Source organism: Zeus faber (genome assembly GCF_960531495.2).
Source record: "Zeus faber genome assembly, chromosome: 11".
NCBI lineage: Eukaryota > Metazoa > Chordata > Actinopteri > Zeiformes > Zeidae > Zeus > Zeus faber.
In genome coordinates this window covers 15375132-15660131 of record NC_137205.1, presented here as the reverse complement: position 1 = coordinate 15660131, position 285000 = coordinate 15375132, and the positions used below count along the sequence as shown (strand labels likewise).

Here is a 285000-nt window from a genome sequence, read left to right as displayed (position 1 = left end):
GTGGGTACCATTGTGGGCGACTGGGTGATGTGAACCATCATGATTCGGTGACATCAGCGTTTGTGAGTGAACAATGGCAACAACGGCATTGTTTGAGCCCCGGCTCTTTGTACGTCATTACCGAATTTCAGTTCCACATGTGGCACTCGATGACAATGCTGTACTTATTGGCTTACCGAACCGACATGTCAGATACCGGATTGTTTGGTACGGCATGGAAAGATGTACGAAGAGGCTAACTTGATGAAGAAACGACTTCATTCATATCAGATCAGACTTTCAAGTGAGGTTAAATCCACCGGCACTAGTATTTTGTTAATAAAAGTTAGCCTACCTTATTACATTGACCCTAGCATTTATAATGGACATGAACGTTTATCCAGATTTTTTTCCACCCATAACTACAGAAGCTGATATTCAAGATTCAATATTCAAGAGGTTTATCCGTCACATACATATATGATATTATGATGGATCTTGTTTAGGGTTTTTGTTTTTTTCGTGCTAAATCAGCGGACGGCCTCGGCGTTCCACTCAAAGTGGCGTTTACTCTCCTGTTGCTCGTCATGACGTCCGTCTGCAGCTGGCTTTACCTTCCGCGTCGGCCGGACTCGGAGTGACTGGCTCCGACTAAGTTCCGGAGTCGGACTCGGCCTGGAGCGTCGTCGAGAGAGTGAAGGACGGAGAGAGAGCGAGCGGCCAGAGCGTCAATGAGATCCCCACTCTCCAGGGGACTTCTCTCGCCTGTTTTGTTTTGTTTTTTTTTCTTTTTCGGAGCCATTGGCTTCAGTGACTCTCACGAGGAAACCTGCACAGGACACATGATCGTCGCTGCGGTGGAACGTGAAGCATCGATTTACAGCTTAGGTTTTTTCGGGTTTTTTTTTTTCCCGCTCGTATCTTCTTCTTCTCCTCTCCAGCCCGACCGACTATTCCTCCGCTCATCTGACATCTCTATGCACCCCGGGGGCTGACAGTAACCATCCCTGACAGCTGCTGGTCCCACATAAACACAAAAGAAAAAAAAAAGGAAGTACAACCACATGAAGGGGTGTGGGGGGCGGGGGCCAAAATCGTCGGTGGCGTACGTGAAGGGAAGTCGAAGTCTGGGTAGCGTTCGTACCCAAAATGGGCGACGGTAAGAACGGCGTTACGTAAGGCTGAACTTTGAAGCGATGAAACGGAGAGAGAAAGAGAGAGGGAGTGAGAGAGAGAGAGAGAGAGAGAGAGAGAGAGAGGGGGACGCTCTGATAAAAAACAAAAAGAACAAAAAAACAAAAATTAAGTGACTGAATGGTGATATTGTATTAGGAGGTCGGCCATTCAGGAGAGATCCACCGTGGAGCTATTCCCCCGGCCTCCCCTGGCATCCCCCGGCCTGCCTAATTAGGCCTCATTACCATGTGACTGCCCTCGCAGCGGGACCGTATGCTAATTGACTTGGCAATTAACTGTGCCAATTTAATCTTAAAACAAGCTATAACCCCCCCCCATCCCTCTACTTCGCTTCCCTCCCTCCACCCAACTAGATCAACATCTGAAGGCGAGATGGGCGGGATAAGAAGGCCCTTCGCCTCGTGGAAACACACCCCTTTCCAACACACACACACACACACACACACACACACACACACTGGAAACTAGGGCATCGGAGACAGGGTCTTGTGTTCCGCGTCCACGTGATATCAAGACGGTGGCGTCCGTTATAAATGGAGTGCGGATGAATGAGCGGGCGCGACGAGGCTGAGCGGGGCACCGATCACAGGCGGAGATATGATCAGAGTGGGTGGGTGGAGGTGTGAACTGGCGAGACGGCACCGAGCGGGATGTACAGAGGAAGCTTTGAATGTGGGTGGAAATGAGCCTTGTCGGCTTTTTGTCATTCTGCGTACATGTGTGTTTGTGTGTGTGTGTCTGTGTGTGTGTGTGTGCCTGTGTGTGTGTGCGCACGAGAGTGCGACCGTGCACAGTTTCATATACAATAGGCAAGGTAAGCAGGGAACTTCCCGTGTGTGTACAGTGTATGTTCAAACCGCACACTATTCACCCCCACCCTGCTGTCACACACAGCAGATTCACACGCTTGTCTGGATCAGGTCTAGATATTTGATAAAGATCTCTCTCTCTCTCTCTCTCTCTCTCTCTCTCACACACACACACACACGCACACACACCCACACACACACACACACACACACACACACACACACACACACACACGTCCAAAAGTTAGAAAGCCCCATATGGTGTAACCCACAAGGAGACAGCAGCCTCCTCTTCCCCCAGGAGAAGGATAACTAATTCAGCTTTAACTGCGACATGAAAACACGGTCTGACAGGAAACAGCTCCACTCTGCTGAATATTGATTTATGGCTGAAAACACTGTATAGTAGGAGGGAGGAAGGAAGGGAGGGGGGCAAAGCGGGTGGTGCTGGGACCGGACAGACACCACATTAGTGTAACCGACGGACCCAAGGGACCAATGCCATGTTTCACTCGGAGGTCCTTCAGTAGACAGAGGCAAGTGTCCTTCGGGGCGAAAGCATCAGTTTGAGAAGATATATATAAATGGGGCTGTCGTCGGGGAGGGGGGGGGGGGGGTCCGTTCCAATGTCAGTAACAGGCCTTTTCGCTGACATAATGTAAAAATCGAGTTTTAGGAAAATACCCCTTTCGAGAATATTCTTTCTTTCTTTCTCTTCCAATGGACAACCCTCTTATCAATGCACAGCATGGCTTGGTGGGTAGGTGCTTCCAGAAGACTGTTTGAGAGCAGCAGCAAGACCATTGTTACAGTTGTGTGTGTGTGTGTGTGTGTGTGGGTGTGTGTGTGTGTGTGTGTGTGTGTGTGTGTGTGTGTGTGTGTGGGTGTGTGTATGTACATGTGTGTGTGTGTGTGTGTGTATGTGTGTGTGTCTGCATGTCTGGTGGAAGGGATAGGGAATAGGGAGTGGTGTATTATCCCGATCCTAAAATAAAGAAAACATCTTACGTCAGGGGGTCTTAAAATAAAACCAGTGTGGGTTTTTTTTGTCTTGGTGTGTGTGTTTTGTGTGTGTGTGTCTGTGTGTATGCGTGTGTGTGTGTGTGTGTGTGTGTGTGTGTGTGTTGGGGGGGTCGACCTTCTCCTCTCCAAAGGGGTTGACTTGGGTTGCTATGAAATGGTGTCAGTCGCCACTTGAGATATTTTCATCCCCTATATCAAAAAAGGTGACACAGCAAATTAATATCGTGTATCGATCCCCTTCCCACAACCTCTACCTCACCAGTACGCGGGGGGAAAATCCAAACCCTTCCCAAGAAGACGGACAGCGGATAGGACCCAGGCCCCCACGCACACGCACTCATCTGGTGCAACTGGCGGCTCGACCGCGCAACTTGCTCGAACAGCCCCCCCCCCCAGACGGTCCCGGTTCATCGCTAAATCCGACCATTAAGACGCACGTTGGCTCCCATTACCTCCTAACAGCCTTCGGGGAGCCGGGCCAAAAATAACCCTGCCTATTAATTACACCGATCAGCGCGCACACGCATCCGTTCTGCAAGCCGCACACGCACCGCGCACAGGCTGCCGTACCTACCTCGGGCTGGAGGTACACGGATCCGATAGAGAAACCACTGGAGGACGCAGGTTTTTGTTGGTTTTTGCTGTTGTTTTTTTTTTTTTTTTTGACTATTGCAGATGACACGGAAATGTCACATTTCGGGATGAGCTGCCCATCCGACGGTCCGATGGATCCTCTCAGATCAGCGGATCCCAGAGGTTTTCAACCTGCGGAACAGGCTGTGGAACGGGGGGTTGGGGGGTGGGGGGCTCTAGGGTGTTAAAATAATCTTCATATATGTTCCCGGATCCTTTGTTCCCCGACGAGATCGAGCTCCCCGGTCATTTGGGGGGAGGAAAAAAAATGAATACAAATGACAAGAAATGTCGAAATGAGTGACAGCGTCGAAATCCTCCGCGATTGGGTGAAAACCAGCGACTCGATTCCCAGATTGTGTGCCGTTATGGCGCTGCGGGACCGGGCTGAAGCTCCGAGCTGCGCATCTGACTGGGAGAGAGGGAGAGGGAGAGGGAGAGAGAGAGAGGAAGGGGGTAGAGAGGGAGGGAAAGAGAGAGGGGGAGAGGGTTAGGAGAGGGGGTAGAGAGAGTGTATGTTTGTATGTTTATTTTAGTCAATATCCTCGTGTATTTATATGTATTTTTAATGATCATACCTGAATTATTCTATTTGTATTTTATGATCTATTATTATTATTATTATTATCTATTTGTTTTTGTTTTATTTCATTTTCTGTTTTTACCTTAGCTTCACTTGTTTTCAGTTTTTGTCTTTTAACAGTTTTTTCAACGTTTACAATATTCCATTTGAACTTTTACCTAATTTCCATATATATGTATATATACACATATATGTGTGTGTGCGTGTGTGTCTGTGTGTGCGTGTGTCCGTGTGCCTCATGTACTGTATATTTCAAATGCAATATTTACGTTTTTCTATTTTTAATTTAGGGTTTTATAACTGTTTGATTTCTACTTGCTTTGGCAACTTAAATGTTTCCTGTGCCAATAAAGACCTTTGAATTGAAAACAAACATTTGAGAGGGGGGGGGGGGGTAGGCAGAGACAGGGGAGAGAGAGAGAGAGAGAGAGAGAGAGAGAGAGAGAGAGAGAGAGAGGGAGGGAGACGACATGGGGGACAGCCCTCCACAACCACAACAGCCCACTCACTGCTTATTGTCCTCCCTTATTCGGTTCCTTTCTAGAGACGCAGCAGGTTACACCCACAAATCTTTTGTTTGGCTTTGTTTCCCCGCCACTTGAATGGCAGCCTTCCATTCTGCTTGTTTACAGTTTGTTTTTCTCTCGCTCTGTGCTGAGAAACCGAAAGTAGTGCTGCGGTTCCCCTCAGCTGTTCCCTTCCATCCACCGGGGCCGGGGGGCCGGGGGCCGGGGGCCGGGGGGCGGGGGCCGGGGGCGTTCACGTCGCGGCAGCCCCGCCCCGCTGATGGCGGCTTGAACCCCGGTGTGAGCGCTGACAAAGTGCCGGACGCTTTGAATCCCCGAGTTGAAATGGAAACCCTTTGGGCGTTCGATGTATCTGTGTTGTGTAAGTGCTCCTCTGCATGCTGTTTCCGGTGTTGGGGGGCGGGCGTGGTCATGCGCTGATCATTGTGAAAGCCAGCTCAAAGGACAGCGCCGTCAGATGAAACTATCCCCACCACCTCAAGTGAACCAAGAAATAAACGAAACAAGTCAATCAGTCGGAAGAAGGCAAACTTTTGGGAAAACAAAGTGAGGGCGTCTTCGAGTGAAGACCCAGGCCTGAGCGAAAACAAGACAGGACTTTCACCCTCATTCCACCGCTCAGCACAGTATAGCGCGGATGACAGTTCTGCCCACAAAGCTATCCGTGCAAAATCCAGCTAATCATAATCTCAGCTAAGATGTCTGAGTAAAACTGGGCGTTGTTACTCAGACAATGGGGATACAGCCTCCCCTTTTGACTGCCCCCCCCCCCACGTATCCTGTTCTCATGGCCCTGTAAATAATCCAATGCATTAATCTCTACACTTTGGCCACTATATGGCTCACATAAGAGCCACATGTCTCTCTCCCCCCTCTGTCCCTTGCATATGGAGCAGCTGCCAAAGAAGTGCTACTAATCCGACAGGTGCAGGTTGGGAGAGTGGCGGGACAGGATAAGCTACAATATAGAGGGCAGAGGTCGTGGAGACTCCTTCACGACCGCTTCTGGTTTCCCAGAAAAAACAAACACTGCCTCGCAGCACAGACAGATCAGTTACTTACATTAGCAGTGAATACATGTTTGGCCATAACATTTTCTTCACCCTTGCCTAATGTGTCATTGTTGTGATTGTTGCTGTCATTTTCGGTCGTCGCAGTAGCGATCGCTGTTGTTTTTTGTTGACATTACACCGATCAGCCACAACAATAAAACCGCTGACAAGTGAAGTGAATAACATTGATCTTCCAACCGATCTTCCAGCACCTGTCAAGCGGTGGGATATATTAGGCAGCAAGTGAACAGTCGGTTCTTGAAGTTGATGTGTTGGAAGCAGGAAAAATTGAAAAGAGCCAAATTGTGATGGCTAGGCGACTGGGTCAGAGCATCTCCAAAACGACGGGTCTTGTGTTGTGTAACCACCCAGTATGCAGTGGTCAGTACCTACCAAAGGTGGTCCAAGGAAGGACAACCGGTGACAAATCTCCCCAAATAGGAGCTTTTCTGTGTGGAGTTTGCATGTTCTCCCCATGCTGACATGGGGTTTCCTCCACCTACCATCAGTAAGGACCCCCACCAAAAACATGCACACATCATTGTCTGACTAGCAATGGACACTCGTTACCAGGTCCCCGGGCTCGTTGACGAATGCTGCCCACTGCTCCTGGCTGCCCCCCCGGAGGAAGGACAAGCCAGGATGGGTCAAATGAGACCTCATTTCACCGGCCACCACCGGCTTTGCTGGTTCATACTTACTGGATGTTTACCACAGCAATGTGCTTAGTTGAGAATAATACAAAACCACCGTGACCATCACAGCATTGTCAAATAATCGTTTGTATTGAAGAGCTCCTCATCAGTTCAACTCTAAGTATTTTCGACCGTGTGAAGACTCCAGTAGATCCAGTTCATTCAGTTAAGTTGGACCTGATGCTGTGTGAGTGTATTGGGGCATTATACAAAACATATTGGACCACATTGTATCACAACCCTCCTGAATATGTATTCATTCAGTGTCTCAGATCAATAATGCTGTGATGGGGTCTGGGGTTAGATCAAAACACTGTGGGATTCCAGCCTGTGTTCATAGATGGCTACAAGTCAATTCTGGGACATTGTGACCATCTGTGAGGCTTACTCACTGACTAATATAGTAGTACTGACAGGCTGTGGAACTAACTTTGGCAGGGCCAAATGCATTAGTCTTTTAATGGGGAGAGAGCGCGCCTCAAGTGCTCCTCTACAGGTCTTCTTTATAGGCACGGGCATCAAGAACATCACAGGTGCTAAATGACTGTTGCCAGAGCACTCGCTGGCTCAAACTGTCATGAAGGATGCTTTAGAGGTTTATGATGTGAGTAATACAGTGACAATGAGCTGGCCGAGTCTATTCTGGGGATGGACTGACCGCTGGTTCCGATGGAGTTAAGCTGTTTCCACTGACAAACGTCAGGATGAGAGCCTGTGAGCTCACGGGAAGTGTTTACTATAACAGGATGCAGGTGGGTTGAGTGAGCAGGATGGGTGTCTAATTTTGTCACAGAAAGCCAAGTGAACATCAATGGCGTCATTTGGAATTTGGAAAAATTGTGTGAAAATAACTGTGACAAACTGTGACCACCTCTGTCCGTACCGCTTGAGTGACCCAAGTCCTTCGGGCTGCCACTGGGCGCTCAGAACGCTGCAATCAACAGGACAGGGGTTATGACCTTTGGGAGGAGCGTAGTCCAAGTGGAGGAGGGTAGATTCTTCAGGTCAACTGAACGTGACCTCGTCAGGCCGACTTAAACAACCTTTACCGCGACACGCACATGCTCGCGTATGTCGCAAGCACGTGCGGACGCACACATCACACACACTCATACACACTAGTTCACCAATATATATATACACATTGCACGACGGCATACCAACACTAGCACAGCAGTCCTCCAGTGAATACGCCTTGCACGATGGCAGACTTAGTGCTCGGGGCACCCACATGCACACTTAACCGGCCTCCTCTGAAGGCAGCCTCACGGATCACAGCATCCTTCGTTCAGTAAACCTTGAAGACCATTTGAGGGATTTAACCCCTGGAAGGTCGTGGGTTGGTCAGTGGAATAAAGGCCACACTGGGATTTACCCTCCCGGACTGTCATCTAGCCACGACACAGGTTGTCAGGTGCCATATTGTTTTGATAGCTCATCTGAAGGTTCTGGGTGTTGTCAACATTGATGCCCTTTTCGCCGGCAGAAAGAAAAAAAGGTAGGGTACACGGGAAAAGAAGACGTTTGTGGCAGTCCGGTCTGTCGGTCCACAAGCCGTCCGACTTACTTGGTATATGTTTTTATTTTATGTTATGTTAATAAAAATTACGTTTGAAGAGTTATTTTATAGCCTGGATTGGCTTGTGGCTGTCTGGCTGACAGATGTTTGACGCAGGAGGAAAAGTGACTGCGGCAATGTTACATAAATGAGTAACTTCTGTGTCTTGCTTTCTGGGCCTGTGAAGCCTCTGGAGAAGCAGTGTTACCTTTACTCTTCTGCACAATTACCCAGCCAAGTGGAAGGTAACTGTCTGGCACGGGGCATCATTTTTACCGAGAGGAGGGTCGAGCGTTCACCACCCTGTCTGCTCAAAGAGCCCACCTTCCCTGGATGAAGGGTAAGGGGTGTTGGGCGGAGGCACGGGTAGAAAATATCTAGGACAAAGAGTTTAGGGGATTCCAACACAAGATGACACGCATGCCTTCACAGATATCGAAGTACCCATTAGACAGTCAGCCATGACATAGATCTTAACTCAGTCAATCTGTTTTCCACTTTCAAACACAAAGTTACCCCCCGCACCGCAGCACACAAACACATACACCCACGGGGTGACACACACCCTGACACAAATGATCAGCTCAGACACCACGCAGACAGATAATCCTTCTCAAAGACCTGTCTTTTAATGTTTTCACCAGACCCCAAAGACAAAGACAAGCATTTCCGTGTTCTTTACAGATAGACATAGTCAAATGCCCCCACTAAAACACACATACACACTCACAAAGCACACACATACAACTGGGACTAGGGGGAGATTTGGGGAGATTTGAGGTCACCGCAGCATGTGGTTTTGGGGGAGAGTGAAGGATTACTGATTTAGTGGGACAGTAGCCAGATGTATTAGTATCGTGCCCACTGGACAGATGGACCAGCACATATCCCACTACATCAACCCCTGGCTTACATTTGCCTTTGAATTGAGTGTGAGTATGCCTTCTCCAGCACAGAGACAGTAGCAGCGTTGACATCGGGTGCCTTCATCTCTCTGTCACCACCACAATGGCTGATGGCTCCCAGGTCTTTTCATTCACAGCTAATATAGATTCATTACACTGCCAACACAATGCCCACTCCCTTGCTCTGTCAACATCACAAATCGCAGGTCTCTCAGCCAGACATTCATTTTCAAGTCCCCCCCCCCACCAGTTCTGTGAAACCCTCTCATCTTGTCAAATATCTCTCACTCACCAGGCACCTCGTCTTCTCTCAGCATGCATCTCACGTCCTCTCAGCCACCCCTCCAAGCAAATTCACTGAAGTGAGGTGGCATTCAGCAAGGTATTATCGTCCTGTACTTCGTTTCTTGGTGAGATTCTTGGTATGTGACACATCTCACCTTCTGCTCAGGAATCGTCCGTCACCCCTACGTTCACTGCTTTCCCAAAACACCTTGGAGCCAATGTCCCTCTCTTTTCTGGTGGAAATAAGTCACTTGAAGTCCACATCTTGTCCCCGAAGCATTGCTCCTCAAGCCTCAGGAACCTCTGATCAGAATGTGCAATCTAGATGCCACAGTTCTCGTTAATATCATAGACCACAGTACTTGGAAAAAGTCGATCTTTGGCAACTGCAGGACTTTCTGAACCAAGGTTCTATATTTTAAGTGTTTCCGTTTGGATATTGAGCATTTCATAGAAGGCAAGATTCTCATGATCTATTATTAACTGTTGATCCGTTGAGGGTTTTTTTTTTTGGTGTTGTTTTGGACCTCAGTGTCACATTTGACACAGTTGATAATGTCATCCATCTTGCACATGTCAAGCACGTGGTTGGTATTCAGGGAACAGCTCCAAAATGGTTTACTTTGTACATGGGAAACAGAACCTTTTCAGCTGAGATTATATGAATATTCTGAGCCCCTACTTTAGTAGTGTGCCGCAAAGGTCCATTTTAGAGCCAACCCTTTTCTCATGTTCTATCTATCTATCTATCTATCTATCTATCTATCTATCTATCTTCACTGCTATACCAGTTATACCCAGCTCTACCATCCTATGGAATGTAACAGGAAATCAAATAAAGCTTGCTGAGTAAGGAAGTAAGTCAAGAGTCTACTGTTCATGGCTTATTGGTTGACTCTGTCATATATCTATCAACCTTTTGCCGCTATCACGTGTTTCTAAATGTGCTTTTAAAATAAAGCTGCTTGTCTTGACTTGGTGCAACAGCAGCACAAACAGCACCTTAGTGAATTCACTGGCATGGAACAGATGGACCTTGGCTTCAGCAGCCGCACTGGTCCACTTGCATGTGCATGGGCATGTAAGTGGAGGTGGCAGCGGTAGGAAGCAAGGTCGGACCAGGGAGGAAGGAGCTCCACTCAAATTAATCTCCACTGGACGGCCCACTAAAGGGAGCAGGGCCATTTTTGGGAGCAAGGAGCCATCTCCTTGGTGAGCGCCATGGTAACAGCCACCAAGGGCCCCAGCTTTCAGGGCTGTCCTTTTCAAGCGTCCGATCAAAAGTGGCAGGCCAGGTTTTTGTTGTGTAGCGTCTCTTAGCGCTCTCTCACTCTTTTATTCTTCCTCCTCTCTTTTGGCCACGTTCACCAGGGAGGCTTTGAGAAGACTGAGGTCCAGTGTATGTGGGAAAATGTTGCCAGACGACACAGGGAATGTGAGACTGAAGGCAACCTAATCTCTGGGACAACAGAGGCGATATAATTTACGTTTTAAGACAAACCACAATAGTGAGAACTTGACTTGCCTTTATAAATTAGTAAACTTGCTGTAAAATTTAGTTTCTCATATGTATTTGGTGGTAGAACATTTTTTTTTTTGTTCTGCCAAAATTGGAAGTGCTACTAGCTCTTGTTCTTTGGGGGTATATCATTCTTATTCTGGAAATGAGAATAACAATATTCTGCATCTGACAAGAACACAAATTTGAATTTGTATTCTTAGGTGGTTAGGTTTAGGTACTATACAAGACAATGTCTACAAGCAGATACAATCAAGATAATACATCTGGTCTGTTATTACGGATTCATTTATTCATGTGGTTTATGATATTCTGAGAATAGTGATTATCAAGAACCATGTACTGCAGGAAAACAGTTTCAGTGATACTTGTAAGGTGTACTTGCAACACAAAACAAATACTCATTCACTCTTCCTCTATCCACATTTGTTGAAATGCTTAATATGGTTGGTAGACCTGGAAAAGTTTTGTCCTTGTGTATCCTTGTGACACTGCGCCACCTTGTGGACGAATTAATACACTTACAGTTGAAATGATAAACATGCTAAATGCAGTTGGGAGCATACAGTGGGTTTACTTGCAAAGCAGCAAATACACATGGTTTGTGGACCCCTGGAAGATCCTTCTGCAAAAGCAGAGAAACTTACATGTTCTTAGCGCTCAGGAATGTAATACAAAGTTAAACAACACAAGTTCAAAGATACTTGTAAGCCATGTTTGCAAATGTCCAATTGATTCCCTCTTTTAGTCTTTTTTTTTTTTTTTACATGATCCACTCCCGCATTTTTTTTTTGTCACTTTAACGTCACCATATCGATTCAAATCCATCACTTTACCTCTAAACGTTAGCGCTTTCTTTCTCCCTCCCTCCCCCCCTGCATCTCAGCGTGAACTCATCAGGGGCTGCAGCCAGCCCAGGAAGCGGGACACCTTCTGGTAGATGTAGCCCTTGCTGCAGTTGCCCCCTGGTGGCTGGCTGACCACACCGGTCAGGAAAAACACCTCCCTGTAGATGGTGAGCAGAGGGCTTCCGGAGCTCATGGTGCAGTCGGCGTTGCTCCGGGGAGCGGTGCAGCCCATTTTGTTGGTCATCAGATCCGGGTGAGCGGCCAGACACTCGGGCAGTCGGTTGTAGACAAGCTGGTTGAGGGACAGCGGGCCGCTGAACTCTCGGTCCTCCATGAGGCCCTTCCAGCCGGTGATGACGGCGGGGAACTCTCCAGTCATCAGCACGCTCTCTGCGAAGTCACGCTCGGGCAGGCAAGCTGCTATTGCAGTCTTCTTAAAGACGATACGCTCACGGAGCTCAACGACTGCCAGGTCGTTTTCGGGGCGACCGTCCACGTAGTGCGGATGCACGTGGACTAGTTTTACATACAAAGTCTGCTCACCATCTTCATAGGAGGTCGCACGCTTGCCTAAGGAGGGAGGAGTTATTTGTAATTTATACATTGTTTACATCATATATGGGGGGGGCAGTGGCTCAGAAGGTAGAGCGGCTCGTCTACCAAACAGAAGATTGGCGGTTTGATCCCCGGCTCCTCCCTGTGGCGTGCTGATGTGTCCTTGAGCAAGACACTTAACCCCCTAACTGCTCCCCAGGTGCTGCTATATGGCAGCCCACTGCTCCTAGCAAGTCAATTACTAGGATGGAGAAATGCATTTTGTTGCCTCGGTACTTGTACTCTGTGCAATGACAATTAGTTTAATGTAATTCACTCTTCATATATACATAAGCTACATATTGTGCCCATATTTGCACATAATATTGTTATTTTCCTTGAATCCATGCTTTCCAATTCAAAACGGTGGTGATAGTGGTGCCGCCCCTTGCGGTCGCCTGCGCTGGCGCTCCGGTCGACTTTGCTTGACATTTCACTGCATATATGTATGAAAGTATGTATATGTATGTGACGAATAAACCTCTTTGACATTTCACTGCATATATGTATGAAAGTATGTATATGTATGTGACGAATAAACCTCTTTTGACATTTCACTGCGTATATGTATGAAAGTATGTATATCTATGTGACGAATAAACCTCTTTGACATTTCACTGCGTATATGTATGAATGTATGTATATGTATGTGACGAATAAACATCTTGAATCTTGAAAAACAAAGTATTATATCCAACAGTTGAAATACAGCTAGTTTGTTTTTACCGTTGTTTTTACTGCATGTTTTTTATTATGTTATTATCATCTTATTTCTGGTATCATTATGTTATATATTGTGTTTTTGTTCAAAATTATTCTACTGAACCTCATCAAAACGTTTTCCTTGTGTTGAACATTCTTTTAAATCTCCATCTCATCACTCATTAATTTACTATATTATGGAAAATAATGGTCAGGCCAGGTGAAGGTTCCACGCTTAGGCGTCATTTGAAATTCAGTTTTGTAATAAAAAGAAGTGTGTGTGTGTGTGTGTGTGTGTGTGTGTGTGTGTGTGTGTGCGTGTGCGTGCGTGCGTGTGTTTGTTGTCCACATACCAACAGCCACCTGGAAGGAGCTGTATTTGTTGGCACACTGTGCGCTGGTCAGAACCAGGTTCTCCTTCAGAATCACTCCACTACAGAAGCCTGCTGACTCAGCACTCTTCAGGATCGCCTGCAGGCAGCATAAGAGAAAAAATTGGAAAAGGCCTTGTTAAAGAAATGTGCTCCAAATTAGTTTTTCAGCTCACACTGACTGTGAAAATTGAGTGTTGAGTGTCACATTGAGTGTTAAAAATGTGCAATGTGCCATTGCATACATGTACTGTATGGCAGGAAAGTGCAAAACTCATTAAAAATAGAATAGTTGGTGGGCGGGACCTCTAATGCGCTGGTGACGATATGAGATGCTATCACTAGCTTGTTAAAACGATATTTGCAGATATGATTTAAAAAATGAATTGTCATAATTATTGTACAGTCAATGCATTTCCACTAGTGAAAAATATTTTAATATTTGCATACGTGTGAATTTTGGCCATTTCTCCTTAGAAATGATGAGCTTATCTGACAACTAGTATGTATTTTTATATTTGCATTATGTGCATTATCAATTTGAATTTATTTTTTATTATGTATGCATTGATGTGTGTGTTCATCTGTGTGTGCGCATGCATATGTCTGTGTGTGCTTATGTATGTGGGTGCGTTTACAAATCCCACCTGCCAGGGACACTCCATCGAGTTGCAGCTGTATCCCGCAAAGCTGCTGCGGACGTTCTCTGCCTGTCTGTTCTCCCACTGTCTGAGGCTGTTCACCTTACCGCAGGGGAAAACGACTGAGAGAGGAAGGGAGAGGGAGAGATAAAGAGACCAAAATAAAAAATTATAGTGATCTTCCAAACGTAAACAGACCTCAGACAGTAAAAAAAACACTCTCACCTGCTGGAACACACTTGTTCTTGTCCTTGTCGTCCAGCTTCCAGCCGCGTGCACAGGAGCACTCGTAGGACGTGTAGCCCGGCTTGCAGAACTGGGAGCAGCCCTTGGTTTTATCCAAAACGCACAGTGTCTGGTCTGCAGTGCGGGGAGAGCAGAGAAACTAAAATGTTAGTGGCGGGCTATCGGACATTCAAAATGCACGATATTTTCCCCCAATTGTGCGTATGTTCCTCAATATCTCTCAACTTATTTTTCAAAACGGAGTTCTTTCGTTACACACCCATTATTGAACTCTGAACAACAGCACAAACAGCGATCTTACGGTTCCTTTGATGCACACATGCAGATCAAGATAATCCTTCGATATTCCACGTGATTGTCAAGTCAGAATTTTAAACCGTTTTGTAGAAATAAGGTAATAAAGGGTATTGATTCAAACTACACCGGCAAGAGGTGACAAAAACATCACCAAAGAAACAACCACAAATAAACACCAGAAGCAAGAAATCTAAATTCCCTGAAATTCTATAATCTCCAGGTTGTTATGGATTACGGGAAGAGGGTGGGAGAAGCTCTAAATTATTATTAATTGCGGAACTGCACTGGCAGGTCGAGGCAGCGCAGTGGGGTCCTCCCAGAGTGTAAATGGCAAGGTCCTCCATTCAGGGAGCAGATTCCGAGAATTTGGTGTGGCAGATGAGGGGGGCGTGGTTTGGTCCTGCACCAGCCCGCTGCCACGGATTGGTCGGGGTCGGCTGGAAGAGTTTTCTTATGTATTGTTTGTCTTGCAGTGAGGGTGCGTGGTGCAGGATTCTAGAGCCTAGAGGATCCGATTGCGGAACGGACCCTGACGCACACAAAGAACACAGATTAATGATTTATGTTCCCGTTTGGCCAGCGAGCCTTTTTATTGGTTTATTTAATTATATTAAATACCTGTGACACTTCACTGCCACAAAGTCTCTGTCTCCTTCCCTGAACCCGTGTCTGTGGACAGAGCTGTCTACAAGTGGCACCTGAACAGGGACCATGGAGGGAGGCAGCACGGAAGGTATCTCACCATCCCCGCCGGAGCAGATGATCGCCGCCCTCTACACCATGCAGGCAGCATAGTGGCTCACCAGTTGGAAGAGAAAGGCAAGGGACCGGGCGCTGGACCAGGAGGCGACGGCGGAGCTACTGCGGGGCCAGTGGCGGATCCAGGGCAAGGAACATCCGGCCGGCCCCCTTCTGACCAGCAGTCCACAGAAGATGCTGAGGCGTTCCTCGCTACGTTCAAGACGGCCGGGTGGAGCGCCGGCAGAAAGCACTGCGCCTGCTCCCCTTGCTGACGGGGGAGGCGCAGCAAGCGGCACACAGCTTGCCGCCACCTGGTCCCCGGGACTACCATACTGTCAGGAGGGCGGTCCTGGACCACGTGGGGAGGACACCGGAGGGGCACCGCTTGCAATTCTGGGGACTGGACTACTCCACCTCTGGCCGCCCGTTTGTACACGCCCAACACCCGTGGCACAACCTGGTGGCCCTGGAGCAGTTCCTCATTGACCTTCCAGCCAGGACCGCCCAGTGGGTCAGCTGCCACGTCCCACCAGCCTTGTCATGGCGATCACGGAGGACCATGCGGAGGTGTACCGCCAAACGGCAGCTTACCACCGCGAGCCGGTGCGAATTCCGTCCCAGGGACCAACGGGGGAGCCAGTGGGACCTCGACTCTCCTCGGCACCCAGGGTTTCCAGGGCGGCTCACCGACCGGCTGCAGCGGGACAGCCTCCTCCCCTTCCGCCCGGTTCCCCCGCCGTGGCCGAGGGGACGCCTACCAGCCGGTTCCTGTGACAGTGGTCCTTCTCTGCTTCCCGTGCTGTCCCCTCTCCGTCCCCCGTTAAAAAGCATAAGGTGAAGGCTGTAGTTAGTTTCTGCCTGACGCACTCCCTGATTTTGGGCATGGATTGGCCAGGGTTTGACGCTTTTATGAAGGAGGCTAGGGGAGTGCGCTCACGGTCTGTAGGGAAATCTTGAGTGTCGCATGGCGACGGTGACGCGGAGGGGCCATTAGTGGTTTCTGTGGGGTTTCTGTGGGAGTCCCATTGACTGCCGCCCCGGGCGATTTTTCGCCGGAGCAGTCGCGGGACGATACCCTACATCGCGCCTTTAAGGGGGTAGTTAAAATCGATGCCGTATTGATGCGCCCAGACACCACGCTCACTCACCCATACTTTTTGGTGATTAGGGACAGGCTATATCCAGTGAGCCGTGACACTCAATCAGGGGAGGGAATAACCCAATTGTTGGTTTCAAAAAGCCAGTCACCATAACCCGATGGCGAGTCACCTCGGACATGATAAAACACTGCAGCCGATAAGGACCCGCATCTATTGGCCGGGCATTTGGGCAGATGTGCGTAGGTGGTGCGCTGCGTGTCCCGAGTGGCAATTAGTCAGCCCTCCGTCTACACCAACCGTGCCGTTGATGCCCCTCCCCCTAGTCGAGGTGCCGTTCAAAAGACTTGGTAATGGACCTCATCGGGCCATTAGACCACAGTGCCCACGGGTAACGTTTTGTGTTGGTCCTAGTGGCGGTGTGGGTATGGATCCAAGAGCCTGCGGACCAGATCGCGGAACTGACCCTCACACAAACGAAGAACTCAGATGAATCATTTACGTTACCGTTTGGCCAGTGGACCATTTTGTTTCTTTATTTAATTATCATAAAAACCCTGCAGGTTCGGCACCTCACTGCCACAAAGTCTCCGTCTCCCTCCCTGAAGCTGTGTCTGTGGACAGAGCTGTCTACACCCAGGCATACAGACAGTCTATTAGCCTGATTGCATTCGGTTAAAGGCATAAAACATTTTGACTAAAAGTAATGACTAAAAGTTTACTCAAATGTAATGACTTTTCGTCGACTAAAACTGGGCTACATTTTTTTGAGTTGTGTGACCAAAACTAATGAGCATTTTTGTCTAAACACTGGGACTAAAGACAACATCTAAAATAGCTGCCAAAATTAACACTGGGTCGTTAGAAAGACCTCCTCCTCCCACCTGTCTCGCAGTGGATCCCCGTGAAACCCGACTTGCAGACGCAGTCGTAGCCTCCCACGCTGTCGGCGCACATGGCTCCGTTCTTGCAGGGTTTCACTAGGCACTGGTCGCCATCTAAAGACAGAAGCGCGGCCTGACTATTCACAGCGATGGATAAATCACATTCACAGTTTTACTCTAGAACTCCTTTCTGACTTCGTGAAGCACTTTGTAACCATGATTTCAATTACGTCTCATTTACCGACTCACCTTCTGAACATGGCACTTACCGATGTAGACGGACCAAAAGATGTCCTGGAAGAGAAATTTTGTATACGTTTACAACTGAAACAAAAAAAAAAAAAAAAATGGGACTCAGGGAGGAAAAGAATGAGGAAGGACTTAGTTCTAACATCGATTTCAAACACTGTAAACAGGGCTAGTCAGTATTTTACTCTGCAGCTGCCAATGAGGCAATTATACAGATCTAGGTATTTCTTATACCGGAGCCAGTAGCGATATCTGGAGTTTGATACTTGGCTCATTAACAATAGCGATATGATTTTTTTAAAGTTAGAAGTTAAGAATTACAATCTGATTGAAAATGACTCGCTGCCTAAACAGGCATCCCGAGTCCCATCTCCACCTTGACTCTCGGTGCACACAGATTTGCTTTGATTTGTCATATCTCTGCTGGAAGAGTGAAGTTCACCGTCTGGTAGGAGTCCTGGAAGACCTCCCTGGCCTCCTCGTAGTTGCAGACCTCCTCCACGCACTCCCTCTCCAGGTTGGCGGGCATCTGAGTCTCCTCGTTGCCCTGATTGGCTCTCTTCTGACGCGACATCACAGAGCTGGCGTCCTGTTTGTCCAGGAAAACTGGAGGAAGAGCTGAGCCTCAATAATCACAGTACGGAGCTTTGAACATTTCATATTTCACATACCCATTTTGTTTTACCGAATGCCAACATGACTTTACTTGAGAAACAGTTGGCGAACCAAGTGAGGGACATACTTTACATTTTATACCACAATTTATCAGGGTCTCACCTGTCTTGGGGGGCTGACTAGCTGCCACAGGCCCCAGCAGCAGACACAGCAGGGTGGCAGCCGTGGCCAAGGAGCCCATGATGGCACTGCAGTGTGGCCTCAGTCCGTCCGTCCGTCCGTCCGGTTCAGGGCTCCAGTCGTCCGTGCCCACGCCTACACAGAGATGAAGATCCGCTCATTCACTTTCCTGCAAAACGATTCCGTGATTTCCCTTTCGTCTCGTTCGGCGATTCTCAACTCTCAATTCTCAAACTTCTCCACATCGGGGACCCTCAATTTGAGACGCATTCGGCCACGGACCCCGTTTGATAAGCTTTTATCGCTGGGACCCCAATTTTTATTGTCAGATATGATTTAGTTGCGAACTTCCATGCGTCTCTATATCAGGGTTAGGGGGATAACAGTGAAACTAGGATCCAAACAGTCACGACTGTACATCCTCTTATGGAGCAGACGTCTTGTAAATGAAATAACGGTTTAATTTAACTATTAATCATCTAGTTCTAGTGTTATCTAGTTATTTAACGGGCGGTGAAGACGTCTCAGCCCTTGGAGAACACTGCACATTGTGACAGTGCATTTTCCTGCGACACCGCAGTTACATTACCCTGCCGGCGGCGGACAGTAGCTTGTATCCTGTTTATCAAGCCCGATTAAAGATGCGAATGGTCCATTTAAAAATAATAAGATGCTCTATTATTTCTGAAACAACCCCAGTTTGCTCCTAGGCCTTTTCCCCCACTACACACGATGCTATTACCAAGCAAACATATATGCGATGTCACATTTGGATCCAGGGGAAAGAGCCAGCGGTGCTCGTATCGTAGCAACGAGGTCGTTAGAATAACACTAATGTTTTTAAGTCCCCAGGGTGTGATCTCCCGCGTTCGGGTCCGTTGTCCTGGGAGTGGGAGTGAGCACGGACGGCGAACCGTGTCGACAGACCGTCCCGGGGCCTGATGGGGTCGGTTGCATCCAGGCGAATAACGGTACGAATACAGTTTAAAAAAAAAAGAAAGAAAAGAAAGGGGGTAAAACAGACAAACAGACAAACAGACAAACAGACAGAGCGTACGAACCGTTCAGAGCCTCCACGGAACCTGAAGGAACCGGACCGGTTCTCGCGCCAGATCTCAGATCGCAACGCGGCGGCGATGACAACATTCACGCGCTCGCACCGTCAGCCGCCGCTTCACGCTCGCGCAATGGCGACCGTCGAACACCGGCGGAGGGGGGGGCGCTGTTTGCACGTTAAAGTGATATGACGCTGTTTGCACGTTAAAGTGATATGACGCTGTTTGCACGTTAAAGTGATGTGGCGCTGTTTGCACGTTAAAGTGATATGACGCAGCCATGTGCGTTTCATTTTCCTTGAGGGGCGTTAATAATTTGGACTTGGATTATTATTATTATTATTATTATTATTGTTATCATCATCATTATTAGTGGTATTACTCTTTTTTTTTTTACCGAATTCCAGCACATTAAAGGGATACTCTCTCATACGGTTTTATTATTAATTTAATTCTCGTTATTATTATTATTATTATTATTATTATTATTATTATTATTATTATTATTATTATTATTATTACTATTTTTTTTAATTCTAAATCCAGCACATTGAAGGGATACTCTCTCATATGGTTTTATTATTATTATTATTATTATTATTATTATTATTATTATTACTCTTTTATACATTCAAAATCCAGCACATTGAAGGGATACTCTCTCATATGGATATTATTATTATTATTATTATTATTATTATTATTATTATTATTATTATTAATAATAATAATAATAATAATAATAATAATAAGGGATACTCTGATACGGTTTGAGGGGATATTTTGCTTTGCAGTCCGTACCTGCCAACCCCAATTCAAAGGAGTGGATGGACAAATGGTTATCCAGCAAGCATTTAAGATGCCAGTCTCATTTTTATTTGTATGTATTTATTTTTTGATAATAGTCAAGATGCAAGACAAATTGCTGAAATAACTGGAAGCCCTGTTTTCCCTTTCCCTCCTTCACAGGAGCTAGGCTAGTTGATTCCCTCTGCAGCCTTGCATTGCGCTAACACAGTTAGCACGCAGCTCATCTGGGTTCTTCTCAACACACAGCAGTTGACCTTCTTGTCAGACTCTGGGTAAGATAGACCCTGGATAGAAGTACCGTGAAATCCTGAAGTGAAACTGCATGTCATTGGCACTGAATGTGCCTGTTGATAATGTATTGCCAAATTATGCCACTCACTCCAACCTCGGTTTGTTCGTGTGTGGGTTTGTATATTCCTTTGTATGCAGGACAAAGCTTTGCAGGGAATTTTAGGGCCTCATTGTTGTCCAATCCAGGACAAAGAATAATTCTATTTTTTTTTTGCGCAGAATGTGCTCCACTTGAAATGGGGGAATTAAACACAACAGGGAGATATCTATCTCGTGAATAGGAGAAGACTGTGTTCAAACAAAGAAGCAATTGTCTAGATGACAGCAAACAACATGATGTGACTCTGAGATTCAATCGAGCTCTGCAAATGTAAACAGCGGGGAAGAAAAAAAACAAACCCAAAAAACGACTCAAAATCAGAGGTGAGAGGATAATATTTAAGTCGCTCAGAGAGTGAGAGAACTCTGTGAAATAGATGACAAAACTGATGATAAAGCTCTTTACACTTCCCAGCCCCAAATGTCACGTGAGGTGTAAAATATTAGGGCGTCATGAACAACAATCTCACCATGACAACATTTACAGTTTGACCAAAAAGCATATTTTATTCTTGAACAATATGTTTAATTTTGGGCAATTGAAGTAATTACTATATAAGCCCCATTATAACTAACAATCATGCAAACCAAGGTCATTTCTTACTGGCCTCATTTCAAGTGGCTTGATGGTGATAGAAACACAATTTGCAGACAGGGCCATGGGGCTTAGTGTGTGCTGCGGCGGTGTTAAGTGCCTCTATTTCTCAGCTCCAATAACGGAGACATCACAAGGGCCAGCTGGTCCCTGGAGCCGGACAGGGACCCCCGCTGGATGCCTGAGCCCAGGGAAGCTCACCTTGGGAGGGAGGGAGGGAGGGAGGGAGGGAGAGCGTGCCCTGGCCTGTCGAGGCTGCAGGGCCCGGGGATCGCTGGCTGTTAGATGTGCAAATGATTAGTCCGATGGTCAAACTCCCAAGGATGTGTGTGTGTGTATGTGTGTGTGCGTGCGTGCGTGCATGCGTGCGTGCGTGCGTGCGTGTGCATTGTATGCCAGTAGAGCGAGAGTAGAGAGAAATAAACTATGCAACCGTAAGTGAGCTTGCATGTGAATGTGTACGTGAGCATGCAAACGTTCGCCATAGGTGTGGTGTGCTGAAAAAACACTGGCAGTGGAAATTGTATTAACTTCCCCGGTGATCCCTCCCTCACTCTCTCTCTCTCTCTCTCTCTCTCTCTCTCTCTCGTTCTCTCTCTACATTATGTTTTATTTAAAATTCCTCGCTGGTATAGTCTCTCACTCTTTCCTTCTCTCTCCCCTGTCTTCCCCTTGTTATGATTTCTCCCTGGTTTTAATACATGTTTCGAGATGGGGGGGTGGGAGGGTGCTCATGTGCGACCTCCCTTGCCCGTGCTTCTTCAAATCCACCATCCAATTTAGCAGGCATGCTAAACAAACAGCTTGGCCATTACAGAGTGCATCCATAATTAATGCTATTTGACGCTCGCCAACTTTCTGATGGATCGAAAGGGCTTGAGATGGAATCCCTGCGACTCTACACGTCGCGGTGTGTATTATTCTCCCTGTATCTATCCATCTCCGCCTTGGAGCATTTATCTCTCTGCATGTTCTAATAGGCGATGAAGGCAGATTGATAAGGAGTGATGTTCTTACACAGCTACAGAGTAAAATAAATCTGGTCTCACTTCTGCCCAGTGACAAGGCAAGCCACCGCATGGCTCCCACGGTGTACACCGGTTGGAAAGATAATTTTGGTACTTGCAGGACGTGGAATACACATAGAAATTGACAGATAGAGAGGATAGAAATAGATAATACGCAGCATAAAAGAAAAGGGACACATAGGATGAATTAATAAATAGCACCACAACAAATTCCCTGTTTATCAAAATGCACTTGGCAGATGTTCATTAAGAGCATGTGATTACTTCTCCCCCATCCACCTCCTCTCACCCCTGCAGAATCTCATTTCTTTGTCAGTGCTTCGCCATCTTCCTGCTAATCCAGCATCTGAATCGACAGGCGTAGTAAACAAACAAGTCGGCCATTGCTGAGACTGCATCTATAATTAATTACGCCTTGAAGTCCATAGCCCTCCAATGTGTAGAACATGGACAGCATAGGATCCATATTTCTGTTTTGTTTTTTTGTTTGACTCTTTGAGCAGTACTTCACTCAGTGGCTCTTAAGTACCTTTCTGTCACAGAGAATCTCTCTCTCTCTCTCTCTCTCTTTCTCTCTCTCTCTCTCTCTCGCTCTCTCTCCCCCTCTCTTCGTCTCTCTTTCTGTGCTCGGATGCTACATCTCACTCAGACAGCAGTGTGTGAGAGCAGACACTTGATCTACGTCCACAGATTTGTGGGGGCAGTGCGGTGGTGGTGTTGCTGAGAAGGCACTACAGAGCCCAGTCACAGCTGACGGCTCTCCAAATCTCTGATGTCTCATTGTGCCCGGGTCGCTGGCGCTCAGTAACGAGCCCGGCGTTTCCCCCCGACTCTGACTACTTCTCGAGGGCCAAAAGGTCTCTCCAGCCATTATTAGTAAAGATAAATACCACGTAGTCACAGCACCAACCGAGGGGAAATAGGATGATCACCGTGTCAGCTCACATCAGCATGATTTAGTTTGCATTTAAATCAATTCACGCCACGTGGTAAATTCAGTTCAGGCACCTTCACTGCCACCACCTCCCACTTCCCCACATGCCTACACGCACCCGTGCAAGCACATAGATTAGTGTGTGTGTGTGTGTGTGTGTGTGTGTGTGTGTGTGTGCAAAAGCACCTCCCGTTACAGGTTGCCACACACACACATATCCTTCAAAATACACTATAGAGACAAGTCTATTTGAACATACAGTGTACCGACAGAATATGGATATTTATTTATCCAGTTGCACAAAAAGATGGAATATACCAAATCATACATGCCACTCTGAAAAAGCACACACTCTTTCATTCCATCTATCCCCTGCCACTGCTGCAGTTATACAGTGCATTGATTCACATGAGATGATGTGACTGTAGTTTACAGGCATCTGGACGCACTTTCAAGCCCAGTACGTGGCACACTGTCGCCCAGTGACCTTGAATAAGCACTTAAGCAATGTAATAAAAATTGAATAAAAAGACACAAATTAAAAGCCACGACACAATAGCAGACATACCCACACAGACATCCTCCCTCACTCTCTCTCTCTCCCTTTCTCTTTCTCTCTCTCTCTCTCTCTCACACGTGTGTGTGTGAGACACTCGCTCATCCTGTCTCTGTGTGCACTGTCCTCACATGGGGGAACATGTTCCCTCTCATAAAATCCCCTTCCACCTTCCTACCACCGTCTCCGCCTGCTCTCCTTAACATCTCTCTCCCCCCTCCCTCTCTCCATCTCTCTCTCGCTCTCTCTCTCTCTCTCTCTCTCTCCCCATCTCCCTTCCTCACTCACGTCCAGTACGCCCTTGCTCTCCATCCCCACCCCACCTACCTCCCACTGGCAGCGTCGCCGCCTTCCTTCTCCCCTCCTCTTTACGTTCTTTTCTCCTCCTCCTCCTCTTCCCCCGCGCTCCCGATCGGTGCTCATTCCCCCCCTTCACTCTCACACACTCGCGGCGGCGGCGGCGGCGGCAGCCTCCCCTCCTCACTTCTGCCTTCACACTCACCTCCTCACACCTCCCTCTCTTCTCGCTCTTCACTCCTCTCCCTCTCTCCCTCTCCCATCGCCACCCGCTAACACATTTTCACCCGCTCTCACAACTCCACGTCTGTTGTCTGTCTTTCCCACTCCATCACCCTCTTTATTTTTTTCCCTACATTCTCATACAAGCAGTCACCGATCGGCACCCAAGGACAGAGCACCCTCTCCTACCAAATGGTCTGCTAGGCACTGTTAGTGTTTGAGTGTGTGTGTGTGTGTGTGTGTGTGTGTGTGTGTGTGTGTGTGTGTGTGTGTGTGTGTGTGTGTGTGTGTGTGCGTGCGTGTGTGCGTGCGTGCGGGGGGTGCTTCTTGACACTTAGCCAAGCTGAGGAAGAGGACGAGGGAGACAAAGAGATCATGGAACACAGTCATATCTTCCCCGTCTTGTCCACCAATGGCAGTGCCTGGAGCCCGGGGCAGCAAGCCCCCGAGGTGCCCCAAGGGTGCCCCCTCGGACCCCTGCCTGTTATCTACTACAGCGTCCTGCTCTGCCTTGGCCTGCCAGGTAAGACCAGACGTGCATGTGTGTGTGAGTTTGAGTTTGTTCGCATGTTTGCGTGTTTATCCAAGCGCCTGTCCGTGTGATGGCTGTGTTGTGGCCCTGTTGACTGTCCTGGGATTCAGCATGCACCGGTCCTTGCATCTCTATTACGTGCGCTCATCTGCATGCTCGCATGTGTGGCTGTGCTCTGTGTGTGTGTGTGTGTGTGTGTGTGTGTGTGTGAGTGTGTGTGTGTGTGTGTGCACGCCGGTGAATTTTCCGTCTGACCTTGTGACGATCACTTGAGTCTGCATGTGTTGCGTCGGACCCTGTACCTGTCGGGCTGTTACATTTGTCTGCTGCCTTCCTGTTTTTGAAATACTGGCCAAATAAAGTAAATCGTATTTATCTAATTTTTCCCTCAATGTGTTTGCTGTCGATGCACAATCGGCTCAAAGCGTCCCAAATTTTTTCTCTTGGATTTGGGTTAGAAGCTCCTTGTGACAAACTGTTTGAGTAATGTCCAAGACTTGGCCAAAGGGACAAGTCGGCATCGTACATCACCCAAATAGATGAGGCTTCACTGTCGTGAATCTGCCGTCAACTGCTAAGTACGTTCGTCTGACCCATTTAGAGCTTCCTTCGCCACCATGTGGCGTATGATGACTGACCTTGTCACAGATCAAGTGGCAAAGTTGTGTGTGAAATTAAAAAAGAGCGAGAGAAACTGTGAGACAAAATGACGGGGGGAGAGAGAGAGGTAGAGAGAGAGAGAGAGAGAGAGAGAGAGCGCAAGGTAGAGGTAGAGAGTCTGGAGGTCAGGTGAAAGAGAAAGGTGCTGATGTGTAATCACAGATTTGGGGATCAGGTGTTGACAGCGACACAAACTCTGTTTTAGTTCCCTTTTTCCAAAATGTTTCATTTTCCAGTTTGTGGTTTTGACAGAACGAAGGCTGACACAAGGAATTTCTTTTTTTATTCTCTCCATTTTGTTATTCACAAGTCGTCAAAGCCAAAGCAATTAAAGACAGAATTTATCTCCAGTGCATTGCGACACAAACTGTCTCAAACACATTAACATTCAAACAGAGAACAAATACAAACGCAATGAATGAAACATCATTGGTTATTGGAAGTCCTTTATAAAGTTTTTGTCACAATTACAGTCTCATTTGGTCTACAGGCCCACGCGAAGCTGAGACAAAAATCAACAACATTCTCTAATCAAATTGTGGCTTTGCACATAATGAGAATTGAGAAGTTTGATAGCAGTAGCAGCGGGTGTTATTAAAGCCGACCGAGACGACTCCCAGAGATCCACCCTATAGAGTATTCCAACTAATAAAGCTGGATATCGCTGCTGAAGTCCTGTGTAGCGCCGCAAGACGGAGGTATTATCAGCAGAGGAAATCTGCAATACAGAAGCGATGGCAGGGTATTTAGTATGCCGGCGAGGCGGTCGCTCCAACTCTTGCCGTGTTGTAAAAGTAAGGTATTTATTTCATCCAATCTTGTCTAATTATTTCTCTGGCACGGTGAACATAGTCCCCCAAATTAATTCTGTCCGCCATCCTTCCGGGTTCTCGCTGATGGGGCCATCTGAGTTTTAGTTGGACACACTGCTGAGTTGCACTGCCTTGATAAATCAGGCTTGTTTGTGCAGTCGCTGAAGTAACAGTTGCCGGATACGCAATGCAACCCTCGCTGTCTGAAGCAAAAAGGCTGTAGCATGGTGGAGAGAGCCGCCACTTGACTGGAGCGAGGCCTTCGATCCTCATTCCACAGCCCCCTCTGTTTGACCCGAGCCACGCTTATGAATCTTTCATGAGCTCTGAATGCGTTAATAGTAGCAGTGTAACCTACAGACCTCTGCATATTTGTCTTAGCGTGTATGCATCGAGGTCTGTGACTGTAATTACCGACCCGTATTCCATTAGTTAACAGTGATATATACTGTGTGTGTATATATATACATATATATTCTGTATTTAACAGTGATATATACTCTGTGTGTATGTGTGGATATATATATATATATATATATATATATATTTTATTTTTTTTTTTATTGTTTTTTTTTTTCCTTTCTGTGTACTCCTCACAGATCTGACCTCTGAGATGCAGGCAGAGAGGGATCAAAACCGAAACAAGGTGTCAAGATGATGAGCGTATGGATTTGAGTTTGGAGGATGTGATGAAGGCTGGTGATAGGAAAAGGGGGATTAGGTCGGTGGAGTGGTCGGCGATGATTGGAGTGCGACCCCGTGCAGGGAAAATTATAAAAACACAACGCCATCGAGGACAGGGCGGCGTAAAAGCTCCCCTGCTTCCACCGAACAGTGGGTGGAAGAAGACATGGACGCACAGAGGAAGGAGCTAAAAGACAAATCGCAGCAGTAAAAGAGAGAGCGAGAGGGAGAGAGAGGGAGAAAGAAAAGCGAGTGAGTGAAAGAGATTAATAATAACAGTCAGTGAAGTAGCACCCTTAAGCTTCGAGTGGGGTAGCCACAAACGACAGGGCCGAGACGAATTGCCATGTTTTTAATTAATCGCTCGCTCCTTTGCTCCTTCTTTTTCGATACCACTACACCAGACTGCCTGCGACAGAATGACCGCCTGCTTGCAAAGCAAACATTTTGGCTTTGTGCGCTATATCCTCATGGCGCAAAGTGGACTCTTTCCATTATTCTTGCAATATCTTAGTAGTTCCTCAGTGTCTGGACCTCACGCCACAATGTGTCGCCATAAGGTCTCGAAGCATGTGCCTGCAACGCGTGCAGCTCCGAATTTCAGGCCCGTAGAGTTGACTTGCAGTCACCGTGCACGTACAGCCGAGGCGGTACTCTGCTGAAGCGCCTTCCAGTTGTTCTGGTGCCACCAACATATTTCAGCCGTATCTAAGCCAGGCCACTGAAAGGAATTTGATTCATAGGAGCTAGGGAATCATCTTGTGATTGGCACTCGATCACCAACATTCAAGCGGGGGATCTCTGTCAATAAACATGATCAGTTGTTTTAGATTTGACGTTCAAAAGACTCCATGTGCACATTACACATGTATAGCGTCCTGTACGTTTCAGAGAACAAGGTGAAGAGTACATGTTAATCATGTGTCATGTGTTAACTCTCAGTCTTGGCATTCGCGCGTCACCTTCCGTGACTTATCCGCATGCGACTGGCATGAGTCAGAAAGTCAACAGTGTAGGTTTGACACATTATTCGAATCAGAGGAACGGCCTGCGCCCTGCGCCACCCAATTAACCGAGGGATGAAGGAAGCAGGGCGCTAATGATCACCTCTCCTACAGAGCTACATAGGCTGGGTGTCAGCCACCACTTAATGAAGTAATAGCCCCCCATTGATTTTCAGTTTGGACCATTGATCTGCCAATCTCTACCAGGGTGATGCCTTCATTGGGAACAGGCGGGTAAGGACTAAGGGGGGGCTTGCTCGCTAATGGATTCCTTCACAGTAAAAGTGGAGCTATGGAAATCCGGGTTTTCATTTAAATAAGAGGAACTAAAGTAAAGGTTTACGAAGCCAAGCCGCCGCAGGAGAAGCAGAGCGGCAGGCGATGGAATGCAGGCGCCCTCTCGGACGTAGGCGCTCGCCCTGACTGCGGGAGGCGGTCGGAAAAGGAGGGATGGAAAATGAGGAGGTAATCAAAATGACCGTTGGGAAAAGTGGGACGGGAGGGCAAGCTGTGCGGTTATGGCTCCCTCTGGTTTGTGTCTATAGCTTGCGTCTGAGGAAATGGCAAGGATGAGGCAGACTGAGGCAGCGGGCATGTGTCCGGCTGTTGTGGGCCAGGTCGGGGTGGGGGTGGGTCAGGGTGGAGGGCGGGCAGGCAAGGAAGGAGTTTTGGACTGTAAATCATCCGGCGTTGTTGATGTGGCTCACTCTGACTTTTACCAGTTCACAGCATGTAAACCTTGATATTCAAATGTGTCTGTCATTGTACCGTGGTGATGGTATGACCACCGGCTCTCAGACATCAGTTGATCTATCTCTGCACCCGATTGTACTCAAATTCTGCCTCTGCCCAAATCAATGCTTTTCACCTCTGTGCACCTTTCCTTGGTTTCCGCTCATTAAACGCTTTCCTTACTATCACTGTTTGGAGTGTTGGTGATGGAGGGGAGAAGGGGGGGGGGGGCAGGATACCCATAAAAAGTGATTGGAAAAACTACAAGAGCACATTACTGTTGTTTATAGTCCCCATTTAACATGATTAACTGAGTTTTCCCAGTTTACAATGCCATCTTGTTGTCAGCAGAGTCAGCCTTGATGTGAGGACAATCATTCCCAGCGCACATTCAGCCACTAAGGTCAGTTCTCCAAACGAAACGGCTATAAACCTGGGCAAAGGAGGATGAGAGAGCAGACAGCAGAGCGCCGCAGCAGCATCAATATCGTTAGCAAAATCACCCTTTTCCCCTAGTTCTCTCACAGACTTTTTGCTTGTATCCTGTCGTTTATTTCTCTGCTATCCTCCTCCAGCAGCAGCTGGGGTGACAAGTTGATGTGACGGCTTACTCGAACATCCAAAAAAAGGTGTTATCGTCGGCACGCATGTAAATGCGACGGAGAGAGCCGAACGGGGTTCTAACTAGTCTGGTGACTGAATAGACCTCCATGACAACGTTTGGGCTTAAAGCTATTCCGAGCTAAATGAAGAGAGTATATGAATCCAACATTATGTTGAATGTGTTTCATTTTCATTTTCAGCGCCTCGCGTAATATATGGGCCATCTAGCTCTGCAGCCGGGATGTGCTCCTGCTCTCTGTTCGGGGAATTAGAGAGTGGCTCTGCTCTATGTCCAATTTGACACTTTCTAAAAGACAAAGGGGAAGCGCCCGTCGTCAGGTACAAAGTGACTGTGACCTTTGAAGCAGGCTTTGATATTCACTCCTCTTCCTCTCGATCTCTCTTCTCTTTCCTTCCCCCCGCCACCCTCTCGCAGCCCTGCTGTTTTTTACCTCTTTTCTTTCATCCTGACTTTCCATCTAATCCTGTCCTCCCTTCACATCGCTTTTCATCAGCTACTCTCTTGTTTGTTTGCTGTGTGTTTTAACACTGCATGACCTTCCTTAAATGCCCCCCCCCCTCCCCGCCCCCCCAGCCATCCTCATCCCTCTCCATTCCTCTCATTTTCTCCTCCGGTCTCATTAGCCCGTTTGCCTGTGCAGCTCACATGGACCAATTTCCTCCGAATGGCGAAAAAATATCTTTGATTGCATTCTTGAATTTCAAACGCCTCTTATGATTTTCAGCACGAGAACATCCCATTTGAAATCGTGGGGGCTCCTGGGATGGATGCCTGAATGGTGTGGGGCTGGCGACTGGTTTTAACGTGCTTCGCTGCCGATTTGGAGGGGGTTAAGCTGTTCTCTGGCGGTTTGACGGCAGCCCGCCCGGTCGCATCCCTTTTAGTGACGGGATGACTCAGCCTTGTTACACTCCTGGGGGAGCATGCTGTGCCTCATTTCTCCTGCTAAACACGTCAATGGTCCTGTCCTCTGTAATTTTAGAAAAAAACAGTGGGAAGGGGGAGGTTACACACGTACATATAAAGAAACTAACATGCATGAATGGAGACAGGCTAGTATGGGTGCCAGAATCACGAGTGCAGGAGCCAAGACATACACACAAACAAAAACGCAAAGTCTGTTATGTGTGCTACAGGTCATTCCAATTCCCTCTGGTGGAGACAAGCCCTTTATGCTGCTTAATTCTCTGCCAAGTGAGAGGTAGAGAGATGCGCTGCAAAGCGACAGGCTGCAATGCATTTCAAACAGAGCTCGTTCAGCTGCAGGGGGCGGCGCGACGACCGGCGACGACCGGGCGACGAGCTCACAGCTTCACGGCAGCGAGGAAAGTTGAGCAGGTTTCAACTTTATGCATGTGGGAAGCGCCGCGCGCCGGGCGATAGCCAATAGGAGTGAAGATATGCTGTTAATTGTGCCCACTGCATATTGTTCATGATTAGGATATTTTTAAATTGAAAAACGTCCCTTAAACTCTTAATAAAATAAGGAACACGTCATTTTATGTATCTCCTTTAAGATACGGATGGCTACTTTTTTTGAAAGGTAATTTATTTTGCGAAGAAAAGCCACACCATTTTAATAAAAAAAAGTACAAACAGCACCTTCTATCTATATAATGTAAATTAAATATGGAAAAGGAGAGAGGTTTGAAATGTTTGGTGCCCCCACAACAGCCAGTAGATTTTGAGCTGACACGCCCACAAACACCAGGAGCACAGAAGCCCCGTCGCCGGCAGTGTGACCGTACAGTCACGAGACGAGAGCTGCTTGGCTTCACACTGTAGCCCTGTTGATGGCGGTGTGACCCTAGCTACTGTGTCGATGTCTGCGAGTGTGTATGTGTATGTGTATCTGTCTGTATCTGCGTGTCCTTGTGTCTCTGTGTGGTATTGTTTGGATGTCAACTTGTGTGTGTGTGCGTGCGTGCGTGCGTGCGTGCGTGCGTACGTGCGTGCGTGTGTGTGTGTTGATACGTGTTTGGATGTGCTTGTCTGTGGCCATCCAGCATGCATCCCCCAGTTGTCTGCCCCCTTTCCCTTTGAGATGAGCCCTGTGCATCTCCATGGCCTCAGAATACCAAGCAGAGCCCAGCCACTCTCATTTTGCAGCCCCAGCGACAAAGTAAAGTCAATTGAAATGAATGGGAAGCGCAACATGCGCTGGCCAGGGCTAAATGGAAATGTCAAGCTCATCATGGATCTCCTTTGTTTGTGCCTGTAAAGCCCTCTCTCACTGGGGAGCCCACACAGAATAACATCCATCCAAAAGTCACACAGCACCCCCACCATTCCCCATCACATAACAGGCTCTTTAAATGAGGAGAGAGAGAGAGAGAGAGAGCGAGAGAGAGAGAGAGAGCATGCCAATAGATCAGGCAATAGATCATAGGTGAGGTCCACTGTGTAGGGCTTGCTTGGCTGTATTAACATGACTCCACAGGGAGAATCAGCAGGAGCTCAGCGATGACCAGTATTCAAAGGAAAGGTGGAAGAGCTGGAATAGGGAGGAAGATGGAGATTGGTTTGAGCTGGGATGGGGATGAAGAGGCCTAGGTAGCAGTTACACAGGTATACAGGACCCTAAATACATTTTTGTTCACTTGTGCCACCCATATTTCTGACTATAACCATATCTAACCATAGATCCCCCCAGGGATGAACAAAGTCTTATCTTATCTTATCTTATCTTATCTTATCTTATCTTATCTTATCTTATCTTATCTATTTGTTGGTCCCACATAATGACAAAATATATATTTGCTTTAATCAAAAAAACACAAGTTGCATTTTAACATGTGTGGTCAATGCATATATATGCAGTTTGCACGAGCAAAAATGGGCAACAATGTGCCAATTGACATAACATTGATAAGGCTGGCAAATGTTCGGTGATCTTGCAAATGTTATGCCAATGTGGGCAAAAAAAGAGGATTTTCAAGATTTCTCGAGCGACCCAACACTGGTGTGCACAACCCAACACAGTGTCATGCCAAAGTTGCCAAGGTTATTTAATGATTGGCACAATGTTTTGAAAATACCAACCAAAGTATGTTGGCACAACATCTGCGTTGAGGACTGGGACTGAGATAGGGAAGGAGAGAGGTGTGTGTGTGGGGGGGGCATAGAAGGGGGAAGGAGTGGTAGAGGGGTTTGTGGTGTAAAGTAACAAAGTAAAAATACTTCATCACTATACTTACTCTAAGTATTTTTTGGAGTATCTTTACTTTACTTGAGTTACTATATTTCTGTCGACTTTTACTTTTACCTAGCTCCATTTAGCCCCAAAACAGTATACTTTTACTCCAAGACATCTCTGTAAGATATCTCTACTTTTACTCAAGTGTGGCTTTCCAGTACTTTTTCCGCCACTGGTTAGGGGTGTTGGAAAGGCGAAAAAGAGGTAATGGGTAAGAAAGGGTTCAACTCTGGCCCGCCATGAACCAATTTACATTCTTGATTAATTCTTCAGTTCTGCAGTTATGATCCTTGAGGGTCACTAACATATACATAATTAAAAGGCAAATTTCTGCTATACTGCTAGACAATTACAAGTCAAGCAGGAGCCAAATTTGAATAAAAATAATCTGATTTGTCATGAGAGCAAGTTTATTGTGAAATAATATGATTTGCCGTTCTGAAATCTTTCAAGAGACAGATATCGGTTAAACACTAAAATGTCCCGGGTTTTCAGCATTCACTACCAAATTGTCTAGGTTTTCAGCACAGTTGAAATAATGATAATAAGATTATGCTTGTTTTCAGCGCTTACATATATGATGTACTGTATAAAAGCAAGCAGAAAAGAGCGTGCACGAAGATCCCACCGGAGAAGTGGGCGTCGTATAACCACGCCCACCCGGTGGCTGTGAATTGTGTGCTTTCGGAGTTGTTTGTGTGTGTGTGTGTGTGTAAGGCTGGCGCGTTTCCTATAGGCGACTCTGCTGCGGGTCCCTGTGCCTCTCAGTAACCTTATTGAACAAAACAAAACAAAAAAAACACCGTGCATAACGGTGCACGTTGCTGATGCATGACGGTGTGGGGGTTTCAAAATGTGGTCACCCTATACTAGCGAAATGGCAGACCGACAGTTTGCGCCCACAATCTGAGTTCACTTTAATGACGGCGGGTCCTGAATCATAAATCGATAGCACAATCAAGGAGGAGTCGGCAGGAAAGTAATTTAGCTGTCTGTGTAAGAACCACGTTCGGTGGCGTACGTCCGGCCAACCGATCAGGCCCCTGGTTTGCTCTACACCTGATATATACACTTGAATCTGCGTGTGTGTATGTGTGTGTGTGTGTGTGTGTGTGTGTGTGCTAGTCCCCGTGTGCATGCAACCATGTTTGTATGCCTGTGCATGCATGACGAGGCTTTAATGTGTGTGTGCCTTTCACTGCTCATCCCCCGTTCTGGCAAGGACATCTTAAGTCATTATCTGGAGCTGGCTTTGTAATTTGTAATCGGCTGATGGTGGCTGGGGCTGTGAAGTGCGATGTTCCAGACTCCAAACTGCCATATTTAATCCAATTCCAGATCTATTACCACTAAAGGGGGATGAGACCACAGAACAATCGTTCCCCACGTTGGATAGCCGGCAACATCTGTTGAGTGCCTTGATGTCTCTGTGATGCAGTGATGTAAATCACTGTCAGACACTGTTCATCTGAAGGGACGGATCGGCCACGGCTTCATGCAGCGCAGGGATGGGGTGGTTGGCAAATGATAAAATGACTACATCAATATTTGCATCTTGATTTTTTTTTTTTTTTCAAGCCATAGACCCAGTGCGGCATCAAATATAAATCGCCCGCGGGAGACATTTTAGTCATTCTAATCATTGCTGACTTTTGAAAGTAACATTTAACCTCCCATATACATAGATGGCATAAAGAACTTAGATATTGATTTCACCTTATAAAAAGCTGTTTCAACAGATCACCAAGATTACTGTGATTCAATTGCCTCCAGTAATGTACTCTCATTCACATTTGAGCACATCTTTATTTCCTTTTGGTGCCAATTTAATATAACTGGAGAGTATATTTGGGTATACGGAGAGCTTTAAGCATTGCAATTCAGTCAATCTGCCTCCCATTAGGATTCAATCAAGTGACCCCTCTGTCATCATTTCGAAGTTGCCGTGCTCACAAATCTTTGAAGACGACCTCTCGAGATGAGGGGAAACAAAATTATCATTTTCGGCTTTTAAACATTACACATTTTTGCGGACCGACGTTCACCTTGTGATCTAACGTTCCACTTGAGATTCAGAATTTGCTCCACTTTGGGCTGATTCAAGAATGATGCAGGGAGGCCATGCGCCGCTACCGACTACGGCAGGCTAAATTACACCCAGTCCTCTGTGTCCACGTTCTCTTCATTGCCACGAGGTAGACTGTCCCCTCGTGTCCAAACCACCTGACCGCTGGTAGAGAGGACAAAAGACACACAGACAGACAGACACTGAGCAAAAGCTGGAGCTATTGGATGAACCAAATATAGTCGGTCATGACTGAGATGTATGGTAGAGTTGGGTGGACAGGTCCAAAAGAGGAATATACGAAATGCAGCAGTCTGAATGAGGAATAGAGCGAGATGGGAAGATAAACAGAGCAGGGACGGCGGAGGGGCGGACAGGACATGTAACATCTTCTCTATACATATAAACAAGGTGCAAAATCAGATAGTTGGAGAGCAAAGAGGATAAGCACAGCAGGAATACGGAGGTTGAATATATTCAGAAGGGAGGACAGGGATGTCGCCGGCAGATCGGCACGGTGGTGATGCCGGACATTGCCCCCCCATGTTTTTGTTGTGTCTTTGTTCTTTAATAGAGCTAACAAATGGGCCTGAGGCAGAGGCAGGTGCAGCTGGAACTGAACTGCAGGTGTAGGTGAGAGAGCACAGTGGAGGGAGGCGGGGATAATAGGAGGGATCAAAGAGAGAGCGGGACATCTGCCTGGAAATGACCAGTACAGAACCATGACAATAATAATTTTGAATTGAATCTTTTGTGCCCTTCATTTGGAACCGGGGAGGAAATATTGCAGGTGGCAGAGGGCATTCAGAACGCCTGTTGGTCTGTTCAGTACGATTCACACAAAGCATTCTGCTTGTTATTTTCTCCTGCTTTATGTGTTGGTGGGGTCACGTGTAGAGCAGCAGTACCTTGCCATACCGCCGTGTACCATGTGCCGTGTATGATAATACTTGTTGTTTTCTCTCTGTGTAAATCATACTGTTTGTTGTTGGCTGGATGAGCATTGCCCTTCTCAATATTATGCCCACTAACACTCGCTCTCCTCATTTTTCTCATTCATCTCTGTAACCCTTGCTCATCCTATTTCCAATCTCTTCAACATGCTGTCTCGATCGCCAACGGGTTCCCCCTTCCTTCCATCTTCCTCTTCCAATCACGTCCCCTCATCCTTCCTCCATCGCCATCTCTTCTTCTCTTCTCTTCTCCTCCCAGCCAACATCCTGACTGTCATCATCCTGTCCCAGCTGGTGCTACGTCGTCAAAAGTCCTCCTACAACTATCTCCTGGCTCTGGCGGCTGCAGACATCCTCGTCCTCCTCCTCATTGTTTTTGTCGACTTCCTGCTGGAGGACTTTATACTGGGCACGCCGCTAACCCCGTCTCTCAACAAGGCGGTGCAGGTTCTGGAGTTCTCATCCATCCACACCTCCATTTGGATCACGGTGCCGCTCACAGTGGACCGCTACATCGCCGTGTGCCACCCGCTGCGCTACCACACCGTCTCCTATCCGGCCCGCACACGGAAAGTTATATTAGCTGTGTACATAGGGTGTCTGCTCTCGGCGGCACCCTACTACTGGTGGCCCGAGCTGTGGCACAGCCTGCCTGGGGCGGGGGGAGGCGGAGAGGAGGGCAGCCGGAGTGGCGTAGCTCAGCACGTCCTGGTGTGGGCCCACTGTGCCACCGTCTACCTCCTCCCCTGCACCGTCTTCTTCTCGCTCAACGCCGTCATTGTGCGGAAACTGCGCCGCCGCCGCAACTGTTTCCGTCTGCGCGGTTATTCCACGGGCAAGACCACGGCCATCCTGCTCGCCATCACATCCATCTTCGCTGTGCTGTGGGCCCCGCGTACTCTCATGATCCTCTACCACTTTTATTCTCCCGCGCCAACCTCGCAGGACGGCGGGCGGCTGCTCCACCTGCTCACCGACCTGGCCAACATGCTGGCGCTGCTCAACACCGGGGTCAACTTCTTCCTTTACTGCTTCATCAGCAAGCGTTTTCGGGGCATGGCGGCCAGTGTGCTGCGAGCGCTGTTCCGCTGCCGGAAACAGCCGCCGCCATTTTACGTCGGCCACAACTTTTCCATCACCAGCAGTCCTTGGATCTCACCAGCCAACTCCCACTGCATCAAGATGCTGGTGTACCAGTATGACAAAAACGGGAAGCCTGTCTGCATCTCCTCTTGAGCTGTCAACAGTGGCGACCATTCTCACCCTTTCGGGGGGATGCAGGAGCACCTTGTTTCCCTGGCAACTCCACCCAAATGGGACTCTTAGAGCTTTGAAAATGTCAACCAACCATGAAGGGCTTCAGAGGGTGGAGCTGGGAGAAGAATGTGGGTATTCTTCTTCTTCTTTTTTAGCTTTTGGGGATAGAAGTCAAACTGGAAGATTGAAGATAGCGAAAGTGGAAATGTGTATGAAGAAAGAGATGCATTTCGTGGGGAATGGCAAGGCAGCTCAGTTTAAAACAAGCACTATCACACAGTATCAGCCTGTGCCAAAAAAATAATACATTGATTATTTCCTCTGTGCAAAAGAAATTAACAACTAATGTGACTGACTGATCCGGCTAGAAAGAGCAGCTCCGGATTGATTGTTGTGGCTTCAAGCGTGATGTGGACTTGACAAATATCACCGATTGATGAAGGGGTGTATCACCACCCCCTATCACTGACTTACATGGGCCACCATGTGCAACACGATTTCAAGTGACAACTAGATGGATCCTTTGTGAAACATCGACCCCCTAGTGGCATTGGTTGTGTTCTGTCCTTTGTCACCGACGGTGGAAAAACAGCTGCATCTTTGTCTATCGGGAGTAATTTCTCAGAGCAAGAGGTCGAGTCGAGCATTAAGCGCCTCCTTCTGTCAGGCAGACCCGCTGCTTGTGTCCTCAATGCTTAATTTATGGTCATATATGCGGGTGCGTCCTCAAGACAAGCCTCGCTAGCATTTCATGTCTGTCATGTGAGATTATCCTGGCATCACAGCACATTTCCAACACAGTGCTTAATATGTCATGAACAAATTGATTCCATAGTTGAGGCTCCACTGTTATTGTTGTGATGATTATATATATATATATATATATATATGTATGTATATGTATATACATATTTATGTATATACATCTGTATGTACATATTTATGTAAATATATATTTATATATATTTATATAAATATATATAGAGACTTGACTGTTATTGTAGATGCACAGAAATAATCACACAGAAGGTACGTGACTTTGGTTTTGTGTGGCTCCAAGGTATTGTTAATCTAGTTATCACAGTTCCCGTATAACAAAGGGGAAGTTTCTGCTATAAGTAGATAGTCCTCTGTTAAATATTAATGGTCCTTGATAACTTACTATTCTAGTCATTATTGGAATGAATGTAATTGAGAGAAAGTAAATGAGAATGGGAGAAAGAGAGAAAGAGAGCGAGAGAAAGAGAGAGAGAGAGAGAGAGAGAGAGAGAGAGAGAAAAGAGTGGATAATATAGAGGCTGTTTGCCCAGCCTTTAGTTTGTTTTTTTCTTCCCAAACCTCTCTTTCCCCAAATAACAGTGAATCTGGTCTCAGGGCTGTGGCAGCGCAATTCAGTTTCTGCTCATTCTGCCTTGGGGTGAAGGCAGCTAGGTAAGGTAACCATGAATTTACAAGGCAACACAGTCACATTGATCAACTCCGTGTCAGTCCTGCCCAGTAACAAACCATAAATTACAGTGTTCAAATACACACGCACACACACACACGCACCGTGGTTTGCTTGTGTGCAAACACATTCCCAAATTGTTTCTTATTTCTTACACTGACGGGGACAATGTGGTGGCTTAATTGGGCAACACACATACACACACCTCGCACTAGGTCGGCTGCAGACATGGCACATGAAGATCAATGCACATCCATTCTTGAGGCACCTTAGGGCATTAGCTTTGTTCATCTATCTGGGAAGGATGGAACCGTGCCAAAGGACAAATCTCACCTAATGCCACCCAAGAGAGACCAGACAAGTCATGTCTCTGTCACAGTTGATAAAGCAATGCCCTCAAAACGCTTGTTGGACATGTAAGGGGAGGGTGGGTCTATTGATGGGGAAATTGAGGGCGAAACCTTTATTTTTCCCCCACCAGAGCGACCATGTGGAAAAAACACAATCGCCACAATGAAAACCATGCAGGGGTGAATGGGATGCTTGAGTGGAGATCGTGAGAGCTTGATTTCTTTTCCATTGTTTCCGTTTGAGAATTATGATTTAACAAAAGTCCGGTGGGACTATCCCTCACAGCGCTTTTTCCAAACGCAAGCGCTCGTTGACAGAGGAAGCCAACCTCTCCTAGTCTGAACTCCCGGCTCATCCAGTGCCTATTTCTTACTTTGGTGCTGAAGGATTTTTCTTCAAAACCTCAGAGTTGATATGGTGAGACCCGGTGCTTCCTTATACTCGCCCCACGCTCCTTCCACCTACTCCAGCCACTTCTTCCCACTTCACATCAAAGTACTCGCTCAAAGATAATTGGACGCGGAGCGGCTGTCCTGGTTTACTTTTTGAACCGGTCCGTTTCGAGACATCAGAGCGCCGCCATTGCCGTGCGTTTTTGGCTGCATTGCTCACGAATTTCTCGATTTTGTCGCAAAATCCACCTTTCTAGGCACCTTCGGGGTAGGCAGCCGATGTCAGAAGTCAGAGGACTCACGCAATGGAGATGAACGACCAATGTCGGGCGGATCAATAACCAGTAATCACTCCTCTGTGCTCTCATTGAATCCCCCTCTCCCCTCCAGAGCTAAGGCCCTATTAAAACGTCATCACACACACACACACACACACACACACACACACACACACACACACACACACACACACACACACACACACACACACACACACACACACACACACCAGTTTGCATGGGTCATGTATTGAATACAGTGCAATGGGGCCACGCAGGATACATCTCGAAGAAGCCCTCAGTGCACTGCGGCCTTATTCCGCTGCACCTTTGTGTTATAGTCTATCCAATAATGGGAAAATTACTTTGGGGTCGCAAAATATACACGTCTCCCTGTCTTTGATAAGGACATCTTGGGTTCCACCACCATCACGATCATCATGACTCTTTTTCCGAAGGCTTTCGCAGTAGCGTGTTTAGCCGGGGAGCGATGCCCATCGCTCTTCACTCGGCGATGTCGGGAGTCTCACGCGTCGCCCTCGAGGAAGCGCTTCGACCGTGTTTGTGGCGGGATACCAAGAAAAGGCAGGACGCCCTGGGGCCAGCGTCCTTCCCCCGGGGGGGCCACAAGGGAATGAGCGCGGCCATGCTGAGAAACCAAAGAGGAGGGTGGGTGTCACACGCAGGTGTCCTCTCGTCGCGCACGTGTGCCACTCAGCAGCAGGTTGGAGGGAGTGGAGATGGGTGGGTGCCAACAATGGATGACACCAACAATAACTCAGGCCCATAATGGGGGAAGGGTAAAAAAAAAAAACAAGGGTCTGATATTTTCTTCTGATATTGAAAAGATAAACCCACGTACATCCATCACTGCAGAATATTGTGTTTTCATGCGTTCTCATTCTCTATCACACGCGCAGCCAACCCAGTTTAGGTTCTCTTTCTTTTCCGCTCGCCTCTCAATCTCTCTCTCTGCTCTCTCTCTGTGGTGTGTGTGAAAGTATTGGAGTATGTGTCTGCGCGATAGAGTGTGTGTGTATGTGTGTGTGTGTGTGTGTGTGTGTGCGTGTGCGCGTGCGTGTGTGTGTGTGTGTGTGTGACGTCAGTGTTAGAAAGCTTTAAAATGTGTTAAAACCATAGGACTAATAATGTATAATATATGATGTATTTATACGGTCATGATGAAAATAATTGCATACAGCACAGTATTATAGTGATTTACATCATATGTAGAGATATGATGTCGCCAAGAATGTAACGCCTTTCGCTTCTGGCATATTGCAGGTATCTTTTTTTTTTGTTGTTGTTTACATATTTGGTTTGTTTGTTTGTTTGTTTGTACTTTTCCCTCAGATAGCCTTTTTGACTAGGCTTTGACCTGTCTTTCCACGACAGCGTTTCATAAATTGTGGTTTTTTGATTGTAAAGGATTTATCCTAGGCTTGCCTAACTCTTTCATGGTCTTAATGAATGTATTGACTGTACGCCCAGTGTGTATTCCTGTGCTGTGGGGAAGTATGATGACAAGTCTTGCCTAATATTGATATTTTTTGATTAAAGAAACGGAAATAAAGAACAATACCTTCTAAAGATCAGCAACCTCACAACGGTGACCGTGCGTGTCTCGTTATTTCACCCTCCTGCGGAATAAGTACGGTATATCTGACAGACGACTAACAAGCGACAACACTCTAATTAACACCGGGAGAACGAGCTCATCTGCAAATTCTGGACACCAGAAGCACCCATGCATGGAAACACACACACACACACACACACACACACACACACACACACACACACACACACTCACACACACACACACACACACACACACACATCCACACGCATACAAACAGTACACGCACTCGGTTGGTGTTCAGGGACAATTTGCAGACTGTGCTCGTCACTGCGGCATTTTTCGGTGCTTGTCAGCGACGCTGACGCTTGCTTCGTAATTAGCACCTGACTTGGGTTGAAATGTATTATGAGATAAGATAACACGTTATTGATCCCCGGCGGAGGGCGAGGGAGCGAGGGGGGTGATAGAGCACTGCAAGGGAAAGAGAGATGAAAATTAAATTAAATTAAATGTCACAGAAGCATGCAGCCGAGAGTTGATTAAGGTGTTTAGTCACGTCACGTTACAGTGTAGGCATCTAGTCACTTTTGCAAATTGCGAACAGTTTTGGTTTCCACTTCAGGTGGCTGCAGGGCGAGTGCAAAGCAAATTAAACTGAAGGATGTTTTCTGTTATTTATAAATAATTTATTAACGTGCAGACAGTTTAGGATGGATTCCCGGCATTTACAGCGGAAATGCAATGGTATAAAGTAGTGTGTTACAAGTTAAATTTTAAAAGTAAATTATATTCATTTCACATTTCATATTTCATTTCATTCAACAAGAAAAAAAAACGCGTTTGAAAAAGGACATATTTTCCATAGAAAAAATAATATTTATAAACTGAATATAAAAATTATATTTAAATGATTTAAAGATAGGATAGATAAGCTAAGATAGATAATAGGCCTAGATAATAAAGTATTTTATTTCCAGAGCAAAAACAACGAAGTGATGTAAAAAATATATATATGTATAAAATGAAGTGGGCATCCAAAGAAGGGGTAGGTATAAAATGGTATAAAAGTATGAATTTCTGTCTGTCAACAGCAACACATTGCAGATAAAGTGCTATCATTAGCTGCTGTATTTCTATTATGGACAGAGCGCCAAATATTGATTTTTTTTTTTTCTTCTCCAAATGTTCTCCACAGTGTTTTGAGTGATAGCCTTCATAAGGTTTAGACCTCACGTTATTGGTGGCTGACGAGACATTTTCTATAGTCGCCGCAGAGATGATGATTAATGTGGCGCATAAAGCAGCGCGGCGTCGTTTCGGAGTGAAAATCACATTTTTACAACCGATAACGACTGAATGGACTGCCTTTTCAAAATACATAGAAGAAAGTGCAATAAAACATGCAAGATAGCAGGAAGGTGGTTGTATGTATGTGTGTCTGTGTGTGTCTGTGTTTGTGTATGTGTGTGTGTGCGTGCGTGGGTGCGTGTGTGTGTGTTGATGTTCACATGTGTATGTTGCCCCAATTAAGCCACCACTTTGTCTCTTTCAGTCCCAGTAATAAGAAAAAATTTGGGAATGCCAGGCAGCTGCAAAAAAAAGATCACCTTTGAGCAAATGAGCACCGCATGCCCAGGATGCGCCTCAAACTCCCCTGGTTACACATCCACAGCCCAGTCGGCCCATCGCTGTGTGAACTGCATTCACAGTCATCCAATTATAAGGAATAACAGCAAGAAGCCCATTAACGCTGCTCACTACGACCTGACTTTATCTCTCCATGGGAGAATAGCCACCGGCGTTGCTTTGTCAGCTTGTCTATTTCAATAAAACAAATGGTGATCGGCCTCTTGATAATCTACGTATATTCTGTTTAAATGTTCCGTCCTGTCTTTGAGGTGGGCGGCCGAGGCTGAGGCTGAGCATTTCCTTTCCACAGTAATAAACGCCCTAACCCTTGTATGTGGAGCCTCTGCAACACAGAGAGAAGAGGTAGACTGCTTGTGTGTGTGTGTGTGTGTGTGTGTGTGTGTGTGTGTGTGTGTGTGTGTGTGTGTGTGTGTGTGTGTGTGTGTGTGTGTGTGTGTGTGTGTGTGTTGGTACTCACTGCCAAGACTTCCCAGTGTGTCACTGCGGTAATAAAGATGGATGGGTCCGTCTGCTGTTGCTGTGATTGGGTGCTGCTCATAGTGTGCGCGTGCTTTGACAAACATTTGCACAAATTGGTGTTGTTTTGCGCGTCGTTTTGTTCTTGCGAGAGCCAGAAATGGATGTGAGACCGTATCAATGGTAAAAAAAAAGAAAAGAAAAAAAAAGAAAAGAGCCAAGCATCCCAATGAGCCTCTTAACTCTTAACACATGAATATCTCTTGTCAAAAAAAAAAAGAAGGTATGTCATTAGTCTTTGAGGCTGAACGGACAACCAACAGGACAGAGTGGAGGTAGAGAGCGAGAGAGTCAAAACCATTCATTCCTTTCATTCATTCATTCATTAGTATGAGCATGTGTGTGACAAAACATATTTAACGCGTGTGTGAAACAGGGATCTTGCTGTTTTGATGAATTTCCCTCGGCTCCTCATGCTTGCTCCCTCTCTTCATTTTGAGAGACAGAACCCTGTAGAGCATTTGATGGAGCGATAAAGGTGCGCGGAGAGTTGTCCTTCATATTGGTAAAATGCCCAGGGACACTCATAAGGACGGTTCTAATATAAGCAGTAGACCCAACCATTTTCTTATTGACATTGTCCAAAGTAGCATCATGCAAAATGCTGAGCTTCTTGGGAAGTAATACATGTATTAAAGATTTGTAAGAATATTTAGTTTGTTTTCTATTCCTGTAAAGCATTTTGAGTTCAGTGTTTTGTATGAAAGGTGCTATAAAAGGTTATTATTATTATTATTATAATTGTTATTATTGGGACACTGAATTGGATTCAGGGCTGGTTAATTACAGAGACGTTATTAATTATTCTGCAATTAAAAAAAACAAACCTGCAAGCAATTCTTTGTGTGCACGTTTGAAAATGATCGGAGGATTTTATTTTTTCAGAATCGTCGGTATCCATTTTGTAAACCGTATCTACGGGCACCATTCTTATGATTTCTATCAAAACGATACTGGTGATGGATGGAAAACACCCAACAAAAAAACAAATGCCGCGTTGGAGGACTTGAGTCTTTCAAGTGATCATCAATAAGCACCGTAACACACAACACAGGGAGCTGCTGCTGCCGGATTCATGTTAATCCCCTTTTCATCACACCTCTCCCTGGACACTCAGGATGTGGATGTGAATACCTGGCTGTTTAATGTATTCCTTATCATTCAGCCGCCTCGCTTTCATCTGACCCAGTGCAGGGGCATGGCTGGTTTGGACTTCAAAACACCCAATGACCACTCCAAACACATCAGCACAAACAGCCACTGCAGAAAGAGGCCGCCAAATAAACTTGACTGCCGCTGCTGATTTGTTTGTTAGTATTAGTGCGCGTGCGTGTGTCCGTGCCTGCGTGCGGCTGCAATTGCCAGTAGTGGAAAGTAATGAAGTACATGTATTTTGTTACAGTGCTTATATTATGCTCACTGACTCGGAATGGATGTGAACCCATAAGCACGACATAAAAACAATCTTGTAAGAAGTCAAAGTCCAGAAGGTTTATTTAAAAAAAACAGGCAGGGGTCAAAATCAGAGGGTCAGTCAGAGAAGGCAAACTTATCCGGCAGGGAACAGGCAGAGAATCAGAGTCCAGGGAATAGAGCAGTGGAGGTTTCAGATGGAAGGTACAGGAAACAGGTAGTAGTGTAGGAAAAATCAGCGAAAAGGAAGATACAATCTGGCAGAGAGCAAAGGGAAGTGGACTGCTATTTATACTGAGGGAATAACCAGGGAATGAGCTGCAGACGGGGAAACCAGGTGAAGGGAAGGGAGTGACATCAAAGCATAAGGGAGTGGGCAGATCTGAAATGACATGGAGGTTAGTTACATGGTGTGAGGAATTGACCATATTAAAATAAAACATGCAACCGAAAATACAGTAAATAAATAAATACTGGGAGATAAGGATTCATGACAGAAACTCCCCCCCCCCCCCTCTAGGCTGGTCCGCTTGGTCTCGTGGGAGTCCTGGATGAGGGATGGGTCCGGGATGGCACGTGTAGTGACCCACAACCTCTCCTCAGGTCCGTAACCCTCCCAATCTACCAGATACATTTCACTGCATATATGTATGGAAGTATGTATATGTATGTGACAAATAAAAATCTTGAATCTTGAATCTTGAATACTGGAGACCCCTTCCTCAGACCTCAGTAGGCAACTGCCCTTATGGGAACGGGGATGGGGAATGGCCCTGCTAAACGTGGAGTCTGGACTCAACCCGGAGGGGTAAGTCCCATGTAGAGCACCAGACCTCCTATCCCAGAGTGTAGGCGGGAGCCGGGGTGCAGCGACAGTTGGCTGATCTCCAAAAGCAGTCAGAAGTGCCTAGTAGAGTAGCATGGGTCAGCCGCCAGGTACGTTGGCACCGCCGGATGAAGGCTTGAACAGATGGCACGCTCGCCTCGCGGAAACAGAGAAGGCTGATAGGCCCGGGAAAACACTGGATAAGTCTGGGAAAACGGTGGGGACGGTAGCTCAGGAGGTAGAGCTGGTGGTCTAGTGATCTAAAGGTCACTGGTTCCATCCCAGGCTCCTCCTGCTAGCATGCTGTAGTGTCCTTGAGCAAGACACTTAACCCCTAATTGCTCCTGATGGCTGCGTCTGTCGGTGTTTGAATAATTGTGAGTCGCTTTGGATAAAAGCGTCTGCTAAATGTAATGTAATGTAATGTAATAAAAACATTGGAATGGAGAGAGGCCAGTAGTGGAGCTGGGCAAGGTGTTATGGGCATATACTACCCATTACAGTTGTCTGGACCATGAGGTAGGATTCCGTAAAACCATGCAGCGCAGCATGGTCTCTATCCTCGTTCATCCTCTCTGTCTGACCATTGGGCTGGGGATGGAAACCCGAAGAACGGCTGACTGTGGCCTCCAGCAGACTGCAAAATTCAGTCCAGACACGAGAGATTAATTGAGGCCCCCAATCAGAGACGATGGCTCTATGGAGGCTGTCCACTTGAAACACTTGATTTAGAATGACTTCGGCCATCTCTCTGGCTGTGGGCAATTTAGACAGCGGAATAAAGTGAGCAGCCTTGGAGAACCCATCTACCACAGTAAGGATAGTAGTGTAACCTTACGATGCCTCTAGCCCATTGACGTGGGAGAAAGGGCATCAGGTTTGGTGTTATTTGATCCTTGGCAGTATGAAGGAAAAGTCTAATCAATTAAAAAACAGCCCACCTGGCCTGTCTGGAAGCCACTTGGCTGACCGGGTGCATTTGAGGATGTTGTGGTCAGTCCAGACAGTGAACAGTTGCTCCCTCCAACCAGTGTATCCATGCCATCGTGACTGCCACCAGCCCCAGGTTCCCAATGTCATAATACCGTCCTGGAGGAGTTAAATTGCGAGAGAAGTAGACGTAGTGAAGTTTTTGGTCGACAGCAGGTTTTTGGGAGAGTATGGCCCCTACACCCAGCTCTGAGGCATCCTCCTCCACCACAAATTGATGGATGTGAACCGTCTCTTTAAATCACCAAAGGCTTTGTCCGCAGGTCAACAGAGGAAAGGAGAACTTGAGGAGGTCAATGCAGTGAGTTGTGCTGCCACCAGGCTATAGTTCCGGATGAACCTTCTGTAGAAGTTGGCGAACCTTAAGAACTGCTGCAACTTGTTCCTGGAGGAAGTCGACGACTGCCTGAACCTTAGCTGGGCGCATCTGCACATTCCCTTCAGTAATCACAAAGCCCAAGAAGGAGACCTTGGGCGCATGGAGTTCGCACTACTCTGCCTTTACGAACACACTTGACATGGCGGACGTGCTCCTGCTCAGACCTGGAGAAGATAAGGATATCATCCAGGTAGACAAAAACAAATACATTAATAGTCTCTGAGAACATCATTCACCATGGCCTGGAAGACTGCAGGAGCATTGGTGAGACCAAAGGGCATGACCAGGTACTCATAATGTCCCCTGGGGATGTTGAAAGCCATTTTCCATTCATCTCCCTCCTTGATGCAGACCAGATGATAAGTGTTCCAGGGATCCAACTTGGTTAACATGGTTGCCCCCTGCAGGAGTTTGAAAGCAGAAGATATGAGTGGAAGGGGGTACCTTGTTAACCATTATATTGTTCAGACAACGGTAGTCGATACAGGGTCGCAGTGACTTGTCCCCCTTCCCCACAAAGAGGAAACGTGCTCCAGCTGGTGATGAAGAGGGTCGAATAATACCCGCCGCCAATGACTCCTGGACGTAGGCCTCCATGTCCGTCATCTAGGGGATGGCCAGGGAGTACAGTCCACCCCTGGGGGGCATATTGTAGAACCTCAATCAATGCTGCTCAATGCTGCAGTCGTAGGGCCCATGAGGTGGAAGCGAGGTTGCCCGAGCTTTGTTGAATACCTCCTTTAGCGGCAAGTACTCAGGCGGTACCCCAGAGAAGTCAGGAAATTCTGCGGAAGGACAAGAACTTGGGACAAGAGACAGAGTAGATCTGAGGCATACTGAGTTTCAATATGAACTCTATTGTAGAATGGAACCCGTTCTCCAGTCAATCAGTGACCAAACTTGACCTTACCGACTCCGCCTGGTTAAAACCAAAAGTAAAAAATAAAATAAAATAAAAAAAATAAGAGAGTAAAACAAGGGACAAGATTAGGAGAGAAGAAAATGAAATATGTCAGAATCCAAGGAAAAGTCAAGATCACCGTTAGATGAGGAGAATCTATCAGGTGGAATGTAAGAGTTTCATGATGGTTACCTGATATGCCAAGGTGTACAGGAATAGTACGATGAGTGACATAGAAGAGAAGGGGACCATCGACAGCTCTGGCGTGGATGGGTTTTGACAGAGGCTACCAGGGAATGCCCAGTTGCTCTGCCAGGAGGGAGTCCAAAAATTTAGCGTGTGCTCCAGAGTCAATGAGAACCGATACCATGTGAGAAGGCTCGGCCAATCCCAGCTGAGCAAAGAGCAGGGGACGAGAGGGTCTTTTGGAATGGATTGCACGGCTCACCGCCACCCTCTGGTTGACTGATGAGCCCCTTCTTTTTCGGGAAGCGATGCTGGTGGTTGCGGAAGACCTCGGGAATGACTGGTCAGCGCCCTCTCACGCCTCCACTCTATGAGACGTCCGTCAGTTGGGATGGCCATGGCGATGAGAGTGTTCAGATCTGCCGGCGGGTCCTTGATGACATCAGAAAGACTGTGGTAGAAGGCGTCAGCCAGTGAGGAGGAATTCAAATCACTTTCTGCTGCGAGGGTCCGAAACACAATAGAATAGTCGATAACTCGTCTCCCTCCTGGACCAGATTAAAAGGTCCATGAGCAGTCTCACGGTCAGGTGTAGCATGGTCGGAAACCCTCGGCAGACCGTCGGGGAAGGCTGTCACCGAATGCTTCTCCTTCTCTGAGAGGAGAGGTGAAGTTCTGGACTGGAAACGGCATGAACAGGAAAACTAGATGATGCAGTAGCCGCTGTTTGACTGACCAGAGTGAGCAGCTGGATCCGGTCGCAGAGAGCCCCCAAACGTTCGCCATGGTGTGCGGAGGATTCCTCGGTAGCCCCCACAATGGCGGTGAGTTGTTGCTCATGTTGGTGTAGACCACAAGCCTGTGCTGCCATCTCTCGTCCAAAAGTCCCTGAGTCAACTGGGACTTCAACTGGCATTCCTGGCTAGATTGTACTGTTACGCTAACTCAGAACGGATGTGAACCCACAAACACGACACAAAAACATTCAGGTAAGAAGTCAAAGTCCACAAGATTTATTACAAAAAATAACAGACAGGGATCAAAACCAGGAGATAGGTCAGAGAAGGCAAACATATCTAGAAGGGAACAGGCATAGAATCAGAATCCGGGGAATCAGGCAGAGGTTCGGATGGAGGATACAGGAAACTGGTAGTAGTGCAGAAAAGCGCTGCGTAATGCAAGACACAATCTGGCAGAGAACAAAGGGAAGTGGACTGGCATTTATACTAAGGGACTAACCAAGGAATGAGCTGCCGACGTGGGAAACCAGCTGAAGGGAAGGGAGTGACTGCAAAGCAAAAGGGAGAAGATTAGGGAGGATTCATGACAGCTTAAGTACACTTTTCCAAATATCTGAGCCTTTCAACTATTACTCCGTCACATTTCAAGACAAATATTTATTGTTCTCACCCATTACTATTAATACATTGATCACACAAGCAGTCGCTGTACTGTTTGAAAAAGCAGGATCAATATTTATATATATCAAAAGTACATCACATAAAATTGTCTTTTGTAAATTATAATCAGGATATGCAAGTTACAGCACGCATACTTTAGTTTCTGTTATCTTACTTACATTAAGCAGATGCTTTTATCCAAAGTGACTTACAATTATTCAAACACCAACGGACGCAGCCATCAGGAGCAATGAGGGGTTAAGTGTCTTGCTCAAGGACACTACAGCATGCTAGCAGGAAGAGCCTGGGATCGAACCAGCAACCTTTAGATAACTAGATGACCAGCTCTACCTCCTGAGCTACCATCCCCTGTTATATCAGGGCACTGGAGATGACAAGTACATTTAAGACTTTAAGTATATTTAATAGGTACTTAAATAACAAGTACTTAGATACTTTTACCGAAGCGAAAAAGTCGATGTTGTACTTTCAGTTTTACTAGAATCATTTGTATGGGGTGTTTGTACTTTTACTTCAGCCAAAGGCCAGAGAACTTCCTCCACCAGTGGACAAATTGCAAATTGTTATGTGTACACAGGGATGTATGGGAGATCCAAGCAGTTTTATATGAGGTTATCCCGGTACCATTGCAGCTAAAGCCGTTATTAATCCCGTGCAGTGTGGCAGATTGAAAGCTTTTTTTCTCTGCTGCTGCATAAATTCAGCCTCTCGGCCCGTGACAGCCGAGCAGGGTTTTAATGAGCGAGCGTGGAAGTGGACGGTCTGGCTCTGATGCATGGTGTCTCGGAGAGGGAGGGTGGGGGGGGGGCTCCCCGCCCCCCCCCTCGTCCCGGAGGGGGCGCGTCGTGACGCAATAAAAGAAGAGCTAAAGGACAACTGCAGCTTTATTAGTGAGACGGAGGAGCGACTCCCGCGACCCGCCGTCTCCATCGCTCTACCCGTTCTCACTCTCTCTCTCTCTCTCTCTCGTTCTCCTGCTTCGCTGCCGGGGGCTCCGTGAGGTCAGACCCTCTCAAAGGAGCCCCGACCGCATGATGGATGAGGCTTTATTACTAAACCATCACCTTTCCGTAATCGCGGCCTCCTCCACTCGTCTTGACCTATTCATTTACTTTCTGTTTCCACTCTCTCCTCAAATGTAAATCAACCAGTGTGTCAGAATGCATGCACGCCGATCCATCAAACACCAAAGTCGGAAGAGATGGAATAGCAATAGAATATCTGATGAGAAACCTGCTGATTATCCTTTTTTGTTGTTATTTTGTTTCCTGTGAGGCTATGATTTCTTTCGAGTTTTTCGAAACGAATACTCTGCAAACCCGGTGACCCAACTTCCGTTGCAAGTAAATAAATAAACCGCTCTTCGTTTGCAGAATTGCTTAACGATTTTCCATATACTTGACCGAAAAAAAGGAAACGACAAAAAAAAGTCGCCTCGCCGTAAGATTACAACGGTACCACAGTGGAAGTGTGCATGTTGTTGTGTTTTGTGTTGATTTGTTCTAATTAAGAATTGGAAACTCACTGGATAAGGTACACTGAGCGACTACGCGTGATTAAGTGGGTGACACTGCAAACCCTGTTGTTATGATCATCTACAGTGTGGAATTGGTTCGCTCCAGTCACTCTATTTGATATACTGTACATCAGCACGTAATGGCTTGTTAGGTGCATGTAAATACAGAATGAGGAGGAGGATCACGCAACATATTTTATTGTATAGTTGAATGAAACACATCCTCCTCCACCCAACGGGAAGATGGAGGGGATTTTTGGTATCTGTGGCAATGGAGCTGACTGGGTGGGGCTGTCTGGCTCAGGTTCTAACCCTGATCTCTGCAGTGCCTTTTAGCACCCAGTGTGTGTGTGTGGGGGGGGGGTGGCTTTGAGCCTGAGCCGTGAGCACTCCAGGGCCACAGGACAGGAACCCCCCCCCACACACACACACACACACACACAAGTACAACTGCCATTCTGGGAGACATGATGCAGGCTCCGAAGACATTTTGTTCTCCTGCGTGGAGCTGTTGACCGTCAACCTGTGCTCCGCTTTAAAGGGAAGAACAAAGAGAGAGAAAGAGAGAGAGAGAGAGAGAGAGAGAGAGAGAGAGAGAGGGGAAAGAAAGGAGCAATGGAAAGCCGAGAGACGGACACAACAAAGGAACGCCAAATCCCTCACAAATCACTTTAATTCCCAGCATCCTCCAATAACGTCCGGCGGGATCGAAGACGTGGACGAGCGCAGAGCGCGATTTCAACACCGGAGGTAAAACGGTGACATAGTCTCAGTTTAGGGTAATGGAAACATGATGTTTGAGGTAAGATTTGGATCAGTTCGCCCAACATGAAATCACGGAGGCGTTTCTAGCTCTTTCACCTTCTTAGTTGTTTATGGGAATTTGCGAACATACCATCCATCCCAATTTGTCACTTGACGAAACTAGCAGGGATTTTTCACTCAGGCACTGATATAATTTTGTGATCCTCAGGTATACATGTCATATTCAGTATTCAGCCTAGGATAGGCTAGGCTAGGATAATCTGCAGCATGGCCTATGGGTGTAGGAGTGTGTCACCGTGTAAAAAAGTTATTGCCTTTTGCCTCCCATTCCAAGTATTCCCCCAAATTTGGTGAACCTCAACAGCTATTTGTTTTAAGACCTCCCAGTGCTCCTTTAGATGTTTCCTGCTTTAGGTAATGTTTGTGCACGTCATGGTCCACCCATAGTCTGTGGTCTTTGCAGGGTCACGGGGTTGGCCGGGACCTATCTAAGCTGCCAAGAGGCATAAGGGAAGGAGACATCTTGAATGGAACGCCGGTCCGTCGCAGGGTCACATATGGTAAACCTGAACATCAATTTAGAGTCTTACAATTTGAAATGTAGGGTCTTTGGGGGGAAGAGGATACCCACGATGAGATTCAAACATGGCTCAGACGAGAGCTGTGGGGCAACAGTGCTACCCAGTGAGCCGGAACTCCAACACACCTACGCCACCCATCGCGAGAGCATTGAACCATCACCATCCAAGACAAATCCCTGAAATCCAGGCCCGGAGTGGCTAATCGGGAGGAGGAAGATTCCCGGTGACCCACTGGTTGTTGGGCCGGTGACGAGGCAATAATTGAAATTTTATCATAGCATTTACAAGAATTTTGTCATCACTATACTTGCTGCAGCACCGGCCGCTGCTGTGACTTCTCAGCCGCCTATCAGTGCCTCACATTCTCTCACACACACACACACACACACACACACACACCGCCAGCACGCCTCCGTGGCCTCATTGGATACCAGCGCGGCCCGCCCACACCACAACACTGGATGCTGATAGGGCATGAGAGCAGCCAGTTTTCACATGATAAACATCACGTTATAACGGACATTCGTCCGGAACTGCCAAGGGAGAGGCTGATCGCTTCCCCGGAATGAGGTGCTGATTCACAGACAGCTGCGGCGCTGAGAGTTGGTAGCTGTTTCAATTACGTATTAGGGACAGTCTACAAATTACACAACTAAATTTTAAGAAGTTAAAAAAAAAAACATGTTGCCATATGAATGAGAACACTAAAGCGAAGTCTATGTGCTTCTGAGATCTAATATACGTGTTGCACTGCCTTTTAATTTCAAAATAAAAGCATTTTTTTATTGCCATTTTTTAAATTACAAAGTTCAATCGTTTTTTGTGTCATGGGAGCACTCAAACTAGGTCTATATAAATATTGGATCCAGCCTTTGGCCTTTGGATTTCAAAATTAAGATCTTGGAAATTTCTATTTTGAAATCAAAAGGCTGTACAACATGTCATTTATGCCCCGGTATTATTACTTAGTCTGGGCGTGATTGAATGTGACATTTTTTAAATTTCAATAGAGAAGTCCCTCCCAGTGGGCTTGTGAGCTGCCCTGCTCAAATCCCTTTATTGATCAAGGGCCACACAGTTTGTTGGTGCTTGGTTGGTGTGTTGGTGCTCCGGCCTCTCATCACCCTAAACCACATTAACAACCGTTGCTTGAGATCTGGGCCTAGCTGCGAGAAAAAAAAGCTGTCAAAATGCCACTGAAATCTTTCTACAGGGACGTCTGGTGGGAGTAAAGAACCTGATTAAAGGGTTGTAAAGTATAAATAAAGCGTTTGATGCAACAATTGCGGCACGTGCATTTGAGTCCTCTCACTTTCGCTCCCTTCTTCCTTCCCCCGAAGCTCTTATACACACACACACACACACACACACTCACACACACACACACACACACACACACACACACAAATATTCATAACTCAGTAGCTTGTACAGCATCTATAACTTCTGAAGCCTTGGTTCAGTGAGTTCATCGTGTTCAACAGTCTGGAAAGGTAAACACAGTCTCTCTCTCTTCACTCGGCGCCTCGACAAAACAAATCTGCCCTGTTTACTCGATACAAAACAGTGTGATTAATTGGTACGGCCTGTAGCTGCAAAGGGCCCAATAAGTTGTCATCACTAGTCCCAGGTCTAGAGTCTCTCCCCTCATTTCTCCTGTGCAGATTAAAACACATCACACAATAGTATTTTTCGATTACATACAATATTTTTTTTATGCTATCTAACTTGGTTAGACTCTCTATTGTGTCATGGTGAGAGACATGGGACCACTTAATACCATTGAAACAACAGAAGTGCAGGGAAATTCAAAGTGATCAATCAGTTGGTGTTTTGCTGTGGGGGTTGTATGGGTATTATACATCAAGGTCAATAATTACGATTACAAATATTTTAACATTTCAGATATTTTGTTCTTGCTGATCCCATGCCTGTACAAATAGGATTTCTGTTTTTAGATAACTCGCATAGATGAGTGCTCCCTCTGGTGGATCTCTGGAAAATTACTATTTTGTATTCCCAGGAAAGTCCCCCAAAAACTCCCTTCAATGGCTCGACAACAGCCACTGGAATGTATGTGTGTTTTTATTATTTCAGGAAAAAGTAGCCAAGACCTTCACAGGACATGTCTCAAGGGTATACACACAACAAATCTCATTTATACCTTTATTTATTGTCTAGCTTGAATTGTTCTGTCGAAAGAAAACTTGATTCATTGATTCACAAAGAGGGGAGAGGGGGTGATGTTTTTTGGGTTTTTTTTGTTGTTTTTGTTTTTACACAACAAATCACATGATTCATCGCCTGTCCAATACAGAGAGTTTGAATTTTATGGAGCAATTAGGCTGGGGCGTGGAGGACTGGCCATAAAATCCTAGTAATTATTGACAACGGTGATTTTATGACAGTGAATTATGAGTGTGGGGGGGAAAGCAAGATGGGTGATTGTAATGAAGTGGACAATGGCACATGTGGATCGATGTGAATGGCCAAAGCAGTAACTAGCCACCAGGCAACAGGGAGACAGTAAAAACACTAATGATATGCACATTCATTTATCTATTTATTTATTATTATTATTATTATTATTATTATTATTATTATTGTTTTGATGTGTTCTGCTGTGGCGCCGCAATTATCACCGGTAGAATGACGTCACATCCGGCTGCTTCCGTCGCAGCGTCCCGCCGGGTCGACATCGACAGGACTCTAGATTGTTCCGAAGAGGTCTATTTCTGCACTTACTTTTGAGAGCGGAAAAAAAAAAATATGGCATCCGCAATTTGTTCAGCCGAGACAAATCAGCGTTTGGTATTTACTCTTTCCTTCCGCAGATGTGCGAGATGCCTTGCGGCCGCAGTCTTCCCCGGAGCCCGGAAGGGTGGCGCTCCCGGTCGGACGGCATTTACTGTAACACCAAGGTTGCTCGACCGTCTGTAGTCCGTGTTGCCCTTCAACTGTTCATTCTAACGGAAAAGTACATTGAATGCCAGTTTAGTGGGGTACCCCATGAGGCGGGGGGGGGGGGGGATGGTTTACAAGAAGAACTTGTGGGAAGGGTGACCTTGATAAATAAAGCAGAGCATGGCGTAGCACTACCCAGTGTTACCTCACATCTCACCCCAGTGATTAGGGCAGTAGTTTGGCCCGAGGTGAACTGACACGTTTTCTCCGCTTGTCGCCAGGTGTCAGAACTGATGAGCACCAGAGTGGGCCGCTACCTCGAAAGCCACCCTGTCCTAGCACTGGCGGTGTTGCTGTTTGGGGTCATGGCCACGTTACCCGTGGGCCTTTTCCTCGCGTTTGCCCTCGCCACCGGCGTCATGGCTGCAGCAGCCTGTGCTTGCCTGGAGGGTAGGTGTGACTCCCAACAGTTGGGCACCGAGCCCTTCGTGTTTATCATCCGCTATGAGACGGACGGTGGTGGAAGAGGTATGCCGGGCCTTCTTAAGTAAAAGCACAAATACCCCGAGACGAAATTGCTCTAATCAAGGTGAAAGTACCACTTTGACATTTCTACGGAAGTAAAAGTAAGTGGGATGTAAGTACTCGCTCTCAAATAAGCTTAAATTATTAAAGGTAAAAGTACTTGTCATATCCAACGGGAGCCTGTGATACAAGACCAAGCGATCTGATTGGTTCTTCGTGCTTCGTCTTGGTTATGTCCATAAATAGAAATCCTGATTTCTGTATTCTTTAAAACTAGAGTAACTGGCTAGAATTGTAGTCGAGTAAAATGTACAGATATTTGCTATGAAATGTAATGGAGCAAAAGTCTCCGAAACTGAATATATTTGGGTAAGTACAGATACTTGGAAAATGTACTTAAGTACTGTGACAAAGTACTTGTACCCTGAAACTTTCCACCACTGGGAGAGGCTGGCATACATATTTCAAGGAAACTTGAATTATAAATAACCTAATTTTCCTAGTTTTCCTGCTGTCCGTCGGAGGCCTGGCCCTGCTCTGTGTGCTCTGTGGCCTGGCTCTGCTGTCAGCCCTGCTCTCCTCCGTCTTGAATGTCGGTTTTAACGCCTCCTCCACCATCTGTCAGTTGTTCTACATGCAACAGAAATGGGTAATGCATACATGACCTACTTTAGTGTATTTGTCAATAACAGCAAAATGTTTGATAATATTTGATTTGTTCCTATAAATGTTCTGTTTTGCAGTTTGAAAGCGATGGTGGAGTCCACACAGTTGATACTTTGCACAAAACCTCAGTGTTTGGGAAGAACAAAATGTAGATTTCCAGGGAGGGAAATCCATCTGCACTTATAACCCATTGACAGAGAGGCCATTACAGGAGGAGGAGGTAGGAATTCTGTATCCTGGTTGAGGACACTCCCATGAGCCAAAGATTTTGTGGCTTCAGTTTGAGGCATCAAATTGGAAGCCTTGTAAATTTAAATAATGTGTTTGCATCAAGTGTACTTGTTTTTCCAGACCTCAGTAGTGTTAGAATTCATGGAACAATTAGCTTATGTATTTTGACTTGGATGGCGTGTCATAATTTAATCTTTACAGAAACACTGAGAACGATGTACCTAGAATGCAGACTGTATTAATCACATTGAATATTTTAATCAATGTGTAAATATATACTCCTTATTTACAGCTTTTGCAACTACTTCCTGCACAGAACTTCAATTGAATGTGAACTATGCTAAATGTATTATCAACATAGTTACCTGCATTAAGTTCTGTACTGCCAACTTATTCAGTCAATAAACGTTAAAATGTGAAATTTCTTATATTAAATTATGAATATAAACAATAACAGACCCAAATGGTAGTTTATTTCCATAATATTCAACTTAGTCAACAGCTACTTATTCTGATAACTCTTTTATAGAGGTGGTATGCAAAAAAGGACAATAAGTTGAATAATTCATGAGGAATGCCTAATGTAATATTTTGCAGAATTTTGGAAAATGTAACAAGCCTATCTAAACATGATCAATTCTTTCCTCCAATGTTTAATGCCTCACACACCTATTGTTCACAATGTAAGACAGAGGAAATGTCACAAACAGTCTTAATTTTGGCAACAGACAGGACAGCCAAAACTTAATTTTTGTCCTGAAACACAAAGTGAATCAATCGTTGTATTATTATTGCACTGACTGAGCTGGGGTCATTACTGGAAGACTCTTACATAGTGCACACTGTCTCGTTTGTTGATACTGTGCAATAGCACTGAATGTATGTCATCATCTAATGATCAGAAACACAATAAACACCAGTTTGTAGGAAAACATGACTTTTAACACATCTGGTAAGAGTTGAAATGAGGAGTTGCAATTCAAAGCAGGTCAAGGAAAAGCAGATTCAAGCTCTCGCAAATAATAGGATAGTGTTGCTATTAAAGTCAGTCGTGTTCGATTTTGATGTGTTTAATTACAAAAATGCCTCGATGAGAATAAAAAACATTTGTAGCAAATAGTGACTCTGGAATTTTAGGTTGTTACAAAATGGATGTAGTGTTTAGGCCTTTAACAATATTTCCAAGAGGATACAAATTATAGAGCCATAATAGTGGTAATGGGTTACAAAAAAAATGGATATACAAAAGAAAAAAGTCCTGTAAAACAAAAGTACACTGGTTTGAAAAAAAATATTTTAAAAAAGGACACTGAAAAATGGGACGTTAATCTTCTTTCAGGCATCCAGATCACCATTCTCACACTTTAATAAGACTGTACATTTGTGCATTTAACTTGGTATCGACCCAATTTGTGACTGTGTGTTTCGTCATTAAAAAAGTATACATCTCACATGTACAAAATGTGTTTCCTCTATTTGAACAGCAATGTAAAAGGTTTAAGGCAAAAAGCGGAACACAGAAATCCAAGGGTTAAAGTGTTGACCTGGAGTGATCTTCGTTCGACTCTGGAGCTTGTTGACATTTACTAGTTCCATCAATAATGCTCGAGGAATATGGTTTCTGCCCCTCCATTGGTTCTCTATCTCAGGCATCCTCTGCTCTGAGGGATTCCATGATGTCATCTCCACAGATGCAGTGTGTGCTGGGAGTCGCCCTCTTACGCTGGCAAGCTCAGCTTCTTGCCTTTCAACACTGTAAGGAAGATTGAAAGATGGTCAATATGACCGTACTGCGCTACTCAGTGTAGGGTTAGGGTATATGAGCGGGAATGTGTAGGATCATTAAATGGTAAAAAAAAAAAGTTTTTAACATTGCTATATTGACAGGTACTGCTACATAACAACCAACCAACTACATAACAAAATGACCCAAACTTCGTTACATTAATATTCAACAGACTGTTGCTAAGCAACAGAGAGCGTACCTTTGGTGACGTATAGGTAGAAGAAGTCACAGTAGAGGATCGTCTGGACAACCCCGGCCACAATGGCAATCATGTCGAAGAAGCCCTCGAAGTAGAAGCGCCAGATCCAGTTGAAAAGGTAGAGGGTCCGATAGAGTCCCAGGCAAAACAGGTAGTGGGTGGTGATCGTCTCTGCCTCGCCCGTCTTGCTGATCATGAAGAGCTGGGGCAGAATTGCCACAGACTCCAAGTAGATGGAGAACGTCCACAGGATCTAGTTTGAAGATAATGGCAATATTAAGGAATGGCCCACATCCACATATTGGTTAATACTTCCAAATCAAGCCATTAAAAATGTAAATCAACACGCAGAACCAACCTCTAGCGGAGAGAAGTCATGGTTGATGAGAACAGCCAGGCCCCCCACAGGAACAACCAGAAACTCAACTCTGAAACTGTCATGGTTGCCGTCATAGGTGGCCTTGAACTTCATGTAGATCATGTAGACTGTGGCATAGGCGGAGCCGATGTAGATCATCTGACGGAAGAGTCCAAAACATTAGAGTTGATTAACGCCATCCTCTTTTCACGGTTCCGGAACAGAGGGGCGGTTCTTTGATCAACCGCGCGTGGCTTACGTCTCACCTTCATGCTTGTGTTGTATAGGGAGATGAAGGAGGTGAGGAGATCCAGGTACCGGGTGGTGAACACCAAGGCAAAAAGAATCTGGCTCTTTCCAGAGATGCCTAAAGAACAACACACAACAGTGACGTGCGTATGAAGAACTGGGAGGAAACATTGTCTGCGACGAAATCTGTTGCTAAACGCACCATTATTATTGTTACTGCCGACCAAGAGACAGAAGGCAAAATGTAGAGATGAGGGTAGATAAACAAATCACTAAAGATAATATTCCGTGTGGCATTTCAATTGTATAAAGAGCTTCACACCGGGCTACAACGTCTTCTCATTGGGCACAAATGTCGCTTTCGCGGAGCAACTGTAAACGCAGATCTCTGAGGCCGTAACGGGCGGTAATGCGACGGAACAAGAAGCGAGCCGCCATACGCGCACACAAGCAGAAGAGAGACGCGGAGGAGCAACGGGCGAGCGGCTTCCGTAGCTCATCCTAGAACGCCACGTCAGGAGCCAGACCAGAGCAGCCGATAATCGATCAACCAGTGATCGGCGACGATTAAATCACGGGCCCGTCGGCGACAACGAATCGAGCGCTGTCCGGTCTGGTGCCCGCCATACCGTGGCCGTGACTTGCGTCGGTCGGTTTGAGCCGCAGGGCGGACACACACACGCCGCGTTCGGGGCGCGACGCGAGCCGACGTTGGCCGCATAGTTTGAAGGCACCGCTCTCCGGCGATTAGTTCGCAGCGAACCTATCTTAGTCGATTGAGTTGGGAATCGGGAGTCACTCCGGCTAGAGTGGGCGAGCGAGTTCGTCTTTGACTCCAAAACCTACGAACATCGACGGTTAAATAACGACCGAGGACTAAATTCAGGTCCAATGAATTTGGCATAATTAACACCGAATGTGTCTTATTGTATAGGTGTGACATTGTGCATTACTTTGCCATAGGGGACTCCACAGTTCGCATTCTTCCGCCTCAATAAATATTTCCTGACAGCGAAATGATTCCTGCGAGAACTCCATTCACGAGTCAACAGAGCCAACCGGCTTTTACACCGAACGAATTCAACGAACTCGACTCTTTTTTTTGTTAAGTGACTCGTTGGGAACCGATTCCGGGGGGGGGGAAAAAGAGACGAGCCTGACTTCAAATGAAGGCACGAAATGAATGGGGGGGGGGACGACCCCAAGCTCAAGCTAACGCTAGCTACTTTAGCACACGGCCAGCTAGCGACCCGCTGAAGAGACCGACGCGTCGAAATGGTCTCAAACTAAACGCGTGACATTAAAAGAGCGGTGGTGTTCAGGCGGCTGCCAGCGTACCGGCACACGACCTGCTCTTCCATATCTTGAGCAGCAGGATGATGATGGCAGCCAGGTGAGAGAGGTCCCCCGTCAGTCTGAAGACGTTCATCGCTGCAGATCGGGAAGGGGCGCGGACCTACGCTATGCGTCTCCTTCGCGGGCAGGTGCGCTTGTCAACAAACGTTTCCCCTCTGCCGCTCTACTTCCTCTTTGCAGAGTTATTCGACGTCTCGCAAATGGTCGCACGGGGGCAGATTTCAAAATATGGCGAACGTGCGAGTCGACGTGGAAGGGGGCGCGGCCAAAGTCCAGGAAGGACGCCGATTGGATGAATTCTGAAACGAATGACGTCATGACGAGTCGTCGTCGTCGTCGTCGTCGTCCCCCCCCCCAAAAAAGTTGTCGTTCTACGCTCTAAGTTAGATTCTTACGCCGAGGCTTATTAATGCTGGTTATGATTATCCTTTGATTTAACAATTAAAATACAATATTTTATGCACATATACGAGATATATAAATAAAACATTTTATGCATATATACATATTTGATTATCTATCTATCTGTCATCACATGGATAATGGATATGTAACATTGTCCACCTCTGATATGTTTGATATTGTTGCGGAGGTTCTGCACACTGTGTCACCCTGGAGGCTTGTACAGAGCCCTCTACACTTTTGGGAGTTCATGCGGAATTGGGATCACTAGGTACTGGAGCACCAGGTCTGCGGGTTCTTGCCTGGAATCGGATTCCTCTTGTCAAGAAGACAGAAGCAAGTCAATTTGTTTCCGCGAAAGACCCAGTGGGGTCGCCATTGAGTCTGACGCAGAACCTACACAGACAGCTCACAAAGAAGTTCCGTAATTGCAATAATTGATGTAATTTCCCCAATCCTCTTAATAACATAATGCCCTCCATTGAGTCTCACATGGAATTTAGTGATACAAAGATCCACTTTTGAGGACCCCCTTCGTATGTCAAGGGAAACACCTTGGTGATGTCCCGTCTCGACTACTGCAACGCCCTCTTAACAGGCTTGCCGGCCTGTGCGGTGAAGCCACCACAGATGATACAGAATGCGGCGGCGCGACTGGTGTCCAACCAGCCAAAGAGGGCACATGTCACTCCGCTGCTCATCGAGCTCCACTGGTTACCTGTAGCCGCCCGCATCAAGTTCAAGTCTCTTATGCTGGCCTACAGAGTGATTGCTGGGAACGCTCCCACCTACTTAAATGCTCTTGTAAGAGCACATGTTGCCCCCCGGGTGCTGCGCTCGTCAAATGAGCGTCGCCTGGCTCTGCCGGCCATACAGCCACGGCAATCCAGGCTATTCTCATTTGTAGTTCCACGTTGGTGGAACGAGCTGCCAAAAATGACCAGAGCGGGGACCTCCCTCTCTGTCTTTAAGAAGCACTTGAAGACCCAGCTCTTCAGTGAGTACCTCCTCTCCTAACCTACAATTACTTAGCACCACCTTGCAGTATTTATTGTTACACTAATGTTGTTGTTACACTAATCTCTGTCGCAATGTAGCTTGAATGTTATTCTCCCTTGTAAGTCGCTTTGGATAAAAGCGTCTGCTAAATGACTAAATGTAAATGTAAATGTAAAACACACTTTATACCTGAGTCTACTCAAAACCGTGATGCCTCTCGTTTTCACAGCGACCCCTTCAAAAGAGAACATCACAGAGCCAATAGAGTCCATCAGCCCTGCTTGTTGCAATGAAAATGAATAGGGACAAGCTGTATTTATTTCCAGAAGCACTTCACAGTGTGCCTAAATGACCCAGGACACTGCAGTGGTCGTTGCCATAGCAGATTTGAGCTGTTGTTTTACAATTGGGCGAGACAAAAAAAAGTGTCTGTTCCATATTCCATGTGGATCTTCATGTGTCAGAGAGACAATAGCAATAATAGCTACAGAAATCATACAAATAAATGCTATATTCAATCAACATCTAAAATTCCAGCCTGTCCCTGAAGTGTGTGTGTGTGTGTGTGTGTGTGTGTGTGTGTGTGTGTGTGTGTGTGTGTGTGTGTGTGTGTGTGTGTGTGTGTGTGTGTGTGTGTGTGCGCGTGCGTGTGCGTGTGTGTGCACGCAGGATGTCTTCTCACAGAGCATCACTCCTCTCTGCGGCACTGGAAGGTTGCGCACGTGAACTCTCTTTGCAACTGATGAGCAACTGACCTTTCAGTTGCTCATCAGTTGCTACGAGAGTTCACAGGATGTTGGAACGGCGGATGCCGCGAGGGTTTGATTCATAAACCTTCATATGGAAACTTAATGTCCGTGCTTCCATAATCAAAGACAATGGTCTGACCTTCTGTCTGAGATTTTTCATATTAAGGACAAAGTGTCTGTAGCTATCAGGAATATACACTGTCATTTATTTACCCGCGGTAGATATAGTAGACACAATGTGTAATTATGTGAATTAATTATGACATCCTTATCAGGTCCTTCATACAGAAAGACACTACGGGGGTGAAAGAAATGAGACAATGATGGTCCTGCATATAGAGATGGAAATAACCCACCAAGACATTGTGCGATTATACCACAGCAGCCATCAAGCTCTGTCTGACTACCGCTGTTATTTATTTTGCAGATATTCTGAAGTGAATACCTCAGGTTTTGTCTAAAATCAGAGAAAACGGAAAAGAGGTCCAAGGTAATAAACAAGCTTTTTATTTGTAAACAGCAAATGGTGTAATTAAATAATTAAAAACAAGTGCACAATTAAATAATAAATAATATAAAATGGGGAAAAGCATAATGAATGATATAAATAAATCTTCTAAAAAATGTAACTATAATCAAATTCCCCCTTTTTTCAAATGTAAACTAATCGTATAACACTTTGTTTTTTCTTAATCTGTTTACGTAAAAGATATGAAAGGAGTTGGGATGGTTTCATTGTCTTCACTGCAAGTCTCGTGTACGTCCACATGGGGGCGACACCTTGCTTATTCAATCGTTCAGACGCTCCGATTTCATTTTCTTATTTTCATCAGAATCAGAATCAGCTTTATTGGCCAAGTTTGTGTACACTTACAAGGAATATCACTCCGTTGTTGTTTTTTGCCTGGTTCTCAAAGTATTTTACACAGAATAGACATGCAGCTGAAACAAGGACAACAAAGCAGAAGAAAGGTATGTGCAGATATAATATATATATATATAATATAGAATAATATACACACACACACACACACACACACACACATACATATATATATATGTGTGTGTGTGTATATATAAATAAACAGCAATGAAATTTGTGACAGGACAATATTGCAATGGTGCAGGAATAAATATGGTTATTTCATTTACTTGCGGTAGGTGGAACGTGACAGTATATGCATGCGTACAATATACAGCATATACAGTGTGCTCAGATTTATACTGTCAATGATGACATGAACATGTTAAAAACTGTTTAAACTACAAAATATGTTGTTGTGTATGTGTGTCGTTGGGGTGCTCCTCCTGAAGTCCACCGCCTGGAGCTCGTTCAGCTCCATGTTGTTTTGACCGCACCAGAGGGCCGGCTGTGCGACCTCCCGTCCGCATGCAGACTCGTCACCGTCCAATGAGGCCGATGACCGTTGTGTCGTCTGCGGACTTCAGGAGTCTGACAGCCCTCCTGAGGTGCAGTCATTTGTGTAGAGCAGGGGTCTCAAACTCAACTTACCCGGGGGCCGCTGGAGTCTGGGTGAGGCTGGATATCAAGTATTCCACAAAAAAAAGTGCAACTGATCCAGTCTTCTCAATCTTTATTAATAACAGTTCAGAGCATGAAGGGTTCTTCAGAACACGGGTTTCTCTTACCTACTCCTTGCTGCCAGACACCTGGCGGCGCCTCCTCTCACACGGCTGAGCCACGTTTGGCTGGAGGGAGGAAGCAGTTGAGACCCTCAGTGCGGCTTGAAGATGCTCATCAGTAAGTTTGGACCTGTACTTTGACTCATTAAAGTTCATGGTGGAGAAGAGCTTTTCACACAGACACGTCCGTGTTACTCCACCTGTCTTCATTTTTAACGTCAAGTGCATTGTCTCATGTTTTATATCTTTTAATTACTTGCTCTTTTTGATTAAATTGTTCCTGGTAAATTTGTTTTCTTTTGCGATCGCACATATCTGTCCTTTTTCCTTCTCTTTATTTCTCTTGTAATAATAATCTATAACTTCTTCTTTATAATAGTCAGCTTCTAACCACCATTTGGCTTTTGTTCGTGCCGCCCACCTCATGCTATTTGCTGTGCATGTCATTCTTTTCCCTTTCCTACTGCAACACTCTGCTGTCTTTATGAGGTCACTGATTGACTCCTGTTGAGTCCGCCCACTTCCTGAGTCTCTGCACCTTGCACTGGGCGACAGGGTGTGTTTTCCTTCCACTTTGTGTCACTCCGGAATCACCTTTCAACCAAGTGACTAACGTTAATAACACCACCGGAAGCTGTCACGAGCCTGAGCTATGGTGGCCCATAAGTGATAAAAAAAACAAACATAAAACGCCCAGGGCAACGACTCGCGCAACGACTCGGCGAAAAAGGCGCGGGCCGCACTAACACTAAACTTTGACGCCAAGTAGGGGGCCACAAAATATCGTCCTGCGGGCCTCAATTGGCCCGCGGGCCGCGAGTTTGAGACCCGTGGTGTAGAGGGAGAAAAGAAGAGTGCACATCCATGGGGATAGGGGGTGCCAGTGCTGACGGCAGCCTCGCCTGCTGCCTCCTGTTGTCAGGACGTTTATGATCCATTGAGAGGTGGGGGCTTGTACAGTGAGCTGGGTGAGTTTGGAGCGGAGGACTTCTGTGTTTAACGCCAAGCAGAATTCCACAAAGAGGAGTCTTGCATATGACCCTGAGGAGTGGAGGTGTTGCAGGATGTAGCGCAGTCCCGTGTCCACTGCATTAGCCTGTTTGCCGAGTAGGCAAACTGCAGGGGGGATCCAGCACGTCCTTCGGGTGGGCCAACACCCTAGTCTTAAAGGATTTCATGACCACAGACGTCAGGGCGACGGGCCATTCGTTCCTGTGATAGAGGGTTTCTTGGATGGACCAGACGTGGAGCACTTGAAGCCGGAGGGGACGGTGATCCATCGAAGATCCGTGTGAAGACGGGGGCCAGCTGGTCAGCGCAGACATTCAGGCGCGAGGGCGACACGCCTTCTGGGCCGGGTGCCTTCCTGGTCTTCTGTTTCTGGAAGAGTTGACTCATCATCCTCTTCACGGTTCCCGAGTGCCGGCGGAGGAGTCAGCGGGGAAGGGTGGGGAGGCGGGAGGGGGCGCAGTCGGTAACCCTAACCCTAACCCTGCTTTCAAACCTCTTTGATACTCTGATCTCCTTTGTCGGTGTGTTTCGGGTCTGGTTGTACCGGATCCCGTCCCCGCTTCCGCAGGCCTCCTCTTTGGCCTGACGAAGCCGCCCGAGTTTTACTGTGAGCCAGTGTTTACTGTTGTTGTATTTACCGAAAGTTTTAGTCGGCACACACAAGCGTCCTCACTAAAACGTATGTAGGATGTGACATTGTCAGTGAGATCGTCCAGGTCTGAAGCAACAGCCTCAAAAACACTCCAATCAGTACAGTCCAAGAAGGCCTTGACCGCAAGGCTGAGCAGATTTTAGTTTCTGCCTGTTACGCCATGGACGCACTACACGACTTTCGCAGTCGTCGGATCGTTGTACTGTTCACACTACGCGACTTTCCGTCTTGGGATCGGGAATCTTGAAGTCGTCGTCGACTACATGACCGATCGGCGTCAGGGCGTCACACGTCACAAGATCTTTCACCAGGAGGAATCCCCGACGAGGCTGTCGCGTCTCCAAACCACGTTTTGTCACGAAAACGCACGCGAGAATTGACGCCGGAAATGACGCGACGCCGTGCGCGGGACGGGATTATTTGTTTTTTATTCCATTCTTGATCACTGTAAAAAATAAAAATTAAAAATGAAAAAAAAAAAAATATATATATATATAAAGAAAAAAACCAATAAATGCAGAATTTAAATAAGAAATATATTAAAAACCTAGAGAAGAAAAGTAAAATATATATGTTGTGTGTTTCTGGCCGCTGCACTCCCCCCTCACTCCGTGTCCGCTCTCATTGGCTGTAGATGACGATCGGGCCCAAAGCCGCGCGGGGGACAGAGCGACAGGCGTCCTTTAATATGGCGTATCAACGGTCCAGTATGTTTCCATCCCTGGTGGGACGCTTTATGTGCTGTCTGTATTTTGGCAGTTCATGGCTGAGGTTTGCTCTGTTAAAGTCCCCGAGAACAATGAGCAGGAAGTCCGGATGTTTGTGCTCCGTGTTTATTATCTGGTCAGCCTGGTGTTTTAACGCCGAAAGTGGTTTGGTATCATTTTATTTTTATGTTTTTGGATAGAGAAGTCCCCCAGAAGCCTACGTAAAAGACATAAAAGGGCAGTATCCACATAGGGTTTTACAGAAACACCTTCTCTCTCAACTTGCCAAACGTCTCACCAGAAGATCCTCGTCGCTGTGTGATCACCATGGCAACGGAGGAAGAGTACTTCAGAGAGGAGAAAGTGTGCCTCGGGGATATGTGGAGCGGGAGAGGGATGGATTGTGAGGGAGTTAGGGAGTGACGCACGGGGTAGAAGTGAGACTCTGAGAGAAGCGTTTAGGCTTGGAAGGAGGGCGCTGAGGGAAGATACCAAGGATTGTGTGTTTTTTCTCCCTTTTCTTTTCACAATGAATTTCATTTCACTCGTCCTTTTCCTCTGCTTCTCCACAACGGAGTTGGGGAGAGTTTGGGCTCTTCAGCAGACAGGTGAGCCTCCATTTGCTTTTCCCTTTCTTTAAGTGCAGGAGTTGAGTTTTATGAGAAACTGGTTGTTTTCTTGTGACTCATTAACTCAATAAAACACTCAGCTATTTGTGGAAATTGAGTGGCGTGATTAAGAAAAATAAAAATAAAAATACATTTGCTAAGTCGTAATTGATCTTTCCAGGACAGTTTCTTACCCGACAAACATTAACATGAGGTTATTTGTGTCCGACGGTAATTGATTTTGATTGATGAGATTGGTAGGAATATATTTCCTACAAACAGTAAACAACACTCCCCTCTGTTGTCTCTTAAAACCTCTTTGGCGTTAAGTAGAATTCTATATCTAAAGTTTGCTGAGATTTGATGTAGGGATGCTGTGTCCTGGCTTTCTGTTCAGACTGTTGCGCTCGTTAATGTTATTTTAATTTACTCGCCGAGGAATCTTTATGGGGCGTCGAATGCACACGTCGTGCTACTCGATGCAGAGAAGTGAGTGACCTAGTTTACGGCAAAGTCTCCCATAAAACCCTACGCCACAAGCATGCGACGGACTCGAAACGACAAGCCGCAAACAACAGCCCCGCTCGGGTTTTTAAAATTAGATCGGGTGCATTTTTCTTTCTCTTCGACAAAGCGTCTGGCGGCAGCCGAAACCGCCAAGGGAGGAGGGTCAAGGGTTCCACGGGTGGCACCGCCAGTGTGTGGTGGGATGTGGCAGGCTGTGAGTCTGGTGAGCTTCAGAAAGTGTCACCGGGCTGCATTGATACTGGGTTCTTACCGGGTCAGGGAGGTGCCTGAAGTGCTTGAATTTCGTCCTCAGACATTGAAGTATTGGAATGCCTTGAAAATAGGCAAAAAAATGTGCTGAGGTGCTGAGTCCTTGAAAAGAACGCATTGGAAGCCTGCGATGTTTCTCCTGGTTTTGTTTTCCAAAGTGTAACGTAATAAAACATTTCCAGAATCGCTTTTAGGACAGATTATGCCAGGGAAATGTCCATTTAATCCAGCATGGTTGGAAATAGACTCTTATAATAGTAGATGACAATGAGATTAAAAGTAGATATAGTAATAAATAATAGACAATGAGACTAATATGTTATATTTTAAATGATTAAGATCACATTGAAAATTGATTATATATTTGTTTTTGGTGAAGATGAAAAATGAAAAGAAAATAGTGCCTAAAAAAAGTACTTGAAAGTGCTGAAATTTCCTTTTGTAATGTCAGAATGAACCCTATTGATAGCATTTGCCTGCTCTGAGAAATAGGGCTTAGGTTATACGGCACTGAAATCTGGATCCAAAATCTGTACATGATAAAGATATTTGCATTAATGGCCACAATGTTTATTGCACTGATCGTCATAGAAAAGTGGGTGGAGCGGCTGTTTGTGTCAAGCTCAATTTTGCTGTGAAATGAGTGCGTACGGAGTCCGTAAGTAAAGAACTTGAGTTGTTAGCTCTTAATGTACAATTATCTAGAAATAACCGTATTATGTTGGTACGATTTTATAGGCCCCCCCATCGGCCCTTAAAAATTCATTGTCCACTCATGTGAAGCTTCTGTCACAACTGAAATACGATGAAATAGTGTTGGTCCGACTGGCTAACGCCTGCGTCCGCCGCATTGAATGCACAATGTGATTCCCTAAATCTCACACAATGAATGAATTCCCCTGCAAGACCCAAACCCAAATGTTTAAAAAAATCGGCACTCATTGACTTCGTTTGAACAAATATGCCTTTTTAAAAATCAGCTGAGCGATGGTTGTGATCATTGTGAGACATCGTGCGAGGCATGAGGATCCCTAAAGGTAAGCCAGGTTTTGTTCAAGAAGGTAACATGAAGATGTCGGTTGAGCAGGCTTTCTTGCACGATCTGAATCATTTTAACTGGGATAGAATTGCAGGTTTTGATAAGATCGGCCTGGAATTACTTCCGTGAAAGCCTCATTGATATTGTAAACAAACGCCCCCCCCCGTCCGTCCGTAGATTTTGAATTCAAGGCGCGATGACCCTTGGTTTACAACCAAGGTATCAGAAGTAGTTCATGAACGTAACTCAGCGCGGGCCAGGGCACGTAAGTCAGGAATAGATGCCGACTGGCTTCATTTTAGACAGTCGCGAAGCAGATCTGCCTCTCTCCCCCGAAAAAAGGAAAGGCAGAATTTTACTTTAATTTTACTACAGTACGCCTCAGAAATCCAAAGGAAGCGCGGAAAACCCTTAAATCGTTGTCTGCGAGCTGTAACTTAAATATTCTTCCACCCAGTGCACTCATCAAAGGTCTCAGGGTAACTGACAAGACCGAAATGTACAATTATTTGAATCATTTTATTTCCTCCGGTTTCTTGTTTAATTGGAGTATTTCCAATTAATGGCAGGGCCACTGGCAATGTTCAGGTCTTTAACTTCACCCCCGTTACCACAATAGAGCTCATTAGAGCTAAAAAAAACAAAACAACTTTTCCTAGAAAACCAGCTGGTCCAGACAACTTAGAGCCTGCTGCCTTTTTTTAAATTGGCATCAGAATTTATAGCTGAACCACTGTGTCACATTTTTACCTTGTCAACAAATAAAATACCCGAGGACAGATAAACTGCCTTCATTATTCCGCTTTGAAAGGAGGTAACCTGAATATCTTAAGTAATTGTATTCCTTGAATTCCTGGTCAGTGAAGAAATTAAAGAATACCTAGCCGTACAAACCATAGTAGTACTATGGTTAGTATAAAGTTAGTAGCCAACCAACTCTACACTAACCATTGTACTATTACTGCTGCCACGAAGGTCGTAAACTGTTTAACTGAAGCCCTAGATAACAAGCAGCGCTGTCTTTCTCTTTTTATAGACGTCTCTAAGGCTTTTGATACCGTTGATCACATTACTTTAATTGGATGTCTTATTGCTATTTTTTTTTTTCTGAACATGCAGTTGGGTGGATTGCAAACGATCTGACAGACAGAACCCAGGCTATTCGGTTAGAGGGTGCTACCTCGGATGTACTGCAAGTCCACAAGGGGGTCCCTCAAGGTTTGGTTCTGGGCCCACTATTATTTACTATAGACATTAGTTGCCTTGGTCAGAATATTCCAAACGCAGCCTTTCAATTCTACGCCGATGACACGGTCCTTTACTGCTTTGTTCCCACTCCCGCTCAGGCTTTTGCGTATCTTCAGTCCGCATTTGATGGAGTACAAGAACAGCTTTGTCAACTGCAACTTGTGCTAAATGCAGATAAAACAAAACCTATGTGCTTATCCACTTCTTGAACGGTAACATCAGCATTGTCCGAGAAAATTGTCACCAGAAATGGTCAACAAATTGAGTTGGTATTTTGGTAAAAACCTTGGGTTTTCAACTGATGACCACTTGTCTTTTGAGGCACATATCCGGTATGTTACCAAAAAAAGCTGAAGCTTTTACTTGGGTTTAGGAGGGTGGGATTAGGACTAGGATTTTACTATAGAAACAAGTTTTGCTTTTCTTTTTGTGTGAAACAGAAATGGGTGGAATCTACCTTTTTATCTGTTATTGATTGTGGTTATGTGTTGTACGTGAATGCCTCTGCTCACTGTCTTCACATGCGGGATGGTGTGTATCATGGGGCTCTGAGATTTGTTACAAACTGTGGATCTCTTACTCGCCAGCGTATTATGCTCAAAAGTGAATTGGCCTGCACACCGCCTCAGTCATTGGTATGTTTTTATTTACACGGCCATTCTTGGCAAAATTCCTACATACTTATCGTTCTTTTTTAAATTTGAATTATGTAAATGATAGTCTCCGCCCTCAGGACATTCTGTGATTTTCTCTTCCCACAGTCCAAACTGAACTTGGAAAGAAAGCTTTTGGGTTTTTCTGCACCTACTGCATGGAACAATCTACAGAAAGATCTTAAGCTTCAAAACATAGTAACCCTGAACGATTTTAAAGCTATGGTGAAATCTATTCAACCAATGTTGTCTGTGTGTAAGTGTTTTAACTGATCAGATCTGTGTTTTTTGTGTTTTCATGTTATTTATTTTGTAGAAACTCTTGTGATGCTGCTATCCTTTGTCAGGCCTCCCCTGTAAAAGAGATCCCTGATCTCAATGGGACAAACCTGGTTAAATAAAGGTTAAAAAATAAATATATATAGAGAGAGAGAGAGAGAGAGAGAGAGAGAGAGAGAGAGAGAGAGAGAGAGAGAGAGAGAGAGAGAGAGAGAGAGAGAGAGAGAGAGAGAGAGAGAGAGAGAGAGAGAGAGAGAGAGACACACACAGGAACCAGAGGAACCAGAGTCTCCCCGCAGGAACCAGAGTCTACATTTAGTTCTGGGGACAAAGTCCCAGGAACCAAAAAGTCCCTGCTCAGGGGGTTGTACTTTTCAAAAGTCCATCAACTTTGGGGATGGGGCTTGCAGTGCTGCACATTTCTGATTGGTCGAGTACGTGCAGCATTGTATTTCATTTGAAAAAATCTGTAGCCACAAACCGACTCTATGTTCAGTTTTAAATTTTTTTGTTCAAAAAAAGGTTCCGTTCGCAACAAAAATGGAAAAAGACGTTTTTTGATCATAAAAAAAAAACAGAAAATGAAAAACGACGAAATACTGTGTATATATATGATATACTGTATATATATATGTATGAACATAAAAACGGATGTGTTGCGTAGAATGAGTACGAGTTTGCCCTCTTACACAGTAGACCCAGGTTCAATTCCCCGTGTGTGAACTCATGTTTTTCAATATAATTCAGACTTGATAATAAAATCTTGATTGTGAGAGTGTTTATTTGTTTGACAGTAAATACAAGCACACAAGAATAAAATGGATAAATAAAGACAACCAAAGTGATATTACACTTGATCACGTTGGTTGTCTTTCGTTATCCATTTTATTCTTCTTGTTATTGTATAGTCTTCTGCATTACCGCCACCGACTGGACTGGAGTGGAGCAAACGTTGTCTAGTTGCGCGCAAAAATGACATGTAAAAGCAGCCTTTCTTGAGGATAGAAAGCATGCACATTCATTGGTCAATTTAAGGAACACTTAAATACTTCCCAGCACTCATACATACCCACTCAGACAGATTAATTATATGTTGCCCGGTTCGTACCGAGGCCCATTCCTCTGTGCTGCAACTGTGGCCTCAGCCTTATCGTTGACGTCTTTCTAATGCATAGTGTACAATTTCATTTAATTTGAAAAATTACCAGCGAGAGCCATTTGTAGCTTTAACTGAGTCTCAAGAGATGAAAATGAAGGCGATAACCTCACTGTCGACACCTTGTACTCGGTCTTCTCAACAGATAACTAGATATGGCTTCAGTCTCGTTATTTTGTCTCCCAGTCCAAGAAGTTGAGCCATTGTTTTACCACGCAACTTCCCTAAAAATGTGCAATGTTGGGAGTCACGCAAAGGAAAAGTTGAGCCAACACACTTTTACGACCGCCCGCCAACTGCTTATCTCAAGGATGATTAATCATTTCAAAACATGTTTTTTTGGGGGGGGGGGGGGTTTTGGCCAAAATTTGACATCACACGTGTTTCTTATCGGACACTGAAAAAGAGCACCAGTCTCTCTGCTCTGGCTCAGACTCACAGGGGTCGGATTTAATCTGAGATTATGGCTTGTGGTGTGTGAGGTCATCGCCGCCCTCCTCTTGTTTTCGATGACAGGTTTACTCCCCAACGGCGCTTTCGGTTCTTTCAATTTGAAACACGACTATGCTAACACCCTTTTTTGCCAAGAACATATCGAGAGAAACCAAAAGTCTTCTCCCAGTGGAGAACGGATTCTAACTGCTCTGCCAGATGTGATGCATTTCTTCCATAAAAACCATCTCAAAATGCATTTCTTTTGTATTCATCCGGGCTCCTTAAATTGGCTTGGCATACTGATATTTAAATATGGATTCTATTGATGAGGAAATGCTCAGGAAAGGGTGTGGCGCCTCACCTCTGCCTCTGACCGCTCAGCGCTCTCAGGAGAAGTCATGGAAATGCTGTGGTCGGGTCACAGTCAATTTGACTCACCAGCGTAAGGAGGAAGTTTGTTTCTATACAAGGCACTCCACACACCGTGCGTCTCCTTTTAAAAATAGCTTTCTGAAAATACTTCCTGGTATCCATTGAAATAAATTACATGAAAGACATCCCTCTTTTTGACCAGTGTGAATCAGTGACATTTATAATCTATTTTAAGGTCTCCGATTCACCACCTGCGGGGCCATGACTCAGATTTTGGGGTGTATTCACACACAGCTCATTTGGAGCATATGTTCCGATTCCTGGACCGTTAATGCCACTAAATCGGTAACTCTGTTCCCGACCCAATCAACCGCACAGAGACCCCCGGAGAGGGTGGTCTCGGCAGGCTCTCCGGCTTGGGGTGAGAGGGCGACCGAGTGACCGAAACTCACGGTGCTTTGTTTTGTTTGGGTTCAATAAGGAAACAAAGTAAAATACAATCCATCTCAAATAAAAACACAGCATTCATTTGGAGAGGCACGAGGACATGACTGCTCCCTCTTGTTAAAGAAAAAGAAAAGCCTGCCAGTTACTTCACAAACCAGCCCAAATTTTTATGGACCCACCCAATGTTATTTCTTCAAGCCCGATGAGATCAAAAGTAGCCCAATTGGGTGGAAAACCGCCATGTCTGGTGACACTGGCCTACAACTCCTGCTGACTCTGAATCTGTACGATAAACGCGCCCCATTCATTTGCATTTAACGATTGGAAATGTGGCATTATGAAATGAAAGTGCCATGAAATAAATAAAAGGAGCATTATGAAATTAAAGTCCCCTTTAAGTAAATGTGGAGTTATGAAATGAAAGTTCCCTGAAATTAATAAAAATTATTTTGAAAAACACCCTTTTTTAAATTAAAAAACAATTTAACTATATTTACCTTTATATGTGTATTTATTGCCTCTTATTCCAGGATGTATTTCATAGGCATTTTTATTTATTGAATATTGACTCAATGGCATTCCATACGCGAGGAGAGAGGAGCGCAGCAGAGGCATGGGCACACAGGCCATAGCCCTGATGCTCGCTCAGGTTGTTCATATATCGAACACCGGTTTAGCGGCCAGAGAACAGCAATAAAAGCTATAGCGCACACACGCTGCTGATGCTGCTCCAACAGTGTGAACGCGAATCGAAACCAAGGTCCAAGTGCAACATGTTATTCCCTGAATCTGAACAAGGCAAACAAACCACGGGTCTGGATACGCCCTTATTCCTAGAAAAGAGGCTGTAATAATATTAACTGGAACTCATAAGGGAGATATGCAGTTATCTTCAGAGGCACCACCCAATTCTTGTCTCAAAGCAGAAAGGCAACAAACCCAAACCCATATCCCCCCGTGATACACAAACATCTCCCTTTTTACGGTTTCCATGGAAACTGAAGCCACAAAAATAGATTGCATTGCAGCGCCACAAAATAGCTGATGCAAGGCATTAGAGGCACAGCAGAGATCCAACGGAGGAGGTCATTCCTTGACCTTTTGCTGTATTGATGAGTCGCTGTACGAGCACTTTAAAGCCTCTTTCTGCTGTTCCCTACGCGAGCCACTCACTGAAAATACATTCGAAGGGAAAGCCAGTCGGATTCTACGGAAGCGCATCGCTGCCGCGGCGGAAAAAATAAAAACGGATCAGTGTCACGTTAAAACGTGAAAAGTTTGTTGTAACATGGGCAAGTTGTAAAACTGTTTTGACGTTATTACGAGATACAAACATATCACGTTATAACAAGAAACTTTGTTATAACATACTATTCATCACATTATAATGTGAAATGTATTACGCTACAACAATACGTTTTCACTTTATAACGTGATATAAAAAGTCATAAATATTAAATATGATTCAGAAGTTGATGAATATACAAATGAATCATTACATACATGAATTCCAGGGTTCGCTCCCGTCGGCAAATGATTCAGTCAGTTGTGGGGAAAGCGGCCGAAATGACTGTATAACAGTTTTGAATTATGTTCATTATTTAGTCTGTTTGTTTATTGATTTAGTTTAGCTCCCCTTACACGAACTGCTGTGGCCCACACGCTTCCAAACGCACCACTTTTACTTTTGCAGGCGACCTGTCTGTGTTTCCGGCTCTCGACTTCCTGATTCAATTGTATTGGTTCATTGTACACGTTGGATAATGGCGCCGACGCTTTGGCGCAGTGTTGCGTTGCGCAAGCAGGACACTAAAATGAGGAATGAGGTATTTTTGTTTTTACATCATACAACCTATGACCCAACTGTGAATTAGACTTTATGCACGGACCCCCTATCACGGTATACATTAGCGATCAATAGCATATGGTTGGAACAAGAAACGTTCATTTTTAATAATGTGATACGTTCGTATTTCGTAATAACAAACGTCTTGTGATAACGTGAAAAATACGGTCAACACAACGAACTTCACGGTTTTCTTCCCTGGCGTGGCAGCAATACGCTTCCGCAACATTCTTTCAATAAGAACTTTTATTTAAATGTGCAGTATTAAAAAAAACAAAAACAAAACAAAAAAAAGACAACCAACATTAAATGCCATGCAATCTGAACATGTAATTTAAAGGAGGAACCCTTGTTCCAGGAGCCCGCCCTTGGAGGGTCCGACCCACAGGCCGAGGGAAACCGCAGACACCGAATCCATGCAAATATCCATCCCAAAGTTAAAAAAAAAAACCTCTGTATAACGTTAATCTAAAGCATCGGGGGTACGCTTGGACGCTAAACAAAATAATTTCACTCTATTTTCCACTCGTTTCCTGCAGTCGCCAGCGGCCGCAAGAGGAACTGCGGCGCGAATCGCTTGCGCTTTGGCGTCCACGCCATGACGTAGGGAGTCATGGCGGCCGCTGGTGTGCAACGACCTTTAGACGTCAAACAAAGCATGCAAAGCTCGACATGGAAGAGACGGGGGGGGGGGGTGTTTGAGCGTGGGCCCCTCCGGTTGGATCATTGGGGGGTGATCGTCTAAGATGACCCTGCTCAGGTTGTTCTGCTCAGGGAAGCCTCTCGCAGTGGACACCGCGGCAGCAGAGGCGAACTCTTCGCGGCAGCCCGTGCTGACCGCGGCGTATCGCGGTGTCTCTGACGAGAAACCTGAGTCCTACGGGGCGGTTCTCCCCGCTTTTTTTTTTTGTTGTTGTTCGTTTCCCCAAGGTCCGGGCGCCGTCCGAAAACCTCCTGTAGCTCGCTGAAAGCGGGAGTCGAAAACAGCGAACGTTGCATGTACAGGAGGCAGACAACATTTAGGGTTAGATGACACGCCCCGCAGTGAAAGCGCCTGGCGCCCGACGGGCTTATATAGGTTGCGTGACGTCATCACGTTTACCGTAATACAGAAAATGCGAAAATGTATTGAGATAGATAGATTCAAGATTCAAGATTTTTATTTGTCACATACATATACATACTTCCATACATATATGCAGTGAAATGTAATGCAACGCACCCGGTGATAGCACACAATAAGTCCTAGGAAAAAGTACAAAAAGATAGATAGATAGATAGATAGATAGATAGATAGATTGCTTTTGAATAACATGCATTCTCCGAGACGCGCTCAGCAAATAATGGTTATTCCAATCAACACATTGTTTAACCCAAAAGACCCTGCTCTCGTCTCAGCTTTTCAGACAGTTATTGACTTACAAGACGTGTATTAAGAGCCGTTTAAAAATCCAACTATTTGGCCACTCAAAGCTTCACCGCAAGCATTTGCTAAAATGCGGTTTCTCGAAAACATCAGTGAAGGTCATTTCAATGTTTTAACTGCATTGAACGCACACTTTATATGGCAAAAGAAAAAAAACCCAAAAAACAACAACAACAACAGCAGAGTTTAAGTCCTCATCCGTCTGACAGAGCGTTGAGCCACGATTGAGAAGATCTTTCATCATGTTGTCTGGAAAACATACAATCTGCCTTTATCCACCCGTTACGGCTGTTTGGATAAAAAGAATATCCTCGACCTGCTTCCGATCGACTGTATATCCTGTGTGTGCACCCTGCCAAATTCAACTTGTTAAGCAACCCCCGTGCTGCAAAACAAGCATTTCACACGCCCCTTTGAATATGCCTCGAAAGCCAAACTCGCCAGCTTGACGCAGATAAATGTTGCGTTTCGGACAGATGTTTCTTTCAGTGGGGTCAGACAACGCGACGAGGACTCGCCCAGAGCAGATCTCGGGGCCCGGAGCGTCCAGAGGTGGTCCCCTGGGCGCGGCAGGATGAGCCGGGAGGTCCAGGGGGGAGGAGTGACCATCGACACCCTACCAGACAACGTGACACGCCGGGTGGTAAGTCACGGAAAACAAAAGCTCCACATGACCGCCTCTGTTTGTAGCGTTTTGTCATTACTCTTGACGTGTTTGATTTGGTTTATTTGGAATTGAGCACAGGGAATCTTTTATACAACCGGACTATTTGCTTGTCTGTAATTTTCTGTCTGGAAGGAGGACTCTGGAAGGTATTACACATGGCGAAGCTTTGGCCCCGAGGACCGGCGCACAAACGAACTGTGGATAGATATGAGTGACCTCCAGCACGGCCAAGTCAGGATGCACAGCATCCTGTCCAACACACACAAGCAGGCGGCGGTAAGACAGACAGACAGACAGACAGATGGACACACACACACACACACACACACACACACGCACACACACACAGTCCATTGTCAATGCTAGGGATATTGTTTTCAGAGGGGGTATAGCTCCTATAGTTAGTTATTGGTAGAACAGTTTCCTGGGCAACCCACACTGTAGTGGTGTGGGGGTGTAGCTCAGTGGCAGAGCATTTGAGTGCAGATCAAGAGGTCCCCAGTTCAAATCTGGGTGCCCCCTGTCTTCCATGTCAAGGTTTTTCCGTCAATCTGGAAGTTTACCACCAGCACGTGCGGTGTTGGCCACATAGCTTTTAAAAATGGAAGTGAAAAATCAACACGCTACAAAGTTAGTTATTGGTAGAACAGTTTCCTGGGCAACCCACACTGTAGTGGTGTGGGGGTGTAGCTCAGTGGCAGAGCATTTGACTGCAGCTCAAGAGGTCCCCAGTTCAAATCTGGGTGCCCCCTGTCTTCCATGTCAAGGTTTTTCCGTCAATCTGGATGTTTACCACCAGCATGTGCTGCAGATCAAGAGGTCCCCAGTTCAAATCTGGGTGCCCCCTGTCTTCCATGTCAAGGTTTTTCCATCAGTCTTGATGTTTACCATCAGCACGTGCGGTGTTGGCCACATGCTTTTAAAAATGGAAGTGAAAAATCAACGCTCTACAAAGTTAGTTATTGGTAGAACAGTTTCCTGGGCAACCCACACTGTAGTGGTGTGGGGGTGTAGCTCAGTGGCAGAGCATTTGACTGCAGATCAAGAGGTCCCCAGTTCAACTCTGGGTGCCCCCTGTCTTCCATGTCAAGGTTTTTCCATCAGTCTGGATGTTTACCACCAGCAATTGACTGCGGATCAAGAGGTCCCCAGTTCAAATTTGGGTGCCCCCTGTCTTCCATGTCAAGGTTTTTCCATCAGTCTGGATGTTTACCACCAGCATGTGCGGTGTTGGCCACATATCTTTTAAAAATGGAAGTGAAAAATCAACGCTCTACAAAGTTAGTTATTGGTAGAACAGTTTCCTGGGCAACCCACACTGTAGTGGTGTGGGGGTGTAGCTCAGTGGCAGAGCATTTGACTGCAGATCAAGAGGTCCCCAGTTCAAATCTGGGTGCCCCCTGTCTTCCATGTCAAGGTTTTTCCGTCAATCTGGATGTTTACCACCAGCACGTGCGGTGTTGGCCACATAGCTTTTAAAAATGGAAGTGAAAAATCAACGCTCTACAAAGTTAGTTATTGGTAGAACAGTTTCCTGGGCAACCCTCTCTGAAGTGGTGTGGGGGTGTAGCTCAGTGGCAGAGCATTTGACTGCAGATCAAGAGGTCCCCAGTTCAAATCTGGGTGCCCCCTGTCTTCGATGTCAAGGTTTTTCCGTCAATCTGAATGTTTACCACCAGCACGTGCGGTGTTGGCCACATATCTTTTAAAAATGGAAGTGAAAAATCAACGCTCTACAAAGTTAGTTATTGGTAGAACAGTTTCCTGGGCAACCCACACTGTAGTGGTGTGGGGGTGTAGCTCAGTGGCAGAGCATTTGACTGCAGATCAAGAGGTCCCCAGTTCAAATCTGGGTGCCCCCTGTCTTCGATGTCAAGGTTTTTCCGTCAATCTGAATGTTTACCACCAGCACGTGCGGTGTTGGCCACATAGCTTTTAAAAATGGAAGTGAAAAATCAACGCTCTACAAAGTTAGTTATTGGTAGAACAGTTTCCTGGGCAACCCACACTGTAGTGGTGTGGGGGTGTAGCTCAGTGGCAGAGCATTTGACTGCAGATCAAGAGGTCCCCAGTTCAAATCTGGGTGCCCCCTGTCTTCCATGTCAAGGTTTTTCCGTCAATCTGGATGTTTACCACCAGCACGTGCGGTGTTGGCCACATAGCTTTTAAAAATGGAAGTGAAAAATCAACGCTCTACAAAGTTAGTTATTGGTAGAACAGTTTCATGGGCAACCCACACGGTAGTGGTGAGGGGGTGTAGCTCAGTGGCAGAGCATTTGACTGCAGATCAAGAGGTCCCCAGTTCAAATCTGGGTGCCCCCTGTCTTCCATGTCAAGGTTTTTCCATCAGTCTGGATGTTTACCACCAGCATGTGCTGCAGATCAAGAGGTCCCCAGTTCAAATCTGGGTGCCCCCTGTCTTCGATGTCAAGGTTTTTCCATCAATCCGGATGTTTACCACCAGCACGTGCGGTGTTGGCCACATAGCTTTTAAAAATGGAAGTGAAAAATCAACGCTCTACAAAGTTAGTTATTGGTAGAACAGTTTTTCCTGGGCAACCCACACTGTAGTGGTGTGGGGGTGTAGCTCAGTGGCAGAGCATTTGACTGCAGATCAAGAGGTCCCCAGTTCAAATCTGGGTGCCCCCTGTCTTCCATGTCAAGGTTTTTCCATCAATCCGGATGTTTACCACCAGCACGTGCGGTGTTGGCCACATAGCTTTTAAAAATGGAAGTGAAAAATCAACGCTCTACAAAGTTAGTTATTGGTAGAACAGTTTCATGGGCAACCCACACGGTAGTGGTGAGGGGGTGTAGCTCAGTGGCAGAGCATTTGACTGCAGATCAAGAGGTCCCCAGTTCAAATCTGGGTGCCCCCTGTCTTCCATGTCAAGGTTTTTCCATCAGTCTGGATGTTTACCACCAGCATGTGCTGCAGATCAAGAGGTCCCCAGTTCAAATCTGGGTGCCCCCTGTCTTCGATGTCAAGGTTTTTCCATCAATCCGGATGTTTACCACCAGCACGTGCGGTGTTGGCCACATAGCTTTTAAAAATGGAAGTGAAAAATCAACGCTCTACAAAGTTAGTTATTGGTAGAACAGTTTTTCCTGGGCAACCCACACTGTAGTGGTGTGGGGGTGTAGCTCAGTGGCAGAGCATTTGACTGCAGATCAAGAGGTCCCCAGTTCAAATCTGGGTGCCCCCTGTCTTCCATGTCAAGGTTTTTCCGTCAATCTGGATGTTTACTACCAGCACGTGCGGTGTGGCCACATAGCTTTTAAAAATGGGAGTGAAAAATCAACGCTCTACAAAGTTAGTTATTGGTAGAACAGTTTCCTGGGCAACCCTCACTGCAGTGGTGTGGGGGTGTAGCTCAGTGGCAGAGCATTTGACTGCAGATCAAGAGGTCCCCAGTTCAAATCTGGGTGCCCCCTGTCTTCCATGTCAAGGTTTTTCCATCAGTCTGGATGTTTACCACCAGCATGTGCTGCAGATCAAGAGGTCCCCAGTTCAAATCTGGGTGCCCCCTGTCTTCCATGTCAAGGTTTTTCCATCAATCCGGATGTTTACCACCAGCACTTGCGGTGTTGGCCACATAGCTTTTAAAAATGGAAGTGAAAAATCAACGCTCTACAAAGTTAGTTATTGGTAGAACAGTTTCCTGGGCAACCCACACTGTAGTGGTGTGGGGGTGTAGCTCAGTGGCAGAGCATTTGACTGCAGATCAAGAGGTCCCCAGTTCAAATCTGGGTGCCCCCTGTCTTCGATGTCAAGGTTTTTCCGTCAATCTGAATGTTTACCACCAGCACGTGCGGTGTTGGCCACATAGCTTTTAAAAATGGAAGTGAAAAATCAACGCTCTACAAAGTTAGTTATTGGTAGAACAGTTTCCTGGGCAACCCACACTGTAGTGGTGTGGGGGTGTAGCTCAGTGGCAGAGCATTTGACTGCAGATCAAGAGGTCCCCAGTTCAAATCTGGGTGCCCCCTGTCTTCCATGTCAAGGTTTTTCCGTCAATCTGGATGTTTACCACCAGCACGTGCGGTGTTGGCCACATAGCTTTTAAAAATGGAAGTGAAAAATCAACGCTCTACAAAGTTAGTTATTGGTAGAACAGTTTCATGGGCAACCCACACCGTAGTGGTGAGGGGGTGTAGCTCAGTGGCAGAGCATTTGACTGCAGATCAAGAGGTCCCCAGTTCAAATCTGGGTGCCCCCTGTCTTCCATGTCAAGGTTTTTCCATCAGTCTGGATGTTTACCACCAGCATGTGCTGCAGATCAAGAGGTCCCCAGTTCAAATCTGGGTGCCCCCTGTCTTCGATGTCAAGGTTTTTCCATCAATCCGGATGTTTACCACCAGCACGTGCGGTGTTGGCCACATAGCTTTTAAAAATGGAAGTGAAAAATCAACGCTCTACAAAGTTAGTTATTGGTAGAACAGTTTTTCCTGGGCAACCCACACTGTAGTGGTGTGGGGGTGTAGCTCAGTGGCAGAGCATTTGACTGCAGATCAAGAGGTCCCCAGTTCAAATCTGGGTGCCCCCTGTCTTCCATGTCAAGGTTTTTCCGTCAATCTGGATGTTTACTACCAGCACGTGCGGTGTGGCCACATAGCTTTTAAAAATGGGAGTGAAAAATCAACGCTCTACAAAGTTAGTTATTGGTAGAACAGTTTCCTGGGCAACCCTCACTGCAGTGGTGTGGGGGTGTAGCTCAGTGGCAGAGCATTTGACTGCAGATCAAGAGGTCCCCAGTTCAAATCTGGGTGCCCCCTGTCTTCCATGTCAAGGTTTTTCCATCAGTCTGGATGTTTACCACCAGCATGTGCTGCAGATCAAGAGGTCCCCAGTTCAAATCTGGGTGCCCCCTGTCTTCCATGTCAAGGTTTTTCCATCAATCCGGATGTTTACCACCAGCACTTGCGGTGTTGGCCACATAGCTTTTAAAAATGGAAGTGAAAAATCAACGCTCTACAAAGTTAGTTATTGGTAGAACAGTTTCCTGGGCAACCCACACTGTAGTGGTGTGGGGGTGTAGCTCAGTGGCAGAGCATTTGACTGCAGATCAAGAGGTCCCCAGTTCAAATCTGGGTGCCCCCTGTCTTCCATGTCAAGGTTTTTCCGTCAATCTGGATGTTTACCACCAGCACGTGCGGTGTTGGCCACATAGCTTTTAAAAATGGAAGTGAAAAATCAACGCTCTACAAAGTTAGTTATTGGTAGAACAGTTTCCTGGGCAACCCTCTCTGAAGTGGTGTGGGGGTGTAGCTCAGTGGCAGAGCATTTGACTGCAGATCAAGAGGTCCCCAGTTCAAATCTGGGTGCCCCCTGTCTTCGATGTCAAGGTTTTTCCGTCAATCTGAATGTTTACCACCAGCACGTGCGGTGTTGGCCACATAGCTTTTAAAAATGGAAGTGAAAAATCAACGCTCTACAAAGTTAGTTATTGGTAGAACAGTTTCCTGGGCAACCCACACTGTAGTGGTGTGGGGGTGTAGCTCAGTGGCAGAGCATTTGACTGCAGATCAAGAGGTCCCCAGTTCAAATCTGGGTGCCCCCTGTCTTCCATGTCAAGGTTTTTCCATCAGTCTGGATGTTTACCACCAGCATGTGCTGCAGATCAAGAGGTCCCCAGTTCAAATCTGGGTGCCCCCTGTCTTCGATGTCAAGGTTTTTCCATCAATCCGGATGTTTACCACCAGCACGTGCGGTGTTGGCCACATAGCTTTTAAAAATGGAAGTGAAAAATCAACGCTCTACAAAGTTAGTTATTGGTAGAACAGTTTTTCCTGGGCAACCCACACTGTAGTGGTGTGGGGGTGTAGCTCAGTGGCAGAGCATTTGACTGCAGATCAAGAGGTCCCCAGTTCAAATCTGGGTGCCCCCTGTCTTCCATGTCAAGGTTTTTCCGTCAATCTGGATGTTTACTACCAGCACGTGCGGTGTGGCCACATAGCTTTTAAAAATGGGAGTGAAAAATCAACGCTCTACAAAGTTAGTTATTGGTAGAACAGTTTCCTGGGCAACCCTCACTGCAGTGGTGTGGGGGTGTAGCTCAGTGGCAGAGCATTTGACTGCAGATCAAGAGGTCCCCAGTTCAAATCTGGGTGCCCCCTGTCTTCCATGTCAAGGTTTTTCCATCAGTCTGGATGTTTACCACCAGCATGTGCTGCAGATCAAGAGGTCCCCAGTTCAAATCTGGGTGCCCCCTGTCTTCCATGTCAAGGTTTTTCCATCAATCCGGATGTTTACCACCAGCACTTGCGGTGTTGGCCACATAGCTTTTAAAAATGGAAGTGAAAAATCAACGCTCTACAAAGTTAGTTATTGGTAGAACAGTTTCCTGGGCAACCCACACTGTAGTGGTGTGGGGGTGTAGCTCAGTGGCAGAGCATTTGACTGCAGATCAAGAGGTCCCCAGTTCAAATCTGGGTGCCCCCTGTCTTCCATGTCAAGGTTTTTCCGTCAATCTGGATGTTTACCACCAGCACGTGCGGTGTTGGCCACATAGCTTTTAAAAATGGAAGTGAAAAATCAACGCTCTACAAAGTTAGTTATTGGTAGAACAGTTTCCTGGGCAACCCTCTCTGAAGTGGTGTGGGGGTGTAGCTCAGTGGCAGAGCATTTGACTGCAGATCAAGAGGTCCCCAGTTCAAATCTGGGTGCCCCCTGTCTTCGATGTCAAGGTTTTTCCGTCAATCTGAATGTTTACCACCAGCACGTGCGGTGTTGGCCACATAGCTTTTAAAAATGGAAGTGAAAAATCAACGCTCTACAAAGTTAGTTATTGGTAGAACAGTTTCCTGGGCAACCCACACTGTAGTGGTGTGGGGGTGTAGCTCAGTGGCAGAGCATTTGACTGCAGATCAAGAGGTCCCCAGTTCAAATCTGGGTGCCCCCTGTCTTCCATGTCAAGGTTTTTCCATCAGTCTGGATGTTTACCACCAGCATGTGCTGCAGATCAAGAGGTCCCCAGTTCAAATCTGGGTGCCCCCTGTCTTCGATGTCAAGGTTTTTCCATCAATCCGGATGTTTACCACCAGCACGTGCGGTGTTGGCCACATAGCTTTTAAAAATGGAAGTGAAAAATCAACGCTCTACAAAGTTAGTTATTGGTAGAACAGTTTCCTGGGCAACCCTCTCTGAAGTGGTGTGGGGGTGTAGCTCAGTGGCAGAGCATTTGACTGCAGATCAAGAGGTCCCCAGTTCAAATCTGGGTGCCCCCTGTCTTCGATGTCAAGGTTTTTCCGTCAATCTGAATGTTTACCACCAGCACGTGCGGTGTTGGCCACATAGCTTTTAAAAATGGAAGTGAAAAATCAACGCTCTACAAAGTTAGTTATTGGTAGAACAGTTTCCTGGGCAACCCACACTGTAGTGGTGTGGGGGTGTAGCTCAGTGGCAGAGCATTTGACTGCAGATCAAGAGGTCCCCAGTTCAAATCTGGGTGCCCCCTGTCTTCCAAGGCAAGGTTTTTCCGTCAATCTGGATGTTTACCACCAGCACGTGCGGTGTTGGCCACATAGCTTTTAAAAATGGAAGTGAAAAATCAACGCTCTACAAAGTTAGTTATTGGTAGAACAGTTTCCTGGGCAACCCACACCCTGGTGGTGAGGGGGTGTAGCTCAGTGGCAGAGCATTTGACTGCAGATCAAGAGGTCCCCAGTTCAAATCTGGGTGTCCCCTGTCTTCCATGTCAAGGTTTTTCCATCAGTCTGGATGTTTACCACCAGCATGTGCTGCAGATCAAGAGGTCCCCAGTTCAAATCTGGGTGCCCCCTGTCTTCGATGTCAAGGTTTTTCCATCAATCCGGATGTTTACCACCAGCACGTGCGGTGTTGGCCACATAGCTTTTAAAAATGGAAGTGAAAAATCAACGCTCTACAAAGTTAGTTATTGGTAGAACAGTTTTTCCTGGGCAACCCACACTGTAGTGGTGTGGGGGTGTAGCTCAGTGGCAGAGCATTTGACTGCAGATCAAGAGGTCCCCAGTTCAAATCTGGGTGCCCCCTGTCTTCCATGTCAAGGTTTTTCCGTCAATCTGGATGTTTACTACCAGCACGTGCGGTGTGGCCACATAGCTTTTAAAAATGGGAGTGAAAAATCAACGCTCTACAAAGTTAGTTATTGGTAGAACAGTTTCCTGGGCAACCCACACTGCAGTGGTGTGGGGGTGTAGCTCAGTGGCAGAGCATTTGACTGCAGATCAAGAGGTCCCCAGTTCAAATCTGGGTGCCCCCTGTCTTCCATGTCAAGGTTTTTCCGTCAATCCGGATGTTTACCACCAGCACGTGCGGTGTTGGCCACATAGCTTTTAAAAATGGAAGTGAAAAATCGACGCTCTACAAAGTTAGTTATTGGTAGAACAGTGTCCTGGGCAACCCACAGTGCGCGCGTTTATAACTTGAAATGTATAACGTGATAGGGGGTCCGGGCATAAAGTCTAATTCAGAGTTGGGTCATAGGTTGTATGATCTAAAAAAAAAAAGTGGCAGAGCATTTGACTGCAGATCAAGAGGTCCCTGGTTCAATTCCAGGTGCCCCCTTGTGTCATGAAAATGTTTGTTATTGTTGTGTGGACTCTATATAAGAGATTCATTCACAGTAATGGTGTCAGCTCTTTTTGTGTCAATAAAAATTTGGCCAAATTAATCATAATCACATTTATTCAGTTTAACTTATATAATTAGTTTGACAATTTGGGAGATGTGGAGTCTATAATGTAGTCTGAAAATGAACAACAATTACTTGATACTAATCGCTGATAATATATAAACAAAGATTAATAAAAAAACGAAAAAAACCTATTCACTGATAGAAAACAGCTTATTATTATTATTATTATTTTTTTTTTTTAACTAATCTCATTGCACCTTTCTCCCGCCTACCCATCCATCCCCATTTACCCCTTCCTCGCAGAGGATCCCCCTGACGTTTGACTTTCCGTTCTACGGCCATCACCTGAGGCAGGTCACCGTAGCGACGGGAGGTACGTTTACGTTTACGTCTGGACGGATGCTCGTCGACCTCTTTTCCGCAAAAATATCCACAGCATTTGCCAATTTTTTACTCGAGCGAGGACAAGGTCTCATCCGCCGTCCGCTTTTCCAGGCTTCATTTTCATGGGCGACGTCGTCCATCGCATGCTGACGGCCACGCAGTACGTTGCCCCGCTGATGGCGAACTTTGACCCCAGTTTCTCTCAAGAGTCCACCGTGCAATACCTGGACAACGGTGAGGCGTCTGCTCATGTGTGTAACCCGACGCGGCGGATGTCGTGCTTTAAACTGAGCCGAGGAAGGACGAACGGCAACCTTTCCCCTTCTCTTTTCCTCCCGCCGCTCCCCGCTCAGGCGAGGTCTTCGTGGTGCAGTGGGACCGCGTCAGGCTCCACGGCCGAGAGCCCGAGGGCGCCTTCACCTTCCAGGCGGCGCTGCATCGCACGGGGAGCATCACCTTCAGCTACCGAGATGTGAGGCCCGTTCACCTCGGCTGTTTGCGTCCCTTCTCGCCTCGCCTTTTGACCGCGCTCTCTCCCCCGCTCGTCAGGTGCCCCTCCCCGTGGAGGCCGTGGGCTCGGCCCAGCATCCGGTGAAGGCCGGTCTGTCCGACGCCTTCATGGTCGCGCTGCCTTCTCCTGGACTGCGAGGTCAGCCGCGTACGGTGCAGGGATTCCAGTCCCTGTTTGCCCCTTCCACCTTTTCCGTCGTTGTCGAGACGATCGAACTAGGGCTGTGCTATATCGACAAAAATCAAATATCTTTTTTATGTCTCGATGAATACCTCTATAGCGACAATTTGACGACATTTTGGGTATACTATTGGTACTTTCATAAGATATTTATACTATATACTTCAGAAACAATCAGTCATGTGGATATTATGACCGAGCAGTTGGAGAGAACAGCCAGAACGGTCTGACGTTGAAAAAGATGCATTACTTTACTGTAATACAGCCTTAAAGACAGCATTTGACTCTATCACAATACTTCAATAACCAAATAGTCTCATATCATGGTATCTATATTATATCAACATATTGCCCCGCCCTCATTCAAACCTCTCACAGACCAGAGTTAACTTAGATGTCTCTCCTACAGGAGCCCCACAACGCACCATTTATGAGTACCATCGGGTGGAAATAGAAACGGCAAAGATCACAAACCACTCTGCTTTCCAGTTCACTGCACTGCCAGGTAAATGTGCCCTTCTAGTCATACATGCATTTAGGGCGTGGTTTCAAATATGGAACATATTCATCCATCACCACCGCAAGAGTGCAATACCTTTATTTCTTCCTCTCTCTCTCTCTCTCTCTCTCTATCTCAGCATGCCTGCAACATAAAAGCTGTGAGAGCTGCCTGTCGTCCAACCAAACGTTTGGCTGTAGCTGGTGCAACGTCCTGCAGAGGTTGGTACACGCAGCACGCTAACCTATATGGATGGATGGATACTTTATTCATCAGCAGCACACATCAAAACAGCGGGAAATAAGAACAAAGGAACAAGAATAACAACGTATAGAGTGAGCCTAAAATATACAGAAATTGCAGTGTACAAGAAACCCAATAAAATAACTACAAAATAGAGGGGAAAAAATGGCAATATACGACAACACCTAAGAATCAAACCTCTGCGTCAATAGACATTCGGACAAAAGTGGGGAATTTGCATAAATAGTTTGCATAAACATATACAACATGTACTGTATGTGACAGGGTAGAAAACAAAAAAAGGTTATCACAAATATTGTGTGTGTGTGTGTGTGTGTGTGTGTGTGTGTGTGTGTGTGTGTGTGTGTGTGTATCTATAATGTAAAAGGCTGAGTGTTTTTAACCCTGTGTGGCTCAGGTTCAAAGTATCAAGCCAAAGGAGGCAGAGTTGTAGAGTTGTAGAGTTAACAATCGTGCTGATGTGCGTTCTGGTGCCTTTCAGGTGTTCAGACGGAATGGACAGACACCGGCAGGAATGGTTGGACTATTCCTGCTCAGAGGTACGGGCGCACACACCCTCTATGCGTCCGCTTCCGTTTGAAATCACAACATTTGAGCGCATTTAACTGTGCGTGTGGGCTCCGAACAGAGTAAGGACGCCGCCTGCGACGAGTACTCCAGAGAAGGAGCCGACGGCTCGGTCGCCCCCTCCGTCGCACCGGAGCAGGGCACAGACGCTCCCAAGCAGCGCGGCTGTAAAACTGATGGTGAGCGCCCCCCCCCGAACGTATGTAGTCTGGAGGAGGATCCGTCATGACCCCGATGTAGTGTCGATAACTAGTGGCTCTCTCAAAAAGGGCCGTGTTTTGTCGGATGGAATTTCCCGATCGTCTCTTTTCACTGTGGCGTTTCAGACCTGAGGGCGGGGTTTCCAAAGCACGCCGATCGCTTCACTCATGTGGGCGTCATGGCCGGAGTGGTGGCGGCCGCAGTGCTGCTCCTGGCTCTGGTGCTTCTGGCTCTTTACATCAACTACCATCCCGCCGCTGCTTCAACCGTCTGTCTGGTGAGAGCCGCCGCCGCCGCGCTGCCTCCTTGCGACGGGGGCACAGATAGATAAGAGCGATAAAAATGAAGCAATAGAATAAAAAAAAAGAAAATATACCATAAAACCGAGCAGTTTACTGTACACAATACAGCCATGGCGATACACGCTACACCTAATGGTAAACAACAAAGATATCCAAAAAAACGACATAAAAACAATAATAACTACAAAAATAAGTTATATACAATAACTTATTAAATAAACGAGTGAACCTTGCATATAAGCCTGAATAATATATAAGCCAAATATAAGGCAAAAAAAAAAAAAGGAAAATGAACCTCAAAAAACAAATCGCAGACAGAATGTTGACCATAAACCTCAAATATTTAAACAGCAAACGTACACCTCCGTATCAACAGATTCACATTCTGGAAGTTAAACATGTCCAATGATAAGTTTCATTTATATATTTTTTTTTAATATATATATAAATAGAGTTCCCTTTCACGTCATTGACCTTAAACCCGTTGCTGTCGTCCCCCCCTGTCACCCCTCGAAGTTCCGAAAGCAGGCGTTCCAGCCCGGTTACACCGAAGTGGAAGGACGGCGTCACGAGAGAGAGATCATTGTGGAGAGCGGGCCGTGCTAAGGCGCCGGAGCACCAAGATGGAATCATCAACTTAAACCAAAAGAGAAGGAAAAAAAAAATAAAAAATGAGGAAATATAATGTTGTAAAACCTGCTCCTTACAACAGACACGCCGAAGCTATCAAATAGCTGTTTTTACACCGAGTCAGGTGCTTTACGTGCTTTGTGTTTTTATCTTATCTTCCTAAGGGGCTCATGGTTTCCTTGAAAAGGTTTGTGGCAGCACTGTCATAGTTTGTGTGAGTTCATAATGTTGTTGTTGTTTGTTTTTTTTTTGCGCTGAATCTTTTAAATTAAGAAATATATCTGGAGGAAAATGTGAAATACACTCCACAAGACAAAAAAAAAAAAAATAGATATATATTTGCATACATGGTATAAAATCGTACAGGAACAAGATGTGGGTGCTCTTCACTTCTGTGTGTGTTTTTGAACGTGAAGTTGTCCTCTCGGTTTCCACGTGTGTCTTTTCCCGAATAAAGTGTCGAGTGCCGGCAGCGCAGATCCCCCCCCGAACGGCGAAAAACGCGGGAGCGTGCTTGCCTTGTAAACCCGCAGTTGGGAGTGTTGTGACAGTGCATGAGCCAAGCCGGAAAGATGATCGGATGGCGGAAACGATTCAATTCCCGTCCCGAGTTTGGACTACTCCCAAAACATTCCGACTGGGTTAATTAAAAGCTCCCAATTCCAATTAGGGGTGTGTGTGTGTGTGTGTGTGTGTGTGTGTGTGTGAGAGAGAGCGATAGAGGGAGTGTGTCTGCAATTGTGTCGTGTTTTTTTTTTTTAATTTGTGTGTCTTTTTTAGGAAATCGCCTCAGTACATATCCAAGGCCAATGCGCCAAGTTTCGTGTCCGGACGCCTGGATAAACACAGAAGTGCACAGAGAGACCGTTTACATTTTTCCTCTTATTCTCATTTGTAGTTCCACGTTGGTGGAACGAGCTGCCAAAAATGACCAGAGCAGGGGCCTCCCTCTCTGTCTTTAAGAAGCACTCGAAGACCCAGCTCTTCAGAGAGCACCTCCTCTCCTAACCTACAATTACTTAGCACTACTTAGCAGTATTTATGGTTACACCAATGTCTCTGTCGCAATGTAGCTTGAATGTTATTCTCCCTTGTAAGTCGCTCTGGATAAAGGCGTCTGCTTAATGACTAAGTGTAAGTGTAAGTGTGAAATGTTCTCTTTTTAGTTTGGGTTTTGTTGCAAAGCGACCATGCACGTGCAGTACCCCTCTCCGAACAGCAGAGGGCGCCCTGACCGCGGCCATGACCCGTTAAACAATCAGGACGGACAGAGAACGTGGCAGACGAGAATCGTGCGTGAACGTGACCTAATATTTGAATTATTGTTGTTGCTGTTTTTATTTGTGTATATATATATATATATATATATATATATATATATATATATATATATATATATATATATATATATATATATATATACAAATCCACGACGATGTGCCTTTTTTTTTCTTCCTCGACGCAACCCACGGATGGCACGGACCGGCATGGAAACCTTGATATTAAAAATGTTTTGTTTTTACACGTACGAACACTTCGAAACAAACGCGCTGAGGTATCGGTGAAAACGTCTCAACGTCAAGATTGTGAAAAGGAAGAAACGATCCGAGCGCGCCGGTCGCCCCCCCCCCCCCCCTTCACCGATCCCGGTGACGCCGGACTCGCGAACGACCCGGTCGCGGCGAACGAGTCTTTTGTAAAAACGACTTAAAGAGGAGGGAGTCGCTCCGGAGGCGGCGAGCGAGTGGACCTTCGACTCACCAACCGAAAAAAAAAAACCCAATTACAGAGGACTAAAATAAAGTCCAGAGCAAAATCAGCACTTCAGCGAAAGGGCCGCGGCATTTGGAATAACCCGGTGTGGAACGTGACTAGTTTACACTTTGTTAATTCCACCAAAGTAAACGAAAGGTATTTTTGAGACTCGCACTCTGCGTTTCTCTGCCACCCCCCCCCCCCCAAAAAAAGAAAACAAAATAAAAAATAAAAATAAAAATCAAGTGGGGGAAAATCGAGCGATTTTTCCGATTTTCAGAAAAACCGAACAAGTCACTCGCCAGGAACGAGTCTCAAAAAGCGGCTCAAACCTTCCGTCGGTAGCTGTTCCCGTTCACATCGGGAGCGCGCCGCGCCGCGAACGAGAGAGACGCCGGGGGCGCGCTTTCCGTGTCTGCGAGGTTAGCGGCCTGACAGCCAGCTGTGCGACTAGCGCCACAACAAGCCGTCGGATCGATACTTCCTACCGCTACACGCCCTTTTCCCACCCGTCTCCTTTACCCCACCCTCGACCGCCACCTCCCCGGGCATCGTTCGGTTCCGTGGTGACGCCAAGCTAAGCTAGCGGAGCCTCTTCAGACATGAATCCGCTGTGTGGCAGATGTAACCGGGTCGTGTACCCCACGGAGAAAGTCAACTGTCTGGACAAGGTAAGGAGCCGTTCCACTGGTTCATCTCAATAAAATAAAAAATAAATAAATGTTTAGGGTGGACGGCGTTGTTCCCGTTTGAGGAAAGCTTTGCGATACTTCACGCCGAAACGAACCAAGAAAATGGTTTGTGGTTGCTTCCTGAAAGCCCAATGTGCCTAATCTGGGCCTGTATTGACTGAAACCACTGGGGATCAATAAATTCGTTTATGCCATTTATTCACCGTCTTCCCCCCTTCGGGGACACTTCTTGATGCTAAATCACTGATCCTAATGTGATATTGGATTTAGATAGATACTGTATTCATCTCCGGAGGGAAATTATGGTGTTACAGCAGCTCACATAACAAAAAAAAAACAACAAAACAATAGCCAACGCTAATAAAGTATAATACATGTCAAAAACGGCAATTTAGAATAAACATAAAATCAATAAAAAAAAAAAAAGCAAATCTGCCAATATACAATAAACCTAAAAAAACCCCCCTGCAAATTAATAAAATAAAAAAGGCAAGATATACAATTAAAAAAATTAACGATCTGTACAAATGCAGTGTACCAGTGTGCGGAAAAGACATCGTTTTAATAATAATGTAATATAGACTGTATTTTAAAAGATGAGTTGTTTTAACGTCACATTGACTGGTGGTCAATGAGTTAATTCATGTCATTCATTCGCCAGCCCTTACCCCGCTGGGAGACGTCTTGGTGTTGAATCGCTGTGCTGTGGCGCTTATCGTTGTTGGGCTCTTCAGCGGTTCTTTTTGATGGGTTACTTAAAAATCTGTCCGAGTTACTGTTCAAACCAAGTGATCAGAGATGAGCCAGGGTGCCTCAGTCAAGGTTGTAAATCACATCAATATTATCCATATTGGCCCCTTTGAGTTTCCTTGATTCCCATAAGCATATTTTGGCCACTAGTAGATTTTCCTTGTTATTCAATAATTGTGAGGGTGATTACTACTGTACTAATGTTCAATGGAGAAGACAAATTCTAAAATACACTTTACTGTTCATTAAGCATTGCTTCTTCCTCCACATTTTGTGGGTGGGGCTTTCCATTTTGCTGTAACATGGATACAAGTGCTTCTATGATTGACACGAAGGAATGCTGGGGGGCAAGTTGATAATTTGTCTAATGGACGTCCATATGGCCTTAGAAATCAATCCCTGTCAAGAGATTCTTATCTAGTGCAGTGGACAGATGGAGAAGTTCAGTGCCCCCCACTTATTTAGTTTGTCAAAAGCAGCCTGGGCCACGTTGGCTGTTGTTGTCGTTATTAATTTTATTTACATGTGCTAAGTCGGCGTAGTGCCCGGACTACCGCTGCAGGGAATATTGCGGCCACCGTTGAATAACTTAACCTGGGCGCCTGCCCCTGTAATGGCCTTTTTTTTTTTGTGAGGAGTCTGAGCCACAGAAGCCTGTTTGTCTGTCAACCTGCATTCCACTAGAGTAGGGCAGGGCGCCGCGGAAGGAGGAGACAGCGCAGGACGTGTAAAGACAGGAAGTGAATGCTAGGTGTGACGCTTGCTCGAGAAGGCTTTGACTGCTCTCGCTGCTTCCCCTCTGTTGATGGAATTTTTTTTTTTTTTTTTTTTTTTTGCACCAATAAGGAGGTAGAGAGTTGCACATTTGTTGGATCAAAATACAGTTTCACGATCGGGAACATAAAAACAAAAAAAAAGGCAATCTTTAGCCTGAACAGAGGACAGCTGTTGAAGCCAGTTAAAAGGAAGTGAAATGGCATTTTTCAGTAGTGTACACATTATGCAAACCATACTTACAAAACCTGGGTAGTCATTGAGTTAATATTTGTTATGTGTGCCGCGTGAAGGGCAATTATAGTTGTATGTGTCACTATGAAATAGGAGCTCTCTGTGATGAGGCAAGGTATGTATTTGAGGAAAGCGTAGCTCCTGTTCTGATAGTTACGGCCTGTAGCTCATATCTCATCATTTCCTTTGCCAGGGACTGTAAAATGACTAACTCATCGTCATCACAGTCAGTGGGCTTGTGTCTCCCTACAGGCGAAGAGATCTTTAAAGAATTCCTACATTATTTCATGAGCTTTATGAATATTTAATTGTAACATACATACTGCTATAGGCTTGAGTGTCATCAGTTTCTACATGGGCAGTAAGACAGCCACTGTGTTTCGGAGGTGCGCTCTTGTTTAAGAGTTGCAATTTGTACAACTGTATTTGTTGGGAACGGGGTACATAGAGATGATTATGAGGAAAATTAATTAATTGATACAGCAATGGGTGGTTGTACCCAAGTCATTATATTGTAGAGAACTGCAGAGCATGTTATTGCATACACCAAATGTAGAATGAGGTTTTGTAGATTAGCCTCCTCACCCCGCTGCTAAATGAAAACCAACCTGTCCATTGGTAGACAATACAGAAATAATCATTCACATACCACTGCTGTAGAGGCTCGCCATGCCAACCAGTGATAAAAAAAAAAAGCAGATTCTCACCAGCACGAGGCCACTCGATATTGTATATTAATGCAGTGTCAACGGAATGTAGTAACAAATTGAGGTGAAGGATTTTTCAATGTAGATGGCTGACTCACTTATTAGAGTTGTCTGTAAAAGGCTGTAGAAAGAAAAAAATGTTTAATTATATGTGGGTACTTGGGTTTTATTTGACTGTTGAGTGGTTGTGCCACGTTGGGCCATACTGGAGGTGGCTTTTAAGGTCATGCACTTTGTGATGGATACAAAATGATGCACCTAACTTGCACTGAAAACTATAAATTTCATTGAGTTTTATGTTTCGCTTACAATCACAAATTATGTCTTTCACTTGATGTGTCGTTGACATTCGCCTTGACTTTTTTTTTTTTAATTTTTTTTTAGTTTTTATTTATCCATTGGTGCATGAACTTTGTCCTTTATGAGGGATCAACCATGACTAACCAAGCTTCTCAGAGCTTCTCAATGACTAGGCTCTCCTGTGTTTTTGCAATGCAGAGATCCAAAATGGTTCAAATGTGAGTGGTTTAGAGCAAAAAATTCAGGAAATTGTTTCTATACTTGTGGTGTTAGGATATTTACCTGTTTTTGGCATTGGTGTTGGGACATTCACCTATTCCACTGGGGCTCATGTGCCAATACCCACTTTATAACTATCCTAAGAGGCCTTTTGACTGTTGGATTTAAGCTGCTGATGCCTCACAGTAGATCCTCCTACATTATTGATAATCCATAAAATCCTATTTATATTCTGATCTGGTGATTAGTCTTTGTGTTTTGATATTGATCAAGGCTTTTCTCATTCTGATCAGATTCAGACTGTTTCTCTGACCACAGGATTTACAAAGGGTTGGCAGCTCGGCGGTTATATTTAGACAGATTATTCTGAGAGCTGACTCAATGTCCCAATCGCATGAATTAGGAGGGAATAGTTGAGCCACCGGCAGTCACCTTGTGACCACTCAGACTTGGAATCCATAACGCCATGAAATAACGCCTATTCACCCGCCCAAGACATTCCTCAATGAGGTACTTCTCTTTTCTGAATTTGGAGGAACTAGGACACTTTGAACAGCAGTCTCTCTTCCCAGTGCTACGCCTCTATTTGTATCAGCAAAAAGTAATTTTCCACCTCGTCTCTCTTCACGAGTCAACCGATAAAAGACAAAGACAGGGTTTTATCCATATGGGATCATGCAGTTGAAAAAGGTGATAAGACACAAGGGAGCTGTAGTTTTTTTTTTTTTTAACACTATTTGGTTTTAAAGATTTTGCCACCTTCCACCACTGTATAGCTATTCTCTGAGCTTAAAGGTGTTTTGTATGCCCTGGTGCTGGGCTAGTGTAGCCTAGCCTGTGCCATTGAATCACCTCTGCCTGATGACAAACATAAAAGAGTGGTCGAAAACAAATGGCTAGAGCTGTCACAATTATTTCATAACCGGCTGATCATAATAATTTCCGCTAATAGCAATTGTTAGATTCCACAATCATCTTTCTATCCGAAAGTCAAAGGAATTGTCAACTAGCATTACAAGTTTTGCAGTTAATAAATAATAACATGCAAATGTGGTACCTGAATTATTATGTTCCAGTAAGAAATAGCAATAAATGTTTCTTCTTCATGATGTGGAAGTGTGTTATTAGACTATTACAGCCTTAGACTATGATAGGTCTTAGGTCTCTGAAGGGCCTACTAACACACAAACTGTGAAAAAAGACAACTCAGTTGGTTTTTTTGTGAGCTGTCTGTTTCAGAAATCATGTACAAAAAGGAGCCGTTCATCTTTGCTGCGTTCCGACACGTCACCGCAGTAATATAAGTCACTTCAGTAGAATTAGAACCCACCCCCCTATTGGAGCGCGACCAGACCCGCTAGCATTGAAGAGCGGATCATGGGAAGTGCTCTGTTGGCTGCAGAGACCAGCACAAATCTTTTAAAAGAAAGAGGAATTAATACCAACTGTCCATGACACAACTGCAGACGAGGGGTGTGTGTGTGTGTGTGTGTGTGTGTGTGTGTGTGTGTGTGTGTGTGTGTGTGTGTGTGTGTGTGTGTGTGTGTGTGTGTGTGTGTGTGTGTGTGTGTGTGTGTGTGTGTGTGTGTGTGTGTGTCAACATTAGGTTGACTTTACTGCAATCCACTTCACGTTTCTCCAAACAAAACCGAAGATGTATTTATTTTATTCTATTTTCATACATTTCCATAATCGAACGACACAAAAATCCACAAGCCTCCGCCGTATCCTGATGCGCTCTAAGCTCCGTGCTGCTCCGGACACCGTGGTGAAAGTCGGAATTAACATTTAAATTAGGCCTTGTAGATCTAATATGTGTGAAGATTCAGCAACGGGATTGTTTATTTCTTGCTTGAAATTTGTTCAGAAATACATTTCAGTGGACTGATAAGGTGAAATCAGTGAAAGTTTCCAGAGAGATACAGCGGAATCCGAAGTAAAGCTCAAACCCCATTGGCTCACAGAACTAGGGGCCTCGGGAGGCTGGCTCCACCCACTGAAACAGCACGTTTTCCGACAGGGTGGATTGGACACATGTTAGAATGGCTCCAGTGGTATTTTCAGCAAAAAAAACCTTTCATTTTATGGATGCTGAAACACCACACCATCCCTCTAAAACAAAGCCGACAAAGCTTCCCCTTGCAACGATGGTGCTGTCCCTAAACTGCACTGTCTTTGGAGTTTACCGTGCATAGCAGAGCAAGCATTGTTTTTAATCTCCCTTTTGCAGTTTGTTTTTCAGTTTGTATTGGGTTTAGGTGCCAGCAATACTAGATACATCCATAATTTCTGCACATTCCCATTGAACTGGAAAAAGTGGCTGGTGACTTATGCAGCAGATAGTGGTGGGAAAAAAGTGTACTTCCTGCCCTTTGTAATGCACCCACTTGCATAGGAGGAACTTAGGGTGTGTGTGTGTGTGTGTGTGTGTGTGTGTGTGTGTGTGTGTGTGTGTGTGTGTGTGTGTGTGTGTGTGTGTGTGTGTGTGTGTGTGTGTGTGTGTGTGTGTGTGTGTGTGTGTGTGCGTCTGACAGAAAAAATATTGCGTATATTATAAAAAAAATTCTGTATATTAGAAAAGCCATTTGAAACTGTAATGACATTCTTCAATAACCAAATTGTATTTTAAATGCCGCTGCCCAGGTGTAGTTCACCATCTTTTGGGTACTATTTCCAGCGCCTGGCTGAGCGGGAGAGGATTCATTGCTGGGTTCTTACCTCTTCGCCTGCAGCTACCGAGTTTTTTTTTTTTTTTTAATCCACTGTTGTTAACATTAGTAACGGATGCTCGTTTTTTTTTTTTATCAAGCAACATTTGACTAGGAAGACATGGAATTTCAGTGCAAATTATTTGCATATTTAATTTAAATGTGCACATTAATAAAATAATGTTTAACAGACTAGTACCTCTTGTGCCGACTTGCAGGGGTAGTAACGTTGAATCGACTAGTCGACTAATCACTCGGTGAAGTTGTAATGGCCTCTCCCATCCTCCTGCTCAAGGTTAATTCAAGTTGTTCATCATTTTTTTTTATTCTGAGGAGGTTACGAGGCTGACTGAGCACGTTAGCTCTCAAATGGAACCCAGCGTCCCCGCTGATACACATACATCGAGAAACATAGTCTTCATTCTACGTAGCGCGCGCACACACACACACACACACTCTCACATCTCAGCAGTGTCCTGATTTTTCCCTCTGAATGCCAGATCCTGCCCTGGCACCCAGTAGACAGGTTTTCCCAGAGCTGGATGAAGCTTGACCACCCAATAGCCCCCCTTATTCTCCATCCCAACCTACTCTTCTCTCTGCTTGTCCCTCCCTTGTGCCATCTATCGTCTCGGGCCTTCTGTCCACCTGAGAGGTTTAGTAGATCAACAGCGCGGGGGGGCGGGTGGGGCACTGTCCTGCCGGAATGTGGGTTAGCAGGTTGGATCAGGGTTCAGGAATTGTTGGCTAAACATTGAGGTTGAGCAGGGCTGATATTTGTAATAAACCCATGGTCAATATTTACCCTGAGAAACAACAGGAGGATCAAAGTCTCACTTGCCCACGAGCCGATCGGCTTACCTCTTGACTCCATCCACTATTAGCATTCACAATTCTTCTCTATTGGCATTACGGTGTGTTGGATTATCCCAGGTTTACCAACATTCCAGATTAGAGAGGTGCTCAACCCAATTGGATAGGCAATACCATTAGCCAAGGGGAATTATGAGATTGGGCAGCTGTAGGCTGATGGACCAATGTATCTTCAATGTGGACACCACCACTTTAGCAAATCAACCCAGGTGAGAAAAAAAGATGGCTGAAGACTGCTTCACAGAGCAGGAAAGACATTATTGCAGCCATACTAGGGAGGTGACGATGCACATAATCATACCAAGCCATTCTGTACTATACTCTTGGTTTGGCACGCCTACAAAATCGAATCATCAAAAAAAACGACAGTATCTCCTTTATGTTAAGATCTGTTTGTAGAACTTCTCATATTTTCTTTTTACATTAGCAGCCTTCAATAGCTTGCACTCGCAAGGAGGTAATGAGATAAAGCTTAATTGTTACCCAGCCCTACGGTCAACAGTGCACCTGAGATTATTTGCGGAGGCTCTGCAAATCCCATCTTCAGCATGTGCAAAACAAACAAACATCTTCAGTTATTATACACAACTATCCAACTATTTTGGCACCTACACAGGAGTCGTTGTCATTGGTGCGATGAATGCAGACAAGAAGAGAGTTTGAAGCCCTCCTGGAGTCGGTATTCCTCTTTGAGAAAATTACAATAACATAATATAAACTTGATTTTATTATTGACATTTCTTAACAAAGTTACAAGATGCTTCACAAAGTACGTCAAATGCATCAAAGTACAATGCTACATAAAAGCAAATGAGTGGGACAAGTAGTAAATATGCGCAAGCAGATAAAAGGTAAAAGGTAGGGATGCGCCGATTGTGAAATTCTGGGCCAATACCGATTGTTTTCCTTGTTCCCCTGAACACAGCATCATTTACAGTTTTCCGAGTTCCCATGAATGTAGCACCGCTTCCTGTTTGGAGCGCTGCAGAGACTCCGCGTCTTCTAAAATCGATCGCGGGTGGCGTCATTCTCTCAAATGGATAAAAAAATAAAAGGCTAAAAAGGGGTCGACAAATATACTTTGGCGGCCATTAATATACCCCGGGCGGCCCCGTCCAAGTAAAGTCTATGTGTGGGAAACACTGGATAAATATCGGCTGCTGCCATCGGTGAATGTCATCTTATTGGCCGATGGCAGTCAACAAGGCGAATATCGGCCGATACCAACAGACGGCCAATAAATCGGTGCATGCTTTGGAAAAGAGTAAACCACAATGTGAAATAGTATGTGACTGAGCACATACTTAAGGGTTACATTTTGAAATTTGACTTTTTTTTTTTTTTTTTTTTTTGGACATAATATGAAGTGTAGAATGAGAGCTTCAACAATGTGGGAATCAGGCAAATATTTTGGAAGCTATAACTTATTAAAGATGAAGGTTTTAGAAAAGATTATTTCTAAGAAGTTCTGAGAAATCAGCCTTTAAAGTTTTAGAAGCATTTCCAGACTTTCCAGCCACAGAAAATTGGATAGTGCTGTACTGCTTCAATGAGTTAATGTTGAATGTGTTTCGCTGAAATAATGTTTGAATCATTAATTTATAAAAATATTGCAAAATGCATAATTCAAGTTAATACTTTAATTTTAAGTTCAGGAAAAAGAAAAAAAAATGTCATTCTACGTTCATGCTCACTATAGTAGCATGACCCCTCTATTATCCTGTAAGTCCTAAACATTCCCATTTTACGCTCTCATTCCCTTTATTGTTTTATCACAATGATAGCGCTAAGAAAGTGGCACTTTTCAGATTGCGCGCATGAAAACCTGCCAACCTGAGATGTCAATTCCCAGAATGCAGTTGGTTAGGTCCTCCCAGCCACTTGAGTTCTGGGAGTTGCTGCTCCCTGGGAGCGGCGATATTCTGCGATTTTGGCGATATAATGGAGTGTCTGCCACTCTGTTCTCGTAGTCCATAACAACACGGAGTTGACGTTTTCATGGAGAAGAGAAATCTCTTGCTTCTGGTTGTTATTTCTTTAAAACATTGCTCATGGAAGTGACATTTGTTTCACGTATCAGGATGATCATGATCTGAATGTTTGCATTAAAGGGAACCGTAAGAGCTCTATGTGTTCAACAACCTGTTGGCGAGTAACTCAACTAATACTGATGGAGCGCATAGCCTCAACTTTTTTCATGTTTTATATAATATTTTAAAATCAAACGTAGTTTGAAAATTCGTTGAGGGATAGAAAATAACTTGAGGAACATAAATCTGCTATAATCTAATTTTGGACTAAAAAAATGTTAAATGCGCCGGGCGTGTCATATACATGCTTCCTGGTAAAAACATTTTAAGAAGAGATTTAAAAGCGCTCACTGACCTGGCCAGCCTCATTTCCTCAGGAAGGCTGCTCCAGAGCCCTGTGGCCCTGGTAGCAAAGGCCCTGTCACCATTAGTTTTAAGCTTGAACATTGGTGGTTTCCCAGTGAATTACCCTAAATTACCCTAACAAAGCGGGGTGGATTGGACCAGGGCCACATGTCAGAATTTTTCCATTTCAATTGCGGTTGTCAATGCAAGCACCTCATCAAGGCTTATTGGCCCCTGTTTATATTTTTTTCAAAATAAATAGATGGATCGGTATTTAATTGCGGTTCCTTGTTCTAGGATTGAAGCAGTGTTGAGTAAAGCCCAGTGTCCAGTACGGGCCACCAGCTTTGTCTGTGCTAGCAAACTACTGCTGTCTGCAGCTTACATGTGCACCCACATCTGCTGCTCATGCACGCACACACACACACACACACACACACACACACACACACACACACACACACATACACTTTCCTGTTCTCCATGCATACCATCTTGGGTGGTCCGGAACATCCAGAGAGGACAGGTCAGATTATTGTTCTTTCCAGCCCTTACAATGTATTGTTGAAAGTTGAATGAGTGGTGGTTTGCCGGTCCTGAATCCTCTCCACTATCAGCGCAAACACATTATATCAGCCCATATCACTGCACACTGGGGAAATGGTGGATTTGGCCATCAGCGCTGCCCTCCTTTCGCCCCAGTAGGACAGCATAGAATTGAACATGCACGGGCTTGCAGTTTATGTGAGGGATGGAAGGAAAGTGTCGTCGTGCTGCGATGCGTTCGCGTTGTTACTTTTCTCTTGCTGCCGTTTGTCTTCGCCGGACTGTTTGGCTTGACGATGGGTGTTTGGTATGTAGGCAGTTGGTTTAGAAAGTGATAAAGAGTGGGAGAAAGAATGAGAGGGATGGCAGAAAGCCCCAAGGCCATGTTAATAAGGACTTCGTTTTTCTTTTCCCTTCCTCCCCCTCTTTCTCGCTCTGTGTTTGTCTCTGCACTCCTCCCTCCATTCCCTTGGTGATAGGAGCATCCAGATCATTGCCTTTCTCTCTGTCTCTCTCTCTCTCTCTCTCTCTCTCTCTCAACCGTCCCATGCTCCCTCACTTCCTCTCTCTCTCTCTCTGTCTGTCTCTCGCTCTCCCCCCCCCCCGCTTCCTTTCATGTGTCGCCCCTCCCTCCAGTTCTTTGCAAGCCCTGCTTCCTCCCTCAGTCCCTCTCAACCCGCAGGCCACAGATCAGTCCAGTGCCAAAAGGGAGAGAAGGGGGGTGGGAGGCTCTTTATTGGGGACATTGAGACATATGCCGTCCCGCAGCAATCAACCGATAGACGGAGAGACGGTCTCCTCCATGGAAACAGTCTCAACCATTGAAAACTTGACTGTTGTTTTGCAAGCAGTTGCAATGGCTGAGACCCCGAGGTTGAGAAATCTGAGCACTGAATGAGCACATCTGTGCAAATAGAACGGCTGCAGATATTCCTCTATAGTCTAATTCAAATTGTATGCTTTATTATTTTTAATATTAAAATGTATTCAACATTTTAATGCTCAAATTTAGTACGGGGGGGGGGTGCATGGTTCCGCAGCTCCAATCAGAGCAATCTTTTCTCCAAACAAAGCTAATTAAAATTCTAGATGTGTGTAATTTACTCCATTTCCTGCTGCTGCGGAGCAGATCGCAGATCGCGCCTGAAGAAATCCCGCCCGTGGCAAGTGGGCCGGCACGGTCCGCTAGACGGTGGTTGGGAACCTCTGCACTAAAGGACATTCCATCGGTGATGGTCGGGTTTATTTCCCACTTTCATCGCCACATCTGTGCTATTACTGGACATTCTGATCAAAGGCGCCCTTGTACATACAGTGAAACGCCGGGGGAGAGGGAAACGCGCCGGTGCGCTCATTTGTCTCCGCCGACGCAGACTTCGCACACCGTCACCGGGAATATTTCTCCAATGTGCGTTCACTGTGCAACAAACTGGATGAACTTATATTGAACTTTATTGCTCATCACATGTGAATTGATTCACTAATGGTAGCCAAAACATTTATATAGAATTGTTTACTAATTAAAAAAATACACAATCGAATGGCAAGTTCAGCATTCCAATAGTGATTTGTTAATTTTTAACATATTTTTTAATATTCAAATTCTATTCCATTTTCGTTCTCCCAGCCGTAGCAAAGAGGTGTGAAAAACAAGCCCCACTAATAAGAATGACGCACTGAATTTATTGTGTTGCCTCAGTCCATCCCTCGTACACGGGTGCCGCTGACCTTCTTTTGAGTAATTGCATTTTAAACAATGGTAATAAACAGGGTTTTTGAGAGGAAAAGGTTGGAGTGTGCCACCCCATAACCCCTCAGTTCTGAGACACAAAAACGTCCTTCTCTTCACGATTCTTCATCAAGCCTCCCCAACCCAGAGTCACAAGAGCCAGTGTTTTTGTCTACGCCTGACTGTAGTCGAACCTCCGGGATGTTGATGAGGCTTCTGGCCTCACACATTCATCTGGCCATCTTTTCCTAGTTTGCGTGCTCATGGTGGAAACTCCCTCTGTGCTCTGTGGAACAAATGTCTTTTAATCTCCCAATCTTTAACCGTTTTCTTTTTGTCTCTTTCCTTTCTTGACAGTACTGGCATAAAGGATGCTTCAGCTGTGAGATCTGCAAAATGACTCTAAACATGAAGAATTACAAAGGCTTTGAAAAAAGACCATACTGCAATGCGTAAGTTGTCCCCTTGGCGTCCTTTTTCCACATGTGGTAATTTATGGTCAATATGCACATCATAGTCATGTGGGTCAACACACATGTAAAAGGTGAATCACACAAGTTCCTTTTTCCAGTGTGTCTATAGGTGTGTGTGTGTGTGTCTCTTTGTGAACATATATCTGAGTTTCTGAATCTTTACATGTGTGCCTGTGTTATTGTTTGGTGTGTTTTCATGCATCTTCAACCCCAGCTGATGCTTTCCTGGGAACATTATTTTATTTTGTGTGTGGGTATCCCCATTAAAGGGCCTGTCTTTTTCTCGTGTGTGTGTGTGTGTGTGTGTGTGTGTGTGTGTGTGTGTGTGTGTGTGTGTGTGTGTGTGTGTGTGTGTGTGTGTGTGTGTGGGTGTGGACGCGTGTGTGGGCGCGTGTGTGTGTGTGTGGGCGCGTGTGCGTGTTCCGGCTAAAGATGCACCAATCGGCCAGTGACCGGAATCAGCCACTTTTCAACTTGAATGGCCATGACTGGTGACCGGCCAATCATCGTCAGATATTTTCAGATTCTGTGCTGGTCAAATTTACGCCTGATAACAGCGCTCATGTACTCGTACTCGTAAAATGCTCCGATACTCAAACCTGATACCAACGTAATAACGGTGTTGCGTATTTGACGCTCAAAATAGAGAGCTAAAGAAAGAAAATGTCGGGTGTTTGGAGGTACTTCAAGGGTAAACGAAGAAGATTAGATAAATTATTTATCTATAATATTCCAACATTGTGCAGACTGTGTATCTATCGCTGTCACTACAGCGGAGCGTCTGCTCTGGTTGTTCCTAGTGCACGAGCTCCGCTTGTGATAAAAGGTTTGGCTGTTTTTTAAGACTCAGTTCTTGACGAGTCACTCAGTAAAACAAGTCGTTCCATTTGCTTCCGTTTGTTTAAGGCACGCTGAGCGAAGGAGAACTCCCAGTGAACGAGAGTGAGAAGAGTCAGCCATTTATTGTTAAACATTCTTTTGCAATGATTGCAATTTTTTTTGGAATGGCAAATACCATATAAATATAATAGAAATGTATATTTGCACTTAAAAGTGAAAGAGACTTTAATTTGAAGTTTGAACTGGACATTTCCATGTAAGTTATATGTTGTGTCCTACTTAAACTCAGTGAGAGTTAGGTTGCATTATACTGAAACTTAGTGACCGTTCCATGTTGTTTTTTACTAGAACTCAGTGACCGTTTCATGTTCCATTATTATTCCATAGAGAATAATGAATAATAATAAACACACAAAATGAGCAATTTCACTATTGTGGTAACAGAAAATTACAGTGTAGTCCATTTTAAACATTAAACATTTTAAGAAAATCAGAATGGGCCAGAATCGACAGGTCAGACTTTTTAAAAGTGGGGAATCGGAATCAGTCAAGAAAATTGTGATCGTGGCATCAGCGCCGCCCTCGGATCTTCTCTAGCTCTGGCTCTACCAGTGTGGTGTGGGAAAGGGCATGCTCCCCCCACCCCCCGATTCTCCCCCCTTATCCCCTCCCTCCACCCGGGATGAGGGGAGTGGGTCAACAAAGGAAATTCCCCAAATTCCTCTGCAGTGACACAGTTGCACGCATGTCCACTCACGCCTCCACACACACACAAACTCCCACACAGTGAAGCCTGCGGTGGACTCCAAGGAATCTCGTGTGTGTGTGTGTGTGTGTGTGTGTGTGTGTGTGTGTGTGTGTGTGTGTGTGTGTGTGTGTGTGTGTGTGTGTGTGTGTGTGTGTGTGTGTGTGTGTGTGTGTCTTTAATTTGTCTCCAATCAGTCTTTGTCGTTCGTTTGTGAATGCTCCTGGTCAGACACTCATTAACCGTGTGTGTGTGTGTGTGTGTGTGAGACTAAATTAAAATCCATCTCACTCCCATCTTGGAATTTCATCTTCTGTTGTTTTCATTCATTCAAATCCAATTCATGCAATCTGGAGTTCTGCATTTAACCAAAACATTTTTGGTCAAATGATAACCAAGTTCCACAATCACTATGTAGGAAAACACAACAAATTCTCAAGGTTCTTATGATTTGGATTAATCATTAATTTATGTTCCGGTATTTATTTTATGACTAGTGCAGTGACTGGCTCGCTGTTTCCCACGGGAAGCTCCGCCCCCACTGGCTCGCTGTTTATTGAAAGTTTATTTGTATTACACGTGTCACTTGTCCAAATTGCACCAAATTAAAAACTGCCTGTCCTTGGGTCCCCAGCAATACACCCGTCAAGTGTGAAGTAGATTGGACATACATACCTACATACATACAGAGATTCCCTCCTTTATAGTTAGATTGGATAGTTAGACAAGTTCTAATTATGTGTATTTCTAAGATGTCCATATGTCTCCTACCTTTTGGTCTTCCTTATCTAGATCAAGGCTTTTTGCCCACCGGAGGTTTCCTCTATCCAGGACCTCAGTTTCCAGCCTTTATTTGCAAAATGGCACAGTTCCTCCACCTTTCCTACTTCACATGTCTCCTGCCATATTGAAATACACCACTAACGTGGCCCCTACAGCCCTTCTTTATTGAGCTTGTTTGTTTGAAACAGGCCTTGTTATAGTATCATCATGCCACAAGGAAGGAATGCGGGCCACGCTCTCTGTTATTATTTTGTGGTGGCCAGCTGCTTTATCATTAAGTCTCTAGATCTGTCCCAGCAAATGATATAGTGCTCGCCCCTGCCCCGAGAATACTCACTTTCTGATACAACAGTGGGGCCACGGGGGAGTCGTGGGAGATTTGGGAGGGAAGATGAGAAGATTAGAAAAGGTTCCTCTGGAGACTGTGGGAGCCAGTAGCAAGATACTATTTTAGTGACTGTTTGGAAGCTTGACATCATTCATTAAAGGTAATATGGGCATTTTTGTTAAAGCAACATCAAAAGTAACTCGATCTAGCATCATTACTCACAGTCCTTTGCCGCATTCGCTCCATGTGACTATGTTAGTCCTGGGGAGTTCACTCCTTGCGACATGCTGTTGAATGAATAACCAAGCTGATTAGAGCGTTGTTTGCAAGGCGGAATTACAAGGCGGGCACCATCCTAGCTTTGCTGCTCTGTGTTGGGCCTGGCAGGGGCTTACGCTCTCGCTGCGAGCTGATGGGGAGAAACACCACAGAGTGAAATATCTCAGATGAGATTCAATATATTATCTTGAGTGTATAATGGATTCTGCCAGATTTCCTCAGTGCATGCTGGCCCGATGGTAATCTATCACAGCTCATTTTAAACCTGCCGTCCCTTTCTGTGTGCTCACGTTTTCAATCCAGCGCTGTGGCTCTTCTACGGTGATGGGTGCTATTGTGATGGAGATCCCTTCCCTCCCGTCTCTCTCAAGATTTTCGAAAATTAGCTACTGCTCGTAGCGAATGATCCTGGGTAATGGGTGTTGTAATGTTTGAATGTACATGAAATGGTTCCTGAGCGATTCATTGGAACCTTCCTAGGGTGGAGTTGTCCAGAATCCTCTCCTGCTCCAATTGTGAATACAGGACGTCCCTCCTCCACAGTAGGGTGTTTGTGTGTGGGATGCATAGATGTGTGTTTTTGTTATGATGCGTGCGTGCCCCGTCCAGCTTCCACCCTACAGCCTTCTTTAACATGTTAATGGCCTTTCGGCCTTACAATGTCGACAGGCCGGCTTTTCTGTGCATGTCACTCTTCCCTGTGTGCAAATGATTAACTTGTTATGAGGTCTGACAGAGCAGTCCTCTGCTGCTGCACCTACTCCCACTACATTTCACTGTCACGTCACAGTTTCTATCTATAAGACTAATAGACCCCCTTTCTGTCTGCCCAAGACTAGTCATCTTCTTCAACCGCAGCAATCTGATCTCCTTTTAAAATAAAACAACAAACAAAACAAAAATGATAGCAACCGTTATGAGCAAAGGCACCACTGCAATTCAGTCACACCCAAAGCTATAAATAAGAAGCTCCTATTGGTTGCCCAACGTCCATTACCAGATCTCTCAGAAGCGAGACTGACTGCCTAGGTTGCTTCACTCAGGGAACTTTAGATCAAGGTCCCCCAGGCGAGCCATGCCGGATTTGCTCACAACAGGCTACTACTCCTTGACTTGATCAGATAGCGTTCTGTTCACGAAAAGAGCGGCAGTGGTCATACGAACCGAACATGAGCGAGCGCAGACCTGCTCGTACTTGTAAGGGTTTGACGGGAGAGCATGCAGGGATCCATCATTTGAGTTCAGTTAAAAACCACAGCACTTTCAAAAAGAAATAGTCTCTAGCTCTCAGCTACAGCCCTTATTTAGGTCCAATTAGGCTCATATGCTCCCCCCACTGTTTTTGTGGGCTTTCTTTTAAAGCCGCTGTTAATTTGTTTATTTAGATGGTTTTATTTAAGCTGATTTAACCGCAGTCCTTTTGAAAATGGGTAATTGATCATTTGTTATCATCCCACGAGCCAGTGAGAACTGCGATGTGTTAACTGCGTTTTTGGGATAATAGTAAACATCTTGTCTAAATGGGTGGATATATATATATATATATATATATATAAGTACCCATATTTCCTCAAATAGTGAATGGGGCTTTTATTTACCTCAACTTCCCTCTGGGTGCAGAGCTCCTCAAAATAAATGCATCTAAAAAAAATTAACTGGCATTATTTCTTTGTTCTGAGACACGGGACGCACGCAACCCACTGTCCTGATCCAAGGCAGAACACCCCTTGGTTTCTAATGTTCGTATCATACAAGTAAAACTAACAAACAGATCTAAAATAAAAACACAGTAAAACCATCAGAGGAACCACATGCGCAGTGCACTCAGAGGTAAAAAAAAAACACACACTGACTCAGATTCAGACTTGTTTACCGGTTTTTACTTGAGTACCGGTTTATATTTGAGGAGATACGGTATCTAAAAAACATGCTTCAAATGTTTCAACTCCGGAGAAAAAAAACAAGCTTGTCGACCTGGGAAAAGGAGGAGGTTGAAAGACCCGGAAAGGGAGGTTGAAGTCCGTCTCCTGCCATGACACAACGGCATTTGGACCAGTCGCGCCAAGGGGAGCTCTCAGAACGAGAGAACAACCAAAGACAAAGTTCGCCCAGAGAACACCGCAAGAACCACCATCACCGCCTCACTTTGTTCCGATCTTGTTCTGGACGCCTCTTTTTGGTCCAAAGCGCCGACTTCTTTCAAAGCGTACCTCCACCTTAAGGCGCTTGGCGGAAGTCTCATTGAACGCAGCTCGCGGTATCTTTGTGGAGGTTGTTGTGTTCACGGATTTGTATCAGTCAGGACTATGGTGGGCGGCAGGAGGCCGGTCGGTATTGCCTCTGTTCAGAAAATTCCCCCAAATCCGTGCAGAGTAGGCCATTCACACTGGCGCTTGGTCTCTCCGAGCCTTTCGCTCCGTCTGCTGCTCGCTATTCCTTTCCTTATTGGCCCCCCATAGGAGTGTGAGTGTGAGTGTGTGCGCGTGTTCCAGCTAGAGATGCACCAATCGGCCAGTGACCGGAATCAGCCAGTTTTCAACTTGAACGCCCATGACCGGTGACCGGCCGATCATTTTCAGATATTTTCCGATTCTGTGCTGGTCAAATTTACACGCCCGATTCAGTGCTCATGTACTCGTAAAAATGCTCCGATACACAAACCCGATACCAACGTAATGTAAGGTAGTTGCGTAAATAGAGCGCTAAAGAAAGAAAATGTCGCGTGTTTGGAGGTACTTTAAGGTAAACGAAGAATATTGGATAAAATATTTACTCTCCGACCTTGACTCTTTTGTGCCCACACACCTCTGCCTGTGCTTTCTCTCCCTGACACTTAAGGCCAGTTTTTGTTTTTACTGACACAGAGCATTGTGTGTTCTGCTGAGAAGCCCTTTGTGCAGGGCAACCGCTTGATCAACCTTTGGTCCTCGATTAACAAACGACCGCACACTGAATTGCACTGTTGCTGTTTTTTTTTTCCCCCCGTACCAACTAGGGTTGTGATGATGGAAACTGCTTGCCTGGATGATGATGTTGTTGTTGTGTGCTTTAAAGTTGTGCATTTACTGTGTGGCAATGTTCCTTGATGTTCATTTGGGTGTATTCCACAGACACTACCCAAAATCACACTTCACCTGTGTGGCCGACACTCCGGAGAACATCCGTCTAAAACATCAGAGCAGGATGCAGAGTCAGGTAAGTCTCACATACTGGAAATACATCCCAACAAACAACCCCTGATGTATGAAGCCCTGTGGTTTCGGAGCTAAAGCTGGATGGACGTGGTCTAGACTGCACAATCCCGACGGCTGAACCCTACCGTCAGTTCGTGGCACGGTGTTTGTTTTTGTTTTCCCGTCGTGTTTCTGAATGTATCCATTTTGCGGCTAGGCCGGGGGGTGGGGGTGGCTGCTCCGCTGCTGCTGCTGCTGCTGCTGCTGCTGCTGCTGCTGCCAGCGAAACCCCCCCCATTCTCTGCTCCTCTGTTCTCCAAACAGTACCTCTTTCCAGCTCTCTCTGTCCTCAAGCTACGGCCTCACCGCAGAGCATAGTGCTGCAGCTGTTCCTGCAGAACCCAGAATCACAGAGAGACCCAAATACATTCTGGACACCGTACACATCAGACCAAAATACCCGTCTGAACTGGGTCATATGTTGGATCCGTAATATAAAAAAAAAAAACACAGCCCCGGTAGGAAGTCAGGGAGATTAACACTTCACTCCACATCAGCACTAGACTGCCAGAGCTTCCTGTGCGGCTGTAGGTTCTGTAGCAGGCCGACGATGTGCTTGTATTTTAAATGGTTTTCTGATAAGTGGCGGAGCTCGTATTTGCTCGTGCTAAACGGGTGTTGGCGTTAATCGTCTTCTGCGGCGAGTTGGGCTACCCTACCGTGACCATCAGCGCGAGCTCCATTATTGTGGTTATGATCTGTGGAGGCTTCTAGGATCCTATCTTGTTACAGTGACCCCCACCGAGGGACCGGCGTGCTGCAACCAACACGGCGCTAATCCCACGTTAAGCCTGTCAGAAGACTACATTTACCCCCGTCCCCCAACAAACACGCCCTCCACCAAACACACACATCCAACACATCGTTTTTCATCCGGACGATTAGAGACGAGAGGTATGAAGGACAGAGGAGTAGAAAACAGCGTCTGCAAACAATGTTGAGTGTAAACGGGCCATATCTAAGATATCCACCGTTGGGAAGAACCCACATCAGCTTATCGTGTGTGTGTGTGTGTGTGTGTGTGTGTGTGTGTGTGTGTGTGTGTGTGTGTGTGTGTGTGTGTGTGTGTGTGTGTGTGTGTGTGTGTGTGTGTGTGTGTGTGTGTGTGTGTGTGTGTGTGAGAAAGTAAAGAAGAGGCGGTGGAGGATCATGGATGGAACCCGGCACAGATGGTGTTTTTCAGCATGCACCCCCCAAAAGCCTCACATCCGACAATAAACAATCACTATGTTGATTATCTATCACAATCCCAGGGCAGAGAATCAGATTGTGTGTGTGTGTGTGTGTGTGTGTGTGTGTGTGTGTGTGTGTGTGTGTGTGTGTGTGTGTGTGTGTGTGTGTGTGTGTGTGTGTGTGTGTGTGTGTGTGTGTGTGTGTGTGTGTGTGTGTGTGTGTCTTCCACTAGCCTTATTGTTAAAGGTGCACTGCAGGGATGCGGAAGGAAGTGGCGGAGCTAAAGCCATATAGCTGGCTATCATACTAGCTAGCTTGCAAACAGTAAAAGAAACATAAGGAAACATAATCAATAATAAATATGCCAATGTAAACCACGCCATATTTGTTTTGTGTACTTGTGCGTAGATCCAAAATCATATAGAATGGGATGAATTATGAAGACTTAAGTTCTACCCAAAGAAAATGTAACAATCACAGATTAAGTTGAAATATAAATATTTAAATTAATTGGATTTTTTGGTTGCTGTTTTTCATGTTGAACATCAGACCCGAGAAAATAAGTGAATCATTCTTCCATGAATAAAACCCCTTTCCCACTACACCAAAACCCCGGTAACATCAAGCATTTGTTACCAGTGGGAAAGGAAAAATCCGGGTTTTAGTACAGGGTAAATTACCCGGCGATACATACAGGTTTTAATCGGCTCCACCTCCGATCGGCTCTGATGTGAACAGGACACCCGGGTAGACCCGCTATTTTTGGCCCCTTTACTTGCGCGATGCGACGCGCGTTGAAATTAGACAGGAATATGCGTGTATCATGCCATCATTTCATATCCCATTTAGAATCCAAAATCGGAAGTTATTGACTTTTTTTTTCGGCATGGGGGGGCCATGAAATGTTGTGAGTGTGGGGATCGCACCGTGAGGAGCACAGCGGAGAACCCCCATGTTCTGCCATAAGCCGGTCCCCGCTCCCCGCCACCGGAGGACCAGTGGGCTCACCGGCAGCTATGGACTATCCATGCGTGGGTGCTCCGTGCTGCCTCTACTGTAGTGTTGGGCCGTACATGAAAGATCTGATTCTTTTGAATGGCTTGCAATACTTTTGCTTCAAGTTTTACAGTTTTATGTCGTTGTTGTTTGCCGTCTTCCACTACTGTTTTATACCCCATCACACTAGAATCCCATCCCAGTGGCGTTTTCAGGCCAACCAACGAGCAACAGGTATGCAGCCACTCTGATCCAGTCACTAGACCCAGGACAGGTGTGGCTGCTCAAACCATCCCTACACCACAGTGGGAATGGGAAAGGTGTCAATCGCCTATTTTTAGCGGGTTGACCTGGGTTTAAGAAACCCGGGTCAACCTGCTCATTTTGGTATGAAAACGGTACATACATACAGACATCATACTCGAAAGATAATGCAAGTCAGTCTTTCCAAGGTTTATTTCATGCTAAGGTACTATCGAATCTGAAAAGCCGCAATGGTCCAGTAAATACATACAACTTGTATGACACACATGTAAAAACAATGTAGGAAAAAAAACAGATTAGGGAGTCAGTGTAACAATTAACCAATTGCAATAGAATGGCAAATTTCAAAAGGAATTGTTTTGTCACTAGATTTTGTCTGGTGGTCATGGTCCCATTCGGGGCAGTGTTGTGTAGGTTTTGTCAGTCTTTGTGAGGGTGTTTTGGAGAAAGTTGAGGGGCCATTTATCCAGCCGCTTCGCTGCTGTGTTGCCATGGGAACACACACACACACACACACACACACACACACACACACACACACACAGAGAGAGAGAGAGAGAGAGAGAGAGAGAGAGAGAGAGAGAGAGAGAGAGAGAGAGAGAGAGAGAGAGAGAGAGAGAGAGAGAGAGAGAGAGAGAGAGAGAGAGAGAGAGAGAGAGAGAGAGAGAGAGAGAGAGAGAGAGAGAGAGAGAGAGAGAGAGAGAGAGAGAGAGAGACCGATTCTGTCTGCCACCGTCAAGGCAGTAAAATATGAATGAAAAAAGGGAGAGTGTAAACGAGAGAGAAGCGGTGGGTGGGTGGGTTCGTGAGCGAGAGACGCGATTGGAGCAGAGAGGCTGTTGCATGGACCAGGGCTAGAAAGACAAAGGAGACTGGGGAGGAAAACAGAAAGGGGGAAGAAATTAACATCCAAATCGAGGTGCGAGGACGAAACGCAGCCACGTCACGCTTCCTCCATCTTTTTTTCTTTCTTTCTTTTTTTTTCCTCCCCTTTCCTCTTTAATTCCCGCGTACAGACTCCGGGGGGGCTTTACGTAACTCTCCGCAGTACGAGGGTCGGCTGTGAGTTAAAAGATGAGGCTGTGGACTCTGAAACATCAGTATCGCACACGTACGCCCCGGTGTGTGTGTGTGTGTGTGTGTGTGTGTGTGTGTGTGTGTGTGTGTGTGTTCTGGGTGCAAGCAGCAGCCTCACTTCTTAAACCAAGGCAGGAAATTGGTGCCGTCACCGCGGAGGCTAAAATAAGCGCTCGGTGTGAGGAGGTGGAATAAAGTGATTAGTCATTGCAAAAGTGTCACTGCACCTAAGCAGCGTTTTGAAAGGAGCTGCTTCTGCTTAATCGCTCCGTAGGTATTTTTAGGTTCCACTCCTGACCCTCCCGGACTATGACCGTTTCTCTACACTGGGTGTGTGTGTGTGCTGTGTTTATAGCCTCCTCTGACCGAGCAAATATATATATATATATATATATATATATATATATATATATATATATATATATATATATATTTGCTCGGTGCTCGATGTTTTTGTTTGCCATCCACCTCCATCTTGTCTGGCCACGCACGGCTGTCAGCACCCCTCTCCCGTATGAATGGCCGCCGCGAACAGGAGGCAAGCGTCACCACGGGAAAAAGAAAGGACACAAAGGCCGAGGGCGGCGCTCGCTTAGCTGGCACATATACGGACATTGCCGGCGCTCTCTGCGGCAGTTGTACCTAGCTTCAGCGGAGCCTTGATCACCCGACCCTCAACCATCCCAACGAGCTCCTCGCGCCGACTCGCTGTGACGGTCTGACACGTGTTGTTGCTGTGGTGCTGCTCCGTTTGAGGGGGGGGGGGGGGGGGGGATCGAACGACTCAATTCCAGGGCTTTGAGTTCTGAATCGGTTTTTAAACTGTAATGTCAATACTCTGTTTGGATGGGATGGCGCCCATTTCCACCGAAATCAAATACCACCGTAGTCACTGATGAATGGAAATATTCAATTTCCGTATTAGAATATTTCTCTTAGACGGAATGGAGTGTACTGCACATCAGATGGTACACTGAAAATGTGAGAGCGATTCTCGTGATGTATAAAATATAAATATATCGATACGGAGTCGTATCGTGACGGGATCGTATTCACCGACAATCAATCAATGTGCGCTCGGTGTTAACCAAAACAAAGCGCACGCCAATAACTCTGTATCACATTAGGACAATTTGTTTTTGAGAATTTCCATTAGTGGAATCACTTTGGAGGGAAGGGGGGGCCGGCGGCCTTTCCTAATCGATGATTTATTTAGTTCATTTCCATTTAATGAATTGATTGTGCCCGTGGTCTCAACAACGCTCTTGAAGGTCTTCATGACTGTAAGCGGCAGCTTCCCGTTGGACCGACCTGACTCTCCCCTGACTCTCCTCTTCTCCTCCGCAGGTCCTGTACAAGGAGGAGTTTGAGAAGAACAAAGGGAAAGGCTTCAGCATGGTCGCAGACACGCCCGAGATGCAGAGAATCAAGCAAACTCAGAACATCATCAGCAACGTAGGTCCACACACGGAATGGCGCGTCGCGGCAAAATCCTTTTTGCACAAATGCCTCCATATTGATCATTTCACAATACTCTGGCGACGCAACCGTTTCAGAGGTGGATATTACGACCGAGCCGGTAGAGGCACTGATCAGATCAGTCGAGGAGGTTCTGAAAAATAAAAAAATAAAAACCAAAAAACTGCATTGCTTTACCTGCAGCCTTAAAGACGACTAAAACTTCATCACGATAACCAAAAATCCCAGATGATATCGAGTCTCAATATCAATATTATATCGCCCAGCCCGAGTAAGTCCCCATTCCGACAACGCATTCTGAATGGGACTTATTCTCTTATTCTTATTCTGTGGCTCTCTGTCTCTCTCTCTCTCCCCCCTTCCATCGGCCCAAGCTATAATCTGTGTGGCAGCATGGAGGAGGGCGCACTGGTTACCTGTTCTGCTGCTGGATCTGCCGTCAAGACCCTCCTGCCCCCCCCCCCATTATGCCAAGTTCAGACCACATGATTCTGGCCTGATTTTAACCACTCACGACAGGTTTTTGGAGATCGCTGGGCAAAGCTCCCGATCGGAGGCAGAACGTTGCGCGGCTCCCGTGAGCGACGAGCGCGCCGCTGTGTCGTGCGAACAGGACGGCGGCGCCTTTGAACGTCGCCTAGTGCGCCCGCGGCGTTTCCCCGCGCGGAGGGACCAAGCCAAGCCCCGCGCCGTGCACGTCCGCGTTCGGCTCTGCCGCCGTCTTCTCTAATGACATAATTATCATGGTGGGCAATGGGTAATTACTGCTTTCGTGCGATGTTACAATGGTCTCAAAGCGGTGGCGGTGGGGGGGGGGGTTTGCACAGATGCAGAGGCTCGTGCACAGTGCACGCCGCCGGGTTGTTCAGAACGGAGTTAGTCACCAAACCGCTGCTTGCGTGGGCGCCATCTGGAGCGATGCCCTTTAGCGCGCCTCACCTCGGGTTTCTTTTTGGTCTTGTTTTAATTAACTCAATTGAACACTCCACATCCACAACAGTTCAACACACATACGCACGCAAGCATACACACACACACACGACCATATGGACACAGAGACCCAACAAACAAGCTAGTTTGCTCCACCCCTAGCAGAGCGCATCACACTCATATCTGTCTCTCTTCTCACTCGCTTGAGATCTAGGGTCAGAAGGTGCAACAAATATCCCGGCAATATTGCCTTAAGTCAACTTTCCCACAATATTTGAATTCCTCCACATCAATAAGTTGACTATGTTTTGGGGATGACTCTTGGTGCTTTCATTAGATATTTGCAAAAAAGATATATATATATATATATATATATATATATATATATATATATATATATATATATATATATATATATGAGAAACAAATATTTCTAAAGGCAACAGAAATTCGCCTTATTTTACTGTAATGCAGCCTTAAACACAACATTTAACGTTAGCCAAGATCCCAGACGATATCTTGTCTCTAGGTAACGATATACCCCCCCAGCCCAACTCTGATTTGACATTTCTTCATTTATTTTCCAATCATTTCCTTCCCTTGAATCACAGAGAAGTATCAGGGGCGTTGTGTTTGTGTGTCCAGCGGCAGGCTAGACTTCCTCTCATAACACACACACACACACACACACACACGCGCCATCTGTTCGACCTGCTTCTCGATAACAAACACAATAATCTCGCTCTCTCGCACACTCGCTCAACATATTGCACTTGAAAACAGCGAGTGTCGTCGCTCTCTCACTGACTCCACTGTCCTTACACAAACACTCGGCTCTCTGTGGGGCCGTCCATTGTGCGAACAGGACCCCCCACCCCCCACCCTAACTTGCTCCGCAGGCACAGTGGCCTCTTTCAGTGAAGGCGGCGGGGTGTGTATGTCTGACCGAGGCGACTTGAGTCAAGCCCGCCATCAGCCGGAAAAAGAGAGGGTGGGGGGGTCGCAAGTCCGGCCGTACGGCGGTTTCTCGGTTTCTCACTTCCTGCTTCTTCTGTTCACTTCCCCTATTAACGTTGACATAGATCAATGTCGCCCCTTGTTCTGCCGGCTGGCTTGAATGATTGTAGCCATTGTAGTGAAAGGGAAGCAATTTTCACCTGAAGTTCAGTCTGGGTTTTGTTTTGTTTTGTTTTTTGTTTTTTCATTTCATTTGCTTAAAATTCAAGACTGATTTTTTTTTTTTTTTTTTTCTTTTCGACCCCCCCCCTGTCAAGTTTAATTTCAATCCACTTCCTCAGTTGCGTTTTTTTCTGAGCTGTTTTTTTTTTTTTTGGGCCTTTTTCTTCCTGCTTTCTGCCTTCACCTGCTCTTGCCTGATATGTCAGTCAGCGTTGCCATGAGACTCTGAGCTCACTACTTCTGGCTGAAATGTCATTTCCTCTCAGTTCAGCTACTTCCAGGAGGCTTGCCGCACATGGCACGCCCCACCTTTCCTCTGGCCAGGGGGGCTGCAGTGCCCCTCAGTGACACCTGGTGGACATAAGAGGAAATACACATTGGGCTAGTTGTACTTGGCTTTTGAAACGTGTTCCCCTAATCAGGCCTGGTTCTAGACTACTTTGATTAGAGGGGCAGTAAGAAATGCTGATTGGCTTATTCACATGTTGGCTCTTTAAATAGAAAGTGCAAACTCGGATTCCTGCAACCAGAGAAGTCCCCCGTCCATATATGATCAATGACGTGGTGGCAACCCCCGAAGCCAGGGCTTGGGGTTGCCATGACTAATAATTAAGAAAACAAAACAATGCGCTCCGACTCAATAAAATATGATGTCTTTTACAATATTTCCCGTTGATTTGTCCACTTGAGAGGGCAGAACAGAGTAGAGGCAGCTTGTGAGCAGTGCCGGTACGCCAAAGAATGAAACATAGAAGGTACTGCGGTACCGGCCCACTTCGAGAACTGGATATAAGTAAACTTGGGTTATTTCGATGTGGCATGTTTATGATTGGCCAAATGGACAAGGACAAAATAGAATACTTCAGTTATTTTGGAACTTTGGGGTGAAGCGGGATCGATTTGGTGGAGGGCAGTCGGAGCATTTGGTGGGGCATTGCCCATGCCTAGAACCACCCCCGCCCCTAATCCACCCGTTTGTTTGAATTAAATGTGTAAACTATCAACGTTTGTCTTTCTGCCTCACAACAGATTAAGTACCATGAGGAGTTTGAGAAGAGCAGGATGGGAGGAGAGGCTCCACCCCATCAGCCCAGCAACCCTGCTTCAGGTATCCGCTCTCATTCACACACCCTACACAGCTCTCACAGCTGATTCACGGCAATTAGTAGTAAGTGGAGAGCATGTTATATCAAGAGCAGCCCTAATAGCAGTCGGCGAGAGGATCCCTTTAAAATATGGAAATGCAATTGTAATGGCATTGATTCCTGACTCCCCTGGAGAGTCATGCTCGTTCTGATGGGAAGGAGACTGGTTCGAGAGTTGAATTTTTGATCTTGCTGCGTTGCGTTGCGTTCCAGAAGCTGCTGTTCTCCAAGGAGTGTCTCACAAGAAAAACCCGAGGACATTAACGCAAAGATTCTCACGTCTTGCCCTTTCCTCCCTCGCCGGTGTCATTATTTATACTGTTTCAACTGTCCGGATGGGATGTCGCTGCATCTCCTTCGCTGCATTTGATGAAAATGTCTAGAATATTTTGGGTTTTGTTTTCACAAATAATTTGTAAAAGCACTTCCTCTTCTCTTTATTTCACCAAAATACATATAACAAAGAGCATTTGGGGAGATTTTAATCCATTTGACTAAAATGGCTGTTTTTTTCTGTCAATTCCACAGGTGAATCCATTTTTACTGAAGCCAAAATGATTTTAAAAACATTATACGGATAGTGTAATAGTATTATTGCCTTCACCGGGTAGTGTCACGTTGTCCTGTGTTTGTGCTCTTGGCGTTCAGGCCTTTCTGGCTAACACCTCCGCACGGAGAGGCACGGTGGAGGCTCAGTAATGGAGGGAATGCGAGACATCAGATGCACGTCTCGGCTTGCCGTGCTTTGCAGTCTGTCGCCTCGCTCTCTCTCACCGGGGTTCACCGGCGTGTTGACACTAATGTGACAATGCTGGGCAAGGTGGCTGGAGCAGGAGGGGCCGGGAGAAGGGAGGACAGACGCTGGGGGGGATGGGTGGGGGTATTTGCCATCTCAAAAAAGGAATACAGAATAGAGGTTCCCAAACTTCTTCTCCTGGAAGGGCCAAAATGAAACTGTATGGTGGACCGACAGTAAACACTGTATTCTAATCAAGAAACAAAATGGCACCGGGGTCCTGAGATTTCACCATGGTGTAGGTTTTTCATAATCAAATGAGAAATGTGTCCGAATCTGTTTAACCAAAGGAAAATTGTGAGCCTGTATAACAGCTTATTACGTCCGACTCTTATTTCTGTGCAGCCTAAATTGTGTTCCAAACGACAAGTGTGGGAACATTTTGCCCAGTGCCCAAGTCTCACATATGACTTATTTAAGTTCCTGCACAATCAAAGAAAGGCATGCATGAATTTCCTCTGGGTTCAATCCTGTTAAATTGGGTTATTATTTATCTGTGTTTGCACCCAAACAATAACAACATGAATATCTTATGGCTATTCGCCCCAAAACCTTCTGGCGGTCTGGAGTCCCATCAGTTGGTGTTGTTTTTGTGTCGCTGTCGTCTTTTCCCGGCGTGCTGCTGTTCTGTGTTTTAACCCCTGTCTGTCGTCTTTTCCAGCGGTGTACCAGCCCCCTGCGGCTTCTCAAAACTACCAGTATGACCCTGCCCCCGAGCCGGTGCGCCAGGCGGCGGCCGCGCCCCCTCCCAGTGCCGGGGTGAGTCTCCCATACCCAGCAGATCATCACCTCCACCCGGGAGCTGGTGTCGGTGCTCTTGGATTGTCTGTTTGTCGCCGTCCGTCCATCGTCTGAAATCCTCCCAGTCGGGGTTGTATAAACAGTATTTCAAAAAGCTGAGGATGGTGAGGCAGGGAGAGCAGAAGTATTCATTTTGATTGGGATCTTAATGTTTTCTGTTTACCTGGTTATTGTCCCTAGATTGGACATTTCATTTCCAGACGTGCGGGTCTGGCAGCAGGAACCGTTATTTTGAATACGTGATCGAATAAAAAGTCTTCATGCGTTGCAGGGTAAAAACCAATACATTTTATGAAGCGTTAAACGCATTTATTTCAAAGGAATGAAACGATTCAAATGATCAACATCCAAGTCGGCCTGTCTCCAGGTCATTGGATAGCCTTCAATTTGGATTTATAAGGTCAATTTCAACATAAACGTTTTGTCCGATTTTAGTTATCAATATTTAATTTCCATGCTACGTCGCTTGTTTCGCTCCGTAAGGGAACGGAGTAAAACAAAACGACCCGACATCTAAGATAAAAACACCGCTTTGTGCGCTGATCACGGGTGCCCCATCGCTGCCACGCCCGTTGATATCTGACCGAAAAAGGGATCTGCTCTGACAACGTAACCCTATCGCCTTCCCACCTAACGCAGAACAATCAAGCTTACGATTCGCTGAAAGTGTTCTTACTTTCCGAGACCCGCAGACATCCACACGGATATGCATTCCAACAATTAAGGCGTCTCACTTTTTTTTTTTGTTTGTTTTCGTTTGTTTCTCGTTGTGTTTCTCCCTCCAGAAGCGGTACCGGGCCGTGTACGACTACTCTGCCGCCGACGAGGACGAGGTCTCCTTCGTGGAAGGCGACATGATCGTGGACGTGCAGCAGATCGACGAGGGCTGGATGTACGGCCGCGTGGAGCGCACCGGCCAGCAGGGCATGCTGCCCGCCAACTACGTGGAGGCCATCTGAGAAGAGGGAGCGAAAGGAAAGAAAGAATTGAAAAAGCCCAGTGCCATCTCATGTTAATACCGCTTTCTCTTTGATTTATCTCTTGCTTTTACAACCTGTCCTGTGGGCCCCCCCGGCGCCACCGCCCGTCTGCGTTTCCTCCCTGCTCCCGCCGCTCAGCTTCACAGCCACAGACGCCCCACCCCCACCGCCCCCCCATATACCTGTCTGTCTTTCCGTCTGTGCCGACTTGTTTTTCCCTTCCATTTGAATGTTTTCCTCATCCTCCTGCTTTCCCACTCCCGGCTCCGCTCTGGCGCTGCCCGCGGGGTTGAAATTGAACGTCTGCGACGATAAACAGTCGTGGCCGTGCGTCGGATCGTGCCGTGTCATGTCGCTGCATCCTAGCTGTAGCACTTCCGATCTTAACACAAACGAATGAAAAAATATATATACATATATTCAAATTAAACAACAAAACCCTGTTAGACCTCTGCGCTAACTCGTCTGTCGCCACATGGTTGCCGTGGCATCGGATAATTGCGGTAACTCTTATATGGAGAAGGCTTCAGGAACCCTGTATTTGCGTGTTGCATTTTGAAAGTGATCTTGGCCAAACTGGAAGAGCAGTGTAGGATTCCACTATCACGGTTTGACTTTTGTACATTCCATTTAGCCTGATGCCGCTGCACGACTCAGCCAGAATATCTGTCGTGTGTGTGTGTGTGTGTGTGTGTGTGTGTGTGTGTGTGTGTGTGTGTGTGTGTGTGTGTGTGTGTGTGTGTGTGTGTGTGTGTGTGTGTGTGTGTGTGTGTGTGTGTGTGCGCACGCACGTATGTATATATATTTATACGTATGTGTGTGTGTATATATGTATGTGTGTGTGTGTATATATATATGTACACACATATACATACATATATACACACAGACACACACTCTTGCAGGCACCCTTAGGTGGCAAAGCTCTGCATTGTAGGTATTGCGATGAAACTGGAATCTTAGCGAAAACTCAAGTGCGTCCCTTTGATCCTGCCTTCCTTCCACACACACACACACACACACACACACACACACACACACACACACACACCTAACCACCTCAGTGGGTGTAGTGCCGAGCCCATGATCCTGCTTCTGGATACCTTTTTGTCTTAAGCAGACCGCCAGGCTATGGCGGTGATGGTTGAACTGCGACGAAAAGGGAGACGGTGACAGGTCAGGGCCCTCCCCCGGCGCCGCAGAGCGACCATTAGACTACGTAGGCCGATTACGAGAACAGAAAAAAGCCAAGCACAACGGTGTCGTGTGAATCTTTTCTTTCTTTTAAGTCATTGCATTCCATTGTTTGTTTTATTTTTTTCGTCAATGAACATTCCAGTGTGTGTGTGTGTGTGTGTGTGTGTGTGATTGTCAAATCATATCAAAGTCAAAAACCCTGGCTGTGATAAATGTTATTTTTAAATTCTCTTATGCTGTTTCTCTCTTTTTTATTTTTTTTGTTGGTTTTTTTTTTTTTTTCCTTGTTTCGTGTCATTGTAAAGAGGCTTATTTTTTAAACGATGTCATTGTGTTCAACCGAATAAACCAGCGACTCCAGTTCTGAAACAGGGCAAACCAGTTTTCTCTAGAATCGGGTGAATTAAACCGATCAACCTGCTGTTTCAGTCATGCTGGCTGCCACGCCCCAATCAGCTGTATTCCTGTGTAGATGTGACCGATTAGAATCCGATGACCTCTGTAAGAAAGTGGAGGTATTCGTAGCATGTTAAGTCAGTTCTTAATGCTGCAACACCAACATAGTGCCAGAAAGTAGCGCTGATCCAGGACAAGAAACCCACAGTTTTTCGGCTACTGGACTCGTCAACCTGAAAAGTCCTCAAATTTAATTGGCAATTCAGTTTGAAATATAATAACCCGAAATCAAAATCCACGTTATCCAGCTTAATTTGCTCGTTAAATCCCCCTCGACCAGTGGGCGTGGGGGAGTGAACGGAAACAATAGCAAAGTCAAGTTGCCGCCTGGCCACCACAATGGCTGTGTGGTGGTGTGATGCTTAGACAACATTTGACCATTTCCAAGTGGTGTAAATAATCCTCAGCTGGCCTCTACATAGTCCTCTCCTTCCCCTTATCGTGGCTGATTGATTCTCTCCAGTGATGGCGGCGTTGGCTCTAGCAAGAGAAACTAGGCTCACTATGTAGCTAGGTGGAGTTGTAAAATTGTACATGTATCATTTAAAAAAAAAAAAAAAACACAAAAAAAAAAAAAAAAAAGAATTGGGGGATTTTTTTTTTTTTTTTCCAGGTTGTGGTGCTACGGGAAGTGTCTTGCCTGCAGTTAAAATATGTTACAGTTCATGCATTGTGAATAAGTCTGGGGAGGGAGGGTGGGGCGGCGGGATTCCATGATATATTAAAAAAAAATAAAGAATCCTAATAAATTGACTCATTCAAAACCCATCGTGGTGCAACACATGTCAGACAAGTCGGTGTTGAATATTTGTATCACTTTTGTAACGCCCAAAGCGCGATGAATTTTGACAAGAGCTGGGGAGGAGGTCGCCGCATCCAAACTCAACACAACACACCTCAAAAAAAGGGTCGGGCCGACGGAGGAAAGGGATCATGGCAGGCCTGCCTGTTGCACCAGCCTCTTCTCGACAACTGGACTGGTGTGTTCGCAAAGTAGACTCTAGACGATTGGGTGAAGCGAGGGGCACACAAGACGGTTTGGCCTCAAGGTCTGGCCCGGCCTACGTAGTGAAGTAAACAAAAAAAAAAAACAACTAAAGCATATCATTTATCGGGTTGCTCTGGCGACCGTCTCTCATCGTGTTTACTTTCCAGATGAGGACACGTGCCGGTCTTGCTTTCTCCTGCCTCTGCGCCAGTGATTGGTTGGTGAGGTTCATTTGGAGATCTGAATCGGTGGCACCGAGAAGGCAAAACAAAAAAAAAAAAAAACGGGCAGTGTTGGTTGGTGTGACTCAAGATAAATTGGTGGTCACTGGGGCAAGGCACGGCCCGACATGAGCGCCCGCAATGGAAGGGGAATGTGTTTGGGGTGGAGGGCGGGGCCGGTCAGGTCCCGCGCTGAGGACAGGCCGACGCGTTAGACCGACCTAGATGTGAGTCCGGGCGTTGACCTCTTTTGCGCCAAAAATGCTCCCAAGTCCCTACTCTGCTCCTCTCACTGCCCGGACCCCTCGTACCCTCTGCTTTCTCCGTGTAGGCGTCCAAGCTTTTGATTAATTATCTCCCGCTCCTCTGATAACTGGTTATGTAGACAGTTCCCATCCCAATCATGTAACCCACAATCACTGACCTTGTATTCAGACCAGTTTGTGCATTTCATATTAAATGGCTTTGTTTTGATATATTTTTTAACAAAAAATAAGGACGCCATCTACACTGACTTATTCATGTATTTGAAATTCAAGAATACTATGAAATCGACGGACCTGATACCATCTCTTGTTGCCCTGTTACAGCACTTCAACTTGTACTTATAATTCTGCAGATTCAATAAAAATGTCTTCTTTTTTTTTTTTTTTCTCAGACTGTTGTCTCCAAACCCGCTGTGTTATTCCCCAATTTGTTTCTGGGCAATTTACCGTTCCGTTGTTCCCCATCCAACCTCGGAAAAAAAGCGGTCGCCGGACGGGGCTTGTCGAGCCTGCGGGTGAAGCTCGCATTTTTATTCTGTTTCATCACATCACAAGGAAAGGCCGTGATATGACATATGTCTATGATATGATCAAGATAGTCAGCGGCATCATCTGAAAGGTTTTGGGGTTTTTTTTTCCATTCAGTCTCTAAGGGAGGGATGAATTGCGCTCCCAGTCTCATTTATATCGGATTAAAAATAAAGCCGATGAATGAGTGGTGCGTTTCACCAATCAGGGGGTCCCCGAAACCTTTCGTACGTCAAGGCCCCATACAAACTGGATTCGGATTCCGTGTCTGAATACACCTCAGACATTTGAGATGTTTTTAAATGTTCATATCTGAGGGGAGGGGTGAGGGGGTGAAGCCATGTAAAACAAAACACAAGATGATTGTTTTTGTTGTTGTTGTTTTTGCCGCGGAACCCCCCGCCACTCTCTCGGGGGCCCTGCAGGGGGTGCCGTGTGGAGTGCGCGCCTGAGTTGACGGAACTGTTGACGGCGCAACCCTGGCAACCCGGCAGGAAAAACAGCTCCGAGAGAGAGGGAGGGAGGGAGGGAGGGAGAGAGAGAGAGAGAGAGAGGGAGAGAGAGAGAGAGAGAGAGAGAGAGAGTTTTTGATTTTTAAAGCATCTTTATTTTAACAAGAGAGAGAGAGAGATTCACGAACAGGGCGACGCCGGTACAGCTCAACACCCCACAATACAGCCGCGGGGGGGGGGGCACTAAATCGCGATGACGTCACATCCCGTGGCCGACTCCGCAGAATGTTTCGGTTCCGGAAATGCCCGATCGCCTCCGATCTGCACCGGTAGCGTTTTTGCGGCGTGAGCGCCGTCACGGGTCGTGACGTAGGCTCTTCCAGCATCTGCGCCCCCCCCCCCCCCGTTTTTTTTTTTCCTCCCCCGGTATCCGCATCATCATGTTGGACATCTTGGTGTTGATGTTTTTCGCCATCATGGGGCTGGTGTTCCTGTCCTACATCATCTACATATTGTGATGAGCGGCCGGTCGGGAGGGGAGGAGGCGGAGGAGGCGGAGGCGGAGGTGGAGGAGGAGGAGGTGTGGGATCCCTCCTTCGTCCCTGCGCTTCATCGCGGACCACGGTAAGAGCATCCGATGGCACGAGGTGGTACCGGGAGGGTGCAGGGCAATGGCGGTTTAACGACAGACATGCACATGGGAGCTGATGGGGTGTGTGGATGGGTCTGGTTTCCAAGCGGAGGTCCGCGGGCCCCGAGGGGTCCGTGAAGGTATTGCAGGGGTCGGCGGCAGGGCTTTTGTTGTTTTCGTTTCCACATTTTTATACGTGTTTAAAAAAATTCATACGGCATAAATACATCAGATCCTTCACTAATAAGGGTGGGGTTCAAGGTAAATCAGGGCAATAATATGATGAATATATTTGATTATTATTACAATTTATTACTATAAAATATTGTATAATATATTATAAAAAATTGGCCCACAAATTAAAAGTAAGCCATACAATTGTACTACTACAGTATTAAATACAATATAACAAAGGTTATTTTTATGATTCTGGGTTTTTTGCTTTTTTATGTTATTTTTTACCTTTGATGAAACAATTCACTCATGCATGACGTAAAAAAAAAAAAAAATGTCGGACAGTTTTTTTTTTCCCCCCACGGCTTCCAACTAGTTGAACTTGGCCAGATCACTAGACCCCCGAGTTAAAGTCTGCCAACGCGGTCTTGCCATGAAAAAGTTTGGGAATCCCCGGACTAGGGGAATGCCACAATTATATATATATAAAAAAAATAATAAAGTCAGTAATTAAATGGCACCTTTTCCATCAACTGCAGTGTCTGTTTCAGGAGAGGAGGAGAGCTTGACCGCCAGGGTTTCCATCCGAGTTCAAAGGTCACCTGAGGAGGAACCCCGGAACGAAGAGCGGAGCTGGAGAAGAAGTGGAGCCCGCTCTCCTACTATCGCTCTTCCTCTATCTTGTCTTTATGATGTCGATCTCAGTAGATGTTTACTGCGGCCAGGTTGGTGTTGCGTGTTCAGGTTTCCCGTATGCGAGTTCATACCCCGGGCTCACTCTGTCAACGCTTAGCCTGAGCTGACCAGTGGTCGCGTGATCTAGTCTTCTTTATATATGCCTGTGTGTTTCCTTTAAAAAAAAAAAAAAAGTGGACAAAAAGCATCTGCGTGTAAAGTCGGCTGAATCCATAGCCGAACGGATCATGGATTCACCAAGAGTTTATATTTTCACGTTTGAACCAACTATGGTTAAGGAAAATGTCCAACTGGACGACATATCAACCTCATAGTGAATGGCACACAATTAGTATTTGTAGGGGCTGCATCGTTTTAATCTCATTTTAACTGAAAAATAATGACTCCCTCAAATTTCCCCCTAAAATAACGTCCTGCCTCGTCCAGTGAAAATCTTGCCAGGTCAAAGGGAATCTAACCAGTGCAATAACGCTGCTCTGACCTCAGTAGTTCTGATGTCATGGAAGCTGTGTGATGTTATGATGACCAAACTGTCACGGCCACTTACTTTTCACTGTGTTTTATTGCATTTAAGTTTGTTCATTTTTTTGTGAGCGACTCGCCACGTGAAGAGCAATCATTGAATTTTTCAGTATACATGTTAATTGTTTATGGCTTTTCCATCAAACCATGGTTATGTTTCTTTCTTCTTCTGCTTACAAATAATCAAAAGGTTTACTGGTACCAAGGGCCAACACTGTATCTAACACAATGTGCAAAATAAAGATGGTTTTCACTCAAACTCAGCGTCTTTTGCTTATATGCGCCATAAACATTTGTCTTTCTTATTCTGTGTGAACGGGGTGGAAATGCTCTCATGTTGTGTTTTTGAGAAACGAATGATGTTCAGGGTCAGAAGAGTTGAAACTAACTACACTGATCAGCCACAACATTAAAACCAGCACTAATAATCACTAATAGTGTGTAGCTCCCCCTCCCGCTGCCAAAACAGCTCTGACCCGTGGAGGCATGGACTCCACAAGACCTCTGGAGGTGTCCTGTGGTATCTGGCACCAAGACGTTAGCAGCAGATCCCTTAAGTCCTGGAAGTTGCCAGGTGGGGTCTCCATGTTGTTCCAGCTCATCTCACAGATGCTTGATCGGATCGGACCCTAACCCCGGCCATCCACGTGATGTCGAAGAAAACATGATTCATCAGACCTGACCACATTCTTCGTATTTCTCCATGGTCCAGCCCTGACGCGCACATGCCCATTGTAGGCCCTTTCTGCGGTGGACAGGGGTCAGCATGGACACTGACCGCTCAACCCCATATGCAGCAAGCTGTGGGATGGGACCAGACGGGTTAGACTTCGCTCCCCACACGCGTCAATGAGCCCGCAGCCTTGACTCTGGTTCACCAGTTGTCCTTCCTTGGACCACTTTTGGTAGGTACCAACCACTGCATACCTGGAACGCCTCACAAGAGCTGTCGTTTTGGAGATGCTCTGACCCAGTCGTGTAGCCATCACAATTTGGCCCTTGTCAAAGTGGCTCAGATCCTTACGCTTGCCCATTTTTCCTGCTTCCAACACATCAACTTCAAGAGCTGACTGTTCACTTGCTGCCTAATATATCCCACCCCTTGACAGGCGCCATTGTACAAGAGGAGCAATGTTATTCACTTCACCTGTCAGTGGTTTTAATGTTGTGGTTGATCTGTGTATGTGCCATTGCTAATGTTGTTGCTTTGTCGCGCATTGGTTGATGCACTTCCTGTGATGCCCTGCCGTAAATCTATTATCTTCCTGGGAGATCGTACCCGGGGCAGTCCCAATATGGAGGCTTATAGTGAACCAATATTAAACGCAGAAGGTGTCGTGACTCCATAGCCATTACACTGTGCAATCAACAGTAACTTCATATTTATCGGTAAAAGCAAACGTCTCTTTTTTTTCCTCGACCTAACACACACACTTAAATATTGAGAATGCGATTTCAACGACACAATGCCATGGCCAGGATACAAGACAGAAGGGTGATAATGATAATAATGATAATAATAATTATTATTGTTGTTGTTATAGGTTAATTTTGGTTCTGTTTGCTTTACGCTTCCTAATCAGTGACGTCATGGATCGTGCACCTGCCAGAGTTCATGTTTTGCCACGTGTGCAGGCCTTATCGACTCTCGGGCGACACCGCGTGGTCAGTCAGAGAAAGCCCAGGGCGTCGTTTACAAATGCCTGTCTTCCGGCTTGCCTGCTTGCTTATTTATTCATGCATTTATCTACGTATCCATCTATCTATTTATTGAGTAAGTTGATGTATTTGTTTATTTATTTATTTCTTTTGAGAATATCCAATATCGAATGGGGATTCATCATCCTGGGTGCGGAACGTTTTCAACACCGACATATTTACGTATTTTACGTCTGCAACTCGCCGCTTGGCCGGATCTATCCGCCTACGCTGCAGCGCTTTGTAGCGCGGTGTGGCGCACACCAGACAAGGCTTCGCAGTGGCCTGAAGATGGCGGTGTTTGCTCAGGCTTAACGTGATTAATTAGGACAACGGAATCATGCCGCTAAAAAAAAACCCCCACAATGCAGTTACAGTTAGGGGCGGGGGGGGATTGCAATTGCAATTGCACTCATTTCTAATTTCATTGGACATATTTCCATCCACCCAAGAGGGAAACCTATATTTTGCACAGGACATCCCCTTCCCCGCAAAGGTAGTGCGTTCGGAACGATTCGAGTCAGTCCGAATGATTCAATGCAGATAAATAATTAAAATACAGTGGGGGAAAAAAAGGCTGCACAGGAATTTCAACCTGATAACTGATAAAAAATAAAAACATCTGAACCCCCCACCACCACACACACACACACACACACACACACACACACACACACACACACACACACACACACACTTTTCAGTTTTAAGTTTGGCCCACGTGTGCTCAGACAGACCCCACTAGTGTCAAATAATCAGAATTCCACCACTGATAACATAATCTACCAGTCTTACAATACACCCACTGTTCTATCTTGGAACCCACACATGCACACTTTAATCTCAGCTCAGGGACTGGCACGTTCAGATCAAATAACACTGCAGCTCTCCACAGTATATGATGCACATGAGGGATAAAACAAGAGAAGGGTAACCAAAAAATAAAGCAAATACGTATATATTTCACCCGCACCACAGCTACACACCTGGATAATGTGCCTGAAATTGGTGTTTCTTCTATTTATTTGTATTTGTACTGTGTTGCTGTTGTTTTAATTCAACCGGCCAGTCTGCCGTTTCTTAAGTTCCTGCGTGCATCCACAGGGAGTTGCCTTGGCAAGATTGTGATTGTGAAGGTTGTGCATTTTGAAGCATTGTTCAAGGTTATTCCAGGACTATTGTTTTTTTTTTAAACTCGTCGCCTTTGACACTGGCTCAACTCTCTGGCACCTGCAACATCTCACGGCCACTAATGGAATGCCAGTGAAATTGGGGAGGGTTTGGGGGCGGTTGGGTGAGAAAGGGTAAAGCAGCAAGGGGTGAGAGCAGAGAATTTAAACGCGAAGGTACAATAGAATTAGAGGAGGGGGTGGGGAGGAATAGATAATAGAGGAAGAAGAAATGGGAGGTAGTGACAGAGGCATGGAGGGGCCGAGTGGGCGGGCGGGTGGGGTTGCCTCCGAGCTTGTAGCCGTGGCCTTCAGTTGCCGAGTTCCTGTTGTTGTGGGGTGGGAGTTTCCCTCGGTGCTGGCTGGGGGGGAAACGACAGAGGATGTCTTTTTCCTGAATGACCAAGAATGCCCGGGCCTATGGCTCTTTACGCCTTGCGTGTGTGCCAAGTGTGTGTGTGTGTGTGTGTTCATTACTTGTGTAGAGACTCAGTACATTCATACATCAGAGGGTTAATATTCGCCGTCGTGACCTGCAGTCTTACACCTGTCTTAGGCCTGCCGTACTGTAGGTGGACAAACTGCTGCCTTAACACAGTGATTCTCAAACCCTCTCGCGTCTACCGGCAGAGGTTTTGACTCGGGGACCCCAATCTGAGAGGATTTTTATTGTCGGATATGATTTAGTCTGAATTTACGTACACGTGTACAAACTATAGTTCGGCAGATAACAGCGAAACTGGGATCAGAACATTCATTGTTCCCCATTCCGTAATGGTTTCAATGTCTTGCAAATGAAATCGAGGGGAAGCTTCACTATTAATCATTTTGCTGGGGGCCCCTCGGAACCCCTTGAAGGGAACCCTGGGTGTACCCGAACCCCATGTTGAGAATCACTGCATTAACACATACAATCCAGAGAGAAGTGTGATAAATAAGCCTAACTGATGTCGCCCCCCCCCCCCCCAACCCTCGCTCCTATTGCCAGGACTACACGTCCCACCAGGCTCCTCCCAACCAGGGCGGGGCCCGTCAATCCAGCCAGCCAATCGCCGCGGGCTGGTGTGTTCCACAGCAGCTGTTGTCAATGGCAACCGAGGTTTGGGGAGAAAGCGGGAGCGGGACAGCTGGTGGCGGGTCCCAGAGACCGCTGACGGGAGTCACATGGCTTTCCTTGACCAATCCCGTCCCGCGGCTCTGCTCTCCCGACCTCCCACCTCCCCTCCGATTTGCTCACTCCGGCTCCCTTCAGCTACGGCAGCGGGGGGGGGGGGGGGGGGGGATGGGCAGAAGGGGGGAAGTGGAGGGCGAGCAAGAGGGAGGGGATTGAGAGGGAGGAGTGGAGTAGGGGGGGTCAGTTGAGGAAGAGAGGGGAGGGGAGGTGAGGCAAGGGGCCAGCTCACACACCGAGCCAGTGAAAGGGGTGGAGAGCGCAAAACAGAGCGGGAGTCTCCCTCCGTACGCCTGTGCTCCCCGCGAGATAGACTCGGATCCAGCGCGCGCGCGCGCACACACACACACACACACACACATACACACACACACACACACACACACACACACACACACATACACACACACGCGCGCACACACACACACGCCCTGCTGACTCCCCCATCTCGGCCCAGACCGGCAGCGGAAGGGAGCAAGAGCCACGGGGAGAGGAGAGGGGGAGCGCTCGCTTGGATGTAGCCGGCTGTCACCCTCACACCGGGAAGACGGCAGAGGGAGGGAGGGAGGGGGCGAGGGAGAAAGGAGCACCGTGCCCCTCCGGAGATGCTCGGCGGTCCCCTGCCGGGCTGCCCGCCCCCTCTGAGGACCGGGGAACCAGGAGACGCCGGTGACACTCCCATGCCATGACGAGGAGCGGGAGGAGAGAGGCTCGCTGAAACCATGGACCAGGTGAGGAGGAGAGGTAGGGAGGGTCGAAGGGAGGGACTGAAAGTGAAGGGTGGCAATGGGTGCTACGCACGCTTAGACTTCATAAGACTGACACCCACCCCCCCACACACACACAGCGCAGCATCTGGTCCATTCATAAACATCCCTCCCGACCGGCCCTGAGGCGAAAGCAAACAGCGCAGCACGCCTATCCTCCAGCGATGGTGCGTTCGGGAGGGCAGGGTCTACCGGGGGGGAGGGGAGGGGGGCATGGCGTGCGTGCGTGCGGGTGCTCCGGGCCTCTGGAGGGATGACACAGCTGAAGCGCCGCCGGCTTCATCCCTGACGCTGGCGGCTCATGTCAACACCTCGGCAGGACAGAGGGAGGGAAGGGGGAAGAGGGGCGAGGGAACAGGGGCGTGGCGGCTCGTTGGTGTCCTCGACGGCCATTTATGTGGGCCGGATCCATGTAATGGCCAATTAGTCCTCTGGTCTGATACCAGCGGAAGGGGGAGGAGATGGGACGGGTGTCATTAATCACAGCCCGGTCGCAGTGCATTTGTTTCTCTGCCGGGCCGATCGTCCTGACCTCCTCGTGGGTGTGCTTTTGTGGTCGTTTGCCGTGCCTGTCAGCCGAGCTGCTTGCTTCTGTCAACCGCCCTTTTCAGAATGTCTGTCAACACTGGTCCATGTACCTGGCCCTCCATGTTTACCCCCCTCTGAGAGGATCACGCAGACGGGACGCGAGTGTATCCCACGACCGCGGTCTCTCTCCGCTGCTGCTCCAGCTTTATCACCAGCACAACCGTGAATTGCACCGCTCTGTATCCATACACAGCTCTGTGCAACAGTGTCCATTGATGCTGCTTGCCTGTAACGTGTGTGTGTGTGTCAAGATGAGTGTTTATGTGTTGGTTGCCTGGTTGTAGTACTACAGCGTGGCTGATGAATCAGAACGGAGGTGCCCGCCTCGGCTACACCCACCCATGTGTCGACAACACACACCGATATGAAGAAAGAAACAATCCTGTTACCTCACTGGACACCTGCTGGCATCCCCTCGTCTTGTGTACGCAGCGAAGGGCATGTCCATGTGTGTTTGTGAGTGTGTGTGGAATTGGTGATGGAGATGTGGGGGCGGGGGTCTGTCACTCCCACAGCCCCACCCCTCCTCGGGGTTAATTATACATGCGGTCCACAGGGAACGTCTGCGTCCGTTCTCTTGAGGTCGGGGTGACGTAAGCCCCCTCAACGAAGCAGGGATGATGTCATGAGATTGTGTCTTTCCGTGTTTGCTGTGGAGTGGGTGTCAACTGAATGGACTTTGTTAACGTTGACCTTGTGGCAGTACTTGAAATAGATGGATTGTACTGTAAGTCCAAATATGAATATTTAATTCCCTGTGTATTCTCATCCACTGTGGGGTGGAGCGGCGAGGGAGGGGAGCTTATCTAAACTTCCTGCCACAGCCCCTGTGTGTATTTACTATAATTCGGCCTCATTAGGGCTCATCTTTTGGTGTGTGTGTGTGTGTGTACTGTATGTGTATGTCAGAGGAACCACTGAGGATGTGCTGTCATTTGACCTGTGTAAACATGCCTGATCGCTACAACCCTAATGTAAACAGGGACGCACCATGTTGACTATTTGCGAGGATATGGCTACTATACAGTGTGTTACACACACACACACACACACACACACACACACACACACCCACACACACACACACAATAACCCATACACACAAACAAATACAGCTCAGTGATAAGGAGGACAGAGCCACAGTGCCAAAAAGAGGAGGTTACTTATAAATAGTGTCTGTGTGAGGGCAGCATTAACAGACTTTCTCACAAACTCTGTCTAAGGCTCCAACTTTGCAGAGGACTCAATTATTTTTTTAGATCTGATGATTCCAGCAACATCTACGACCCCCCCCTCCGTTCCTGTTGCAACCCGCGGCCTAATGATGCAGTAGTTTAATCCGGTCAATAGTCATTAAGGGAGAGCTGGGTTATGGGCTGTGGTGACAGATGACCCCTGAACTCCCATCCGGAGGTGGAGTCAGTCAGGACACGAGCTCCGCCTGGAACCTTGTGCTGCGTCGGCTGGACTATAGAGCTGGGTCACTGCAACAGAGGCATCAGAATGTTGATCTTAAAATACTTAAGTTTAAAGGGGCTGTGTCGCTACAGGGTTATTGGGGACAGTGATCGTGGGTAATATCGCCCCCCCCCAACTCTGACTCTGAGCTTTCTAAAATAGTTTGCGCAGCGGAGGGTGCTCCCCGATGCTACAGAGGGAGCCACGCTAACACAGACGTTGTGACGGTGTTGTGTGTAAACCTGTATCTGAACACGGCTCCCTGGGGCCCTGGCTTGACAAAGTGTGTGTGTGTGTGTGTGTGTGTGTGTGTGTGTGTGTGTGTGTGTGTGTGTGTGTGTGTGTGTGTGTGTGTGTGTGTGTGTGTGTGTGTGTGTGTGTGTGTGTGTGTGTGTGCGTGCGTTTGCGTGTGTGTGTGTGTGTGTGCGCCTGCGTGCCACAGTTATCTTGCAGATTGTTTTGTCTGTTTCCCATAGATGTGACTGAAATGGAATGCAGGCAAAATTAGCTCGGAGCCAGGCAGCTATAGAGAACTAGTCTCCCTCTCTCACTCCCTCTTAAAAATATCCCAGGCTCAGCGGCGGGAGAGTGATAGAAATTATGTGAGAGCATGGGAGATAAAGGGATGGTTCCAGTGTGTGTGTGTGTGTGTGTGTGTGCCTCATGGAGTAACAGGTGGTCTAATCTGAAGTGTGTTACCCATGGTGCCCCGGGGGCCCCTGCCTCTGGCCCTTCACTCTCCAGACGCCATGGAATGCCTCACGGCTCCTTCTGCAGCAGAAGAGAGACAGGGGGATCCTGGAAATGTGGAAGAATGGCATCTAAAAACACATGAGTGAAGACAAATGAGAAAGAGAGAGGGTTTTCCAGTGTGTTTACTTCCAAATCAAGTACACACACACACACACACACACTTGATAGCATATTGACACGGCCCTCTGCACAGACTTCTCACCCACAGCCCTCCTGACCTTTCTGAGAAGAGAAAAGCAAAGCGGGAGCGAGTTGTGGAGCAGAGCTGTGACGAGGGAGGAGTGGGGAGAGGAGGGTAAATGAGAAGGTAGGTTTAAAGAGGGCGGAGGAGATACGATAAAGTGCGAGAGGAGGAGAGAAGGGCAGAACAGAGAGGAGGGGAGCAAAGAAAGAGGAGAGAAAATCAAACCGACGGAGGTGGGAAGGGGGAACTGTGGCAAGTCAAGGACAAAGTAAATCGGAGATGCACAATGCAGCTGCCGGTGGAAGAGGCCGCAAGTCACATGGCGATCTATATCAGAACCCTGGTCGGCTTCATGATGTTCCGGGGATGGATCAAACATCCCGGAATGCCCCCCCGCCCCGCCAGAGAAGATATCACTTTTTTTATCCTGAGCCCATATAGGTGAAAGCCGAGATGATACGCCACGCTTTACCGGCGCAGCGCTTTACATCTCTCCAGAACTTGATGTCAGACGTGCCGGCACAGATGTGCATCTCTGCATATCAGGACGCCGCGAAAAGGGGGATGCGTGCTCTTAATTCGAGCTCTCGTGTACTCCAAGGCGGGCGAATTACCAGTTGGTACATGCCCTAAAGCCAGACAATGGGCAGATTGTCCTGGGAGGAGAAAGTAGGACACCCATCTCCAGAAAAGCTGACAGGGCCTGCTCGGCTCTGAGGAACTGCTGTAGGTGAGAGTGTGGGAAGTGTACGGTCCCGGCGAATGTTGGAAGAGGGTGGCGAAAGAAACTGCTGCAGGGGCTGAGCTAGGATGGAATTAAAGAAAGAGAAAGAATTAGAATTCACAGGATGATGTGTGTGTGTGTGTGTGCATATATACAGTACAATGCGTACATAGTAAGCAGATGTGAGTCCAGGTGTTGTCTGGTGTAAGTGTGGAATTGGCAGCTGTTTGATCTTCATTCATCATTCATTATAGGACTTGAATGGTGCCACAGGCCAACGGGCTGTCCTGATCTTACAGCGTAGGCTGCCGTCTCTAAAGTAGGCCACATGAGACAACCCCCTGGCCTACTTTTCATACAACCGAAGAGTACTCGCGATGCAAACTGCCAATTTAAGAAGTGCATACAGTATGTTGTACATATATTGGTGATTGAAAGTAATTGTTTGAATGTATTTTTTGTCATCCTTTTAAAGTTTGAACTCTCCTGGACGCATCTGCCTGTCTCTCTGCTTGTTCGCGTCATTCATTACTCCGATATCACTGTTTGGATGAAGTGAGATTAGCCCTCAAGGACAGAGAGAGAGGTCCCTTGGCGATATTCGAATGTAAAAGACACAAATCACAGTAACTGACACCCTACTCATAACATTATTCTTTGAATATTATCTTCTTCAAAAAACTATTCCCAACTTTGCTAGAGCTCCCAAGGATTTCTTACTTTGTGAAACATCACGAAAATAGTATTGTTTTTCTAGTTCAAACATCCGGAACAGAATGTACCATGTTGCTTTCTATCGGCCGGTCTGCATCAGCACACTCTAAAGTCTGATATACTTCTACGGGGAATAAAATGTGAAAAATGTGCCCAAGAGCTGCTTTTATGCGAGCAACTCCGCCCCCTTGTGGCCTCTATACACAACTGCAGTTCAATTATTATCTTTGTTGAAGAGGATTAGGGATTATGCAGTATGTTTAAGCAAATATCTCGTCTGCCGTTGAGTACCATATGGCCATCTTTTCACACAATTCCAGTCGGTGGAAGCAGCTGTCTTGTTGTTGTGCTGTTTGCACCATTCATTCGTGCAGCACATTTCTCTTAGAGCACATCACTTCTCATTATCTAAACGGAAATAGTGCCTGTCGTTTCGGGCGAGCGGGCGAGACGGAACTGTCTGTCTGCAAAGCGAGATCTCAATATCTTGCTTAATTAGTGAAATAATAACGGAGTGCTCCGTCAAATCTCTGAACAAGCGTTGTAACCCTTTGGTCTCTTCGTGGTCTGAAGCAAAGATGTCACTGATATGACCTTTTTAAATTCAATAACGTCCAGTGATGTTCCCTGTCTGAACATTAGGTCTCTATTGCTGTAAATTGTCAAGTATTGGTTCCTTTTATTCCCAAAATCATCCCCACTGGCATTTCAGTCTAGGCGGTTAGTGAGTAGGATGTCTACCGAAGGAATGGTCTTGGGTCGGCGCACCCAGGCAGCCACAATTGTCAAAATAACCCCGATCAAGATACTTAACCCTACACTCGAGCCACTGCACTAGCCGGCTTTCTTTGCACGTCGAAAAGAGAATTATTATATAGTGAAATTTCCTCAGGTATATCAAATGATCCCAATCCTATATATTCTGGGAAATAGAAATGAGGAGTACAGTTTCATTCAAGGGGCCTCCGGTGCGGGTTCCGGTGCTGAGGCTTTCCACACAGGATTTACAAGCCGTCGTATCCTTTCCTCCTTGTGTGGCACTATATCCTCCAAACACCAGCAGAGGTCCCTTCCCTAAGGCCACGTCTAGACAAACTCATTTTTTTTAGGACAGGGGAAACGCTCGGATTAGGATTTCATCGCCCCGGACACAGAAGATTTAGTGTTGAACACTGTCGAGCGCCGTGTGAGCGTAGCTGGAGGTCACTGTCGGACTACAAACCGCCTGGAAGATGTTTGACCATAAGAGGGTTTGTTTTTTAAGTCTTTACCAAAGATGAAGGATCATATTTGCAGATTGTCTCCAAATTAAAATTGTGTGATGGTAACAAAATACAGAAAAAAAAAAACAACAAATAATGGTATAGTGATTATCCATAGTAATAACAAATAAATAAATAAATGAATAAATAATTAAAATACGAATCAATAAGGTGATTTAGTTTTACATTCACAGGGCTTGCATAGCAACCTAATTTAGACCCCATTGTCTTTTCATAATTCCGTGGCATGGAGTTATTTATGGACACTCCTGACTCATCACTGAGCAACAAAGAAATCCGTTGTGGTCGGACAATACATATCTCGGTCAATTTTCAGCGGCGGCTGGGTCTCACCGCGTCCCCTTCCTGAACGTGACTTTAGGAAACATTCCATTCCATTTCTCGCCCTTTGACAGAGGGGGCGCAGACAACATCACAGGCCAGAGAAGTGAGGGATGAGAGGAAGGAAAGCTGCAGCCGTGCTCCTGGAGCTGTGGGAGGCTATTTATTCAACACATAGTCTGCCTCACAGGCCGGAGTTAGGCGTTGGCATTTATAGTAACAGCTAACATTTATAGTTACAAGGGAATAAACAGAGGAGTGATTCACCTGCTCTCTGGGAAGGGCTGGATCGTGTTCCTCTGTGGAACCAGAGTGACTCGTGGGACTGGGCTGGAGACCTGAGAAGGGCTTAAATCACCGTTCCGCCGGGACAAACTCCGATTTTTTTTATTTTGCTTCTCATTCCTTAATTTATTTAAAAAACAGTACCGCATGACCAGGGAGCGCTGGATAACAGGCGGCGCGATTGTGGAACAGACCTCGTAACAAGCAATTTGTATGTTTTTCTGATGCCGATAACGAAATCGGCTTCCACTGCTGAAAAAGAATTTAAACGGCCCACACAGCCACGAGACAATACGCGTGCATAGAGAATCGGGTCAACAAGGCAGTTGCTCAGAGGATACAAATGGGCTCTCCGGAGACGCACAAACATTCGGTTCGTCTCTAGGAGTGATTGCTGTTTTTTTCTTACGTTGATGTTTGATGGACCATGACATCTACTAGTGTATTATTGTATCTGAATGCCATCGTATTTATATCAAGATTCAAGATTCAAGATATGCTACAGAATGTTGTGAACCACTGACATAGAAGGGACATCCTGTAGTAGAGGACAAAGTGTGTGTGTGTGTGTGTGTGTGTGTGTGTGTGTGCATGTGTGTGTGTGTGTGTGTGTGTGTGTGCTCGCGCGCACGTGGCCTCTGTGCAGATGTGTGAGGAGGATGATTGGGGGAGCCGCAGAAAGTAGGGGGATTATAGTAGAATGTAGGAAGGAGTAATGCGGCAGGGAAACTCGGTGCTGGCAGCGAATATCACAGCAGAACTCAAGTTGGGCGGGGCACCAGGGGAGGTGGTTTAGGGGCAGAAAAAAAATACGGGGATAACAGGACGCAGGGATCACGGCGGATAGACAGGGGGGCGGGCCGCGGAGGGGGGCCACATATTCTACAGGAGAAAGATTAAATGCTCCTTCTGAAACATAGGCGGCTTTACGAGTGGAAAATTTTGGTCAAGTCCATTATTGCGTTATTTCAGTGCATTGTGTGTGTGTGTGTGTGTTGTCATCTGTTTCCTCGCCTCGGTGCCAGTTGTCCAGGGAGACGGAAGGTCCCCGCTCCAGTCATGCCGGCGGGGGGGGGGAGGGGCGGGGGCGGTTACTGCTGTCGTTGGAATCTGGGAAGGCTGGGGGTCGCAGCCCCAGCGGCCTTCCCACAGTCCTCTTCAAAGGAGCGCCACGCAAGCCCCTGTGTCAACAGGCGGCCGGGGAAAGACAGACTGTCGGACGTGCGGAAGACTCAGATATTTACATTCACCCACATACGTAAACTTCAACACCTCTCTCCCCCTGGATAAGTGTCGTCCATGTCTTACTTATGGTCACCGTGTTAGATGCATAGCGGCAATTGAAGAGCTGGACACTCCATGGTAACCTTCTACTTTCTTGCGGTATGTCCACACGCGCTTAAACCGCGCGCACAGCACCTCATGCACCTGACGCCTTTCTTCATCTCATTCATTTCAGTGGCCACATTTAGTGCGGCCAGGCTTGGACGGCAATAATGGCCGACTACTATTACGTCTCAGATGAACTCCGACGAGGAGGTAACACCGCATGAGAGAGATGCTTTGTCTCCATTTAGCTCCTGGCTGTCAGAGACACCATTAAATGTAACTGTATGAAATGGGAGTCTGGCCAAGATAGCGGGTAGTGTGACCGACCCGACAGAAAGGCAGTGTGTCCAACTGGACAGCTTAAGGGGCTGTAGGGTCTGCGGAGGGGAGTGGAGGACGTTGAAAAGATTTGGCAACGGGGCTCCTCCGGATGATTCTGTGTGTGTGTGTGTGTGTGTGTGCGTGTGCGTGTGCGTGTGTGTGTGTGCGTGCGGGCGTGCGTGGTGTGTGTGTGGGGGCAATGGGTGGTGTAGGATGTAGGTACGGTGCGATGTCTCAATAACTTGAGGGAAATGGAGCTGAAAAAAAGGATAAGCCAGACTTGCGTGGGGGGGTGGGGGGGTGGGGTCGGGGGTGGTTGAGTTAGAGGGAAGCGCTCTCTGGGAGCAAGAGCGGCAGTGGACCAAAATGATGTGTGCACGCACGCAGGCAAAGTCCTGCGACGTGCACGTAGGCTGGAAGTCTCCAACCCACTTTTTAACCAGTACACGAGAGCTGCACAAAAACCGGACCCTCGTTAGTCCGCCCGGGCAGCATCAATGCGCTGATCCACCCAGGGCTCCGTGGAGTCCTGGAGCCGGGGGGGGGGGGCCCCCGGCGTGGCGAGTAAACGGGATGTCGGTGGTTTGTTAATGGCTTTGCTGGATGAGGCGCCCGGGCTGTTGTGGATTATTATGTCATGAGCGGGGGGGGGGACGCCTTGCGGTGTCCGGCTGCTCTTTCCTCAGACTCGCACTGTGCCTCTGGGGCAGAGATGTGCCAACAAACATCAACCTCATCAAATAGGACTCTTACTCAGTCCCGAGCCGAGGCAAACCCAGGGCCCTGGGCTGTGTGTCAGAGATTAAGGTTGGCCCACAGACATACAGAGGAGGAGGAGGAGGAGGGGGAGGGGGCAGGGAGGAAGTCCAACGTGGTGTGCGACACACACTGTATAACATATATTTATATTTATTTCCATACATATTGATACTGAGGCTATTTTGTTATACGAACAAGCAGTTTGATGTTCTGTGTGAGTGTGTGTGTGTGTGTGTGTGTGCATTAGCTATACCAGCCACAGTCTGTGCATGTGCGTGAGAGAGAGCGGAAGATGTGGCGAACCCAAACACGGAGGCACTCGTTAAAGTGGTTTAATTCCTCCCAGAGCCAGTGACAGAGCAGCGAGTGATTTACTCGCCGACTCCTGCCGAACAAAAACACGCTTTAAATAAGAGGACAAGCGCGAGGTAGATCCTGATCCCAGGTCAGATAAGATACGCACCATTACAGCCCACCAGCTGTGACGGTCCTCACGCTCCTTGACCCTTAAATGGACCCCCCCCCCCCCGCCAGACACACACACGCACACGCACACACACACACACACACAAACACACACACACACACACACACGCGCACACACACATCGCACACACACGAGACAGACCCTCCCAGGCTGTGCCACCTGCCCAGCTCTCTCCCCCGGGGTCTTTTCCAGGGTCTTGAAGGAACCTAAATCTTTCTGCCTCTCGCTCTCCCATGACGGGGGTTTGAGACAGGCCTCATATTCACGGGGGGGGGGGGGGGGGGGGGGGGGGACTTTGGGATTGACATTATAATCTTTCCTTTCAAATGGGGCCAGTTTGGAGATGAGTGAAGGTCAACATGAGGGTTAACCGCCCCCTTTGGGGGCTAGGGAGTTGCTGGCATGGCTGTAGTTTCTTGGGGCGCCCCAGTGAGGGATGGGGCAGTGTTTTAGGGCCACGCATGGAGAGTGAGCAGACAGGAGGAGATATCTGAAGAGATAGAAACAGAGCTGGCAGCTGTAGCTCTGTGGAACTCCCCTAAGCTTCCTCTTCCCCCATGACTCCAGCCTACTTCCCGGTAGGCAGGCGGCTTTGAAGTGGCTCCTTGCTCTCGCTGCACGCTGCTCGTTAATAGCAGCCACATGGGCCCCGAGCTTGGAGCCATCACCCTGGCTGTAGCAGATGCCACGTCTCCATGTTCTCCCCTTAAGTCTATTCACCTTAGATTCCTTCTTTTCAGTTTTGCGCATTTTGATCATCCTTCCTCCAATCCCACTTCGGTAACTGGCCAGCGCTACGGAGCTGCTGCAGAGCTAATTATCCACGCACAGCCAAGGGCGCCTGAATAACGGGGACACCAAGATTTTTTGTCCCCCCCACTTTTCACTATTACGGTAATAGAACATTCGTGACAGTGGGGTCGTTAGGGGCGGGTGTCCAGAGCCTCAGCCGCGAATGTTTTATGAAAAGCCCCCTGATCTAAAACAACCCCGCGGGGCCGGCTCTGCGCCCCGATCGCTCCCTCTCTGGCGGTACCACGCCGCGCCACTGATGGGGCACCCGTGATCAGTGTGCAAAGAGAGTGTGTTTTTTTAAATTTTAGATGAAGGTTATCTAATTTTACTCTGTTTCCTTATGGAACGAAACAAGCTCTGTGCGTGATGGGGACCCGTTCTCCGTCACTCTCTTACGCCCCCGCATCCCCGCGCGACATGGTAGAATCCGGCGCCCATGCACAGAGCTCCAGGCGATGAATAGTGCTGAGATAGAGGTGTGTATCATGTAGACCAGTGATTCCCAGACGTTTTACAGTGCGATACCCCTTCACACATTCAACCTCCAGCTGTGTGCCCCCCTCTACAGGGCTGGCTCTAGCCTGGCTCTGGCTCTATGCAAACTGTCGGGGGGAGGGGGCTGTACGCGTACTCAAGTTTGGGAATAGCTGTTCCCAGCAGTTGAATGGAGTTGGAGTTCCTGTCAGAGTGATTAGTAAGCTTCCTCTTTATAAAATGTCTCTTTAGTCTCAAGTGCGTGATTTATCTCTTACCATAACAGGCTAAAATAACAATTGTTTTCAACTTTTTCCAAGCTATATCCTCAAAGAATTTGTACCGGGAATTTGCGTTTGGATTTTAAATAATAAGGTGTTTTGGAAACAGCGTGCCTTTTGTTCTAAATTATGCCCCTCTGTATCCCATCCAGCTGTTTGTTCTTTTCCGTAGCTTTTATCAGTTGATCAGGCTGCAGAAATCCTTTGTTTAAAGGGCCTTGCACCGCTTTTAAAAACACTGAGTTGTGTGCCACCAGAAGAAGAAAAGAAGACCTCGCTCAAAGAAATTCCTCGTATGCGTGAATGTACCTGGCGAAATAAAACCGATTCTGATGCCAGTAAACGGCATCATGGTCTTTGCGTTGTGGCACGAACCGGTAGCCTGTCTCCGAGGTCTCATGCAACTTTCCAACCCCACCCATATGGCCATATCAAATATATATGTATGTGTATATGTATATGTGTGTGTATATATGTATATAAGTATATAGTTATATACATATTTATTTATTTGTTTATTTATTTATGTATTTATTTATTTATTTATTTATTTATATATATATGTGTGTGTGTGTGTGTGTGTGTATATTATTATTGTTATTATTATGATTATTATTTTACATTCGTCAATTGTAAGCAACTGTGCCCTTACCATGGTCACTGGGTTTACGACATAAAGCCAGCAGTATACAGTATACATATACAGTATACATATACAGTATACATGTACAGTATACATATACAGTTTACATATCCAGTTTACATATACAGTTTACATATACAGTATACATATACAGTATACATGTACAGTATACATATACAGTTTACATATACAGTTTACATATACAGTATACATATACAGTTTACATATACAGTATACATGTACAGTATACATATACAGTTTACATATACAGTTTACATATACAGTATACATATACAGTTTACATATACAGTTTACATATACAGTATACATATACAGTTTACATATACAGTATACATGCCATCTTGCCCGCATTAGAGGGCTCGAATATTTGGTCAAAACTCCGCCGACACTTACAGCAATAAATAAAAATACATCACGTACCAAAGGTCGCCGACCCCTCCCCTGCCCTCATTACCCTCCTCGGCGCTTCGAGCCGAGCCCCGTGGCACCGCCAGGGGCCGCTCTCGCGGCGGGCAGTCCCCGGCCGGGCGGCAGAGCCCGGCGCAGCCCCCCTATCCGGTGCGACTCCGCTCCGTCCACGCCAGAGAGGGATCCCTACTGATGCGGTGTGGCGGAAGAAGAGGGGGAGGAGGCGGAGGAGGAGGGGGAGCTCCGAGACCAGCGAACGGTCCCGAAACAGCGGAAAGCAGAGGGCCGAGGCAGGAAGCTGGATAGGTGGCCAGCGGGCAGAGCCGCTATATATCACCTTGTTCCCGGCCGCGGAGTTGTGTCGTTCTCGACGTCCACTTGGAAGCAACAAATCTCCCCGCCCTCCCACCCCACCCGCTGCCGCCGCCGCCGCCGAACAACCTCAGCTGTCCAATGAATGGAGTTGCCTTCTGCCTTGTTGGAATTCCTCCCTACGCAGACAGCCAAGTAGGTGAACGCCACGTTGCGACGGACTCGTTTTGTTTTTATTTCCTTTGAAAAAAAAGAAAGAAAGAAAACCGAAAAAACCGCGGGCTGTTTTCGGTGGCTCCGAGCTGCCGGCCGGAGAGCGTGATTCCCTAAGCGGATTACCGAGCGGCGCGCCGAGCCAGCCCGACCGTGCCCCGAAGACACAGCAAACCGCCAATTTAAACATAGATTTACGCCATTTTATCTCCGTTCGGCATAGCTCGCAGACGAGTGGCTTTTAAACGTATGTATCTAACTTGTATTCCATGCTTTTGCTTCTGTTGTTGTGACATTTTTTTGGACTGGACGTCCCAAACGAGAATTCCGCCCCCAACAGCTTGGACTGTTTTTATAACAAGAATTATGATAACATGAATAAAGTTGTTATTATGGTTATTATTATTTTTTTATTGTTATTCGGGCTTGCACGCCTAATAATAATATTAGGGGGTCCAAGGGTAAACTCTTGAGAATTATTATTGGGCTAAAACGATTTGAAACGGAACAGCGGCAGAAGTGACGAACAGGGTTGAGGTGTCGTTTGAGCCGGTGTGTCACGAACATCCCGTGGTTCAACTTCCATCCGAATTGCTCCACAAACGGAGAAGAAATTAGTGAGAAACCGGCCAAATTTGGTCCCAAATGTCCAGGCGGTCGCGCTTCACCGACACGCCACTGTTCACAGTCAAATTGAACGAGATAAGACTTGCAGTAGGACGCTTTGTGACATCGTCATACCGTCTACTACATGTCCCGTCCCTGCCAAAGGAGAGCGATTAAGTAAAGAATCTGCGGTGGGAGAGAATCCCCCGGTCGGCTCCAAATGTCGCCGCATTAAATCACAGCGCAGATTTGGGAACCTCCGAAACCTGTAATACATACCTAACATGACTAAACTGGACCCTATGTATTGCTACCTGCAGCTATATTTATTTTAATTGTTTTTATTACTATAGTATTATTATTATTATTATCTAATGTTATTATTATTATTACAACATTATATTGTATTATTATTATTATTATTATTATTATTATTATTATTATTATTATTATTATTATTCTCTCCATCAATGGGTAGCCTATAAATCCACAGAGGTTCATATATTGGTGTAACATGCCTGCTTGTCCTGAATCGACAAAATTCCCACTAGGACGATGATCAACACGATGTCAACAGTTTCTAATCCTCACGATATGGTCCACAATGCAGTATATTTTCACAAAGAGTACAAATAAGCAATTTTGAAATGCTCAGTAATTTACAGAAAGTTATATTGATTGCGCGTGTAATGAAAGGCACAGAATTATTGAAGAACATTTCCGCAGGGAAACTTGTCTTCTGTATTTAACCCATCCCAAGTATTTTAGGAGCAGTGGGCAGCCACAGCACGGTGCTCGGGGACCATCCCCAGTCTTATACCAGCCAATACCTTGGTCGGGGGCATCGGCATGAATGTCTAACCCTAACGTGCATGTCTTTGGGGTGGGAAACCCACGTGAACATGCAAACTCCACACAGAAAGACCCCAGCCCAGTTCAAACGCAGATCCTTCAGGCTGTGAGACGACTGCTCTCTTGGCACTATATTGACATGAAAAGTACAAATGAGAAGTTTTTAAGACCCTCGGTAATCTGCAGATGGTTCTGTTGCATATCATGTGATAGGCACTCTTAAATCTTGATGTAAATGGGAGGTTGGCAGTGCAGTGACGATGCTCCATGGCTCCGGGCTGGGAGTTAGGAGAGGCCGCCTCCCTTGACCTTTACTCAGGTGGTCTTTGTGTGTGTTTGGAGAAGCATGGTTCTGTTTGTATACCGTCTCCACGGAGGTCCCTATCTCAGTCTGCTTTAATCGGCCTTGGCATACTTTTGTGTGTTGCAGAGGAAGGCTTTTCCTGTGTCTATTTTGGAAATATGTGCCGGTGAACATTGCTCTTGCTGTGTGTGTGTGTGTGTGTGTGTGTGTGTGTGTGTGTGTGTGTGTGTGGGGTCTGTCCTGTGTTTGTAAGCTGATACACTATGAGGTGTCACTCTTCGCTTATTAATCGGGCTGTCAATCTGTTTCCACTTTTTTTGTTTGAATCCAGCATTTAATAACTGCTCGTAGATTGTTATAGCCACCCCTTTGACATCTTTGTTAGTCCAGCAGGCCGCCCTTTAGCAGAAGCTTTCCCTGGATCGAAACCGGCTCCCTCCTTGACCAGCCAAGAATAGACTTTCCTTCTCTGTGCTCATATTTCACACCGTGATGTCCCGTGTTGATATTATTATATTTTTAGTGTTTGTCTTGTCTGTCCTTTCAAATAATTTAATTTGCCGTTTGTCAGTATAGCAGTGTGGTATCCAACTACTTGTAGTAAATGTTCAACAACTGACAGGTAGGTCTTAGGCGCATCAAGCGCTCAATTCAAGTAATACAGTAGTTATCAACCTGTTGTATCTCTATTCCTTAACAAAGGACTGTTGTGTCCTTTGTTAAGGAGCGCTGAAAGATGAGGGCATCTCTCAGCGCTTGTGTCACCTGGCTTCAAGTCGTGACCTTCACCTCAGCTTCTCCCCTCATCCTCCCTTCCTGAGCTGCTTCAGACCTGACCCTTGACCCTGTGTTAGCGTCAGCCAACACCTTAGTCTGGAGGACTAGTCACAGCTTCCTCCTCCTCTTCCTTCTCTTGCCCTTGCCCAGAGGACTGGAGGAATAAAGGAATCTGGTGGAGACTTTACAGGACATTTTCTTTTAATGTGAAGAACAGGCAATGCACTTTGCCTAAAGTTTTATACTTGTTCAGGGAGAGCGAGATCATTTATGACACGAGGCAAATATCTGTTGGAAGTCATTTGTAGACTGGTTTGTACTAAACCAAGCAGAGCAAAAAGTGTGCGGGATGAAAGTGGCCAGAAGAAAGAAAGTACATTCTAGGGATGCAACGGTACACGGTATGTTATCAAACCGTTCGGTACGTCTCCCTACGGTTCAATACGCACACGTGACCCGCTGTAGCACGGTAGAAGTGCACTGGACTGCGCAGCGTGCCGTAAGTGCTCCTTCCTATTGAATTCACTGTTGCGGCTCCACGGGCCACGTCATTCGTACGGAGCCGCGCAGCATTTCTCTTTTTTTGCGCGAGAAGTCTATTTATTTTTATTTTTTTCACCCGTTCACAGCTACGCAGCCTTTCCAATAGAAACATGAGATAAAACTACAGAACTAGAAATGTTTTGGTAAAGAGTGCAATCAAAAAGGGGTCCAGTCGGACAATAACCCCCTGGGATGGCCGTGTCCCTCTTTATTACGAACTTCTCTGCTTTTGTATGAATGAAGGGAACCGAGTCTCGCTGGGTGATGAGCTGTTCTTTTGTTTTTGTCAAGTTTTACAGTTTTATGTTGTGTTTGTTGAAGTTGCCCTGTCCTGCCGCCGGCAAATGTGTCCCCCTCTATGTAAGAGGTAGCCTAAGCTCCTCCCTCGCTGGGAGGTGCCCTGGCCGAAAAGGAGCGCACCCACTGTCAGGTCAGGTTCACAAAGCGAACGCAAACATGTACTGGTCTGTCTGTGAGGTTAGATTTGAATTAGTTATTTTACTATTATTATTTATTTGGTTAAAATACTTGTATGTATGTATGTTTGTATGTAAGTGTATGTGTGTGTGTGTGTGTGTGTGTGTGTATGTGTGTGTATGTATATATATATATATATTCATATGTGTATATAAAGGGACATTTTTATTTGAATTATCCACTATCCTGGACACCTCCCCTCCAATCAGATGAACTTATGCACCCATCATCAATGAATTTCAACCTCCGTCTCCTCCCTCCCACCACAGTCATACACACATAGACTACTACTACACTACAGACTACTATAAAAACATTTTTTACACCTTTGTAACTTTTATTTTATTTTATTTTATTTTTCTTAAATACAAAGACACCGTGCCGTTACCGCCACCCCAAAACCGTGATACATACCGAACTGTGAGCCCACTTTTCCGTTGCATCCCATGTACATTTACATTCTGAAATTTAAGCTCTCAATAATATTATACAATATTTCTGTCACACAGCGCTTTGTCAGGCATCCTAAAGCACTCAGCTAGTATACTATATGTGAGCACTTAGAGATGTAGTATTGATATAAGGGTTCATACCAGCTGATATTGCAAGTGGAACGCCCCCAGCTCCACCCGCTCCTCTAATGGAACTGTGATTCAATTACATAAAATGGAAGAAAGCAATGAAACTGGTGATTGAGGCAAACTGAGACAGAGCAAAATCAAATATAAATACAGTAAACATTTGAACTCTGAATCCATGACTTTTTCAGGCTGCATGACTGTCGAGATCGAGAGATAGGCTGTGTAGCTGTGTGAGGGGGGGGGGGCGGCATGGGGCTCCACGCCAGAGGGAGAGGTTTCATGTGCTGCGGCAGTGCCTGTGTATTAGTGGGTGAGATCGATAGAGGGATGCAGAGTGATGGCACAGGGTGGGGCCCAGGGCAGGCAGCAGAGCTCCATTACACCCAGGTTGATGATATGAAATATGAGTGCACATTTTCTCAAGATAAGCATTTCTGTGCAGCTGCTTCTGTGTGCACCAGGTTTCCTGCACCTGAATACAATGCGTCTTGATATACGACACCTTTGCTTGTATTGATGCACCTGCAGTGGATTAATGTGTGTGTTTAGCTGCAGTTTACATGCAGTCCCTTCATCCCAGTTTACTCTTGCTCATGCGGAGTAGCCCCAGAGGTCGAACAAGAGACCAACAATTACCACCTATCCAGCATCTGTCTCATGGTCATGTCCTGAAGCTCCTGATCACAGAACGGCCAACTCAGAGAGGCGTGCCTGCCACAGACCACCGCTTCCTGCCCAGTCAGCTGTTCCAACATCATCTCCTGGTCAAGGCACCGTTCAAAAAATGAAAGTGTCTCTGTAGCGCTCCACAGGAAAGATTCTTGGCTGATTCATAGCAGATGCATATACCTAGCCATGGTATCCCAGTTTGGAGCACTTCAGCTATGTCAATGAGTTGCAGCAGTGTAATTTAACTTTCAATAGAAAGCTCTACCAAGACATCTTAATACAATCTCTTATTAGAATATTTAATAACCTAATGCAGTTCCCCAGTGCTACCTTAGTGGTATGGGAAGAGCCACACAATTGTCAAAAAGAAAAACCAGGAACAAATGGATAAAAAGCAAGAAACATGTACCCTACATTCTGAATGAATATGAGAAAGTGAGGGAGGGACAGTAAAACCTGAACAGACCGTCCTGAATTAGTTCGTTAACACATTCTCTCACACCAGCCCTCTGACATGCCTCGACCCTGGGCCTCTAGACGACAGCTGTGTCCCCCCACACGGCCTCTCACACCTCGCCCTCAGCGGCCATTAACCTGTAGAGAGTGTGTGTGTGTGTGTGTGTGTGTGTGTGTGTGTGTGTGTGTGTGTGTGTGTGTGTGTGTGTGTGTGGTGGGGGGGGTCGGGGTGTGTGTTGACACACTTAAATCACTCTGAGGCGCATAGCTCAGAACAGGTGTTCACACACGCATGTGCACCCCTTGCTCCTCCTCCACATTTACGTCACACCTAAATGGTCAGTTACTTACTTTCACAGTTTATAAACTGCACACAGGTGCAATGCACACACACACACGCTAGAGGTGTAACAATATATTCTGCAGACACATAGCGCAGGGTTCGCGGTTCGCGTGGAAGATTCCTTCTTCATTTATTTGGCATTAAATGTGCACACACAATAGCCTGGCCAGATTGGCGATTGAAATCACTGATTGACATTAATGACAGACAATATTTTTTTTATATCCGCCAGGAAAAATCCGAGCATTGAAACGGTGTAAGTGCAGTTTACAGTGTCCTGAAACTGCACCCCTGCTCCGAGTCCGTCGGAGCGGAGCGGGAGAGAGCCACTCTCGCCCGCTCCGCTCGGAGCTGTTTTGGATTTATTATTGATTATTTGTAATGTTCATTGCGTGAAAGTGTTCTTGTATTGCGTGTGAAAGAATGTTTTTTTACTGTGATGTTTTCCCTCTTGTTGATCTGGCATTATGTGTTCTTCTTACCCTCATTGTGAAGTGTATTCTCTAAATCAACTGCGACCACAGAAATGGATTTTCTTTCATATTCTTTCATATTGAATTCATTTTGTTTCCTTCGTTTCTTTCTCTTGTGTGGAAAATGAAAACCGGTGCATGCGCATGGCTCGGAGCCTGGCGGAACAGTCCACACACACAAAACATTTCATGGTCCCGCATGCGGGGGAAAAAAGTCAATGACTTCTGATTTTGATTTGAGATTCAAAATCGGACATGAAATGATTGAACGATACATGGATATTCCTGTCCTATTTATGCGCCAATGTCCGCAGTGGAAAAGAGGTATATAGGAGTCAAATTTTTTTTTTTAATTTCTCTTCCAGACAGCGGTGCGCAGGTGTGCTGGTTCCTGATTCCCGTGGCGTTTTTTCTGTTTTTATGTTAGATGTATTTATTTTTGTTTGTTTCCTACCTGTGTGAAACAATTTTTTTTAAACACAATTGGGTTAAGGGACTGCCCTGTTCCGTCGCGTTCCAAAAAACCTCTGTCCCCATTGTCCCGTGTCGCGTCACCCCCGTCTCCTCGTAGCTCTCCGCTACTATGGGACTTAATTTAGGAAAAACAAGATGTTTTTGTGTAAATACTTTACTTGTAAATAATAAATCCTGCACTTCTCCAATGGGGAGACTGTTTGCCGCATTACATTTTGAACTATGTGTGCACAGCGATCGCTGATTAGAATTTTGCACGATTGCCCAACCCTAACACAATGAATTAAACTATAACCATTCAAGGTATAACTATTTCTTACAGTTTCTTTTGGAATCTTCTGGAATGCATTTTCCAGAGTTGTTTGGGCTTTGACTAATATAACATTGTGGTTTGGGGGTGGTGTGGTTTAAGCAGCCACACCAGTCTTGGGTCTAGGTAATTGGGCCCGGGAATTGTGCTTGTCAGAGCAATCAACGAGCAACAGGTAAATCACCCATCCCCACACACACAAGGGGAGAGCCTCTGCCATGACATGTGTCTATCTGCTGCTCCCTGCTTGTTACATCGTGCCACTCCCTACAATAAACTGCTGCGTTTGCAACATCTTTGCCTGTGTCTCTGTGTCGGAGGGCCCTTAAAACGCCACTTGGGTGACGTATACTCTATATAACTGTGTGGCTGCTATACGCTCCTTTGCGTTACAAAGCCAGTCCTGAGTGTTATCCTATGGTGTCACCGTCAACTCCAATCAAGCAAAGTTGGATCGTGATTCCGCCCTCTGGTTAAGTCTGAAAATGAAACATTTATTTGATATCACGACCCAAAGTTATAACATTCTGGATAAACCGCCGACATGCTGTTTTAGGTGGACAAATAGCCTTACTGGAATGTGCTTAAATGTCATGAAATGCACTACAAATCTACAAAAATATGCGCTCATGCTCTGTATAATAGGCCCTGGCTAGCTGTATGTCAAAGTGGCATTTGAAATGTCCATTGTTGCGGCGTCAATATTCCTTCACCTAACGCAGCATAATGATGGTTTCTCGAGAATGTTGCAGTTTATCTGGCCCCATGCATGTGTATGAGGCAGTTCTCTTTGCTGAACAAATGTAGCCTGTCCTTGTAGCCGAAGGTCATCAGTTACTATTGAGCTTGTTTACCAGGGGGCCTGCAAAGCAATCATGCAGCCCGAAGTAATGCTTGCTCTGCTAATGGTGCTTTATTGAGCGAATTTCAGTCATTGAGTTGGCCAACCACCTATCTAGCCTGGGAACCAGACAAATCTACAAGCTGATGTTTCATTTGCTCTGCAGAGTAAGTCTAGCCACCATGCCATTCAAACAGATTTCCAGATTGCCGCTGATGTGGAACGTTCTGTTGAATCTGCTCTCGCAACAGTATCACATGAACTGGGCGGTTCTCTAAAAAGCTTTTGTTGACAAGAAAGATATGTTTGCCGTACTTCCAACAGGATTTGATAAAAGTTTAATTTACCAAATCAGTCGCTCAGCGCTACATCACACGCTCCGTTGCTGATTGATTGTAGGTCTGTCCAACTGCCTTCAGAGACATTTTTGTCCGCGCACCTTGGAAATGGAAAGTGAAAGGTGAGACTCCAGACAAAAAAGCTTTTGCAAGTTACTCTGGCAATGGCAGGCTACCACCTCTATCTATATCTCTCTCTGTCCCTGTATTTCCCCCTTTCGTCCATCCTTCCCTCTCTTCCACAGATCACTCAAGGTGCAACCAATGCAGAAACGGATCTCTTTGGAAGTCTACCTAAGTTTGTCCAAAAAAAAAAAGTCAGATTTTATTTCTTCACAGAATTAATTTCCTCCTGTGGAAAGTCTCGGCACGGGGAACAACCACTCACTCTGGCGGCCAGACTGGGTGCGTTTCATGTGGTGTCTGATCCCGGGTATGGCAGGCATGGTGCGAAACAAAGCCTCTCTCAGCAGCAGATGAGAGCTAATTAGAATCAGCCTGTTGATGGTCTGGACTTTGTCAGTGCCTCGCTGTATTTGAGCCTGTGTGCATGTGTGAGTATCTGTGTGTAATTCTTTCCCTCTTTTGTTGAAGCGGGCTGTCTATGTAGTGAATGGAAATGCGTTTACAGTATGTGAGGTTTATTTTTCATCTCGTTTGTGTGTTTGTTTCGAGGAATGAGGAGGTTGCATCTTGCTCTGAAATGCAACGGCACTGTCTACATCTGTCGGGGGGATTGGCCTGGAGGTGGTGGTGGTGGGAGGGGGGGGGGTTGTTGTGAGAGGGTTGAGGGGCTCAGTCTCGGGTCAGAGTTCAAGGGTGACCGGGCCCCCTCGCTACACACTCGCTCCCACCATAAAGAGGACCTAAGGAGGCAGGAGGGAACCCCCGTCACTGCTTTCAGTCAGGGCCACAGGGTTAAGCATGGGCAGCCATTTGATTGATCCCCATTCAGATAAGGGGATGATGTTTCTCGGTCGATCGTCGATTATAAGAGATGAGAAACGGATGGAGGGAAGTTATGTACGTATGTGTGAGCTCGTATTGGCTGAGGGTCACGCATGGCTGCATGCGGTGATCTGAATTATGTTCTGTTTTGTGTGGCCCCTGTCAGATGTTCACTGTGCTTGGGCTTTTGTGGACGGCAGGGAGTTGGAATGCAAGGAAGATAATAAAACAGTGAATCCCGATGAGTCACAGGAAGAGAATGAAGGCAGCCTGAAAAACACGACAAGCAATCGGTCAGAGGAAGGAGAACACAGGTGCTGCTCTTTCCTTAACCAGCAAAGTAGCTGCCAAATTTCACTTTGGGTTCTAATCTTGGCCTCACGAGCCGTAATGTGTTGATTAAGTGTTATCTACCCTAAGACCTTGAAGGTGATTCAGGGAACTTTAATTAAGCCTATTTTTGAAATGAAACACACTTTAGACATAGAAAATAGGATTTTTCTCTGTGGTGTGTCTGTAGATGTTGGGTTGCCATATATGTTTTTAATGGCACTGTGGCAGTTTTGCCTACGACACGCCACCCAAGTGGCATTTCAGGGACCTCGGGCACAGAGACACAGATGAGGGGGTTGTAGACACACCAGTTTATTGTAGAGAGTGGGCTAGTTGCAATAAGCCCAGGAGCAGATGGACATGTGTCATGACAAGGGCTCCTCTCCTGAGTGTGTGTGGTTATGGGGGTTTTACCTGCTGCTTGTTAGACCAACCAACTAGCAACAGGTATGCAGCCACTCTGATCCTGGGTCCCCAATAACCTAGACCCAGGACAGGTGTGGCTACAAAAACCACACTATGCCCACATAACAATCACTGACCTCAAATGTTAGTTTGAGGTAAGTGACATATGTGTGATAAGTTATAAAGTTTAGGCCCAAAGACCAATTCATGGTTGCGTTTTAAAACACAGAGGGAGCTACACCGGAGGCGCTATTTCCTTGGGAACATTGGGTTGGACATACAGAATGTGAATTATAGCACATCCGTCAGGATCAAGCCAGTCCTTTTTTAAATTTAAATTTAAATTTATATATTGTGCATCTCTGGCTCAAACTGGGTTGAGTAGTGTAGCGTAATTTGGGTAAAACAATAAGATGTGCAATAATAGTAAAATAAAATAAAAAAGGGCTGCACTGCCTGCAGGCTTCTGGGGGCATCCGCAGTCAGCGCTACAAAACTATCAGTAGCTCACCACCTCTGTAAAACCGGCGTAGTTAATGCTGAACCATGTCTTAGCCTTAAAGTGAGTGGGATTCACTTTGTTGTTCAAGTAAGTAATCAACCCATGAAGACGACAGGGCAGGGAAGCGAAGGAAGCTTTGGTGGCTCAGAGCGCCTTCATACAGTAGCTCTTTCACAACATGTGCTGAGTGTATGTACTGCATGGTCCAGATAAGGGAGGATCCCACTTGGCTCCTATAGATGGCAACAGGCCAGCCGACCCGCAACAAAGGAGCCGACAAATGTCAATGAACTATGAAGTGTGGTTTAGACACAGCCAACAACCGGTTGTTACATCAGACATCAGGGTTAGTCAGCTAACTCACTGACCCCAGATAAACCGACGTAGCACAGCACAGATCCCCCGCTGCACATCCCAGGCGTCCCAGCATCCGTACGCCCTCACGCGAAACCTTAAAACGTGTGCGCGCGCACGCGCACACACACACACACACACAAACACACACACATTCTCCTCGTACAGTGTCAGTGCTATGTTTGTCTTTTTATCTGTCGGGAGGGCAACACTTGTTGTGACAGGCTGGCTGGTAAGTTGATGTGGTGCCAAATAGGCTGGGAAGAGATGGGGCATGTAGGCCTGGGGCCTGAGGACAGAGAGAGAGAGAGAGAGAGAGAGAGAGACTCCAAACACATTGAGCTTCTCTTTCTTTCTCTTATCTGTCTGTGTTTCCCTTCCCCTACTGCTTGATTTCCTGTGTCTCTGTTTATGTGTGTGCGTGCGTGTGTCAGTGTCCCCGTTGCCATGGTTCCCCTTCTTCGGGCATTCCATCTTCATCTGTGTTTCACTCCGATGCAAACAAAAAACTTCAGACTGTTTTTTTTTTCCTTCTCTTGCACCGCCTTTCTCCCTCTGGGATCCAAACTTGTGACCAACAAGAGGAATCTGCTCTGATCTCCTCGCTGCTGCCTTACATGGTCATCTGCCATCGCACTTTGCTAGATACCCACATGTTTCAAAGCGGTGTTTATAGTTTCTTGCTGGTATTTTTTTTTCCCTGGTGGTACATCCTGTAGATGCTCAGTGACTTTTTGTTTAGCTCTTCACCCTGTTCAGCACTCCGACATCACTGCTCTTCAGTTTTAGAACCTCAGTTGTATGTAATAACTTTTCTGTCAAGAGATGTATGGATTTGCGCCATAAAAGGTCTGTTTTGGTGAACAGTGATTCTGTGTTCTCTCTCTCTCTCTCTCTCTCTCTCTCTCTCTCTCTCTCTCTCTCTCTCTCTCTCTCTCTCTCTCTCTCTCTCTCTCTCTCTCTCTCTTACACACACTCAGACAATCAGAGTTTACACCGCACACTTGAAAATGAAATGGGTGATACAGTCTGTTTCTATTGACGATCCTCTCCACTCCGAGTGAGGCCATACATACGTGAGGCGAGGACTACAGGGACTCATCGCCCCTTCACACCACTTGTACTTGATCTCTGCGTACTGGACGTGACCGAGTCCTGGAGCCACGGAGGTGTAGTTGTAGCTGCTGACATGTGGGGAGTAACTGGTTATCCCTATCCAATCAGACGGCACCCATCTTGTACCCCAAGCCCTTACTTCCCTCGCCACCCTGCAGGAGGGAGCAGAAAGCCCAGTGGCCCGTAAGCCCGGTGGCTCCGGCCCAGGGATAGAATCCTCACACTGCACACAGAAATACATACTTGATTGTTATATGTACACACACACGCACACACACACACACACACGCGCTTCGTCCCCTACAGATGTCCTCTGAAGCTGCTGGAGCTCAGTATCTTGTGACGTAACAGGAAGGACCAGGCCAGTCGGCTGTAGATGAGACGATAGTGAGGGCTTATCCTCCTGTGTTCAAAACACGCCCAGTATCGCCCATCTCTGTGTAGTCTCGCCAGGCTGGCTGATGTGTGGTTGGTGCAGGGAGGGCAAGCACTATCCAGAAACTGATCGAGGCTGATCTCTGATAATTGCAAGGCTCGTCATCGTTACACTATGTGAGCTGGTACTTCAGCCGGTTGCATCTGCATCAGCTGTCTCATGCTTTCAAGTCTTGCTGTGGCCTGTGGATGGGTGTTTAGCCTTCCATTATGTGTCAATATAAAAAGTTCTTCAAATAATTCAGGATAAAATCATCAGTAATGTTATACTTCACATGATATTATACTTGATAGCCAACCGTAAAATGGAAATAAAACGGAATTACACAGAATATCAAGTCTGAGGTTTTGTTTAGATTCACACCTTGGTCACACTAAATTTAGTAGGGATGCACAAATTGTGAAATTCTGGGCTGATACCAATGTTTAAAAAAAAAAAAGGAGGATGGGGGGGAGGTTTAAAATAACAATTTGGCCGATAGCCGATGCCGGTACCGATGTGATTTTTGTTTGTTTGTTTTGTCTTTGTTTTTATTTATTCCCCCTTTTGTGCCAGGGAAACAAAGAAATCTTCATTATAAAAACATAAGTCTCTCAGCCCTTCATCACAATATCTTTGAATAAGCAGAAATTCAATCATACAAATTTATGAAACAGTCTTTAATATAACCTTCTTTCACATGACGATTATTTTTGTGAAAAATAACATTTACAAAAGCCTTTTCAGCCCGCATTACAACTGCCTTCTAAATGAGAAGAATTTTTCAGTGCTTACATAGCCCAACAAAAATTATTTTTGGGAAACATAAATTAAAGGTAATGAAATGTAAAAGTGATAGAAAAGCAATAAAGTGAAAAATAATTAAATCAGTAATAATATAAATATTTTACGTTTTTGCCATCCTCCATGATTACATGCCATCCACCTCAACTACAACCAATGTGACGTACAGACATGGAGAAAGCGAGGAGCCGACTCTGCTGCGCATGTCTGCTGCGGCTGGCGGGTTTGCGCTGCAGTGACGTATTGACGTATTCTCAGGAAGATCTCAGTTTAAAATGGCTTAAATAAAAAACGTGGATTTATATAAAAGATTTTTAAAATGTTTTTTAATTACATGGAGGCTATTTGGTGCTATAGCAAAGAAGCAGATGCAGGATTTGGACATGGTCTCGTGTGGCACGGTTGGTCGAGTGATAAAGTTGCAGCTCCAAGTTATTACTTGTATAAATTCTTATATATAATCTTCTTCTTCTTCTTCTTCGGGCTGCTCCCGTTAGCGGTCGCCACAGCGGATCATCTGCCTCCAATACCTTCTGTTCTGCGCATCTTCCTCCCTTCCACCAACCGCCCGCATGTCCTCCCTCACCACATCCATAAACCTTCTCTTTGGCCTTCCTCTTTTCCTCTTGCCTGGCAGCTCCATCCTCAGCATTCTTCTCCCATTGTAACTCTCATCTCTCCTACACACGTGTCCAAACCATCTCAATCTTGCCTCTCTCACTTTTCCACCAAACTGTCCAACAGACATAAAATAATTTTGGTTAATATATGTTATTGCAGTCTTTGTATAGCAACATGGCAACATATTGTCAAGCTTGTTTTGTTTTGCTGTCGTACCGCCCCCTCGTTCCCCCGTGCTGTTCAGAAAGTGAGGTCAGACCGTTCCCCTCCATTTGAACGTGGCATCAGATGGCAAATAACCAACACAACATTTAGCCAGTGCAAAATTAATGTGACACAACAGATAAACACCGGCCGCTGCCATCGGCCAATACTGATATATGGCTGATAAATCGGTGCGTCCCTATTCTTAAGGGTGGGATTTTGCATATAAGCAGATGTACTGCTGGAAGTTCCCTCACTGGAAATATGCTCAATTCCACACAAAATGGGGTCCGCGTGCATCTTCTTTGTCAGGGCTGAGCTGTGTAGTGGAGGAATTCTCCTCCCCGGTGCGAGCGTCGGGGCACGGCAGGAATGTAAAAACCAGATGAGCTCAGATGGAAACTTCATGGGTAGCAGAGGCCGACAGGCCATCTCTCAAGCCGTTCTCTTCCCTTCCCCCTCTCTCCTTTTCAAACTTCTCTCTCTTGCTCTGCTATAGAAATCTCTCTATTTTGGTGCCTGCGGAATCTTGCCCACACACACTTGCCCAAAATCACACAAACTGAACCACGAGGTGTGCTCCGCACCGACCACACCTCGGTCACCGGATGACTGCCCCGGCTTGGGCCTGTCCATGCTGTGGCCAGGGGTCCAGGTTCCAGCCCCTGCCCAGTTCAGTCAAGGGGAAGGCAGACGTCATTCCCAAGCTCCAAAGTTATAATTTTCGTCTTTTAATGACACAGGGGCGGAGATGGGGCTAAAAATACACATGTGGGACTGGAGGCAAAGTGTGTGCGTGTGTTGGGGTGGTAGGGCTCCCAACCAGAGGGGGGTGGGGGATGGAGAAAGGAAGGGCAGAGAGGCCTGCTCAAGCCCTGCGGTCTGCAGAGCGTCAAGCTGCTGCAGAACAAGAACCATAGCAGGCAAGGAAAAAGAGAGATAGGGAGTGCAACGGGGTGGAGTTCAGGGGCGGTGTGTGTGTGTGTGTGTGTGTGTGTGTGTGTGTGTGTGTGTGTGTGTGTGTGTGTGTGTGTGTGTGTGTGTGTGTGTGTGTGTGTGTGTGTGTGTGTGTGTGTGTGTGTGTGTGTGTTTTAGGGGAGTGGGGTGGTTGGGGGTGGAGTCTCGTTGCAGTGGAGCTCAGTCGTGACGCTCTGATTGCTCCCAGTGGTTGTGGTTGGTGTGTATGTGTGTTGTGGGGGGGTTACATTAGGGGGAGAAGGGCTAGCTTTTTGCCAGATGTCGTCATTGGGGCCCGAAGTTAGGCCCCACAGTATAGCCGCTACACACACACACAGGAAGACAGATGTTTGCACTGAAAGGAAAGCCAAGCCTGGAGGCTACCTGACAAAGTCCAGCCGCTACCTCGGGGTAGAAAACCCAAACTCACAAAAAGCCAGGACACTGTGACTGCTGAAAGCCGTTTCGAGGCCCTTGATGCTCCCATGTCGAGTATTGAGGTGGAAGGGGTATAGCAATTCACAAATGCTTTGATTCTAGGGCCGTACCCGTCTCAGAGTTTTGTCAGTCAAATCGGAAACGGCTGATCAATGCGAATAATTGACTATTCGTCGACAGCGGGCTAGGCCGGGTCGGGCCAGGCCGGGCTGGGCCGGGCCAGCTCGGCCTTTCCTGTAGGCGAGATGGGCGGCCACCTAGGGCGCCATCCCGAGGGGGGGGGGTGTGTTTTGCACACTTGTCTCCCTCTCTAACTGTATCAACGATGCGTGCGCCAGGATTGGCGCGCCAAAACAGTGTGTTTTTATTTCAGATGTAGGTTATTTCATCGTACGTCTCCTTATGGAACCAAACAAGTGCGTATGGGAGGGTATGGGACCAAACCGTGCATAATGGGGACATTATGACTCTTTCCCCGATCACACCCTCTCCATGCGTTACGCGCAGAAAATAATCTTAATTAGTCTACGAGTCAGGCCCCGTTCCTCGGTGTCCCATCCTCGCACTGTTTTTAGTTATTTTATTTGGAGGAATGGGGCTCGGCTCTCCGCCATGGGGGCGCATGTCTGTGTCCAGAGGCAGGCGATTCACACATATAAATATATATTTATGATTCTATTCTATTCTATCTAATTTATCCTGTTATTGTTATGCACACTGACTGAAAAAAACACTGCTCGACTTGAAGAAGCTTAGTCAGCTGACGGGTTTCCGACTGATGATTCGACTCGTCGACTTTCAGGGGGCAGCCCTATTTGATTCTATGTATATATGTTCTATTCTCTTTCATTCTGAAGATTTCAATTCTGAAAACGCCACAATTTACTGCAGAGTGCAGGAACCCAGTCGTTTTATTCAAACGTTAGGATAACATTTCAAATTTTCCTGTCTTGGTAAATCAAGTGAGGTGTTCTCCATCAGTTGTCATGTAATGAATTTGGAACAATTTGGAAATGCAAATGAAAGCTGTGTCTTTTACCTTGTTACTCAGTGGTCAAAAAATTGAAACTCACATCACCTCATAGTGCAGTTTGAAACTGCAGACCAATGCTAGGGTCACACCGCCGTCGATGGGGCTGCGGCGTGAAGCCAAGTCGCTCTCGCCTTGTCGCCAGGTGTCTGTGCCCCAGCTTTTGTGGGCGTGTCGGCTCAACATCGACTGGCTGTTGAAGGCCAAACATTTTAAACCTCTCTCCCTTTCCATATTTGATTTACATTATATAGATAGACGGTGCCATCACGTGGGTAATTTTTTTAAATTAAAATGGTGAAGCTGCTTTTAGCAAAATAAATTACCTCTTGAAAGAACAACTAACTACTACTACTAACTAACTAACTATTCTTGCCATCCATTCCTTCAAATAAACATCTGTCCTTGTTGGAGAAACATAAAATGGCGTGTTCCTTATTTTATCAATAGTTTAAGGGAAGTTTTTCATTAAAACAAAAAATAGCCTAATCATGAAGAATGGTCCGGGTGTCCATTTCCAAGGATCCGCGCTATTGAGAGTGTATCTTCCCTCCTATTGGTTGTCTCCTGGCAATGCTCATTTGCATAAAGTTGAAGTCTGCTCAACTTTCCTTGTCGCCGTATAGCTGTGAGCTCTTCGCTTAACGTAGCTCTGCCCCCTGCAGCTGGACGAAGCCGAGCTCCGTTTGAAATGCATTCCAGCCTGTCGCTTTGCAGCACATATGTGCCGGCGGTGTGACCCTACCTTAGAGGGTCAAACCCTTTATCCTCAACCACAGAAAATGGTTGCAGGTCTGTGGAAATTGATTTTTCAATTGCATTTGTGATATAAGTCATAAGAGGAAGCGGCAAATAGTGTGACACATCATTTGAGATGCTTCAATGCTCCCAATCAATTTCTATGTGATATCTGTTTGTATATGTGTGCTGTTTTATACCCACTAACTGTATGAAACATGTGTCTGGCACAGTTGGCTACTGTTACTGTTGTTACGACGAAATACACTAACCTTGCCAGTTCTCCGTTATCTCTCCTATTGAGAGCTTGCATGTGTTGGTGTGTGTGTGAAAAATAAGTTAGAAAAAAAAAAAGGTGATGACATTTCTTTGCACTTTATTTGACTTTAACTTTTGAAACAAATTTTCAATTTGAAATCCAAATCTTTACACCCTCATCAGGTATAGGTAGGTAAGGCTGTTGTAACTTCACACCTGAAAAACCAAAGAAGAGAGTCCCACAACCAAGGTAGTGGTTTTCATGGCAACTAGAAATGCAGAAGTGGCGGTGGGTCGAGTCTTCCTTGAAGGCAGTTGTCAGAAAAGAGTGATGTCATCAGGTGAAATTAGACCAAATGAGGCAAGACGTGGGAAGAAAAGCTTCCCTCAGAACTGTTTGCAATGGCTGATGGGATGGTGAGGGTGGGGGGGGGTGTTAGCTGGAGTTGGGTCAGCAGTGGTTGCCCCAGGGGGGAGCGCCTGGCAGTAGGCCATAGCAGCAGCGAGGGCAACAGTTGCACTCATGTGGAAAGTAAAAATGAGAGCATGCCAGGCGATGAGTTCATAAACGCCAGCGTTGAGTCATTTTAGTGAAGGGAAACTGGTTCCTGGTTCCGTTTTCAAATCGGTTTGGTTTCGATTTGCCTCCTGCGCCTCCAGGCAGCTCCAAACATAAGTGCTGTTAATATCACCGAAGAAGTGGCCAAAGCCTCGCTGTAAACAAGCCTCGCCAACAGTGGAGACACTCCCTGTTAAGTGGGTTAAAGTGAAGCACCGTGCCTCCAGTCGGTGTCTGCTCGGCTCACACAAAGACAGCCAGACACAGACCCGGTGGCAGAAACACAACTGTGTTGGTCTGCGAGTCTGCCTATCGTTCGTTCTGTGTACATTAATTTGTCTGTTATTTGGAATATATTGATATACTGTTACGCTTCTGGTACACACACACACACACACACACACACACACACACACACACACACACACACACACACACACACACACACACACACACACACACGTAAGCAGTGTTGTCTGTGTTTGAGTGGATGCATGTGTCAGAAGTGTCTAAAACTGAGCGTAGAAAGACCTCCTCAACATGTCTCTGCTTTAGCTCATCCTCTGCTACCTTGTTAGCCTCATGTCATCTACTCTCCCTACCTCTTGCGATCTCTTTCCGTTGCCTACATTACCTCGCCTGGCTGGCTAACTCATGTATCCCACAGTCCTTTGTGGCATTTGTAGGGAAGTGGGTGTGAAACAGTGAAGGCAGGGACACGCCCACACTCTGCTTTAAGACCAATGTCCCATTTCAGCTGATCATCTTCTCCTTTTTTCGCAATTTCTGACACAAACTGAACAATAGCTGTCAGCCTGTAAATGTAGGTGTGTGTGTGTGTGTGTGTGTGTGTGTGTGTGTGTGTGTGTGTGTGTGTGTGTGTGTGTGTGTGTGCGTGTGTGCGTGTGTGCGTGCGCACATACCAATTGTGTAGGTCCCCAACGTGTCTCCAAAACATCTCTGACCAGTGCTGATGGACTCCACAAGAGCTCTGAAGGTGTCCTGTGGTATCTGACACCAAGACATTAGCAGCAGATCATTTAAGTCCTGTAAAACAATTTGTACACTAAAATTAGCAGGTACACCCAGGTTTTTTAAATGCGGGTAAACCTGCTAAAAATAGGGGATTGGTGCCTTTCCCATAGCCAGGAGAAATGCTGTTCTTTTTTTCTGGTATGTCACATTTAACGTCACGAAAACACTGAAAAAGGGCCTACACATGGTCAGCAACAATGTTTAGGTAGGCGGTACATGTCAAAGTAACATCCGCGACGTGAATGCCGGGACCCAAGGTTTCCCAGCGGAACATTTCCCAGAACATCACACTACGTCAGCCGCCTTTGCCTTCTTCCGATAGTGTATCCTGGTGCCATCTCTTCCCCAGGTAAACGACACACACGCACCCGGCCGTCCACATGATGTAAAAGAAAACGGGATTCATCACAGAAGGCCACCTTCTTCCATTGCTCCATGGTCCAGTCCTGACGCTCACATGCCCATTGTAGGTGCTTTCAGCGGTGGACAGGGGTCAGCATGGACACCTTGACCAGTCTGCGGCTACGCAGCCCTTTACGCAGCAAGCTGCCATGCACTGTGTGTTCTGACACCTTTCTATCAAAGCAGCATTAACTTTATCGGACGGGCTAGCCTTCTCTCCCCACATTCATCAATGAGCCTCGGGCGCCCGTGACCCAGATGCCGGTTCACCGGTTGTTCTTCCTTGGACCACTTTTTGTAGGTACTGAACACTGCATACCTGGAACACCTCACAAGACCTGTCGATTTGGAGATGCTCTGACCCAGTCGTGTAGCCATCACAATTGCCAGGTGCCATTGGAACGAGATGATCAATGCTATTCACTTCGCCTGTCATTGGTTTTAATGTTGTGGCTGAATGGTGTATGTTGGTCTTGCTTGCCTATTCTTTACACGCCTATATATTTACCATGAACATGTTTTATTTGTGTGTTTTTCAGACTGTGTGTGTGTGTGTGTGTGTGTGCTGTGTACATTTTTTGTGAGTGGAGGGTTGATTTGTTTGCGCAAAGCCGGGGAAGGAATGAATGTGCCCACACTGATTGAATTCACATGGTTAGATGTCACATGGCACGGTGAATCAACAGGCTGTATCCACCCTCTGTCTGCACACACATAACACACACACACACACACACACAAACAGGGACATATGGATCATCACACTCTTGTAAAGAATGCATACATAACATGTTGCCTTGCTGGGATGAGAGAGTTAGGAGGAATGGAGTTTTGGTTTGGTCTGTTTTAGAGCTTGAATCAGGCCTGAGATTTTGTTGTCATTGCTCCGTTGTTGTGAGGTACATTTGTGACAAAATACTGTAGATCCACAACAACTTTTTGACAACTAGCCTATGGTGTCCACTTTCCCGAAAGTGGAGATCGGAGCTTCAAGATTTCTCTTCAGCGTCCATTCAGACAGTGGTGCAGACAACAGAGATGCCCTTTGTGTGACAGGCCAAAGCAATCGGAATTTCGTTGCGCGGGTTCAGATATAATTCCCCAGATACCTCAAGCTCTAGTTGGGGTGTTTTTAATCCGCACAAACGGAAAGGGACTAGCTGTTGGTGTTTTTGACGTTTGAAGTCACCAGGCTGGGAGGGACCACCCAGCTCCGCTCAGCTGTGAGGTGATTTGGTGTGTGTGAGTGTGATCTCCGCCCAGTCTCTCGTTCAAACTCGGATTCAAATAGGTGATATGTGGAAAGCCTATTGTTCTTTTAATATTCTACACACACGCACCTTATGTGGGGGTGGGGGGACCCTTCACGCCATTTGTCTGTATGTGAGTATCAACCCTGTTTTACATCCCTCCTGCCTGTGTCACTCTGCTTCCCGGGCCATCTGCCACGAGACTAATATGTTGTGGCCCCCTCTAGTGGCCGACTGATGGTACTACACCCGGTTGCCTGCCAAATCTGCAGTATAGGCTCTGTGGCTCTGGGATTTGCCAGAGATTAAAGTTAAAATTAACCTCCTTAAATGGGCCACACCCCCCTTTACACCCAATGCTTGCTTTTGTAGAATCCCACTTCCCCAGATTATTGGGAATGGCTTGACTAGAGATGTTATGCCGCAATCATCCCTTAATACCAAAAGTGTTTTTTTTTTTTTTTCTGCTGCTGTTAGTGACATATTTGTCTGATATATTTTTAACGTTGTAATATATTTTTCACAGCAGCTGTGGTAAATAAGGCAAATGTGTCTTTATACACCAAAACCTGTTTGTTTCTCATCCCACACACTGAGTCTAGGGTGTCACCATGCACCACTCCAAGTGAAGAAGTCACCAGTAGGGGACAGACTATAGCCTGCCAGATGAAGCTGGTCCTCCCTCTGTCTGATCTGTTACTTTAATCTGGTTCTCACATTCTTTTCAGCCTTGGGCTCTGCCATTTATGGAGTTTTATTTTATTTTCATAAGAAAATGTTCCAGTAATGGTGGTTTCAGTTGAGCCTCCTCTCTCAGTGTCCGGTACGGGTCTGTTCACCACCAGCATGAAACCCTGATGGTGGAAGCCCTTCACCTGTCTCATAGAGACCCTTCTTTTTGCTGAATTGCCTCGGTCTGTGTCTAGATGACAACTACAACCTGTAGTTGATTGTTCCTTTACTGTTTTCAATCATCTTAATCATACTGAATATTGAATAAGAGTTTCATAACAGTGTATGCGACTGCTGATGGCTGTGCGACCGTGATAATCAGGGGCTTCCTCGCCTGAAGCCTCTCAGCTGCTTTACCAATCACCCCTCCAGGCAATCACTGTCTGGCTTGGTCTGAGCCTCCCCTCTAATCTCTCCTTCTCTCCCCCTGCTTCTTCTTCTCCAAAGTGTCACTGGAGCCTTGTCTTGTTTTGCTTCACGGCTTAGCTCCACTGGGAGAAAGTGTTGCCCCGATCTACGGAATGTGCATAATGTGATAATTTGTCAGCCTGTGGTCATGTTACGAGTATGAAATGGATTGAACAGGTTGCCAAAAACAACTCTGTCAGTTACACCAACAATAACCTCGTGTTTGTATATGTCTGTTTGTAGACGAGAAGGATGGTGGTGCGGTGTCTCCTCCATCCGAGGGTAGAGCTCAGTGCTGGCACGTTATGGCACTGGTTAAACACTGCAGCGTTCTCATGATGTACATGTGGTTCAGGTACGATCGGACTGGGGCTGTTTACCAAGACCTTTAGGCCTGCACGGGCATGCCCAAGCCGCTCGGCCACACTGTGTGTTTGTTCACGTGCTGCTCCCTGTTGGCTATGTGCACTACTGTAAGAAAACACCTCAACACCGGCCCGCTCCTTATTAGATTAGCCTCCTTTTATTCTCTCTCCATGCTGATCCTCCTCCTCCACGGGTCTTGAAGGCGGAAGAGCCAAAAGGAGGAAGTCTGAGGCCACTAACTGCAGCATCATGGAGGACTGATGAAAATACAATGGGAATAGAGTATTGTTTGTATTACATTTTTTATAAAATATCCATGTGATGTTTAGGCTATATTACTCAGTCCGGGGTCTCTAACAAAGGTATGGGTCGCACAGGCACCACACGTTTTAGATCAAAGTGGGACTGATTCATCCCCCGTGTGGGTGTGGTCTCCCATTTGAATCTTTCCAAGAAGAAACTGGACCTCCTACCAAGTCCCTTGGTGATCTGCTTCGAATTCCCAGTAGGGCGGCTCCGCGTGGTGGGGCATCGAGTCCAAACCTCAGGTCTGACCACAGACTGTATAGAACCCCCACCCCTATAAGACACACACACACACACACACACACACACGCACACGCACACGCACACGCACACGCACAGCCACAGCCTACTGACTTTATGAGAAGCCTAATTACACAGCCCAGTGTATTTATACCCATTGGCAACTAGTGAATTGGACACATGGTGCGTGTGACACACAAAATAAATTACTCCACAACTTCACAGTCTGGCTGTTACACACTTGTGTGTTATTTATAACGTCTTATTAGACAAAATAAAGCTGCGTGTGCGTGTGCGCATGTGCACGATGGGCCTCTCTGGTCGAGTTGGCAATCGCTCTCTTGTTCGGCAGGTGGAACCTGTCTAACCCACCGGTAACGGACGCAAGGTGTTTCCACAGTGATGAGCGGGTTAGTGCAGCAACATGGTCACCTGCTTGCACTCTCACACCTACCCAGGAGCGCTGTCTGTTTGGTGCGAACTCTGCTGGGGTGGGGCATGTCATTGACTCATTTTGAGCTAATGTGTGAAGGTTTTGCAGTAGAAGAATTCTGAAGGTGTATTTGTGTGTCTGAGAAAGACGCAAAGGGCACCACGGAGAGAGAGGGAAGGGGTGAACGGGTAAGATCCACATCCAGCGGCATCCGTTTTATTTTAAGCAGTATAGAGGTGGAGGCGGGCACCTGTTGCTCTCCCTTTTCCTTCACCTTCCCCCTCTATTTTTGCGGCACTGTTTTTTCCCATATGGTCTTCCATCTCTCGTTCCCTCCTTGGTGGTGGCAGTAGCGGGAGAGAAAGAGGAGACAGCGGAGAGAAGCGAATGTTTTCTTTTCTCTTTGTGTTGGAATTGGCCTTTTTTGTCTGTGGGAGGGGCAGTGGATGGGAGGGGAGGTGGCTTTGTGGAGCTGCTGTGTGCAGGGATCACAGTCCTGTCACTGTGTCTGTAACACGGACACACATCTACCCCCCCACCCCCACCCCCCACCCCCCACCCCCCATATGCCACCAGCCTCTCTACATACACATAGAGAGGAGAGGATCCCAAACCCTGACGGAACGAGCAGAGGCTTTTCAAACCAGCGGCAGCGGCAGCCTCGAGGATACACCTCCATTTGGACCGCCAAAACTACAGCTGACGGGGGCCAGCGGTAGGGTGGCGGGTGGGGGCCCTGAGTGTTTGGATGGGAGCACCTGCGTTAGTGTCTTCAAACAACCAGTTTGTTTTAACTGATGGACCGGAATGTTGATAAAGCAACTGACTTTTTTGGGTTAAAAGGAAGGAACTGAAAGTAAAATAGTGGAGGAGAGGCAGAGCGAGGATTTCAAATAGGCGATAGATGTGAGAAGAGAAAACCTACTAGAGAGAGGGAGAGAGAGAGAGAGAGAGAAACAGAGGGAGAGAGACTGGATTTTTTTTTTGGCAAAACAGTTGGAGAAGGAAGGTTAGAGAGCGTGGAAGAAGAAAAACAGTTAAAGAGAGAGAGTGGGAGGGAGAAGAGAGAGCGAGAGTGATGTGTGTTTTTGACTGAATGGCTTTGTATGCAGAACATCATCATACGCCACCGCGAGAGACGTCCCTAGCCATTCAGTCTGCCAGCCGGGCAGTCCGTCTGTCTTTAGCAACCACCAGCACCTACGTGCCAGCGACACACACACACTTACATCTGCTGCCCAGGAGTCTGTCTGCCATGCCTTCTGCCGCCTGCTGAACCAACCTCTGCCAACAGCAAGTGTGTGTGTGTGTGTGTGTGTGTGTCCGACTTTCTTGGAGAACTTGGAGTTCCGCTGCGTCAGGAGCAACTGACTCGGATGTGGAACTAGTGGGAAGTCATGGAGACCTTTTTTGGAGAATTTGGCAACGACGTGACGGAAAAGCTCTGAGAGAATTTTTTTAAGTCCGAAGTTCTCCTTGGATGTGTGGCTTTTGGCTTTTCTGGGATAATTGCATCAGCTGTGTGACTGTCAAGACACCGTCTGCAGCCTGTGTAGGTCCTGGTACGGGTGTGTGCGTGGCCCATGTGGCTGGGAAAAGATGCCGGTGTGAGTGGACCCCGTGCCCCGATGCCTGCTGCTATGCTCCCCTGCCCTGCGTCCGCGGGGTCCGACTGGAGCTTCCAGAATCCGGTGGGGGTGGACTGTAGCTCCCCAGAGCCCCGCTGTATTTGGCTGGCGGTGCTGCGCAGCGCCGCGGGCTCCGTGCCTTCACCCGCATCCCCCAGCATGCCTGTGGGCGGCGGGCACGGTCAGCCCAGCGAGGTCGCACAGCACTCCCATCAGCCCAGGGTAAGAAGACGCCTCCCCGTCTTAGTATCGACCCTGTGCCACGACTGGTGGCCTTGTTTACATTACCCCCAATGCATGTGTGCGAGGTCCATGTGGTGATCCTCATCTTTGAATAGGTTCATGTATACCTGAAGCTCTCATTTAATCATGTAGCATGGCGTAGTTCTCTACTGGTCTACAAATACATTTGATTTACAATTCGTCACAAAGAAACAACAGAATACCCAAGACTATTTACTGACTATTATTTAACTTAATTTATTTAATCATAATGTCAATACATTAAGCTGTCAGAAAAAAATAACTTCTCAACATCCAGCAAAACTTACATTTCTAATGTTAAATTGAATAGTCATATATAGTTTGCTTGTTGCCATTGTAACTTCCATTGACCAGTAAGTTGGGATAATTGAGGATTGGATAAACGGTGTTCTACTTTAGAAAGAGCCAGCAATTCTTAAGAAGTTCCTGTTACAAAATTTCAGGACTATTGACAGTTTTTATTTTTCCCCTGCGAGCGGGTTTCTAATTAGTAGTGGCTCAAAACAGACGAAAGCAGGGGAAAGTGGCACCTTTAGAGAAGGGAAGGAGGCAAAAATGCGGGACGGCTAACACCCCCCCCATTCCCACACAATTCAGGGAATCACTCACCCATATGTTGTGTGTGTGTGTGTGTGTGTGTGTGTGTTTGTGTGTGTGTGTGTGTGTGTGTGTGTGCGTGTGTGTGGGGCATGTTAATTGTTCTTGTTCTCTCCCTCCATATTTGTCATTACCCTCCAGCCCATCTCTCTGTGACTCAGTTGAGAAATACCTTACTGAATCCGTAAGGTATGTGAGCATTGGAGAGAGGGAGAAGGGGGAGAGAGAAACGGGGTGTACGGACACAGCTGTGCCCAGCATTTGGCTCACATGGATACGGTTGTTTACTCTTTACTCTACAGTTAGGATGAGGTGTGGTTTGGAAATAGAGAGCGATATATCCTGAATTTAGTGTTTAATACTGCGTTTTTGCCAATGCAAGTAACCCACTAACTGTTTTATGAAGTCATACTAAAGCTGCAATACCAACGCTCACTCTTCTAAACCAAACACTGATCAGTTAAACACACAGATCTACTTTGTTGACCCTGAATCCCAAATGTTGATAGACAGGGCTCAGGATCAGATCGAATGTTGCATCGTACCGTCCATATCCCACGATACCACAAATTGCCAAAAATAAGGCAAATGCCTCCAGGAAACACTGCAGGGTGTGTAATCTTCGATGTCGGGGTGAGGGGTGGCGCAGTTTTAGTGTTTGGTGTTGTCGAGCTGAAAACCCTGTTTAACTGATATGACATCATTAACTGTCAGCCGACCTATCTGTCTGAAGGGAGTTGAACAGGTTTATCAGCAATCATGGTCATATATACACAACTGTGTGCACACATTCTCACACAGACACACTCATACCCACACGCACACACACACACACACCCACTCATGCACTAGGATGTGTGCATGGATGATAAATAGGCTTGTTATGTAAATGGAAGTGGTATGTTTATTAACCTGCACTCGTGTGTGTGTTTATTTGTTCTTTTAACATGTGTTCAGAACCTCCTCTCCCAAAACATTGGGCAGGCATTTGGTCCATTGATCTTGCTTTTTACGATCTGCTTGAGCGTACTCTTGACGCCTAGATGTGAGCTATACCTGAGTTACATGTCGGTCCCCTGGAGGTAGGATGCATTCGGAGACGGAGGTGGCGCAGCACGTCCGCTATGCGGCTGGTGAGTCTGATGCTCATAGCTCAGATATGGGATGATTACGCTTTTCTCAGTTCTCTCTCTCTATCTCTCTCTCTCTCTCTCTCTCTCTCTCGCTCTCTCGTTCTCTGTCTATCCGTCTCCTACTCCTTTTCCTCCCGTCGACTCTGGGCTGCTGGTGCAGACAGTCCATGGCTCCCTGGATTAAAGGCTTGTCAGCGTTTGCAGCCCCCTCTAAAGCTCCACTTTTCAAACAGGTTGCAGCCCTCAGCTGTTTGAAAGGGCATTGTTCTCTCCTGCTGGGAGGTCGAGCAGAATGACGGGTCTAGACGGGCCTGATACCTCTCGCCACTCTTTTCCCGTAGACGACATATACACTGACAGACCCATAATGTGGGTTCTAACGTATACTGATATCACTGTAGTGGTCATAGCATTAGGGCTCCCGTGATTGTGAAGTTTGAGTTGACAATGAATTGCCATAAAATAATTGCTATCAATTAAATTCTCTTGTTTGTTCATTTTAAGCCACTACCAACTGTGAGCCTATTATAGTATCATAATAGTGTAAATATTGTAAAGTAAATCATGTTCATTGGCCCCAACTCAATTAATGCAAAATGCATATTTAGCAACTGGACCCCTTAATTTCCCATTTCTCGCAAGACATTTGTATTCAGAGTTGTCCACCCATGCTGTGTTCCCAGTTTGATCCTCATTATATATGTGCAGGGTGTGGCTCTGGGGGGCTTTTCACATGGGATGCTGCGCCCACTTTCCACTCCATTGGTGTGTGTTGGTTGCTCCACTCAGGATCTCCGGCAGATAGAGACGTAAGACAGCAGCAAGTGATGCTGTGTTCCATAGGAACCCGGAAAACTGTCATTTGCGTCGGTAGTCCCAAGGTCTGTTATCTTGGCGCTTTCCGCCGCATGACACCGGCTCAACTCTGGCAGGAGAACAAATTGCTGCGTCTAAACAGGACCACGTGCATTGCTGCCTGGGGGGTATTTCACATAGGACCACGTTTGATTGAACTGTCTTCAATTGTTCCACGGGTTGGCATTAGTTTTAGTTTATATTCGTTTTTTGAAAACGGAAATAGCATTTTCGTTGCGTTTTACGAGAACTCTGAAAACTACAGCTATATTTGCGTATTATCTTTGTTGGAACGTTTATAACTTTGGCTTAAAAATATCATTAAATCTCGATGGAAACATGATTGTGGAATGTAATGATTTTTACTAAATGATCAGTCACAAATGATTGCGATCAGATGATTATGTAATAATTGTGACCGCTCTGAACTAAATGGTTTTTGTCCAAAAAATGCTTCTTGTTTTTTTTTTTTTTTTTTTTTTTTTCACAGAAACAGAAAAATGAATATCTAATGTTTTTATTTGGACCTTTTAATAGTTTTGACATTTTCTTGCAACAATGCCACTTATTTCGAAATCATGGCCATTATCCTCCGTCACATAGATGTTTAAACTGTACCATCGCTTGATTGGCCATATAACTTTCTCAAAAGACATACACAACATGTACTGTAGTCTTTACTTTCCAATGTTTTACCAGCGGTCACCATTTCCTTTTTTCTTCATCTATCCCCAACGGTATGCTCTCTGAGAGAGAGTGGGAGGAGATGATCAGAGAACAGTGTTTCTCCCTATGACATTGTAATTTAAATTCCTCTGAGATGCTAATTATATTCTGGAAGTGGAATCGCTATTATGCTTGAGTTTGTGCGGTGATGAGTTCAGATTTCAGAGCGTCAGGGGACTTTCATCGGAAGCTCCGCCAGGAGTAGATTCAAGTGGGAACAGTTTCCCTCTCACATTGTAACAACAGAGAGGTCTCCATGTCTTTAAGAGTGCTGGTAAGTCGCCCGAGGAAGTTTTGACCATAACCCACAGAAAGAATTTTCCAAATGCCTTGTTGTTTAAACTGTGAGTCAAGTTGGCTGGAGTGGGCCAGCATACATCTCGTATAAAAGCCAAAAGTCAGTGGATGGATGGATGAATTGGCTTACTTCAAGGTGTCGGATGAGTATATGTGAAAGGTGGATATTGGAGGTGTCGGAGATTTCTGACCCTGGTTCGGGAGGAGGAAAGGCTGCTTGTAGCTGATGTGACAGAACAGCCAGGCAGACCCATACATCCCACATTCTGCCGAGGAGCTGAGTTGGGGAAACGGTGCTGGCTCGGAGGGACCCAGTCGGCCCTGTGTGTTTTGGGTAATCACAGGGTTTGATATTCTCAGCGCCGGGAGGGGCCGTGTGGTCCAAACTGGCGTGTTGGATCCTGTCTCTCATTGGCTCCTCCATGGCTCTCTCGCTCTCGCTCTCTCTCTCTCTCTCTCTCTCTCTCTCTCTCTCTCTCTCTCTCTCTCTCTCTCTCCTCTGCTCACTCACTCTCTACACCCCCACCTCACCCCCCCACCCCCAAGTTTCTGCCAGTTGAAAAGTGTGTTTCAACATGCCTGAGCCAAACCGCTCCCTCCCAGGAATTCATCCTGCCTCTTCCATCGGTTACCCCCTTACTCATTTCCTTTCCATATTTTCCTCTCTGCCTTTCTTTTTTTTTTTTTGCTTTAATTTGGGCCCCCATTCACTCTTTCATGCACTTCTTTTTACTGCCACATTACAGGCCCAAGCCGCATAGCTTTCAGCAGACTGGTAAAGGCTTATATTTCATTTTGTAAGCTCAGACTGTCGAGCTGCATCTGTAGCCTTGGGCCTCGTCTGAGATTTATGGTATGTATAGGAAAGGAAAAACACACGTTTAAGAAAATGCCTGGTGAAAGTCAATTGAGACAGGAGGAGAGGGGGGAAATGGGGGGGCTGTACGGAATGGAATTAACTCTTTGTGATACTCCTGTATCAAGTTATTTATAGGTGCTATGAGCATCTGGTTATCCCTCCCTGCGGTGCTACCACACTTCCCACTCTAGAGCTGCCACTTCCTGTTGTTGTGCTGCCATGTCACCGCTGTGCTTGTGAGACATGTTCACCTTTGCAGTAGAATTAAACCTCATGCAAACAGCCAATTTAACTTTATAAGTACACCATATACTGTATGTTTTATTCAATTATTTTCTTAGACAGAAGTGTTGACCTCTGGGACGCACAATCATTACCCCACCGCCATTTTCCACCTCCCCCTCTTTCCCGCCTATTTGGTCAGGTGGGTGTGTTTGACTCACAGATGTGGGTCGTAAGGGTGGCACCAGGGTGATAGTTGGGTCTGTTGGCTAATCTAACTGGGCTGTTTACTCAGCCCCTTACGCCATTGAGACACTACACAACTGACCCAAGTCGTCAGATCACTGTACTGTTCACACTACACAACTTTCTGTCTTGTGATCGGGAATCTTGACATCATTGTGGTTTCACACTACATGACTGATCAGCGAAAGGGCAGACAGTCACACATCAAAAGATCTTTCACCAGGAGAAATCCCCGCCGAGTCTGTCCGGTCTCCAAACTACGTTTTGTGACCAAAAAACACGCAAGAAGTGACACCGGAAATGATGCGATACCGCGCACGGGACAGGATTATTATTATTTTTTTTTTATTCCATTCTTGATCACTGTAAAAAATAAAACAACAACAATAAAAGCAGGAAATATATTCAAAACCTAGCGAAGAAAAGTAAAATAGGTATGTTGTGTGTTTCTGGCCGCTGCTCCGGTGAACTTCCATCTCTCCTGGACTCCTCCCCTCCCCCTCACTCCGTATGTGCTCTCATTGGCTGTTCGTTGCGTCTCTCCTGACTCGATCCAGACACGACCAGGTATTAAACCTGCTTGATCTCTCTCCAGCATCTGCAAGCTGTCATCGAGCAGTCGGATCGCGTTGTGAGGAGTTCACACCACGAGCTTGTCGCTCACGGGAGCGCGCTATGATTTGCCTCCGATCTGGGGCTTTGCGATCTCCAAAATCCTGTCAGCGAGTGGAAAATCAGACCAGAATGATGTAGTCTGAACTCTGCATCAGTCAGAGATGAGTCAGAAGTGGTATCACTATCAGTTAGAAAATCAAACCGATGGTACGTTTCAGGGTTGAAACAAGACTGACATCGATGCTGACTGGTTGCATGCGGTTGTGAAGATCATTTCTGTTTTCTTTATTTCCTAGCACCTATCCCATCCCCCAGTTGCCCATTGCCCTGTGTAGAACAGGGCCCTTCCTGGAACTGGGTCCTGATGGTCAATGGGCTATTGTTCTACTGGGGATGGTTTTGGCCTGTGAGCGACACCCACAAATGTGACATTCACGGAGAAGTCACTAATTTAATTTTTGGTGGTTAAAATCACCATTGTTTTGTCGGAGCTTCATTGAAGTGAGCCTTGTTTAATAATTTCAAGGAAATACTTCATGTGTTTCACCTGGACAAATGTTTCATCTGTAATACAGAAATTAGCGTTTTGTGTACATGCTCTTGGAATGTTACCGACCGTGCCAAAGGATGAGCCTGCTCTCTAAACTGTTCTTCTCTATATGTGTTTTCAGGGTAAGGGGCGGCGGGATGGTCTGTCCTCAACAAGTGACAACCCCCGGCCAGCCATGGCGACAGGGCCGAGAAGGGAGGGCGTTGGCGGGGGCTGGCAGGGCCCCCGGACGCTGGTCCTCCGGAAGAACTCGCAGGGATTCGGCTTCACGCTGCGGCACTTCATCGTCTACCCTCCAGAGTCCGCCCTGCACACCAGCCTCAAGGTGAGAACAGCGTGGGCCCGAAAGCCTCTCCACCGCAGCCGTGGTGCGGAACCAATGAGAGCTCAGAGATAAAGCGACTAACACCTAGCCAAAGGTCACCAGGACTGAACTTGCAAAAAACACACACGTAGAAAGGGAGAATAGCAGGTCAGTCGACAGAAGAAGGGACAGAGAGAAAATACCAAGCCAATTAAGGTGTTATTGAGGAGCTAGACTTGTGACAGTCAACAGGATTAGGATCCAGAGTGAAGATAAGAACCCAGCAACAGTAGCAGCTAGGTTGTCATGGACAACACAAATGTAAGCAGTTCAAGTTATGGGCAAGACAGAGGAGTATCGAAAGGAAAAGGCAAATCAAAATAACTCGACACGCTGTCTGTGGAGAGAAACGTAACATTATGGCCTCGTACCCTCCTTTCCGCTGAAGAAAAAACCTGTTATTCACTCCCATTGTTTAACCAAATCATATCACATGCCTTGTGTTTGTTCTCTCAGTGAGGTTTTTGGAGCAGCATAATCCGCCCAATGCCAGTGAGCGATCAGTTGGCGCTGGGGCCACAGATGTGACATTGGGAGATATTCGGGGGGGCTGTGAGGCGGGGGTCGGCCGATTGAAACAAGGCTCCTTTTATTACCCCCCCCCCCCCCCCCCCCCGCCATTCTCACCCCAGCCCAGTGGCGGCTGCAGACAAAAAATGCAAATTCAATGGGCTCTGTTGTCGTAGCTTGGTACCACTCACCGACAGCCAGGCGGTACCAACCCGACCCGGAGAACAACAGGCCCACTGCTGTCAGAGCCCATTGCTCTAGCTATGTCAATGCCTCCTCTCCTCTGGGCGGTGTAACACGCTGGAGTGGTGGTGCATGGGCATTTAGAGCCACAGAACTCCCTTGTTCATGCGGAAAAAGACTCAGAGAAATCTTAGAAATTACCCTGATAAGGTTTCACTTATCAGAGACCCAATGGGTGGGGGGGGGGGCTGACTGAAGGAGGCTCCCATGACTCTTCTCCAGGGACTTTCCTGACATTCCTGACCCAGGCGGACCTTCCCTCTCCCTCCTGTGTCCAGACACTGCACTTTCTCTCCCTCCATCTTGGATGTGGTCAGACGGGTGGTAGTTTGGGGATTGTCCCAAGCTTCTAACTATTCTGGGGTGGGCAGCACTCCTTTCTCTGCCTGTAAACCCCCCAGCATTGTCTCTGGGTCCAGGAATGAGCCCACTCAGCGCAGCCTAAAGCCCCCCACCGCAAACTGTCCACTCAGCTGTGTGTGTGTGTGTGTGTGTGTGTGTGTGTGTGCGCGCGCGCGTAGATGCAGCTGTGTGTGTTTGCTTTAGTCTGTGACATATGACATCATCATTCTCTGCAGACAGTGTAACCTGAAAGGCATACACACACAAACACACACACACACACACACACACACACACACACACACACACACACACACACACACACACACACACACACACACACTGCATTTAGCTACATTCACCTGTGCTTGGAAAATGAAGAGCTCTTAAACACATTGAAAGACACACACTTGAACATCGAAAGACACAGCGTGTGTCTTTCGATTGTCCTGCAACAATAAAGAGCTCATGAAGACAAACACGTCTGTCTCGGAGAGGCCTGGCTGGTGATATCCTGTGCTTCCTGTGAAATGCTGGTGATACCGGCGTGGTCACTGGCATGTGAGGAAGGTCGTAAAATAAAACCCTTTGTGGAATTTAAATGACTGAAAGAACACGTTGAAAGTACTCTCCACACACACACACACACACACACACATACACACACACACACACACACACACGCACGCGCGCGCAATGCAAACATGTCTGCCAGTACAAGCAGATCTCCTCCTTCAATATTGTTTCTGTTTCTTTTGCAGGATGAGGAGAACGGGAATGGGAAGGGTAAGCTTTTCATTTTTCTCTCGCCATATTCACTTTATATCAGCACAGTGGGATGACTGTGATGTCACCGCTCTGTGTACACGGCCTCCCTCTGCAGCCACAATGCTCCACCTGCAGGATGTAGCGCAGCACTGCACCCCAAATTCTGAAGTCACTTCTATTTCAAAAATTCTAATGAAAGTAAAGGTGTTCAAGTTCAAGTTCAAGAGATTATTTGTTACATACATACACATACGGTCGTACATATATGCAGTGAAATGTCACGACACCCGGTGATTACGCACAGGTGTGTGTGTGTGTGTGTGTGTGTGTGTGTGTGTGTGTAATTGCTTTATTCAAGGCAGAATCTCTCTTATTTCTGTCTCCCAGGGTTTCAGAGAAGTCGACTGGAGCCAATGGACACCATATTTGTGAAGAATGTGAGGGAGAGGGGACCAGCCCACCAGGCGGGGCTGTGCACAGGTAGAGGAAAGATATAAAGAGCTTGGGTCGGGGGGGCAGGGGGTGGAGGAACATGAACAACAATAGAACAAGAACACTGATTTGCAATGGAAATCTTACAGGAAGACTGGAGGGGAAACACTCAAACATCAGATATGTAGGGAGAGATGGAGGGGGCTGATGAAAAGACGTTTCTGTCACGATCCAGAGTGTCAGGTTACGGTTTTGGCTCCAGCACCTCTGTCTTCTCGATTGAATTCATATGACAAAGGCTGCTTGCTTCATTGCCCCCAAATAACGGAAATAACACAAATCACTGGAGGTGTTATCATGGTGGCAGACAGCAATTAAAATCCTTACACTTACATTACCGTGTATAAGATGATAGTTTGTTCAAATGGTACTGCTATTCTACTTCTCCACCCCTAACTGTGGTGGTTTCTGCTGTTGTGCAACACTGTTTGATTAAAGCTCAGGAAAGTCTGTTGTTTATCGATTATTAAACATTCACATGTATTCACTCTGTAAAGTGTCACTCTGTCGGCTCTATTGTAGTAGTATTTAGTAAAAGTATTCAGTTTATTACTACTTCTGTGACGCCAATGCAAACAGAGGTGGAGTCAATATACCGGTATGTCAAATCAAATCCTGAAAAGCGCATGAATGTGACTGAGCTAGTGCAGTGTTCCTGTTGCGTCTTGCCACCTGAGCAGGGCAGCATTCCTCTCCGGGCCACCCTTCCAAACCACACTGAGTACTTGCGCCGAACAATCACACACAACAGTGCAAACAGACTGGCGCATCCAGAACAACGCACGACAACATACACAACATAACCGCACACGCTAAGACTGCGTAGAGAGACACAGATTGTGAATATTCGAGCGTGTGTAAATTCAAAAGAAAACCAGAACTCGTGATTACTTGTGGCGTGAGCCTGAGTGTTTGTTGAGTACAGTCCTTATTGATGTGGCGCAGATTTGAGCGCGCGTGACTTTGGGTATGTACGTCGCAGGGGACCGGCTGGTGAAGGTCAACGGGGAGAGCATTCTGGGAAAAACATACTCTCAGGTGATAGCCCTCATCCAGAACAGGTGAGAGCTGCTCAAATCACGACGCCTTCTCTGTTTGGTATATCTACTCAGTTGTCCCGTGATTTAATTGTATGTTTATTTCTTGTGCAAAACACATATTTATTGCTCGCTTAAATACTAATATTGCTTTTCTTACAACTGAAAAAGGAAAAAATTGGGGAAAATGCTGTTGATATGCTGATAATGCTGTTTAATAATTCATTTTTCAGCACTGTTTTTAGTATTACTTCCCTGGACCCAAAGTAGGTTGTATTAACTGTTGCTGTGCAAAACATTTTTCCCTTTTTCCTCTTCACCTCCTCTTTGTTTTGACCTCTCTCTCTCTTTTTTGCCTGTCTCATTTTTTTCCCCCTCCCTTTCCCTCTTCCTTCAGTGAGAGCGTGTTGGAGCTCTCCATTATGCCAAAAGATGAAGATGTGCTGCAGCTGGTAAGTGTGAGTATGAGATTTTTCACCTCAAATAAACAATCAAACGTGCCAACCACCGCACCCACACACACCCACCCACACATCATTTACAGATACACACTTGTGCATGGATGCAATATGCAAACACACACACAAAGGGTTTATGTGGAATTGAATTCCCCTATCGGCTTCCCAAAAACATAAAAGGGGATGTTACCCTGCATTGGTCTGCAGTTCAATCCGGGCATTTCCTGTAATCGTTTAAGAATGCAGAGATTCTTTGAGATAATGACTAGAGAATGACTCAGAAAGGCTTTAATTGGATCATGCTTTCATAATAAACCTCAATATTAGCCCTCAAAGCACGAGTGGAATAGCAGCATTCATGCTCAGTCACACCCCCCGGCGCACACATTTTCATTAGTGTACAAGTTTCTCCACCGCTCGCTCACATGACCAGACATGCACAGGCCGGCCTCTCCCATTACACAGCAGCCACGCCGGCACATATTTCACTCTAGGCCTCTGGTCCGGGTCACCAAAGCTACGCAAGTGTCCCTTCTACCACCCTGTTCAAACCGCTACCATCGCTACTGGGCCAAACACTTCCTCTGCCATCCCCTAATGCCAGAGCCCACTCCTCTCCCCTCCTCCGACCTCACGCTCCTCCCCGCACGCCTCTATCTGCTGCATTCCAAGCATGACATCATCAGCCGTGCGCCTCCCTTCGTGCTCCCACAGGGTGGAGTGAGGGGGAGATGCAGGGGGAGGAGAGAGGGAGTTTTGGAAGAGTCAGAGGAGGGAGAGAACGAGAGGATCGGCACAAACACGGGGCTGAAGAAAGGAGAGGAAAACTAAGAAAGTGTGTTTTAGAGGAAAAGTTTGTATGCGAAAAGTACATAGATGTAGGGAAAGTGTTATTTGCACAGGGCGAAGCGGTGCAGTGTGAATACTCCTCCTGTCCTCATTTCTGTTTGTGTTGACTACAACCATGTTGTGTGGTTTCCACGAAGCTCCCAGACTCTGTCGGATGGCCTAGAACATTTAGGTAAACAATTCTCCAAATGCCTTTTTTATTTGAATATATTTATTAATGGGAGTGGCAAAACTGATTGTTAGTTGGTTGCCAATTGTTGTCCCAAGTTAGTTAGTATTCTGTATAGGTAGGTTTGTAGGTAGGTGGATAGACAGTTTGAATCTTTATTTTATTTGATATAGATAGATAGATAGATGGTTCATGTTATAAACAGTACAGCATGTACATGTATGTGGGACGTAATGTAGACATGCATTTTTTTCACCTGAGTGCTCTGGCTTTTGCTCAGGGCAGCTCCTAATTTATTTTGCTAGCTCACTGTTTGTGCTGAGAGCAGAGGCCCCTGGGACGAATTGTTGCAAAGCGACTGAGCTGAGCGAGGCAATTCTGCAGTTGGAAATGTTTGGTAATGTAGTGCTGTGTGAAGCACTGTTATAAATTTTGTTTTCTGAGTCCTGTTGACAATCCGTACTCTCCAGCATGAGGATGGATATTTTAATCTCGGCTGATGTTTCTCTTCTTTCGAGCACAATCGCACACAGTCTTCTAGCCTTCCTCTCATTATGCCTCTGTCTCACCTCCATCCCTCTTCCGCAGGCATACTCTCAGGATGCCTACCTGAAGGGCAACGAGCCTTACTCAGGGGGAGCCAAGAATCTACCGACACCGCCTCCCCTGTGTTACCCGCGTACCAAGTCCCAGCCCCCAGCTGGAGCGCCTCTGTCTGTCTCTATGGGCCAGAACCAGCTGGATAACTGGAGTCGCTGGCCGAGCCCCTCCTCCCCGCTGGACAACCGTTCTGCTGTGGGCAGCCCGGCCAGCTGGCAGGAGAGCAGGGCAGGAGAACCAGGCGGGGTGGGCCACAGCAGCCCGGCCCACCGCACCGAGGAGATCCAGTACGGCATGACCAGCCAGCAGCCACAAGGACAGGCCAGGGGTCGCTCCTACTCCTCCTCTTCCTCTTCAGGGGGTCCTCTATCCAGCCCGCTGCAGGTCCACTACCCAAACAACAGCGCTGTGGGCTCCTCCCAGGCCCAGCCATGGAGGTCTAAGCAGGCCTGGGGCAGCCCACCCCAGCCCCCGCCTCCACCCCAGCTCAGCCACAGCCGCACCGACCACTGCCAGCGGGCGCTGTCCGACTGGTACTACAACCAGCTACCAGAGCGCTCGGGGCGGCGCATACAGACGCGGCACCGCAGCTACTCTCAGGACCGGCTCGGTGAGACCAGGAGGCACCACCAGCAGACGGGCGCCTGGCCCCACAGCGCCTCGCAAGATACGCTACTGCTACTGCAGCAATCAGGACCAGGGCCCCAAGGAGACCCTTACTGGACCTATGGCGAGTGGGAGGGGGCACCGAACAGCGGCCACCATGCATCCAACTATGCCCGAACGCGCTCTGAGAACCTGCTGGCCCAATACGACCGTTCGTACGGCCGCTCGCTAGAGATGCTGGACCAGACTGTGTCTGGGCTGGTCTCACCTCTTCTGGAGAGGCACATTTGGCCCCAGCAGCCCCCTCAGCCTCCACCAAGACCGGATGCTCACCAGAGACAAGGTAGCCATTACGCTTCAGGTCAGGCTCCTCCAATGTCTCGACAAGCACAGTCTCATCACAAACACCACCCTCAAACCCACACGCCAACCCACTCCCAGCCCCAGCAGGCGACTCCACAGAGCTGGCGTCTGCCTTCGGGACAGAGCATGGATGGCCAGCTGGTGGGATACCGCAGCTACAGCCCCTCTTTTTACCGCAAGACGGGCCGCATTATGCAACAGGCCCACTCCTTCAGGGACCCATCTTACTCTGGCCCTCACCTCAATTGGAACACGCCAAAAATTAGCCCTCCAGAGGGAACCCCCGCACCTCTTTCCAACTCCACAGCTTCTCCCTTGGCCTCCACGATGCCCGAGCCCCAGGACAGAGCGTACCGGCCCACCAACCACGAGAGGGACACAGGCTCGGGGTCGGGGTCGGGTTCTGGCTCTGGTGAAGGGCAGACGGAAGTGTCTGCCCAGACCCAGGAAGTGGTGCTGAGGCAGAAACCTCCCACCGGGCGGAGGAATGCCCACGCCATGCGCCACCCGCACTACGCACTCCCACTGGACGGGCTGGAGCCCGACTTGTTTTCCCCTGAGCCCCAGGAGCCGATCCCCATCCCCCAATCCACGGGAGGGGCTGCTCCCCGCAAAGCAAATGGAAACTTAGCCACACTTTCCCTAGAAGAAGACTCGCTAGCCTCCATACCCTTTATAGGTAAGGACAAACCCTCATCCATTCATCCATTCATTTTATTATTTGCTTTCCATTTATCCTACACATTTATCCCTTCTAAGTCACTAACCAACTCACTAATCAACCAATCAACAGTTTGGTGGTTACCATTAATTATAAGTAATACTATTTAGTATAAGTGTGTGTGTGTGTGTGTGTGTGTGTGTGTGTGTGTGTGTGTGTGTGTGTGTGTGTGTGTGTGTGTGTGTGTGTGTGTGTGTGTGTGTGTGTGTGTGTGTGTGTTGGGTAATACTGGCACTTCCAACAGTCTCACACATCTTTTCACCAGCAAATGAGCAAGTCTGACAGGATGGCAAACTGCTGCTCATGTCAGACTCCTGGTGTGTGTGTGTGTGTGTGTGTGTGTGTGTGTGTGTGTACACTGTATATACAGTGTGTATATATATATATATATATATATATATATATATATATATATATATATATACTGCATACAGTATCTATAAATATATTTTTTTTTTATCTCAAAAAGAGGAAATGTATTTAATTTCATTATGAACAACGCATTCAACACTTTGACTGTGAGATGCAAGTAGGAAGGTATGTACGTTAGCAGCCTCCATGGACTGACTATGTACAGTATGCTGTGCATGTTTGCGTCAGCAGCACTCGCTGTATTCATGTCCTAGCTTGTCCTCTCTTCTGTTAATGGAAAAAGAAAAAAAAAAGGCCTTACAAAGGACACTGGTATCACTCAAAATGGACAGCGGTCTAGAAATGGATCGCTGTGCAAAATAAGGCAGAAGCATCCAGCCAGGCAGGTTAGGCTTTGTTTTTGCAGTTTGCTCACATTCTCAAGAGAACTCCTCATCTAGATTAGAACAGATTATCATGTGTTCCTGACGGTGATCATGTTGGTAAATAACTAGGCAGAACAAAACGCATACTGCACTGCGGAAAGAACAGACGACTACTCTTTTAAAACAAGAGAAGTGTCACGGATCTGTAAAACTGCAAGGCTCGTTCTTGACTGGAACCTTTGAGTTGAATGAAGTGAAACTACGCAGTTTCGTTTCGGCTACAGGCTGGGACTCGTTTAATGACCAAAGGCAGAAACTAGGCTAGTCTCTCCCATTAGACAGGAACTCTGTACCGTCTTCTCTCTCTTTTCCATCTCTCTATCCTCTATCTGTCTGTCCCTGACGGAGATGCCATCCAATCACTGCCTGTTTTGAGGACATTGTTTTATGGATGGCTGTCGTTCCGTTGTCTGCGAGGCACAGAAGCCCGAAACTGAGAATGGAGTCGCCGGAAGGTATTGGGCAACTATCGCTGAACAGTGTGGGGGCCCAAACACTCAGCTGTGCCCCGCCAGCGCCACTGGAGCTCCTTGTCCTCAATGCCGCTATTGTGTTCCAGTGAAAGATTGAAGGAGGGGGGGGCTGACGGGGGTCCCCTCTTCTCTTTACTGGCTGGACTGTTCACACAACGGTCAGCCTGACCGGATCCGAGGCCTACTGTCTGTTCTCAATAACATCTGTCTTTCTACCAAGGCCTCTCATCTCCTCTGGCCACCAAATTAGTCCGTCCGCGCCCCCCCCATCTCGCACACCCCTTTTCTCTCTCTCCCTCTCTCTCTTCTTCTGGCTCCAGTCCTCTATTTCCTGCTATATCTCCCTTGCTTTTATTTTCACTCCGCTTCCTCTTTTTTTTTTTTTTTTTGATTTCTTCCTTTTTGTCTCGAGGTCGATTTTAACTTGTTCCCGCTCTGTTTACCTCCCTGCCTGCCTCTCCGGCTCTCCTCGTCTCCGTCGCTCTGTCTCTGTCTCTCTCTCTCTCTCTCTCTCTCTCTCTCTCTCTCTCTGGATTGATCTCCATCTTGCTGAGATAATGAAGTCTGCTGCAGAGAGAGGTGGAAAATGATAAACAGCAGGCTGATGTGTACAGCTCTCTTCTGGAGGGAGCGAGCTCACGCTTTGGTCTCCTCTGCCTTTGGTAATAATGGCCTTTGTTAAAGCCACAGCGCTGCTATTTCTGGTCCTTGCCGTAAAGAGGCAGATTCCACATCCTAGATCTGCCCCCCATTCTTTATTTTTTTCCAAGTAGGAGAAAATGAGCCTTATTGAAAGAGGGTTAGGGCTTGAGAAGGCATTAAAAATGGCAGAGATGGAGACGGAAAAACAAGAGAATTGAAAGGTGGTGAGCGAGACCAAATTGAATTGAAATGGAAAAGTGAGGAATTACAAGGGATGCGGGATTCGGGAACAGGTGTGCAGGCAGGGGGTCAAGGAGGATTGTTGTTGAGGGAGACTAAATGCACTGCATATTGAATTCAAAAGAAATGAGCGCTGTGCGATGAATTAAAAATAAAACAGATCCTGCGACGACGCGGCGTGCGTTTTCAAAAGGCCAGGCCTTCATGTTGGTGTGCGAGGGCGGTTCTGGACCCCAGTGAGTAAGCCAGAATCGTTCAAGCCTCTTAAAGCTCTGAGAGAATGAAGCAGTGCTGCCCTCTGTTGGGCGGTGTGAGGAGCGCCGGCCTCGCAGCCAGCGGTTTCAAATGTCACTGACAAATCCTGCTTCTCCTCGCTCTATGCAAATAATGGCTGGTTCTTTAATCCTCCCGCTCAGGCAGGAAATGAGTGTGTGTGTGTGTGTGTGTGTGTGTGTGTGTGTGTGTGTGTGTGTGTGTGTGTGTGTGTGTGTGTGTGTGTGTGTGTGTGTGTGTGTGTGTGTGTGTGTGTGGACTCCTCCACACAAGGTAATCGTGCATGACGTGAGGGTGGCCGTGTTTGTGCGCCGGCGTGTGAGGCAGTTTCATATCCTGTCCTGTCGTTTGCAACAGTTGAATTATTAATTCATGCAATTTTAGTTTCCGGATTCGTGCACTATCCAGAGGCGACGCCAGCAGACGTCATCTGTAATGTGCAAAAATGTACAAATCATCCGATGTTGTGGTATTCGCCGCGCACCGCAACAATTTACTACGTTCATATCTGTCGCACGGCTCTCGGACAGTCATGGACGACATTTCATGAAAGAAGTGAAACCCCGTGCCGGCACGCGCTACCTGTCAGAAACATCCGCCTTGTTTCCTTCGGAGGCGCGTCTCGCGGCAGGCGGCTACGGCGCTGCAGCTTAAACTGGATCAGGTCTTATCTCCTCGGGGGCCTGTTTAGACTCATTGCAGGTTTGTCAGTTTGTCTCCATTTCACAACAGCTCCGTTCTGGGTTTGAGCGGTATTTGCGTCGTCAACTGGTTTGAAACTGGTTATAGGTGCTTGTCTTGCCGTTGACCTTCATGGACTTCTCACCGGGAGGCAAAGAAGTATCTTAAATATTGCACGGCGCGACTGGTTGTAGCATCTCCGACGTTGCGGTCGGCGAGCGCCCGATCTCCCCATCGGGCCTTTTTTTTTTAATTTATTTTACTGACTGTCCTCCTCTAGCCTCCTCTTTTCATCTAACCCCCCCACCCCCCTCTCTTCCATTTCCCCCTCCTTCCTTCTTATCTCCTGATTCCCTTCCTCCCTTTTAACAACCCCCGCCCCCACCTCTCCCCTCCCTTCCCGGTGCTGTCCCCTCTCCCAACCCCGTCCCCCTACAGATGAGCCGACCAGCCCCAGTGCTGACTTGCGTGCGCGCCACGTGCCGGCGTCTTCCGTGGTGTCCAGCGGCATGAGCTCGGCCCCTGCTGTGGTCACTAGCCCCGCCTCCCCCACCTTCACCTTCCCCCTCGATAGGCTCTTCTCACATGACTGCAGTGAGTGCCCAGACTCGCGCCGGGGCCCCGCCGCCCCATGCGGGCGCGGCAGTTCTTGCGACTTTTTAGCAAACCGCCCGAACTCTCTCTGCATGAAGCTCTTCCGGAACAATGTTTGATCTGTGTCGTTGACGTGTGATGTAGAAACGTCCTGTTTGTCCGCCATCGAGGGGAGGGGGGTTATGCAGGTTTGTAGGTTGTACGAGCTGCTTGTTCTCCGGGGATTCCAAGGATTTTGTAGATACATGCTTTGCATGGTTTTGTTTCATTTGGATTTTTATTTTTTTTTAATTTGCATGCCCAATACAAAGAGGGGTGTACACTCCACGTTACACTTAAGGTTTTTCTAGGGCCGTAATGGTTTGGGCTGGGTAAAAAAAATACGAATCAATCCTAAACTTTTCCTGGAGGTTATGCTACCATTTTTTATTGGACTGTATTTGCGCCGCAAAAATGTTTTGGAATGCACATCAGATGGTATACTCAGAAGATGGTAGCCGCTCTCATTATGTACAAAATGTTTTTGGATATAGAACCGTATCGTGACCCGTTCGAAATTGAATGAAATGGTGAGATCCTGCCCAATACCATCGTGGTCCTGACAGACTAGTGCATGATGCTCGGAGTTCAGACGGCTTTGCACGGCGCCCCAAACGCATGCCACGCTCAAGGCCTCTCCACATGCACGCCACCTCTGCACAAAGTCACCCGTGATGTAGGACGCCAGTCCGTCTCCGCGCATTCTGTCCTTCTCACCTCACTCGCTCAGTCGTCCACCCACCCACCGAGCTCCACCTTCGCCCCTTCTCCCTCCGCCCTTGTCTAACCCAACACGCCGGTGATTGGCATTACATCAACATTCTTCTCTTCTTCTCCTTTTTTCATTTTTTTTTTTTTCCCTCTCCCTCTCTCTCTCTCTCTCTCTCTCTCTCTCTCTCTCTCTCTCTCCTCGCTGTCCCACCTCTCTCGCTCACTCATCCTGTCACTGATCAGGCGATATTAAATCCAGTCGTCGTTCCTCCTATCTTCTAGCCATCACCACGGAGCGCTCCAAGTCGTGCGACGAGGGACTGAACAGCTTCAGGGAGGAGGGCCGCGTCTTCTCGTGAGTGCACGTGGACGAGGGTACCCTTGGTTTAACATGTGCACTCGTTATTTTTGGAACAGTTGCCCTGATCAGTGTTTTCTGTGTCATTCCTCCCTTCAGAAGGCTGCCAAAAAGGGTCAAGAGTTTCTTTACTGTCGGGGTAGGTCTCCCTGAACACTGACCATGAGATTGAATTCAACAGTAGATCACACTCTATGATGGAGTCCGTTGCGGTTTAAAAAAACAAAAAAATTAATAAAACATAGAGGCTATTGTGCTGAGATGTTAACTTGATTTTGTGGGGTTACAGTCCCTGGAAAACCTGGGGACGGCGGAGGAAGTGCGCTCCAAACGCCATTCAACCTCCGAGCTGGGAAACATCACCTACAGCGACGTGCGACGAGAGGGATGGCTGCACTTCAAACAGATTCTCACCGAGAAGGGCAAGGTGGGCGAAAGAATGACCGGAGACGTTTTGATTCCACGTCCTGTGGGGAATTTTTGTCCCGAGGCAGCTCTCTCCCTTTTCCAGTGTGACTGGATAACGACATTTGGAGTGCATCATTTTCTGCATCGTTTCTTATTCCTTTTATTAATCATGTATTAAGCGAATCTTTTAGCAAGATGGCCGGCGAGGTTCACTGTTGCAGTTTTTTCGACTTGTACCCCAATATTTACATCTCTTCTTTCAGCTCATCATTCTTGTATTTTCATGTTATTGAACGAAATAGAAAGGCATCATATAATACAGGGAGAACCCAAAATTATGTTTATATCAATTTCTCAATCCTTTTTTTTGTGAATTGAACGTGGGCACCGACTCGTCGTTTCTTTTAGAACTGGGATTGGTGGAAAACGACGACATGCAGTCTGTGATTGGTTCGGTTGGATTGTGGACTTAGAATTTCAACTTGGTTGCTTCTTAATCTGTCTCCTCACATTTTACTGTCCTCCTCTCTCCGCCGCTGAATTTGGTGCCACAGAAGGTGGGCAGCGGCATGCGTCCGTGGAAACGGGTCTTCTCCGTGCTGCGCTCCCATTCGCTCTTCCTCTACAAGGACAAGCGGGAGGCGGTCCTCCGCGGGGCCACCCTGGGCGGCGGCGCCGAGGACGAGCAGCCCATCAGCATCCGCGGCTGCCTGGTGGACATCGCCTACAGCGAGACCAAGCGCAAGCACGCGCTGCGCCTGACCACGCAGGACTTCTGCGAGTACCTGCTGCAGGCCGAGGACAGGGAGGACATGCTGGACTGGATCAAGGTCATCAGGGAGAGCAGCAAGACGGACAGCGAGGTTAGACGGCGCTCCACTCCCTTTCACCTCTCAAAAGTGTCCTGTTGTTTTTTTTTTCACTATAGAGGGTGTTTCCAGCGTTGTGACTGGTGGATATCTGTGTCTATTTCAGGAGCTCGGCATCTCCAGGCAGGCGCTGATTAGTAAGAAACTGAACGATTACAGGAAACAGAGGTGAGATCCGCGCTCTACTTTTACTGTCACATTCTGCGTCACAGGAGGTTGTATTCAACAAAACTCTCTTGCTCCTTTTTGAGGTGCAGTCCCACAGGCGGCAAGCCCGACTCCTCTCCCAAGGTGCCTCGCATGAAAGCTCCTTTCCTTCTGGCCAAGGCGGAGAACGCTGCCGGGGCGCCGCGCTCGCCCCGACAGGAGGGGAAAGGTCGGTGATCACAGCTCTACAGCAGGGGCTCCCAATGAGAGAGAAATGAAGGGTCATTCTCTAAACAGGGCTATATTTGTTTAGTTATGGGCTACATAGTCTTAATTGTGGTAAACACATATGTTTCTACAATAGTAAAGTGTAACTTTATGTCATAGTTATTTCAAAATAAAATTTATCAAAGTTATTTTTATATTGCTGTGGCCACCCTAGAGCAGTGTTTTGGGTGTGTCACAGTGGTTGTCATTTTTGTCGTTTGTCACTTTTAAAAAGTGGGTCCCCAGAAAAAGAGGTTTGAAAAAGACGGCCCCAGAGCCCTCTTTCTCCCCGACGTGGGGCCCAGTCTCCACTTAAAATTTCCCAAACTGAGACCAATCAAGGGTGTCACTGTATGATTATATTATTGCAATTTAAAAGACAGTATTATTCATATTATTCAGTCAGCCGAATGTGTCTATATCCTAAATGCCCCCATGACACCTTACTAACATGATGCTTGTGCTATGTGTGTTTATCCCATTTTCTGCTGCAGAGGAGAGCAGTCCACCAAAGTCTCCGTGGGGAATCAACATCATGAAGAAGTCCAAGAAGGCGGGACCCAAAGCATTTGGAGTGAGGCTGGAGGACTGCCAGCCAGGTGCCAACAACAAGGTCTGTGCCAGTACCGCCCTCCTGACCTCAAACGAGGAAATACACAGTTTCAGACTTAAACAGGCTAAATAGAGGTGGTGCGATTAGATACTGAAATCTTGAGTATCTGCCCATACAAATACCATTCTGATGTTCTTTCCTTCCACAACCACTAAACTTCGGCCCAACACAATGTGATCGGTGCCATCCCATAATGTGTGTTTTGTCCACCCCCACCCCGCCCCAGTTTATCCCGATGATCGTGGAGATCTGCTGCGGCCTGGTGGAGGAGATGGGTCTGGAGTACACCGGAATCTACAGGGTCCCCGGGAACAACGCCATGGTGTCCACACTACAGGACCAGCTTAACAAGGGGGTGGACATCAACCCGGCGGAGGAGGTCAGCAACCATATCATCTCACTGATGAAAAACACAAGACACACACACACACACACACACACACACACACGCACGGATGCCGGTGCCGTTTGGCCGACCAGCTGCATTGAGAGACACTATTGTTGGTTTAGTCGAGTCCCTCGCCGACACATCTTTCTTTTCTTTCCTCTTCATCGTCAGCAGAAGTGGCAAGATCTGAACGTGGTCAGCAGCCTGCTCAAGTCCTTCTTCCGGAAACTTCCAGAGCCTCTTTTTACCGACGGTTAGTCCGTGTGTTTTTAGGACCATCGAGAATGAGATGCATATCATTTACATTTACATTTACATTTAGTCATTTGGCAGACGCTTTTATCCAAAGCGACTTACAAGGGAGAATAACATTCAAGCTACATTGCGACAGAGATTAGTGTAACAAATCTATAATATATACTGTATTCAGTATTACTGTATTCAGTACATGAATGTTATCGATATATATATTATGTTCGGAGTTCTTACCAGGTCCTTGAGGTGCTTGAAGTGCTTGAATTTCACCCTCAGAAATTGAAGTGCTGGAATGCAGTACCCTAAAAATAGCCCCTTTTGTGCTGAAAGTGCTTGAGAAGTCCTTGAAAAAAATGTGATTGTTGAAAACCTATGATGTTCCCCCTGGTTTTGTTATTCAAATCGTAGCGTTATGATAGTAGATGCCAATGAGATTAAGAGATGTATTTATAGATATATAATAGATATACTAATATAAATAATAGACAATGAGACTGCAGGCTCAACATGAAGGAGATATTTCATTTTAATTACAAACGATCACATCGAAAATGAATTATATTTGTTTTGCATGAAGTCCTTAAAAAAATATATACTCAAAAAGGTACTTGAGTTGGATTTCATTTTGCAGTGCCAGAATGAACCCTGTATATTTTATTCATATATTCTCGTAATACTTCTTTGACTGTCTCATGTCTTAACAGACAAGTACAACGACTTCATAGATGCCAACCGAATGGAAAGTGCATCAGACAGGCTAAAGACCATGAAGAAACTGGTACGCAGGCCTCCTCATGTTAACATTTCAAAGTGTGCTCCTTATGAACAGTATACTTTGCCCTCCAGTGTGTGTGTGTGTGTGTGCGAGCGTGACCGTGTGTGGGTGTACAGTATACTTCATTGGAAGCGAGAGAGAGAAAGGGACGGGTTTCACATGTTTTCCAGCCGTAACGTTTCTCTGGTGCTCTCCAGATCCGTGACCTCCCCGACCACTACTTCCACACCCTCAAGTTTCTGGTCGGCCACCTGAAGACTGTCGCCGACAATTCGGATAAGAACAAGGTGTGGGTCTGAGGACGTTGTCTCTTGCGGAGAAGTTGTGCTTTTGTGTCCAAAAACAACTCTTTGAGCAGTGTGTGTGTGTGTGTGTGTGTGTGTGTGTGCGTGCGTGTGTGTGTGTGTGTGTGTCTGTGTGTGTACGTGTTGCAGATGGAACCCCGCAACTTGGCCCTGGTATTTGGACCCACGTTGGTGCGAACATCTGAAGACAACATGACGGATATGGTTACACACATGCCTGACCGCTACAAGATAGTAGAAACGCTCATTCAACATGTGAGAACTATTACACACACACACACACACACACACACACACACACAGTCAACTCATAACACACCGCATGCCAATTTACAGATATCTTCTCTTGTTCTCTTTTCAGTATATCTGGTTTTTCAATGAAGAGCTTGACAAGGAGGAGAAGGTGCGTTTTCCTGTTTACAATGTGATCAAAGAATATTTTCACACTCCACGCTTTGTCTTAAAATGACTTCAAGGAAAACTCCCAGTGACTCCCGATTGATGGCTGAGGTCAAAAAAAATACTGTCGTTTCCCTTTAAACGATCCGGTTATTCGTTTGACTCCGATCCCTGTGGCCCCGCAGACGCCGGTAGACACGGAGGACGTCCAGCCGGCCCCCAACATCGACCACCTGCTGTCCAACATCGGCAGGACCACAATGTTAGGGGAGGCCTCAGGTGAGCACGCTGCTCAGCGCCCGGCAGGGGGAGGCGGAAGGGGCTCTCACTGGGCCCCCTGCGTTGAGACGAGAGGCGAGACGGATAGACCCCTGGCTGCAGCCGTTGAGCTTGTTGTGCCACTATAGTTGTGCCCACACCTGCTACTGCTTTCAGCCGACCTCTTTTTCCTACTTGTCGTTTATCTTCTTCTTTCTCTGTTCATCTCTGCATCGTTCTCTCAGCTGAGCCTGTGGAGCAGCCATTGCGGTAGGATGGGTTTTCCACTGGCTGTGTGTGTGTGTGTGTGTGTGTGGGTGTGTGGTTTGTATGGGTACGAGTGAGTGGGATGCAGGGAGAGAAACGGAAACATTCACTGTTTGTTGGTGGTGTCTATGTCTCTAGTACCTCTCCAGGTCGACCTCAACAATAGAGAAAATTGATTATCTGGACTAAGACCGGACAGAATGAGCTGACTAGTCTTTCATTACCTTGGTAGTCTAGAATTAATCAATCTTAAATTAAGCAACGTCTTTGAAAGCTAACCCTAACTGTATATTCTGGATGGATTAAAGTAGGATTAGTTTAGTCCTGATTTAGATTAAACCCTGTCTGCGAAAGGGCCAATACGTTCTCATGTATTATAGGCCCTTGCTCTCTCTCGCATAAAAATAGAGCCAGTTCAGACAAAAATGGCTGGCAATCGCTAATAAGTACACGATAAAAAAAGGAATACTCAGTAAATAGGGGGGGGGTCTCAGATTGAATCAGGTTTGATTTCGGGGGACTCAGAAGGAAAACAGTTTGGGACCCCCTGATCTAAGGGCCCCCTCTGTTGGTCCTTTCTGTAGCCAGATCATTCCCCCGTCGGGCTCCATGCGCTTGGGTCTGCCATAGAAGGTGTGTGTATGTGTGTGTGTGTGTGTGTGTGAGGAGTGTGTGTTGTCTCGGGTTGTATGTCTGCATCCTGCCTGAGGGAATGTTTGCTTTTTGACGCCCTTCTCCTCGTTCCGTCACTCCTGCCTTCACACGCTTCCCAACTGTCACATACGTGTTCTCCGTGGCGTCATCGGCGTGTGCTGTGGTTTTCCCTAATGCAGTTTCTCCAACCTCCGTGCGCGCGCACACACACACACCTACACACACCCACACACACACTACCCCGCCGCTGAACACACTCTGATCACACGCCATTCATATCGGGTTGAAAATGTTTTTCGTTGTCTCCCTCCTCACTGTGCAGTGTCATTCTGGTGTGTGGACGGTGTCTTTGTTAACAGGCCCGTGAAGGTCAGATGGCACAGAGGAAGGAAAATTCTTAACAAGCTGTTAAAAATGTTTTTTGTTTTTTTTTCAATTTGTGGAAGAACACATGACCTTGAAAAAATAGATGAGCAAACGTATTTTCTCTGTGCCCTCTATTCACTTGCCCTGCATCACTTTGCTTTGGGAGTTCACCTTCTGACCCATTTTTTTTATTCTGTTCCCCGACAGACTCAACCAACAGTGACTCAGCTAAATCCAAGGTAAGGCCTTGGTACGGTGGTGGTTCGGGCTCGAATTTCGTGCTCAACTTCAACACAAAGTCCAGTGTGAGACATTTATCACAAGCGGACATTAAGCCAATTAAAACATAGAACCAGCGCCGTGAGGTCAGCTTGTAGGTGTGTAAACCGGCTTGACCAGACTGATCCTTCATTTCTTTTTAGGGGTCGTGGGGATCAAAGCGAGACCTGACCGCCAAGGACTTCCTGACCCTGTCCATCATGTCAGCCGTCACCGGCCGCAAACGCAGGAAGCGCCACAACGGCCGCCTGGTGGGCAGCAGCACGGACGACGACTCGGAGCAAGAGCCGATCAAGCCCAGCCACGTGGGCTCTGAGGAGGGAGAGGAGGCGGAGTCACCCGTGGGCGACACGGCTCCGCGAGCCCAGGCCGAGGAGGACGAGGACGAAGAGGCCGAAGAAGAGGAGGATGAGGAAGAACGGGAAAGGGAGGCGACGGTGGAAAGGGTCCAGCTGACAAAGGAAGCGGAGGAGGTGGTGGCGGCAGCGGCTCCCAGTCTACCCCCCGGCGAGGAGGCGCGGAAGGCGGCGCTGTCGCTCCACGACGAGGAGGCAGAGGCCGGGGCCAAGGTCAAGGGCTCTCCGTGGCGAGCGCCGGAGGACGCGCGCTCCATCGTGTCCGGTTACTCCACGCTCTCCACGTTGGGGCGGAGCCTGGTGTCGGAGGGCCACGACGCCGACGACGAGCACAGCGAGTTGGTGAGCGAGACGGACAACGAGAGCGGCTTCGCGTCGCGCTCCCTCACCCAGGAGCGGCCCGAGAAACACCCGGCGTCGCCCGCCGCGCATCCCCCGGCCGTCGCACGCAGCTTCCTCTACACACACTACAAACCCCACGCCCTTTCACCCACACCGCTTCTCTCGCCGCCGCCGCTCACATCCGAGCCCTCGGAGAAGAGTGAGGGGGGCGCGCGGTCCACCACGCCCTTATCCTCCTCCTCCTCCTCCAACCACAGACTGCACTCCCGGCCCTCCTTCAATTCCCACAAGCTCATCCAGTGCGACACTCTGGCCCGGAAGAAGGCCAAGGCCCGCTCCATGGACCTGCTGGACGTGGCCGGCTCCGCAGAGAGGAGCGAGGGGGAGGGCGGGCCGAGGGGGAGGAGGGACACGTGCAGGACCAACCTGTCGTCGGGCAGCAGCCAGGAGAGCCTGCGGCCGGCGCGGCTCAAGCCGGCGCTGCCCCCCAGCGAGGCCGCCTCCTTCACCCCGGCGGGACCGGGCCGCGGCTCCCTGGTGGACCAGGTGCGCGCCCGGCTCCTGGGCTCAGCCGACGACCTGCGCAGCGTGGGGCTGCGGAAGCCGCTCTCCCCCGAGACGCGGAGGAGGAGGCGCGCCTGGCGCAGACACACCGTGGTGGCCTCGCCCACCGAGGCCTCCGACAAGAGACCCCCGCTGAGCGTGGACGAGTTCGCCCTGTCCCCCGGCCCGGCCAAAAGTCTTCCTCTTCAGAGACAGAGACTTCACGCAGAGGCCTCCGTGGGGGAGGAGCTTCCCACCTCCCCCCGAGCGGCTCCATCTCGATTCCACCAGTACCTGTGACCCCACCCCCCTCCTCTCCCGCACCGATGACCTGTGGCTGGCGTTGCTGTTTCTCAGAGAGCCAGACGTAGCTGCTGAATTGACCCGCGTCAGTCAAAAACAAGCTGTGGGCGGAGGCCATTTGCAGACAGAAATGGGCCAGATGACCAGAGAGCAGCCTCCCGCTTCTTTGTTTAATTAGCTCCGTTGGCATGGCGAGGGATATTCTAGTGTTGCCAAAGCATTTATTGACTTGTTTTTATTTTGTATTGTCATTTTTTACTTTGTGTCCACTTATTCAGATGATTCTGAAACTGGGCCGATGGACAGACCAAATCGCAGTCTATGATACAGCCAAGAAGGTGTGACCTCATGTGACCAGATAAGGGTTCTGACCAAATGCAACCTTCCGGTTCCCCCAGAGAATGGTGCTACTCAGCAGTCTGCAGATATACAATTATTTGCATATTGCTGAAGACAACATCAGAAAACCAGGATAGGAGAACGGACACCCACTCCCACTGTTTTCTCTCTGTTCTCTCTCTCACAACACAGATTCACTCACACTCACTTTCAGGAAAATATCAACACAAGATGGCTGCAAAATGACGATAGGGTCTCCATTTTTCTGGAGCCAGAGCTGACGTTGTACGAGTCCCAGCGCTCTGCTCAGGCCACAGAAGCAGTAATATGGTGGATAAAATGGTCGTTAGTGGAACTTACATGCAGAGGTACACACATATTCACACAAAACACAAGTGTCCGTAGTTGTTGCCATGTCTGTCCGTGCATTTGCCTGTTTGCCCAGCGATGTTTGTAAAGAAATGTGCAAATGTGGAGGTGTTTGTGTGTTGAGCTATTTTGTAACATTTGTACAAAGCCTTGTTAAGTTAACCTTGTAAATATAAATATGTTATCGTATTTGTTTTTGCTTTATTTTTCATCCTTTTGTTTAAGTTTACAAAAGTGCAAAAACATGCACAGGCATTTTTTCAAGATGTTACTTGAACAGTTTCCCTTAATATATTTTAGTGTGTGTGTGTGTGTGTGTGTGTGTGTGTGTGTGTGTGTGTATGTATATATATATATATATATATATATATATATTTACAATTATACATGCTATCTCCTCTCTTGTGTATATGTGTTAAGAGCAAACAAAAGCCGGATCCTTAATTCCTCCTAGATTGCCTTTCACCATGATTCTCAGCACCATGCATAATTCATCTATAGAAATCTACTAGAAATCTAGTTATGTGGTCATAAGAAAAAAAAACAAAAAACACAAATATACTCACCAACACACAACATGCAAATTGGTTAAAACATTTTTTTAAAGTTACCTCAGTAGTCATTTTCAGTAGGTTATGAAGGCAGAAAAGGAAGCAACTCTGCCACGCTTGGATTCACTGTTACCTCTATTTGTATAATTTGCCCCCAAACCTATTTATTGTATGGGATTTTGTGCTAACCCCACATACAGTATGACCTTTTATGTATTGGGAACAGATACAATACTACACGAACAGGGTTAAAATGATTGCTAATTTCTACATTTCAATTTTGTCATTGATGTTCCATTGTAATTATGTAGCGTTAATATATATGCACATGGCCTATCTTAGGGTTATGTTTGTATGTGTACGGTCGGCCTCGACTAAATCTTCCCTGACAGCAGGACTGCGTACAGCACAGGATGTGAAGACAAATTTTACATGCCCCCGAAAAAGCTGTTTTCATCTCACATCCTGACCATGGAACATTTTTTTTCCTTTACAAACAAGCAGTAACGGTGCAAAAATCATTCTTTGAGTGGCGTGAGACCCACCCGTTCTTACCCACCAAGTGGGTCTGATTTTTTTTTAATTTTATATGAAATGTTATTTTTATTTTTTATTTTTAAACATAGTCTCATCTTACCTCAAGATTTGTCCTACAAGTGCCTGATTTCTGGAATGTGTCGTTTGTTTGTTTTTGTTTTTTTGCAGTGCCATGGTCAGTGCTTGTGTTTTACATCTTCCTTTTGCTGTCTCAGAAGCTCTGTCTCCAGTTGGTGGTTGTTGTGTCCAAGGCGCTGCTGCCCCCATACATCGGTCTGTTACGAGCCTCCTCGAGCCAAGGAAACTACTATGCACTCGCTCTGCCAATAATACTCCAGCCACCAGCAGCTACTACTGATGCTTCTAAACGTGGGAAGCGTTGTATCTGAGCTGCTTTTGTCGAAGACAAAGAAACAACAACAAAAAGAGGTCGCCTCTCTTGCCTAGTAATTGATGGCATACGAATATGGTACAACTGACAAAAACCTTCGCCCGAGACATTAAGTCATACCGGACAACTGAGACCGGTACCATCTGTCGACGTTATACTTCCAATGACGAGCTGCAGAAAAAAAATCCAAACTGTTTACTTGGCATGAGAGTCAGAACTGCCCATGTCTTCATCGAAAGAAAAAAAATAAAAACTTACCACTTAATGTATTACTTTTTTTTTTTTTTTTTTTTTTTATATGTTTTGTCGTTGTATTTGAATATCTTTTTTTTTTTTGTAAATACTGTCTAGATATGTAACATATTGTATTGTGTACATTTGGAATTGCCCTTGAGTAAAATGATCTGACATGAGAACAACCGAGCTGAAAGTTTTGTTTCAGTCGAAACCACCCCCCCCCCCCTGTTGACGGTGTGCTTTAAAGGTTAAACCATGTAAATAAACAGAACTATGTTGTTAAAAGGTGGTCGCTGCGTGGTGTCGACGAAGCGCGAAACGGGTTTTACTTTTATTTCTCCGCGTAGTGTGACGCCGCTCCAGGCCCAAGCGGGAGGAGTGGCACCCTCTGCAGGTTGCAGGTGATCACGTCTCCACGCCGAGACCGACGCTGGACCCCAGCAGCAGGCCTCACGCTGCTGCCACGGTTGCCTGAATTTTAAAATAAATCTGATAAATGTTGAGAGATGGTTAATCCCTACCTCACTCCTTGGTGAGTCTCGGTATATTCTTTTCACAACATGGTGGCCGACGTCACCCCCCCCCCCCCCCCCCCCCCCGCTTAAATAGGTGTTCTTACTATTAGGTCATTATGCTGTTATGCAAGAACAATATCTTCAAGTATTAATAATAGTAATTGTAAATCAGTCATCACCACCACATGCATGACAGAATAACGGCAGTGCAGTCAAAATGTCTTTTTTATTTTTTTATTTTTTTTTTATTTCCCATTGGTTCAGACAGAACTGTTAAAATATTCACAGCATTTTTTTTTTTTTTTTTGCCAAAAAACTTTTAAGGTGGTCCAATTAGCTGCAGTTAAACAATTTAATTATTGGAAAATGCAACGTACACGTTAAAAAAAAAAAAAAAAAGAGACAAAATCGGTATACTTACGAACTTGACCAGAGAAAAAAAATCGTGTTCTCAAATACATTCTCTCCATAAAAAGAGAAATCATTTTGAAATATTTACATTCTGTCTTGAAAAAGTTTTGAATAGATAACCAACAGTCCAAATAGGGGGGGGGAAGTATTGCAATTCACTGACTGAACCGTCCCGGTAAACAAACCAATTACAGAAAATGGTAACAATTAAAAAAGAAATCCTGGTCATGTCCCATATTTTGACTTTCTTTTCCCCCCCAACATCCAGATTAATTCGCGTTGTGGCTCCGCTCGGCTGGTGCTGGTGATCCGCCCTCCCTCTCCTTGTCGCTCTGCTTCTGGGACCGGAGCTCCGTGTTCTGCGCCCTCAGCCGCTCCAGCTCCACCTCCAGCTCTCGGACCCGGGCACAGTCCTTCTGGGGCGGCGTGACCTCCTCCGTGACACCGGGCGCCGCGGCGCGCCGCAGCCGGTTGTTCTCCTCCTCCAGGCGGGACATGCACTTCTCCAGCTCCAGGTACTCCTGCACCAGCTCCTGCTTGGTCATGTTCTGGAGGCTCTCGACGTGGTACTTCTCGTAAGTCTCGGAAAAGTCTCTCTGGAGGAACTCGCCCCCCGCGTTGCCCGGGCGGCCGATCCCGTCGCTGCCCCCGCAGCTGCCGTCATCGTCCTCGTCCTCGTTGTCGAAAATGTCCTCCTCGCTGGCGGTGTCCTCCGTGCGGAGGCCGCCGGGGCCGGAGAGTCGCCTGGGCCCGGTCTCGGTGTTGAGGTCCGGCTCCTCCCGGTCGTGCTCGTCCATCAGGAACTGGGTGGTGTTGTAGGGCGCCACGGGCAGCCCCTTGGCGAACATCTCCTCCCTGACCCGGGAAGCCCGCGCCGTCTCCCGCTCGTCCAGGGCTTTCTTCTCCTCCCAGGACAGCTTGAAGTAGGGCTTCCAGCGGCGCTTCTTCTTGGACGCCCGGCGCCGGTGCCGCTTCTTGCCCTGGCGCGGGTCCGAGCCCACGCTCTCCCCTTGCACCTGACTCGACGTCTCCTCCGAGGGGCCGTCTCCGCTGTTGCCGTGCGCCACCAGGTTGCCTTCCCCGGAGGAATCCACCCCCGGCCCCGGCCCCTGGCAAGGGTGGGTCGCCACCGGGCACTTGGGGAGCGCGTTCCCGGCGGCCAACGCGGGACACACCTCCCTCTGCCACAACTTGTCAGCGTTCACGTCCCTGCCACCGTTCTCCGCCTGCTGCTGCTGCTGCTGCTGCTGCTTGTCCCTCTGGCGCCCCCTGCCGGCGGCCCCCGCGGCGGCGCGCTCGCTGCTCGGCGGATGCTCCGAGGCGGCTCCCCTCCCACCTGATGGGGCATCCGAAGTTTTCAGGTGATGGGTCCGCTCGGCGCTCGGTTCCGTCATCCTCGGTGCTGCGCGGATGGAGCCGCTCCCCTCAGCGCATTCTCAGACGGCGCTCCTGCCCGGGCTGACAGCTTTCGAGTCCGTGGTTTTGTCCCTTGTCGAAACACATTAAAAGTTCATTTTCTGGAAATAACGTCGCCTCTTCCTTAAAATAAAAAAAAACAAATAAACAAACTGATCTTTTGGGGCTCGGGTTGAGTTGAAGTTGTATAAAGTTTTCGACCGTAACAGTTGTTTATGTCGCTGAGGACTCGTCGGGGGCTGCCGTTGCTAAACTAGCGTTAACTACTTCGGCGCCACCGTAGGCGCCGGTCACTCGACGGCGGCGCTCCGTCGCCACGACAGTCTCCAGTGTGCCGCTCGAGAAGAAGGAGCTCGTGTTTATATAGCAGCTCCGCCTCTTGCCGCGCGCACGCTCTCGCCCGTGGCGCACGCGGCGCTATGGGGCGTGTAGTTCCGACCCCGCACGCGGCCGAGGGACGCGCCGGCCGACGAACTACACGTCCCGCAAGGCCCGAGCGACGGCCGAACGCGCCGGCCAATCGGCGGCCAGGGTGCCGGGCGGCGCGTGTCCCGCCCCTCTCCCCGGCGATTGGGCGACATCAAAAATGTGCTGTTGCTAAGCTCGGGGTCGTCTCCCATTGGCTCGTCCCTACAGTCGATCAAGCGCGCGGCGACCACGTGAGGAGAGAAGCCTGGGGCATTATGTGGACGATACTAAATACATCGGAGTGGGGGGGGGGGGGGGAGCAAACATAATAGTGAATACAGATTAGTATGGGTGCTATAAAGCGGTATTAAACTTGGGCTGCAGACGGTTTCAACATCTTTGCACACGCATCCCGTTTTCGTTTCGAACGTATCGTGGTGACGTTGCCCAATTTAAACTCGAGGAAACGCGACGGCAATCCCGCGTTTTTCCCCTCAAAAAAAATGAAAGGCGCTTCTCCCGGAAAGTAGTCCCCTTTGGACCGTTTGTTACGAAACAACACTATCCGATGCGTCCGATTTCGCGAGATTTACTGCGTGTGATATGAATTCCCGTCGTATAACGAGCTGGTGTTTTGTTTTCGAATGAGATCCGCTGTTTTGAAGTAATAAGCATGAGGGGGGGTTTGTTTTCCCCCCCCCCCCCCCCCCCTCCCGGTGCGCGGAGTGATATAGTGTTGCGACGAGGTGGTGGTGGTGGTGGTGGTGGGGGTGACTGGACTCAGCGTAAACAAACGATATTTATTGTCGAGCTTCCGCTACGGCAGCAGCTCCGCCGCGCCGCGTCCCGTCCCGGGCGGGCGAGCGAGCGGGCGGGAGACGTCCCGTCGTCGTCCCGTCGTCGTCCAAGCAGCGTCGCGGGCAGACAAAACACGTCCATTCCAAACACGTGCGCGGCCCCGTTTCCTCACAAAACGCGCCCGGGGTTCGCTGAAGTGTTTTTTCGTCCCCCGCTGAAAGGCTGAGCGAGCTAGCTTGCTAGCTAACGGAAGCTAGGCGTTGGTTGGCGAATTATCGTACGGCGACGGTAGTCCCAGAATAAGACAACACGTCAGACCCACAACGTGTATATATATATATATATATGTATGTATTAAAAAGCAAAAAAACATCTGATCAACGAAAACAATCAATGCGGCGTCTCGTCGCGCCTGGCTTGGGAGTAAATAACTTCTCAACGAGGCTAACGTGGGCACTTGCTCGCCGGCCGGTTGAGTTGACGACGGAACTCACGACAATAAGCACGACGAACGTCCCGGCGTAAAGCTCCGCCTGGAGGATTTCTCCTCGCTCGATTTCACCGGGTCCGAACGGGACGCTCTCGGCGCCGGAGGCAATCAGAGCCGCGCCTATCGGTCGCCTCAGCCTTCGCTCGGCGCTAACTAGGCCGGGGCGCCGTCTAATTCCCGGAACGCAGTTGTTCACAGTAACGCTTCCACGTTACAAGTGTCGACCGAACGGAACATTAAAGTCGCGGTACGGCGCGGCTAGTTCGACACTGAGCCGCCGCGACAGCGGGACTCTGAAATCGACAGCCACGAAGTGATTGTTTGGCTTGGAATTGTGCTGCCATGCACTGTTGGAGCCATTCTCAGCTCCAGTGAATATACTGTCTCGAATCGGCCACAGCAGTAAAGCAGCTAACCCGTTGGTGCTTTTTATTGCATAGATATTTGATTTGTTGCTAGTTTTAATCAAAGCTATATATATATATATATATATATATATTATTTTTCCCTTTTGGCTCTCTCTTCTCCACCCATCCACCAGCGATGGCGGTTATCCCGTGCAGTCTTTTAAGTCCCCTTGTTCTAGATACACATTGCAGTGGGTGCTTCATGAAAACCAGCTCTTCAAGCTTCCGTGTTGACAATGGAGCATCAAGAATAAAAAGCACTTCATCTTGCATGGTGCGGTGGAGGAGGACATGGTGCGGTGATGATGGAGTGCATGGTGCGGTGATGATGGAGTGCAGGGTGTTGTGAAGGAGTGCATGGTGCGGTGGTGGTGGAGTGCACGGTGCTGTGAAGGAGTGTATGGTGCGGTGGTGGAGGAGTGTATGGTGCAGTGGTGGAGGAGTGCACGGTGCGGCGGTGGTGGGGCGCACGGTGCAACTGGTGCGGGCGGTTGCCTGCGCGAACCCACTGGCGCGGTTTGGTGCCGCCCCTGGACCCCGCTGTCCAACACAGACTCCACTTGAATCCACTGGTTCCCTCCGAAAACACAGGCCCCGACGTGAGCCGCACCTTCTAGTTTGTGGTGATCGCTGAATTATTTCCTTGAATGCTTCCATGGGCGGTGGCGGTTATGCCACATGTTGTAGATTATTTCTACAATTGAGAGTCCGTGGACCACGAAAACACAGTGGGCCTGTTTTCGGCGTTTCAAGAGCCGGGTTGCGCTGCGAACTGGGACAGGAACTTGTTATTGTCGGGTTTCTTTTTTGGAGGAGCCATGTTTTATTTCGCCGGTGTCACCACGGTGAAGGCGGCGATCGGCACATTATATCTGACATTTTACAGATATTTTTGGGGCGGAGCTTTTAGGCCGTTCTGCAATTTTGGAGGGCGGTGAGAGGACGCGTCGCTGTGCGGCCGTGGCTCCTCAGCATTCGGGGGAAATGTCGCAACAACACACGCCCCATTCCCGAAGAGGGAGTCACGGCGGACGTACTCATGCTAGAGATCGGTAAACCGAAAGACACGGCCAATGTGTGATGAGTCCACCTTGAAAGCGGGGTGGGTGGCCCCGCCCATTCGCCCAGACCCTCCCGAAAGTCCCCCCTCGTCCCCTCGCTGTGCTGTGGTCTTTCGGGGGCCGATGTGGAGCCTCTGTGCAGACCTGTGATGCAGAGCTAACGCAGATGGATCGGACTTGTTCGTGTACAGGACTGGGACTGGTGTCTTAACCCGGCCATTTTGGTTTTTTTTGTTGCTATGTAAAGTCGTATGAGTTGTCGGGTGGGTGTGTTTGTAGAGGCGGAGGACCGGATAGAGTGTCAGCGGTTCAGCGCTCGCTATTCTGCTTGGTCACGGTCCTATGAGATTGCTCAACACAAAATCAAGAGAGAACCGCACCAGCTCGGCTATTTATTTTTTAAGATGATCCGTCTCTCGTACATTGTAATCTAACTATATGCTGATAATTGTAGGGTGGCGGAATAAGCCGGTCTTTAAGGGATTTGGAGCCGGATTCAGACGAGAAGGTCAATACAGAACTCACCCCGTGCTTCCCGAGCCGATATAGCGACGGGCCGCACGCTAACCGTGTTAGCTCAACGCAAGGCCACGGATGGGATCGACTAGCCTAGCTCCTGGGACAGGAGCGAAGCACATCTTCCAGCGTCTCAAAAAACTTGAGTTATTCAAGGGGGATGCATTTTGTGTCTTCACTACGAGGAGTAAAAAAAAAAAAAAAAAACTACAAGAACTTAGTTGTTTTGATCGCATATACTTTCAGAAAAAAAGCCCCCACCCACCCGTCCCCACCAAAAAACAACAACAAAAAACAACTGGAGGATCACTTTAAAAATGAATTGGTGTATTTGCAGTTACTTTGAACAACCAGCAGATGGCGGCAGTTTATAGGCCTGGTTGATTTCTTTTTTAAATCTGATAGGCTGGATTATATTGTGTTGCGTTTCCGTTTTTTCTTTTTACTGATCTTATTTTTTCTGTATGGACACCTTTTTTTTTTTTTTTTTTTTTTTTGTGTACCGTGGTGCACAGTATTTATTCAGTTTGTCTACCTGTCTGTACTAAAAGTGACACGTTTTATTTTTTTGCTCATTGCAAAAAGGGGGAACGAAGAGTGCGCGCCACCGGAATCATATTACACACACACACACACACACACACACACACACACGTATACACGCACGTGTACACTCTCGCGCGCGCCCCCACGCACTCGCGCCCGTGGGGAGGGACTCTCCATGTGCAGGGGGATAACTTGACCAGCTCCTCTCCTTCTGCCTGCACTGATCCCTGCAAGGTGGGACCATAGCAACCGTGACACCTGCACCTCGACTTGCATTTTTTTTTTTCCCCCTGTTTTGTCTTCCCAGAGGAATTGGCGTCAGTTGTTTATGTTCCTCGTCTGTCTTTTCTCATTTGCAGGATGTTGGGCAGGAGCAAGATTCTGACAGCCAGTCACAATGAGCAGCGGAAGGTGGCCGAGAAGACGTACGAACCGCTCAAGAGGCTCGGTAAGGACTTAAACGTTGTGCTCGACTTTTGTTCTGCTGTGAAATACCTGAAGTACCTTCTTGCAGACTTAACGCTTCCCCAAACCAGTCGCCTAAAGAAATTGCTGCCGTCGTTGCAAAACTGTTAATTTGCAGTTTTTCCTCTTTAATTTATTGTTTACATTTACCATGTCACAGATTACACTGCCGTTCCTCGCGGAAGCTTTTTGTCTTATAACGTTTCAACAGTCATTTATTAGTGTATTATTTTTTTTATTGGCTATTTTCTAATTAACTTTTAAGCGCTAAAAACCAATGTGTTCACCAGGGCCGGACCCAGATCCGTTCCAAACAACCAAACTCGTGCGAGAGCGTCGGTTGAAACGGATGACTCTCTGTGTCTCTCTCCCACTCAGAAAGACGCTCTTCTGTTTCGCGTGATTTAGTCTCCATTGCCGCGGCAGCGCTGCCCACTCCCTCTCATCACGACCCTCGCTGACCCTCCGCGCACATTCCTTTCCCATAAACCTCTTGAATCCCGTGGGGCGCTGTCGCACCGCGGGAACTTGGTCAAAGTTCTCTGAACTTTTGGACGAACCGTCCATTTTCTCGTGTCGGGAGTGCAGGAACTAACCGGCACAAGAGGTACCGTCAGTGACGTACGTGCACGGTGATTGGTCCAGATTTAAGTGCACGGTGATTGGTCCAGCCCACGTACACGCAGCGGTAATGAAGACATAACAATAAAAATAGTGTTTTCTTTTTTTTTTATTGTAGATGTATTTATTTAACTTGTTTTATTTTCCAACTGTAATTAATCAAGCTCGTGCCTTATGAAAGTCGGGACAAACTTTTAAATGACACCTTGTAGAGCTAACATGAGCGAGGGTTCAAACCTGATTGTTTATTTATTTGTCATTTATTTCTGGCCTCAGATTTGTTGAGAAACAGATTTCGGTTGACTCATAAGGTGAAATAAGTGAAAGTTACAGAATAAATAGAACACGGAACTCACACTTGACACCAACCGTCGCATGACGTCACCTCAGAGTTCCTACTACCTACCGGTGTGAATACAACCAGAAGAAAAGCTCTTGAAGGTGTCTGGTTCTCAGGGTCCTCCCCGGGTTCCCAGTTCCCCTCAGGGAGTCCCCACAAAACGCCTGGTCACAACTCTCCTAAAATAGAATAGAAGTGCTGAGAAGGAGCAGAGCACCTGTCAGACACTGAAACCCGTCTGGAGGGACACGCCCTTCGCTTGTATGTGGTGATATTCAGCTCTTTTCAATGAAAAATCTATTTATTAATGTGCATCAGCATATCTAACTCCGATAGTTGACGCCATTATACGGTTTGATTTTGCTTGAGGCAAGGTTTCAGTGAGGTTTAAGACCTTGCATTTCAAATGATACACCAATCCATTTTTGGAAAAATTACAATTTTGGTTGTTGTTCCATAATGATGCCACTTCTTTTTGTAATAATAATAATAATTGTGTGTGTGTGTGTGTGTGTGTGTGTGTGTGTGTGTGTGTGTGTGTGTGTGTGTGTGTGTGTGTTTGTGTGTGATTTAATACAATATTATGTAATTTAACATAATAAAAAACATGACTTTTAAATTTGAATAATTAACAATTAAAAACACTGTTTTGTTTGGAGAAACGCGGAGCAGAGATCACTCTGATCGCACGGTGCAAAAATACACAAGACTTACAGGAAAACATTATAACAAGCGGGACAGAAGGGTAAAATACGGGAGAATCCCGGGAAAAATCAGGATTGACAGGTGTGCCTCAGCTATTAGTGTTAGCTAGTACAAAATGACAAAAGAAACACAGAACAATTATTTTTTTTATGTACTCACATTTCCCTCGTCTGTAGTTTTGTTACGGATAGTTGATATTAATTACTTTCTTTTAAATGATTTGTGCTTGTCTGTGCCGCCAAGAACAACACACTTCCCCTGATTAGCTCTTAGCTTTGACATAACCCCAACGAGTCCGGGACCTTTAAGATAATACAATAATTAATTCCTGGAGGGGAATTCAGGAAAAATTACCTACTTATTCCGAATCGGGAGGGCCACCGCTACTCTCTGGTTTGGCTCTACTTTATGACATCACACTGACAAAGCGTACCCCGCGATTTCAACCGTGAAAGGGTCAGAAGGGACACGTCGAAAGATTTGGTTGTTTATTCGATGCATTGCACAATCACAGAACAGTCCGCTCAGATATATTCAGCCCAGCTACCTACACCGTTTCCCTTCCTGTATGAAATAGACTGTTTACTACTGTGTGTGTGAGTGTGGGGGAGGGCAGGGGAGATTAGTGTTTGACTGAACTCTTGACAGGTCCAACATGTGCCCAGTGTTAGCGTCGTGGCTCCACATGGGGGAGGTGTGTTTGTTTTCAGAGGTGGAGGGGGTCAAGGTCGAACAGGTGAGCTCCACCGCTCTGAGTGGAGTGGATGCAAGTTTTTATTGTTCTTTAACAACTAGGCTATGGATGCCGGGATTGGTCTGGATTGTGTTCGTTTTAAGCGGAGGGTGAAGTATGGATATTGAAAACAACTTTGGAAAAAAATGATGCTATGAGCAACTGTGGGTATGCCACTCCAAGAGTGTCACAAGTTGAAACACAGATGCAGTTCAAATTCATTGAAGGATGTCTTTTTTGGAATGGGTCAAAGGGTTTTGCCGTTTTGACCTTTGCTGTAAGGTCTGACATCGTTTCTCAAAATGAAGCCCATTTAAGGCAAAGGTAATTTATTATGAATTTGACAACTTCTCTTAGTGCAAAAATCATATTTTTCAAATGTTCAATTTGTTGGTCACTTAAGTCCCATTTGGTATCATTATGTTTTGACATGTTTTCTTGTGAAAGAGGTTGAAGATAGATTTACTGTTTGACAGGAATTCAACCTTTTTGTTAGATGAGTCAATATTGTGATCTGGAAATTCCTAAGCTCCAGTGAGTGAATCAGAGCATAATTGTTGTTCAATAATCAGCCAGGGAACACAGAGTTTATTGGATTGTTACAGGAGGCCAGCTTTTGCGGTTGATTTGTTGTGTGGTCACAACAACAAAAACCCGATGGCAGCACCCTTGAATGTTCAAAATGTCGGCGTGGTGCTGTGGAAGCCCCTTCACCTGATCCCCCGTTTTTCCAGAAACCCTCTGTTTTTGAAATGAAGGTGGACCTCCCTTCTCTTTCTCTCGCCTTGCTATCACGAGTGCTGTCTGGTGAACCCGAGTGACACAACGGAGGCTCGGGAGTAGGTGCAAAGATTCAAGGGTTTATTGCAAAAGAAAAAATACAAGGCCGGTGTCAAAGCCAGAAAATTGGTCTGTACAGATAAGAATCGGAAAGGGGCAGGCGGAGGGCTAAGTCCAGAATCCAGAAGGTTGGATCGCGGTCCGGACCAGACGGGCAAGGACACTGGAAAGCTGGGTGCAAGACACTAGACATCACTGTAAGAGTGAACCGGACCGACACGTTGTCGCCATGCCATGATGTCACAGTGCTGACTGGGGGGAAGCCGATTGGAAGGGGCCGAACTCTAGGGAAGACTGAATCTGAAATGGCCGGGGAACTAAACAGGATATGTGACAGAATAACACGTGGCAAAGTTGTGACAGAACCTAAGTTAAGACAAACCATGACACTTGCTCGGTAACACGTTCTACTCGGTTGTCTCGCCCAGAGACTAAAGGTAGGATCACGCCGCCGAAAGCTACAGGCAGCAATGCATTTCAAACGGAGCTCGGCTTCATCCAGCGGCAAGGGGGTGGAGCTCCGTTCGGCGATGAGCTCACAGCTTCACGGCGACAAGGAAAGTTGAGCACACTTTAACTTCATGCAAATGAGCAGCACCAGCCGACAGCCAATAGGAGGGAAGATACACTCTCAATGGCGCTGATCCTTGGAAAATGGACGCCCTGACCACTGCGTAATTGTTCATGATTAGGGTATTAAAAAAAAAATAAATAAATAAATCCCTTAAACTATTGATAAAATAAGGAGCATGTCATTTTGTTTCTCCAATGAGGACAATTCTTTATTTTAAGGAACGAATGGCAAGAGAGCTGCATATTTTTTTGAGAGGTATTACTTTGCTAAGTAATCGGGTATGACACTGTCAAGAGTAGTGACCTACTTTCCTTTCACCTTTGAGGACGGACAGCCGTGGGCACAGATTTAAGCGGCCATTCCGCCGTATCACATCTCCTACACCGTCAAGTATCCATTTTTAAACAAGTGTAAAATTGTTATGCCGAACCGAAAACCGAACCCTGTGTAATATGCGTTTGTGCTTTAGTGCTAGTTTAGGCTGTTCCAGACGGGAAGAAACACTGGGATGTCTCTTGATCTTCTTTCCCCCCCTACGGTAGGAGGCGTCCCTCCGCTGGTCGCCATGGTGATGGACAGCTGGATAAATATCTCTTGTGGGATTCATTTCAATGTTTGCTATCGTCTCACAGTCCAGTAAAAGCAGATAAAGTGTTTCATCTTTCCTTCCTACAGCTAAACTAGGCTAGTTGTACAATACACAGCCAAAAGTATGCAGACACCACTTCTAAATTCTACTAATGTGGCTATTTCAGCCACACCCATTACTAACAGGTGCATAAAGTCATGCATGCAGCCATGCAATCTCCTCAGACAAACGTTTAGTGACTCAATGTGCCACTGTCATAGGATGCCATGTTTCCAACAATTCAGTTCATCAGATTTCTGCCATGTGGCAGCTGCCCCGCTCAACCTTAAGTGCTGTTATTGTGAAGCGGAAACATCTAGAAGCTCGCAACAACAACTCGACCGCGAAGCCCACATACAAGCTCACAGAAGTAGACCACCAAGAGGTGACGCATGTTGTGTGCAAAGATGGTCTGTCCTTGGTTGCAACACTCACTACAGAGTTCTAAACTGCCTCTGCAAGCAACGTCAGCACAAGGACTCTTCCCCAAGAGCTGGGTTTCCATGGCCAAGCAGCTGCACACAATCTTGAGATCACCATGTGCAATGACAGGCGTCGGCTGGAGTGGTGTAAATCATGCCGCCATTGGAGCAGTGGAAATGCGTTCTCTGGAGTAAGGAGCGTTTCACCATCTGGCAGTCTGATGGACAAGTCTGGGTGAGGCGAATGCCAGGAGAACGCTACCTGTGTGAATGCAACTGTAAAGTTCAGTGGTGGAGGAATTATGGTCTGAGGCTGTTTCTCATGGTTTGGGCCCCTTAATTCCAGTGAAGTGAAATCTTAATGCCATAGCATGCAATGACATTGTAGAGAATTGTGCGCTTCCAACTTTGTGGCAACAGTTTGGGGAGGGCCCTATTCTGTTTCAGCATAACAATGCTGGGCGAGGTCCATGAAGAAATGGTTTACTGACTGGTGTGGAAGAACTTGACCGGGCCCCATCACCCGGCATCCGTGCCTGACCTCACTGATGCTCTGGTGTCTGAATGGGAGCAAATCCCCACAGCAACCAACTCTATATTAATGCCCATGATTTTGAAATGAAATGCTCAACAAGCACTTATGGGTGTGGCGGTGGGTTGTCCGCATACCTTTGGCCATGTATTGTATCTCCAATACACAGCCTCAGCTTTCTCACATTAGTATAATTCGTTGGAAGTTCATCTTTGTGATTGATCTTGATATTATTGTATTGAGCACACAGTGTGTGGGCCTCCTCATTCGTTTATGTCAACAGAATTTTCCACGTTTCATCGCGGGAGATAAGCTTTTTCTTTTCCACGGGCCCTGTGAGTCACATAGAAGTACTTAGCGCGTCTGTGTGCGGCTGCTCCGTTGTCCAGGTAAATCTGTTTTCACCGGTCTTCGTTTACTTTCTTTTGTTTAACTCTGCTAGATGGGATAGTAAAAGACAGATCTGTGGCTGAGAGGGTGACATTAAAAGATTTTAGTTGTGGGAGGACACACAAAGCGTCCTTCTGGGATGCTTCACTGGGTTGGGGGGAAAAAAAACAAAAAAAAACCATCAGTAATTCAGGTCATTGGCGTGCCTCGCCTGGGAAACAAGGTTGTGGTGGTGGTGGGAGAGGTGGTGGCAGTTGACGGGGGTGGCTTTGTGTTTGACCCAATGATGGGGTTCTCAGTGGGAGGAGCTCCTCTTGTGAGGAACTCAGTCAGGCATTCGACCAGTCCAGTGAAGGTCCCGGGTGGGGGGCGGACTTCAGTGAAAGGAAAGCAGCTGATTTAGGGTAAAAGGGGGAGAAAAAAGCAGCATAGCAGCCATTTCTGCGTTTAAAAAAAAAAAAAAAAAAGGCTCTGGAATGAGGAATAATCTGACAAGACAGAGAGAGAGAGTTTGTTTTCGTCCCCAAAAGCATAAAGCCCCGAAAAGTGCGGGCGCTCCCATTAGGGGTGCTGGATTCCCTCCACCAAGGTTTTTTTTGTCTTTTGTGTCATTCGCTGTAAATCACGATCAATAATAAACAATAAAATAAAAGGAAAATCTGACTCAATATCAGCAAGGCGTCCCTTTCAGCCCCCTTTTCTGTTGTTCCACCTTTTGTCAATCTTCCATGTTATGTGTACACCTTTGGGTTTTTTCTCTTTGTGTTTAAGGCCCTCTTATTTGTTTGGGACGGAACTTGAATCAGTAACAGCAATCAATGTTTAACTTGGCGTTCGATAGGGACAAGAAAATCCTACGCAGAGCTTTGGGAGAAACGTAGATTCTCGAGTCTCTTGTTTTATTATTACTATTTTTGGATTGTGCATAAAAGTGCCTCTCTTTGTGGCCATAGTGACAATCCATGTCAAACTTTGAATGAAGGGACTTCTCCCAGCGGCACGGTTTGTTTATAAAACACTCTCAGGCATTTAGGGTTGGGAAGCAGAACTTGCACACAGGACACAACACGCCTCAATTTGTGCTCGTCAGAGGCAACACCCAAAACAACGTTTTTAGGTTTCTCCTGTGCGATTTCAGCTTGATTCATTTTAAAAGGAATAGGGGAAGTGAATATGTCTCATATCTTTACTGATATGTATGACAGACAGGCTGTCAACTGTCCATGAACTCCTCATGTCATATTAGTAATGATGTCATGAAACATTTTCAAACAATGACCCTGCAAAGTCATGCGCTCAGTGATCCAAGTTCAAGAGATTATTTGTCACATACATACACGTATGGTCATACATATATGCAGTGAAATGTCATGACACCTGGTGATTATGCACAATAAGCGCTATAAGCTCAAAAAATACGAAAAATACTCAAATGTGCGTAATTGACACGCGGTGCTCACGCAGGCGGCCGCAAGGGGTGGCGCCACAATCGCGATTCTGGGTTCTATAATTATATAATAGAATGAATTGTCTGTTAACGATAGCTCTAGGACCTTAACTTCACAAACATATTCAAAACTTTCCGAAATTCCAGAGAATTTCAGGCATCAGAATGGAATCAAATCGCTTACTGTCTATGGAAATGTAAAACAAAGTGACAATTATTTTTTACAACTCTATGTATTTTCTTCCCCTCCAGGGGTGCTGGACAACGAGGACGTGTGTGCGATGATGCAGGGGTCCAACATGGTGAAGGTGCGTTCCTCGCGGTGGCAGAAGAGCCGCGTCCTGCGGCTGCTGGAGGACGGCGTCACAGTGTGGTGCGAGTCCACCAAGACCTCCCGAAAAGCCAAAGCACAGCAGACATGTAGGTGATTAATGAGTTAACACACAAGCCCCTCCATGACGGTGGCAAGGGCAGTCTTCACAGTAGGGCTATATCGTTATAATATTGATATTGTGAGATGAGTCTGGATATATTGCCTCATAATATGGGGATACAGTTAAATGTCTTTAAGGAGCATGACAGTAAAGTGATGCAATTTCTTGAACTTCACAGGCTGTTCTAACTCCTCTGATCATTGCCTCTGCCTGCTTGGTCATGTCCGCATAACTAATGACTGTTTCTCAAATATATTTGATTTTGGACGATTGATATACTCGATTTTGTTGATGATGGTTATTGGTCATATAATTTCATGCAAAATATTCACATATATGTGGACTGTGGAGCAATCATGCAATGGCAAAGCTGACCTGTCTTCTCAAGCGAATCTTTAATAAAATAAATCACTGAACTCCCACTTTTGGGAGCATATGAACACAAGTAGTAAGGAATGAGGCCTAAGAAGCCCAGTTTCTGACTTTCTGTTGTGGAAAGAACGGAATGGACCAAGAGGAAAAAAGAGAACAGTTTGGGCGAAGCAGCTCGGAATGTTTTGGAACCGGGAGCGACTCCCACCTCCTGCTGTTGAAAACTATGTAAAAGTCACATGTGGAGAACGGTTCCCCTTTAGGGAAAATGGGAGCAATAACAACAAACGAGAGATTACGCTTTATTTAAGCAAAGGAGCTTTATTTAAAGGGGGTTTTGCTGATACGGAACTCAACAGGACTTCCCCATTTTTAGTTTTTTAGTGTGTTCAGCTTGGATTCAATCCCTCATTGTTTTCCAGTTGTTTTGGCCAATGACGCCCTCTCCTCCACCTTTTCCTTGTTAAAGGCCTTGTGTGTTTCCTTGCCAAGCACCATTGTATTGCAGTGTCTGAAGAATGCATTCAAGGAAATGTATTTATTTATCTACTTATTTATTTATAGGCTTATTTATTTGATTATTAATTAATTAATCAATCAATCAATTTATTTATTTATTTGTTTGTTTGTTTATTCGTTCATTCGTTTATTTATTTATTTGTTTGTTTGTTTGTTTATGCGTTCATTCGTTTATTTATTTATTTATTTTCATGGGGGGGGGCACTATTGATTTATCTATTTGTTTCTCTATTATTAATTTATCAATGCCATGGGGAACCTCATAATTTATTTATTTATTTATGTTGTTGTTTGTTTATTCATTCGTACTTTATTCATACTATACTATACATACATATTTTTCATTGAATTCTGAATAGTTTTAGATATTTTGAAATGCTTGCGATCGCCTGCTGTGATGAATGTGCCGAGCAAGTGTAAAGTGCAGGTCGCAAGCACGTTCCCACGGTAACAGTGGAGCGTTCCAGCAGTAATCCTATATGTTTTAGCTCATTAAAGTGTCGGAATGTCATTTTTGATCACTGGCTTATGATGTCTCTAGTTCGGAAAAAAAATAAAAATCCTGCCCCCTCTATCCCTCTCTCTCTCTCTCACACACACACACACACACACACACACACACACACACACACACACACACACACAAACAAACACAAACACACTGAGACTTAGTGGTAGAATGTACATTCCTGTGGCATTTGAGTTGGACAAATAGGACACGGGGACTGGGATTGTCCATATGATAAGACATGCATGTGTATTTGTGTGTGTGTGTGTGTGTGTGTGTGGGGGTTCAAGGGAGCCAGAGTACATTCATTTGCAATTTCCTGTCAGGATCCTAACTAAGTGAGGGACTGAGTATGTAGGAATTAGTGCTCACTGACCGCTCCATTACACGATTTCTGAGTTAAACATGAGTTGTATATGTGCTCAGACCATGGGAGAGCTCAAGACTCTACATCAACTTGACATTTAGGTTTTAACCATCTGTCTCTCTGTCTATTTTTCTTCTTCTTTTTTTTTTTTTTTCCTTTGTTACATGAGCTTAACCTCATCCACCCTCTCTGACCATGAAATCGAATTGAATGTCTGTATTTGCACTTCTGGGACCTTCTGCACAGTGTTTACCCTTGGGGCCTGGTTCAGAATTGCCCGGTATGAGAAGGGAGGTTGGGGACCATGGCAGCGACAGAGTGAAGGTGATAATGCCGCAGTGTGGGACACAGACTCAATCTGACCACTTGAGTGGACAGTGTCTCTGTTATCCGTCACAATGGAAGTCTGTGTGTGTGTGTGTGTGTGTGTGTGTGTGTGTGTGTGTGTGTGTGTGTGTGTGTGTGTGTGTGTGTGTGTCGGCCTATTGCATTTCAGCATACCCACACCCCACAGATCAACACTGCACACATGTATGTGCGCTCGTCTGTCAGTCTTGCGCTCGTCTGTCAGTCTTGCGCTCGTTATTGCGCGACTAAGGACAAGGAATGTGGCAGTGGTGTTGAAGAGGTGGCAGGCGGGGGGCCCTTCTAGCGTGCGGCCTGAGAAAGAGGCCGTTGTCCCGAGCCGCTCTGCTTCTACCCCTTCAGAACGACAGTGTCGCTGCGGCGGTCTCTTACTGGGCTGGACCCAGATTAGAAGCGGAAAGAGTTTGACACTGCTTGGCGTTAATACAGTCGTCAGAGATGGAACCCATATTTTCCTATTTATCCTGCTTGGGCAAGATCATTTCTTCTTTTCTCTCTGTCTTAAGGAATGTGTGCAACTATCTCAGTTCCTCATTAGGGTGTAAAAATATATTTCACAGCAGCATGAGGGATTGGCCCGCGTGTGCAACCCTGTGCTGAGGGAGCGACTTCGGGGATTTAATTGAAGGCACAGCTTCGCACTCCAGTGTCAGTTTCTGTGCGGCTGATGTCACCGAGTTCCAGGTTTAAATTTATCCAGATGGGAAACATCTTCATCAGCCGCTGAATTCAGGCCGGCACAGGTCACATTTTATAACTACCACATTTGTAACCAAGCAACTTGAGACTCTCAGGGTCAGCTGAGTTTTTGCTTTTATGCTGACCAAACCCTCTGTGTTTCTGTCGCCCTTTCCCAGTCTCGGTGACGGAGGTTGAGTGTGTGCGCGAGGGCTGCCAGTCCGAGGCCTTGCGGTCGCTGTCTGGTTCCGTGCACGAGAAGCAGTGTTTCACCGTGGTGTTCCGGGGGCCGAGGAAGAGCCTGGACTTGCGCTGTTCCTGTGAGGACGAGGCTCAACGCTGGGTCCGAGGGATCCGCACGCTGAAGGAGCGCGTGGCCAACATGTCCCAGAAAGAGAAGCTCGATCAATATCCTTCTCACGCCTTCGACCCGTTTTGCAAGTAGGCCAGTAGAGTCGAGCTTCTTGTGGTGGCACGATCCGCTACGAACACCATAGCCTCACACGTGCTTTTCACCAGTGACTGGCCAAAAACACATTCTAATTATAGTCTGTATATCCTTGTCAAGTACAAGCCCTTGTAGCTACATGGTAAGAACAGTGGTAACTAGAAGACCATAACACTTAGATAGATCACAGGTCTCATCTTTTACTATGTATAAATGTCGCAGTTTTCTACCGTCGTTCTAAGACAGCCTGGAGCTTTTTTAAATATTGAGTCGACTTCTTCAAAGCTCTTCATACAGAGGAAGAAAAGCACAGAAATGTGAAAACCGCCAGCAACAGGTGGCATAACAGCAGATCCACTATTATCATTGTCATGTGTCATGTCATTTACTCATTTTGTCCTTTCTAGTTAAATAAATTAAAAATAAGATATAGAATCGAACCAAACATACTTTATGTTGCATAGTACACAGGGACAAGTCATAGAAAAACTGCAGTGATGGCTTTTTTGCCACATTGGAAATTCTAAACGAAATGTGATTTAAAAAAAAAAAAAAAAAAGTGTAATACTGGAGAAATGCTAAATATTTGGTCCTAATATCTGTGAAATGTGACCATATGTTTGTATTGTTATCACCTTTCCATCATCCAGTCATTCCTCTCAAATGATTCCAAAGATGTCACTTTGCAGTATGAAGAGATATGAGAAAATGAAGTCAGTATTGGAAATTGCTTGTTAGCAATATAGACTTTTCGATATTGGTGTTGATTTGGCTTCTATCTCCAACAATTTGAGGCCTTCACAAGTTATTGCGAAAACCATAGAGCAGCTTGCTTGACATGTGAGGCGTTTTCCTGATCCCCTGACACCTGGATCCGTGGGTACCTGAGACGGGCCGATCAGAACCAGGACGGCAAAATGAGCTACGATGAGGTCAAGTGGCTGCTGCAGATGATCAACATCGACCTGAATGAGCAGTATGCCCGCTCTCTGTTCAAGGTGAGCCATTCATACGTAGAGCATTTTATTTTTGCCTCCAGTATCTCTAAACTATAATGTGTGAAAATCCGACAGGGCGGAGGAAATGGAATCCTTGAGTTGGAGAGGCGGTGGACTGTTTGCTAGTTTGGTTCATATCAGATTACACAAACAGCCTGAAGGCTGGAGTCTGCCTTCCAAGCGGTGGCGACTGGTCAGCAGCCAAACAGTTATTTCTTTAATTCATGATTCAATTTTTCTGCAAAAGCATGAAATCTTGTTTCAGCTACAGCCTTCCTTCACAAGCTACTGTATTTGTTTATCTCTCTAAGCCCCTTTCCCACTTTAACTGAAAGCCGTAAATCCACTGGCAATGTTCGGTATTGGCGTCATGTAGGAATGGGAGCCGGTGTGGATGTCCCGTAAATTTCCCCACTCTCGAAGTAGTATCGTTCCCGGCAAATTGCCGGAACAGCTATGAATGGAAGTGTGACGGAATACAAGCCGTAACATTTCCGGAAAGAAGGGGTGAAGTCAAATCCAAATAAAGCACAAATAGTAGGTTTTTACCATTTTTTCTTTTGTACAAATATATATATATATTCCTGTTTTCGAAAAGATAAAATACATTTCGGAAAAAAGCAAGACCGATCTAAACAGTGGAGCCCAGCTGCAAAGACGAAAAACTGAAACACGTCCAGTCTCTACGCAGTCAGGTCTTTTACATTCTTAAATTTTATTATTTTTCTTCTTGAAAATGCCGGTCAGACATCTCTACAGTTAGGGGTGCTGTGCACATCGGGCATGAGCACTTTGCTTGCCCGCTGGCTGCACCGCAGGAGGGAGCGAGTAAACAGGGAGAGGGAGAACAGGTGGAGAACATTCATTCTCCGGAGGCAGAGAGTGTAGGACAGGTTGAAAAAGATCACACTGATTTAATAACTTTGGGTTTAGGGTTATTGTGTCCGGGACGGGGGCTCTGTCCCCTCACAGTTCGGGGAGGCAAGAGTCCGTGGGGCGGGGAGACGGGGAGTGAAGCGCTGGTCTAAAAACCGATCCTGTTGCCTAGTCTCCCGTGGGAATGTGGGAATGAGTACCTACTGCCTTTTCTGGATATTTTTTATCCAGCAGTGTTACAGATTCCATGTGGGAAAGGGGCTTTATTATGTATAAGCTTGTTTGGTTCGATAATACAATATGAATATAGCTGCTGTTATCCACCTTCTGTTAATATTAGGACTCTCCAATGATTAAAATAATCGCCTTATTGCAATTTTTTGCTTTACCCAAATTCAACCCTAAAGAAATATTTTTCTATTTAATGCAGCCAAAATATCATTTTCACCATAAACAAGTTTACACTGAACCGGTTTCGAAGACAAACAAGCCTGTTTACATGAAATGCTTTATTAAAACATGGAAAACAATAACATAAAAATGTATATAAAAATGTGGAGTAATAATTTTGTTAAGGACCCCCTGCCATTCCTACGGGACCCCTATGGGGCTGCCTATAAACGGTACCACGACCGTAGATGGCTTTAAAACAGCAGGTTGCAGCTGCTTTCTCTGTCATTCAAACAAAATGTATAGTCTCTACAGCCCTGGTTATTATATATTTGTATTCCTCTGCTTCTTCTCTATCCCAGAAGTGTGACAGGTCGCGCGACGGGCGTCTGGATCACGTGGAGATCGAGGAGTTCTGCCGGGAGCTGCTGCGTCGGCCAGAGCTGGACTCTGTGTTCAGACACTACTCCAGCAATGGCTGCGTCCTGTCCACCGCCGAGCTGCGGGACTTCCTGGGCGACCAAGGAGAGGATCCCTCCCTTCAACACGCCCAGAGCCTGATACTCAGCTATGAGCTCAACGACTGGGGTAGGCCCCTCAAAACACCCACAACGCAAAACCTTCTCTAAAACCCCCGCTCAAAGCTGAGAGGGTTGATTAATATCATTCCCCACTTCGATGTAGCTCAGAAGAACTACTTCATGACCCAGAACGGCTTCACCATGTATATGCTATCGGGAGAGAACGACGTGTTTAACCCAGACCATGCCAGGGTCTACCAGGACATGAGCCATCCCCTGGCACACTACTTCATCTCCTCCTCGCACAACACCTACCTGACCAAGGACCAAGTCACCGGCACCAGCAGCACAGAGCCGTATATCAGGTATTAGCACGCAAATCTGCAAACAGGAAGTGAAGGAACCTAGTATCACAGTAACCTAGATGCCGACCATGGTATTAGAATCCTGCCATAAAAGGTCATTTTCAATGGGGCAGACCTTAAAGAAATTGCTAAAGTGGAAGTTCCATCAGATAGTCTGTGTTGGGTGGATTACACTACGAGTCCCAGAATTCAATTAAAAACTACATTTTTTTTTGCCTTCTAATTAAAATGATTTGACTTTTGTAATGCTTTTTCCATCCAAAGGTGCTATTCTCTTTAGGGAATGTTCATCCAGTTTACTGACCACAACGCTGCTTTATCAAATTCCCTGCGGCTGCCGTTGACTTCTTACCTATACCCAATCAGTGGCGTACCCCACTACCAACAATGGAAACCCCATAAACTGTAGAGGAGCACATACGTAACTCAAATGCATTGAATTGCTGTTTCTTAAAATATGCCAGCTAAAAAGGTGAGACAAATTGGATTAGTTGTGTGTTTTATTTAAAGAAATACAACCACTCAAACTTGATTTGCATCAGTTATTGTGGTGGAACAGAGTTAAATAATCTTAAGTAAATTGCTGAAACTCTATATTGTTATTATTCTTAATCTGGTCATGGTTACAGTGTCCACTATCTATTTTATACAGTCTGGGAGATAATGGGTAACATTTGCATCAAACAGCACAGATAAACATGTGAAACTCGACTTATGCTTACACTTCTAACCTCCCACGACATTGAGACCAAATTGACAAGAACAGATTAAAATGATCCAATATATTTGACTTATGTAACAGGGTTTAGTCATATTTGTAGGAGGAACAATCGGGACGAGCATGTGCTTCAGCTCCATTAATAGAAAATGCCTGACAACTTAAAGCATGTACGTCCAGGCGGTTGGCATAAAATCAATGGACCGGACTGTGTGTATATAAAAGCCTTTTCGGGCACTCAATATCCCAGTTCTCCTTTCGCACTTTCTTTTCCCAGGCTTCCTTCTACAAAGCCAGTGTAGACGTTCAGGCCTACCATTGCATGTGTTTTTAGAGCCACATTGAACACGCCGTGTTTGTGTTAACCCTCGCCCCGACAGGGCTCTGAACCAGGGCTGCCGCTGCGTGGAGCTGGACTGCTGGGACGGAGATAAAGGAGAGCCTGTCATATACCACGGACACACTCTCACCTCCAAGGTGTTTTTCAAAGAGGTCATCGAAACTATCGCCCAGTATGCGTTCAAGGTAAAACAAGTCATCGTTTTCAGGAAGTTAATTTTAAACACCAGGCAATCGCTTCTTCTATCCTGCAAATAAAAATCTGATCATAAAAAATGTCACGCAGTCTTATCACCCAAGCTCTAAATGGTTGCGGGTGCATTCTTGGCACACCGTAGCGTGACCGTGTTAATTACAACGTTAATAAAAAAAGTTAATAAAAAATCCCAATTTAACATTAATGGCTCGGCGTGACAGTTTTTGTATGTTGTTCTTGGCAGGCCTCTCCGTACCCTCTCATCCTGTCCCTGGAGAACCACTGCTCCGTGGAGCAGCAGGCGGTGATGGCCAAACATCTCCGCAACATCCTGGGCAATAAGCTGCTCACAAAGCCGCTCAGCGAGCAAACACTGAAGGACCTGCCGTCTCCTGAGGTAGAGGCTTCCTTCTGGTGGGCCCCAGCTCCGGGGAGCATGGGAGGAACTCTTATACGTATTTTCTTTTTGGTCGCTCTGCAGGAGCTGCGGGGCCGTATTCTGGTGAAAGGGAAGAAGGAGGGTCCTCACCCGGGTCAGCTGGGGAAGAGCCACACTGGCTTCTACTCCGCCTCCGAGGACGAGGTGGCGGGCGGGGGCAGGAACACACAAAAGAAGGATCCCGGAAAGGTCGGCAGCTTTTGAGGAAATGGATGAAAATCTTCTTTAAAGTTTGCGTATTTGGTATTACGAGTGCATGCCCGGTCAAAGTTTAAGACTTTCTAATGCATGCCCGTTCAAAATGTAAGACTTTCTAAGACATTTAAATGGCGCAGTTTAACAAAATGCCAATGATTCAGTCCTTAGCATGCCTGTTCAAAATGTAAGACTTTCTAATGCATGTCCTTTCAAAATGTAAGACTCTAATGCATGCCCGTTCAAAATGTTAGACTTTCTAATTTATGCCCATTCAAAATTCAAGTCTTTCTAAGACATTCGAATGGCGCAGTTTAACAAAATGTCAATGATTCAGTCCTTAGCATGCATGTTGAAAGCTGTTCATTGAAAGTCTATTAATATGACGTTTCGCGTGTCCTAGTTGCACCAAATTGGACACTGCACGTCCTTGGATCCCCAGCAATAGACCCGCCAAGTGTGAAGTAGATCGGATGGGCGGTTGTTGAGAAAAACAAAGGACGTAAAGATGGACGGACAGAGATTCCTGCTGTAAGGGTTAGACGGGTTGATTTGTTTTGTCTTTTTATCCCTAGCTGGTCTGCTCCAAACTGAGTCCAGAACTCTCAAAGCTGGTCGTGTACTGCAGAAGCGTCCCCTTTTGCGGATTTGACGACTCGCCCGAAAAGTCACCGTGCGAGATGTCGTCCTTCTCCGAGAGCGACACTCTCAGGCTCATCAAAGACACGGGTGAGGAAAAACAGAAGGAAAAAAGTTGCTTGAAAAATCCGCAGAGGGTCAAATTCTGCGGCGTAGTCTGATCTTCGTTCTGCCACCTTTTTGCCCGTGCAGGAAAGCTGTTTGTCAGACACAACAGTCGGCAGCTAAGTCGGGTCTACCCCTCTGGACAGCGCCTCCAGTCCTCCAACTACAACCCCCAGGAAATGTGGATCTGCGGCTGTCACATGGGTGAGCGCTCCGCACCAGAGGCATGATGGGATACGATGCTCAATCTCGAAACACTTCTTTAGATGTCTCCAATGGGAAAGGCTTAGAGTACACACACAAAATATATATATTTATATATATATATATATATATATTTTTTTTTAATAGAAATTTACACCAATGTCATTGAAGCCAAAATATTTTCTGTCGTTGACATGTTTGAGACGTTGCTGTTGTTGTCGTATCATGGGAGCCTGTTGTGCCATGTGATGTGCAGTGGCCCTAAACTTCCAGACGCCTGGGGAGCAGATGGACCTGAACCAGGGCCGCTTCCTCCCCAACGGTCGCTGTGGATACGTCCTGAAGCCCAGCTTCCTCTGCAGCCCCACATCAAACTTCAACCCGGAGAACACGGGAGGAGGCCCCGGACACATCCCCACCCAGATAACTATACGAGTGGGTCCTTATTAGTTGTGATGAGTTTTGGATATGATATTAAATGGCTCAGTTACTTCATAAATAATTGCCCAATCAATTAATTGAATAGAATGAATATATTACCGTTTTTGTTGACTTTAATGTTTACTCTTCTTGAAACAGCACACACACACACTGCTTATGCAAATGTATGTATGCAAACATTTTTCTTTCAGATAATATCTGCACAACAGTTGCCAAAAATAAACACAAACAAGGCCAGCTCCATTGTTGACCCTCAGGTGTGGGTGGAAATTCATGGAGTGTCCATTGATAATTCCAGAGACAAAACACACCGCGTTGATAACAATGGTAACTTAAGAGTTGGTTGGTTTTTTTTTTTGTTTGTTTTTTAATATACTGGACATTTGATCATCTACTGCCAACCTGTTCAAGCCATTACAAGTTTGTTTGAGAGGCGGTTTCTACAGCTCTCTTGTGCCCCCTTCAGGTTTTAACCCACAGTGGAACTGTACGCTGAGCTTCCAGCTGCAGGTTCCTGAGCTGGCCCTGGTGCGCTTCGTGGTGGAGGACCACGACCACACGGCCAAGAACGACTTTGTCGGCCAGTTCACCCTTCCTTTTACAAGCCTCCGCACAGGTACGCAAGAATGCACGCTGTTCACGTTGACCTGCGGCGTTGATCTCCCCATTTTGATTTTGACGTTTGTGATTTCGGCACAGGCTATCGACACGTTCACCTGCTGAAGGCGGACGGCTCCAGCCTGTCCCCGGCCACCCTCTTCGTTCATGTAAAGGTGTCCCGTAGAGGAGTTCCCATCAAAACCGTTTCAGAGCGCATTGGCCTGGCCAAGGGCAAGGTGTGACGTTCATGTAAGGAGCTGAAAAAAACAACTGGACACTTGAAATGGCGCCCAGAGTATAAGGACAGACTCCCGCTGCCTCAGTCTCCGTTTTATACTCAAGTATCCGACTTCTTACGAGGAAATCTCAATCATCAATTAACCGTCTATGATGCCTGTCGGCAAACTGTGTCCATGATAGATTGTGGAAGCATTTTTGGAAAGGAAGTACTCCTTTTTGTGCTAATTTCTATTACCTGCTGTGGAAATAGGACTTGGTGTGCTTTTATAGATTGTGGTCTAATGCTGGTCTCCAGGATGGTTTTGTTTTTTTAATTTGACCTCAATGTTATGATAGTCATGAGAGTTTTTTGTCTCCATGTTATTTTGTATTTTAGAGAAAAAATTAACTTTTTTTTTTTTTTTTTTTTTAACAAAAGTTTTTAGTTTATTTCGTATCAGTATTATACTACAAGCATTTAACTCGATTAACATGATCTTATAAATGTTTGGGTCCAGAGGACACTGGATTGTTTTTTAGCTGCTGGTCTCAAGACTGAAGATATGACATGTTACTTAAAAAATGTTTACTGGTTAGTGCTTTTGTTGTGATGTTTATTCACAGTTCCGGTGCAGGAACGCTGTTAAGATTATAAGACTATCTGTGCAGTTGCTCTAATTTAACACCATTTAGAATTTGGTGGTGAAAGTATGCTGGTAAGTGTATATCGTCCTTGGTATTTCATTAAGAATCTTTATTTGTCACACCGCACTACAACACATGCATATATAAATACACACTTTTTGGGTGGTGGCCAGTGAAATGTGGCCTCTGCATTTCTGCATCCTGGCTTGTCCTTCCTCAGGGGGGGGCAGCCAGGAGCAGTGGGCAGCATTCGTCGACACGCCCGGGGACCTGGTACCAGGTGTCCATCGCTGGTCAGACGATGGTGATGTGGGCATGTTTTTTGTGGGGGTCCTTATTGACGTTAGGTGGAGGAAACCACATGTGAGCACGGGGAGAACATGCAAACTCCACACAGAAAGGCTCCTATTTGGGAGATAGCCCGCCGGAGTACGGTGCCAACAGCGCCCCAGGTGAGAATCGAACCCAGGACCTCCTTCCTGTGAGGTAGCAGTGCAATGCACTGCGCCATCATACTGATACATGAGAAATATTCGCTCTATAATTGCATTTAGTTGACAACTAAAAAGAAAATCTTTAAAGGTTCTATTCTTGTCTAATCAACTTCAGACACTAATTAGGGTACAATCAATGTCCTTATTTTAATATGCACATAATAAAAGCACATACAAATGGGAAATGGTCAAACAGTGTTAGTTATATTCCTGTATAGAATATATTCAATTTGCATACGCACTAATATCCCAGCAGAGAAATGAAATCCCTACTACAAGTGTTGCTCCTCTGTAATGTGAAAAGATGTTTCATGTGTCATAAGAGATAGAGATCTGAGATTTCCTGAAATAATGATGATTATAATAATAATATGTGGATAAGAATGTTTTTATGTGTGTGTGTGTGTTTAATTCATAGGAATTGAGTTTACATTTGAGAGTTTCATGTTAATGTTACTTGGTTATGATGGTATGTGTTCGCACTTAATTCGCAATGGATTAATTTAATATTTATTAAAGTAATGCTAGAAATTAGCAGTAAACTCAAATAAGCAGTGTCCCCACGCTGACCACACTGATCTCCCAATAGGGTTTGAGAATACAGTTTCTTAAATGCAGTATGTACATGATATTACCATTTTATTTATTTTATTTTTTAAATCATTTTTGGAATATTAAGTTTAAAAAAAAAAAATCGAACTTTTACGATACGTGCGCGCAGTTTGTTTCTCTCAAATCACTACACTACACGGGGGGCTCCCCGGCTGCATTCGAGTACAACTCGGAAATCGGCCATTGCCCCTTTTCGGGAAAACGTGGACGCCCGCAGTGCGATGCTGTCTGCATTCACCGAAGGTGTGGATCCTATAAACGACAAAACTATTATTTATCAACGGCGTGTGGCGTCCTGTGGCCGCGAGGGGATGTCCGCTCTCTCGGCAAACTCGTGGCCGGGCGAACCCGCCCCGCTATTCCGACACTCGAATTCCCTCCCAATGGCTCGCTCTTTTCCCCCCCCCCGGCCACGGCTTTTCTTTCCCCCGAGTTCCGTCGCCGCTGGAACGTATCACCCCGTGACCCGGAGAGCCTCCGCCTCAGCCAATCGGGAGCTTAAAGGCGTCGAGGGCACGCGGCGGCTCCTCCTCGCTTCCTGGTTAAAGATGGCGGACGAGAATGAGACAGCACCGATGCCGGAGAAAGAGGATTTGGAAGACCACGGACACTGCAGCGACTGTGAGAACGAGGAGCACCATTTCGACGATGGGTGAGGACTACGCCTTATTCCGAAATGTCTTTTAAAAAAAAAAAAAAATAAATAAATAAATAAAATTAAAATTAAAAAAAAAAAAAAAAAGTTCGGTGCGGTGTTGCAATTGCTTCTCGCAGAGTGACTCGCGGCTAAACCTGGCTAGCTAGTTTCCGCAAGGACCCGAGAAGCCGACGCCGGGATTTAGTCCTGCCCCACTCCCCCCCCCCCCCCCCCCCCCACCTCATTGGCCCCGCGGCCGGTCGTTCTCGCCGTTCTGCGGCGCGATTGGCTGTGTTTGCCTTTTCACTTCCTGGTTGGGGGGGGGCGCTTTCCATCTCGCTTGCCATCGCCAAGGCGCAGCGGTGCGAAGGGTGGCTAGAGGGAAATCCAAATGCCGGTATAATAAATGCCGGTAATGTAATTTGGGGAAAATGTCAACCCAATGGCTTTCAACCTACACAAAAGAGTCGGTCCCATCCCACTGACCAACACCCCCCCCCCCCCCCAAAAAAAAAAACCCCTTCATGACAACACTGGTGACATGTAGCCAGACCTAGCTCTCTTGCTAGCTGTCAAATCTCTATTGTCTGTAACGTAATGATAGAGGCGCTATCTGCGTTTACCATAAAACCAAATACATTGTTGATCGCTCAGGTGTCTGTTTATACATATACATATATATATATATATATATATATATATATATATATATATATATATATATATATATATATGGGAATATGTTGTGTCGTGGTTGTTAGCTGGGCACCGCTATTTGTATGTCACCTTTCGTACACGCAAGTGAAAAGCCTTGTGCGTTAATAGAAGGCAAGAAAGCGATCACCTTCGTTTGTATAGCACCTTTCATACGCAACACGACTCAACGTGTGTAACATCGATTGAAGGCAATGGCATTATAAAAAAATGAAAAAGCAAAATGCCTCCATTTGGAAATGTCGAAATATTATGCTCAATTTCAGTTTTAGGTCGCCGATTTGGACCTTAAAGGATCACGAGCATTGCTCAGGAAATGATCCATTATTATTAATGTTGAATTATTAGTCTCAATACACAGGTAATGCTGTTCAATTCTTGCTCCTCTTGGGATTGGATGCCCGTCCTTTGTAGTATAATATACTTCTCGCTTATAACATGTTTTGTATTGTAGTAAATATAAGGCCAACCTAACCATAATCATATTGCTTCAATCAGGCTTCATTGCAAACCGTATCATGCCTAGTAAGGCTATAATCTCTCTCTCTTTTTTACATTCAGTTGTGGTGTATATGCTGGTGTCAAGCTGTGTCTGCTATTCTGTCTTTAAAAAAAATCATCTGAGAAAAGATGTTACACTTAGGAGTGTTAAGCTCTTGACTCCACATTAAGTAAACAAGAGGCTTAATAATGCTTGGCCGACGTCCCTGAATATGAGCACATGAGTTTGGATGATTACTACTTTTTTTGTTGAAATAGAAGCCTGTGGAACAAGTCATTGAATGTTTTGTTTGCTATTGTTGTTGTCACTCACCAAACTTTTGTGTACTCTCACATACGCGCACACGCTCTCACATTCATATACTTGCCTGCACTCCACCCCTCGGGTCATGTGACTAACCATCTGCCCTGGTGTTACAAATACAGGCCATTGCCTTGCGCTAATGAGATTATCCTCTAAGTATACGGTCTTCCTCAATCCAGAAGATGCAATAGTTGGGTGAGTGAGTCTGGCTCTTTTTGTTGTTTACAAACCAGAATATGGAGATTGACCAAGAATAGGGTTAGGGTTACAGGACTAGGGGGGTTGATGTAAAGGTGATCATCGAAATTCATCGGATGTGCTGTGATTGGATTTTATTTTTATTTTGTTCTGCCCTCATACTAGCCTTTGGCTGTTTATCTGTCCTGTTTGACCTTGTAAAACATGCCCTTAGTCAGGGTGTTGCAGTGCATCACGTGTGTCGATGGATCGTTCAGAATCTTAGATGAGCCGGTTGTGAATCAAATGTTAAAAACACAAACTATCTGGTTGAAAGGCAATCTAATTTATAGAAATAATGGCCCAAGCATTGGGGATAATTCCGTTGTACAATTGATAAAATGTTGCTCCACGAGAACAGCCAACCCCCCCCCCCCCATCTCCTCTGGTTTGAAAACTAACTGAAAGAAAGCAATTTTGCAAAGCGAAGCACATCCATGCATAATCACTTCATATAAATTTGGCACAGCAAAAGCTTTACTAAGTGCCTTATTGGTTCAGATATAAACATGGTATTTTACCAGAATACATGCATGGATCACGAAAGTTAAATTTGAATTTCAACCTCATCTTTTGGAGAGTAGGGAGGAAAAAATTGGTGTCAAATATTGATTGTGCGCCACTGTGCTGAATCATAATGTTTCGTAGCAGATTGTGTAATATTAAATTATTGTCCTAAGAATCAAAAATCTAACAACGTCAAGCCTCAATGTAAATGTCCCACCGAGTCTCTGTTTGGTTGGAAAGGTGAAAGAAGACAGCAACTACATTAAGTGGTGACCAGTCTGTCACACTGCAGGGGAGGGCTTTGTATAAACTAATGTTGATAAATCTTTGTTTCTGTTTTGTGTTAGTGATAAGGGCGGGGATGACACCGGGGCCAAGAAGAAGAAAAAGAAACAGAAGAAGAAGAAGAAATCCGGTGCAACAGAAGCAACGCAGGACTCCCTTGCCAAGGTATGCATTGGATGAGAGGAACGGATGAGCTTTTCCAGTTTTGCCTTCCCTTTGTATTGCTCTATTGTTGTTTTAGGGGGTTTGCTAGAAGAGGGGATGATGGCTCATTCTTTTACTGTTGAAAGCTGTGCCTAGAACAGAGAGAATAGTGGCTGTATGTGTTTTGCATTTTACATTTATTTCTTCTTTACGCATGGTTCTAGGTCAATCCTTTGCCAGCCGATAAGCTCCAAGAGATTCAGAAGGCCATCGAACTGTTCTCTGTGGGCCAAGGTCCTGCCAAAACTATGGAGGAGGCAAGTCGGAGGAGCTACCAGTTCTGGGACACGCAGCCCGTGCCCAAGCTAGGTATGATTACATCAGGGCTACAGTAAGAGTAAAGACTTCTGTATTAGAGAATTAAACAGTAGTTTGTACAGCTTACAAAAACCTAGTCATGCAAATGTGGGATTGCTTTTGCAGGCAGCCGGTTCCATTTTTGTGTTTCTGAAGCTAGCCATAAACAGGATGTTTAACTGTGCTGAAGTACTCTGACTTTGTCTTCTAACTCGCACATGTGAAAATGACCCTACGTGGCTCTTGATGCCCCCATGTGGTTGACTTTGCCAGGCGTTTCCACACTGAACTCTTGTCGCCTTCTTCCTCCAGGCGAGATGGTGACATCACATGGCTCCATTGAACCAGACAAAGATCAAATTCGCGAGGAGCCATACAGCCTTCCAGAGGGCTTCTGCTGGGACGCCCTTGACTTGGGGAACTCTGCTGTGGTAAGCTCTTAATATAATTATCTATTGAGTGTTTTGTACACCTAACTGTGTGTGGGAGAGAAACTATTGAAATTAAACATTTAGTCCACACATTGATTTCATACTATATTCATAGTATATATCTGTGATAGAGGTGTGTCTGTGTTTGGGGCTGCTGTTTTTTTTTTTTTTTCAGGGAAGTATACCAATGTCACACCAATACTTGTATTGGAAATGTTACTTATAAACCAAAATAGGATAAAACAGAATATCCCCAATGTAAAAATCTTATGCCAGTGGACTGATCAAACTTGTCAGATATGGAAAAAAAGAACTTTTTGTATCCTTGTCCTTGACATCATATTAGATTCAAGAGGTTTATTCGTCACATACATATACTGTTGCCAATGGAGAAACATTGCCTATAGGTCGAACACCCCCCCCCCAACTAACAATCTTGATTCTATACTGTAAGGTAAATGCTTACTTAAGGTTTAAGACTGAATATATTGGTTGAAACAGCCCAATGAGGCCGTCACTAGTTATTTTTTTACAAATTAATAGAAGTCTGTTGTAGTTTGTAATGGGGAGTGTGTTTACTTAAATTTTTATACATTTATCGGGCTGGACAGACCTGTTATGTGAAGCCAACAGAACAATAGAAAAACAAGAAAGTTGTGTGTTAGTGCATTTTTTGTTTGTTAATGTGTTGTATTTGCAATTCATAAAAGTCAAACCACGTACTGGATTACTGTGTAATGGCCTCGTTTCATAAAGTCTATGAAAGTCCTACAAGTCCATGAAATGATGCCTAGCTGATATACTTGACATCTGTTATCTGATACAGTGACATTTTTTTCCTCCTTGTCTCTCTGTCCCTCATTCTAAAACCAGTTGAAGGAGCTTTATACTCTTCTCAATGAGAACTATGTGGAGGATGACGACAACATGTTTCGATTTGACTACTCCCCCGAGTTCCTTCTCTGGTACTTTTATTTTTTTATTTTTTATTTTTTTTTTTAACCGTCTTATCAAGATTGCAATAGAAATACATTTTCGCACTGTGAAATGTGATCCAGGAGATAACGTGTACTACATTTGACCCAGGGCCCTGCGCCCCCCAGGCTGGTTGCCCCAGTGGCATTGTGGGGTTCGGGTCAACTCCAACCAGAAGCTGGTTGGCTTCATCAGTGCCATCCCAGCCTCCATCCACATCTATGACATGTAAGTCAATCTTTCAGACTTGGCCAATTCAATGATTTTTTTCATTTTATTTTTTTTTCACTCTTGACTTCATATAATATATGATGTCAAGAGTGGGGGGGGGATACATTATGATTCAAATAAATATTATAAGGATAATGTTGGAAATACAGGTCTCGCAACATCGATTTTCCCTTTTTATTTCGTTTAAATTTCATGCAAGATGTCCTCCCTTTGAAATCAGGCCACATCTAGAATCAGGATCACGATTGGTTGTAATTGGCCAAGTACATTTTCATGTACAATGACTTTGACCTGGTATGAGTTGGTGCATTGTTGTTCTCAATCAAACACGCAGTCAATTAACATAAAAAAAATCGTACAAATCTCAAAAACAAGCTGAAAAACAAATGTGGCAAATATGCTGTAAAGAATGTGCTCTCTGCACAAGATAAGCAGCAATGTTGCTGCAAGTGTTATCTGTTAATAAAGTAATATTGGGTTTTTTCATCACAGAGCAACGTACTTTATAGAGCCATTAATATTCAGAACAGAAGAGTTTTCACCCTAAACGTTTTCTGCTCATCCAGAGATAAGAAAATGGTGGAGATAAACTTCCTCTGCGTCCACAAGAAGCTGCGCGCCAAACGAGTCGCCCCGGTTCTGATCCGAGAAATCACCAGACGGGTCAATCTGCAGGGGATCTTCCAGGCTGTCTACACAGCCGGTGTGGTGCTGCCCAAACCCGTGGGCACCTGCAGGTGGGTCAGGCTAAAAAATATTGTCCAGAGTGCCAAATTAATTTTGCAAGCAAGCAAGCTTGCGCGTCAGCGTTTTATTCAAATAACTTGAGCATACATCAGATGGAGAAAGAATAATCTGCTTATTTTGTTTTTTTGTTTACAGGTACTGGCATCGCTCTCTGAACCCCCGCAAGCTGATCGAGGTCAAATTCTCTCATCTGAGCCGGAACATGACGATGCAGCGCACCATGAAGCTGTACCGCCTGCCGGAGGTTGGTGATAACCTCGCTGCTCTGCAGGGCTGGACCCTGTTTAGCCTGTCATTTATTCATCTATGCCTTTTTATCGTCCTGTTTCTTCCCCCCTCCCCTACATCACCCCTCTCCCCGCCTCGCTCCTCCAGGCCCCCAAGACGTCCGCCTTGCGACCAATGACCAAGAAGGACGTTCCGTCCGTGCACCGGCTCCTGCGTGAGTACTTGAGCCAGTTCCACCTTGCACCCATGATGAACCAAGAGGAGGTGGCTCACTGGCTGCTGCCCCAGGAGAACATTATCGACACTTACCTGGTGGAGGTAGATATCACTCGTAGCGCGGCAGACATTAACTGTAGAGGACGCCTCTCGCTGTACCCTCGACCCGATGGAGTTGTAAGAAAATGGTTTCTGACCCTCTGCCCGTGACAGAACGACGGAAAGGTGACTGACTTCCTGAGTTTCTACACGCTGCCCTCCACCATCATGAACCACCCGGTGCACCGCAGTCTGAAGGCTGCCTACTCTTTCTACAACGTGCACACCACCACCACCCTGCTGGACCTCATGTCTGATGCCCTTATCCTGGCCAAATCGGTGTGTGCCTTTACCGTCTGACTGAGAAGTTATCTATGTGATCGTTTCTCTCATGTAACAAAACTTTTTTTCCTCTTTCCCTTCTCTAAATCCAGAAAGGATTTGATGTCTTCAATGCACTGGACCTGATGGAAAATAAGACTTTCCTAGAGAAGCTCAAATTTGGCATCGGGGATGGGAACCTGCAGTATTACCTGTACAATTGGAAGTGTCCCAGCATGGGCTCGGAAAAGGTAGTTTTTTCTGCTGTCTGTTAACCTTTTTTCAGTGTGCCAGCTTTCATATGTTCTTTTAACTATTTAATGTTTTTATAGGTTTTTCTTTTCGGCTGTAAAAAAAAAATATATAAAATAGAATCCATACTCCCAGCCTGACATGTTTAACTATGTTTGGCCCCAAAAGTTCACCATTTCATATTCTGTGTCAAAACAGACCTATAGCATTATGATTATTAAAGCTTACACTGTTTGTCGTGGAGTGACTGCAGGAGAAAGCTCTGTCACCTCAAAACCTTCGTTGACATGGTTGCTAGATTGACTTAATTGATGCAACGTTTAAATATTAATCATATTCTTATTTGGCGAAAGATTGAAGGGGAACATAGGATGTGAAATTGGCCATAGGTGGTCCTGACAGAGTAAAACACCTGAATGTTTGCAATTTATGATAAGTGACTGATGGCCGTGACATTTGTCCGTCTCCCTCCCTCAGGTTGGCTTGGTACTGCAGTGATGGCCAGTGTTGGCTCAAATCAGCATCACCAATAGACTGGGACACCATGCCAACATGCCGACCACCTGAAAGACGGATTGTGGTTTGACATCCCACTTCAGGAGAGGAGACGAGACGAGACCTTTGGCCCATTTTTACTTTTTGACTTTGAACTTTGACCTGCACTACCGCTGCCAGGCAGGGAGTCGGGAGAGTTGGTCCCACTACCAGTTCTTCCCCCCCCCTCCCTCATCACATGGACGTTAAGCCATCGTAGTTTCCATCCCAGACAACTGCAGTACATCTAGAAGCTGTCTTGATTGTACCAAACACACTCTCTCACATACAAATGGTTTGCACAGATTACTATGAACCAAACATTTCTGTCGGCGTACTTGCAAACAATAAATGTACATATTATCAACCTACACAGCAGCAAATCATGCCCTAACACGTACACACTAGAACCCAAAACTGTATTTTATTCCTTAATATTGGAAGTGCATTTTGTGTCGAAATTATGGAAGAATCTGATATTCTTGAAGAATAGGGTCATTGTTTTTCAACCCAGGCCGAGATGTTGCCTGCCATCATTTATAACCGTTCATATCACAAATTCATTACTCTTGAGAAACTTACCATTGTTACTCAAACACAGCTTCTCATTCTGCTTGAATGCAGTCTAACAGGGCAAAAAAAGAAAAACTTAACTTCTTTTTCAAAAATATGAAATTCATATGAAGTGTCTTATTGCGTTTTGTTTTACATGTTTTAAGCAAAAATAATACCACATTTTGTTTAAAACTAGTGCATTCAAAACATGTTACAGTGGCTGAGTTTATGTTCCTGTAGGAAGTGCCACAACTTCCTGTTCCGAGTCTCTTATGTTAGTCCAGATGTAGACAAAAGATCTTATTTGCTGAAGTGCAAAAGTCTTTAAACCCTGATTTAGTGCACCGTTTGCAACCATTCTTTCAGTATTACATATAAAAACAGACTTTTTCGAATGATTTTTTTTTTTTACTTCACGGCTTCAGACTTTCCCTGTTGGATTGCCTTTAAATGTGGTTGAGCATGGTGAGAAGCTGAAGCAGAGTGGTAAGTTTCTCCACAGTGAAGCCTTTCATTATGGTGAAGTTATAAATGATGGGAAGCAGCATTAATGCCGGGTTGAAAAATTGAAACCCAATCCTTTGGGTTTACATTTAACTTAAAAAAAAAAAATAACTGATTTAAAATAAATAAAAAAAGATAAAATAAATACCAAGAGACAAGGGCTTCTGTTGAGAACATGTTTTCTTCAGGTTTTAACTGGCGGAAATGCCAATGAACCCACCTCTGTTTTAATAGGCATTTTGGAGTTTGTCTCAACATTGTCTGCTGAAGGTGTTGATGCGGGTATTGACATTCATCCTCTGAAATACTCGTCTGTATTAACTTTCATGACACATTCTCCAGCTTGCTACACTAACAGAGGAAATCCTGTTTAAAAGAGAATAAAAAATGACTGTTAAATGGACCAGTTCAGTTGTTCAAAAGAATCATGGATGCGGTTGGACTGTGTGTGTGTGTGTGTGTGTGTGTGTGTGGGGTGGGTATTGAGAGGGTATTTGCTGGCGGTAGGTTGTTATTTAATGGGGCGATGAACCAGAATTGGGTTTCAAACACCTCTTGAAGTAAGAGCCCATCAAAGTCTGGGATTTTCATGTTAGGTGGGTTGTGAATGGGGGTGTGGGAGGGATACCCCAGTTAAAATATTTCTAATGTGAAGTGTAGGATGAAAATGCAAGATGTAAAAGAAAAAAAAACAAAAAAACGGTTATATGGTGTGTTACAATGCAGGAAAAGAATGAAGGTGCAGGTGACCCCCCCCCCCCCCCTTCTTTTTTTGTTTTAGCAAAAATAAAATGTAGAAGTTGCTGTAAGGTTTTGCTTTGGTTTTATTGCAGGAGATTGTTACCATACATGACTTTACCATCTATTGAACTTGGATGTTTTTAAAATGCTTCGGATACATGCACAGATACACACACACACACAGACAGATGGTGGTGAAATGTAATACCAATGTATCGATGTTTGATGACTTAAGACTACATGCTCATATCATTGATCAAACTTGTTTTTGGATAGACGAAAATCAAAGGCAGGGACGTTGGTGATGTCATGGAAACCTAACTCGTATTGACGTCTGTGTGTTGTTGGGAGGGAACAGACCCTATTCCAAATACAGTAAGTCGTCTGAATTCAACTAGTTCGACAATCTGGACCAGCTGCAGCTCAGTCCCCGCATACAGAAGGCAAAGTGAAATATCTTGAGACGATTTTGGAGCACGAGATTGCATCGATCCCCTGCTCCACGATCAGCTGAGAAGATCCGACTGTACTAATACCAAATTGCAATTGTATCATGACGGCACAACGCAAGGTATAAATAATACGAAAGGCACACAACAGCGGGCAGAGTCCACGCACTGCAAAACCGCAAATTGTCGAATTAACTGAATTGACAGTTGACACGTTAAAATACAACGAAAGTCTTGGTTCGTGGATTATTAAACATCTCATTTCCGTGCAAAGTATTCCACACAGAATTGAGTCCAAAAGCGTTATATTAATGGCGCACCACTGTAACTTCTGACCCTCCTGGATTCCCCCTCACGTAACGCACTCGGGGGGGGGGGGGGGGGGGGGGGCAAGGACGCTGATCGCGGGGGTCTTTCCTGCGCTGTGATTGGTCACTGCAGCTGTCAGTCATGCAGACAGTCCCAGCCCCCCCCCCCCCCCCCTGGGGACAGTCGCGGCTCTGTCGAACCCGGAAGTGTGGCGCCCGCAGTCGAAGTCGCACGCAGGCGACATGTGGGTCACCGTGGCCGTCATCTGCGTCGCTTTGCTCGCATTCCTCCTAAAGTATCGCCTCGCTCCCGGCGGACCGAACCCGTTTGAGCATGACACCCGGGAGCCGGTGAGACCGCTGGTGCACGACAAGAAGGAGAAGAACAAAGTTCTGAAGCAAGGTGGGTCCGCGGGAGGGCGTCGCTGCGGAAGTAAACAGAGACGCACTTTGCCTTTTCGAATGGGGACTCTGATTTTATTGTTGGACTGCTCCGTTAGACAGAGCGGATCAGATCAGATCCATTCACATGCCACTTTAAATGCACATATCTGTATATACATAGGCATATTACTTCAACCTATTCCATTTTATTTCGATTTATTTTTTATTGTATTTTATTCTATATATTTTTTATCTTATTCTATAAGTATTCCACTTACTGTATTACGTTTATATGTATGTGACAAATAAAAAATCTTGAATCTTGAATCTTGAATCTTCAAAATAAAACGTAGACAAATAATTCGATCATAAAATGATGATAATTTATTTTATCAAATTAAAGTAATGCAAATGTATAGTGAAAATGGCGCTACGGTATAAGATGGTTTAAACCCATTTCTCATCCTTGGAGAGAAATTGTAGTATCACAGCAGTACAAATCAAATGGTAAAGTAATGACAATTAAAAAGATTTAAATTGTTATAATATAATTACAATAAACAAAAAAAAAAAAAATACAATAGACATTAAATCTGTCTCAACAATTCACACTGTAAAAAAAAAAAAAAGAAATTGTGCAAGTCCCCTGTCTGACTCTGATAGATAGATCGATATACTAACAACAACGAAAAGTAATGAAAGAAAATATATTAAAAAAAAAAAAATGTTTGCAATAAACAATACACCAAAGAACAGGGTGGTAGTCACAATATGAATAAAACAAGCGTTCTTATTCCTCTTGCAGGTTTTGTGTCCAGTAAAGTCCCTCGGGACCTGGATGCCATCGTGGTGGGCAGTGGGATCGGTGGTCTGGGGCTGGCGGTGCTACTCGCCAAGGTCGGGAAGAAAGTCCTGGTCCTGGAGCAGCATGACCGGGCGGGAGGCTGCTGCCACACCTTCACCGAGAAGGGCTTCGAGTTTGATGTTGGTAAGTAGTTGGCAAGATGTCTGCTGTCTGCTTCCACCCCTGCTAATATTGGGGTGGAAGACATTTCACTGAATTAAAAGTATAAATATCGTGTCACAAAGTTACTCTCGTACAAGTGAAAGTGCCATATTGACATTTGAACTTTTCGTAAAAGTATGTAAGTACTTGCAATTATGTACTTATGCAGTAGAAGATACCCCCCCCACCCATAACAATATTGTTGATGTCATAATAATTTATAAAGACATACATATAAATGATGATGGAAAGAAAAGTGTAGAAATGCATCTCTGCTAGGAATGTAGTAGAGTAAAAAGTATAGCTATTTGTTTTTAAATGTAGCGGCGTAAAAAAGTCATAATTATATGAAACTGAACATACAAGTAAGTACAGGTACTTCAAAATGTACTGATGTAGGATTTAATCTATTCATTTAAAGATAATTTCATTTTGCACCCTTACAACATCCTCATAAATGTTTTATTATTTTAAACCCTCCATTTTGTCTGTACCTTGTCAGACTGTCCTTTGATACAGGTTGTCATCGCAAGTCAGATTCACCTGTGAAGTGATCAATACACAGGAATAAATCAATAAAATAACTTTCCCCCCAAATCCCCCAGGAATCCACTACATCGGCGACCTGCTTGAGCACAAGCCTTTCCGCTGCATGCTGGACCAGCTGACCAACGGGCAGCTGCAGTGGGAGCCCCTGGAGAACCCCTACGACCAGGTGGTGCTGGGCCCGCCCGACAACAGGCGCGTCTACCCCATCTACAGCGGCCGGACCCGCTTCCCCGACGAGCTGAAGCGCTGCTTCCCCGGAGAGGAGAAGGCCATCGACGAGTACATGAAGCTGGTCAAAGTCAGAGCCTTTTACATCGAACTATTCAAAGATTCAATATGTTTATTTGTCACATACATATACATACGAGTATACATATATGTAGTGAAATGACATTAACTACATACAGTATATGTAGTTAATGTCAGATTCCTGCCTAACTATAAAGGCAGGAATCTGTCTGTTTTTCTAGGGACCTAAGGATGTGCAGTGTCGAATTTGGTGCAGTTTGGACATGCGACATGTGTAACATTAGTAAACTTTGAATGAACAGCGAGCCGGCAGGGGGCGGGGCTTCAGGGCTCTGCGACTGAGTCTTACCTTTTGACCGGGTAGGCACTAGTCTAACTGTAAAGGCAGGAATGTCCGTATGTACGTGGATCAAGGATCCATCCGATCTACCTCACACTTGGCGGGTGTAGAATTTGTTGCAATTTGAACGCGTGGCACATGAAATATCAATAAACAGCGGGCGAGGGCAGGGCTTCAGGGCTGTGTGACTGAGGCCCTGTCCACACTAATACGGATATTTTTCTAAACGGATCATTTCCCGCTCCATTAAAAAAATTTAAAAAATTAAAAAATCCTGTCCACACGACCTTCGTTTTACAAAATATCTCCGTACACACGAGAACACAAAAACGACTGCAAGTGCTCAAACAGTCTGGAAATGAGGCCTTTGTGTGCCGGTGAAGTGGTGCAGCTGCAGCAATGCTGATTTAAGTTGTTAAACTTGTAATTAGACTTGGAAGTGAAAGCCAAACGTAAACAAACCGCTATATATCCCTCACTGTTGGTGTTTCGGGCGCACGCATCGTTGGTGTTTCAGGCGTGTGTGTTTCCCCAAACATTTGGTTTTGCGTGTTCCCATGGCTACACACATAAACTGAAGTTTTTAAAAATCTGCACTTTAGAGGGCGGTTTAAAAAAATAAAAATAAATAAAATATATATCAGTTTTAGTGAGCAATTAGGATCCAAAGTCCTGGCGCCCAGTGATGAGCTGGCCTCGGTTCACAGGCCAGCTGCCCAGGTACACAGCCTTGTTGAGTCCTTTTGCTCTAATCTCAGTTTTGTCACGTTTATGACTGCGACGCCCAGAAGTAATACATTAATGCATCGGAGGTCACAGAGGGAGGACTCTTGAAAGATCTGCAACGGATGAACTTTCATCTCGTTGGGGGCTGCGTCAGAAAGTTAACGTTCCCACATCAGGTTTTTCAGGGTGGACGGGGTGCATTTTTCTGATGTTGAGCAAAAGGCTTGGCCACTCTAACAGGGGCTTTCCAACAAGTTTCATCAAAATGACGAGTTGCTGGAAAAAAAACGTGGGCGTTTCCTGTGTTTTGTGAAATCTTGGAGAGAAATAAAGGAGTCTTTTAAAACAAAGAGGAATAAATGACGTCTTTCCATATTCCTGTTTGCTCACACCTTGTGCCGAGTCTTATGAAACCTTTTGAATGACAGAGAACTGATTTGTTTGTTTGTTTGTTTGTTTGTTTGTTTGTTTGTCTATTTGTTTATTTATTTATTTATTTATTTATTTATTTGTTTGTTTGTTTGTTTATTTATTTATTTGTGGGTAATATGTTCAGGAACACATGTTGCATGACCTTTATCTTCATCTGTTCAACATAAATATCCCAATATCAGTTCAGTGTCTGCGGATGGTTAATACTTATTTGATAAGATACTATACAATATTTATTTCGAGAAAAGTGCGACAGTAAAAATGCTAAAATGATTTTGCAATAGAAAACGAAACCAAAAGACAACTCACACACTCAAATTCCAAATATTTGCCCCATCACCCGAGGGTCCCCTGTTTGACCCCGTCTCTCTGCTCTGTCAACAGAAAGCCGGACGTGGTGTTTGGCTGCTGGCCGCCCTCAAACTCATGCCCGTGCCCCTGACCAAGTTCCTGATCTACACCGGCCTCGCCAGTCGACTCTCTTTCTTCTTCAAAATCGGGTCCCGTAGCCTGACGGAGGTGGTGAACGAGCTGACGGAGAACAAGGATCTCAGGGCCGTCTTCACCTACATCTTTGGCACCTACGGTAGGCGAGAGAGAATGTGAACTCCCCCTCACGTTGTTCCGAGTCCAAATACTTAAAATTTCTGTCCGCTCTGCTCCTTCGCCGAAGGCAACATGCCCAAGGACACCAGCTTCTCCATGCACAGTCTGCTGATCAGCCATTACTTGAACGGCGCCTGGTACCCGAAAGGAGGAGCCAGCGAAATCGCCTACCACATGATTCCCATCATAGAGAAGGCCGGAGGAGCCGTTCTGGTGCGGGCCCCCGTGAACCGGATCCTGTTCAACGACGCACAGGAGGCCTGCGGTGAGGGCGGCTCTCCCTTTTTCATTTTTGCATTCACGCTTCATTAAGTAAAGCGGGGTTCTTACCAGTTCCTTGAGGTGCCTGGAAGTGTTTGAATTACGTCCGGAAGTAGCTTCCTGGAATACCTTGAAAATAGCCCCTTTTGTGCTGGCGTGCTTGAAAAGTCCTTAGGGGGGAAAAAAAACGTAATAATTGACAACCTGTGATATTCCCCCTGGTTTGGTTATTCAAATTAAAAAATATTATATAAAATCCATCCATCCATCCATCCATCCATTATCTATACCGCTTATCCTCGTGGGTCGCGAGGGGGCTGGAGCCAATCCCAGCTGTCACTGGGCGAGGGGCGGGGTACACCCTGGACATATATAATATAAATGTAAAAAAATTCCAGAATTGCTTTTACGACAGATTATCCTAGGGAAATGTACATTTAATCCAGCATGGTTGGAAATGGACACTTACGATAGTAGATGACAATGTTTATATTAATAATAGATATACTGATATAAATAATAGACAATGACACTAAAAATATATTTTATTTAGTGGTCGACTGATACAGGTTTTTCAACATCCGATGCTGCCATTAGAGAGTGGAATGGCCAATATTTATATAATGCCCATATCATGTTTTTTGCATCTGATAATACAACAATTTATAATAATAATAACAATAAACAACAAACAAAAAAGTACTTGAATTTCATTTTGCAGTGCCAGAATGAACACTGATACCTTTACTTAATTACTTAGCTATTGTGTTCCTGTACTTATTAGTTCAGTTCGGTTAGTTAGTTAGTTAGTTAGTTAGTTAGTTAGTTAATTACCTAATTGCTTAGCCATTGTGTCCTTGTACTTATTAGTTCAGTTAGGTTAGTTAGTTAGTTAATTCCTTAAGTACTTAGCTATTGTGCGTTGCAATCGCTTTTCACTACATATACTGTATGTATGCCCGTATGTATAAGTGTGTGATAAATAGACATCTTTAATCTTGAATGTTGAACCCTGATAATTTTGTTTGTATCAATGTTGTGTTGTTTAAATTTAGGTGTGAGCGTCATGAAGGGCATGGAGGAGGTTCATGTCCACGCGCCCATGGTCATCTCCGACGCCGGCATCTTCAACACCTACCAGAAGCTGCTCCCCAAGCAACTCCAGAGCAAGCCGGGTGAGGGAGCACGAGAGCCGGAAGACGTTTGAAAGTGGCAGAATTGGGATCGGTTTCAAGAGGCGCTCCGCGGCGATGTGGGAGAATGACTTTTTTTTTTTTTTTCCTTTTCTTTTTTTAATAACTCTCTCATCGTGCCTTGTAACGTACATTTAAAATCTTGCAGCTATCCAGAAGCAGCTGAGCATGATGAAGCACGGCGAGGGCGGCCTCAGCGTCTTCCTGGGCCTGAACGGAACCAAGGAGGAGCTGGGCCTCAAGGCGGACAACTACTGGATCTTCACTGAGAACAACTTTGACGAACTGTGAGTCCGCATCCATCGGCTCTCATTTCCACGTCCACAGCGTAACTCCAGGGGGAAGTTGTAATGCAGCGTCGGAGTCCTCTAGTCCCTGAAAACCTGTCATGGAATCCCTTGGAAGTCTGACGCTCTTGGACTTTGGGTTATTGCGATAAAAAAGTTTATCTGTTTCAGATATGTTGCCTTTCTGTGGTATCTGGCAATGGAGGGAGAAAACCAAGACTTTAAAGCGTTATAAATATGAATATTCATAAATATTCTCAATATAAAAAGAAATATACCTTAATTCCTTCCCACTCTAGACACTGACTAGGGATACGGATCTGCAATTTATCCAGACTCCAAATTTGACAACCAATTGTAGCTCACAACTTGGTTCACACACAATAATGACCGTGTGCTGGTCTGAATCTTTCTTCCAGTGTCTGACCAGAACTTGTCTCAAACAGGGTTGAAGAGTATTTAAGGGGAGAGAGGGAGGATTCGGCTAAAAAAGTTCCTCTCCTCTTCGTGGCCTCGCCGTCGGCCAAAGACCCGACCTGGGAGGACCGCTCGCCAGGTAGGCAAAACGCTGCGCGCTCACCTCCCTCCGTGTGCGCGTCGTTTGCTTTCCCCCTCCCTGAACGCCGCCCGTGTGGGCTCCCCTTCCAGGCAAGTCCACTCTGAGTCTCGTCAGCTTCGCCAAATACGAGTGGTTCGAGGAGTGGAAAGACGACAAAGTGACCAACCGAGCGTCCGACTACAAAGCCTTCAAGCAGGCTTTCATTGACTCCATCCTGGAGGTGGTGATGGACGTCTTCCCCAAGATCGACAGGGACAAGGTGAAGGCAGAACGACTCCCCGCCGTCGCGTGCAGCTCAATAACCGTGCACCGATACCTGGATAACCTCCTGTGTGTGTGTGTGTGTGTGTGTGTGTGTGTGTGTGTGTGTGTGTGTGTGTGTGTGTGTGTGTGTGTGTGTGTGTGTGTGTCTTTTTTTTTCTTTTTTAAGGTGGAGTACATCGACGCCGGAACCCCCGTCACAAACACACACTACATCGGCGCTCCCAAGGGGGAGATCTACGGAGCCGACCACGGCCTCGGGCGCTTCAGCGCCGAGCTGAGCGCCACGGTCCGACCGCAGACGCCGCTGAAGAACCTGTACCTGACGGGCGAGTCTTTCAATCACACACACCAAAAGTCCAATCCCGTCCCCATGGTCAAAAGGGAGTTTTGTACGTTGTTTCCGTTTCTGTTTTGACGACCCGTGTTTTGAAATTGCAGGCCAAGACGTGTTTGTGTGCGGCTTCGCTGGAGCGCTGGCCGGGGCGCTCACCTGCGCCTCGGTCATTCTCGAGCGCAACCTGCACCTGGACGCCATTACTTTGGCCAAGAAAACCAAACTGATGAGCACCAAAGCGAAGGGCGAATAGAGGAGTCTGTCACGGGAAGCCGCAGCCGACCAGGTCGCCGACTGTTGCGCAATCACCAAACGCCCCGGACCCTGACCCGTACTAATGACTTTGGTTTGGAAGTAACATGAACCAATATCCTCAAATAACGTGAACAATAACGCTTGAAGGTCTGACGCTCAAGTGTCAAAAATAAAGCTTTTAGGGTTAGGGTTGTTTTTTTTTTCATCCGTTTGTTTGTTTGTCTTTGTTTTGAAATAAAAAGCACATCTCAATAGTGTTTTATAAGCTTTTTCCCCCCCCTCCCTTTAATGAAACTTATTATGTCACACATACTAAGTGGATAGAATTGACTTGCTGTTATATTTTGTCACTGTTCCTGACCCATTTGTTCGTATTTGCAACTTAACATGCAGTTTCATAAAGTTACACAAGAGATAAAGTGCACATACTGGTCAAATAAACAACCAGCTGTCGTGCGTTTGTGTGTGTGTGTATTTTATTGTGTATATTTGCACGTCAAAAAGACGTCTTATGCAAATGTTGTGGATTCTGATTAGCTGGGAATCACATGGCCGCGATATCCCATAATATACTCAACTCCCCAAGCAAGGCGGTGATCAGTGTTTAGAACCCAAAGGTAGGCACAATAAAGCCCAGCCCTGGATGGTTAGTATTGATCGCGTCATTGAACGATATCTGCAGTTTTGAGAAGTGACACGTTGCCGTGGTAATTACTGGAGCGTGGGCGCTATAAGGGCGCGTGCTGCATTCCCGTCAATCGGGAATAGGCGATTTCGACTTTCGAGCTAAATTGCTAACTTTCATTGCTTCTATTGGGGGGAAAACATGGATCCCCCCCGCAGTAAATTTGACTTTGTTTGACAAGGTGGTGAGCCCTACAATAATCTACACACGAACCGAATGAGTAGTTTAAACCAACTTTTGATACCTTTTCGGAATTAATTGCCCGTTCGTTTGCGCAATTGGAATAGGGGGGTCTGCTTTTTCCGAGTTCCGATAGCCATTGAATGCAGCATGTAGGCCAAGACCAAGACCGTTTCCAGCGTGGTTTGCCATTTGTGACTGGCATCAATGAACCACTATGACATTTTTTTTCTCTCCCTCTTACTATTAAAAAGTTAAAAATGCACTATCAAACTCATAGTCGGACGTACGAGCTCCTTGCAGAGATAGGAGAGGGCTCCTACGGCAAAGTGTACAAGGCCAGAGAGCAGTGTGCTCCGCAGCGCCTCTTAGCGGTGAAGAAGCTGAACTTCCACGGAGACCCGGACACTGGGATCCCTGCCTTCATGATCCGAGAGGTGGCGCTGCTGCGCAAAATGGAGCACTTCAATCACCCCAACATCGTCAAGTGAGGTTATTCATCGGTTCGTTTATTTATGGACGGCTGAGGCTTCATCGACTTATAACCGATTTTGTGTCTGTTTTTTATTATTATTATTTTTTTTTTATTTTATTTTCCAACCAGGTTGCTGGACGTATGCGCTAAGCAATCGGGCCGGAGAACGGAGCTCGCACTTGTGTTTGAGTACGTCGATCAGGACCTGTCCACGTACCTCTCCAAGGCCCCCAGTGCCGGGCTGGGCGCGGACACGGTGAAGGTGCAAACACACAGCCTGATGTGCCACGAGAGCTGCACTCGGGGGCGGCGGGGGCGGGGGGGCGGGTATGAACAGGATATGTTCATTAAGTAGTGAGCGCAGGGGTGCGACGCTCCTTTCAAGATTCAAGATTCAAGATTCAGGATTTTTTATTCGTCACTTACATATACGTGCTTTCATGCATATGTGCAGTGAAATGTAATGCAACGCACCCGGTGATAACACACAATATGTCCGAGGAAAATTTTCTAATAGCCCAACTAACTGACTCCTAAAACGTAATACAGTAAGTCGAATACTTATCGAATAAAATAAAAATATATAGAATAAAATAAAATACAATAAAAATAAAATGGAATAGATGGAGGGAATATGCTTATGTATATGGAATAGGCAATTATGTATATACAGATATGTGCATTAAAGTGGCATGTGAATAAAGTGAGGTAGTGTTTGTGGGATAATACAGCACAGTATACAACAGTACGGCGCAGCAATACGGCATCACGAACAACCCTGAACAGTGACACAGCATGCGGTACAGTATGCTACATACAGTACAGTAAGGTAGTGGAGCCTATGTGTGTGGCTCAGTGAGGACCCCTGGTGAGGTCAGCATTGACAGTTCTTATGGCTTGCGGGAAAAAACTGTTTCAGTCTCTCTGTTCTCGCTGTGTGTTGGGGTGGTGAGGATCCTTCATGATCCTACGGGCTCTGCTACTACACCTCCTGGTGTATAGCTCCTGCAAGGGGGGGAGGGTAGTTCCAGTGGTACGTTCAGCTGAGTGCACCACCCTCTGCAGGGCCCGCCTGTCCTGAGCAGTACAGTTCCCAAACCAGGCAGTAATGTTGCCTGCCTTTCTGTCTGCAGGACGTGATGGTGCAGCTGCTGCATGGGCTGGACTTCCTGCACACCAACATGGTGGTGCACCGTGACCTGAAGCCCGACAATATCCTGGTCAACAGCCAAGGGGGGATCAAGATCGCCGACTTTGGCCTGGCTCGCATCTACACCTATGACGCTGCGCTCACTCCTTGTGTAAGTGCCGGGGGACCCCGTCGCCGAGCTGCTCCGGAGGACCTGCGGCTCTGTGCCGCACGTGCGTGTTCGTTCCGTCTCTGTGCTCCGGCCTCAGCGAATGAGAACGCGGCAACCGTGAATCGCCGCTGACTTTTATTTTTTTTTATTTTATTATTATTATTTTTTAACCTGTGCTGTCAGCATGCTGGGCATACAACACATAGTATTTGTATGCCATTGCATCTAGTACAGAGTTAGTCTGCAAGAGGAGTTCAAGTTCTCAACCTGCAATGCAACTTTTTATTAATTCCTAAATCATCAAGAACTGCTGCAATAACTGTCCTGTCTGTGGACGACCTGTAGAATGACAAGAGCACAGTTTTTGGTTATGGAGAGCCACCACCAACCCCCCTCTTTGGAAAACTATTTCTCATGTTTGGCTCTATAAACAACTGATCACTACCCCAAGAGGGGGAGAATCACCACGGTGAGACAAATAAACATAGAAACAAACAACATTTACACAAAAACACGAACATTGGACGACAACATGTATTGAAAAACAGCTCACTTTCACACCATTCACTTTTCAAAAGCGCCGAATAATTCTCGAGTCCTGCTTTTTTTTGCAGTCTATCAGTCCTTTGTCTTAAAATGCCCAAGGAAGGCTCTTTGACTGTCTTTTCACCGCCGCCTCCACCTCTCCATCCGTCCGTCGGCGACGTTGTCTCTTCAGCTCCTGTGTTTTTTGTGCTTCTAGGTGGTCACTCTGTGGTACCGGGCTCCGGAGGTGCTGCTCGGGTCGGTGTACACGTCCTCGGTGGACATGTGGAGCGCCGGCTGCATCCTTGCAGAGCTCTTCCTGTTGAGGTGTGGGGGGGACGCTGTCCCGACCCGACGCCACACTGACTGCAATCCAAACCTCGGCCAAACGTTCCGCTCAGTCGAAAACCTAGGGGGACACGGGGCGTTGCGTTTTTTTTTAATCAGTGTGTGCTTGTGATGCTTGTTTACCGCAGACCGCTGTTCCGTGGACACACAGAGGTGCAGCAGCTACGAAAAATATTTGAGTATGTTTTCCTTCAAGGTCCTCGTCTATTTAATATGCCGTCTGTTGATTTGGTTTGGTTGCTTTGGTTTGCTCGACAACTTGAACAGAAAAACAAATCTTGTAATCTGAAAGCATTGCTTAAAAATGACTGAACTTAATCTGTGGGTCATTTTCTGTCTGCCACCAGTGGACACCAACTGGGCCTAACTTGTTAAAATGCCTTTGTGTGAGCAACCAATAGATTTTGATACACCCAGTAATGACGTTTTTGCTTTTTATTTATTTTTTACCCCTTTATTATGTTGTCTGTTCCTTGCTGTGTGTTTTCAGGGTGATCGGCTTGCCCTGCCAGGAGGACTGGCCAATGGAAAGCCTAGTTCCATACTCAGCGTCCTGGGGGCCTACGTCCCCCTGCACCAAGCTGCTGCCGGGCCTGGACCACCAGGAGAACGACCTCCTCTCTGTGAGCATGTCCTCTGCATCTAGAGCAGATACATGATGGTTAAATAATGTAATCACTGCTATGTTTATTATTATTATTATTATCATTAATATTGATAAAAATAACAATCATAATAATTCTTTGCTTGCAGCAATGTCTGGCATTCAGCCCGACCAATCGTATCTCTGCATCGAAGGCTCTGACTCATCCTTTCCTGATCTGAGAGTGTTGCCGTCCAATAAGCAGTTTTTTAAGATAGTGGGTCGTACCTTTATTTTTATTTTTTGTCAGCACCATGGAACTACCTCTAGTGTGATTGAATTCTGAAACACCAGGAACCTCTGTCTACATTTTCAAATTATGGGTTTTATTATTGCACAAAGGCCCTCTATTGTCTATACATTTAAGTTTAAAATTTGTTTAACTTTTGTACATTCATCTTCTTTTATACATCTGGACAATGTTTTGCTCGATTTTCGATCAATTCTCAGTTTATTTTGCCATGGAATTATGCATGGTGCCTTGGTCGCACCTCCAAGATTTATTTTCCTTAAACTTTACACCAAATGCATGAGTCCGGATGTTGAAATGTTCATGTTCGAAGAATTTCGAAGAAAATACCTTTGAAATTTAATTCTGTATTGAAGCACTGTTTATGCACATTTCCATAATGTTGTGCTTTAATAAAATAAGCACAAATTTTTCAGATATTTTGCTCTGGATTTGTTTGAGTTCCTGAGAAGTGCTCAGCTGACTATGCCTTCCTAAATGGAGTTTAGGAAGGCAGGTTCATAATCTTTGTACTGCGAGTGGAGTCTATTATTGTAACAGACCTCAATTTTCTGCTAAAGGGCAAATGGCAGTCTCACTCCTGGGTGTAGCAAAATAAGAAAGGATATTTTAAGTAAGCTGAGAACAGACTCTTTTACAAGCTTTTATCTTTGGCCCTGTCACATCAACAGGCGCAGTTGATGTGACCACCACCGCCTTGTTGCCTAATTTGTTCAAGGACATCTGCTGTCTCAACATATGGTTTTAAATTAATTTTCTTGTGTCAAATTTAATCGGTGTGCCACGTTATGTAGAAACGTTTTCTGCTGCTTGATCTTGTGAAACAGAGGAGGGCAGTGTAACACTGATGTTTCTGCACAAGTAGAAGTTTAATTTCCCTGTCGATAACCTTACTGACTATAATTTACAGATGCATTCCAGTATGAGATTAAATAAATAATACATAAACAGCTAGGAAGTATTTAGAATTCACTTTAGACCATTTTTTTTTACATTATATAAAACAGTATTTATTGAGAGGGTTAACAAATCTTTAGCCCCATACTAACCCAGCAGATTTTCACCGGCCTTTACACCCGTAACTATATATATGTGTGTTTATATATAAAAGTAAATATATAACAGAACTTTTCTTTGGAAAATGAAAAGCTGGACGACTTGCAACCTATAAAAAAAAGTTAAAAAGTTTATAACACAAACCCATTCACATTTCAACATTTGGAATTTGATTGTTGGTTAAAATCAGTGGTGTAGAGAGTAACAAAGTAAAATAACTTATGTAATATACAGTTTTCATCGTTATTAAAAAGCAAGCCAAAGAAAAAACATCTGTGACTGGATATATCAAAATCCTTGGTAAATCCTTTCTTTGTAAAGGTCAAGTTGTCATAAGGTACATTTTAAAGCAAGTACACATATACTTTTTCCTCAAATAGAAGTATGAATTTGCTACTTTCACTTTTACTACAATTTGTTTGTGTCACGTTATTTGTTCTTTTGCTGACGTAAAATGTCTGAGCACTTCTTCCGCCACTGGTGGAAAGGTATTAAGAGTCCAAGAGTTCTTGAACTTTGACAATCCGGTCGTGTCACTTTGCAGACGGTCCCTAACACTCCATTGAAAAGGGGACCGACTCTGAGCGCTGCCGTTGTCCGCAGAGCAGCAGCTCATTGCGGTGAAGCGAGCAGCCGCTGCCGCTTGTGAGCTCCGGAGGTAAAGCCTGGAATATCTGTTGAATCTGAATCTGAATATCAAACAAACAAAGAAACAGAAAAAAAAAATATATATATACATATATATATATATATATATGTATATATATATATTTTATTTTTTATCTTTTAGCTCTGTACCCATTTTCGGATTAATTGGAAGTTTTATGCTATTTGTAAGGGATTGGTACCCCCCCCCCCCCCCAGCCTGGTCCAACTGTGTGGAATGCCAAAATGAGGGTGGGGTGATATTTATAACAGATGTCCAATTCATCTGGTGAGACTCGATCCCGGCAAGTAAGTAGCTCTGTGACAGTTGTGTTTTTTTTACATATATATATTTCTGTGCGAAGTTTAAATAGTTAGGATTTTATGATCCAAGTTATCGTTATATGACTTGATTTTGTCATATCATAAGTTAAGTGTGGCTAAGAGTTTTAATATATGGTCTCGACTACTATTAAATGTTTTGTTTTTACATATGTTGGTGTCATACATGAGTTGACTACTGTTAAATGAAAATTTTCGGTCCCTACTTTTAACCTTCTTAATTTGGAATTTGTGCAACAAATTATTCGTGCAAAAAAGAAAAAAAAAAATACAGATACAATCAACTTGCTGAACTTCCATGGCTTTCCATGGAGGCGTTTTATCCCAGAGAAACAAAGAGAAAGCCGTTGTCTATAATGTCGTTATGAAATTGCCATCCGCTGTCAACAAGTCAACTCGATGTTCAAGTCATTTCATAGAAATTCAAAGCCCTTCACCCAAAAGTCCTTTGCAGAGATCAATAATGAAATAAATAAAATTAATGATGAGGTTAATGGTGTAGTCGGACCGATTGGCATCCAAACTGCATAGATGTGTTTCTGTTGTTATGGGACATGTTAGTTTGTGTATGTTTTGGCCACATGGACCTGTCCATATTGGGCCATTTTCACAGCAGACATGTTGTAGATATAGATTGTTGTATATTGTATAGATTGTAGATGTAGACATTAATTGTGTTTCATTGGGGCATTGTGCATTATGTATTATTGCAGAATTATTTAGTATATGCTACAAATTCCAAATGAAGAAGGTTAAAAGTAGGGACCCCAATTTTTCATTGACGTCCCTACTTTTACCCACAATTAATGTGAGTGGAAGACCTATAGAGTTGAAGGCCTCTGTAATAATGTTCTTGAATTAGATTTCTAAGCCATTTGAAGGAAACCTGGCCGGGATCGGTCTAATTGGATGAAAGTTCATTCTTCTCCGCCCCTCTGCACTGGACCTCTGTCCGCCACTGCGGCGTGATGGCATGATGACATTTCTAAGATATTTGGTTGAGTTGCTGTTCGACTGTATGCAAAACTATCGCTTTAAAAACCGTTGCATGGGCTTTGGCCTTCCTCCTGGATTTGAATGCTGTCATGTCATGGAGTTCTATGACAAGAGTCGACTGGTGTCAATGGGTTTAAAAGCCCATTATCCAAGATGAGATTATTTATCCACCAATCAACAACTCCCCTACCTAGTCATGTGACCTTTGCTCTTTGGAAAAAAAATAGCAGCTCCTACAAGACCTGCCGACACGCATTCTACCAACAGTCGGTCAGACAATGGCTGTCTGCGGCTTGTTCATTCGTACTGGAGATGGAGGTCTCCCATCTATTTACAATGGCCTAAATGTGTCCGTCCAAAACAGTTGCACAGACTTGACGTTGATACGGACAAACACACACACACACACACACACACACACACAGACAAACACGTGCGTCTTGATCCTGTTATCTCATGGGGATCGCTGTCTGACAGCTCAGCTCATTAAAGCTCTCGTGCTGCGGCCTCTACCTGCCGTCGCTGCTCTTTCCACATCAATGCTCAGTTGCCAACAACTCAACCTGAAACCTACGAACATCGTCCTCTTCTCCGCAACACTATCCATCGTCACGATCAATAACCGCTCCTTGACTTGCGTTTGGTCGGACTTGCCCTTTCGCTGCATATTTTATTTATTTATTTTAACCTTTTTTTTTTAACCGCCGGCCTAAGCGATGGCCGCCCGCTGGCGCTATTCTGCCCCGCAGCAGGTTCCTCTGTTTCGCTAAGTCCGCGGCTCACGCCTCTTTGTTCGGTACATCTCTGTGTTCTGTACGCCTCATTGTGCTTCAATGATGAGGGGGAAAGCAGCAGGAATGCTGACATCTACAGTTTCAGAAACCTGTCTCTCTCTCGCCTGCTCGCTCGCTCTCATGCAAAACATACACAAAAATACACAGCGGCTTTGTGTGTACGTAATTTCACTGACTCACTCACATACTCAGTAGTTCCTTTAGCCACAGACATTTGCTGCGCGCTGTCCGGTGATGCAAGATCTCTGATTTGCATATGAGGTTTTCCCAATAATTGACATCGAAATCTACCAGAACGACCAGATAGTTGTTTGTTCTTTTTTTCAGTGACGGCGCGCTCACCAACTAATGAGCGTTCTAGTTTGACACAAAAGCCATGGCTTATTTTTCCTCAATTGAATGACTCGGGGGCAACAGACATTCTGGTTAATTGAAGATACCTTCTACTTTTTTAGGCCCTTGGAGGCCTGGTCCAGAGTTGGCTGGGCTGCTGCAGTGTTGGGTTACCGTGCAAGGGGAGATTCCCCTGGGACACTGCATGCTGGAAAAAGGTCGTCTTACAGGGACCCCAGCAGAGAGAGTAGAGACGCTAATCAAAGGATGGACATGGATGGAAATGTAGCACTTAATGTTTGCGGTTAAAACGTAGTATCCCACGAGGTACGGTATTACCGTCTAGTAGATCAGAGACACCCCAACCGATTCCTTCCGTCGATTGTTTCTTCGGACGGCTGAATGAAACCGAGTTCTAAATTACTTTTGAAGGAGGAGTCGGTGGCTAGCTCCGAGACTCAACTCATCTCCAGCGGAGGTAACTTTTGACTGGTGGAGTCTGTCCTACAGATTAGGCTTCCAGTTCCCCAGAGCTCACCGCGCGGCCAAAAACTCTTTATCGGGCGCAAAAAAGCCTCTCATTTGGGGTGTCCTGGCTGGAAAGAACAATCAGAATCGGTTTTATTTTTCGCCAGGCACATTTACATATATGAGGAGTTTCTTCCGGTCACTTCAGTACAGACCATAAGCATTAATACGCAGACCATAAGGGGGGCAGTTTGTGTGTGAGGAGAGAAGCCTCCCTTCTGCCCCCCCCCCCCCCGACCCTAAACGCCTTGTCACCGCCGACGGAGCAGAGAAGCAGCTGAGAGCGTCCGCGGGACATGGACACCGTGGAGAACCGGGTCCTGGAGCCCAGAGCCGAGCGCATCGCCCGATACAAGGCCGAGCGGAGGAGGGAGCTGGCCGAGCACTACGGCAACATGGAGGAGCTGCCTTCCAAGTGGGGGAGGAAGGACGAGGGGGCGCTTTCGGACCCGGCCGCCGCCGCCGCCGCCGCCGCCGCCGCCGCCGCCGCCCACAGCCGGGCGGGGATGCCCAACCCGGAAGGCTCGGTGGTCAACGGCAGAACGCGCGGTGTGGCGAACGGCTTCGAGGTCGACGCAGAGTCCGCGTACCTGAGAAGGTGAGTCGGCTCTGGAGAGGTGTGGTCTGCTCAGAGTTCTCTGACCTGTAGTGTTGAAATTTGAACCTTCTTCTTTGGCATCATAGATCAACATATACCAGTTTAGACTTTATTTCGGTATATGATTATACAGACAATAAGATAAATATACATTTATGGAGTGGTAGACATTAAAAATGTACTTTACATATTGTGTAGTGTCTGTAAACCATGTCAAAATGCTGAAGATCCTCCAGTTATGATGCCAGTTGCTGCTGCACAGAACATACCTGTTTTGTGTAATACTGAGACCAGTTTTATGAATAAGCTTCATAAAACAATGCTTGCAGTATGTGGAGATGTGTTTGTTTAGTGTTTGTAAAATATGTTTATGATGATGCCTGCTCCATGTGTGCCGTATATCCCCCAAAGATTTTGGGAGAAGCGTTTTCTAACTTTGATTTGATTCTGTTCACTTCACGCGATTATAGAAAGAGAGCCAGATATTGCAGCTGTGACAGGAAATTCAGGCTTTTAAAATACTGTTTGGCCTCGGTCCGATCCTAACTTGTGACCTTTGAGCAGCGCGGGGGTCCTTGAGTTCACCAGTTGCTGTCTCTAGTCTTTGTTACTAATTAAAACAGAGAGGTCTGAATCAGTGGCTCCCAGCAGGGAGTTTTAAAGCGGGGTTTAGATCAACTTATTTCCTCCCGAGCCTTCAGTTGCAACTCTCCTCGCCTGACACTCTTTCCCATTACATTGGAAAGGGGATTTCTCCCGAAATGGACATTACAGGGCTGTAGACGCCCACCCAGGCCACACCATCTTACAGTACCTCGGGTCATTGGTGCTGCTGTACTATATCATTATTACTGCAGTGTTTTCCTGCTGGTCTAAGAAGACCTCTCAGTCCTTACTCCCGAGTCCTTCTCCCTCACCCCCCTTCCAGGCAGGGAGCTGAGGGCTCTGCCAGCATGCCAAGCGGGGGGGTTGCCCCTACCCCCATTGACACCCCTGGAACGGATGCTCCTCAGCTCCGGACACGGGTGTCTGTCGGCCGGTTGAGGAGCAACCTTCTGCAACAGACGGGGAGCGAAGCGCAGCCTGAGAAAGTGTAGGGGCGCCCGGCATGCTTGCCTGCGTGTGCCCCGAAAGGGCGTTGTTCTTTGGTGTTTGTTGGCTCTGTCCGCGTCGCCATCCTCCTCTCTGCTGATTGGTTTCGTCCTCCTCTCCACCTTCTGTTTCTGGTCAGCAGCCCGGACGCCGGGCTTGCCACCTCCTCCCTCGACCTGGCCGTGAAGCCGGGTTTTGACGCGTGTCGGCGGCGCACCCGGCGCTACCTCCCCGGGGCGCCCGGCGGGGGTCGCAAGAGCAGCGAGCGCTTCCGGACGCAGCCCATCACAGCCAATGAGATGCAGGAGAGCAGTGGGTAGGCGGCCGCTGGACTAACTAAAAGCCTGAAGTAGAGGGGGAAGCCAGGGTCTCACCTGGGAAACTAACCTGCCCAGTCTGTGTTTTTGCCCCTGATGAGGAAGTTGCTTGCGGTGATCCTGTTTTGTTCGTACTTGTTTTTCTTTTGTTTCGTCTCATTACGGTGTAGTTATACTAATATCTGTCTGGAGTGACAGCTTTACATTATGCATGCATGGAGATGCGTCTTGTTTCAGTCCATATGCGTTGAAACTGAAGACTCTTCAGTCCTGGAAGACTGAGAACAGCTGTGTGTCACTTGTTGCCGTGGTTTGTTTGCATGTTTTTGCGTGTGCAGGACTTCCAACACTATCGCTTTGTCAAACCTGTTGATGTGATCTCGGGGTCCGGGATGGGCTTATGCTTGTACAGCAGCCCTGTGATGGACCTGCAAGACAGAGGCTTGTTTTGTTGACCTTCCAGCAGCACCGAAAGTGAATACACGCAGGGTAGAATGCCTGTGATCCCCGTGGTCCGACCGCTCGATCTTCATGATTACACTGAGTGACTTGATGCTTTCTGTCTTTTTTTTTTAGGTTGTTAGATGCCGAGGAAGGGGAAAACACTGAAGGTACAGGTTCACCCACGTGGCTTGAGTCACACGGTGTGTGTCTGTGTGTGTGTGTGTGTGTGTGTGTGTGTGTGTGTGTGTGTGTGTGTGTTTGTGTGTGGCAAACAGCTGATCTGTTGTTCATGCTACTGCTCTACAAAGAGAGAGAGAGGGGCAGTTCACAGGGCTGTAATGGCGGCCATCAGTAATAACACACACACTCACACACACACACAGGCAAAACCTCTGGCAATCACGCATATCATAGCAAGTGTCCACTCACCTTGAGGATTATTTATTTATTAAGCAGTTGGAAACTAGGAAAGGAGAACGAGTAGAGGAGAGACACAAACAGGAACGCTGTTGTGGGATTTGAACCCACCACACGGCCCCCATCTTTCATACCTGAAGCTCAGGGCTCATTCGCTCGAATGACTTGAGACTCTTGTCGAGTTCCCAGCGCCTAACCCCCTGAACTCGCTCATCTTTTTTTTTCTTTTTGTCACTCGTCAAATTCATCGCATGGTTCTTTTTTTAGATTCCCTCCATGAGTCTGCCCACTTTGTTACATCGTCTCGGCGATGAAGGATTTATGGGCTTTAAAACCGCGTCAGCTTAACTGGCATAACTACAATATCACAAACACCTCTCCCTAACACCACTTTGCCGTTCACTTGAGCAGGGTCGTCTGAAACGTTTTGTCATGACCGGGAAATTTGATTGCAGCGTCTGCAAGTTTGGCCCCCAAATTCCCGCCAAATTTAGATGGAAACATGATTGTGGAACCAAACGTACTTGCATTATATTTGGTTTTGTCGTCCAGAATCCATCTATGATGTCACCACCTGAGGTAACGTGTGACTTGTGCCATTTTATCATTAAAACAACGATCATCCATCCTACTACAATGATCATCCATCCTACTACAACAATCATCCATCCTACTACAATGATCATCCATCCTACTACAACGATCATGCATCCTACTACAACGATCATCCATCCTACTACAACGATCATGCATCCTACTACAATGATCATCCATCCTACTACAATGATCATCCATCCTACTACAATGGCCATCAATCCTAATACAATGATCATCCATCCTAATACAATGATCATCCATCCTAATACAACGATCATCCATCCTAATACAACGATCATCCATCCTACTACAATGATCATCCATCCTACTACAACGATCATCCATCCTACTACAACGATCATCCATCCTACTACAACGGCCATCCATCCTAATACATTGATCATCCATCCTAATACAATGATCATCCATCCTACTACAATGATCATCCATCCTACTACAATGGCCATCAATCCTAATACAATGATCATCCATCCTAATACAATGATCATCCATCCTACTACAACAATCATCCATCCTACTACAACGGCCATCCATCCTAATACAATGATCATCCATCCTAATACAATGATCATCCATCCTAATACAACGATCATCCATCCTAATACAACGATCATCCATCCTAATACAACGATCATCCATCCTAATACAACGATCATCCATCCTACTACAACGATCATCCATCCTAATACAACGATCATCCATCCTTGCATCATAGTGGGAAACTCTCCACCTGGTGTGATACAGGGATAGCTGAGTAAGTCTTTGTCGTTGACCCTTATTAGCCCGAGTACAAGTCACCTCAGCAGCATTTGTTTGGGCTCTCGCCGCTCTGAGTCTGGCTAGATGAGCAGTAGCTGCTCTGCTCCATGTGACAGACGTGCTCGGTGCCACACGGCCTGTGGCCCCCCACGCAGGGCTCTGTCTCGCTGCACTCAGATGATTGACAGCTCCTCTGCTCTAGAAACCTCTAAGGTGGGACTTGAGCCTGTTAGGATGGGGAGGGATAGATCATAGTTGATAGGTACTTGGGAGGAAGGAAACTGAGATCTTACAGAAGCTATAAAACAGCTATGAAGAAGCTATAAACACAAGACACACAAAACATTGCATGTCACAGAGCAAACATTGTGTCAAATCAATAGAATAAATATCCCAATATCATACATCTGAGAACACTTACGTTAAAAACTGAGTAGACAAATGCATATAAACCAATGTAATGTATGGAGCATGCCTGCACAACTACTGGGAGAAGCAGGAGTTCTGAGGCATTTGTTGGTATTGTTTGGGCCGGTTAAAAAAGCTGTCTAAAATATGTTTGTGGCGCTCAAAGCTTCCATACTGAGGTGCAAATTTCAAATTTGACTATCTCCCAGGTCAGTTTTTTTTTGGGCCCCTATCATTTTTGGAGACATCTTAAAATGGCTGTTACGTGGATGTTGTGTGTTATTTCTTCACAGTTGATGTGAAGACGGACGACAGAGCCAAGATGAGCGTCGCCGCCAAGATGTCCTTATTTAAAGTGAGTCCATCACAATCTTTGCATCGAACCAAGACACTGTCAGAGCGGTGTGCGCCGGCCGTTTATGGTCTGTGTGAATTCAACCAGGATCCAAAGGAATCCATGATGGATTTTTTTTTTCCTGACATTTGCGTCAAGCTATGCAAATCTCTCAATAGCCAAAGTCCAAATAAAGTTATTGTGAAACTGATCTACATTCAACCCCGCCCCTGCCGTTTGAGAGGCTGTCGAGGAAGTTGCAAAAGACCCAGATAACGCTTTGTTTGCGGCCAACCTCCACGGCCGCTCTGCCTCCATCCCGGGCTTTGTGGAGCGCCAGCGCTGAGCACGCAGAACACAACACGCTCCGCTCCAGGGATCCTAAATCCTCAAACAGGTGTTGCCTTCAGATTCACACTCCATTTTGATGGCACAGTATTTCCATGCTCGTAAATAGAACGACTAAATTTACGTTGAGAATAATACACAATGACACATAGGGTGGACCCGTGCTCTTTTGCACAAATGATTATTTTCGTTCATCTTTTCTAAGTCCCGTACTCACTGAAGTCTCATTCGATGGTCGGAGGATGAGATGTGAATTCATGGGGCGGGGTGTGAATTTTAATTCCAACATTCAGCCCCTGCACGCCACACTTCACTTACATAATTTTCACCGTGGCTCATCTGTCAAAACCAAGTGAAAATCTAGCAGCCGGCGTATCGCCATCAGCAACCAAGTCGGGAACGTTATAATTAGCCTGCTGGTGTGTGCAGGAAGGCAGGGCGGTAACAGAAGCTGAGGAGGATCTGGTTTCACTGTGACCTGTGAGACCGGCATTCTATCCCTCGCTGTCCATGGCCAAAGCTAGATGGGTTCCTTCATCATCCATCCGACTCGCTGGCCCGTCTTTCGTGCAAATATTCATAAAACGAGAGGCATAAGGAGAGGGGTTTCCTACTGCCGACTTACTGGTGAACCTTATTGAAGAGTGCCATTATCCCTTTTCAGAGGTTGGACCAGCCACAGGGCGTAGCACAGAATGCGTTCTGAGGGGATTCTGCAAATAACAGAAAAAGAAAACCTCTAATTCAAAAAGCACCTGCAAACAGTGCTATTTGCTCGCTATTTAAATGAGGTGTATTTCATTGGCCCCTTTCTATGCAAACGAGCCTCATTGCAAATAGCTTCCAATTCACAATTACCGGCGCTAATAGCCACAAGCAGTTAGAGTTACGCTATTACCGTCTGGAGAGAGCTGGTGGTAACTGCGCGGAGACCAAAACAAAAAAATGGCAGCGCTGCGCGATGAAGCACATTTATAAAGGGTGTCACGCCCACTTTCCGGTGATCTTTAAATAATATTCTAAATAATATTCTATAATTTCTATTATACTCATAAAAAATTGAAAAAAACAACTAAATAAGTTGTAAATTATAGGGAATAGCGATAAAGTGGTCAAAACTGGCATTGAATCACAGATGGAATCGAACCTTATAGGACCATGGACAGCTTTGGAGGCCATGGCCTTTCCCCTGCAATTGCCTGGAACCTTGTAGAGCAAAATATATTAAATCAACTGTCATCATTTCTACATTGTTTTATTAAGATTCAATGAGAACTATAGAGTTACTTTCTAAAGTAACATTTTAAATATATACACATTTTATTTATGCAATAAATTAACTGTGTGGGAATAGTAGGTTCTATTAAAGATTTACTCACCTATTTAAATGTTTTACAGTCACTGCACATAAGCCTAAAAATACAAAGTAAAAGCTTCTTTGTGAATTCGCACCCCGAGTGTTTGGGGCCACCTGTGGCATTGGCCCCATCAGCCGTGTTGAACAAAGTGTTCAGATGTAATATATTCATTGTGTGTAACGTGACACTCTCTGTCTCCTCGACAGGAGCTGGAAAAGACCGCTGCCCCTGAAGGGTCTGCCTTCCTGAAGCCTCGCTCTGGCAGCGTCTGTCACGAGCGCAGGGTGCGGCATGGCAACGAGCACCGCTTCCTCACCCAACCAATCACATGCGAGGAGATGGTGGCCATCAGGTGAGCTTATGCAGGCCCCTGATGAGGAGATGGAGTGAAACGAAGTGGAGAGGTGTACGATACATGCATATAAAGTATGGTGATATACAATGGAAATTTCAATATAATGCAGATTTAAAACATTATCCATAACATTGCAATAATAATAATGATGTAATGCATAAGATACTAATGCACTATACTATGATACTATGATACGATGCAACACGTGATGCATTCCACACAAAAAAAAGGAACAAAAGTTGCCTTGGAGTATTTTGTGGGATTTTGAAGTAATTTGCAGTTTAGTTGTATTTAAGAAACCACTTACAACCTTTACTGAATCGAAACATTTCTCTGTGTCTTTAACTATAAACCACCGACGAGGATGTCAAACTAAAATTCATAACCCCCGCATTCAGAAAGGATCATGATGCGCACCGATCACTTCAACTTTCCAGCTATTGAAGCTAGTATTGCTGCATTTTTATTAACCAAACCTCCCCTCCGCTATCTCCGGCAGAGCCCCCCAGCCTGCTCCTCTAGCCACCGCTCAGCCCGAGAGCCCGGCCGTGCAGGCGGAGCCGGCGGAGGACGATGAGAGCTGCAGGCTGAGCATGAGCGAGAAGCTGGCCCTGTTCAACAAGCTGGCCCTGCCGGGGAGCCAGGGGGAGGGCCCGGCCGCCGGCCCCCCGGAGAGGAGGAGGCAGAAAGGGGCTCGCTACCGCACCCAGCCCATCACTGTGGAGGAGGTCAGCCTGGTGAGCGGAGTTCCCCGGGAGAAAACTGTTCATTTCGAGATGCTGTTGTGTAAATATATCAAGGTCTAATTTTAGTTTACTTGTAGGGGTTTGTTGCGCCCAGAAATGCATGATTTTGCAGTGGCAACTTCAACTAGAAGTAGAATTGTGGGAACTGGAATGGCACTTTATTTATTTTTATTTCGATTTTTTAAATTTCTACCAATGACGCAAGAATCATATGTAATCGCGTCCTTCGATTATACACATTCTGCATATCATAGAAACAACTGGAAATAATCAAGGATATTTTCCTTTTTCGACACATAAAGACCCACGAGCACCAGGTTACAAAAAAATGGGCTGTGCTTTTGCTCGGATTCCAGTACCCCAGTGCGTTCCGTCAGTTTTGCAAAATTGCAATCCCTCTCTAGTTTTTCTGAGGTTGAATTTGCATTAATTATTACGATTGCAAAATTGTGGTTTCGTGAAGGGACTGATACGTTCACCGTTTCACTGTGTGTGTGCTTTGGAAAAAAAAAATCCTCCACAGCTCCAGAAAGGTCCGGTTCAACTCCCCGCCTTCTGCCTGGCGCCGCACCTCTCGGACAGGCAGCAGGCCTCGTCCGTCAACCTGAAACCCAGCGAGGTCCGCCTCACGCAGCCCAGACCCGACACCGGGCCGGGGGGATCCCTGCAGCGCTGTGAGTCAGAACCAGTGATCAGAGGGATCCTGAAGAAGAGTCGCTCTGGGGCTTCGGAGGGGAGCGCCCAGACAGAAACGTCTTCGGGGGAAGACGCCGGGACGACGGAGGAAATAAACAGATGGGAAACAACTCCTCCTGCGCCCAGGAGAGAGCGGCGGGGGGCTTCTGGGAGAGATGCGAGCCAGCGGTCGGCGGCTCCGTGGAGGCAGAGGGGTCTCGCCAGGAGGGAAACCGTCGCCGGGACCGCCGTCAGACTCCCGACGGAGCCGAGTTCCCTCCCGGAGGGGAAAGTCCACCGGGCGGAGCGGCAGGAACGGCCTGGCTCAGACACGACTGGTATGGACAGGTGAGTACTGCATTGTGCGATGCTCCTAAAGGACAACGATAATGGTCTTCAACTTTTGGGTCACACCGTCCTGCTTGTGGCTTTCTGCTTCGTCCAGGGAGCATGAGGAAGAGGAGGAGAGCGTTAAGAGGATGGAGGGAGAGTCCACACCCAGAGCCCTTGTTCAGGTCACCCTGGCAGAAGGCGGCGCTCTTCTGCAGCAGGTGGAGCCCACATGTGGTACGAAGGTGAGACGAGTGACGATTCTCTCTGATTAATCTTAGAAATAACGTACAGCATTGCACCTTGAGATGCCCGATGGCTTGTCCCGCTGGCAGCGCCCTTTAAGATACGCTCGTTGTGCCCTTTGCATGGGCACTTCTGGTGGTACCTCTGGTGACACTTTGGGCCTTTACAGGGTACTGTAAAGCAATTGCGATTGTACCTCTAAATGTGCAATACTTTGTATGTATTTCTAAAAGTCTATATAGAAGTGTGCTCTAAGGGACACGGCTGTTTCTGCTGTACTTGGATGAGACGTTGATTGAGATTTCCACGTTTATCCCATCTTCTCCAAATATGCCATAGACTCTTACATAGCAATTCTCCCGTTATAAAGGAAGTGTACTGGGCCAGGCATTATTATTTCATGTGTTAATTGTGAAGAAACGAAACTGTCTCTAAATAGTTGCTATAATGCTATAATCATCCAACCACACAGAAAACAGTCTTCCTTGGACGTTTTCAAATTCGACCTTTGAACCAGTAGCTTGAAGTTGCTCCGATAGGATCACGTGGCTTTAGCTGGAGTCTCACTTTGATAGGATGGTAATGGCCCAATAGAGCAGTTTGGCCACTATTTAGTTGTTACACTTTTTCTAACACCATCTCCCTTGTACAGTATGTGTCCAGTATTCGCATAGACGATCTTGGTGCATCAAATCCAGCCTTAAAATCCCAGCTGTAGGCTGGGAGGGCGCTCTCTCGGAGCTTCACCCCTTGTCGGTGGGTGTCATACTGTGCTAGGCTAAAGCCACCCTCCCTAGCCCCCATCCCGCAATCTCTATTCTCCTGAGACTGTAATCCAGCGCCAGCGGGGTCCAGACCCTCGCTGACCCGCCCCCCAGCGAGAGTGAGGGGCAGCTGGGCTGGGGGGTGGTATCGAAATGGGATGGTCTGCAGGGGCTAAAGATGAAGAACCCTGAGGGAAGCCCGGTGTGTCTGTGGTGTGAGAAGAAGCCGTCAGTCGAGGACCCCAGAGGAAAATACTGTGTAGTTTGGAATGTAGGATTGGGGTGTTTGTTGTTTTATTTTAGGTTGGTTGCCCCCCGCCCCCCTGCCCACTCTCAATTGAGCCAGAATAGCAGAGTGGTGCTTAGGCTTAGATTGAGGGGTATTTTTCCCTCCGTGACACCAGATATAGTGGCTCCTAGCAACACATCGGGACATCACCGGACTCGTGTTACTCAGGAATTTGTCCAGCAAAGGGATGGTGTTAATGTAGTGGACTGGCTGAGAATGACACGGCATGTAAACAGATGGACTATTAGTAGGCTTTTGGTGCTCTGCAGTGACCCCTCCATGACCCCCAGATTTCAGCTGGTTCCTGTTGACATCGTAGATCAATGTTTGTCTTCTGTGCGGATGTGTTTGTCTGTTTGTGTGTTTGAATGAACGGGTGTTTTTCCCGCACGTGTGTGTGTGTGTGTGTGTGTGTGTGTGTGTGTGTGTGTCAACAGTTTTTATATTCCTTTATATGTGTGTGTTCTTATATTTATAATTTCTGTGCCCTACCGCCCCCTATAGGACGAGAATGACATCTCCCCTGGCGAGGCCGTCCACGCTCAGTGCTGGGTAAGCCAAGAATAACCCAGTGTGTTATGTGTTCCCACTCGGATGTGCTTGATTTTTAGGCTCAAAACTTTGAAAAATGTTTTCAGGAGCGTTCTGCGTCTTTCTCGTTTCGTTTTCCCTCCCAGGAACCCGTCTTTGCCTCTGTGTATTCTAGCAGCACACCTCAGTATATCATGTGTTTCAACCAGGTAATTGAAAGGGTTTTGCTGTGAATGAGGTTTTGAACCTGTAACGCTGCATGAAACTCCACGCAGACGAACTATGGCTGATCTGGTCTGCGGTGTTTTGTTTTGATATACAGCGGGTTTTTTTTAACAGTCATTTTGCGCAGATTCCCATAGTTCCGAACCTTTCCGAGATTTTTCCACAAAATCCACCCTCACAGTGAAATTGGTGGGATATCGATTTTGTGTGAGCGTTTTTCCGATTTGAAAATAGCACCGTTGTCTGACGCTGAATTTCAGATCTCTGTCCCCTCGTCCACTGATCGGTGCCGCTCGACACTAGCGAAAGCCACTAACGCCCACCACCTTATCGTAGTTCTGTTCTCTCTTCTAACTCCCGCGCTGCTTCTCTTTCGCTGTCCTCAGACGACCCTCTCGTTCGAGGCCCAGGAAGTGTCCTCCCCCACCCAGGTCCAGCCTCAGCCCCAGTGGAGGCAGAAGGTGATTTAATTTTTTACCTTTAACTACAATGACACGGATGAGTTTCCTCCGTGTACTGATAGTCTCTGCGCTGCAGCAGGCGGTTGAGGAGGAGCCGTCTCAGATCATTGTTCTCGAGGAGGAGGCGCCCACACTTCAGGACAAAGACGGCCAAGGGAAGACCTGCGACTCAACCACAGCCCGTAAGACCTCGATCTCCTCAGCCCTTGCTTAGGTTTAGGTTTTTTTGGGTCAGGGTTTCAGACCTTGTTTATCTGCTTCGACAGAGAACTCCATACAGCCTGGGGAGGGGGCGCAAGGTAAATACGAAAACATATTACGGATATGACAGCTGTACATATAGAAACCGTTGAGCGAGCCAGTGGGCCATCACATTATTTTCACCCTATGCTTTGGATTTAAAGTCTTTGAATTCTGAATTCAGATTCCCCGGGAGTGTCCCTAACAGGGGAGCGGGAGGCGGCCCCCTCAGAGAACCAGAGTCCGTTGGATGGCGTCTGTTTCTTCCAGGAAGAGTTTCCTGCCTCCGCCTGCGTCCCCCTGCCCTACGAGGGCGGGGCCGCTACAGAAGCCCAGCAGGACCTCGGTGTCCTCTGCCAGACCAGCACGCCCATGTGAGACTTCTGGAGTCATACTGGTGTGGCTAGATTGACAATGGCACCGTGTTACAGTTAAAACATAATATTTATATATATATGTATATCTATATATTTTTTTTATATTATGTTTTATATTATTACATTTGTAATTCGCTGTTTTAACTCTATGCTTATTTATTTATTTATCTGTTGATCTATTTATTTATTTATTTTACATTTAGTTATTTTATCTGTATATTTATCCTTATTGTTTTAATTATTATGTTATGTGATGTTCTGTGTGGGTACTTTGTTTTAAAAACTGCTTTATAAATGAAGTTATTATTATTATTATTATTATTATTATTATTATTATTATTATTATGTGTGGATAGCGTTTTCGATCAGTTTTAGTGGATCTCAAAGTAAGTGTTAATTTGTCCTGTGTACAGTATTAATGTGTTTGTATGTGTGCTTTTTGTGTTTGTGTGTGTGTGTGTTATTGTATCATACTGTATTAATATAACTTGTATTAATGTGCCTTTTGTATCGTGGATGTGCCTCAGACTCAGCTCTGCGGTGGCGGAACACCGGCGGGCGGTGCGTCCGTCCCGCAGGACCCAGGGCTCCAGGAACCCTCTGCGGGCGCTGGCCGCCAGGGAGGACATCAGTCAGGACTACATGGGGGACAGGGTCCACCCGGCCACCGAGGAGAGCACCAGGATGCAGGCGGAGAAAAGTGAGGGCAGGTTAAACACTTTTTGAATCATAACCACTTCCCCTTCCAGTGACCCTCAACTTTTGGTTTTGGCTTATGACTTTGTTCCATTCACAGTTTCTGTGTCTGGATTGTATATACAGCATACATGTACAAATATATTAACCTCCCACAAACCCTTGCATTAGTGTCATGTGCACATAGGACAGATATGTGTATCTATACATTCCAACATAATTAAAAGTGCATAACATAAATACACACTTACAAGATTCCCAATTTATGTTACAAAATAAAATAAAATAAAATAAATGGAAGTGAAATAGAGATGTGGCAAACAGCCTTATTGTATCAAGTGTTTTTAAAAGATAAATGATGCGATAAAATAATTATGATACAAATAAATAAATAAGAAAATAAAAATGAAACATGCAGTTATTCTCAGAAACAATCCTTTATCCTTGCCTGGTTAGAGTGTAAAAACTCTTCGGTGGTGATCTCCCGGCTGGACAGCGCAGAGGACTTCAGCAACAACATTTCTTCAGATGAGGCGACTGGGAGGAGCAAGCTTCCCTTCAGCGGCCTCATGCTGCTTCAGGTCAAAGGTCAGAAGAGATGGCTGCTTGTATGTGTATGCGTTTTTCTACATTTCAGCATGGGAGCATGGCTCTTCACTTTATCAGAGCAAATTGGGTAAATTGAAAACACCACGTAACCCGTAGTCCTCAGACTGAAAAAACTCAGGAAAGAGAAAAGGTATTTTACCAGAAAGGGCTGAGCGTGCAGAAGATGCAGACTGTGAATGTGGTGTGTGGACAGGGAGGCACCATGTCCAGGTTCGGCTGGTGGAGCCCTCCGTGCGCTCGCTTAACAGTGGAGACTGTTTCCTGCTCGTCACCAGGGAGCTCTGCGTCCTCTGGAGCGGAGAGTTCTGCAACGCCGCCGAGAAGACCAAGGTACTTGCAGAGAGACACAGCTGATACTAACAATATCCAACTTTTTTTTTTTCATTTTTTAAAATTATTATTATTATTATTATTATTATTATTATTATTATTATTATTATTATTTGGTGAAACCCTATTGTTATTGTTAGGATTTTGTTATCATTATTCTTTTGGCACTTTTTTGGCTAAAAGTGTATGGAAGAGGACAACCTCTGCAGCTACGTGATGTTGCAGACATCTGGTGGTTCAAGGTTCATCCATATCGATCCACATTTGGAGTAGGAATTCGTGAAAAACCCACTAAATTTGACCGGTAGTAGCCAAACGTTCTGCGTCGCCGACACGCCAAGGTTCTAAAACTTTGTGAGCGGAAGACGCTTTGCAACATTATCATCAAATTTGCTATGAATGTGCAGATTGTGGCTACGGACAGACATTTGCATCGTGTGAGCTGTGTGGTGTGGACTCAATTGCTTTGTAGTGGTTACAAATTGTGTGTGCGTGTGCGTGTGTGCGTGTGTGCGTGTGTGTGCGTGTGTGTGCGTGCATCGCCTTACCTGCTTGATGTTGGCGGAGTGTTTCGTTTGATATTTTATTATTTTGCTTTTTTTTGTCAATACAAACACACTCTATTTACATCTAACCCGTGCTGTGGTCCTCCTTATTTTGTGGCATTATTATTATTATTATTATTATTATTAATAATAATAATAATAATAATAATAATAATAATAATAATAATAATAATAATAATAGTATTATCATTAATATTATTATTATGAATAATAATAATAATAATAATAATAATAATAATAAATATAGCTGCAGGCAGAACTACACGTGTTAGGTAGATATTACAGTTTTCCAAGTTTCCGTAATGCAGGGATCAGACTATATGAATTCAGCCCGATTTGGACCCAATTTTGTCGTGGCTGACAAATTTCCAAATTCAGGCCAGAATATGAACGTCGAGAATGACGAACGGGTGTCTTTACCCCCGTGTAGTGTAACATAATCAGTGACCACCCCGACAAAAGGTCCGGCAAGGCCAATTATTCTGTATTTTCCTACCTAGTTTGGAAAATGTATAAAATTCAACCTGATATATAACCAAATTAATTGTCTATAATGGAATACAATCTTGTTCCAATGGCAAGAAATATGGCTTTGACTATGAAATTTAACATTTATTGTAGACTACCATTACTTTGGAATTTCACTTTCAGTAATTTCGAAGCACTGATATAAATTTATGCAACCGTATTCATAGACGGGTGTTTTTTCACGTTATTCTCTTCCTTGTCACCACTCTTAAATGCCGACTGTGTTAATACAGTCGGCAATAATAATGCGTGTGTGCCTGCTGCGATCGGGGGTCACTCCGAGTCCGCCTTGTCTTCGTCAAGGTCGGGCGGAGGGGCACTGTTTTTTGTTTTTTTTAAGCCGATTTTTAGGGCTGCCCTCTGAAAGACTACGAGTCGAATCGTGACATGGACACACTGAATCGACTGAGATTCTTCAAGTTGAGCAGTCGTTTTTTTTGGGGGGGTTCAGTCAGTGTGCATTGCAATAACATGATAAAACAGAAGCTTGCAAAATGCACAGGGATAACACTTCAACAGGGAATTATAAATAAGGGGACTCATAAATAGAATCGCCATCGTCTGAATGTGGATAGATATGGATGAAACTTGAAACACAAGCTGTCTGAGACGTCTAGGTTCTATCGCGACCTCACCCGTGTCTGTTTCTAGTGGTTGTTGTGTTTCAGACACTTTTAGCCCGAAAAATGCCAAGGAGAATAATTATAATAATAATAATAATAATAATAATAATAATAAAGATCCGAACAATGACAATTTCAACAAGTCTAAATATAATACACAACTTATTCACTACCCTTTATCCTTTGACATAGTAATGATGATAATACGAATAACTTTATTTATATAGCAATTTTCATACATTAAATGTAGCTCAAAGTGAGTTGGATGAAATTAAGTGCAGCAGTTCAAAACAAACTGCAGCAGAACACAGAATAACAGCATTGAAAATAAAAGGGAATACAACTAAAGCAGGTTAAAAAATAAGGGGCCAATCCCATCTTTGAATGTTCATTGTGCTTTATTCAAGCAAAAAGAGTCACCTCAATTCCAATTTATTCCATATACAAGGTCTATCAGATGCATGATGGTAATGTGATGTTATTTGATCATGTGTTTGTTAGTAACTGGATGGCTTGTGTTCCCAGGCCTTGGAGTTGGCAGCCTACATCCAGAGCCACGGGGACCTGGGCTGCCAGGCGTCCCAGGTCCTGCACCTGGAGGAGGGGCTCAACTCCGACAGCAGCCAGGCCACAGACTTCTGGATTACTCTGGGAGGAAGGACACAGTACCGAGGTGGGAATTCTGTCCTCATGTTCCCTAATGTTCCCACTTATCCACATTGAGCTATTTATGTTTGAGCAAACTGCAAACTGCAATAACTACATATTTTACAAACCTCATTTTATAATTAACACTCTAACCTTATGTTTAAACCTATTATAGTTTAATTGAAATTTTCGTAAATATTACTCCCACTGCTACATAAGGGATAATGTGCTGCCGGCCTAATTAATTCATAACTTGTATGCCTAGTTTAAGAGCTTGCACAGTAATGTAGCTGTGCAAATGTAGTGAATGAATTGCCCTACAAAAACAAAATTTGGCTCATACACCGATCAGCCACAACATTAAAACCACCACTAATAACCCCCCACAAGACCTCTGGAGGTGTCCTGTGGTATCTGGCAAAATGTTAGCAGCAGATCCTTTAAGTCCTGGAAGTTGTGAGGTGGGGCCCCCATGGATCGGGCTTGTTGTTCCAGCGCATCCCACAGATGCTCGAACAGATCGGACCCTAACCCTGATCATCCACATGATGTAGAAGAAAAGGTGATTCATCACACAAGGCCACCTTCTTCCATTGCTCCATGATCCAGTTCTGACGCTCACACGCCCATTGTAGGTGCTTTCAGCGGTGGACAGGGGTCAGCATGGACACTCCGGTCTGCAGCCACGCAGCCCCATACACAGCCAGCTGTGATGCGCTGTGTGTTCTGACACCTTTCTATCATAGCCAGAATTAACATGTTCAGTAATTTGTGCTACTGCAGCTCTTCTGTGGGATTGGTCCAGACGGGCTAGCCTTCACTCCCCACACGCATCAGTGAGCCTTGGGCGGCCATGACCCTGTCGCCGGTTCCCTGGTTGTCCTTCCTTGGACCACTTTTGGTCGGTACTAACCACTGCATACCGGGAACACCCCACAAGAGCTGCCATTCTGGAGACGCTCTGACCCAGTCGTCTAGCCATCACTATTTGGTGCTTGTCAAAGTCGCTGAGATCCTTACGCTTGCCCATTTTTCCTGCTTCCAACACATCAACTCTAAGAGCTGACTGTTCACTTGCTGCCTCATACATCCCTCCCCTTGACAGGTGCCATTGTAACAAGATGAGCAATGTTATTCACTTCACGTCAGTGGTTTTAATGTTGTGGCTGATGGGTGTTTATTACAAACCTATACACTGTAATTAGTGTGAAGTTGGACATATCCACATTCATCTCTTCAACTCTGCCATTGTAGTTTCTATAGCGCCACACAATGGTGCCACCAGCTAGTGTTAGCACTAGCATGTAGGCGGAGTAATATGAAGGACGCGAATCCAGGTGGAGAGGTGGTTGCCCGTGACAACAGCAACAGACAGCGGCCGTTATTCGGAAACATACCGCTCATTGCCGCTATTGACCAATCAGAATGAAGATTTCCACAGAGCCATGTGATAATAACAAACTATACATCAGCTGTTTTTAATGTGACATCAATCCTCCCCCAGGAGCGGGGGCGCCTGAGGAGGATGACATGTACGAGAGAGGCGTGGTGGATTCCAACTGTGTTTACCGCCTGGTGGAGAACAGGCTGGTGCCCCAGGAACAGGCCTGGGCTTCAACACCCAGCACCTCCCTGCTGGACTCCACTCAGGTCTCACTATGCCCCAATTTAAAGTTTCCCTCTTGTTAGTTCGGCTGTTGTGGTATAATTTTCATATCATGGATTCACGTCATACTGTCGTGTGTCCACTTTTATTATACTATCACGAATGATTACTGGGGTTCAATTATTGTAATTGAATTCTCTCCAGGCCCTGGTGTTTGACTTTGGCAGCGAGGTGTACCTGTGGCTTGGAAAGGACGTTTCCACTAACGACAGGAAGGTGGTGCAACAGCTGGCGGAGCAGGTTTGGGGCGGAGCGTACGACTACGGCAACTGCAGGGTCAACCCACTGGACCCCGCTCACTCCAACCCGAGCATACCGCTGTAAGTGCAAGTGCAAGATGTAAGAATATGTATACTACACAATACTGGACAATGCATAACAATCTATGAGTAGTCCTAAATGATGATATTATTATGACATAATTATTACATTGTCTACAATGTAAAGTCTAAGTCTGTTATTACAATACTATTTATATTGCATACATTTGTGTGTGTGTGTGTGTGTGTGTGTGTGTGTGTGTGTGTGTGTGTGTGTGTCAGTGGCGTAACATGATGGTGATAGGCCCTGGTGCAAATATCTTTTTGGACCCCCTCTGGCGCGCACACATACACACACACACACACACAGCCAGCCTGGCTCTAGCCATTTTGCTGCTCTACACAATATATCGGGAATGTCTCTTATGCACGGTGGCTCTTTTGTTTTGTTCAAGAAGGAACGGAGTGAAATAAAATAGCCTACATCTAAGATCAAAAAACAATGTTTTTTTAGTTGGAGGAACGGGGCAAGGGGACGCACAGCGCGCCGATGGGATGGGCCCCTAGCGGCTACTGGGCCCCGGTGCAGTTGCACAGGTTGCACCGTGGGTAGTTTTCCCACTCGTGTGTGTGTGTGTGTGTGTGTGTGTGTGTGTGTGTATGTGTGTGTGTGTGTGTGTGTGTGTGTGTGTTCGTTCATTTTTTCAACTCCTCAAAGCTGCAAAACAAAATGATTTTGACTGAAAATGGAAATATTTTATTCAGTATTAATATCATCAAAACAGTAAAGAATCCAAAAAGAATGCTTAATCCATATTGATATTATTTGCGCTAATTTATTCATGCCCGGAGGACTTTATGTGAACCTCTTGGAGACCTGTCATTTGTAAGCAGAGCATTCAAAGTGAACCTAAAAAGAATCAATGGAATAAAGTAAGTTATCAATGTAAAATGAGGGCAGGTTTATCCCTCTGGTCTGGTTTCTTTCCGTCTAGACGGGGAGAGGGGCGGCCGGACTGGGCGCTGTTCGGCTGCATCTCGGAACACGGCGAGACGGTTCTGTTCAGGGAGAAGTTCCTGGACTGGGCCTGCGACGCCAGCGCTGGAGAGGAGCCCGCCGCACCGCAGGAGGAAGCGCAGGTTCATCAGTGGAGCTCAATGTTTGAATTAAACGAAACGTTGGAGACAGGCAACAGTGACGCCGTCAACCCTTTAAACTTACCTGGGGCCCGGGCGCAGGTCGCCTCACAAATGAAACAATGAAAGAAAGGAAATGCAAAACCATCTTAATATTCTTCAAATTATGTTTATCAATTTACAAAAAAACGCTTAAAGGGATACTCTCTGAGGATTTATATCCTCAAATGCATTCTACTTCTGCGCAGTCAAATGGTTGTTGGTTGTTGGTATTTAAAGTCATGCAGGTATTTAAAAAAAAAAACATTCAAATGTATCCCGACCGGTCAGCATTAACGTGGGCCACAGTTGTCTCGCGGGCCGCCGGGTGAATAGGCCTGATGTATAGTAAACAAACTACCCAAAACGCACATTAAAATGTAGTGAACAAAAGTATGCCCACTATCCTAAGATGCAATGCAGGAAATGGCCAAAGTCACTGACTGATTCCCCATGTAGTGGGTTTTGCAGAGTAGCTTTTAATCGTAGTGAATGAGTGAACGGTTTGAACACAGAAATTGGATCCCTCTTCCTTTTTTACCATCTGCAGCCGATCCCCGCTGGGCCCGCGGCGCCCCCTGCGGTGGCCTCACAGCCTCCCGGTCTGAGCCCGTGCGACGCCAAGGCTCTGCTGTCGGGACAGGGCCCGCACTGGAATGGCTCGGCACACCACGGCGTGCCGGGCGACGCGGACGTCCAGCGGGGCTGCGACGGCGTCCTGCCGGACGGCAGGCAGCGGCCGGAGCTGAGCACGCTGGCCGTGGACACGTGGCACGTCCAGGAGTTTGACGACAGCGAGGTTGCCCTGGAGAGCCCCGGCCAGCTCCACGAGGGGGACTCCTACGTCGTCCGCTGGAGATACGCCATCAGCGCTGTTGGTGAGCACGTCCAACCCGATGAGCAAAAGTAACTACAGGAAAGAAAGTATATACACACATTGGAACAACACACACACACGCACGCACGCACGCACACACACACACACACACACACACACACACACACACACACATAGAGCTCTGTGTTCTCACTCATGCTCACCCAGGACTTGCAGTGATGAAATGGTTTGACTCCTTTATGAGATTCGGTTCTTGATGAGTCACTCAGTAAAAGGAGTCGTTCACTTTTCTCACTCTTGGTTCTTCGGTTATGTTGGCGTAACGCACGTGAGTGAGGGACGACTTCCTGTGCCATGAATGTTCGGCTCTGAGTTGTGAATGGAATTCTCCCGGGAATTCCCATTGAATTCTGTCACAATTATTTACTTGGGTGGAATGCAAAGTGTGACTCAGTCACATTAAATAGGAATGATGCCATGTGCCTTGGCCTTTTTTGGCTTGGACGTTCATTTCGTCCTCAGTTATTATTGATAGTTTGTGAGTTGCAAGATGGGCTTGCTCCTCCACACTTTTACCAGAGTGATTCGATATAGCGAGTCATTTCAAAGATTAGTTCGCTACGAATGAAACCTTTGCAAGTCTTGCTTCACTAAGTACTTGCGTGCGTACAAGAGCTGTGTGTGTGTGTGTGTGTGTGTGTGTGTGTGTGTGTGTGTGTATGTGTGTGTGTGTGTGTGTGTGTGTGTGTGTGTGTGTGTGTGTGTGTGTGTGTGCGTGCGTGTGTGCGTGCGCGCGTGCCCGCGCGTCTAGGTAAGATGAACGGACCAGAAGACATGGACCCCGGTCTTGTGGAAGAAAAGACGGCTTTTTTCCTGTGGCAGGGCCGCCGCTCGTCGGCCAGCGGGCGGGGCACCGCCGCCTTCCTGTCCATTGGACTGAACTGTCAGGAAGAATCGCAGGTGAGCGCCTCGCCTCCCTCAAAGACCCACATCCAGGTTCTGAACACGCCCGACTTGAATTGCTTTTACAAGGTCAGCCGACTTAGGTGATTGGAACGGGTTCATTGTGACAGCCGCTGCTGTAGTGTTAACTTCAGAGATAGTGGCTGAAATTCCAATATCTTCATTCCTTCATTCCTTCATTCCTTTATTCCTTTGTGCTTTTGAGTGTATCTCATAGTCGTTTTGTCCTTTCTTGAGTTGCTGCGTTCTGTCGACACTGTGTTTCCTGTTTTAATACTGTTGTCTAATGTTGTTGTTTCTGTGTCTAAAGGTGGAAGTGAGAGAGGGGGAGGAACCCCCCTGCTTCCTGCAGCTCTTCCAAGGAGGCATGGTCATTCACAAAGGCAGGCGAGAAGACGGCTCTGCCAACACGGGTATGGTAGCGCCACGCGCCGCTTGGTTGAGTCGTTGAATCTCCGTTGTCTTTATTTCGACAAGAAAAAAAAGCGGTTTGCTTTCCTTCCCTGTCCAATTCACCAACCTTCTGCAGCGGAGTGGCGTCTGTTCTGCGTGCGCGGTCAGCTCCCAGAAGAGGGCTCCCTGTTGGAATCTGATAGCTGCTGCGCCGGGCTGCGGTCCAGGGGCTCCGTCGTGCTGCTCAACGCCCAGCAGGGGGCGCTCTATCTGTGGCACGGCTGCAAGGCCCACCCCAGCTCCAGGGAGGTTGGCAAGAGGGCCGTGGAACGTCTCACCCAGACGTAAGTCCCATATCCCGATCAGGTTTTTGCAGTCAGATAATGTGATTTTAGTCTTAATGTGTGTGTATGTGTGTGTGTGTGTGTGTGTGTGTGTGTGTGTGTGTGTGTGTGTGTGTGTGTGTGTGTGTGTGTGTGTGTGTGTTATCAGCTCTCCACCAGAATTGGGGCTCAGCAGCTTAAACCCGCCGAAGGTCAATGTAGTCGAGGAAGGCTCAGAACCGGCAGAGTTCTGGAACGCCCTGGGACAGATGGCCAGGAAGGCTTACGACTGCATGCTGCAAGGTACACGACAGAACACCCAGAGCACCCCAGACCGGCTCAACCCTCGGCAACCATTTCTAGCTCCAGAAATGTCAGACAAAAGTGTTTTGGGGCGGAAATAAACAAAGGTGTCTCATATTTAAGACCCAGGGAAGTATAACTTCACGCCGCGTCTCTTCCACCTGAGCGGTCGCTCCGGATCCTTCCAGGGTGCGGAGCTGCAGAGCCCCGCCCGGTTACCGGGCCTGGTCATGGCGATGCCGTTTGTCCAGGAGAGCCTGTACGCCTTCCCGCAGCCCGGTGAGAGGAAACCCAAGAACTGCTGAGTTAATCTCTGACTGTTTCCCCCGGGACTAACTCTTCCTCCGCTCCCTCAGCGCTGTTCCTGCTGGACAATCGTCTGGAGGTGTACCTGTGGCAGAGCGGTCCGGCTGCAGAGACGGGAGGCGGCGGCGGCTCGGCATGCTGGGATACGGAGAGGCAGTGCGCGATGCAGACTGTGCTCCAGTACTGTAAAGGTGATGCAAACCGTCTGCTAACTGATGATGTGTTCTGGCCATTGGAAGTTGTCGTTCGATGCAGGAATATATCGTTTTTGACCATTTATGGGTTCATTCGTTTTACTTTTCAGAGATGAACTCGAGACGCCCCCCACAGGCCTACCTGGTTCTGGAGGGTTCAGAACCCCTCACCTTCACCAATGTCTTTCCCCGCTGGGAGAGGAAGCCTCGACCCAACTCGCAGGTAGTAACACCATTCACCAACAACGGAGGAAACTATCCTCAGTTTATCTATAATGCAATACGGTTTGGGCGCATTGATGGCTTATTTACAGCCTAGATCCCCTTTTCTCTGCGTGTGCTTTCCAGGGGGACACAGGCCAGGCCAAGCTGATCCTGGTGCAGAACGCCCTGGCCCAGCTCACACGGAGCCAGTATCCTCTTGAGGAGCTGTTGCGGTGCCCGTTGCCTGACGGCGTGGATCCCCAGTGCCTGGAAATTTACCTGACAGACCAAGACTTTCAGGTGCACCAAGTGAACCAAAGCCCTGCCATTACAGGTCGTAACCACTAGGTGGCAGTTTTGTTTCTCTAAATTGTTTTCTGTTGCTCCCTAGACCGCTTTGGAAATGAAGAGAGACGAATATGACTCGCTCCCAAGCTGGAAACAAGTCGATGTGAAGAAAAGCAAAGGACTGTTTGTATAGACAGCGAAGGGGTCTGAAGTGCCTCTAACGCTGTAGAAGGGGTCTCTTCTTGCGTACGACCACACAAAGACGACGGGGTTGCTCGCACGATACCCCGCCTCGGCCCCAGGGACTGCTTCGAAAAGTAACACGTTTGAAAACACCTTATTCATGTCAGCTTACATGGAGGAGGTAACTTGTTTTTGTATTGTTTTTTTTTTTTTTTTTTTTCATTTTCAAGAACAGAACTTTCTTGTCCATAGGTGACAACCGTGCACAGTGTCATCACGATATCATTATTGTTATTGTTATTATCTGTGTGTTATTTAAGTTATGGAACATCAGGGCCTTGTTGTGTTCTGAGCCAAAAAGCACTCGTTGACCTGCTCACTGCGTCCCCGAAGACGTCTTGGACATATCAGAATATTATTTGAGGGAGCAAAAAAATAAATAAAAATAAAAAAGGTCGCAGGCAAGGGCGGTCCAACATGTTTTTCTTATGAAACTCCAAAATGATCCGTACAAATCAATGAAAGAGAAACATGAAAATTCAGGCGGGAGGGAAAGAAAGACATCAGTAACAAACTGTGGGACAGGACAAAAGGATGCTTACAAAAAATAATCAATTTTAATAAAACTGTAAACAAGAAGAAGAAAAAAAAAAAAAAGGGATAATAAAAGGGTAACCGCTCTATAAACGTTTCCTCATCAAACCATCTCTGCGTGCCCCGGTTACAAATAAGTCCTCGGCTTAAATGTTCGATTTCAATTAAAGAAGAGGAGAGAGGAGGAGGGGACGAATGAGCGCTTCTCCTCATTTGTCACCGAAAAATGCTTCACACTGAGAGGTGGGTGTTTTACAGTTTTCCAAGCAACGTTCCAGTGTGTTTATATGCTTGCGTGAACAAAGCGTTGGCCAATTTATTTCGTAGCTCTGTGGAGATGAGGCCATGTGTCTCATCTGGCCGGGTTTAATGCCTTATTACAACCCCACCCCCACCCCCACCCCCACCTCCCGGGGGAATTAGTATTAGTTATGCATGGGGAGGCAGGTACACATGCTCCAATAATGTTCCTCCAGTCAAAAGTAGGGCTCGCACATTCTGTTCACCTTAGTTAATTTGCGGCGATCAAAATACGCTCAAACACGCGCGCGTGGACGCGTACGATCCAATCTCCACCGTCGTCAGCCGACAAGTGAAACGTTTCAACGCCACCCAACGTGGACATCGTAACCCCCCCCCACCCCAGTGCGGTAAGCGAGTAAGAGTCCCGTGAGTTAGAGCTTTTCGGGTCTGGCTAAATGGTTGTTATTCTCCCCAGGATGGATTAGCTGACTAAGCCTCCATGTGACTGAAGGCCTGACCAGATTGGACTGAGGCCCAACGCTGGGCTGATGGAGGAGGAACAGAAAGAGGCCGCTCACCTACAGAACCTGAACCCGAAATGAAAAAAATAAAGCGTGAAGACACCGGTTCGCAAAAGATCTAATCGTTCACAACTTGTGGGAAAAGAACGGGAGAGCCGGAGCAAAAGTTTCAAAAACAGGCATTTGCAGCGTTTACAGAGTGATTGTAAGTGCGTTCAGTTGAACTCGCTGAGGAGAACGGCGGAGAACGTGGCCATTTCACATCATGATGTGTTTTCTGTGTGTGTGTGTGAGTGTGTGTGTGTGTGTGTGTGCGTGCGTGTACGCTCTAGATGGCTTGCTCTCTCTGCACGTCCGTGCCGGGGACGTATCGTTCGGGCTCGGACGCCATGGCGGCCTCGCGCAGAACCACCATGTGATCCTCGGCCGCGTGGAGCGACTGGTCGATCCAGTCCAGGCTGCCCGACATGTGACACGCGTTTCGGGTCACCAGCACCAGGTGGCTGACGGAGAGGAGCAGCGCAGTGGCCCTGAGGGAACAACCGGGAAGTAGTTGACTCGGCTTTTTAGGAGACGAGGGACAGTTCATATCGTGTCTCTCTTAAAAACAAAACAAAAAAAAACAACCCTCACAATCGAGACAAAATGAGTAGAAATAAAGACACAAACGCCCACAAAGAATCTAAGACGATCAACTGACAAAGCCATGACATCATCGCATCGAGGTTGGAAGTAGAACCTGGTTGTTTGGGGAAACCCGGATTAGTAACGTGAGGGAGCGTTGCTATGCTACGATACTGGTTCCGGTTAAGGGTTAGGGGGAGGGTTTCCGAACGTAGCTATGGTGATAAATCAATAAAGCAATATAGTAATAATCACACAATTCATCATTTTGGACTGAGATTAAAGGATAGGTTGCCCATTTGTCAACCCAGTTATTAAAATGTTGCTCGTTCAACCCTTTACTATTGAGAAACGTATCACTCTGCTGCAGCTTGTCACTGCGCTTAAATGCACACCCATGTGACTATAATGTGAGTTTCCCATTTTCAAAATGGAGACAATGTATTTTTCCACACTTGTCAACATCTGGTTGGACTGCATTTAATCACACAGTGCAGTGAGCAGTGAAAAGTTGCGGCAGATTGGTAAGTTTCTCGATAGGAAAGCGTCAAGCAAGGTTCTGCTATTAACAATACGACATAAATGATGGGAGCCGCTTTTATTTTTATTTTTACTGAGGCCCAGGTTGAAAAGAGCAAACCTATCCTCCGAAAACACACTCGTCACCCGTCATTCTCAAGCTGTGACGGGCAGTCAGCACCAAAGGTTTGTTTAAGCCGTGTGATTACCTTGCGTCCAGGAGGATGGGATCCAGAGGAGGGTACATAGACCTCACCACATCGTCCACCCTACGAGAGGGGACAAGGAGAATCCGGTTAGGACATAAATGTACGCCACCCCTGTGTTTTTTTTTTTTTTTTATTACATGAGAGGAAGGTGGCCCATAACGTACTATTACAGTATTATAACCTTGGGCTAATGCGTTTGGCCACGGTGATGATGTCGCTGAGGCTGGCTGGCGCTTTGACCTTTGCCCCCGAACCCATTGTCATGGCAACCAACTTTTCGGTCAGCGTGTGGCAGATCTGTGTGTGGACATCAGGGAGTAAAATGTAATTTCCGCTGTTGAGCCAAAGGAACGACGGATCAAGAGAGTGAGACGAGTGGGGAAGAATAACCTTTAAGATGGAGATACAGTGAGACACCAAACCGCTGTTGGGGGGGGGGGGGGAGACACAAAGTTAGTTATGATGTAAACTATCACACTGACATTTGCTTGGCTTGGAAACCATTAACCAGTCAATACCTATCAATATGGATCTGACATTCGACAACGACGGGGAAATGCACTCTATGATAAGGCGGCGGAGTCAGGGAGAGGCTTACGAGGCGTCCTCGATCCAGTCCTCGTTGTCCAAGATCGCCTCGATGTGAGGGTTGGTGATGACCACGTCGTCCAGCTCCAGCTCGGAGGGCTCACTCTGGGTCTCCATGGCGCCGATCAGATCGACAGTGGGCCTGGGGCCAAAAAAAAAGGGGGAAGGAGGTCGCACGTAGATGCCTGACCTTTAGGTCCTGGAGATCTGTCTGTAACAGCTGCGTAAGGGACATTATGTGCAGCTGCTAATTAACCCCCCATATGGCAGGGGTTTATTTTGCGGTAATGACCGGCTGGCTGCACATTATACTGTGAATTAACACGGTTAGTTACGAAATAAAATAATACATAAAAGAAGGAATAGTGATTTAAAATTATTCTATAACTAGTATGGCGAGCAGTATTATTAACGTGAGATTGTACTTTATGCGCATTCCCAACGCTCCCATTGTAGTTTCTACGTAACGCCACAAGATGTCGCCGCTCGCTAATGTTTGCATGAAGCTGGAGCGAATCGAGGGACGGGAATCCGGGCGGAGTAGTCATCACCCGTGACAGCGGCCGCTGTTAACAGACAGCGGTTATTATTCGGGAATAACTGACAGCTGCCTCTATCGACCAATCGGAATTGGGTATCCCACAGAGCTGCGTAACCACACCGTTACCAGTGAGGGGGAAGAGTGTTTCATGGGGAATATCCAGCTCCTGTCCCGTGGTGAACGGCGGTACTAACTTGGAGTCGAACGGGTGCAGCAGGTCGTGGGGGCGGCAGTACCGCTGTCTGCACACCACCACCAGAGCCACGAAGGAGGCCAGGAATATGGTGGCCAACACGCCGATGGCCACGATCACGACGGTCTCCATGGTGATGGCGGCGCTGAAAGGGGGTTGCATGCACGTTGGTGGGAGGCAGGCAGTTCAAGCAAGAGGCGGATGGACGTCCAGGCTCGCTTACGGACGGGCGCTCATCTATTCAAAAGGGAATAATTAGTGAAACTGTCAACGGGCATCAGATTTCGGTCCAGCATCTTCCTTTTCCATTGCAGCCTATCGACGGGGAACAATGCACTCCTTCACACACTCACTGGGGAATATGCCTCTTGAAACACCGTGGCACACCCACAATACACACGGAAAACTTTTCTGGAAGGTGACGCTGCAGACGTAACTTCTGCCATGCCCTTTCTTTCACCAGCAAACCAATTATTGGCCAATAATATTTATTTACATGATTAGTTCCAGGCATATAAAAAAAAACCCTGCTATTCATTTTCCACAATTTTACGACAGTTTGGTGTCATTTGTGCAAAACACGCATAAGCCAAAAGACAATGTGATAGCTGGATAAACCGCCATCCAAAAATCTGATCCGCTCCTCCGAACTTTGACCTCTTACCATCTGGTTGTTTTGAGTCCAGGTTGAAGTATTTTTTTCAATGACGTAGAGAGAGCACTTTCAGATGGTTTTTCCCCCACGGCGTGTTCGTTTCTGGATTTAAGATTAAGAGCGTGTGCCCTCTGCCCGGTCAAGTTACTCATTAACCAGCCCTGCCCTGCCTGCTCATACGGCGCACATTAGAAATGATCTTAGAGTCGGTGTATGTCTCACCTGTAACCAAGCACGCATGGAGGAGGTGCCATCATTAAAGGCTCTTTGTGCACAACCACCGCCTCCCACACAATCACAGCAGGGTGACGGTTGGAATGTGTGTAATTCTTTAATCAGCTTAGTCAAAGTTAGATATCTCACGTCCTTTCCCCCTGTTTCTATGCTTAAAAAAAAAAAAAAAAAAAGGCTTTCTGACTTTTTTTTTTTCTGTTTCCTCTTCCTTCTTTCTTTATTTCTTTCTTTCTTAATTTCTTTCTTTCTTTCTTTCTTTCTTTCTTTCTTTCTTTCTTTCTTTCTTTCTTTCTTTCTTTCTTTATCGGGGTGAGCTTGTGCAAAAATTGCAAGCCACGCCAGAAGTAATTTAAGTACGATTAAAAAAATTATAAGAAATAAAAAAAATAATTTTAATTAATTTAAACTACTACTACTACTACTACTACTACTAACAACGACAACAACAACAACAACAACAACAACAATAATAACAAGTCCAATAATACAAAAAAAAAAAAATCAAAGTCTAAAAGAAAAGAGGTCATTTCAGTAAACTCTTTCGATTTGGCGTTTATCAGCTATTTTCTCCCGGTCGGCTACGACATTCGGAGCCTTACACAGAAACATCACAAACTTCCCTGCAACAGGATCTCAGCAACATCTATAGACTTTTCAAAGGCAACTTGCAACAAAGCCCCAACGAGCAGGGCAAGGCGTGGATGCGCCGCGGATGCGCCGCCGAGACAGACACGGGAGAAACTTTACGAACACATCTGCGCGTCCACAAAAGCCGATAGAAGGGTTTTCAGTTTCTCAACTTTCCAAAGATTTTCAACGGCTACAAAACCAAGCACAAGGGTTTTTTTTTTGTTTTTTTTGTTTTGTTGAAGTTATCATGATAACTACGCCTATTCATTGTCCCTTTAATATTTCATCCCGGACAACCTCCGTTACCGAAAGAACACAATTCGCATATAAATACGTTTTCCCACTTACCTACACATGTTTTAGAGTATATCTTTCGAGGTCCTCGGGGTCTGACGTGGTGGAGGCGCGAACTAGACGGGGCTCGGCTCCCTCCAGGCGGAGATGGCGCGGAGCGCTCCGAGCGGGAGCGCGCAGAGCCCGTTACGTGAGCGGCGCGGCCGTCCCGGTGAGTGATGGTCCACTTCGACGCTGCGGTCCGCGGTGTCGTGGCATCCACCGGCTTGGGAACTTGGTGGGGAGCGGGGGAATAAAAAAAAATAATAATAACAATTAAATCATTCAAGCGTGTTCTGTTTGCTTGATCACTCTTGTGATACCACCGTATGAAGTCATCGTATCCCGCGTTTCTCACGAAGGGGGGGGGGGGGGGAGGTTACACGAGCCAGGCGGTAACGGTAGGTGGCGCAGTCAACCAGTTTAAAGTGGTAATCCACAAGGTCTTCTGCGTTGGATGGGTTGCACTGCAAGTCCCCTTCTCATGCCATGGGACACGCTGCACTCCTTTCAAAGTCATCGGATCGCTGCCCTGTTCACGCTACACGACTTTATGTCCTGTGGTCGGAAATCGTGCGGTCCCGTGGTTTCACACTACACGACCGATCGGGTCAGGGGGTCACGCGCCGAGTCGGGTCGCCAAACCAGGTTTTGTCGCAAAAACACGCGAGAACTGACGACGGAAATGACGATTATTTATTTGTTTTTATTCCATTTTTTTTTTAAAATTTGATTCTTGATCGCTGTAAAAAAACACACACACACACACACACAAATAAAAGCAGAATCTAAATAAGAAGTATATTAAAAACCCAGAGAAGAAAAGCAAAATATACCAGATGTGTTTCTGGCCGCTACTCCGTGCACTCCCCCCCTCACTCCGTGTCCGCTTTCATTGGCTGTAGCTCATTGCGTCACCCCCCCGACTCCATCCCCACGCGACCAGATATTAAACCTGCTTGAGATCTCGCCGGCGTCGGCCCGCGTTGTGATTTGCATCCGATCTGGGGCGAGTTGAAAATCAGCACAGAATCATGTTGTGTGAACTTGGCGTTATGGGGGAAAGCCGACCCTGCCACTACCAATGGGAACAGCGTTGCCTTGACAATGGCTTTTTCTTAAAAAGTGCCAGCTAAAAAAGTATCAAATATTGGAAGGATAAAGTAAAAAATTGACCGAAATTGCGGATTGCTGCTTTAAACACAAATGATTCAAAAGCTTTTGGACTATAGCAGGGGCTACCTAACGTTTTATGACAAATAAATAAATGCCTGGGAATATAAAACCATTTAACTTAATGGTTTAATAAAAACAAAAAACCTCAGCCTTGGAGGAGGAGGGATACCGATATCTCCCCTCCTGGCGTCGCCTCGCACCCCAACCACACTCCTGTGAGGCTTATCAGTCCTGTGATAACGCGGCATTCCTTCGGCATTCCGACACTTTTTAAGCCCCCCCCCGTTCTACGGACACTAGAAGCCGGTATTAAATGTGCTCTCTTACCACGGATAGAATTACCTAATCGATGCGATTAAACACTGATCGAAATACGGGATGAAGTGTGTTCCACCGTAGAGCCTTCAACGATGTGTTATTTTTCCCCGTTAACCCGTCAATCACAGCAAACAGATCGAACCGGATGCGTTCAGGGCCGTCCCTTCGAGGAGCCTCCTGACAGCGGCAGACGAAACAGATGGTGAGGAAACTGCACAGAAGGAAGGTGAATACTGTGATTTTGAATGACAGCAGCCCGTGCTTGGAACGCCTCTTGTAATTTATTGAGCCCGAGATATAGGGAGTCAAACCGCACACGTTGCATTTCCATACAGGCCTACACTTCCTCCCTCCGCCCCAAAGCTGCTAACCAACTCACGGACAGGGTGTCACCAGCAGCCTCCAGACAGAGTGTGTCCTTGGAGAAAGAACCAGGTGACTGCGAAGGAAGCGTCCGCTGTCTCATCCGCCACCGGGGGGGTGACGCATCAACCACGGAGCTCATTCATAACGTTGTACTTTGACCTTCTCACAAACTCCAGCGCACAAAAGTTGGGTTCATCAGCTCTATCCGTGGATCTTTTTTAAGCATGTTGAATAATTGAGTATGAGCAGGGTGATTCTAGCCAAAGGGTTTTTCTTTGTTTGTTTGTTTTTTTGGACTGTTTGTGGGTCTGAGGGATATGGAAGATTTTATCACAATAGGGGATTTTATACGATAACAATGTACTGTATATCACAATGTCTTCTTATCAAATCCTGGGGATTCATATATAAGAAGGAACATACTTATGAATCCAACTGAGGTAAATTACATTGAACTAAACGATCATTTAAAGTGTATCAGGTCAAAACTGTAATTTCCCATTAAAATCCTTCCTCATCATGAGGAGGGAGTTGGGTATTGGGTCATTATCATTATCACTATCACTCATTTGCACCGTAAATAACTACTGTGCATCACAATATGGAAATTTCTTCATTTAATGACGATACGATACCACTGTAAGAGAAACAACAATATTGAATTATTACCCAACCTATTCCTAAACCCACGTTTATAGCATAAACTTTTCATGTCAAAATCTCGCTGACTGCTTTGATTAAATGCAGTCCAATGGGGCAAACATTAAAATCTTTAAAAACTCTTCTCTATACTGTGTTAAACTGGGAAAAAAAAAAAAGCGGTGCCCTTTATCAGGTTTGTCAGGGTTTTATTGACTCTTTCCAGGGTTTTAGAGGTCTCCTTTTCACTTCCTCAAATCAGCTCTTTTGGTTGAATCCGCACTAGGAGACTAAAAACAGGATGTTGCACCTCTTCCTACCGGCAACCTACTGTAGCCAATGCTACGCTTTGGATGTACTGCAACAAAAACTAGTGACGTACTAAATCAAATGTCATGCTACATGTCAAAGAATATACTAAGACACATGGGACTATAATGTAAGCTTTCCAAAAAACAGAACTTTTTAAAGGCTTAAACGTTTGCCCCTTTGGACTGTATTAAAGCACAGCACATCAGTAAGTTTTCCATTCCAAAGCATTATGCTATGAAAAGTTATGAATAACGAGAAGCAGCATTTCAATAAGGCCTGGGTTTGAGAGATAGTGAATCTGCCCTTAAAGATATAGAGTGATGGTGTAAGCTTCATTCCCAGGTGACGCCGTTGTTTCCAAACAGCGGCGGCTCGGCATCTCCTTCTTATGCCTCTTATTTGCAAAATGTGTAACTGCTGCAGGGAATTGGTGCCAACAGGTGGAAGTTAATGACTCGTGCTTTTCTATTTTCAATTCCCATTATCCCAACTTGGGTATGCATCTCACAGCGGCGGCCAATTCATGGCTGAGTGGAGGGAATGTGTTTGTCCCAGTCATTGTGGGCCCACACCTACTCCCGCAAAAATGAAAACGCACTTTCATCACATGGCTGATATTATGTTACGTAACAATCATCTAAATTCCTGGAGTATGGCATCACGTTGCTATGGTGCGGCGTTGCCTTTTTACTGATTATTGAAAGAAATGAAGACGGCGAGTTTGTTTTGGTGGCCTTTCACGTGGGCGGGTGGAGGGAGGAGTGTGAGGCGTGGAGCCGCGTGGAGGGAGGGAGGGAGGGAGGAGTGTGAGGAGTGTAGCCGCGTGGAGGGAGTGAGGGAGGGAGGAGTGTGAGGCGTGGAGCCGCGTGGAGGCTTGTGTCTCCGCAGCAGATGGCCGAGGCTGGGGTTTCAGCCGGTTATGGATCCGGAGCAACATTCTCGTGATTTATCTACCCCGCTCTGTCTGTTGATCGCACACGCTGGGCGATATCTATCACTGTCAGCGCCTGACAATTGTTTGGTTTTGGAAACAGGTATTGTTGACAGAGTGGCGAACCATAGAAATGCCTTTCCCCGGCCTTGCCAGCGGGTGTGGTGGCCTGGTGTGAAATCAATCAACAATGGCACCTCGTTGCTGTGCGGTTTAAATTTTTTATGGTGATTGGAATTCTGAGCGAGTGGCCAGAAACAGCTTGATGTAATATTTGAAGCTTACAAATGGAAATGAAAACAAAGAAACAAATAAAAAATAACATAGAATAATGTTAATATTTAATAAAACACATAATGTTAATATAGTAATAATAATAAGAAATACAACATCATAATAATAATCATCGTTCGGGCAAACCACGAGTAATTTAGTTATTTGGTGAATTAGCGCCTTCTGCTGGTGGTTTGCTGACTCTATATAATACATTATACAGTATAGAATAATATTATCTTCTTAGATATGTTTTGCACTCACAATGGTTTCCAGCATAAGAAATGACAATCAAGAAGGTAAAGGGAAAATTATTTTATTGAGGCAGGTCTGATTTTATCCCCCCACCTTAACCTTCCTCACAGTTGATCTCCCAGTTATCACGTACAGGTGAGGGGTTAAGTTCTGCAAACACACACCATTGCACACTATGATAATTACTGAACAAATGTATGCAGTACAACCAAGAGATCACCACACCTCCTAAGAATGCTGTCTTTGCCTTGTCCTTTTCAGCCACCTAAACTTGGTTATAGCCACTGGCTAAATCCAAATTAGAGAACCACTTGGCTCCTACAAGGCCATCCATTGACTCTTCAATCCTTGGCAATCCTTGGGAAAACATCTTTCCTGGTTTTAGCAGTCAGGCGGCGATAGTCCACACACAATCTAATCCAACCATCTTTCTTTTGCACCAGTGCGATGGGAAATGCATATGGGCTACTACTTTCCCTGATTATTAGGCTGTCCAAATGTTGTTTTTATATGGGCTCTCACCATGTCATACTGGGAAGGGATGATGCAACAGTAGGGCTGACATACACCCCTGTGTCGTCTAGCAAGGGAATCTCATGCTGAATCAAATTAGTACAAACTAAGTCATCTTCATCCTTTGCAAACAGTGAGTGATTTTCATAAAGCAATGCCGCCACTTGTTGTTGCTCAGATCTGTCTAGCCCTCAAAAGGAGGCATGTCCCGGTCCCTCCCCCCTCTGGCCACAGCTCCTGGAAGGGACATAGATGCTGTGCACTCGTTGCTACTGGCATCCTTGCAGAACTCAACATGGGGAGTTTGTTCAGATTGTACA

The 285000-nt window shown here is 46.2% G+C and overlaps 15 protein-coding genes across 23 annotated transcripts in view; 10 read left to right on the top strand and 5 right to left on the bottom strand.

Moving 5' to 3' along the window:
* Positions 1–4033, bottom strand: part of gprc5ba (G protein-coupled receptor, class C, group 5, member Ba) — a 16583-nt gene extending 12550 nt beyond the window's left edge. For 2 of the 3 annotated variants that reach the window (XM_080009762.1, XM_080009761.1), the window contains exon 1: positions 3583–4033. The gene's annotated coding sequence lies outside the window, so the exon portion shown is untranslated. Of the gene's footprint in view, positions 1–3123; positions 3198–3582 lie in introns of all 3 variants that reach the window. The other variant, XM_080009760.1, reaches the window with a different exon arrangement.
* Positions 4034–11647: 7614 nt separating this feature from the next.
* proza (protein Z, vitamin K-dependent plasma glycoprotein a) lies at positions 11648–19426 on the bottom strand (the record flags this gene model as incomplete). Its single annotated transcript, XM_080009235.1, has 9 exons — positions 19292–19426; positions 18213–18365; positions 17878–18041; positions 17456–17480; positions 17187–17300; positions 14147–14281; positions 13928–14043; positions 13263–13380; positions 11648–12183 (listed from the first exon to the last, which is right to left on the bottom strand). The coding sequence occupies exons 1-9, from the start codon at positions 19374–19376 to the stop codon at positions 11648–11650; spliced, it is 1446 nt and encodes a 481-aa protein (XP_079865361.1). The 5' UTR covers positions 19377–19426.
* Positions 19427–24492: 5066 nt separating this feature from the next.
* gpr139 (G protein-coupled receptor 139) lies at positions 24493–36616 on the top strand (the record flags this gene model as incomplete). Its single annotated transcript, XM_080009616.1, has 2 exons — positions 24493–24640; positions 35640–36616. 2 exons carry the CDS (start codon positions 24493–24495, stop codon positions 36614–36616), a joined length of 1125 nt encoding a protein of 374 aa, XP_079865742.1.
* A 17875-nt stretch (positions 36617–54491) lies between these two features.
* LOC307237462 (lipid droplet assembly factor 1-A-like) lies at positions 54492–56607 on the top strand. The gene is made up of 6 exons (XM_080010177.1): positions 54492–54558; positions 54666–54752; positions 55017–55185; positions 55764–55909; positions 56004–56146; positions 56450–56607. Exons 2-5 carry the CDS (start codon positions 54666–54668, stop codon positions 56076–56078), a joined length of 477 nt encoding a protein of 158 aa, XP_079866303.1. The 5' UTR covers positions 54492–54558; the 3' UTR covers positions 56079–56146; positions 56450–56607.
* LOC307237461 (ER lumen protein-retaining receptor 2-like) lies at positions 56602–60317 on the bottom strand. The gene is made up of 5 exons (XM_080010176.1): positions 60088–60317; positions 58767–58867; positions 58501–58659; positions 58143–58395; positions 56602–57910 (listed from the first exon to the last, which is right to left on the bottom strand). The coding sequence occupies exons 1-5, from the start codon at positions 60176–60178 to the stop codon at positions 57876–57878; spliced, it is 639 nt and encodes a 212-aa protein (XP_079866302.1). The 5' UTR covers positions 60179–60317; the 3' UTR covers positions 56602–57875.
* A 6372-nt stretch (positions 60318–66689) lies between these two features.
* Positions 66690–90294, top strand: LOC307237524 (plexin domain-containing protein 1-like). Its single transcript, XM_080010248.1, has 13 exons — positions 66690–66877; positions 77032–77198; positions 77355–77498; positions 86144–86213; positions 86336–86458; positions 86578–86696; positions 86774–86873; positions 87325–87420; positions 87554–87635; positions 88160–88217; positions 88307–88424; positions 88572–88723; positions 89265–90294. Exons 1-13 carry the CDS (start codon positions 66799–66801, stop codon positions 89352–89354), a joined length of 1398 nt encoding a protein of 465 aa, XP_079866374.1. The 5' UTR covers positions 66690–66798; the 3' UTR covers positions 89355–90294.
* Positions 90295–91523: 1229 nt separating this feature from the next.
* Positions 91524–122846, top strand: lasp1 (LIM and SH3 protein 1). The gene is made up of 7 exons (XM_080010185.1): positions 91524–91804; positions 103398–103492; positions 109599–109683; positions 114579–114686; positions 117849–117927; positions 119422–119519; positions 120347–122846. Exons 1-7 carry the CDS (start codon positions 91736–91738, stop codon positions 120518–120520), a joined length of 708 nt encoding a protein of 235 aa, XP_079866311.1. The 5' UTR covers positions 91524–91735; the 3' UTR covers positions 120521–122846.
* Positions 122847–143709: 20863 nt separating this feature from the next.
* arhgap23a (Rho GTPase activating protein 23a) lies at positions 143710–195844 on the top strand. Its single transcript, XM_080009190.1, has 24 exons — positions 143710–143812; positions 174842–175045; positions 176941–176965; positions 177335–177427; positions 178422–178500; positions 178874–178928; positions 180541–182200; positions 185787–185942; positions 186936–187047; positions 187150–187189; positions 187340–187477; positions 188013–188321; positions 188434–188495; positions 188585–188703; positions 189236–189354; positions 189581–189733; positions 189917–189995; positions 190702–190775; positions 190970–191059; positions 191207–191332; positions 191439–191480; positions 191662–191755; positions 193229–193260; positions 193444–195844. The coding sequence occupies exons 1-24, from the start codon at positions 143759–143761 to the stop codon at positions 194839–194841; spliced, it is 5313 nt and encodes a 1770-aa protein (XP_079865316.1). The 5' UTR covers positions 143710–143758; the 3' UTR covers positions 194842–195844.
* Positions 195845–198003: 2159 nt separating this feature from the next.
* On the bottom strand, positions 198004–200009 carry hexim1 (HEXIM P-TEFb complex subunit 1). Its single transcript, XM_080009901.1, has one exon. It carries the CDS (start codon positions 199586–199588, stop codon positions 198464–198466), a length of 1125 nt encoding a protein of 374 aa, XP_079866027.1. The 5' UTR covers positions 199589–200009; the 3' UTR covers positions 198004–198463.
* A 4045-nt stretch (positions 200010–204054) lies between these two features.
* Positions 204055–223980, top strand: plcd3a (phospholipase C, delta 3a). Its single transcript, XM_080009013.1, has 16 exons — positions 204055–204070; positions 204196–204284; positions 211786–211953; positions 214957–215185; positions 216094–216223; positions 217852–218077; positions 218174–218375; positions 219474–219618; positions 219873–220025; positions 220110–220256; positions 220838–220991; positions 221094–221210; positions 221467–221645; positions 221843–221978; positions 222118–222267; positions 222351–223980. The coding sequence occupies exons 2-16, from the start codon at positions 204197–204199 to the stop codon at positions 222491–222493; spliced, it is 2367 nt and encodes a 788-aa protein (XP_079865139.1). The 5' UTR covers positions 204055–204070; position 204196; the 3' UTR covers positions 222494–223980.
* A 787-nt stretch (positions 223981–224767) lies between these two features.
* Positions 224768–233744, top strand: LOC307236410 (glycylpeptide N-tetradecanoyltransferase 1-like). Its single transcript, XM_080008823.1, has 12 exons — positions 224768–224873; positions 227469–227571; positions 227775–227919; positions 228220–228338; positions 229212–229303; positions 229425–229541; positions 230111–230281; positions 230427–230535; positions 230667–230837; positions 230949–231113; positions 231209–231346; positions 231825–233744. Exons 1-12 carry the CDS (start codon positions 224770–224772, stop codon positions 231843–231845), a joined length of 1455 nt encoding a protein of 484 aa, XP_079864949.1. The 5' UTR covers positions 224768–224769; the 3' UTR covers positions 231846–233744.
* A 902-nt stretch (positions 233745–234646) lies between these two features.
* retsat.2 (retinol saturase, tandem duplicate 2) lies at positions 234647–242340 on the top strand. The gene is made up of 11 exons (XM_080010192.1): positions 234647–234841; positions 235628–235810; positions 236434–236675; positions 238509–238710; positions 238798–238995; positions 240047–240166; positions 240333–240471; positions 240918–241027; positions 241120–241289; positions 241461–241620; positions 241733–242340. Exons 1-11 carry the CDS (start codon positions 234682–234684, stop codon positions 241879–241881), a joined length of 1833 nt encoding a protein of 610 aa, XP_079866318.1. The 5' UTR covers positions 234647–234681; the 3' UTR covers positions 241882–242340.
* Positions 242341–243008: 668 nt separating this feature from the next.
* On the top strand, positions 243009–246222 carry cdk21 (cyclin-dependent kinase 21; the record flags this gene model as incomplete). The annotated part of the gene is made up of 7 exons (XM_080010009.1): positions 243009–243235; positions 243353–243485; positions 244357–244524; positions 245267–245376; positions 245526–245576; positions 245888–246020; positions 246151–246222. 7 exons carry the CDS (start codon positions 243009–243011, stop codon positions 246220–246222), a joined length of 894 nt encoding a protein of 297 aa, XP_079866135.1.
* Positions 246223–247953: 1731 nt separating this feature from the next.
* svilc (supervillin c) lies at positions 247954–275640 on the top strand. Of its 7 annotated transcripts, XR_013844381.1 has the most exons (34): positions 247954–248004; positions 251254–251582; positions 252511–252675; positions 252817–252990; positions 253568–253602; positions 255931–255992; positions 257884–258029; positions 258532–258769; positions 259302–259801; positions 259899–260028; positions 261587–261634; positions 261760–261822; positions 262225–262299; positions 262376–262481; positions 262566–262598; positions 262724–262913; positions 263444–263616; positions 264069–264200; positions 264415–264551; positions 266794–266941; positions 268421–268566; positions 268727–268902; positions 269838–269982; positions 270569–270896; positions 271668–271816; positions 272130–272232; positions 272349–272556; positions 272705–272838; positions 272962–273117; positions 273195–273335; positions 273449–273561; positions 273687–273842; positions 273934–274194; positions 275326–275640. XR_013844381.1 is itself a non-coding variant. In XM_080009004.1 (33 exons), exons 2-33 carry the CDS (start codon positions 251281–251283, stop codon positions 274021–274023), a joined length of 4899 nt encoding a protein of 1632 aa, XP_079865130.1. In that variant the 5' UTR covers positions 247954–248004; positions 251254–251280; the 3' UTR covers positions 274024–274466. The 7 variants fall into 7 exon arrangements, 6 of the variants coding, with proteins under 6 accessions (XP_079865130.1, XP_079865128.1, XP_079865133.1 ...); XM_080009004.1 differs by lacking the exon at positions 275326–275640 and having other exon boundaries at positions 262379–262481; positions 273934–274466; XM_080009002.1 differs by lacking the exon at positions 275326–275640 and having other exon boundaries at positions 273934–274466.
* Positions 275641–275662: 22 nt separating this feature from the next.
* tmem98 (transmembrane protein 98) lies at positions 275663–278177 on the bottom strand (the record flags this gene model as incomplete). Its single annotated transcript, XM_080009008.1, has 6 exons — positions 275663–275901; positions 276724–276783; positions 276905–277020; positions 277114–277147; positions 277322–277453; positions 278047–278177. The coding sequence occupies 6 exons, from the start codon at positions 278175–278177 to the stop codon at positions 275700–275702; spliced, it is 675 nt and encodes a 224-aa protein (XP_079865134.1). The 3' UTR covers positions 275663–275699.
* Positions 278178–285000: the final 6823 nt, after the last annotated feature.

What these genes read in the sequence shown, in the direction of transcription:
- LOC307236410 (XM_080008823.1), top strand. Translation starts at nt 224,770, where the DNA reads ATGGCGGACGAGAATGAGACAGCACCGATGCCGGAGAAAGAGGATTTG. An exon ending in TCCCCCGAGTTCCTTCTCTG is followed by an intron (nt 229,304 to 229,424) that starts GTACTTTTATTT and finishes CATTTGACCCAG; the next exon opens with GGCCCTGCGCCCCCCAGGCT. An exon ending in CCAGCATGGGCTCGGAAAAG is followed by an intron (nt 231,347 to 231,824) that starts GTAGTTTTTTCT and finishes TCCCTCCCTCAG; the next exon opens with GTTGGCTTGGTACTGCAGTG.
- arhgap23a (XM_080009190.1), top strand. Translation starts at nt 143,759, where the DNA reads ATGAATGGAGTTGCCTTCTGCCTTGTTGGAATTCCTCCCTACGCAGAC. An exon ending in ATGAAGATGTGCTGCAGCTG is followed by an intron (nt 178,929 to 180,540) that starts GTAAGTGTGAGT and finishes CCTCTTCCGCAG; the next exon opens with GCATACTCTCAGGATGCCTA. An exon ending in GCCCCGACAGGAGGGGAAAG is followed by an intron (nt 188,704 to 189,235) that starts GTCGGTGATCAC and finishes TTTCTGCTGCAG; the next exon opens with AGGAGAGCAGTCCACCAAAG.
- lasp1 (XM_080010185.1), top strand. Translation starts at nt 91,736, where the DNA reads ATGAATCCGCTGTGTGGCAGATGTAACCGGGTCGTGTACCCCACGGAG. An exon ending in AGAGCAGGATGCAGAGTCAG is followed by an intron (nt 109,684 to 114,578) that starts GTAAGTCTCACA and finishes TCTCCTCCGCAG; the next exon opens with GTCCTGTACAAGGAGGAGTT. An exon ending in GCCCAGCAACCCTGCTTCAG is followed by an intron (nt 117,928 to 119,421) that starts GTATCCGCTCTC and finishes CGTCTTTTCCAG; the next exon opens with CGGTGTACCAGCCCCCTGCG.
- LOC307237461 (XM_080010176.1), bottom strand. Translation starts at nt 60,178, where the DNA reads ATGAACGTCTTCAGACTGACGGGGGACCTCTCTCACCTGGCTGCCATC. An exon ending in GAAGAGCAGGTCGTGTGCCG is followed by an intron (nt 58,868 to 60,087) that starts GTACGCTGGCAG and finishes GTTGTTCTTTAG; the next exon opens with GCATCTCTGGAAAGAGCCAG. An exon ending in TATACAACACAAGCATGAAG is followed by an intron (nt 58,660 to 58,766) that starts GTGAGACGTAAG and finishes CTCTTCCGTCAG; the next exon opens with ATGATCTACATCGGCTCCGC.
- svilc (XM_080009002.1), top strand. Translation starts at nt 251,281, where the DNA reads ATGGACACCGTGGAGAACCGGGTCCTGGAGCCCAGAGCCGAGCGCATC. An exon ending in CTGCGACTCAACCACAGCCC is followed by an intron (nt 262,482 to 262,565) that starts GTAAGACCTCGA and finishes CTGCTTCGACAG; the next exon opens with AGAACTCCATACAGCCTGGG. An exon ending in TCCAACCCGAGCATACCGCT is followed by an intron (nt 268,903 to 269,837) that starts GTAAGTGCAAGT and finishes CTTTCCGTCTAG; the next exon opens with ACGGGGAGAGGGGCGGCCGG.
- LOC307237462 (XM_080010177.1), top strand. Translation starts at nt 54,666, where the DNA reads ATGTGCGAGATGCCTTGCGGCCGCAGTCTTCCCCGGAGCCCGGAAGGG. An exon ending in GCATTTACTGTAACACCAAG is followed by an intron (nt 54,753 to 55,016) that starts GTTGCTCGACCG and finishes GCTTGTCGCCAG; the next exon opens with GTGTCAGAACTGATGAGCAC. An exon ending in AGCCTGTGCTTGCCTGGAGG is followed by an intron (nt 55,186 to 55,763) that starts GTAGGTGTGACT and finishes TAATTTTCCTAG; the next exon opens with TTTTCCTGCTGTCCGTCGGA.
- LOC307237524 (XM_080010248.1), top strand. Translation starts at nt 66,799, where the DNA reads ATGAATTTCATTTCACTCGTCCTTTTCCTCTGCTTCTCCACAACGGAG. An exon ending in ACAACGTGACACGCCGGGTG is followed by an intron (nt 77,199 to 77,354) that starts GTAAGTCACGGA and finishes TCTGTCTGGAAG; the next exon opens with GAGGACTCTGGAAGGTATTA. An exon ending in CGTGCAATACCTGGACAACG is followed by an intron (nt 86,459 to 86,577) that starts GTGAGGCGTCTG and finishes CTCCCCGCTCAG; the next exon opens with GCGAGGTCTTCGTGGTGCAG.
- retsat.2 (XM_080010192.1), top strand. Translation starts at nt 234,682, where the DNA reads ATGTGGGTCACCGTGGCCGTCATCTGCGTCGCTTTGCTCGCATTCCTC. An exon ending in CTGGGAGGACCGCTCGCCAG is followed by an intron (nt 241,028 to 241,119) that starts GTAGGCAAAACG and finishes CTCCCCTTCCAG; the next exon opens with GCAAGTCCACTCTGAGTCTC. An exon ending in GAAGAACCTGTACCTGACGG is followed by an intron (nt 241,621 to 241,732) that starts GCGAGTCTTTCA and finishes TTGAAATTGCAG; the next exon opens with GCCAAGACGTGTTTGTGTGC.
- plcd3a (XM_080009013.1), top strand. Translation starts at nt 204,197, where the DNA reads ATGTTGGGCAGGAGCAAGATTCTGACAGCCAGTCACAATGAGCAGCGG. An exon ending in ATGCCCGCTCTCTGTTCAAG is followed by an intron (nt 216,224 to 217,851) that starts GTGAGCCATTCA and finishes TCTCTATCCCAG; the next exon opens with AAGTGTGACAGGTCGCGCGA. An exon ending in TTTTACAAGCCTCCGCACAG is followed by an intron (nt 222,268 to 222,350) that starts GTACGCAAGAAT and finishes ATTTCGGCACAG; the next exon opens with GCTATCGACACGTTCACCTG.
- hexim1 (XM_080009901.1), bottom strand. Translation starts at nt 199,588, where the DNA reads ATGACGGAACCGAGCGCCGAGCGGACCCATCACCTGAAAACTTCGGAT.